Source organism: Giraffa tippelskirchi, chromosome 2, assembly GCF_054371585.1.
Source record: "Giraffa tippelskirchi isolate mGirTip1 chromosome 2, T2T-mGirTip1v1.2.pri, whole genome shotgun sequence".
NCBI classification, from domain to species: Eukaryota; Metazoa; Chordata; class Mammalia; order Artiodactyla; family Giraffidae; genus Giraffa; species Giraffa tippelskirchi.
In genome coordinates this window covers 154,358,370-154,646,727 of record NC_137276.1, presented here as the reverse complement: position 1 = coordinate 154,646,727, position 288,358 = coordinate 154,358,370, and the positions used below count along the sequence as shown (strand labels likewise).

The window sequence follows — 288,358 nt, the reverse complement described above, 5'->3', positions numbered from 1 at the left end:
CTACCAACTGTAAATTTTAGACTCAACAAATGAGCTGCTCTGACAGCATGAGATTCTTTGGAACTCAACATAAAAATGACTACTTTTTATGATCTGGCAGAATGTGAAGGAAAATTTAGCTAGTGGCTTCCTGAGCTCAAGATGGCAAACAGTTTTTCCATGGTATTATCCTGAAAGCATTTGATTCCTTTAAATCAATGGATGATTGAGCCCAAAAGGTTATTGGCTAATTCACACATGAAATGGTTGAAATTGTTGTTCTTGATCTCTTCTTGGGGTAATGAGATTCATAACTTTAGGATCTATTATGTATGCTCTTTTAAGCTTCATTGGGTCTTCCTCTACATTCTGGCATTTTTGCAAACAAACATCAATGCATTCTCTTCAGAATGTTAATATTTTATTGCTGGTCATATTCCAGATCAAGCCTTTTTATTTCTAGGTTGAGTTTCTTTCTTTTTTTTTTCCAATCTGGCTTCCTGTAGATTTCCATCCACTAGGTAAATCCTTCCACACAATTATGTCTTCCTTAACACTAAGCAACCGGGGTATGACTCACAGTTTCCTGGTCTGAAGGCCCCCATGGCTTTATAATAAGAGGATAATGTTTCTGATCCATATTCCATTTGGAGATAATCCACATCCCATTAGCGGTAAGTGATGTTGTCCAGCCTGTTTTACTCTTTTTGACCATACAAGCTCTCAGACTCGAGAGATTATTACACTTGGGAACTACCAGAATCATCGCCCTTGGTCTTCACCTGGTTCCTTGGCTGCCCATCACCTTGTAAATATAATTTTGCTTTACCTAAAATATCCAGCTCTATAAGATTACAAGTTTTTCCCCTTGAATTGACATTCACAAATCAGAGATGTTTAACATCAATTTCATTCTTTTCCATGTTACACATAAAAATGTTAACTAAGGCCAGTCCCTTACTTGGATACCTGCTCTTTCTAAGTCACCACGCAGAAAAAATGTCCTTTTTCATACCTTTTACATCCTATCTCTTAGGTATGTCCCTGGACATAATGAAGGGAAAACTGATTTATCACTGATAAGGGAAAAGCCATGCAATAAATTTTGCACAGAATCTTGTTATCAGTGATGTCTAATTCATTTTCTCAAGAATACTCTTTACCCATCTAAAAATAAGGTGTATTAGTCTAGCTTAACATTAATTTACGAGAAAAACCACAGCAGTTTTTGTTTTGGTGCCTTTGATTACTTTTAATTTTCTAAAAGCATAAATGTTTTTATCTATTTTCAAAAATAATGCACATTGGTCATAGAAAATATTTGAAAATACTGAAAAGTACGTGTGGGCACACTTACACAAATAAATGAAGATCACCACTTTCAACTTTTGTCATGCCAAGTTCTATCCGTTTTCTCAATGCAGAGGATACAAATATTTCCCACATTCTTTTACAAACATGGACTCATCCTACTTTACAATAAGCCCTTCTCTACTTACTGATATTTCATTATCTCTGAGTCCCCACTGAAATGGGCTGGCTGCAGGAGACTAATGTTTACGGCGCAGCCTGATTTGATAAGGAGCCTGCACACTAAGCAGGCTGTCTTCGGCCAGTGAAAGTTTTATAGGCTAATTTAAGAAACATGTGTAATTGAGATAAATGCCGCCCCCATCATGTCCTCCCAGAGTATCATTAAGGCTCCCCAGAGGCGCGCGCGCGTGCGTGCGTGCGTGCGTGCGTGTGTGTGTGTGTGTGTGTGGTGGGGAAGGATGAGGCTCTCTCCTCCATGTAGCCCTCTGCATACACGGGGCTTTGTTTCATACAGAAACCCAGCAGCTGTAAAACTGAGGGCACTTGGGAGCGAACTTGACGAAGCTCCCTTCATTAAGTGCTCTGAGGGCAGTTCTTGGCTAGATCCAGAACTCACTTCTGAGCCCCTCAGGCAACGTGTTTGGCTCAGCTGTGTGCGTGCTTAGTTGCTCAGTTGTGTCTGACTCTGCGAAGCCATGGACTGTAACCTGCCAGGCTCCTCTGTCCCTGGGATTCTCCAGGCAAGAATACCGGAGTGGGTAGACATTCCCTTCTCCAGGGGATCTTCTCGACCCAGGGATTGAACCCAAGTCTCCTTCACTGCAGGCAGATTCTTTACCTGGTCTGAGCCACCGGGAAGACTTTGGTTCAGCTGACTGTAGGCCAGAGGAAACAATTTGTAAAGACCCACACCCCAAGGCTAACCCAGGCCATGGGGCTCCTTGGTCCTCAAAGCTGGATCTGGCAGTGACTGTGGAAACCACCCAGCATTACACACCTGCCTCTCAGGGGTCCTGACCTCTCTCCACCTGAGACTTCTGCCCAGCATTATAGCCCAGGAGAATAAGGGCTTGGGCAGGGAGTAGCTTGAGCAGGCACATGATCTGAGCTATGCTTTAATCTAGCAGCTCTGTGTAGGACTCATTGGAGCCAAGAGGGTTTCCAGGAACAGGCCCCTTAGGCGGTCATGGAACAGTCCAGTTAAAGGTTTACCCAGTGGAGGACTGAGCTAAGAAGTGAAGGGGCTTCTGGGAGAGGTTTCTTTACCTTTATTGTCTTTGTATTATGCAAAATGTAGTACATATTCATTGACAAAAATCTAAAAAATACATAAAAGCAAAAGTGGGAAAGAAAAATCACGCATAACTTCAACACTTAGACATAAGTTTATTAATAGGTGTAGGGTCTTCTGACCTTCTCATATATGTGGAAAAGTGGATCATGCTGTGCAAATTGGACATAACAGACCAGGCTACAACCTGCACTTACTTAATCACAGGGAGAACATCCCTCTCCATCATTAAATGTTCCAATTTGCTAAGGTTGGACAAATGGGCAGTTGATATCTTCAGCTCTTCCAAATCTCTTCTTTACTATGTCTATCTGGCTCCTGCTCTCCAGGGCTCCACACTCAGACAGCTGCCAGCTTATCTCTGATGAAGTGCTACCCTGCCCGGAGTTGTTTGCCTTTTACAAGAAACTCTTAAAGCAGAATAATCTCCATATACCCCAGATTAGTCACTAATGGTAGAATACTTGGGCAGGAAGCTGTTTGGGATTTCTCAGAACTGTCTACGGTGTCAACCCACTGGTTGAAAAGAATCTGAAGATAATGGGAACATCTCATACCTTTGGTGAGATGGATGTAGAAGTATCCAAATTTCTCATAGAGCCGAAAGGATGGTGTAAGCTAATCCATTGGTGCACTAAGATTTGCTGATGATGGAAGGAAAGCCCTGGGGAAGGATGCACCCACAGCTTGACATAACAGTAAAAACACGGGCTGAAATTCTGACTTTGTAAATTTCTAGCTGTGTGACCCAGTTCAAGTTATTAGCAACTGGGTGCCCATTTCCTCACTGGTAAAGGGAGATAGAATATCTCCTTCATAGGATTGTCATAAGAATTAAAATGGGATAATGTTTGTAATGTGCTGAGCACTCAGTTGTCGATGTTAATTATAAAACAAGAAAAATAACAATTCTGGAAAGGATTTGGCTAGCGGACAAGTGTATAGAAGCTCAAGAAAATTTGATATATGAATATCTGAACTTGCATAACAAAGCAAGACCTGATTTTTTATATCATAAAGAATAGTTTGCTTCGCAAAGACTCAATAAGTCAACGGTACCTATAAGTATGTGCCAGGCACTGTACCAAGTTTGGGGTATATACAGATGAATAAGTCAGTCTTTGCCCTCAAGCTTCTTACATGGTCATGGGGAAGACAGAAGATTAACTCATACTTTCATGCTTACATCCAGATAGGGACATAGCAAGAACACGGTAACAGGTACTATAAAGAAGATGAAATAAGATAATCCGGTGGGAGGTAACTGGTGTAGCGATAATATAGCTAGAATGGTAACTTCTAAGAGGTGACGTTTGAGACAAGACAGAAAAGTTGAGGAAGCAGCTATTCAAAGATCTGGGGTGGAGGACAAACTAGGCAAGAACCACAAGTGTAAAGATGCTACGGCAGGGCCAGTCGCGGGTGAGGAAGAGAACGCGAGCCAGAGTTACTAGAATGTTGTGAACAAGGCAGGAAATAAAGGGAGACATGGTGGGAGAAGGAGGCAAGAGCCAGGTCACTTAGAGCAGAGAAGACAAAAGTTTTTTTTTTTTAAAGGGCCACACAGTGAGTATTTTAAGCCTTATGGGCCACACAACCTCTGTGGTAACTCCACAACCCTGCCTTTGTAGTGGCAAAGCGGCCATAGATAATTCAGAGATAAATGGGTACAGGTGTGTTTGAATAAAATGCTATTGACAAAAACAGGCGGGAGGTGGGGGTGCTTATTTGGCCCAAGGGCAATAGCATGTCTACTCTTGATTTAGACTCTTGAAGGCCTAGATGAGGAACCTGGGCTTTATTTTCAGTGTGTTTCAAGCAGGGGAATGATAGGATCTGACTGACACTTTCAAAGACTTCCTCTTTTCACTGGAGGATGGACTGGGGAGGCAAGGGTGGAAGCAGGGACCTGGGAAAGAGGTTGCTGAAACAGTTCAGGGAGAGAAAAGGGTAGGTAAAATCAGAGCAGCAGAGGTGTTGAAATGTATTCAGATTCTGAGTACATACTGAATTAGAACCAGAAAGACTTTGAATTAAATTGAATTGGCGAATGAAAGAAAGAGAGGAATCGAGGATAATTTCTGGGTTTTTGCTTTAGCAACTGGATCAATAATGCTCCATATACTGAGATGGGGAACCCTATGAGAGAAGTATTTCCAAGGGAAAAAAAGCAGTAGTTGAGTTTTGCACAGGTTGAATTTGTGGTGCCTATCAGGTATACAGATGGGCTATCAAGCAGGAATGGTCTTTGCACAACTAGAACTCCCAGAGAGGTCCAGCTATAGATAGAAATGTGGGCGTCATTAGAGCACAGGGATGGGCATCCTCCAGATTACCTAGGAGGAAAGAAATGAAGACAGAGGGCCAAAGGAGGACCCGGGGACCGTCTAGTACCCCGAGGTCTAGGGCAGAGGCAGGGAGGACAGCAGGAGACACTGAGGAGGCACAGCCAGAGAACCAAGTGCGAAACCAGGTGAGGGTGGAGGTCAAGGAATCACACCTGCTTCTGTAAGCAGATCGGTTAGGGGGTCTCCAAAGAAAAAGAACCAGGAACTGCTTTCTTGACATAAGAGAAGACATTTTGGCCTAAGCCAATTTGTGGTCTAAGCCTGGCCACAGTGTTTGCCTTTGAACAGGTCTCAGTAATGATCTTCAGAGAACAAAGGAATGCAGAAACAGAGAAAAGATAGCTAAGCAGCACTGCAGTGATAAAGCAGGGCTTCCCAGGTGGCTCAGTGGTAAACAAATCTGCCTGCCAACGCAGGAGACGTAATTTCGATCCTTGAGTCAGGAAGATCTGTTGGAGTAGGAAATGACAACCCACACCAGTATTCTTGCCTGGAAAACTTCATGGACAGAGGAGTCTGGTGGACTACAGTCTATGGGGGTCGCAGAGTTGGACATGACTTTGCAGCTGAGCCCATACACATAGTTTCTCTTCAAGGGCTATACATAGTGTCTTTGAGTTCTACAGGTGAGTGAGTTCCCCACAAAGATGGAAGACACAATGATGATGTTGATCCCCCTGCCTTCAATCAACTAAAACTTGGACTCTGTCAACCTTTGCCCCAGTTCAATGCTCAATTCTTCTCTACCCAAGCCCCTTCAAGAATATGCATGTACCAAGGCTTAAAACCCCTAATTTTGCTGTTTGGAGAAACGCTATTTTGGGAAGATCCCTGGTGTTCTCTTTACTTGCTGAAAGTAATAATAAATCCTTCCTTTTCCCACTGTTTGGCTGGATTGTATTTTCTGATTCAACAACCACCAAGAGGTGAACCCAGTTTTAGGGTAACATTTCAGGAAGGAGGCTGTGGACAAGTGCATCCGATTCTAGTGATTCAATCTAATCTCTATAGGATTCACCAGAGGCATCCCATAACTGTGGAGCTGTCCAGAATATTTAAATGATTCAACCTCCAAAGTACAAAAATTCAATATGCCCTCAATTTCTTGGTAACAAATCAACTCAGCAAGTATTGAGTTACTACCATGACTCACTTATTTGCTTAGAACTGGAACAAAAGCAGTGTGGCAAAGTGTCTTAAATTAAGCAGCCCACAGTTAGAGGAGAGGAACAGTCAGACAATAAATTTTCCTTATTTCCAGAAAGGCAGAGGTGGTGGTAGGGGAGGCCAGTTTTTGATTATCTATGTCAATCAAAAACAGGGTAGGGAAAATAGAACCCATCAGTAAAAATCCACAGGTGATCTCTTTCTAAACAATGGTTTTCATCTCTCCTTCCATTTAGATTTTAAATTAGAAATGGTGAGAAGCTGCCTTAATTTGAGCTGTTTCTCCTTTTTCTCTTACCTGTTTTTGGGACCAGGGTGCGGGGAGTGACAATAGGAAATAAAATGACCTCAGGGCACGGGGAAAGGAAGAAAAAGCAGGGGGTTTGGGATGGCCATCAGTCTGGTTCTCCAGAACCACAGGAGGTGTGCTCGCCCACCTTCCCTGCCAGGTTGGACAGGCGGCAGCCACCTGGCCCTGCTGAGGCTACAATTCAAGTTTCCTGATTTGCATTCAAAAGGCTGCTCCTTCTGACCCAATTTTAGGCACCAGGCTTCACAGCCTCATGCTCTGTCTCAGCTTCTCCTCATTTTACTCCCCTCCTTTCACAGGCTCTAATGCTCTCCTTCCTGTCCTCTGAAAAGCAATTAGGCCTCTGGAGGCCAGTAGATGCTGGTGAAGGGAGTACCTGCTCTATGAAAAGAATTATAAAGCTTTTTCTAGCTTGGGTCCCTAACTGTGAGCCCTGCAAGGTCCCCAGGGATTAATGAGCTAAAAATAGTCCAAGGCTGGTAAAAGAACTGGACCGGTTTCTGCTGCTCTCCTAGTCCTTCACAGGCACGGGGACAGGGGGAGCACTGTTTATTTTTCCTGCCATGCCTGGTGGAGGCCAGCACCCCCGCCCGATGCTGCTTATGGATTAACAGTGGCATTTCCACCCTCCAGCTCCCAGCCTCCTGTGAAGGTACAACTTGTCCTGTTCTGGGGTGCCACTTGGCATTCCTCCTGGAGGAAGAGGATTTTGAGTTGCATTTCCAAAGAAATGTAATACCACACCGATGTGCTCTAAATTAACCGTCTCGCTTGGCTGTCAAGGAAGTCCCATTGCTCACAGCTCCAGCTCTTTTCCCCAGGGGCCCTCCTGGCCTAGCATGTGCACCCAGGCGGCAGGGTATCCATCCATGCATCTTCTAATATTTGGGGGACACCTGCTAGGTGCCATATACTATGAGAAATACTGCTGGGTACCATGCCAGATGCTCAGAACTCACAGATGAATAAATGTGGTTTAATTGCAATTCCTCATTTGCTCTGGAAGGTAATGGAGCAGGGGAAGGGTGTTCTCTGAGTCTTTCAGGACAGCCCAAGAGAAGGCAAGGTCAAAAGAGTAGAATTTATAGGTGGATCAAATATACATTGAAGACACTTGGCTTGTTGATGGCCTAGTGACCTTTGCCATCCATGGCCTGGCCACACTCCCATACTCATCTCCCAGCTGCTCTGGGGGTTGCCAAGCCACTGAGGCAATGGTCTTCAAATTCTAGGATACATAAAAATTCCCTGGGGACTTTGTTGTAAGCCTTTCTCATGATCTCAAGGCAAGAGGCTTATACACAGATGAGACACTTGGATGCTTCTCTGATGCCTCCTCTGAGCCCCAATTCTCAGTCTCCTGCCAACAAACCCAGGGTGGCTATCAGGACTCCACAGGCAAGACTCATGGAGCCAAGGGCCTTAGACTACCATTCAGATTCTGGGCAAGTACTTTGTGGGTGATAAAGCATTCTGCATGGTGGTGTTGTTGTTCAGTCGCTCAGTCGTGTCCAACTCTCTGCATGTTTGTCTGGAGTTTAACCATCTTATACTTAAGTGTTTCTATGGGAAAATGAAATTAACTGAACTGATGGGAAAATGAGCTCCAGTTTATTTACAAGCTAGCTTTGGAAATAAAACTCATTCAAGGAGACACTGCCTATGCTGATGAGCAAGGTATAGTTGTTGGGACCTGGGGACTAGTATGAGGCTTTCCTCAAGGACTTCTAAGAGGTCTTAGACACTTAAGTGGTCATGGACAGGGGAGCCTGGCAGGCTACAGTCCACAGGGTCACAAAGAGTTGGACACGACTGAGTGACTAAGGACATACACAAGTGCTAAGTGGTCATTCTCAAATCAGAAAAGATGATCTGATGGGTGACAGCAAAATGCAATCTTAAGGAACAATTGGGTCTAGAAAATGTAACCCGTACCCAACTGAGTGTATTCATTCACTCTTTCCCAGGCTTCCACCCCTGTCTCATCCACTCAGTTCTTGGAATTGCTGTCTACCATCTATTCCACTATTATGTAACGCATGCATGCTCAGTTGCTTCAGTCATGTCTGACTCTTTGGAACCCCATGGACTGTAGCTCACCAGGCTCCTCCATCCATGGGATTCTCCAGGCAAGAATACTGGAGTGGGTCGCCATGCCCTCCTCCAGAGTATCTTCCCCACCCAGAGATCGAACCAGCTTCTCCTGCATCTCCTGCATTGCAGGCAGATTCTTTACCCACTAAGCCATCGGAGAAGCCCTATGGTGCAATATTTCCCTTTAAACTGACAATAGCCCACATACTTAAAAAAAAATGAAAATATTGATGAGGAAATGCCTATATAAGGGGGAAAATATGAAGACTAGCACATATCCTGGATCCAAAAAGAAAGCGATCCCCCAGAGTGAGAAGGGCAGGTGTTATAAGACCAAGAACAGGGAGAACCTGCAGCTGGTGGTGGAGAGAGGAAACAGGGCAGGGAGTGGTAAGGCCTGGAGAGAGAGAAAGTGGCACTGCGGAGAGAGGGTGGGGCCCGCTTACTGGAAAGTCAATGAGGAAGACAGGATGGGGAAGAGATAGGCCAGAAAGAACCCCGGAGACTGGGAGAAGCATGGGGCTCAGAAGCAGGTCTGTGGGACAGCCAAGGCCTCTCAGAGGAGGCAGAGTGGGAGGCAGAGATTCTGGCAGGTTTGGGGTTTACAGAAAGAGGATAAGATGGAGTATAGGGGGAAGTCAAGGCCCAGAATGGCATATCACGGGTGTTAAGGAAGGGGATGCAGAGAGGAAAGAGCTGAGGAGGGGTCAGATGGGGCTGACGTGGGCAGATGAAGTGTTGGGGCATCAGTAGGGGATATGCATCCCACAACACGGGGCTACAGGGTTATCTCCCTGGGACTGGACTGGAGCAAGGTGATGCTGCCCACGGCCAGCAGGACAGATGGTGTATTGGTACCCAGCACTTCACCCTTAGGGAAATAAGGCATTAACATCCCCAAAGAAGACATCTGTGTCTCTAGAAGGAGGGCTGCTGGCAATGGCATCTGCAAGAATGAGAGGAGCGAGTATTGATACCCAGCACTTCACCCTTAGGGAAATAAGGCATTAACATCCCCAAAGAAGACATCTGTGTCTCTAGAAGGAGGGCTGCTGGCAATGGCATCTGCAAGAATGAGAGGAGCGAATGCTGGCCTTGTTCATGCCCAGCACCAATGATGGCGGCAAGGGTGAGCTCATCTTACTTGGTCCTAGAAAGTAAGGTCCATGAGGGCAGGAGCCTCTCTGTCTTATTTCCTGCTGTATCCCCTGTACCAGAGCAGTGCTAACACATAATAGGAGGTCAAAAAGCATCTGGGAATGAAAAGAGTGTGAGCGTATAGATGACAGTTATCCATACTGTGAAGATGGTTGAATCAGACCTGGCCTGATGTCATTAACCTTGGGATTTTGACAAGGAGAACCTGCTCAGCTCACAAGCACCTTTGAACCTACCCAAGGGGAGAGACGCCATAGTGGTGCAGAACACACCCTCCAGATGGCAAGGATGGTCACACATTGCTTTGGAAAGTGTACATGTCTTCTGACTTTAAATAATCAATCTTGGAGACGAATTCATTCTTGGTGTTTTGCCAAAACCAGGCTTCCGAGTCTGCCAGGTTTATACTAGGCTCTGGACCATGAACATTGGGAAAATAATAGTAATAAAGTAGCTAAAATTATTGGGTGGTTATTCTATACTGGGCATAACATATATTATCTGATTTAGTACTGACTGCCCAGTGAAGCACGTCTTTTGATTAGCCCAGTGGAGGGCAAGGTTCTCAGTTAAGTGCCAATACTTGACAGCTGAAAGCAGGATACACTCACCCTTGCAGATTTCAGCCCCCTATCTTCTCACCATCTGTATTGAATCCCACCAGTGACACCACCTCTGCAGCCAGCCCCTCACTTAAAACTTCTGCTAGTTAGTGAACGAGTGTAGCCTGGAGACAAGGACCTGGATTTGACCTTTCTGTCTAAAGTTTGCTGACTGTCTAGCTTTGAGCTTCCCTGGTGACTCAGTGGTAAGGAATCCACCTGCCAGTGCAGGAGACAGGGTGTTCGATCCCTGAGTCGGGAAGATCCCCTGGAGAAGAAAATGGTAACCCGCCCCAGTATGCTTGCCTGGAGAATCCCATGGACAATGGAGCCTGGCAGGCTGCAGTCCATGGGGTCACAAAGAATCAGACGCAAGTTAATGACTGAGCACACACTAGCCTTGAGCAAGTCACCCAGCATCTTTGAACCTGAGTTTATTCAACTGTAAAATTCTCAGTATTCACTGGGATTACAATTATGCAGCCTCGAGTTGTTGGGATTGCTTTGGTTCCCAAGAAACAGTGCTGCCTCCTTTTTCTGTACTCCGAGCTCTGACTCAGGGTTGGTTTTCAAAAGTGTGCCCAGGATAGTGGCCCATCTCAGTGAGGACTCTACAAGGGATCCAAGCCAGTCTGCCCCACAGAGGTCTGGACCACGGGAGGCCGGGAACAGAGAGGCAAGGAGGATGGTCATCCTCCATCTGAGGCAGGGGAGGAGGAATGAAAAACCCTCTGAGAGGAGGGAATTCGCTAAGTAGTTGACTGTCCATGGGGGCTTCTCTTTTGCCTGGCCTTACCTCCAGGTAAGCTCACTTCCTTGTGTCAGGACTTTTTTTGGCCGAGATGCACAACCTGTGGGATCCTAGTTCCCTGACCAGGGGATCGAATCCGGACTCTTGGCAGTGAAAACACAGAGTCCTAACCACTGGACCACTAGGAAATTCCCAGGGCTTTTTCTGCTAGAGTCACGGGCCTTCCTGACTCTGACCTGCTGCAGTTACTGGCTCAGAGACGTGGGTTGCTGTTTCCCAAACACTTTCCTATGCTTCCTGAGACTCTGATCTCAGAACCTGGCACCTTCTCCAAAGCCTAGATACTTGTCTAGCCTCTGGTAAGCTCCTTGACATGCCCATAGGCCCAGAGGAGTTCTCACTGTCCCCTGACAATCCCCAGGCTTTGGCCTTTGTCTTCAGGGATGCGGCCTGCACACATGAGTGGACACGGCCATCACCCCAGAGGGACACTTCACCTGTTTGGGCAAAAACTTCAGGCTTCTTAGAAGCTTAACTTCAGTTCTTGACCTTTCTGTTTTTCTTTTCCACTTAAAGGGCAAAAAAAATCTGCTGCCAGGCTATTTTAGGTGAACTCACCAAAGGGAAAAAAAAAAAGAAGAGAATCGACGTTGCGACGTCACAGCTATTTTTAGCGGGTTCTTCTCTCCCTCCAGGACTCAGGCTCTATTTGGGAACCTTGTGTCTTGGTGGGCAGCCAACCTTGTGCTTTTTCACAGAGTAATCCCCTGGCATATGGCAAAGTCTCCTGGTCCTTCTCACCGTTTTTGTGAAGAGGAGTTGATTGGTGACAGCCTAACCTCTGCTCTAGCTCCTTGCTCACTGGTCTCAACCTCCAGCTGCTCAGCATCTTTCATGTTTTGCAAAGCACTTTGCAGTCGGGACCACTGTCCTGCCTCTCTGGGCTTCAGACACAAGAGAACAGAGCAACATTTAGCTAATTAATGCATCTATATATAGGTCCCATTTGTTATGAAGAATCACTCATTATTTGTTAGCCTAAGAATTCTTATTAACCTAAGGACCAAAGTCATGTGGAAATGTTGTCTCATCCAGGATATTGGCTCTCAGATACAAATCCAGGATGTCACACGTACTTTTAATTCAAATAAAAGAAGCTACTTTGCTTTTGAGTCAGGTCACCATGAAAATTGGGGAAAAGAGCAAACATAAGCAAATGGGATTGAAACCCAAGTGGACCAGACACCAGACTTAGGAGTGTTGAGACCTGGATCAGAGACGTTCAGCATTGGCTGGAATGAGGTTTGGTGTTGGGGTAGCTGGCTATAACCCACGGTCCCCACAAAACAAACCATGGAGAGACCTGATACCTGGTTTCTTATCACCTAGTCTCACTCTTAGAAAGAGCCATCAAGAATGATGAAGTCCTGGAGCTGATGGAATTAGACATTTCTGAGAATCAGAGCTCCCTCATTAAGTGTCGGGGGCAAAAGAATACTCTGAAATGCTTAGCATTTGGCCAGAGGGGACAATATTTCTTGGGTTACATAGTTTATTTTTCTTTCCAAAGATGGAAGTGGCTTTATACTGCAAGTTTAAAAATAATTTACGTGCATTATGAAGCGTGAAAAGCATCCCAAACCCCATCACCCAGAAATAATCACAGTTACCATTTCAGGGAATAACGTCCAGGCCTTCAGTTAGATGCATGTGTATTCAATTGCATCTAAACAGGTTCATGCAATAAGGGATGGCCTTATTTTGACAAGGAAAGACCCAGTTATCTGCTTTTGACTAAATAAGATAGGTAGAGGAAACTATCTTATCAGCAAGGGGCAGAGGATATTTTTTTCTTTTTCTTTTTTCTGACACTATCCACTACAGTGCAGTCATGGAGAAACCAGCTGGTTTATCTGCAAGGGGTCCCTTTCTTTCAGGTCCCTCGGACCTGCCCTTTAGCTGGATGGAGGTGGAATTTTAGCTATTTTTTTCCAGTATGGCTAAGAATCCCTCCCTTACTCAGATGCTACAGCATGGGGGGCGGGGGCGGATAATTTGCCCCAGACTGGCCTGAAAGGGGTCAAGTGCTTCAGAGCTGATGAACCTGGTGACAACTATGACTTAAAGGGCCAACTTACCACTTACTCTACTTGCCCTGGTGATGGAGTGGAGCTCTTAGGCTGACTGCCTTACCAGTGACAGAAATATGGTTTACACAAGTAAAGGCCTCTGGTGGACAAAAGTTTATTACTGAGTATGCTACCATTCTCCCTTTGTGATCATGCTGACCTGTCTGAACTGGTGTTTGCTGGGATGGGAGTCCTGGGGACTGATTTTAGTTCTAGGGTGCTCTTACACAAAGACTCCTTCTCCCCATTTATTGACGTTTGCCAGGTAAATAAATTACTTTCTTCTTTGCCTTAAAATGAAGGTAGCAAATGATTGCAACTTTGCATTTTGAGTTGTTTGAACCAGGATCCAAATGAAGTTCATACATGGCAATTAGTTGCTATCTCTTAAATTTCTTTTAATTTGTAGGGTTTTTTCCCTCCCTTACCCTCTTCTTATCTTGTTTTTGTTTTTGTTTTTTTTCCTTCTGTCAACCTATTTGCAGAAGAATCTGGCAGAGCTTCTATAGCCTAGAATTTGCTTGGTTTTCCTGTGGTGTCATGATGCTACATTTTAATCTGTTTTAGTCAGTATCCGTATTGACAGTGCTTCCTAGGTGGCTCAGTGGTAAAGAATCGCCTGCCAATGCAGGAACCACAGAAGACTTGTGTTCAATCTCTGGGTCGGAGAGATACCTGGAGAAGGAAATCACTATCCACTCCAGTATCCTTGCTGGGGTAATCCCATGGACAGAAGGACCTGGCAGGCTACAGTCCATGGGGTCTCAAAGGGTTGGATTTGACTCATTACACATATCCTGCTGCTGCTGCTGCTGCTAAGTCGCATCAGTCATGTCCAACTCCGCTGTCCCTGGGATTCTCTAGGCAAGAACACTGGAGTGGGTTGCCATTTCCTTCTCCAATGCTTGAAAGTGAAGTCACTCAGTCATGTCCGACTCTTCGCTACCCCATGGACTGCAGCCTACCAGGCTCCTCCGTCCATGGGATTTTCCAGGCAAGAGTACTGGAGTGGGTTGCCATTGCTTTCTCCTTACACACATCCTATTGATGTCCAAATTGGTTTCATCTTTTGTTTGTTTCTTCAGTTTGACTCCTGATCCTTTTGGTACAACGTCGGTAGTCTTTAACAACTTTAAATAATTGTGTTTTAGCTTTTGATTTGGGGGAATAACTTTTTTTTTTAATTTTTATTTTATTGTATAGTTGTATAAAATATTTACATAGCTTCAAAGTCAAATCTACAAAACAAGATAGGTTCAGAGAAATGTAGATTGTATCTCCGTTTCTTCCCTCATACCATAGAAAACCTTTATTATTATTGCTATTATTTTAATGGCTTATCCATCCATATTTTTAATATGACCAGTTATAAATACATTGGGTTGAGTCATATAATACTGCCAACTTTATAAGTCAAAAACAGTCCAAAATTGGCAATTTAATTTGGTTTCACCTAATACATTCACATTTTTCTTCTCAAATAAACACAGTATAGTGTATACTTTTCTATTCTCCATCTTGCTTTTCCCCCTTAATGTATTCTGAAGATCCTTCTATAATATCAATACCCTTTCTTGAATTAGATCACTCAGTAAATTATGAGTAACTACATGTTTCCCAGATGTGATGAAATATGTCTCTTTCAGCCCAAGAGCCAGCTGCATACTTAAAAAGCAAATATTAGAAATTTCCCCTAAAGCTGGGAAGAAGACAAATCCACATTTACTATTAATTTTTAAAATATTGTACTAAACTAAGTAATGAGAAAATGGAAAGAAATTAAAACTATACAACTTGAAAAGGGTAAAACGATTATTGTCACTTGGAGATAATAATGAATTTATACTCAGAAAATCAAGAGAATCAAAAGTAAACAAAGAATTCAGTTAAGGAGCAGGGCATGGTGGCTCAGTGATTAAAAAAAAAAAAAATCCACCTGCCAATGCAGAAGACAAGGGTTCAATCCCTGGATCGAAAAGATCCCCTGGAGAAGGAAATGGCAACCCACTCCAGTATTCTTGCCTAGGAAATCCCATGGACAGAAAAGCCTGGCAGGCTACAGTCCATGGGGTCACAAAAGAGTCAGACGTAACTTAGCAACATAAAAACAACAACCAGTTGGAAAATGTAATGAAATTAAAAACTTCACATATAAAAACAACCAAAAAGATAAAACACTTAGGAATAACCTTAATAAGAAATATGCATGATCTTTATTTTTTTAAAAGAAAGCTCCTGAAAGTCATGAAAGAAGATTTGGAAAAAAATGGTAAGATATTTCAAGTTTGAGATAGGAAGTCTTAAAAGCTTTAAGATGATCACAGTACAAATAGCAATAGTTGGGTTGTTTGTTTTTGTAAACAAACTGATTGTAAAGTTAAAATGGAAAAAAAATAAATACCAGAAAAATGCAATTAATTTAATAAAAAATTAAATACAAGGTAAAAAGTAATGAGGATAGGAATATCCTTATCAAACTTTAAAACAAATAATAAAATGTCAATATTTAGAATAGTATGAAATTATCCCATAAACAAACAGCAAGCATGTCAAGAAATAGACCCAAATACGTATGGAAATCTAGAACATGACAAAAGTAGCCTCTCAAATTAGTTGGGAAAGTAGGAACTAGTGAGTAAATGATATTGGGACCACCACTTCTCAGCCATCTAGAAAAAAATTAAGTTGGATTCACACTAAACTGTGTACACCAGAATAAATTCTAAGTGGATCATGGATTTTCAATTTAAAATTCAAGTAGTAGATGAAATCTGGAAAAAAATCCTTTAAAAATGTGGAATGGTGAAGATTTTTAAAAGGATTCAAAACCCAGAAGCTATAAAAGAATAGAATGATACATTAATTGCCCTAAAAAAGTAAAAAATCAACCTCTGCAGGGCAAATAAAATACTCAAGACTAGAAATGGCAAACTAGAAGAAGTAAATGTAACTAATATCACAAACGAAGATTGAGCCATACTAGACAAAGATCTAGTCATCCTAGACAAAATTCTAATTCTATTAAAAATCAATAAAGACCAAAAATTTAACAGAAAAATAAGCAAAGTTATAGACCAATAGTTTATATATATGTAAACAAATAAAAATATGTATACCTTTAGTCAAACTGAGAGAAAGGTAAATTTAAACTACACTGAGTCACTTACATTTTCCCCAGAATCAGTTTGATATTTCATTTTATCAGTGAGGCTGTAGGGAAAGGGTAACTCTTAAATGATAGGAATGGAAGTTGGTATGACCACTATGGAAGATAATTTGACAGTTGTTGTTCAGTCACTAAGTCATGTCTGACTATTTGCAACGCCATGGACTGCAGCACGCCAGGCTTCCTTGTCCTTCACTATCTCCCAAAGTTTGTTCAAACTCATGTCCACTGAGTTGGTGATGCCATCAAACCATCTCATCCTCTGTCACCTCCTTCTTCTCCTTCCCTTAATCTTTCCCAGCATCAGGGTCTTTTCCAATGAGTCAGCTCTTCACATCAGATGGCCAAAGTATTGGAATTTCAGCAACAGCACCTGTCCTTCCAATGAATATTCACAGTTGATTTCCTTTAGGATGGACTGATTGGATCTCCTTGCAGTCCAAGGGATTCTCAAGAGTCTTCTCCAGCCCCACAATTCAAAAGTATCAATTCTTTGTAATCCCTCCAAATAAAATATTGAAGCCAGCAATTTCACACCTACAAATGCATCTTATAGAGATACATTTACACAAGTATAAAATAACACAGGTACAAGATTACTCATGGCATTGCTGTTTGTAATAGCAAACATATGAAACAATCCAAATGCCCAACAAAGGTCTGTATAGTCAAAGCTATGCTTTTTCCAGTAGTCATGTATAGATGAGAGAGCTGTTCCGTAAAGAAAGTTGAGTGCCAAAGACTTGATGCTTTTCAACTGTGGTGTTGGAGAAGACTCTTGAGAGTCCCTTGGACTGAAAAGAGATCAAACCAGTCAATCTTAAAGGAAATCAACCCTGAATATTCATTGGAAGTACTGATGCTGAAGCTCCAATACTTTGGCCATCTGATGAGAAGAACTGACTCATTGGAAAAGACCCTGATGCTGGGAAAGAGTGAGGTCAGGAGGAGAAAGGGACAACAGGGGACGAGGTGGTTGGATGGCATCACCAACTCAATGGACATGAGTTTGAGCAAACTTTAGGAGATACTGAAGGATAGGGAAGCCTAGTGTGCTGCAGTCCACGGGGTCGCAAAGAGTCAGACGTGACCAAGTGACTGAACAACAACAGCAACAAAGGAGACTAGCTAAGTAAATGATGGTTTAAAGAGAATGATGAACTGTTCTATGTTTTGACATGGAAAAATACTCAAGACATACTAGGTGTAAACAGAAAAGTCAGAACTATAAGGATCACCTAAAACCTTTTGTGTAAAAAATGGTGGGGAGTGGGGGGAGATAGAATATATATGTTTGTATCTGCTCATGTATGTTAATGAAACTGGAAAGCCATATGTGAAATTGATGACCATGGCTACCTGGAACAATGATGGGAATTGCATGGGTGAGGGATAGGGGTGGGTGAGAGACTATTTGCTGCATATATTTTTATATATTTTATTTATAAACCATTTGAATGTATTATATATTCAAAAATAAGATTAAAAAAGATAAATTAAGAAGTTAAAAAATAGAAGCCTCAGTGCTGCTCAGTTCCTACAGCTTTGTCATCATCGCCAGTCTCCAGTGGCAACCTAATGAACAAAATACTGACCCCTGCAAACAGCAGGCAATGAGCCATGTCATACACAACTAACAGAAATAAATTAAGTTTGTAGAAAATAACAACATAATTATGAATTTGGAGAACCCAAGGCAGATTTTTACAAGGGGAAAATAATAAGCTCATTCATTTTCACAAGTTATTAGAGTGTTAATTAAATATCCTGTCAGTGACACAAAGTTTATTTTTTGAGAGAAAATTGCCAAGAGGAGAACGGGAATAGTGTTAAGCCACCATTCTTCTCACTGAACATACTCTCTGTATGAATTTGTTTCACTCTCTTGATATTCTATATTCTTATAAGCTCCAGGTAAGTCTCCAGCCCTTTATACATAGGTCCAGACCCACAACCATCTACTGGACCGCTCCCTCCAGACATCCCATGGGTACCTCCAATCAACCTATCCAAGGAGAAACCCAACACTCCAAAGCCTGGTCTACATTATTGCAGGGGGTACCATCATCTCTACCCAGTTTCCTTATGAAGAACCTGAGCCGGAGGGGTGGGGGTGGAGTTTATTCTTCTCTCTTCCTTCTCTTCACCAACGATAAAACCCTGGAGATCTCATCTCCTCAGTACTCCTTCATTTCTTGAAAACAAACACACAAAAAAACACCCCTTTTCTTTATACCTTTCACCACAGCATCACCTCCAACCCATTCCCACTCTCTTTTATGCCAAGTGGTCCTCCACTTCAGCCTGGCAGCCCTCCAATCCATCCTCCACACGGGTGCCTGAATAACCCTTGACAATTAAGTCTGGTTTGCCACCTCCCTCTTGAAACCTTCAGTGTCTCCCCACTATGCATACACTGAGGTTCAAATTTCTTAGTGTAGACTCTAGGTGAGAGTGCCCTACATTGCAGCATCTCCAGGACAGTTTCAGATTATTTCTATTGTCTTGAGATCCCAGCTTGCTAGACCCAGTCTCACTCCCATCGTATCCTTTAAGAAATCATTTGGGCTTCCTAACCATAGGACTGTCCCCAGTCCAACTCTTGCCTACCTCCAAGCTGCATCTCTTACCATTTTATGTTCCAGCACCACACATCACCCATATCATATATGCCACTGTTTCTCATCTTTGGACTTTTGCTCCCATTGTCTTCTCTGCCAGGAATCTGTCACAATCGTCCTTCTCCTACGCACTGCATCTTGTTCACTCCTGCTTATTCTTTAAGACTCAGCTAAGCATCACCCATAGTCTTTCCTGGCTGTCCTCCTACACACACACACACACACACACACACACACACACACACACACACACACACAGAGTCAGCTTTACTTCTCTGTATTTCTGTTAAGTCATTCGAGATCTCCATTAATGAATTTAGTAAACTACATTATAATTCTCTTATCTACTTGTCTGCCTCCCATCACCAGATTATAGATTTCTTAAGGGCAGGAGCTATCTTACATATCTTTGCATCTCTAGAAGTTGCAAAATTTCTGCATCCCAGGCACAGCAGGCCACAACAGCAAAAGCACACTGCCAGAAACAATCTGGGTGCATTTGTGGAACAGAAAGAAGATGTGTGTCGCTAGATCATAGTGATGGGGGCAGGTGGGGAGTAGAATACAGGGTGAGATCATTTAGGAGGCAGCAGCCAGACCATGTGGAGAAGACAATGGCACCCCACTCCAGTACTCTTGCCTGGAAAATCCCATGGACGGAGGAGCCTGGTAGGCTGCAGTCCACAGGGTCGCTAAGAGTCAGACACAACTGAGCGACTTCACTTTCACTTTTCACTTTCCTGCATTGGAGAAGGAAATGGCAACCCACTCCAGTGTTCTTGCCTGGAGAATCCCAGGAACGGGGGAGCCTGGTGGGCTGCCGTCTATGGGATCGCACAGAGTCGGACACGACTGAAGCGACTTAACAGCAACAGCAGCCAGACCATGTAAGGGCCTTAGAGCACAAGTAGATGCCTTGGCCTGCCAGACTATCAAGCAAGGAATATGGGGTTTGAGGTCCAACAGACTTGAGTTTGACAACTGGTTTTCCTACTTGCCAGCTGGGTTAACATGAATAATGTTTTTAAATGTCTCTAAGCCTCAGTTTCCTTGTCTATAAAATGGGTATAGTAAAACTGCACTGTGTGAATGAGATGAAGTATGTTAACTGTTTAGCCCAGAGATATGTCAGAGTTGTTCATTAAATGGGAGATATTATGATTATTTCCCAGCAGAAATGGAAGGAAGGCAGGTTGATTTCCAGAAGTTCTGAGTGTGGGGTCAGTATCTTCAGGGATTAGAGAATTTCCTATATTCTAAGAAGGGTTGAGAGGTGTCAGCAGTCAGGAGATCCCAAGGTCAGTAAAATGTGGCAAGTTTGCAGAGTTCTTCAGAAGCAATCCTGTAAACGAACAGCTAGCAGGCTTCAGGCACAGAACTCTTCTCAAGCCCTGCCTGATCAGAAACAAGTCCCTGTCCATCAATAATGAGCTAACCACTCAAGTGTAACTGATTTTTATCATTAGAATCAATAAGACAATAGGGCTCATTTGAAGAATCACATTCTATCCTGCTTTCATAGGCATGCATCTTTTCTGAATGGTGGGGATCTTTGAACTAATCCTACCAGTGCCCATGACCCTTGACTCTGGGAACACACCTTATTACCTACAAGTTATCTCTGAAAGCAGAATGTTTCCTAAGCCAGAATCCAACAAAACATTTCAGAGATTGTTCAGCATCCAAGAGCCTCCATTCCACATCATTCATTAGGTCAGGCAGGAGTGATGCCAAAACATATAACAACAGGACTAGCACATGCACAGCCAGTCAGAGTGAACAGTGACCATGGCCCTGGAACGGTCATGGTCCTAAGGCCCCTGAGGCCCTAGTAATAGCTCTTTCTTTGCTGACTTGTGAAGAAGTCCTGGGACAACTGGCAAGCTTGGCCAGGATACTGCAAAGTCCGTCAGATGGCAGTTTACCACCTGGCCAGTGGCTCAGATAGTAAAGAATCTGCCTGCAATGCGGGAGACCTGGGTTCAATCTCTGGGTCAGGAAAGATCCCCTAGAGGAGGACATGGCTACCCACTCCAATATTCTTGCCTGGAGCATTCCATGGACAGAGGAGCCTGGCAGGTTACAGTTCATGCAGTCGCAAAGAGTCGGACACAACTGAGCGACTTAACACTTCCACTTTCACTCACTTCAATGTTTAAGCAGCCAGCTCAGCCTTACCAGTGTGTATCTGCTGTATATTGGGCACAGATGAGCTTGTTCATCTGCAAGAACCCTATTTGGTGGTTCTCATTGCTTATTTCTCACACATCCATGCCTTCTCCATCAGAGTGGGCAAAACAAGCCCCCAAACAATATGGTGTGGTTAAAAGCTGTCCAGAGAGGGTAGCAAGACATCTGGTCCTAATCTGGGCTTTGCTTCTCACCACCTGTGTGACACGGGGCATATTAATTTCCTCACTTGTAAAATGGGACAGTCCTTCTCCCTTAATAGAGAAAGAGTGAAAATCAAATAAACGCATGCATGCATGCTAAGTTGCTTCATTTGTGTCTGACTCTGTGACCAAATGGACCGTAGCCCACCAGGCTCCTCTGTCCCAGGGATTTCCCAGGCAAGAATATTGAAGTGGGTTGCCTTGGGTTTGAACCCTCCCTCCAGGGGATCTTCCTGACCCAGGGATCAAACCCAGGTCTCATATGTCTCCTCCACTGGCAGGTTCTTTACCACTAGCACCACCTGGGAAGCCCAAATAAATGTATATAAAACACCAGACACAAAACCTGGCCCATAGCAAGTGCTCAATGCATGGCATTAACCTCCAAAGAAAAGTGGAGGCATAGAAGCTGCTCTCAGGGACTTTCACTGGGAAGGTCCAGTGCTATCTACCCTAAAGTTGATTGATGGATGGGGGATTTCGAGGAGGGGCACAGGGCAGGACAGATACTAGGATATGGCTGCAGCAGCCTCCTGAGTCTGGTGCTCCCAACCCTGTAGGAAGATGCCCACAAAACCTGGCTTTGCAGCCCACTTTGAGGAGGTGTTGCCGAGTAGGGGTTTCAAATGGGTGTTCAAGGCAGGAGGGTGCTGCTGGATGACTCACCGTGACCACAAGGCCCTGGGGAGACAGGGGAGGGTTGGGGGAGCTGGCACCCATATTGGCCATCCTGGTTTTCTGTCTCTCCTGCTCACCGCTGTTTGGGCAGGTTCATAGTGTTGCCATGGGAACAATCTGCACAGCAGAAAGAACAGAGCAGTCTGAGGACTAGCCTTAGGTTTGAATCCCGACTCTGCTGTTTTCTGGCCATATTATCTTGGCTGTGGTATTTCATGCCCACCACATTTCCTTCACAACCTCTGCTTCCTGAAAAATAGGACTCCTGAGTAGTCCCTGCCCACCTCCTAGAGTTGTGAGCTTTGCAAAATGAAAGCAATTTGTGTAATGTACTCTCCAAACACAATGTTCTGTAATGTGACTGTGTTTGCTTAATGTAACCTGAATTTCACCAGACCTACCAGCCAGTGAGGTGCCAACAGCAGTGACCATCCATACTTCACTGGCTGTCACCCTTGTGGTGCAAGCTGGGCCCTGGTGCCTGTAAAGTCCCCCCTGAGGATTGTCACACTTCCTGGGGACATCCACCAGGCACCCACACAATCTGATACCACAAGCACAGCTCCTGCACCTCAGTTTCTCCTGCTCTAGAGCTGGCCCTGTGGGCATGCTGCCAATGGCTGAGAACCTCCTCTGTGACCACACCCCAAGTCACATACTGTCTCTTAGGTGCAACAGAGCCCTGCACAGGAACTGCTCCTGGAGTCTCTTTCTATTTGGGGACATCCCCAATCCCCCGGGGCCAGGCAGGGAACAGATAACCATCTGCCCTGTTCATCACTTCTCTCTTCGAATCAGGTTTTTCAATACAATCCTTCCTTTTAATCGAGACAAAACCAAAGGCCTTGGGCAAGTTAATTTCACAGAAATTAATTCTTCCAGAGACTCACACGAAATTAACTGGTATGGGTTAACCAGACCACAAGTTAACCAGACACGTCTAGAGAAATTTGGATCTTGCTTTGGGCTAATGATGGTATGCTTGCTGCAATAATATTTATTATGAATCACCATTTCAATTATAGCAAGTAGCTATGCCCTTGGACTTCAAGGAGATCCAACCAGTCCATCCTAAAGGAGGTCAACCTGGGTGTTCATTGGAAGGACTGATGTTGAAGCTGAAACTCCAATACTTTGGCCACCTGATGCGAAGAGCTGACTCATTTGAAAACACCATGATGCTGGGAAAGATTGAGGGCAGGAAGAGAAGGGGACAACAGAGGATGAGATGGTTGGATGGCATCACCGACTCAATGGACATGGGTTTGGGTGGACTCCGGGAACTGGTGATGGACAGGGAGGCCTGGCATGCTGCGCTTCATGGGGTCGCAAAGAGTTGGACATGACTGAGCAACTGAACGGAACTAAACTGATGCCTCCAGTTGTGGATGTGACTGGTGATGGAAGTAAACCCAATGCTGTAAAGAGCAATATTGCACAGGTACCTGGAACATTAGCTCCATGAAATCAAGGCAAATTGGAAGTGGTCAAACAGGAGATGGCAAGAGTGAACATCAACATTTTAGGAATCAGCAAACTAAAATGGACTGGAATGGGTGAATTTAACTCAGATGACCATTATATCTACTACTGTGGGCAAGAATCCCTTAGAAGAAATGCAGTAGCCATTATAGTCAACAAAAAAGTCCAAAATGCAGTACTTGGATGTAATCTCAAAAATGACAGAATGATCTCTGTTTGTTTACAAGGCAAGCCATTCAATATCACAGTAATCCAAGTCTATGCCCCGACCGGTAATGCTGAAGAAGCTGAAGTTGAATGGTTCTGTGAAGACCTACAAGACCTTCTAGAACTAACACCCAAAAAAGATGTCCTTTTCATTATAGGGGACTGGAATACAAAGGTAGGAAGTCAAGAAATACCTGGAGTAATAGGCAAATTTGGCCTTGGAGTACAGAATGGAGCAAGGGAAAGGCTAATAGAGTTTCACCAAGAGAACGCACTGGTCATAGCAAACATCCTCTTCCAACAACACAAGAGAAGACTCTACACATGGACATCACCAGATGGTCAGTAACGAAATCAGATTGATTATATTCTTTGCAGACAAAGATAGAGAAGCTCTATACAGTCAGCAAAAACAAGACCGGGAGCTGACTATGGCTCAGATCATGAACTGCTTATTGCCAAATTCAGACTGAAATTGAAGAAAGTAGGGAAAACCACTAGACCATTCAGGTATGACCTAAATCAAATCCCTTACGATTATACAGTGAAAGTGAGAAATAGATCCAAGGGATTACATCAGATAAAAAGATTGCCTGAAGAATTATGGACGGAGGTTCGTGACATTGTACAGGAGGCAGGGATCAAGACCACCCCCAAGAAAAATAAATGCAAAAAGGCAAAATGGTTGTCTGAGGAGGCCTTACAAATAGCTGGGAAAAGAAGAGAAGCAAACGGCAAAGGAGAAAAGGAAAAATATTCCCATCTGAATGCAGAGTTCCAAAGAACAGCAAGGAGAGATAAGAAAGCCTTCTTCAGTGGTCAATGCAAAGAAATAAAGGGAAACAATAGAATGGGAGAGACTAGAGATCTCTTCAAGAAAATTAGAGATACCAAGGGAATATTTCATGCAAAGATAGGCTCAATAAAGGACAGAAATGGTATGGACCTAACAGAAGCAGAAGATGTTAAGAAGATGTGGCAAGAATACACAGAAGAACTGTACAAAAAAGATCTTCACAACCCAGATAATCATGATGGTGTGATCACTCACCTAGAGCCAGACATCCTGGAACGCAAAGTCAAGTGGGCCTTAAGAAGCATCACTATGAACAAAGCTAGTGGAGGTGATGGAATTCCAGTTGAGCTATTTCAAATCCTCAAAGATGATGCTATGAAAGTGCTGCACTCAATATGCCAGCAAATTTGGAAAACTCAGCAGTGGCTACAGGACTATAAAAGGTCAGTTTTCATCCCAATCCCAAAGAAAGACAATGCCAAAGAATGCTCAAATGAATGCCCAATTGCACTCATCTCACATGCTAGTAAAGTAATGCTCAAAATTCTCCAAGCCAGGCTTCAGCAACACATGAACCGTGAACTTCCAGATGTTCAAGCTGGTCTTAGAAAAGGCAGAGGAACCAGAGATCTAATTGACAACTTCCGTTGGATCATCAAAAAAGCAAGACAGTTCCAGAAAAACATCTATTTCTGCTTTATTGACTATGCCAAAGCCTTTGACTGTGTGGATCACAATAAACTGTGGAAAATTCTTCAAGAGATGGGCATACCAGACCACCTGACCTGCCTCCTGAGAAAGCTCTATGCAGGTCAAGAAGCAACAGTTAGAACCAGATATGGAACAACAGACCGGTTCCAAAATGGGAAAGGAGTACATCAAGGCTGTATATTGTCACCCTGCTTACTTAACTTATACGCAGAGTACCTCATGAGAAATGCTGGACTGGATCAAGCACAAGCTGGAATCAAGATTGCTGGGAGAAATATCAATAACCTCAGATATGCAGATGACACCACCCTTATGGCAGAAAGCAAAGAAGAACTAAAGAGCCTCTTGATGAAAGTGAAAGAGGAGAGTGAAAAAGTTGCCTTAAAACTCAACATTCAGAAAACTAAGATCATGGCATCCGGTCCCATCACTTCATGGCAAATAGATGGGGAAATAGTGAGATACTTTATGTTTTGGGGCTCCAAAATCACTGCAGATGGTGACTGCAGCCATGAAATTAAAAAACGCTTACTCCTTCGAAGGAAAGTTATGACCAACCTAGACAGCATATTAAAAAGTAGAGACATTACTTTGCCAACAAAGGTCCATCTAGTCAAGGCTATGGTTTTTCTAGTAATCATGTATAGATGTGAGAGTTGGACTATAAAGAAAGATGAGCGCCAGAGAATTGATGCTTTTGAACTGTGGTGTTGGAGAAGACTCTTGAGAGTCTCTTGGACTGCAAGGAGATCCAACCAGTCCATCCTAAAGGAGATCAGTCCTGGGTGTTCATTGGAAGGACTGATGCGGAAGCTCCACTACTTTAGCCACCTGACGCGAAGAACTGATTCATTTGAAAAGACCCTGATGCTGGGAAAGATAGAAGGCAGAAGGAGAAGGGGATGACAGAGGATGAAATGGTTGGATGGCATCACTGACTCAGTGGACATGAGATTGAGTCAACTCCGGGAGTTGGTGATAGACAGGGAGGCCTGGTGTGCTGCAGTCCATGGGGTCGCAAAGAGTCGAACATGACTGAGCGACTGAACCAAACTGAACTGATGGGCCCATCTGCAGTTCTTGAATTTTTTGTTTTAAAATTTTGTTTATTTTTATTGAAGTATAGTTAATTTACAATGTTGTGTTACTTTCAGATATACAGCAAAGTGATTCAGTTATACATATGTATATATCCTTTTTCCAGTTTCTTTTCTCTTATAGGTTATTACAGAATATTGACTAGAGTTCCCTGTGCTATATAGTAGGTCTTTGTTGGTTATCTATTTTATATAGAGAAGTATGTATATGTTAATCCCAAACTCCTAATTTATCCCTTCCCCTCTTTTCCCTTGGGTAACTATAAGTGTTTTCTATGTCTGTGGGTCTGTTTCTGTTTTGTATATCAGTTCACTTGTATCTTTTTTTTTTGGATCCCACATGTAAGCGATATCACATGATATTTGTTCTTCCCTGTCAGGTTTATTCACTTAGTATGAGACTTTCTAGGTTTGGTTCTGGAATTTAGCTGGAGTGATCCTGATGGTGGGCTTGCCATGCCCATATACCTAGTGTGACTCAGGAGGCAGCCCTTCTAGATGCTTCTGAAGAGAATCCAGGCAGATGAGCTCTGACCGAAATGGTGACGAAGAAGGCCATTGTGTCAGAGAATTTACCTGAGAGATTTAAAGTGATATTTAAAGGGAGTGGGATTAATATTCCAGAGAAGCATGATTACCAGAATGGTTTCATATAGGTCACAGTTTCTCAAACTGCGTGTCACACCTCATTAGGGTGTCATAAAATCAGTTTAGTGGGTTGTAACCCGCATTTAAAAAGATAAAGTAGGTTAGGGAGGGATAAATTAGGAGTTTGGGATTAACAGACACACACACTACTATATACAAAATAGATAACCAACAAAGACCTACTGTATAGCATAGAGAACTATATTCAGTTCAGTTCAGTTCAGTCGCTCAGTCGTGTCCGACTCTTTGTGACCCCATGAATCGCAGCACGCCAGGCCTCCCTGTCCATCACTTGCCGGAGTCCAGCTCCAGCAGGTCCAGGGGTTCCCTCAGGATGGACAGCGTCGGCGATACGAATGAGAAGACACAGCGAGTCTCGGTGTTTCCAAGTGTCTTCTGCCTTTGTTGTTTTTTAAGACAGCTTTTATATCTTTAGTGGTACATAGAAACAAATGTATAGAGTCATATCAAATCAGCTTAATGGGTCAACAGTGTTGACCTTTACCGACATCGTTTGCATATCTTAGTTCATTTTGTTTACATCATCTTTTGGCCTGGAGGCCTGTCAACATCTTGTGACTCTCCTATTGATAAGGGTTGATCAGTCAGAACACTTTTGTATCAGGCACAGCAGGAAAGAACCCATCAATAGAAAGTTTCAAGGCAAAACCTGTTTGCGGTAATTTACTTTATGCCTTGAGCTTAACAGAAAAGAATGTGGTCCCATAAAGTCATAGAACAGCAAGCTGAAGGTCAGCTCTAAGTAAGAATCTTCAGTTAAATCAACAATTGTCTCACTATTTGTATTACAGCTAAACTTCTATTTATATAAATCTTCAACTATTATGCTTTTATTATACAGGCGGCTAAATACGTTAAGAGTAAAAACATAGCGAGTAAATATAGACTAAGCAACAGTTTCACAAAGCAACATTTCCTATATTTCCCAACAAGCCTTTTTTCCTGCGAAGGGTTTTGTGTCCGTAGGGGCTTTTTGTGTGGAGGCTCTCAATACTGTTTTATTATTAAGGAACAGTCATGCACATTAGCTCCAAAGGCACAGGTACATTTATTAAACAAACCAATATGTTAGCAAAAGGAATTTAGATCAGCATACTCTATATCCCAGATAATTTTATTTAGGGTGCTACCGTTCAAGGGCCTTGTGGACTGAGGTTTCAGACTGATCTATTTCAGAAGAGAATCAGGAAAAGCCTTTTGTCCAAGTCACAGAAGACAAGAAGAGGTCTATTATAGCCAGCGTCAGAAAGAGAGATCTAATTTTTAAGGTGAGCGCTGAGGCAGCCTCTCGAGAATCCCCGAGGCCTGAGAAGCTGTGCTCAAATCAAGTCCTCTTTCTCATGACTCTGTCATGGGTGGGATCTCGTGAGCTGGCTCCCAGCAATCACTAACTCCCTAAGTCCACCCAAACCCATGTCCATCGAGTTAGTGATGCCATCCAACCATCTCATCCTCTGTCGTCCCCTCTCCTCCTGCCCCCAATCCTTCCCAGCATTAGGGTCTTTTCCAGTGAGTCAACTCTTCGCATGAGGTGGCCAAAGTATTGGAGTTTCTGCTTCAACATCAGTCCTTCCAATGAACACCCAGGATTGATCTCCTTTAGGATGGACTGGTTGGATCTCCTTGCAGTCCAAGAGACTCTCAAGAGTCTTCTCCAACACCACAGTTCAAAAGCATCAATTCTTCAGCGCTCAGCTTTCTTCACCGTCCAACTCTCACATCCATACATAACCACTGGAAAAACCATACCTTGACTAGACGGTCCTTTGTTGGCAAAGTAATGTCTCTGCTTTTAAATGTGCTATCTAGGTTGGTCATAACCTTCCTTCCAAGGAGTAAGCATCTTTTAATTTCATGGCTGCAATCACCATCAGCAGTGATTTTGGAGCCCCCCAAAATAAAGTCTGACACTGTTTCCACTGTTTCCCCATCTATTTCCCATGAAGTGATGGGACCAGATGACATGATCTTAGTTTTCTGAACATTGAGCTTTAAGCCAACTTTTTCACTCTCCTCTTTCACTTTCATCAAGAGGCTCTTTAGTTCTTCTTCACTTTCGGCCATAAGGGTGGTGTCATCCGCATATCTGAGGTTATTGATATTTCTCCCAGCAATCTTGATTCCAGCTTGTGCTTCTTCTAGCCCAGCGTTTCTCATGATGTACCCTGCATATAAGTTAAATAAGCAGGGTGACAATATACAGCCTTGACATACTCCTTTTCCTATTTGGAATCAGTCTGTTGTTCCATGTCCAGTTCTCACTGTTGCTTCCTGACCTGCATACAGGTTTCTCAAGAGACAGATCAGATGTCTGGTATTCCCATCTCTTTCAGAATTTTCCACAGTTTATTGTGATCCACACAGTCAAAGGCTTTGGTGTAGTCAATAAAGCAGAAATAGATGCTTTTCTGGAACTCTCTTGCTTTTTCGATGATCCAGCAGATGTTGGCAATTAGATCTCTGGTTCCTCTGCCTTTTCTAAAACCAGCTTGAACATCTGGAAGTTCATGGTTCATGTATTGCTGAAGCCTGGCTTGGAGAATTTTGAGCATTACTTTACTAGCGTGTGAGATGAGTGCAATTGTGCGGTAGTTTGAGCATTCTTTGGCATTGTCTTTCTTTGGGATTGGGATGAAAACTGACCTTTTCCAGTCCTGTGGCCACTGCTGAGTTTTCCAGATTTGCTGGCATATCGAGTGCAGCACTTTCATAGCATCATCTTTGAGGATTTGAAATAGCTCAACTGGAATTCCATCACCTCCACTAGCTTTGTTCATAGTGATGCTTTCTAAGGCCCACTTGACTTCACATTCCAGGATGTCTGGCTCTAGGTGAGTGATCACACCATCGTGATTATCTTGGGTTATGAAGATCTTTTTTGTATAGTTCTTCTGTGTATTCTTGCCACATCTTCTTAATATCTTCTGCTTCTGTTAGGTCCATATCATTTCTGTCCTTTATCGAGCCCATCTTTGCATGAAATGTTCCCTTGGTATCTCTAACTTTCTTAAAGAGATCTCCAGTCTTTCCCAATCTGTTGTTTTCCTCTATTTCTTTCATTGATCGCTGAGGAAGGCTTTCTTATCTCTCCTTGCTATTCTTTGGAACTCTGCATTCAGATAGGAATATCTTTCCTTTTCTCCTTTGCTTTTTGCTTCTCTTCTTTTCCCAGCTATTTGTAAGGCCTCCTCAGGCAACCATTTTGCTTTTTTGCATTTCTTTTCCATGGGGATGGTCTTGATCCCTGTCTCCTGTACAATGTCACGAACCTCTGTCCATAGTTCTTCAGACACTCTATCAGATCTAGTCCCTTAAATCTATTTGCTACTTCCGCTGTATACTCATAAGGGATTTGATTTAGGTCATACCTGAATGGTCTACTGGTTTTCCCTACTTTCTTCAATTTCAGTCTGAATTTGGCAATAAGCAGTTCATGATCTGAGCCACAGTCTGCTCCCAGTCTTGTTTTTGCTGACTGTATAGAGCTTCTCCATCTTTGGCTGCAAAGAATATAATCAATCTGATTTCGATGTTGACCATCTGGTGATGTCCATGTGTAGAGTCTTCTCTTGTGTTGTTGGAAGAGGGTGTTTGCTATGACCAGTGCGTTCTCTTGGCAAAACTCTATTAGCCTTTGCCCTGCTTCATTCTGTACTCCAAGGCCAAATTTGCCTGTTATGCCAGGTGTTTCCTGACTTCCTACTTTTGCATTCCAGTCCCCTATAATGAAAAGGACATCTTTTTCGGGTGTTAGTTCTAAAAGGTCTTGTAGGTCTTCATAGAACCGTTCAAGTTCAGCTTCTTCAGCATTACTGGTCAGGGCATAGACTTGGATTACCGTGATATTGAATGGTTTGCCTTGGAAATGAACAGAGATCATTCTGTCATTTTTGAGACTGCATCCAAGTACTGCATTTCAGACTCTTTTGTTGACCATCAGTATCTTGTTATAAATTATAATGAAAAAGAATCTGAAAAAGAATATACATGTAAATTAGGAGTTAAAGATTAACATATGTACACTGGTGGTGGTGGTTTAGTCACTAAGTCATATTCAAATCTTTCGACCCCATGGTAGTCCACCCCAAATGTAGCCTACCAAATTCCTCTGTCCATGGGATTTCCCAGGCAAGAGTACTGGAGTGGGTTGACATCTCCTCCTCCAGGGGATCTTTCCAACCGAGGGATCAAACCTGAGTCTCATGCACTGCAGTTGGATTCTTTACCACTGAGCTACCAGGGAAGCCCAAATATATATTACTATGTATAAAATTGATAAACAACAAGGACCTACTGTATAGAACAGGGAACTATATTCAATGTCTTATAAAAAAAGAACATATATGTTTAACTGAATCACTTTGTTGTACACCTGAAACTAACACAACATTGTATTATAAATTAACTATACTTCAATTTTAAAGAGAAAATATATGAAGTGAAGTAGGATAGGTAATGCAGTATATTATACATAGTAGAGGTCAGTTTGTTTCATTATTTTTTGTTCCTGTTATGTTATACATAGAGATTGGACTATATGAAATCGCCATTTTTAAGATCAAAAGGTCAAATATCTGCAGTTTCATATGGTTCACTTTAACAGGATGTGTGCATTTTGGGAATATGTAAAAAAATTCTTTCTATGAATCATAGTAAAATAATTTTTAAACCACTATTGGATTTGGAGTAAAAATCTGCATTGAGATTCCAGCAGAGCTCTTTACTAGCTGTGTACTCTTTGGGCCTTGTTCTCTTTATGTTCACAACGGAGATGATCAGCCTAGTGATGGAACCAATGTCAAGAATTGTGGGAGCGAATGCATGTGCTGGCAGTTAGTGTCAATTAAGTCCAGGGAGAAAGGTAAATACCAAGCGTGTTGTTCAGGATCCTTTAGCTGCAAATGTTAAACCCAATGCAAATCAGCCAAAGCAAAAAATGGAAATCCAGGAGTGGGGTGGCCATAGTCATAACTGGATGAAGGAACTCAAATGATGTCACCAGATCTTTCCTTCCCTCTATCACTCAGCTCTACTTGCCTTTACGGATGGGGAGGAGAGGGGATCATTGCTACCCACCATTCAGGTCAATATGTGCTAAGTCACTTCAGTCCTGTTCAACTCTTTGCAACCCTATGGACTGTAGCCTGCCAGGCTCCTCTGCCTATGGGATTCTCCAGGCAACAATACTGGAGTGGGTTGCCATGCCCTTATCCAGGAGATCTTCTTAACCCAGGGATCGAACCTGTCTCCTGTGGCATTACAGGCAGATTCTTTACCATTGAGCTACCAGCGAAGCCCCTTCAGGTCTGTATCATATCAGCCCACTAATGACCTTGTAGGTGCTCTCAGGGGAAGACAGATCCAAACTGACACATATGCTTGTCTCTGTGATAGAAAGATGGAATGAAACTGCCTGAGCAGATTCATCCAGGGGTTGATAGAACCTCCCCTTGGCCAGAAGGTAGGATGTTTCAACTGATGGATCCAGCAGAGATATGAGAGGATGTGGGGGAGGCAGTTCCCGAAGGATAGGGAAGTCGTTATCATCAGAAGCAGGAAAAGGAAAGGAACCCTGGATAGACCACCACCACAAGATGAGTAAGAGAACCTGGGATGCCTCCCTGGGGTGCCTGAGACAGTATTTCTCATTAGAGATGTCCAAAATGTCTGTGTCTTGAGCAAGGTAAAACAGGTGATCCATGGTGCAGCCCATATGCTCTGCTATGGCTCTCTGGGTCATAGAAATATGGGCCTCAAGGCTGAAATAGGACACCTGAAGGATAGACGTCATTCATAAAGCACATTGTTGTTGTTTAGTGGCTAAGTTGTGTCCGAATCTTTTGCGACCTCATGGGCTATAGCCCACCAGGCTCCTCTGTCCATGGGATTTCTAGGCAAAAATGCTGGAGTGGGTTGCCATTTCCTCCTCCAGGAAATCTTCCTGTTACAGGGATGGAACCCATATCTCCTGCATTGGCAGGCGGATTCTTTCCACTGAGCCCATAAAGCAAATACCCATCACTAACAGGCCAGAGCATAGATGGAAGTCAAGAAAGTTTAGGCTACCCAGAAATGGCCAATGCTCCCAAGAGGAGCGCCAGGCAAAGAAGCAAGAGGGAAACAGACATGGTAGAAGCTGGTCAGAGAGAGGAGATGGGAGGTGGGGTGGGGTTTCTGATACAGATCATAAAACTTGCCCCTGGGAGAATAGAGTAAGCTGGGAACTTACACTGTTCAGATACATGGAACATCACTTGGCTAAAAGCAGAGCACCTGACACATTCAGAATTTGCCTTGCTGACTATTTTATCTCTCAGGGAGTAAAGGAAGTAGTAGATAAACTTTTCTAGACCAAATTCCAACCAATAAGTAGGCTGTGATGGTGATGTGAGCATGGTGTGAGGGAAAGGGAACTTGGGGAAAAACTTCCAAGTAGCTTCACAGTTAGTTCACGATGACAGGGGAGGAGACAGCTGGACCTCGTCAGGGATCCGCCACAGACCTGGGGCAGGCAGATGTCAGAGCCTCTGCAACAAATAGTTGTGATTTCATGCTGAGGCTCTCTGGAGAGCATCAGCAGGCTTTCAAACCACAGTTCTAATGGTGTAAGTTCAAAAGGTCTTTATGAGGGGAAAAAGCATAGGATCATTACAAAAACAAAACAAAACAGAAGTGGTGCAAAATTCATGTAAATGATTTGTCTAATGTTTATCATAGAACCTAGGTTTTTTAAAAATCATTTTTATCTTCTTGTGAATTTTCTAAGCATCTGTCTTCAACTAGTGACCGTGCTGACAGTTTAATCTCTCTCTCTCTCTCTGTCATACACACACACACACACACACACACACACATGCAAACACATAGACTGCTTCTCCAACAACTCAGTTCCCTATTTCTCTAACTTCCTCTTTTTTTTTTTTACTATTAAGAGGAAACTTGGACAGTCATTAGTTTCATTGTCATCTTAGTGTTGCCGTGCAATATTTATAACATATTTACACCAAAAAATTTACTTATCTGACATTCAAATTTAAGTGGAGATCCTGGATTTGTATGTGTGTGTGTGTTTGGTGGGAGAGATTGTGCTAAACCTGCAACCCTAGCCCACTCTTATCCCCAGCGCCTCACTCTGAGAGGCTCGGGTAACAGAGAGGACACTTAATGGGTGGAGCAGGGGCAGGAGCCACCTCCAAGTTCTGCAGAGTCCCCAGGTTCCAAGAAGGGGTGCTCCTCAGGGTGGTTCTTTAGCTACATCACTCACAGTAGTGCACTTTATTTTCTTGTTCACAAACAAAAGCTGTGAGAAGGCAGTGCTTTTGCTCAGCTCATAGAGCAGGGAGGAGTTGCTTCCATCTCTGCCTTGGAGCTTTCTTCTCTAGGACTCCCTGCATCTTCTGTTACTTAGACTCTCTCAGGATTCGCCAAGTCAGACACCAGTCTTTGCCAGGTTGTAAGTGGGAATCACCCCCACTCCGTTTACTTCCTCCAGATGCTTAACAAGGAGCCACTGTTCCCTTCTTTCAGGCTTTTCTTATAGCCCTTCAAATGGTTATTGTACTTCCCTTTGAACACCCTCCAACTAGCTGCGGTTTTCAGAAATGACCTGCACACCCCTGGACCCAGTGTTCGAGGCAGGATCCTCCTTATATGGACAGGTCTTCTGTTGACAGAGACAAGGACCTTCCCAGAAAACAAAATACCATTTCCTGGACCTCAGTTTTAGACTTCTTCACTTGTCCGATGCCTTCTTTCTACTGGATGGATTTTATTTAAATTATCGCTGTTCCCTTCTCCCCCTAACCAAACATCCCTTGATTAGAGTTGGTGGATATGACCATTTTCTGCGTATCTGTGGAATTCACATATACAAGTTTCATATTTGTATACACAGTTTTCCACTTTTTCTTAAAACAAGTTTTTCTTATTCAGACCCAAATAAGAAAGAGTTGATCCGATGAAAAACAAATTAAGGAGATTTTATTATACACCAGTTTAATGAAGTTGAGAAAGTCATTTACTCTCAGGGAAGGCATTTTATGTGTCTGGAAGAAATACTTGATGATGATAAATGAGGTCAGTGGGGATGGGAGGATGGATTAATTATCGTTAAGGCCTAGTCAATTATCAAAGTGATTGTCATTAAATTCTTTCTACAGAAGGTACATGGGTCCAGGTATTCAAAGACCCTTTGTTTTCCTAATGAGTGAAAGTCTGTGAAGTCTGTTTCCTAAGATGAGGGTAAGTCTGTGAAGCTAGGACCTCTCATGCTGTGCTGTGTTTAGTCGCTCAGTTATGTTTGACTCTTTGCCACCCCATGGACTAGCCTGCTAGGATCCTCTGTCCATGGGGATTCTCCAGTCAAGAATACTGGAGTGGGTTGCCATGCCCTTCTCCAGGGAATCTTCCCAACGCAGGAATTGAACCAGAGTCTCCTGCATTGCAGGCAGAGTCTTTACCAGCTGAGCTACTACAGAAGCCCTGGACTTCTCATTAAAGTAGTTAAAAAATATGATGGGGTTGAGGGTAGTATCTAGGAAGAAGGAAAAAAGAACTGGGAAACAAAAACAGAAATAAAAAGAAAAACCTCCTGCTCATGCTCTAGCCACATAGGGGCTTAATATAAATCAGAAGGGATGAATAAATGCACTTATGAAAGTTGTGAGATATGCAATGTAAAATCTATCAGTCAGTTCAGTTCAGTTGCTCAGTCAGGTCCCACTCTTTGTGACCCCATGGACTGCAGCACTCCAGGCCTCCTGTCCATCACCAAGCTCCCGGAGTTTACTCAAACTCATGTCCATTGAGTCGGTGATGCCACCAACCATCTCATCCTCTGTCGTCTCCTTCTCCTCCCACCTTCATTCTTTCCTAGCATCAGGGTCTTGTCAAATGAGTCAGTTCTTCGCACCAGGTGGCCAAAGCATTGGAGTTGTAACTTCAGCATCAGTCCTTCCAATGAATATTCAGGACTGATTTCCTTTAGGATGGACTGGTTGGATCTCCTTGCAGTCCAAGGGACTCTCAAGAGTCTTCTCCAATACCACAGCTCAAAAGCATCAATTCTTTGGCACTCAGCTTTCTTTATAGTCCAACTCTCACATCCATACATGACCACTGGAAAAACCATAGCCTTGACTCGATGGACCTTTGTTGGCAAAGTAATGTCTCTGCTTTCTAATATGCTGTCTAGGTTGGTCATAACTTTTCTTCCAAGGAGCAAGCGTCTTTTGATTTCATGGCTACAGTCACCGTCTGCAGTGATTTTGGAGCCCCCCAAAATAAAGTCTGCCACTGTTTCCACTATTTCCCCATCTATTTGCCACGAAGTGATGGGACCGGATGCCATGATCTTAGTTTTCTGAATGTTGAGTTTTAAGCCAACTTTTTCATTCTCCTCTTTCACTTTCATCAAGGGGCTCTTTAGTACTTCTTTGCTTTCTGCCATAATGGTGGTGTCATCTGTTTCTCCCGGCAATCTTGATTCCAGCTTGTGCTTCATCCAGCCCAGCGTTTCTCATGATGTACTCAGCATATAAGTTAAATAAGCAGGATGACAATATACAGCCTTGACGTACTCCTTTTCCTATTTGGAACCAGTCTGTTGTTCCATGTTCAGTTTTAACTCTTGCTTCCTGACCTGCATACAGATTTCTCAGGAGGCAGGTCAGGTGGTCTGGTATTCCCATCTCTTTCAGAATTTTCCACAGTTTGTTGTGATCCACACAAGTTAAAGACCATTCCCAAGAAAAAAAATGCAAACAAGCAAAATGGCTGTCTGAGGAGGCCTTACAAATAGCTGTGAAAAGAAGAGAAGCAAAAGGCAAAGGAGAAAAGGAAAGATATTCCCATCTGAATGCAGAGTTCCAAAGAACAGCAAGGAGAGATAAGAAAGCCTTCTTCAGTGATCAATGCAAAGAAATAAAGGGAAACAATAGAATGGGAGAGACTAGAGATCTCTTCAAGAAAATTAGAGATACCAAGGGAATATTTCATGCAAAGATAGGCTCAATAAAGGACAGAACTGGTATGGACCTAACAGAAGCAGAAGATATTAAGAAGATGTGGCAAGAATACACAGAAGAACTATACAAAAAAGATCTTCATGACCGAGATAATCACGATGGTATGATCACTCACCTAGAGCCAGACAGCCTGGAATGCAAAGTCAAGTGGGCCTTAGGAAGCATCACTATGAACAAAGCTAGTGGAGGTGATGGAATTCCAGTTGAGCTATTTCAAATCCTCAAAGATGATGCTATGAAAGTGCTGCACTCAATATGTCAGCAAATTTGGAAAACTCAGCAGTGGCCACAGGACTGGAAAAGGTCAGTTTTCTTCCCAATCCCAAAGAAAGACAATGCCAAAGAATGCTCAAATGAATGCACAATTGCACTCATCTCACACGCTAGTAAAGTAATGCTCAAAATTCTCCAGGCCAGGCTTCAACAGTATGTGAACCATGAACTTCCACATGTTCAAGCTGGTTTTAGAAAAGGCAGAGGAACCAGAGATCAAATTGACAACATGCACTGGATCATCAAAAAAGCAAGAGAGTTCCAGAAAAACACCTTTCTTCTATCTTCTCTGTCAAATCTTCATCACAAGTCTACATTCTGCATTGCTCATTGTTGTTTTGGAATGAATGAATTCTTCTTAGCTCAGAGTTCTGCAAATGGATTGTACAGGGAACAAAGAATATAGTGCTCCTTGGTTGGAGTACTAAGGGAGAGCTAACTCAGGATTATGTCTAAAAATCATTGTTAATATTAAATTGAAAAATAGTATGCAGCAACTTGGAGAAGGACATGGCATCCCACTCCAGTACTCTTGGCTGAAAAATCCCATGGAAGGAGGGGCCTAGTAGGGCTACAGTCCACGGGGTCACGAAGAGTCGGAGACGACTGAGCGACTTCACTTTCACTTTTCACATTCATACATTGGAGAAGGAAATGGCAACCCACTCCAATGTTCTTGCCTGGAGAATCCCAGGGACAGAGGAGCCTGGTGGGCTGCCATCTATGGGGTCGCACAGAGTCGGACACAACTGAAGCAACTTAGCAGCAGCAATAGCAGCAAGCGGCAACTAATACATCCAATACATAACAATGATATTTATGGAGCATTTTATGATATAAATGGTTTATGCTAAATATTACATTTAGAAAGCAAAATTTAAATCATATATACTCTATAATCTCAATTTTGTAAAAATTATAGAAATATGACTGGGAAGGAAATATACCAAAATGTTAATAGTCATTGACCCTAGACAGTAAAATTATGATGACCTTTTCTTTTTTTGTTGAAATATAGTTGACATACAATATTACATTTGTTTCAGATCCACAACATAGTGATTCGATATTTCTATATATCACAAAATGATCATCATGATACATCTAGTTACTGTCTGTAACCATACAAATTTATTATGATATTACTGACTATATTACCCACGTTGTACATTTTATCCCTGTGACTCATTTGTTGTGTAACTGGAAGTGTGTACCTCTTAATCTCACTCATCTATTTCACTCCTCCATCAACCCCCTCCCCTCTGGCAACCACTTGTTTGCTCTCTGTATCTATGAGGCTGTTTCTGCTCTATTGTGGTTGTTTATTTGTTTTGTTTTTCAGATTCCACATATAAGTTAATTCATATAGTGTTTTCTTTCTATGTCTGACTTATTTCACTTAGATAATACCCTCTAGGTCCATCCATGTTGTTGCAAATGGCAAGACTTCATTCTTTTTCATATATATACACACACATATATACACAATTTATATACATATAGTATATATATAATATGCCTCTTTATCCATTCATCTATCGATAGACACTTGGGTTGCTTCCATAGCTTGAAAATTGTAAATAATGCTGTAATGAACATAGGGGTACATATTCTCTTCAAATTAGTGTTTTTATTTTCTTTGGATGGGTATCCAAAAGTGGAATTGCTGGATTATATGGTAGTTCTATGTTTAATTTTTTGAGGAAACTCCATACTGTTTTCCAAAGTGGCTGTGCCAATTTACATCTCCACTAACAGTGCACAAAGGTTCCCTTTCGAATATATCATTTGCAAATATTTTTTCCCATTCAGTAGATGGCCTTTTCATTTTGTTGATGGTTTCCTTCACTGTGCAAAAGCTTTCTAGCTTGATGTAGTCTGATTTGTTTATTTTTGTTTTTGTTGCCCTTGCCTGAGGAGATAGATCCAAAAATCTATTGCTAAGACTGATGTAAAAGAGCATATTGCTTATGTTTCTTCTAGAAGTTTTATGGCTTCAGGTCTCAAATTTAAGTCTAAGTCCATTTGGAGTTTAATTTTTGTATGGAGTAAGAAAGCAGTCCAGTTTCATTCTTCACGTAGCTGTCCAGTTCTCCCAACACCATTTATTGAAGAGACTGTCTTTTCCCCACTGTATATTTTGTCCCCTTTGTCATTAATTAATTGACCATTTAAATGTGAGCTAATTTCTGGGCCCTCTTTTCTGTTCCACTGATCCATGTGTCTGTTTTGTGCCCGTACCACACAGTTTTCATTACTATGGCTTTATAGTACGGTTTGAAATCAGGGAGTATAACACCTCCAGCTTTGTTCTTCTCTAAGATTGTTTTGGCTATCCAGGATCTTTTGCAGTTTCACACAGATTTTAGGATGATTTGCTTCCATTTCTGTGAAAAATGCCATTGGCATTTTGATAGGGATTGCACTGAATCTGTAGATTGCTTTGAGTAGTATGGCCATTTTAACAATATTAATTCTTCCAATCCATGAGCCAGAAATCCTGAGCCAGAAATCTTTCCATTTGTTTGTGCCATCTAATGATGATTTTATCTAATACTTTATGCTTTTATGTACTTTCAGAGCTCTATACAATGAACAGATGTTACTATAACAATGCAAAAATAAACTAGGCTTCTAAAAACTTCCATTGGATCTATATAAATTTTTGGTCCTTCTCCTTCTCCTAAGTATGTCTCTAATACAATCTGGGGTAACCATGCTTGGACCCTAGCATCCCAGGTGAAAGGGGTAAGGAAGTAAGACACGATGGGGTGGAAGTTGGGGGACTCTAATTCTGCTGCTGCTGGTCCCGTGGTGCAGCTAGACCATCTGACATAATACAGAACAGACAGGGTTCTGTCCTCAGACAAGGCTAGCTGCTGCTGCCACACCCCTGGGGTTCACTACAGTGCTGGAAATCAGATGGATGGTGATTCCAGGTAACCAGTAAATTCAAGGGAGGACCATGGACAGTGCTTAACGGTATTGGAAGTGACCCTTTGATGCAGCCCTGAAAGAATTAATTCCGACTAAGCTCAGTACAGGGATCAGGTAGATAGTGTGAGACAGGAGAACTGAAGCTAAAACCCAGTTGCATAAACAGGGACTATACTGGAGGATACAAGGTTGTGAGTCGGAGGTTTTGTGGATGTTCAGAGCTCATTTCTTTTCATCCACTCATTCATTGTTCGTTCATTCATATATCCATCCATCCCTTCATTCATCCAATAAACATTTATTGGGCTTCCATGCTAGTTACTGGAGACACAAAGCAAACAAGACATTGTCAACAAGTTATCAGATTCACACCAGGTCCTTTCACCTTGGTGATGCTAAGGTCATGAACACATCTAGGATGTTTATGATCTTGATCAATCTGTGGATAAAGTACATAGTGACTGCAGTTTAGGTGGAGCTGGGACAGGGTTTACGGATATAAACCCTCCCTAGGATCATTCATACCTTGTGCCACTGCTCCCTGCTCACAGAATCAGAGAAATGTCAGAGCTATCAGGAGTCATAGCAGATTCTCCTAACCTGATTCTTACTTGCACGTCACAAGGGATCTGCCCACGATTGTGCCCAGAAAGCAGGATTTAATGAAAAATAATGTGTACACGCAGCTGTAAAGGCAGCAAACTGCCTTTAAGTCCATCATATCACGTGGTCCTAACACACCAGTGAGCTAGTGAGGGATTACCAGTCTCATCTTATGATGAGAAAATCGGCTTGGAAAGGTTAAGTCTTCTGCTCACCGCAAAAAAGGAATGAACTGGATCTCCAGTTCAGGTCCTCTCCACACCTTCAGGTCCATCCATGGTTTTCTCACTACAGCTCACCCAGAGAGTCTAGGTGACCCCTTCATTGCAAAGGACACAGCAAGCCCATGACATATTCAGGCTGCAGGGCATGTGTGCAGAATATGCAGGCATGAATCAGGGGGCAGGATGAGGCTGGGTGTATTCACTATCTATAGCTGCTGTAACAAATCACTGTAAACTTAGTGCCTTAAGAACAATAAAAATGTATTCTCTCACAGTTTCGGAGGCCAGAAGTCTGAAAGCACTCTGTACATGCATGCTAAGTCGCTTCAGTCATGTTCAACTCTTTGCAACCCTATGGACTGTAGCCTCAGGCTCCTCTGTCCATGGGGATTCTCCAGGCAAGAATATTGGAATGAGTTGCCATTTCCTCCTCCAGGGGATCTTCGCCACCCAGGAATTGAACCCGTGTCTCTTGTGTCTCCTGTAATCAATATGTCACAGGGCTGTTTTCCATCTGGAGGCTCTAGGGGAGTATCTAATCCTTGCCTCTTCCAGCCTCTGGCATTCCTTGGCTTGTGGCTGCATCACTTACTCCTAGGGGATCGTCCCACCCACGGTCTCCTGCATTACAGGCAGATTTGTTGCCAACTGAGCCACCAGAGAAGCCCAATCTTAAAGACTAATGTTATTCAAATGGTCTTCTCTGTCTGTGTCAAATCTCTCCCACTTCCCACTTAGAAAGAGACATACAACTGCATTTAGGGCACACCTGGATAACCAAGAATATCATCTCACCTCAAAACATTTAACTTAATCACACCTGCAAAGCCCCTTCTTCCAAATACGGTAACCTCAACAGTGTCAGAGATTGGACCTGACATCCGGGGGACATCATTCTGTCTTCTACTGCCCTGGGCTAGGGTCTGGAACCCATGACTTCCTCAGTCTGTAACTGTTCAGTTAAAGCTGAGTCTGCATGGGGAAAGGGATATATGTTATGGAAACAACAGGATTTGGGGAAACTACATGGATGAGAGCAGGCCTAAGGTTGCCTTCCTGAGGTAGCAACTTGTTTACTGATTCTGTTGTAAATCTGCCACTTTCTTCACATGGTTCTACAGAGCTGGCTCAAGTTCCCAGGCTTTTTGTGTCCTCTTTATCCAACCAAATCCAGAGAAACCAAATTCAGGGAATGGCTGTCCCTGACGTCCTGGCATGTCAGAGCTGGAAAGATGACCTGGGCTAATCTTTGCTCCCCTCCTTTATTGATGGAGAGCCTGAGGTCTGGGTGAAACCAGGTTTGCTGAGTCCCTTCTCTCAGAAACCAGTACTTCCAATACTTGAGTCTGTGCTTTTAGGGGCCAGCACAGTATCCCCCCAAAGAGACTTCCAGTCTGGGACACAAGGATGAAGGCAGGAGCAACCAGGATTGACTGAATATGTGAAAACCATCTTTGTTGGTCCTCTTTGAGCCTGGCTGTGGTTCTCCCTGCCTCTCTTCTCTGGATCAGTGGGCCATCTCCTTTTCACCTTCCATATCTTCTTCTCCCCATTTGCTTATGGCTTTGCCTCACGCTCACTCCCTCTTCTTGTCCCGTGCCGCTAGGTCCTCACAGCCCTGGAAGGACTTCCTCCCCTCCCCACCATTATCCTTCCCTTCTCAGCCGCAGCCCACCCTACCCCAGAGTCCTTGGCAGTAGGCTCTTTTCAACTTCAAGGCAAACATGATGAAACAGAAGCACAGTGGCTGCTGGAGGCAAAGAATTTTTTTTTTATTTGGGGGGGTTCAAGTTTAAGGCCTCTAAAATTGAGAGAGATAATGAGGAAGGAAGTGGGGACTGAGGGAGGGAGGTTCACCTTAGCTTCTCTGTTTGTGGGTTTCATTGCATGAATTTTCCTGTTAGCAGAATGATGAGACGATATCTGGGCATCTACTTATATAAGTGCTAGGCTAAGGCTCACGTGCATAAGCACAAGAGACCCCCAAAATTAGGACCTCCGTTATTTGGGTGGTCAGACTGAGGGCTCTAATTCTACCAAAGAATCATTCGTTAGCCATGTGACCTTTGGACTTACGTTTCCTCATCTTTGAACATCACAGGGATAATAATATCTACTTCACAGGGTTTTTGTGAAGCATAAATGAGATAATGCCTGTGAAATCCTCTAGTACAGAAATTGTTGCCAGTTAACAGTCAGTGAATATTCAGTGAAATGATATCTGAGTCATTTCCCCTGTGAAGACTTTCCTGACCTCTTACTCCCAGGAGAAGTGACCGCCCCCCCTCCTAGTATACCCCTTATACCCTGTTTATGCCCCTTTGTTAGAACCTATAATACTTTTTTTTTGCCCTCTCAGCCCTCACCTGCCCTGCTCCTCACCACTCTCTGGCTCTTGGCATCTCCGGGACAGTGGCAGTCTTACTCGTCTTTGTCCTCCCAGCACCTAGTACAGTGACTGGCTCAGAGAGACGCTTTGTAAGTATTTGCTGAATTCATTTGAAACAGTGAGGGTTTCTGAGCACAAGCCTCTCAGGCCAGGATTGTTTTGAATATATCATGCCAGTTGCTGCCTCCTTGTATTTATTAAGATCGATGGCAAAACCTGTTGAAAGGCATCTGGCTCTCAGAGCCCCAGGAGATTCTGTCGGCCCTGGTCCACTCCAGGCAGACGGGCCTTATTTAGAGAGATCAAACTGTTTACTATGCTGGCAGTGCCCAGATTTGCTTCCTGCCCAAGCCGGGGCGGTTTGCCACTCAATGCTGTCATATTATTGAAATGATGAAGGCTCAACTGGAGGCTCATGCAGCTCTCCAACACTGGCAAGGGGATGTCTCATGGGCTCATTTCCCCTGGGGACAATCTCCTCTGGTTACAACCAGAGTCTTTCAAAGGTTTCATGGTTGGTCACGTCTGGATGTGATGGGTAGAAGTGCAGCCCAAGGAGTCACATCTGGACAGGAAGAGTCCTGGAGCCCGGAAATGCCAGCAGCTGTTCCATGGGACATCGTCAGGATGGAGTACAGTGAGCTAGCTCCCTACATGCGAACCTTCAAGTTGTGAACTTTCAAAGATGCGAATGTGCCCCTGCATGCCAGATGTTGTACTGTACTACTGTACTTTTCAAGGTACTGTGTTGTAAGATTAAAAATGTTTTATTTTTTGTTTGTTTTTATGTATTATTTGTGTGAAAAATACTATAAGCCTATTATAGTACGGTACTATGCTGCTGCTGCTGCTGCTGCTAAGTCGCTTCAGTCATGTCTGACTCTGTGCGACCCCATAGATGGCAGCCCACCAGGCTCTGCCATCCCTGGGATTCTCCAGGCAAGAACACTGGAGTGGGTTGCCATTTCCTTCTCCAATGCATGAAAGTGAAAAGTGAAAGTGAAGTTGCTCAGTCGTGTCTGACTCTTTAGCGACCCCATGGACTGCAGCCTACCAGGCTCCTCCGTCCACGGGATTTTCCAGGCAAGAGTACTGGAGTGGGGTGCCATCACCTTCTCCGGTACAGTACTATATGTTGTGTTATTTGGGTAACTAGGCTAACTCTGTTGGATTTATAAACAAATTAGATTTATAAACGTGCTCTCAGAACGGAGCTCATTGGTATGCAGGGGACTTACTGTACTACCAACACTGTGACTCAGGAAAGAGTCAGCGGTGTGCCCACTCTGAGGGTGACGTGGAAACCAAACAGAAGAGTGAGCTGCTAAGACATAGTTGGGAATTGCTGAAAGAAGTTACAGGAGGAAGTCGGAAACTGGCTGAATGGTTCAGTTCAGTTCAGTTCAGTTGCTCGGTTGTGTCCGACTCTTTGCGACCCGATGGACTGCAGCACGCCAGGCCTCCCTGTCCATCACCAACTCCCGGAGTTTACTCAAACTCATGTCCATCGAGTCAGTGATGCCATCCAACCATCTCATCCTTTGTCGTCCCCTTCTCTTCCTGCCTTCAATCTTTCCCAGCATCAGGGTCTTTTCAAATGAGTCAGTTCTTCACATCAGGTGGCCAAAGTATTGGAGTTTCAGCTTCAACATCAGTTCTTCCAATGAACACCCAGGACTGATCTCCTTTAGGATGGACTGGTTGGATCTCCTTGCAGTCCAAGGGACTCTCAAGAGTCTTCTCCAATACCGCAGTTCAAAAGCATCAATTCTTTGGCACTCAGCTTTCTTTATAGTCCAACTCTCACATCCATACATGACTGCTGGAAAAACCATAGCCTTGTCTAGACGGATCTTTGTTGACAAAGTAATGTCTCTGCTTTTTAATATGCTGTCTAAGTTGGTCATAACTTTCCTTCCAAGGAGTAAGCGTCTTTTAATTTCATGGCTGCAGTCACCATCTGCAATGATTTTGGAACCCCCAAAAATAAAGTCTGACACTGTTTCCACTGTTTCCCCATCTATTTGCCATGAAGTGACAGGACCGGATGCCATGATCTTAGTTTTCTGAATGTTGAGTTTTAAGCCAACTTTTTCATTCTCCTCTTCCACTTTCATCAAGAGGCTCTTTAGTTCTTCTTCACTTTCTGCCATAAGGGTGGTGTCATCTGCATACCTGAGGTTATTGATATTTCTCCCAGCAATCTTGATTCCAGCTTGTGCTTCTTCCAGCCCAGCGTTTCTCATGATGTACTCTGCATATAAGTTAAATAAGCAGGGTGACAATATACAGCCTTGACGTACTCCTTTTCCTATTTGAAACCTATCTGTTGTTCCATGTGCAGTTCATAGGAAGTGGCAATTTCCTTAAAACTGGCCTTTGCTTCTGTAGTTTGCTAGAATTTAGGGGCCTTTGCTTATATTGAGTGGAGTAGGAGTAGGAAATGGCAACCTACTCCTGTATTCTAGCCTGGAAGATCCCATGGATAGAGAGCCTAGTGGGCTGCAGTCCATGAGGTCACAGAGTTGGACACAACTGAGTGACTGAGCATGCAGCACGCTCCTCATACCAAGACTGAGAGCAGGATGGGGCTGCAGGCACACACAGAGCCCAGCCTCATGCCACCGATGACATTCTGTTTATGGCTAATCTCTGAGTCACTGTCCAGAGTTTCACGGGGCTGTAACTGCCAAGGCCTGACCCCGTCCTCGTGGAGGCAACCAGAATACAGAAGAAACCCTTAAAATAGTGTCCGGGGGGAACTTCTTGATACTAACACATGCCACTGCCTTAGGCAAACCTGTCCAGACAGAGGCTTTATAGCCTATGGTCCTAGGAAGCTTTATTCATGGTCTGTCAGTGTTGAGTTGGGCCCTTTGCTTCCTGGAGGCCACTGAAGATTTCAGTTGACCCTTTCCCTGCACTGCAGTTAACATGGCCTTAATAAAACTAAAGAGATTCCATATCTGGAGCCCCAACCCTCATTCCCTTCATTAAATACTCATTTTCTAAGTACCTCTCAAGAACCAGGCACCAAGAAGGAATGATACTTGCTTGCTCTTCTATCTTCTTCCTCCAGAGATTATCACTAACCCCATGTAAGGAAGTAAGGAGATCATATCAAAGGCAGACACTTTCGTGAATCTTTGATGTGGGAGTTACTGCTAAGAGCAGTGAGGTGATGGATAGAGGAATGCATGGAGTATGAGCTGCACATGCTTTTGTGGGGAAGGGGTTCTGTGGAGCATAATAAATGACAGGAGTCATTCTGGGTCAGAGGCTACCCTAAAACAGCCTTGAAAATAGCTACTCGCCAAGGGAAGACTACATGTCATACTAGTTAATACAGGTCGTGCAGAGTAGAGGTTTCCTCTGCAAGGATTCCAGGTGAGAGGGCTGCTCAGACTCAACAGAAGGGAAGCCCAGTGTTGGCTGGGGGACCATGGAGAGCTGCTGTCAAGGCCACTCTTTGTGACTCTTCATCTGGCATGCTCTTACTTCAGAGAGGCAAACAACATATTGATTTTCCTCTGGAGTGGTTCTTCAGTGACTGAGTCAGCAGCAAGGCTGCCAGCACCACAAAGCAGTCTAGATCAGGATGATGGAGGTGGGCGTGTGGCATGTTAAGTACACACTCCATTCTGTGTACGCTGGTTTTTAAAAACAAATAGCATGAACTTCTGTAGAAACTGTATAAGTGTGTGTGGCGGGGGGTGGGGGGGGTGTGCACCTATCAGAGGAAATGTGCTACATTTTGTGGACCTGCCATGTCTCTATCAAAACCATTTCTATCAAAGCTTCAAAAATTAATGTGGGGTCTCAGGGCCCTGTGACCTCGTCACCTAGAAATGGTGGACACTGGCTGTGTCTGGCAGGATTCTGGCCTGGGTGGCCACCAGAGCCAAGTGGCACCCTGGACTGGACAGTCCAGGAGGGAGCTATGGCCTTTTCCTTCTCCTCAGGGCAGTGGGCCACCCTGAGACCATGTGGATAGGGGCTTGGTGTTCTGGGAAGAAACTTACCCTCTACCAGTGATGGGCCTGGAGCCTCCCCTGTGGGCACTGGCTCCTCATACTTTGAGAAGTTCAACTTACCCTGAACTTAGAGGGTAAACCTCCATCTCTAGAAGGCTACCACTACTTCGACCTTTATTCCTGCCTCCTCCTCTGAAATCAGCTCCCCTCCATCTTTAACTACCATGACTACTACTACTGCCACCCTATCACCTCCACTCCTCCTCCACCACCACCTTCATCTCCAACCACCATCACCACTTCCTCTGCCACCATCAGTATCACTTGCACCTCCTCTACCACCACCAACACCATCACTACCACCTTCATTGTCACCAAGCCACCACCTCCTCTAGTACTATTGTCACCATCCTCCCTACTACCTCCATCAGGATCACCAGCACTGTCACCACTATTACCAAAACTAAACCACTTCGTGACCACAGCCACCATATAGTCTGGGTGCTCACAGTGTAAGCCTGTGCACCATTGGGGCCACACCCCACTTGTTACTATTTCTTATGATTCTTCCCTTTGTAAAAATTCTTACACTCTATAAATCTCCAAGCACAGACTAGAAAATGTCTAGTGACTAGAACTTTGATGAGTCAGGGATTTGGATTAAATGACCAACCAATTCTTTTCCAGTTCCAAGATTCTTTGGTAGGTGTGTGTGTCTGTCTGATTATATGTGTAACACTCATCCATGCCCATAGGCATGGAGGCAGCCAGTTCAGTCTGGTATTCATCCACCTTTTCAGGAGAATTTCTGACAGAGCCTAGATTTAGAGTTTGTATCAGAAGAAAGGCATGATGACCACCACACACGTGTAAGCCCCACTAAGTTCACGCCATTCGACACTGCCTTATAAACGAGTGATGTGTCCTGGGAACTCTGTTTCATGGGAAAGCTTGGGGGCTGCAAGGCATACAGGAAGAGTCAACATGGGGAATTAGAAAAGATTGGTGTTAAAGATTATTGAGGCCTCCTACTCACTGAATGACCTTAGGTAAATCACTTTTCTCTCTCTCAGCTTCCTTCAACTTTCTCTCCCTGTAAATGGGGGTAACTTTACCCAAGTCCTGGTATTATTGAAGGGGTTAAAAGAAAAGACAACATGTGATAGTACCTGATGCCAGGCTGGAACACAAGGGTGTTGGCTCCTCCCATCACTCCCCCACTGCTCTGACTCCCTGCAGCCCTCCATCACTTGGGGAGCACCATCCTTGGTCCCGTCCTCTGAGACAGTGGGCTTCCTGTTCCCACTTCCATCTCAAATGGCTCTGAAGAAAGAACACAGTGATCCTGTAAAATGTCACTGGTGCAGAGTCAGAAGCTCTGCAGCTTTGCCAACAGTCTGGGGGAGAGGACTCCAGAGCAGCAACAGGGAAAGAGAGAGAGGACACAGTCCCGGGCTGAGCTCCTGCTGCAGATGGACACCAGGGCTTCCGTCTTTCTGCCCCTTTAATGCGGGAACATCACACACCACACACACACAGGCCAATCTTACTGTGGGGGCAGAGGACAAGGGCCAGCAGGGAACAGGATCAGAGCCCCTGAAAGCCAGAACCGGTGCCCGCAGGGTTTGACAGATGCATTTGTCCAAATGACTGCCCGGGCGGTGCCTTCCGCCACAGCTTCACCCCCGAGCATACAGATGAACAGGCTGACAGCTTCCCTGCCAGGCCCCCTCAGCGGGTTTTGTTGCTCCACTTCTCTCTCTTCTGACTGTGTCTCCCACCAGCCTTTAGCCCAGGTCTCTCTCTCTCTCCTTCCCCTTGGCCTCAGCAATAGGGGCTGGCAGGTCAGGGGGCCATGTAAGCACAGGCTGGGGCTGGGGAGCCCTTGAGAGATGATGGCTTGGTGACAGTGACCTCACCTCTGCCCCAGCTGCTGGCACTGTCCTCGAAAGCCCAGGGTCAGCTCCCAGAAGCTGAGCCAGAGAGCCAGTTGGGTCTGCATCTTCCGCAGTCATGGTGCTTCCTGGAAAGTACATTTTTATTTTCCTCTTAGCTTACAAGACTCTTCATGGGAATAAATTCCAACCAAATTTTGGGGTCCACGTGTTGGCATCCAATGGGAGTGGAGTCTTCACTAAAACCCTGAGCCCAGGACTTGACCTCTACTCTGCCACGTAAGGCTAAATGACTTTAGGCAAGTGACTTATTCTCTTTCTTTATGCCTTTCTACCTTAATCTGTAAAAATAGTAATAAATAATGATATCTGTTAGAGAGTTTTGGGGAATTTAAATGAGATTATTTAAATGAGAGTTATTTTCTGGCACTTGAAGATTTCCCAGTGTTCTACAAATGTTACCTAACGCTGCTCTTACTACAACTGCCTCTATCTCTACAATTATTGTCACTACCAGTAAAGCTTGTTGGAAGAGTTAGCCCCAGTCTCAAAGTTGGAATCAGCTTTAGTTACCATTTAATTCGCACCTACTATGTGAATACTCGGTTGGGTACCTTTGCTGACATTAACAAGTGTGACCCTGACAATTAGACTGTGCAGTAGGTCATACCGTTTTCCCTCCATTTAATGAGAAGCTTCAGCAATAAGCGTGGAGTTGGGGGTGGTTTCTCAAGGTCCCAAGAACAATGAGAGTAGGGAAGGGAACTTTGCATATTCTTGGTCCAGGCATTTATCTAGTTATTTATGACTTGCTTCCGTACAAAGAAGAGCTGAGGTCATGTGCCAGGCAGCAGAATGCCCTAGAAAGTATCAGTACAAAAGCATCAAAACTTGTGAGCCCTGGGTTGGAATCCCAGCTCTATCATTTACTAGTGAAATGACTTAGGAATGTTATATAAAACCTCTATGAGCTTCAGTTTCCCCCACCCATTGAATCTGATCTGCAGCCTGAGAGACAGTCATTAATATCCCCACTTTTCTGTTGAGCAAATCAAGATTCAGAGATGTTGATATTTTACAAAGTTTACAAAACTATTAGATAAGTAAAAAACAGAGCCAGATACTGGCTCCAATCTGAAATCTGATCTGATTTCAAATTCCAAATTATTCTGAGCTACCTAAATAGTGCCCTTCCCAAGTACAAAGCTGGGATTCAAACACAGTATAGTTCTTCCTGTTACTATCATTTTTGTAGGGGCATTGGACTTAAAGGGAAGACATACCAGACATGCCAACTCCCCCATTTGCACTCAATGCTCCCAATGACTAAATATCTCAAGCTCTTCTTTCAGAGATAATTAAAACTTACACTGCCTTCCAAATGAAGAAGGAGAAGATGGGCTAGTGGAAAGTGAGGCAGCCCAGATTGTAGCTTGTTACTGGTTTGTTTTTCCTTCATCCCCCATTCCATGCACCACTGCAGTCTGATATCTGCCCCAACACACCGTGGGAAAACACTTTCCCAAGGTCATCAGAGATCTGGTGGTCAATCTCACAGGCCTTTAAATTTTTTTTTTCCATCATGTAGTACCAAATAGTACCAAATATACACAAACAAGCTGCTACACAAAGGCACCGTGGGAGATGATTCAAGGTTTAAAAGCTGCCAGGCCTCAAACAGAGTATACAGTCTGTGGCGGGGAATGGCGAGAAGAAAAGTAAGCAGAACGCAAAGCAAAGCATGAGACACAGAAGCACAGACAGCTCTGGGTGTTAGCCTCACCTGTCCTCCCTCCCACCTCCTGCTCCTCACCTTGCCCATCCTCTCTGTATGCTCTCTCCACTCCCACAAATGAAGTTCCCTGCCCCCCACCACCCCCAACGACCACTTCCCAGCCAGCATCTCCCTAATTACACCCTGATCACTCAGTGACCACCCTGATGACCTTCGAAACCAGCACGTTCAAAGCCACACTCACTATTCCTGCCACCAGCAGCCGTTTACTGGTGAAATGCAGAAAAATTCACCCTTAACACCTTTCTCTCCCTCATCCCCCAAATTTAATCAGTCTCCCAAATCCTTTCAAATCTTCCTCCTGGATATCCCTTGAACACAGCTGCTTTTCTCATCTCTACAGTCACTTGTTTAATTCAGACCACCCTGCCTCTTGCCTGGAGTGTTCAGTCAGCTGATCACCTTCAGCTCTTCAGCCCGTCTCTCATCTGCTGCCCACACTTTATCAGAGTAATCTTTGTAACGGCAAAAGTTGATCTCGTACGTTCCATGTTAAAAATTCCCATTGTCTTCAGCATAAAAATCCAAACTCTTATGCCTGGCCTGCAACACTCTTCCGGTCTAATCCCTTCTTCTCTCTCATCCCTTTTCATCTCCCTCTCCACCACCTAATATGGTCCATAACTAGAGTGATTGAATAGTGTTTCATCTAAACCAGAGTACTTATGAGAGTGAAAAGAGGCCCTAGTCATAATTAACCTGAGGCACACTGGGATTCCCCAGGGTGAATTGATACATTTGGTCGTCCAACCCATAATGGCCATCTCAGATGCAAAATCTACACGAATTTTTCTCTCTTCTCCAGAGCTAATGGGCAACTTCTCTATGTCCCTTGGCTCCCAGCTCTTTGTAATCCAAGCCTAAGTTATAGGCCCTGACCAGCCTCCAGACTGGTTGGCTACCCTTAAGTCAGGGAACCAGGATGGTCTCATCAGGGATGTCAGTGGGTGTTGCCTCAGGGCATGGCACATGGCCACTCACACATTCATAGTCACTCACTGCAGCCAGGCCTGTGGGTGGGGACTCCCTTAGAAGTGCCTGGGGAGGAGAGAGAGAAGAGGAGGAGGAGAAAGAAAAGGGACCAAGATCGGAGAGCTTCAAATCCCTGGTTCCAGCTGTTCGTGAAGGCCATCCATTTCCCTGTTCTTTCTTCAGTTTGGTGATTTAGAGGTTTGGGTTGGTTTTCCAGCCATTTCATAACAGACTCTTTACTATCTGGAACCACCATGGATAGGTCAGACCCTTCTTCCCCAAGACCCACATCATATGTTGGAAGACAACTCCTGGGTCCCCTGCCCCTGGGTCATTCCTGCTCGGCAGCACAGCACAATCCACTGCACTCTGTGCATCCCTAGAGTTCAGAAGAGCCCATCAGAAGCCACCTAGAGCTTTGCTTTTCCTTTACTGTTGGACTTCTCTGTAACGTTTCCTTTGAACAAAAGATTCTACAGTTTTAAAATATTTGAAGATGATTGCCCCGACTTTTAGAGCAGAATCCATGTTGGGTTCATTGTTCTATCATCAGTGTTTACAATAGACCATGCACACAGTGGCATCAGTAAATGCTAAACAAATGAATAAATTATTGGGATCAAGTTCCTTTACTACCTGCTCTCCTCTGAAGGCATTGTCCTCTGAGTTACCTGGACCTGTCATCTTCCACACTTTAAAAACACCCTCCCCTTCCTTGGGAACATTTGCCTGGAGGTGACAGGCCTAGACTGGACCCCACCAAGTTCCCACCCACCCTGTCCTACCTTCCCCAGTTCAGCCAACCCATCAGCTGGCTAACTTGGAGGATGTCCTTTCTCCCCAGCTGAATGTTCTTCCTTCTCCCTTTCAGATCCCACTGTGCTGTTGTTCAGTACTGGAAACAGCAGAAATCACTTCAGAAAGGAAGCCAGCTGGTTCATTAGTCTGATTAAACTCAAGCAATGGGAACTGAGTACAGCTCACATGATGAATAGTGTGCCTTTTTCTTGGCCATGGTGAATTTTGAAGTGATTATTAATCTTGGGGCTCAGTCACCCCTCATATCTGCAAAATCATATGGGTCAGAAAGAAAGGAGAGGGCTACGGCCAGATGATGTCAGGACTTCCCGTGCAGGAGGGGTTCAGTCTCCCCTCTCTCCCACACCACAAGCCTAGCAAACTCCACAAAGTATGCCAGGCTCCCCAAAGTCTGTCAAAAACACCCTGGTCTTCACTGACAATGAGACTTGTCCTTAAAGTTAGATTTTGCTACTTATTAGCTGTGAGATTCGAGGCTCAGATTCTTCACCTGAGAAAGAAAGGTATAAAATGTATTTTTAGGGGCATTGCAAGGACCTGTAACTACTTAAAGCTCCTAATGTAGTGCTTCAGAACATCTGGAGTGTAGACAGGAGTGGGCAGAGGTGAGAAATGAGTCAGAACAAGCTAAGTAGGAACCAAGTCACAAAAGGTCTTAAAGATGGGGAAAGGAATTTATGATCTTATGTTGAAAGTATTGGGGAAATTATTAAAAAAAAGAAAAAGAAAAATCACAAGAGAGTGACATGATCAGATCTGCATTTTGGGAAGCTCTCTCTGGCTTCAGGGCAGTAGGTATGGACTGAATTTGTACTAGATGGGTAGCAGGAAGATGGCTGGGACAGTCATCCTAGAAGAGAGGATGGGAGTCTAAAGGCAGGGAGTGGAGTCATAAGGAATCTGCTCTCTGGCAGCAAGTTTGGAAATTAATGAGAAAGCAAGACAAACAAACTGTCATTGCTGAGGGACTGAAGATGGGAGGGGGCGCTGGAAAGGGAAAGTCCAACTGACCCTGAGGTTTCTGGCTTGGGTGGCTTTGCAGAGAGTGGGAGCCAATCTCTACGGAAAGGACTGCAAATGGAAAAGCAAATTTATGGAACACAAACAGACAAGCTGAGTCTGGGACATGCTGAGTTGGAGTTAATAGTCTGAATGTTCCATTTAATGCCATAGAATTCGATATTTAGGGGTACACAATTAGAACCTGTCTAAAAAGATCACCTCCCAGGCTCTATTTTTAGGGAGATGAACAGCCACATGCAATTCTGTACTTAAACGTAATGAAATGTTCTGTCTTAAAAAACAAATTGTGATGAGTGATGAAAAGTGGATACTGTACAATAACATGGAATGGAGGGGATTATGTTGGTGGGAATGTGGACTGGTGCAGCCACTATGGAGAACAGTGTGGCGGTTCCTTTAAAAACTAAAATTAGAACTATCATATGACCCAGCAATTCCGCTTCTGGGCATATTCCTGGAGAAAACCATAATACCCAAAGATACATACATCCCAAGGTTCAAAACAGCAGTATTACAATAGCCAGGACATGGAAGCAACCTAAATGTCCATCAACCGAGGAATAGATAAGGAAAATGTGACACATATATACGATGGAATATTCAGTTCAGTTCAGTCGCTCAGTCGTGTCCGACTCTTTGCGACCACATGAATTGCAGCATGCCAGGCCTCTCTGTCCATCACCAACTCCCGGAGTCTACCCAAACCCATGTCCATTGAGTCGGTGATGCCATCCAACCATCTCAGCCTCTGTCGTCCCCTTCTCCTCCCACCCCCAATCCTACCCAGCATTAGGGTCTTTTCCAATGAGTCAACCCTTCGCATGAGGTGGCCAAAGTATTGGAGTTTCAGCTTCAACATCAGATCTTCCAATGAACACCCAGGATTGATCTCTTTTAGGATGGATTGATTGGATTTCCTTGCAGTCCAAGGGACCCTCAAGAGTCTTCTCCAACACCACAGTTCAAAAGCATCAATTCTGTGGCGCTCAGCTTTCTTCACTGTCCAACTCTCACAACCATACATGACCACTGGAAAAACCATAGCCTTGACTAGATGGACTTTTGTTGGCAAAGTAATGTCTCTGCTTTTAAATATGCTATCTAGGTTGGCCATAACCTTCCTTCCAAGGAGCAAGCGTCTTTTAATTTCATGGCTGCAGTCACCATCAGCAGTGATTCTGGAGCCCAAAAAAATAAAGTCTGACACTGTTTCCACTGTTTCCCCATCTATTTCCCATGAAGTGATGGGACCAGATGCCGTGATCTTAGTTTTCTGAACATTGAGCTTCAAGCCAACTTTTTCACTCTCCTCTTTTACCTTCATCAAGAGGCTCTTTAGTTCTTCTTCACTTTCTGCCATAAGGGTGGTGTCATCCGCATATCTGAGGTTATTGGTATTTCTCCCAGCAATCTTGATTCCAGCTTGTGTTTCTTCTAGCCCAGCGTTTCTCATGATGTACTCTGCATATAAGTTAAATAAGCAGGGTGACAATATACAGCCTTGACGTACTCCTTTTCCTATTTGGAACCAGTCTGTTGCTCCATGTCCAGTTCTCACTGTTGCTTCCTGACCTGCATACAGGTTTCTCAAGAGACAGGTCAGATGGTCTGGTATTCCCTTCTCTTTCAGAATTTTCCACAGTTTATTGTGATCCACACAGTCAAAGGCTTTGGCATAGTCAATAAAGCAGAAATAGATGTTTTTCTTACTGAGCTATAAAAAGGAACAAAAGTGTGCCATTTGCAGAGATGTGGATGAAACTACAGACGGTCACACACAGTAAAGTAAGTCAGAAAGAGAAAAACAAATATTGTATATTAACAGGCTTCCCTGGTAGTTCAGTTGGTAAAGAATCTGCCTGCAATGCAGGAGACCCCGATTCGATTCCTGGGTCGGGAAGATCTGCTGGAGAAGGGATAGGCCTACATGTATGTGGAATCCAGAAAAATGGTACAGATGAACTTATTGGCAAAGCAGAAATAGAAACACAGACATAGAGAACAAACGTATGGACAGCAAGAGGGGAAAGTTGGGGTGGGATGAATTGGGAGATTGGGACTGATATATACACACTAGTATATGTAAAACAGATAACTAATGAGAATCTAAAAGTAAAATAAAAATAAATAATAAAATAAAAATAAATTCAAGTGGGAAAACAATAAATGGATAAATGGATAGGAGAGGAAAAGAAAATGGACCTCAAATGTGCCTTCAGAAGATGGGTCATGTGATGGAAAAAGCACAGGTTTTAGAGCCTCACAGTCTCAGGTTCAAACCCCAGGTGTAAGCATGGCTGTGTGACACTGACCGAGTCATGCAGGCTCTCTGAAGCTGTTTCTTCAGCTGTGAAATGTATGGTAGAATAATAATTTCTTTGCATGGCCTAGCAAGGGGAGTGGTACAGAGAAGGCAATGGGTTTGTTTCAGTTGTTACAACTGTGATTGCCTCCATCACTCTCCTTCCAGCTGTGCTTGGGCTGGTTCTCTCTGCTTCATAACCATAGGGACAACTCTGCATCCCTGTAGGGACCCAGATCTGAGGGACCCTCTGTGACCACAGCCCAGGAGGACACTGACTGCAAGACATCCCCTGGGCACATCTTCACTGAACAAGATCAAGACACCCCTCTTGGTTTGTGAAAAAGTGTGGTTTGGCCTCATCTTCCCTGGAGTTTGAAGACATCTGGTGATCATGAGGGCTTCCCTGGTAGTTCAGCTTGTGAAGAATCCACCTGCAATGTAGGAGACCCTGGTTCAATTCCTGGGTCTGGAAGATCCCCTGGAGGAGGGTATAGCAACCCACTCCAGTATTCTTGACTGGAGAATCCCCATGGGCAGAGGAGCCTGGTGGGCTACAGTCCATTGGGTCACAAAGAGTAGGACACAAGCAGTGAGGTGAAAGGAGCCTGGGTCCCCATGTCTGACAGCACCGTACCTGCCTCCTGCCCATTGCCACTCCAGCTCTGTGACCTTGGGCACCTCATTTAACTCCCCAGAGCATCTGGATCCTGGCACCCCCTGAAGGGCTGCTGTGAGGATGAAATGACACAATCCATGGGAGAATGCTGGCACACGATGTGGGTTTCCTTCTCTCCTTTTCTTTCTTCTCAATATCTTTGAGACTCTAGACAAGACCAGAAATTAAATATAAAACTGCATAGGGCTAAAAGATATAAATCAATCTCTTAAATGACTATTTAATGTAATTGTCAGCAGAAGAGAACAGAAAAACCAGCATCCAGAATCCAACAAAATAAGCTGACTCTGACTTTGTGGATGGATGGAGAACTGGCTAAGCTCCTATTCTCACCACCTCTTTTTTTGATGCTGCAGAGATGAGGTAACACCAAGATCTGGGCTGAGGAAGAAAATCTCCAAATATATTTATGTTTTGAGTTTAATACAAGAAGCAGACAGTCACCTAGAACAAGGTAGCACAATGATGCTCATGCAGCAACTCAGGCTTTGGAACTCACTTTGGTAACTTTTCTCCATCCCCACTCACCACTCAAAGGCAAAAGTAAATAGTATACAGGGCTTCCCAGGTGGCTCAGTGGTAAAGAATCTGCCTGCCAATGCAGGAGATGCAGGTTGGATCCCTGGGTCAGGAAGATTCCTGGGAGGAGGAAATGGCAACCCACTCCAGTATTCTTGCCTGAAAAATTCCATGGAGAGAGGAGCCTGGAGAGTTGGGCATGACTGAGTGGCTGAGCACACATGCAGATAGCACATTTCTGCTGTTTATTTCTATACTAAATGATCATGAAAAGATCATAGAGTTGAAATCCAAATTTCTATCAATGTTAACAATTAAGCATAAGACAGTAAAGAAATCCAAGCTCATAGTATGTGCTTCAAGCTTTGCCTTGAGACCTAAAAAGGAAGAAACAAGTTTGCCCTGCATTGACATAATATTTCTGCAGGGGTGGGGAGTGGTGGTGGAATATCTGAGAAGAGCTGTGTGAGCAGCAGTCTCTTTCGCCTTTTTAGCCTCACCACCCTTAGGAGACCCACCATCAGAAACCAGCTTCTTGGTTCTCAACACAGTGGCACACCCCATCACTCCTAGAGACTTGCTTGGGCTTCTGTTGAGAGACCCAATGGAGGGCAGGGGTCACTCTGAGGGTCCAAAGAGAGTATTTACCCAGGAGCCTGGAGAGCTAAGGAAGGAAGGTAGGCATACCATCCACACAGTAGAACCAGAAACTGAGCTGAGTCTCTTTCTCATCCCATGTTAGTTTCTACAATGTGTGAAGTATAGAAGGACCAGCTATGTGCTAGGAAATATTTGACAACCAATGCTGGTGGCAGTGGGGCAAGGGTGCTTGACTTACAGCATTTGCAGATTGCAGTAGTATAAATACTCCCACTGTGACTGATTTCAAACTACCAACATGATGTCACTGAGCAGAGAACTGGGAAGAGGTGCACACCATCGTCTCAAGCACACTACTGGTTAGGGCCCTGGGACCATCCCTGCTTGCAGTTGTCAATAGGTCCCACGTGTCACAGAAGGACAGATGGAATGCCCTGGCTAGCTTTGAAGACACAGATAAGGCATCATCACCTACCTCAGAGAAGTCTCCTTATTGTCCTCCTCCACCCACAGACCTAAGCTGAATGCCCTGTGCCTCTCTCTTCCAGATCACTTGTGAGGTCATGGTGTCATCAGCTGTCCACATGTCAGTCCTCTCATTAAACACAGGCCCATTCTTCATTTCCAATACCCCCAGCACCTAGCAGAGTCCCTGGAAAAAGGCTTGTAAAGAGTGTTCGGTAACTAAATATGTATTGGATGGACACCAGAATGAATGATCAGTGAATGTACTGGGGAGGAAAGGAGGAGGAACACAGAAACTGCTATCAAGCATCTGCAGAGATGCTCTATAAAAACGGGATACATTTCATTCTTACGGATACCAGGGCAAAATTGGGACCAAGAGGAAGTGGCAAGAATACGTGTTTAGAGTCCCTTTGAAAAAATAAACAGAGCTCCCAGCCCCTACAAAGCCATAGAATACAGGGTCCTTCTGGTCTTCCCCCTCTCAGTTAGCATCTCCTGCTCTTCACCCACTGGAAAAATGGCCCTAGTCTATTCCCTCTGCCTCCAGCCTGCCCTTACACCCTAGCACAGAGTTTTTACTGTTGTCAGAATTATAGAGGGAACATCTGCTGGTGTGCATGGCTCAGCCAGCATAGATGGAGATCACTCAAAGCAATGGAATATCTCCTCCCAGTATATAGAAGGGGGAGACGAACTCCTGGTGGGTGCATGGAATTTTTCTCATCCTTCTGCCACTAACTGCTTGACTCTCTTCCCTTTAGACCTTAACCCCACAGCACCCGTCTCACCACCAACTCCTTTCCTGCATGCATGCTCCATTGTCTCCAGTTTGTAACCCCATGGACTGTTCTGGCAAGAATACTGGAGCTGGTTGCCATTTCCTCCTCCAGGGGATCTCCCTGACCCAGGGATCGAACCCACATCTCCCGTGTCTCCTGCATCGCAGGTGGATTCCTTACTGCTGAACCACTGGGGAAGCCTATTCCTTCCCTGGGTGGTTGGCAATTTTTGCTCCACTACTAGGCTCAGCTCCATGAGGACAGACAGCAAGACTCCTGTCTGAATCCCCAGGGCCTAGCAAAACATCTGTACACTGAGGTGCCCAAGAAGCATTTGTTAAATGAAGAAAAGCACAAATGGAAAAGAAGTCCATTTCCTACACCTGTAGTTTATATATCCCAAATTGGCAAAGCTCCCAGGAACACCTAGAAACAATCTGCAGATCAAGAAAGCTATGAAGCTAGCCAGAGTTCTGAGAGAAGCCAATTTGGGAAAACCCAGAGTCTCCCAACTCACATCCTTCTAGGGCTAACTGTAAAAATCTTTTTCCCAGAGACAAATAACTACAAAAATCATAAAATACAGTCAGTTCCCTACTTAGAACATGTGTTCTGAACGTCTATTTATGAAATTGTTGTTTGAAATTCAGAATACACTTTTTCATAGAACCATGTTAGGAAAAGTAACTGACAATGTAGTTATAACTGGTGATATTTGTAAAGAAAAACAATAGGAAGCAATAAAGTTATTCTTGGAAGGGAACTTTTTCTTTTAAACATCATGAAATAGACATAGGCAATGTGTCAAACTACATAATAGCCTTTGGACCAGGGGCTATACTGGGAAACAATAAAAGGAAAATTTGAATGGTTTCTCTTTATTATGGATGCTAATAATTTGAGAAAAATGGCAGTTTCATTGGGAACAGCTGCAGTTGAAAGGGATCCCTGACAGGAGCCAGGCTGTGGTGCTCAGATTTCAGAGTCCAGGTGAGTCACCTGCAGGATGTGTTTGAAGTGCAAATTTCCGGCTTCTGTCCCCAGTGAGGCAGATTGGCTGGGTCTGAGATAGAGCCCAATTCTTTGTAATCCCATGGATTGTAGCCTGCCAGGCTCCTCTGTCCATGGGGATTCTCCAGGCAAGAATACTGGAGTGGGTTGTCATGCCCTCCTCCAGGGGATCTTCCCAACCCAGGGATCGAACCCAGTTCTCCCATGCTGAAGGTGGATTCTTTACCATCTGAGCCACCAGGGAGGTAGAACCCAGTAATATGCATTTTAACAAGCACTCAGGAGAGTCTAAACCAGGTGATCTGAGGACCATACCCGGAGGACTGCCAGATGGAGGGGAAGGAACATCACCTCAGCTGACTCAGGTCTGTCTCCTGAGATTGTCTCTCTGGTACAGCCCCTTGCCCCTTCTTTCTCTTCCTGTTTCTGTTCATCGGTGGAAGAAGGCAACCAGGGACTACCAGTCACTTCACAAGATATGTAAGGGTTTAGGGTTAAGAGAATATATCAGAGAGATGAAAGAAACTATCAGTACTTCCCTGCCAATACAAACAAAACAAAGTTGCTGCTCAGTCATGCCCGACTCTTTGTGACCCCATGGACTGTAGCCCTCCAGGTTCCTCTGTCCTTGGGATTTCCCAGGCAAGAATACTGGAGTGGGTTGTCATTTCCTACTCCAGGGGATCTTCTCCATCCAGGAATCAAACCCTCTTCTCCCACATTGGCAGATGGATTCCTTACCACTGAACCACCTAGGAAGTCCCCAATTAAACTCCCTATAGAATGGGATTAATAACATCTCCTTTATAGAATTAATGTGTCTGTGTCTGTATAAAGTGCTAGATACATAAGTGTTTAACAAGTGGCTATTCATATTATCATCGTGCTCTACAAGTACTGATACTTGGAGAAGCAGGACAATATCAAAACATACAACAAGGCAACAAAAAAACAGTTTTATATCATACAGTTCACTTTGTTCACAAGTGCTAAAGGATGAAAATTTAGGCAAGTACAGTGTGGGAGAGACACTCCAAGGAAGCAGAGAGATGCTTACCAAGGATTCTGGTTTCTGGTACAGGCTCCACAGCTTACTGCCTGGGCGACCTCAAGCAATCAAGTCTCCAGTGTAAAGTGATGCTGACGGCACTCACGTGGCTCTCAGGAGGGTTAACATATGGGTCCACACAGTGTCTGTCACACGATAAGTGCTCAGTGACTGGTAGCTCTCTAGAAGATTTGAAATTGGGGATCAACCTTCCCTCAGTGGTAGACTCTCAGGGCCAACAAGGAGGTCTTCTTTAAATCTGTCTTCATTAAACTCAACCCAATATTATTGATCCCCTACTATGCACAATACTTTCCCTGAGTGATAGGAAGATGATTAAGATGAGTCTAAGGAGGATCAATTGCTGTCCCAGGGATGAGGCAGGGCAGTGGGTGTGAAGCACATGCAGGTAACCATTATAGGAGGCAGCCTGTTGTTAGGTACTAGGGTAAATGTTATCTAAATCTCAATGGGAGTAGAGGAGAGAGAAAAAGTAACTTCAGCAGTGTGCATTTAAGAGATGGCACCAGATGGCTCAGCGGTAAAGAATCCACCTGCCAAGCAGGAGACACTGGTTCAATCCCTGGGAGGAAGGCATGGCAACCCATTCCAGTATTCTTGCCTGGGAAATCCCATAGACAGAGGAGCCTGGCGGGTCACAGAATTGGACACAAATGAGTAACTGAGCATATACACACGGTAGAGAGAAAAAAAGGCAGCTCTTCCTGCCAAGGGAGGAGCCTGAGTAGGATACAGAAAAGGGTGGGTCCAAGGTGTGTTGGGATGATGAAGCCAGTGGACCGAGTCCTTTAAAGGCTTACCAGAAGTGGAAGTGGATGAGTAAGCTGGGACCATTTCATGGAAGACCTCACATGCCATTTTAGGGAATATCAAGGTTATTCTAAAGCAGTAACAATAATAATTCCCTGAGAACTTACGTGACTGACACTGTGTTAATATTTTAATAGATGTTTCTTCTAAACTCCATGAAAACCTATGTACTGTGTTATGATGTCCTTTTTATGAATGAGGAATCTGAGGCCTTGAAAGGTTTTAAGCAGAGGGAGGGCTTTGGGGTGTCTGCTTTCGGAAAGTAATTCCAGCATCAGCAGGTTTGGAGAATGGGTGAGAGGGGCCAGCACTTAGGAATCCCCTAATTTCTAACATATTGTGCCATTTTGTCCCCCTAAACTGGTTAACAAGAGATAAAGAGGTGACTAGTATTTCTAAAAATGGACTGATTCTCTCAAAAATTGTGTGAGTTGGACAGGCTTTGAAGCACATGGTCATTTATGGAATTGGAAGCTTTTCCTCCCTGTGGTTCTTCCCAGGGGTCCCCAGAAAAGCTTCCCCTTTTGGGACAGCAGTGAAGAATTCCACAGCAGTGTCTTCTGACCAGACACAGCAGAAAACAGATCCAGAGTAATGCGGGTGAACCAAAATTAGCCTCTTTACAAGCTCATTAAAAAGCATGAAGTGAAGCATCCATTGCCCAAAATACAACAGGAAGTGAACAGGCTTCTCTCTTTGTCTCTGCGTCCTCATGCTTCTCTCTTCCTCCCACCGGCCCTCTCATGACAGGCAACAATTAAAGCAGGATCTTGGATGGGGGGTTTCTCCTCCTTTTTCAAGTAAATCCAATCAAAATTCCTCGGAAATCCACTGTGACACTGCAGAATTCTAGGAAGGGGGCAAAGTCCAGCCAACTCCTTTATTAAGTTTTTGTGTTAAAATATTACTATCCTTAGCAGCATGGAGACAGTCGCTGACCCAAATTGTTGCTTCCTAGGAAGCAGACGAGTAAATAATATAACTGGGGATTTTGTTGTTGTTGTTTTGTGTGTGTATGTATTTTTTAAATAGTCTGTGTTACGGTAACTGACTATCTTTAATAACTATTCATTTTTTGCATAGCAATTCTAAATACACAAAGCATTTCCACATACTCTTCATTTAATTTAATGATTAATTCTTCATTTAATCATTACCCTACCCAGTGGTGCAGGTATTGCTAGTTCCATTTTACAGAAGAGGAAACTGAGGCTAGAGACACAGACCCAGGTCTTCCAACTCCATCTGGATGGTCTGCTTATTACTCTTAACCTCATGGTTTCTCTCCTGTGCTTTCCCCCAAGCTTATCAGTTGTTATTATGGTTATTTTCCAAGCCAGCCTTGAGGAGGTGGTCCACCCCAGTTATGAAGCAGTACGTACACGTTGTTCAGTTGACAATAGTTCCTTTACACAGGAGCAGAGCCAGAAAAGGTTGTAGACACCATTTCCAACCTCCTTCTCTTACCAATAAGAAAATGGAGGCCTGCAGATGGGGTGACCTGCCTACACGCCCAGGGCTGGATCCACATACCCTGTTCCTGGCAAAACCTCTGTCCCCATCCACAGCGTCACAATTTCTCCCAAGCACACCCTTCACAGCCAAAGCAGAGACAAAAGCGAAGTCAGGGTTTGGTAAATATCTATTCCCATCTTGTACCTATTTGATAAAATGGAAAGAGCCTACTAATTATGAAATCATGAAATACTGGGTGGAAGGCAGCTTGGAGAGAATCTAGCATAATTTTTTAATTTTATATGTGAGAAAAGTGAGGCCGAGAAAAATGAAGTCAACTGAGCCTCCCCAAGCAGGGGCTTGATTGAAGCCAGGGGGCCTGGCCAGATTCTCTGACCCTACCTTCGTGGCCTCAGCTATGCACAGCGTCACGTGCAGTTCACTCAGCTTGTCAGAAAGAGTCCAACTTAAAAATTTCCAGACACAGGTACCTGACTCAGCCCCAGCTTTGCCTTGGCAATAGAGATCAGGCGTCAGCTGCCGGCTTGGATGATGTGTTCCCAGAGCAACATGGCGAGTGTGAGCTGCCAACACTGAAGTCTCAGGGAATGTAAAGTGTTGAGCCAGTTTAACATCCAAAAATGCCCCGTCTCTCAGAAACAAAGGTGACTCATCACAGTGCCTGGCCATGAATAGGAACGGTATTAGAGTGGCCAACCTCACGTTCAGAGGCCTCCTGCTGCCCAGCCTCCAGTCCTGGGTTCTCCTCTCCACTGGAAAGCCCCATCTTCCCCCCCCGGATTCTTAGAGCGTGGAGGAGGTCTCCCTTCTCACGCCCTGAGAATCTGCTCTATACAACTTGACACTTAATTTTACACTGTCTTTCATTGCCTCTTAATCACTTTGCGTGTTTGTTTTATAGCCTCCATGGGTTGCAAATGCTCTGAGGGGAGAAGTAAGCTTCCTCCTCCGTACCCGGTAGTCCAAGAGCAGAGACATGTTCAGGCTCACAGCTACTCCTGACTGCAGTCTCTTTCTACTTCACCTGCATTTGTGCTTCCAGCAAACACTCAATAAACCCTCACTTGTTTCACTGGGGCTTTAGTCTCTTCAAAGACAGATGACCTCAGCAGCCAGGGCCTCTGTCAGCCCACACCAAGCCTCTCTGCAAATCAGAGAATAGGCAGGACATGTGGCTCTGCTGAACTGCGCAGCTAGGCTGGTGGGGCCTGGGCTTCAGCCCCTCGCTGGGCACCCTGGGCACCTGATTCCTCATGGGGGCAGCAACACGGTATCTCTGCTGCCTGACCCTCCCTTACTTTCCATTCTGATGAAAAAACCTTACTTGGGGAAGCTAGCATCAAAGGCATCCCAGCCCCTTCCCCATCAAAACCAAACCAAGAACAACAAGAAGCGCACATCTTCCATAGCTCCTTGATACTCATGTCCTGAAGTCTACACTTAGGGAGTCTTTCCAACATGGAGAAATAACTTTCTTTCTTCTACTGAAGCCCCAAAACCCACCATGAGTAGTCCTCCTTCTGTTCTTTTGCTTTCTTTCCGCCTAGATTGTCCTTGTCTTGCTTATCTGTGTATCAGATCCCTACTCTCCTCTCACATCCCAGCCCAAACCTCACCTCCCCTGTGATGCCTCAATCAGTGTAACTGTTCTTCTCTGTGCTTCTTCCCACCTCTGGCCCCCTGCCTTCCACATTGCTTCAATCTCTTCGACAACACTTTTCCTTCATGTTATTTGCATGGAACCCAGGAGCCAGCTGTCTCTAAGTCTTCTGCCCACACAGGCTTCTCCATACTCACCCTGTATCAACCCAGATGCTGAACTCAGCACCAGCCTGCGTTCCCCAAAAGAATCCACTCACAAAATAGGGGACAACTGCTTTTACAAATGATTTATATCATAAGAAGGGTAGAGAACAGGGACCTCATAGTGAACACCCTCCCTCCTAGCAAAGTACTTACTCATCTTTGCAAGCATTCCTGTTCTCCAAATCCTTGCTTGGCAACCCTGTTCTGGGAGTTTCTCTCTTATTACTCTTTCTCAGTGCACTCCCAGCCAAGTGTCTGCATTCTGTCTCTGCATGTCTTCCCCATTCCTCCCACCCAGCTTATTTCCTTCCTGTTCAAATAGGCAGAACAACTCAACATTGCCCCAACCCCTACCTACAAGCATGCACCCCTCCTAGATCCATCATGATGCCCAAATACAAGTCCTCTCTCAGTTTCCCCTTCTTTGGAAGGAATCCAGATTAGAGAGAACAAGAATGTTATCTTGTGACACGTGTGTGTGCGCACACGTGTTTTCCTCCACAGAGAATGTGGTTCAGAAGGCAAGGATTTTGTCTTCCATATCCACCCAACCTAGCAGAGTGAAAATATATACAGTAAGCCTGAGACCAGCCTTCTCGTCTATCAGGGACAGGGACAGTTCTAAACCCTTTCTGTCTCTTAGGTCCTCTTTCTTCCCAAGTAAGGCTCAGGACTAGAGTCAATGGAAAATGCTTAATAGACAGTCATGAAATGAATGAGTCAGGGACTAAAAGGGAAACAAGAGAAGATAAAAGACCTTTGAGAGCCCCCTCACCAGGATTATTTCATTCTAACTGAAGAGAACTTAAAGAACCAAGCCAGGATGAAAGAGAATAGATGACAGGTGAATGGTCAGATGAAGTATGAACACAAGGTTCTTGGTATTGGCACTGCCTTCACTACCATGTGAAATCGTGGGGAAATCCCTGAGCTTCAATTTCTCATGTACCCCATTGGCTTTCCTGTAGATGGCCCGATATGGACACTGACCATCAGGGTCTTCAGTGCTGTCTAACACTCATGTTTGAGGCTTCTTCCCCAAATGTCCAGACACCCAAGGCCTCTTGGTGCTTCAGCATCATCAGAAAGCTTCTTGGCTGCAGTCCTGACCCGGTACCTTCACTGCCTGCTGGCAGAAAAGAATTCTCAGTTGTGGAAACTGGAAAACTCTACATATTTTACAGATTAGAGGCAAAACTCTGGATGACTTTAAATGTGGTGTGAAATGGACAGACACACCCTGCTGGTGTCACATGCCTGAGATAGTGTCCTCTCCACCACCATCACCCCATACAGACCTGCACGACATGGAAAGAGCGGTGTCTTGGCCAATGCTGGCCTTCATTCCTTACCCCTCTCTTCCAGCCCCTTTTCTGTGCTTTTCTACATTTTTAAAGTAAGAAGTGGTCTATTTGCTGTGAAGGAAAACAGCCCGTGGTCACCTAAAAGTAAAGGAGAAAGAAAATTAACCCTCAGTCCTAAGACCTGATCCAGCGATCAGAGCCCAACTTCGGTGGGCTGCGATGGTCCCCCTACATCTTCGATGGGGGAAATTTTTTCAGATGGAACAGTCACCAATCCCCTGCCTCTGAAATGCTCCCTTGGGCAGGGGCAATGATTTAGATACTAGAGACACCGAGTGCCTAGGAAACGGAGATCATTTGTTGACTTTTCATTTTTTGTTTATCTTTGACTTGGTCGAGATAGTGAGGCAGCCGAGGCCCTGGCTGAGCTGTAGGTATTTGTCAAACAGTTGTCCCTGTCCCCTGAGTCACCTGGCCTTGGGCCTCTCTGCGCACCCCACCACTGCTAAAGCCTTTCTAAATCCCTCAGCCTCTAACTCCTCCTCCCAGACCGAAGCCCTACCAGTGAGAAGTGCCCGAACCACCAAAGAGGTGCGGGTTCGCTCTGAGCCCACCCGCATTCACGCGTGTGTGCACGCGCGGGTGTATTGCGCGTGTGCGCGCGCACGCGGGTGTGTGGCGGGGGCGGGCTCTGCGCCCAGGGGCAGGGCTCCGCCGTGAGAGTGGCAGCCGGACTTGCCCGCTGCGAGGGGCAGGGCGCCGCAGTGCCGTAGTAGCGGGCCGCCGAGACGCACCGCTCCGGAGCCGCGGGTACCTGGGCGGGCAGAGACCCTCGCGCCGCCTAACCCCATCTGGGCCGCCGGAGCTCCTGCGGCGCCCACCAGAGCTCCAACCCCCTCCCCGGGAGGGCTGCGCCGGCGGGCAGACGCCCAGACGCCAGCCTCGGTCCCCTTTCAGTCTCTCGGTTCCTCTTTCCTCCCAAGTAAGGGAATAAGCCCCGAGGAAGGAGCGCGCCGGAGAACCGCGCAACCAAGTGTTGCTTGCAGAGGTAAGACATGGCCCGCGCGGCGGAGGGGGCTCGGGCTGGGGGCGCGAGCTGCAGCAAGTTGGAAAAGGGGGCCAAAGCGGGAGCCGGTCCCGTGGCCAGGGGAGGGAGCTGCAGCCGAGGCCACGGCGCCCCTCCTCCTGACGATGCCACCTGCCGCACAGCCCCTGCCGGAGGAGATGCCCCCCTGGCAGTGTGAGGGCACGGGGAGCCGCCCAGGGTGGGGCACCGGCTTCCTCTTTGACTAGGAGGACCTTCCGAACCTCAAAGGTGTGCGGGCGGGAGGCGGCCTGGCTCCACGCAGGGTGCTGAAGCAACTGGTCAGATTTCGCCCCTTCTAGACTTACCTTTGGTATCCAGTTCGCGCCCCAGAGTGCACAAGGACAGCAAAGCGGGGACACTTTTTCTAACGTCTGGCTGCCAAACCTCTGACCGTCCCGCAGGGTTCCAGGACTTTGGGGGGACTCCACAAAGCGTAAAGGGAAACTGAAGAGAACGCGGAGACCTTGACAAATAGAAGCTGCGGAAGGAGAGGAGGGTCAGGGAGGTCGTGTTGACCTGTTTAGTTGCGGACTCGAAAGATGTTTGAGCATGTGCGTGCATTTAGTATCACCTGTGGGGCTTTCGAAAACTCCACCAGTCCACTCATCCTGCGCATTCAGAGATTTTCTTCCTCGGGACGAGTGGACTAGAATTTGAGGAGGGGGGCTGTGGAGTTCGAAAAAGCCCTACAGGTGATTCCGTCCGATGCGCTGCCCTCATCCGCGCCATCGCTGCAGCGGGAAGCACGAGACAGGAGCGAAGAGGCAGCTCCCAGGTGTGAGCAATCCAGGTGCGGGACTCAGAGTGGCAGGCGAGACCCTTCCGCATCCCCCCTCTTTCCCCGCGGAAGGGCAGGGGGGTCTGCGGCACGCGCGGTGATTTGTGGCTGCGCCGCAGTGGCGCGCGGGAGAGCCGCGAACCCGCGGGCGCGCTCGCAGGCGGGCTCGGGGCGGCTGTCTCCTCCTGCTTTATTAGCATACGATGACCTCGCGGTCCGGAGGGGCCCCTGAGAGGGCTGTTCGTCCTTTTTCTTTTCGGGACTTAGGGTAACGCGCTTTGGTTTGGGAGATGTGGACCAGAAAACATCACTGATGAGGGGCAGCGGTCAGAACACAGGGCTCGGGTTCGAAAGGGGGAGACGACGCCGTTACTTCGGTGCCTGGGGGTTTTTGTTTAAAAAACAGCCCCCGCAAAGTCACTTGCTGGAGCACAGGGTACCCCTCGTTGTCAGCGAAGGGTATTAGATCACGGGGGGGCAAATGTCATCAGTATTTGGTCACCCACGCACACATACTTGGTGCTTCTCTCATTTCAGAGCTTTGTCCTAAGGTGGGAGGGGACTTAGTCTAGTTTAAAAGGGCTGTGTTTGCCTCGGTTCTGAAGGTAAATTATAGTCATCAAATAAAGGGCTGCCATTAATTTAACCTTCCTACTATACCTTCCATCCGTGTCTTTAGGGATCACCCTTAACGTTTGTGAATAGCACTGGTAGGCGTTATTACAAGCATTTTATTTTTCTAGGAGCGGGGTGGAAGTGGGGAGCAAACAGATGAATCTTTCCTGTCTTACAGTTCCATGTCCGTGTTTGGTTCAGATCAACCAAGACATAGGGAGATAGTGATAAACGATCAGAGCATCTTGGAATCTAGACTTTCAGAGACAGGAAAAACTACTAAGGACATATGTTTCAACTCCCCCTCAAATCTCCCAGAGCACCTTCAACAGGTGAGGGTGGATGCCACCAACGTTGCACTCCTAGAGGTCTCAGCTGTGCACGCCTGAGGCTCTGTTCCAGGAAGCACCCATAAAACAGCAGCTCTTTGCTCTACTGCTGATCCCTAGCTCATCCTCTGGGAGAGAAGCACTATTTTTGTCATAGTAAAACTTAAAAAAAAAATCTTATTGTATTGCAACATTATGATATACATTTTTAGTATAAAAATAATTCACATTGAATGTTGGGAAGTTGAAAAGTGTACAAAGAATCAAACTACAGACATTTCCACAAGGCTAATATATTAGCATATTTCCTTTCCAGCTATTTTTATGCCTTGAAATTGTACAGTCCAGGGAGAGCCAACATTTAGTGGATACCTAATGTACCTTGCAGGCTTCCCCGGTGGCTCAGCGGTAAAGAATCCACCTATAATATAGGAGCTACAGAAGACAGGGGTTCAATCCGTGGGTCAGGAAGATCCCCTGGATGAGGGCACAGCAACCCACTCCTGTATTCTTGGCTGGAGAATCCCATGGACAGAGGAGCCCAAGCAGGCTACAGTCCATAGGGTCACAAAGAATCGGACACAACTGAAGAGACTTATCATGACCTGGCAATGTACCTTGCAAGTGTTAAGTATTTTATATTCTGTGCCATGTAATCCTCAAAAGTCCTGAGGCAGTGTTATCAACCCCAGAGAGTTCAGGGGACTTCCCAAGCCCCACCACTTGTAAGTGGCAGAGTCAGGATTCAAACCCAGGTTGTTCAACAACTGAGGGGTTGCTGAGCCTCTGTAGCTATTGCTTCTCTGCTTTTTCTCCTAAATAGTATTGTAGTGAAAGTCCTTCACATGGCTGCCTACTATTATATTGTTAGTCATTTAAATTGTTTCCTGTGTTTAGCAACAACATAACTCTGTACAACATCTCTGTGCATTCTTCCTGCAGGCATTTCCAAATACTTCCTGTGTATAGATGCCCAGAACTTAAATCACTGGGCCAAAGGGCATGAATGTTTTAAAGTTCCTAGTATATATAACAAGCTGGTTTTCGAAAAGGATACACCAGTTTATACATCCATCCCTTTGAGGCAACTCTGCCACATTCAAAACAGGTGACCTGTAGGCGGGTCTCTTCACACGACCAAACCAGCCGTCATGGGCATTCTCCTGGCTTCATGGGGGAGGGATTACACATATTTCCCTGATGTATACACACAAGTGTAATTGTGAAAACTACACACTATATGGCCGTGCCTGTTTTTTTGTGCACAAGTATCAATTGCAGAATTCTCTGGCTAGACATCACTTACTACCTTTGAACAGACTACTGTGTAAAATATAAGTGGCATAACATCCTACTTCTCCACACAAATTAATAGATTAGCCCCCACTCTTAGAAGGTACATCACTATCAGAGCCAAATTCAGCCAGCCCAGCCAGTCAGTGACAGCTTCTTCACACACCGGCTATTTTCACCAAGCTGTTTGTTTACACCAAGTATTAATAGAATTCCACAACCAAACCATAGTGAGTTATCTTTATATGTAACAAAATTCACCTGTTCAACTACCCGCTGCCTCTACCCACTCATGGTTAGGGACTACTAATCATGCAGTAAAAATTAAGGTTATACACATCAGCAAAAAATGTCCTCAAGTGAAGAAAATGTGGCCACAGAAGAGAAATTAGGCAATACAAAAGGGGGGATTTTCAAATAAAACTAATTGCCCCTAGATATGAATTTTCTCTAGGGCTGCATTTGCCCCACAGACACCTCTGCCACCAGCAGTGGGCTTGGCAGCCTTGGAATATAATCTCATAAGTGGAATAAATATTCATTGAGCCTCCAGCGTGAGGTCTACTTGTTTAAGACTCAGCTCAGGTCTTAAAGCTTCGTACTCTTGCCTGGAAAATCCCATGGACGGAGGAGTCTGGTAGGCTGCAGTCCATGGGGTCCCTCAGAGTCGGACATGACTGAGCGACTTCACTTTCACTTTTCACTTTTGTGCATTGGAGAAGGAAATGGCAACCCACTCCAGTGTTCTTGCCTGGAGAATCCCAGGGACAGTGGAGCCTGGTGGGCTGCCTTCTGTGGGGTCGCACAGAGTCGGGCACGACTGAAGCGACTTAGCAGCTGCAGCAGTAAGCCTTCCTCAACTGTTCATCTAGGTTAGCGATCTCTCTGTTATAGCTGTCCATACACTTAGCTCTCTGTGGTGACATCACTTATCTGCCCATCCCCCACTAAACTGTGAACTCCTAGAAGTATGGCTAGCACTGTGCCCCAGCACCCGAGCTAGTACTTTTACACAGTAGACAATTCAGTGCGCTGACATAACAAGAGCATTTTCCAGGTACTGTGCTGGGTGCTCCATGTGCATTTCTCTTTTGATGAATCTTGATTCTGCTCAGATTGATCAGTCTCAGAAATGCATCTGAAAGCTGTCTAGAGCTGTGAGTGTATTTCCACATGTGACTTGCCATTTTCACTTCATTAAAATTAAAGAAAATGAAAATTTCAGTTTCTCAGTCACATTAGTCGTATTTCAAGTGCTGAAATGCCATATATAGCTTTCGGCTGCCATATTGGAGAATGCACACATTGGCATTTCAAGAGTGTAAAAATTTACTTGGGAGCATAAGAGACTCTCTCTGCATGGGAGAGGACAGGAGAAAGGAATCCACCCATAATGTGGTCTGACCAGAGGACCAAAACCTAGGAGAGCAGGCCAGCCAACCACCACCATCTGTGCTTCTCAGGGAAGTTGATCATCAGCCCCGGATAGAAATCCTGGCTTGGTTAGGATCTACAATATCCAATCACAGCCAGCTACTGATATAACCAGGCTCCAACTCCATGGCCTGTGCCCTTCCCGCTGCTCTATCCGGCCCCATAGGTCACTGGCTCCAGGATCATCCTCACTTTCTTGCCCCAGTTTTCCTTAATTTCTTTATTCTTAATGAATAAAGCATAATGTTTCAAAGAAGGCGTAATCAGCACCATGTGGCGTGAGATGATCACTTCCTTTATTCTACATCTCATGTTTCTGTTAAAACCCTGTGAAGTTGATCTAGCTTCTATACAAGTTATAGCTGTTGAGTTTCATATCTGTTGAAAAAAGCCCAACCTTCTTTTAAACTTGCTCTTGAACTGTATCCCCTGCCTGCTGCTGCCCTCCCATCCCATACTTGTAGAGATGCTACCTGGGACCCAAATACAGAGCCCTTGCATTTATTCCTAATTTTGTCTTGTTTAATTCAATCTCTCTTGCCAACTTGCCCAGATATTCCTGGCTTTGATCCTGTTACCCAGAATATATCCTGTCCCTTCCAGCTGGCTTTCTGTTGTCCCCAAACATGAGTATGACCTCTTCAACTAAGTCATCAATAAAAAATGATAAACATTAGAGCATTCTGGAGCATTGCAATATATGCTCCTGAAAGATAGATGTTAATTCAGTACATAGCACTTTCAAAGATAATTTATCTTCTTGTACTATCACTCAATCCATAATTATTCTTCTTCAAAAGATTATCAGAGGAATCTTATCAAAGGTCTTGATAAAGTCCAGATACTCCTTTTCACTGGTATTTCCCCCATCTCCCTTCCTAATGTTGTCAAAGAAACAATTTTGTTACTTTGACATAAACTACTAGCAGTTAACCCATGTTGATGTCTCAAGATCACAACTTCAGTCCTAAAAATTCATTCCAAATCCTCTTCTGTAATGTTTCCTAGGATTAACATCAACACCTGAAGACATTTTTATAAGTTATTTTTCCCATTTAAAAAAGTAGAATTATATCTGCCGTGAGGGTAATGGTGATTGTGATTATTGTGATGATGTGGTAGTGGTAATAGTGGTGGTTCATGGTAATGATGGTAGTGGTGGAGTGGTGGCTCATGGTAATGATGATGGTAGTGGTGGAGTGGTTCATGGTAATGATGATGGTAGTGGTGGAGTGGTGGTTCATGGTAATGATGGTAGTGGTGGAGTGGTGGCTCATGGTAATGATGATGGTAGTGGTGGAGTGGTGGTTCGTGGTAATGATGGTAGTGGTGGAGTGGTGGCTCATGGTAATGATGATGGTAGCTGTGGTATTAGTAGCTTCCTCATTCTGTGGTTCTGTACAGATTAAGGAGAGTGGTTTAATGTTCTCGATTGTGTGTTGCCTTGACACCCTGGAATATTATTGTTAGGCCAAGAGATTGTATTAATTTGAGGCAGATCTAATAGTCTCTAGCATCACTGAACATGAGATCAGAGAAGGAGCCAGGGAAGCAGTTGGTCCTAGGCCTTCCTCTTCAACATGAGGAATCCTCCATCTAAAGGAAAGGGCCCTGCATGGGCTCACACCTACAGGACAGGCCAAGGTCACACAACTTTTTCTGAGTGCTTTCTCCAGGGCATACTTCTCTCCATCTTTGATTCTGAAGAAGCCTAAGGCTTTGTTTTCTGCAGAAATGTTCTCTTATTCTCTTGGAATTAACCTCTTAGTCATTGATGTCTCAGTGAAAATTAAAGATTCTTTCCTGGTATCATGGTTTATTAGGAGAAAGGAGGAACAAGCTTATTGTTCAAGTGGGAAGTGGATCTGAAAGGTCTCCATGGCAGGACACAGGATGCAGAGAGAAGAGGTCCAAGTAAGAGAAGATTTTTAAAAATTTTTAAATTTTATTTTATATTGTAGTATAGTAGATTTACAATGTTCTGTTAGTTTCAGCTACAGCAAAGTGATTCAGTTGTACATATATATATATATATCCATTCTTTTTCAAATTATCCTCCCATCTAGGTTATTCCAAAATATTGCTATACAGATCTTTGTTGGTTATCTGTTTTGTATATAGTAGTGTGTATATGCTCATCCCAAACTACTAATTTATCCCTCCCCATCATGTTTCCTCTTTGGTAGCCATAAGTTTGTTTTCTAAGTCTGTGAATCTGTTTCTGTTTTATAAATAAGTTCATTTGTATCATTTTTTTTTTAGATTCTGCATATAAGTGATATCATATGATATTTGTGTTTCTCTATCTGACTTACTTCACCTAGTATGATAATTTCTGGGTCCATCCAGGTTGCTGCAAAGGCATTATTTCATTTTTTATGGCTAAGTAACATTCCATTGTATGTATATACAACTTCTATTTCCATTTCTCTGTCCATGGATATTTAGGTTGCTTCCATGTCCTGGCTATTGTAAATAGTGCCACAATGAACATTGGGGTGCATGCATCTTTTCCAATTATGGTTTTCTCCATATATATGCCCAGGAGTTGGATTCCTGGATCATATAGTAGCTCTATTTTAGCTTTTTAAGGAATCTCCAAACTGTTCTCCATAGTGGCTATACCAATTTACATTCCCACCAATAGTGTAGGAAGTTTCTCTTTTCTGCACACCATCTCCAGCATGTATTGTTTGTAGACTTTTTTAAATTTTTATTTATTTATTTTAATTGAAGGATAACTACTTTACAATATTGTGATTTTTTTTGCCATACATCAATATGAATCGGCCATAGGTATACATGTGTCCCCTTCATCCTGAACCCCCTTCCTACCTCCTTCCACACCCTATCCCTCCAAGTTGTCACAGAGCACTGGCTTTGGGTGCCCTGCATCATACCTCAAATTTGCACTTTTTATCTGTTTTGCATATGGTAATGTATATGTTTCAATGTTATTCTCACAAATTATTTCACCCTCTCATTCTCCCACTGAGTCCAAAAGTCTGTTCTTTACGTCCGTATCTCTTTTGATGCCCTGCATGTAGGATCATTGGTACCATCTTTCTAGATTCCATATATGTGAGTTAATATACAGTATTTGTGTTTGTACACTTTTTGATGATGAAATCACAATAATAATAACTATCCTTTAGACATGTACCACACTTGGAAGGTAACAGTGTATTTGTATCTATGGTCTTCCCTGATTCCAGTCATAAGTGTGAGGCAGGTAGCTTGGATGTCATCGGCCTCATTTCACTAGAGTGATTCACAGAAGCAGAAGCTGTGAAGAATAGAAGAGTCTGCTATGGCAAGAAAAGGGATGAAGGATAAAACTCAGTGATCAAGCAGCAGCTGACTATTGGGCCCATCCCTCCTTTCTATGTGAGTCTGCATGGAGTTTTCTCTTTGCTTAAAGCATGGATGGTGTCATCTGCCCAGGAACCAAGTTTTCACATTCCTGTTTTCTGACCTGGTGTGAAAGTGCCAAGTGGCCAGAGGTCAGCAAGGACACTTTGAACCTTGATGCTGAAATCCTTGAAATGTTTTGGCCCAGATGTTTTCATTCCCAGCTCCATTTCTTCACCTCTTTGCTCTGGGACAGCAGCCTACAGCACTGTACCTGCTGCCTCAGTGCCCCTGCCTTTCAGAGCTAGAGCTAGAGAAGGCTCTCTCAGTCCCCCAGGGCCATAGTGTTCCTTCTAGGATCCTTGAGAGTCATGCAAAATGGGTGCTGTTACCCAGTCCCCCACACTCCCTATCCCAAGGTCTCATCAACAAGGATGTCCGTGGCCCCCAGAACCTGACCCCAGGTCACCCAATGGTAGGAGACTGTCTTTGCCCTTTTCTCATGCTGGGTTGAGAACATGATCTCACAAAAAATGATCTTTCCCAACAGGAAATCAGTAGCCATATTTTCCTATAGTTGAGACAATTCCCACTCTGCCCCAAAGCCCGCATGGCTCCTAAGCCCTAAATCATGAATATCCTAGAAAATGCACTCCTGAGCAGGTTCACTCAATCATATGATCAACATTAAACCAGTCAATAAATATTGAGAATCCTCTCTGTGCTAGACACAGGATGAGTTGCTGGGCATAGGACCAACTTGTTCTCGGGGAGCTGGGTGGAACTGGGTACACCAGAGACAGAAATAGACATCATGTAGCATTATCTTTAGATGAGAATCAGAGGAAGGTCACCAAGGAAGTCAGGTAATACTCTCTGGAGTAGATGGGCTTCGACCAAAGTGTAAAAGCTGGCTAGAGCTTAAGTGAAGAGACAAGTGTGGGTAATACATTCTAGTGAAGGGAACAGTATAAGTGAAGGCTCAGAGGTAGCTCTTGTGTACAGTGTTGATGGAGAGAAAACTGAGTTAAGAAGTAGAGATGAGTTGAGACAGGAGATGAGTCTAGATATGTGGACAGGAGGGCCTTGTCTCCCAAGTTAAATAGTGTGGATCTGTTCTGGTAGACAGTGAGGGGTCACTGAGAAATTTAAAGTGGGAACTTAAAATTTGATCAGATCAGATTTTAACATTAGAGCAGCCCCTCTAACTGCAGCATTGGGAGGAAAGAAGACAGGAAGCAGGGCTAACCAAGGGAGGCTTTTCTGGGAGCTTAGGAACTATGAGGGCTGGACAAGGTAGTTCAGATGGAAGGAGGGACAGAATCAGGAAAGAACTGGTAATTAGGTGGATGTGAAGGTAGTGAGGGGGGCAGGGGAACCTAGGGCAGTTCTCAGGCTTCTACCTGGTGCATCTGGGAGGATAATGGTTCTATCGACCAAGAGGCTCAAGGAGCCATAGCGGGGTTATTGATGAGTTCAGTTCAAGGCCTGATGAGTTTGCAGTGTTAGTGAGAGATCCAGATGGAGAGGTAGTTGATAGATGAACTGTGTGGCTAGAGACCCAGATTGGAAAGGGATGAGTCTAAGGGGCAGGTGTAACCACAAGAGCTGAGGAGATCATAGGAGATCAATTTTCATTTATCTTGATATTAACACATGTATTGCCAGTATTCGAAAGATCCACGTCAAGGAGATTCATGCCTTTTTAACAAAGGGAGGAGGCTTTTCACAGCACTGAGAGCCTGGGCTTGATAGGCAAGCTATGCCAATAGCCATCTGCTGACCAGCTAGACCAATGCCCACTTTTGCCAGCTGAGTGATCAAGCATGGAGGTTTTTACAGAAACTATTGTATTCCTCTTCTATGTTAGAGCCTCACAGATTGTCAACATGGTCCTTTTCTCTAGACCAGTGGTCCTCAATGCTGGTTAAACATTAAAATCACTCGGGGAGCTTTGCAGTAACACCACTTGTGGGTCCCAATCCAGGAGATGTTAATTTAATTGGTCTAAGGTCAGGGCCTGGGCCTGAGTATTTTTTTAAAGGTTCCCAAGTGACACTGGTGTTCAGGAAAGTTAAGAACAAAAAGTTCCCTCAGTGATTTCTCAAACGACAGGGTTTTTAATTCTTTACCTCCTCTGGCAATTCTCTTATGGCTCTATTACAGTTTTTCTAAAAATCACTTCAATGTGTCAGACCCTACACTGCACATTGCACTTCAGTGTTGGCTTTGGGCATACTGTCCTTACCTTTGCATTCAACACATATTTCTCCCTTGTGCTTGAAAGGCTCATGGGAAACTCTGTCAAACATTCTGTGCTTCCAACCTCTGTTTACCACTTTCTGAGTTATGTAACTGATAGACCTGTTAAAAAGACTTAGGAACCAACCACCATGACTTATGAGTGAAACTCAGTTAGTTCCAAGGGAGCCTTGCTTTCTCTTCTAAATGCTTACAAGGCAGTAGTGTCTGAATGAATCTTTATTTACATTCAAATTGCCTGGAGAGTTTCCTCCTCCAAGATTCTGAATAGGAGGTATAGGGTGGGGACCTAGACCCAGAGGTGTAGAGTGGGAGCCCAAAATTCACTATCGTTTCTAAGTTAAGATGGCAGAGGCAGCAAAGAATGGGAGAAAATATTTGCAAATCACATATCTGAAAGGGGATTATTATTCAGAATATGTAGAGAATTTTCCAAACTCAACAATAAAACAAAAATCCAGTTCAAAAATGAGCAAAGTATTTGAAAAACATTTCTCCTAAGACAATATGCAAATAGACAAATAAGCACATGAGAAGATGATCAACATCACTAATTATTAATAAAATGAAAATCAAAATCATAATGAGATAACACTTTATATCCTTTAGGATATCTATTGTCAAAAAACACCCCAGAAAATAACAAATGGTACTGAGGTTATAGAGAAATTAAAACAATTGTGCATTGTTGGTATGATTGTAAAATGGTGCAACCACTATGGAAAACAATAGCTCAGTTCCTCAAAAAATTAAAAATAGAATACCATATGATCCATCAATTCCACTTATGGTTATATACTCAAAAGAGTTGAAAGACAGTATACATAAAGATATTTGCATACCCATGATCAGAGGAACATCATTCACAGTAGACAAAAGGTAGAAGTCACCCAAGTGTCCATCAATGAATAAATAAAATGTAACGTATGCATGCAGTGAAATATTACTCAACCTTAAAAAGGAAGGAAGTTCTGACACATGCTCCAGCATGGATGAACTTTGAAGACATTACGCTAAGTGAAATAAACCAGTTACAATAGGACAAATACTGTGATTCCATTCATATGAGTGGTTTAATCATTCTATTAAAAAATGAAGAAAGTTGAATGGGCAAAAACTGATTCTAAATACATGCTGTTTTAAACAAAATGGGGCAGAAAGGAGGGAAAAAAGAATATAGGTACACCAGGAAAATGTAAACCAAAGAAAGGAGAGAGAGCAGTATTAGACAAAGTAGAAATAAATGCAGGAAATGTTGATTGATGCATTAAATGTGGCTAAAAGACATAATCACTAGAAGACTTACCATCGTTGAATATTTTTACTCTAAATAATATAAAATATCAAAATATATAAAATAAACTTGACAAAATTCAATTACAGAAGCAAACAACATATTTCTATCAATCTTCAACATGCTGAGTGACAAAACAAAGGAGTAAGCAAAGAATTTTAAGGATGTAAGAAAGTTGATGCAATGAACATATACTCTTTTCCATTCAAGAATGAAAATGTATCTATTTAAACACTTAAGAAATTTTGGTCACATTGTAAAGAAAATTGTGATCATTCCAAACAGTAGAATTTGTTCTGGCAATAAGAAAAATAAAAGAGTTACTCTAGAATAATATATTCTAGGACTTGATGTTGCCTCAGCTCTATGCACACCCACATGCCACTGTTAATTCAGCGTTCAGAGAGAACAAGACCCAAGACCTGTTCTTTGACAAGCATCAAGTCTGTAGAGTGCTTTCTTCTTTAAGAATGAATGAAGAGTAAAACAGAGAGGAACTAAGGAAAATGTAAAACAAAAGAATAGCGTACAGAATTAAAATAAGTGAGTTCCTCCAGCTGGACCTAAAAGATTGTTTTAGGAGACTGGAATCCTCTTAAGAGGACAAGAAGCCATGGTCTTTATAAATCAGAAGACAAGGAGAAAAGGCTGAGGTGATAATGAAATACGGTATGCAAAGGTAGGAATGAGATATGGAAAAGTGGTGAGGAAACTCAAACACAGCAACAGAATTAAAGTCTATTAGGTGAAACTAACTAGCAGAGTTTAAACTGTAGTTAAGCAAATCAAGCCTGTAGAGGAAGTAATGTTATAAAGGATAGACAATCAGTACTGAAGCCAATTTAAAAATAGATGTCTAAGTAATTATTATAAATCCAGTTTTTAAATTGTATGCAAAAGTAAGATACTTTCAAAGAGAAGATATGTATTGCTACACAAAGTTGTGAAACAACAAATTAAGATTTTAGACACCAAAAAGCATTTTTAAGTCTGAAAGGCTGGTATTTCTCTGGAGAGTATAGGACAGGATGGGATAATGAAAATAAAATGTTCTGAATCCCTTGGTTCAACTATGAGAGACTCATTGTATTCTTGACATTTAAAATTTAGAAAATAATAGTTATTGAGACTTCCCTGGTGGTCCAGTGGCGAAGACTCCACACTTCCACTGCAGGTGATGTGGGTTGGATCCCTGGTTTGGGAACTAAGATCCCACGTGCTATGCTGCTGCTCCTGCTGTTAAGTCGCTTCAGTCGTGTCCGACTCTGTGCGACCCCATAGACGGCAGCCCACCAGGCTCCCCCGTCCCTGGGATTCTCCAGGCAAGAACACTGGAGTGGGTTGCCATTTCCTTCTCCAATGCATGAAGGTGAAAAGTGAAAGTGAAGTCTCTCAGTCGTGTCCGACTCTGAGGGACCCCATGGACTGCAGCCTATCAGGCTCCTCTGTCCATGGGATTTTCCAGGCAAGAGTACTGGAGTGGGGTGCCATTGGCTTCTCCAACATGCTATGCAGTGAGGCCAAAAAAAGTAAAAAAATAGAAATGGAATTTTTACCCCCACTATTCTATCTTCTAAACCAAGGGATCTAAGAAAACATATTTCATATGACAAAGGACAAAAAATAAAGGAGATGGCAAGGAAGCTTTAAAAAAATTAAAAAGGAGTTTGGGATGGGCATGTACACACTGCTATATTTAAAATGGATAACCAACAAGGATCTATTGTATAGCACATGGAATTCTTCTCAATGTTCTTTTGCAACCTGGATGGGAGGGGGAGTTGGGGGGAGAAAAAAAGAAAAAAAATTAAAAGGAACATGAAAATGATAAGGTCAAATACTTCAGTTATAACAACTAACATAAATGGATTAAATGACCTATTTTTAATAAAGGTTTTCATATTGAGACCAAAACTAAAATTCAACCATATGTTATTTGCCATAGTCATCCCTAAAACAAAACAATGTACAAAGATTAAAAGAAATGCTGAGAAAAGATATAACAGGCAGGTGCAATAAACACTAAAGAAGTCATGATATCAATGTAAGACAAAATGCAACTCAATACAAATACTTTGTTTTTTCAAGATATTTATATATTTAATTGAAGTATAGTTAAATTACAGTGTTGTATTAATTACTGCTGTATAGCAAAGTGACTCAGTTTTATATATATATATTCTTTTTCATATTCTTTTCCATTATAGTTTATCATAGGATATTGAATATAGTTCCCTGTGCTATACAGTTGGATCTTGTTGTTTATCCATTTTGTATATACTAGTTTGCATCCAGTAACCGCAAACTCCCAGCCCATCCCTCTCCTACCTGCCTCCCAACCTTGACAACCACCATCCTATTTCCTATGTCTGTGATTCTGCTTCTGTTTCATAGATAGGTTCATCTGTGTCCTATTTTAGATTCTTCATACAAGTGATATCACATGGTATTTGTCTTTCTCTTTCTGACTTTACTTAGTAGGATCATCTCTAATTGCATCCGTGTTGCTGTAAGTGGTATTATTTAATTCTTTTTTATGGCTGTGTAGTTTTCCATTGTATACATGTACTTGTATACATGTACCACCACTTCTTGATCCATTCATCTGTCAAGGACATTTAGATTGTTTCCATGTCTTGGCTATCGTGAATAGTTCTGCTATGAACATAGAGGGTGCATGTATCTTTTTGAGTTATATATAGTTTTGTCTGGATATATGCCCAGTAGTGGGATTGCTGGATCATATGGTAATTCTATTTTTATTTTTTTGAGGAACCTTCATACTGCTTTCCACAGTGGCTACACCAACTTACATTCCCACTAACAACATAGGAGGGTTCCCTTTTCTCCATACCCTCTCCAGCAAAGACAGATACTTTAAGACAATGAACGTGGTTTTATATAAACAAATAGTCCAATTCACAGTGAAGATACACTGCTATAGAAATATATGCATCAATAAACATTGATAGAAGAAAAACTAATGTTGCATCCAAAACATAATCCTGTTTAAAGATTTCAAAATGCCACTATAGGGCTTTCATATGTCAAGTAAAGAAACAAAAATAAATAGAAGAATTATGTAATATTGCAAATATGATTTTAAAAATACATGCTGTATAATACCCAAAATATAGAGAATGAAATTTCTTTTCCAGGGCTTATGAGCATTTACAAAAATGTATTTCCTATTAGCTCTAAAATAAAAGCTCTACAAGTTATGCATTATTAAAGCAGAAATAATAAAGATCATAGTCTCTAATCATTAGAAATGAATAATAATAAATAACAATATGGGGGACAAGCAATAAATTATGGTCTATTTATGTAATAAAGTACTGTGTAACCATGGAAGACAATATTGTATATAGAAGGATATTTATTTACACCAAATAATGTGCACCATAAAAGAGTGAAAAAAGTCTGAAAATGGTCAAAGAAGTTTAAAAAGAGTGTATGCGTTTATTCGCGGGGAAATTCCAGAAATAATTCACAGCAAAATGCTAATTGTGGTTATAATTGATGGTGAGGTTGCATGTGATTTTTATTTCAAAATCATGTTAAACTAAAATATGATTTTAATTAAAACATGATTTGGATTCTTGGCTAAAATTAATGTTATGCGTACACAGTTTATATTTTGTAGAATCCATATTTTTCCAATTGTTTTTATAACAAAGATTAGTTTGCTAGTTTCTAGACCTTTGGCTTTTTTTGTTGCTGTTGTTGTTTTCCAAAATTCTTCAGAGATCAATAAAAGTGGTTAAGTAACCTGGTCATCCTTGTCCCAAGCAGTCGACCAAGCTATTCTTCGCTCTTCTTGTTTTAGAATTAACCAGTCCACTCTGTAAATTCCAACTATGGTTTGGTCGATAGTGTTTGGGGTTAGTTTCTTTCTTTTTGTTTGTCACTTAATATTTTCAGATCATTCTGAGCTACTTTTTCCTAATGTAATTCATATGCATTTTTTACCATCTTCTTGTATATCATTTGCTTGTGTACCTTCCCTTTTTTTAAATTTCTAAATGTCCTTTTTAGTTATGAACTTGTGGGTTAGTCCTGCAGGTGTGTTTTTTGAAAGAACTATTCCTTTACCCTCTTGTGTCTGCATAAGTCTAGAGGTCCTGACTGTATATTACAGCCAGGCTTCTCTTTGACAGTCACAACCTCTGAGTTGGAGTGACTTCTTTCTCCTAAAATGTCTTTTATTCTGGCTTTACCCTTCTGCAAGCAGGGTCTTTCTGTTGGTCAAAGTGAGGTCTAGGAGTTCATCCAGTTAAACTTCTTTATTCCATTTGAACAAGGGAAATAGAAACACTTGTCTGATGTTCTTTTAGCCAAATGAGGCTTTCTGCAAATGTTTAACCAGTACAAGTTCCCTTTCACTCATCCAACTTCCCTTGTGCCGGAAGAGTAGGGACTAGGAATGCACTGCTCATTTCCCCCTTGTGGTCAAGAGGCTGGTAGAAATGCTCATGATGATATCATACTGTTCCTCACCCTTTTCTGCTCACTCATGAGATATTTTAGGTGCTCTATCTTTACAGTCATGAATACCCATCATAAACCAATTTTTAGTCCAAAGCTACGTTGTCACGTAGACGTGTGTGTGTGTTAAGTGCTGTTGTGTCTGACTCTTTGCGACCCCATGGACTGTAGCCCACAAGGCTCCTCTGTCCATGGAGTTTTCCAGGCAAGAATACTGGACCAGGTGGCCCTTTCCTATTCCAAGGGATTTTCTCAATCCAGGAATCAAACCTGTGTCTCTTGGGTCTCCTGCATTGTCAGGCATTTTCTTTACCACTGCGCCACCAGCCCTTAAATACAGTTTGTTTGTTTGGCTGTGCTTGAGAGCCACTCCAGCTCTTCATTGCTGCTCATGGGCTTTCTCTAGTTGCAGTGAGTAGGGGCTACTCTCTGGTTGTGCTTCACAGGCTTCTCATTGCTATGGCTTCTCTTGTTGCAGAGCACAAGCTCAGTAGTTGTGGTTTACAGGCTTAGTTGCTCCATGGCACATGGAATCTTCCCAGATCAGGAATTGAACCCATATTCCTTGCATTCGCAGTTGTTGTTGTTCAGTCATTCAGTCGTGTCTGACTCTTTGTGACCTCATGGACTGTAGCATAACAGATTTCCCTGTCCTTCACCATCTCCTGGAGTTTGTTCAAACTCATGTCCATTGAGCCAATAATGCCATCCAACCATCTCATCCTCTGTCACACCCTTCTTTTCCTGCCCTCAGTCTTTCCCAGCATCAGGGTCTTTTCCAGTGAGTTGACTCTTCTCATCACATGGCCAAAGTATTAGAGCTTCAGCATCAGTCCTTTCATTGAATATTCAGGGTTGATTTCCTTTAGCGTTGACTGATTTGATCTCCTTGCTATCCAAGGGACTCTCAAGAGTCTTCTCAAGCACCACACAGTTTGAAAGCATCAATTCCTTGGCGCTCAGCCTTCTTTATGGTCCAACTCTCACAGCCATACATGACTACTGGGAAAACCATAGCTTTGACTACACAAACCTTTGTCAGCAAAGTGATATCTCTTCTTTTTAAGACACTGTCTAGGTTTATCATAGCTTTTCTTCCAAGGAGCCAGTGTCTTTTAATTTCATGGTTGCAGTTACCGCCTGCAGTGATTTTGGAGCCCAAGAAAATAAAGTCTGTCACTGTTTCCATTGTTTCCCGTCTATTTGCTATGAAGTGATGGGACTGGATGCCATGATCTTAGTTTCTTCAACTTGGAGTTTTAAGTCGGCTTTTTCATTCTCCTCTTTCAGCTTCATCAAGAGGCTCTTTAGTTCCTTTTTGCTTTCTGCCATTAGGGTGATATCATCTGCATGTCTGAGATACTGATATTTCTCCTGATCATCTTGATTCCCACCTGTGCTTCATCCAGCCCAGAATTTCACATGTTGTACTCTCCATAGAAGTTAAATAAACAGGGTGACAATATACAGCTCAGATGTACTCCTTTCCCAATTTTGAACCTGTTCGCTGTTCCATGTCTGGTTCTAACTGTTGTTTCTTGAACTGTATACAGGTTTCTCAGGAGGCAGGTTAGGTGGTCTGGTATTCCTGTCTCTTTAAAAATTTTCCAGAGTTTGTTGTGATCCACATAGTCAAAGGCTTTAGCATAGTCAATGAAGCAAAAGTAGATGCTTTTCTGGAATTCCCTTGCTTTTTCTGTGATCCAATGGATGTTGCAATTTGATCTCTGGTTCCTCTGCCTTTTCTAAATACAGCTTGTACATCTGGAAGTTCTTGGTTCATATACTAATGAAGCCTAGCTTGAAGAATTTTGAGCATTACCTTGCTAGCATGTGAAATGAGCCCAATTGTAAGGTAGTTTGAACATTCTTTGGCATTGCCCTTCTTTGGTATTGGAATGAAAGCACCTTTTCCAGTGCTGTGGCCACTGCTGAGTTTTCCAAATTTGCTGGCATATTGAGTACAACACTAACAGCACCATCTTTTAGGATTTGAAATAGCTCAGCTGAAATTTCATCACTTCCACTAGCTTTGTTTGTAGTAATGAAACTCCAATACTTTGGCCACCTCATGCGAAGAGTTGACTCATTGGAAAAGACCCTAATGCTGGGAAGGATTGGGGGCAGGAGGAGAAGGGGATGACAGAGGATGAGATGGCTGGATGGCCTCACTGACTCGATGGACATGTGTTTGGGTAGACTCCGGGAGTTGGTGATGGACAGGGAGGCCTGGCGTGCTGCAATTCATGGGGTCGCAAAGAGTCAGACACGACTGAGTGACTGAACTGAACTGAACTGAATGTAATGTAATGCTTCCTAAGGGCTACTTGGCTTTGTACTCCAGGACGTCTGGCTCTAGGTAAGTGATCACACTATTGTGGTTAACCAGGTCACTGAGACCTTTTTAATACAGTTCTTCTGTGTATTCTTGCCACCTCTTCTTAATCTCTTCTGCTTCTGTTAGATCCATACCATTTCTGTCCTTTATTGTGCCCATCTTTTCATGAAATGTCCCTTGGTATCTCTAATTTTCTTGAAGAGATCTTAGTCTCTCTCATTCTATTGTTTTCCTCTATTTCTTTGCATTGCTCACTTAAATGAAGGCTTTCTTATCTCTCCTTGGTATTCTTTGGAACTCTGCATTCAGATAGGTGTATCTTTTCTTTTCTCCTATGCCTTTTGCTTCTCTTCTTTTCTCAGCTATTTGTAAGGCCTCCTCAGACAACCATTTTGCCTTTTCATATTTTTCTTGGAGATGGTTTTGGTCACCACCTCCTGTACAATGTTATGAATCTCTGTCCATAGTTCTTCAGGCACTCTATTAGATCTAATCCCTTGAATCTATTTGTCACTTCCACTGTATAATCATAAGGGATTTGATTTAGGTCTTACCTGAATGGCCTAGTGGTTTTCCCACTTTCTTCAATTTAAGTCTGAATTTGGCAATAAGAAGTTAGCGATCTGAGCCACAGTCAGCTCCTGGTCTTGTTTTTGCATTGGCAGGAGGATTCTTAACCCTTGGATCACCAGGGAAGTCCTTAAATACAATTTTTAGTGCCCTTTGTAATCATGTATACATCTGTGTCTATTTGTATGTGTCACCTGGCACCTCATCTCTCCTGTTTGTTTTATCAGCAGTTCTACACTTTGGATCCATTCATGTTATTCCAGCTCTTTGATCATTTTCCCATCCGTCTCTAGGCAAATACACTCCCTTCTCACACCATGCTCATGAGATACAAGACTTTCATTACTAGATATGAACTCCTCCCTTTCATCACATAGTGAATCATGACCCAGAAAGCTACATCCAGTACCGACACTGTTTGCTTTCATTTTATCTTGGAATCCAACTGTCAGCAGAAAGAATGGATGACAACACGAACCTTATTTCCAAAATTTTCACTGTTTTGCCCAAAACTAGTGGAACATCGGGTTAGATTAGATGATAAAGAAATTTAAATGCCTGGAAAAGGAATTGGACACAAAATGATAGTCAATAAGAAGTAATTAATTCTTGGTTCTTGAAAAGGGATATAACTGAAACTAATGGTTTTCCTAGTGTAAAGGATTCATATGCACAGCAGACTGAAATGGATTAAGGCAATTTTAAAGACTAGAGGCAAATGCTGAGGGCAATTAGCAGGCTGTTACTCAGAAATTGGGGGTGCTGTCACAAGGCACGTAATGCAAGGATGGAGCTAAGAGATGATGCAAAATAAAACTTGGTAAGTTGGTTTCTGATTTGGTATTGAAATTTTTGGAGAAGGAAGGAGATTGAAAGTAAAGAACACCAATCAACCCCCTGAATATGGAGAATGAACCTCCCATTAAAAAAGTTAGGAAAATCTATGCTGCTTAGTTTTTGAGGTAGAGGTGGGGAAAGATAAGTTTGAGAGTAGATCTATTTATATATTTGAAAGTCACACCTTATAAATGGCTGAAGGACTGTATAAACATCTGTGATTCCATCAGCAGTAGGATGTCTTTCTGACCAAACTAAGTCAGTATAGGATTTCACACTCTGATCAAAATAGTAGTCAACCAAATCAATTTTTTCTTTCTACTTCTTCTTCTTTAGTGGAGGCTGCTTTCTGTTGGATATTTTTGTCTAGTTCAAAGTAATTCACCCAGGGAGGCCAGTCCCTCCAATTGGACTGTAATTTATTAAACACATTCAGCCAAATGACTAACCCTGTGCTCATCTCCCAAACCCTCCAGTGTCCTAATCTAGCTCATGCACCCAGCCACTCCTAATCCCTGCGGGCGGATGTTGCCACAAAGTTCCCATGTCACAGCTTTTTTGTTTGTTTGCTTTATTCATTAATGGCTTCTGAGGAGTGAAGATGAAAATTTACACTGTTTTATTTGGTTTTTTATAGCTGGTTCTGAAAAGCATCATGATTCCCTTCCATCCTCTTCCTTAAATTGAAATCTAAGATTTTTCACCCCTAAGTTCCTATCTTTTCTCATCCTAAATCCCTTTCTCCATTATATGAGGCCATGCAAGGGATCAGGAGATCTTAGCACATTTACCTGAATCTGATAAAGAAGATGGGAAGGCAGTTAGCAACCACTGAGCCCTGTGTGCTAGGAAATTTGCATTCATTTTGTTCAATCCTGTTCTACAAGGTAATACCACTATTCCCACTTTCCAGCTGAGGAAACTTGGACTCAGAGATGAAGTGAGAATAAGTAATGTGCTCAAGACCACAAATCTAGGAACTGTCATGGGTGAGATGCAGGCGCATATTTTTGGATTCATGGGTCATACTCTTCTCTACTTTATGACAGATCTTGCTGTTCAGGTATAGAACACTGTTGGTATACTGTTCTCTGCATCAGAAACCAGTGGAGCACAGGAACAGTCGAGAAGTGCTTTATGCCTCACCTGGTGTATAGATCTCCTGACATTTCACCCACACTCAATCCATACACACACTGTTGAATGTACAGAGCCCTTGGGTTTGGAAGATTTGGGGGAAATAAAATGGCATTACTCCTGATCAGTTTGAACTGAGGAACCCATTACCTAACTTTGTACTGAAATTAAAAATTAAAGAAATTATCTTAGAGAATGAAGGAACTCTTTTAAATTAGACCCAATTTAGGAGTCTTGATGTTTTGATTTCCGTGGTTCCTCCCTCCAGTACAAGTATATCAGGTACACTTAGTAAACCAGAGTCTTTCCTCTCCGCTGCCCTTTCACATCAGCATCAGCATTAGTGTGTGAGCATCATTGTGAGCTGAGCTCTCCTGTCTCAGAACTGCAAGGTGCTAAGTGCACACTGCCCAGTGTAACAGCTTTTAGGGAAGCTCCTAGTGGACTATCAGTTCACTGAGGACTGAGAAAAGTCCTAATTCATCCCAGCAACCCCCACAGCTCCTAGCAGAGTATTTTACACATACTAGCTCAGTTCAGTTCAGTGCAGTTCAGTTGCTCAGTTGTGTCCAACTTTTTGTGACCCCATGGACTGCAGCACACCAGGCCTCCCTGTCCATCACCAACTCCCAGAGTTTACTCAAACTCGTGTCCATTGAGTTGGTGATGCCATCCAAACATCTCATCCTCTGTCGTCCCCTTCTCCTCCCGCCTTCAATCTTTCCCAGCATCAGAGTCTTTTCCAATGAGTCAGTTCTTCGCATCAGTTGGCCAAAGTACTGGAGTTTCAGCTTCGGCATCAGTCCTTCCAATGAATATTCAGGACTGATCTCCTTTAGGATGGACTGGTTGGATCTCCTTGCAGTCCAAGGGACTCTCAATAGTCTTCTCCAACACCACAGTTCAAAAGCATCAATTCTTCGGCGCCCAGCTTTATAGTCCAACTCTCACATCCATACAGGACCACTGGAAAAACCATAGCTTTGACTAGACGGACCTTTGTTGGCAAAGTAATGTCTCTGCTTTTTAATATGCTGTCTAGGTTGGTCATAACTTTCCTTCCAAGGAGTAAGTGTCTTAATTTCATGGCTGCAATCACCATCTGCAGTGATTTTGGAGCCCAGAAAAATAAAGTCTGCCACTGTTTCCCCATCAATTTGCCATGAAGTGATGGGACTGGATGTCATAAGCTTAGTTTTCTGAATGTTGAGCTTTAAGCCAACTTTTTCACTCTCCTCTTTTACTTTCATCAAGAGGCTCTTTAGTTCTTCTTCACTTTCTGCCATACTAAGAGGTAGGTAAATGTACAAGCATAACTGCCTTTGGAACATCATTATTTTAACCAAATTTTATAGGAAAAAATATGACAAATAGAAGATAGAGTAAGATTTTAAGTTAGGAGAAAATCCACTATGATTTACAAAATAGCAGTTCTGTTGTAGGTAATTCATTTATTTAATCTAATTGGCTATTACCTTTACAAAGGAAAGCAATTCACTTTTTAATATTGACTTTATATGAAGTCACTTTGTGAAATTCCTTAATAGCTTATGTTATTTTATTCTCTTGGTTTTTCTAGATGTACTATCATATCATTGAAAAACTGACAGTTTCACCTTTTCTAATATGAATACCTCTTATTTCTTCTCATTTAATTGCATTGCCTAGGACCTCAAGTAGATTATCAAATAATAGAGGAATTAATATACATCCTTATCTTGTCCTTGATTTTAATGTAATTCTTCTCATATTTTGCGATTTAAAAATAAGTATGTATTTATGGTCATTTTAACAATATTAATTCTTCTAATCCATAAATATGGTGTATCTTTCCATCTGTTTGTGTCATCTTCAGTTTATTTCATCAATGTCTTATAGTTTTCTGAGTTTAGGTATTTTACCTTGTTAAGTAAGTTTATTCCTTGGCTTTTTATTCTTTTGGATATGATTATAAATGGAATTGTTTCCTTAATTTCTCTATCACAATTTTTCAATGATATGATGGTATATCTAGAAAAACCAAGAGAATAAAATAACACAAACTATTAAGGAATTTCACAGTGACTGCATATAAAGTCAATATTAAAAAATGAGTTGCTTTCCTACATTTTTAGCATATAGATGTACAGATATAGAAAACAAACTAGTGATTACCAAGGGGAAGAGAGATGGGGAGGGGCAAGATAGGCATAGAGGATTAAGAAGTACAAACATATATGTATATAATAAATAAGCTACAAGGATATACTGTACAGCACAGAGAATATAGCCATGTTTTATAATAACTATAAATGGAGTATAATCTTTTAAAATTGTGAATCATTATATTGTATACCTGAAACTTATATAATATGGTAAATCGACTATACCTCAATTAAAAAGTATATATTTATTATTTCCCAGCAGAGTATCTTATCTTTTTAATCTTTTAGTTTACTTTCAAGTTTTGTTGAGATATAATTAACATACAGCACTGAATAAGTTTAACATATTCTTACAAAACTATGAAACGATTACTGCAAAAAGATTAGTCAGCATCAGTCATCTCATATAGATACAAAAAAGAAAAAGAAAAAAACGTTTTTTTCCTTCAATGAGAACTTTTAGTAACTACAACGTTAACAACTTCAAATATACCATATAGCAGTGTTAACTATAGTCATTTTGTTGTACATTACCTCCCAAGTACTATTTTGTCATTTAAGTGTAAAGTTTTCTGTGGGGTTTTGGTAGATAACTATTTATGAAGTAAAGGATGTTCTGCTTACCTTCTAATGTGCTTAAGAGAATGTTTGTTTTTTCCGTCAGTGTTAATTTTTTTCTGACTATGTAGAGATGGAAATATTAAAAATAGCAATATGAATTGTTATTTTATTCTGTTAATATAGTGAATTATACTGATAAGTTTTGCAATGTTGATGCATCTTGCTTTCCTGGAATAACTCCACATATTATTCTTTTAATCCTGTTCTGGGATTTGCTGTTTTGTGGGGGATTTGCTGTTTTGTGGGGGCTTTGCTTAATTTAGTAAAGATATTGATCTATAATTTGTTTTTATTTATGATCTCTTTGTTCAGCTTTTGCAACTGGGTTATGCTGACCTCATAAATTATAACTTAACATCTTTTTCTATGCTCCAGAACAACCTCTGTAAGAGGTGAATTATCTGTTCCTAGATGATTCTTAAAATTTGCCTGTAATACTGTTTGGCCCAGGAGGGCAGGGCAAGTCTAATTTTGAACATTGATTTAATTTTATACGTGGTTACTGCCCTCATCAGACTTTTCTACTTCTTTTTCTTCTTCTTTGGCTGCAGTGGGTCTTAGTTGCAGCATGTGGAATCTTTTAGTTGTAGCATCTGGGATATTTTTTAGTTGCATGTAGGATCTGGCATGTGAGATCTAGCTCCCTGACCAGGGATGGAACCCACGTCCTCTGCATTGGGAGCATGGAGTCTTAGCCACTGGACCACCAGTGAAGACCTAGACTTTTCTACTTCTTGATTCCTTTTTGAGAATTTGTACTTTCTCTAAATCTTCCCATTTCATCTAGGCTTTCAAATGTGGTGCTGTAAAGTTGAATATTTTATTCTCTTATAATTTAATAAAAATCTCTTTTATTTATAGTGGTGTCTCCTTTTCATTCCTAATATTTGTGGGTTCCTCCTACCTCTCCCCCTTCCTCCTCCCTTTCTCCTAGGCCTCCTCCCCCTACTCCCCACTCCCCCAAAGAATTATCTGTTTTGTTGATTTTGTTCCAACAACAGCAAAAAGAGCTTTTGATTGCATTTACTAACTGTCCAGTTGTTTGCTTTGTTATGGGCTCTAGTTTTCGTACCAGTGCTGTCCTCCTTAGCTTAATTTAGCTTTCTTTTGTTCCTTCTCCAGCTTCTTGAGTTGGAGACTTGATTGACTTACTTAGTTTTCATCTTCTTTGTTTTCTAAGAAATTTATTTAAGGCTTAAAGTGTCCTATAACCAAATTGCACGTTTACTAAATTGATATGTGAAAGTGAAAGTGAAACTCGCTCAGTTGTGTCCGACTCTTTGTGACCCCATGGACTATACGATCCATGGAATTCTCCAGGCCAGAATGCTGAAGTAGGTAGCCATTCCCTTCTCCAGGGGTCTTGCCAACCAAGAGATCAAACCCAGGTCTCCTGCATTGCAGGCAGATTCCTTACCAACTGAGCCACAAGGGGAGCCCAAGATTGATACATAACTCATCCATATTTTCCTTTTCTTTTTAAAAAGAAGTTACAAGAAGTAACAAGAAGTTACTTAAGAATATATGGGGTTTTTTTACTTGCCACATTGTTGCAGATTTTTTGGAGGCTCAATCAGCAAAGAATCCACCTGCAATGCAGGAGACCCAGGTTTTATCCCTGCGTTGGGAAGATCCTCTGGAGAAGGAAATGGCAACTCACTCCAATATTCTTGCCTGGAAAATCCCACAGACAGAGGAGCCTGGTCAGCTACAGTCCTTGGGGTTGCAAGAGTTGAACACAGCTGACTAAACCCTCACTGCCACATTGTTGCAGATTGACTTCCCAGGAAAACAGATTCTGAGATGAGATTGCAGTGCAAGAGTGTTTTTAATTTTAAAGGGAATGCTTTGAGGATCACTTCTTGTGTAAGGGATGGGGCGGGGCAGGATTTGGCAAAGGATTTGGACTAGGATGGCCCTGCTGAGTTATGCCTTGTTGGGGTAAGGGGACCAGGCCTTTATGCTCTCTCCCATGTGTATTATTCAGTAATTGGAAGTGGGTTGCCCAGGAAAGGGGCATGGCTTTGGTCAAGGCAGATCTTTCCAGCTAAGGCAGTTCCTGAAAAGGGCTGAGAGCTGAGAACCGTCTGCCAGCAGCACTCCCAAGCAGCTGGGGAAATCAATCCTTTTCAAAAGGGGATCTGGTTGGCACAGTTCAACACCTACTACAAATATTTATAGTTTAATATTTTAACTAACTTTTGGCCGTTGACATTTAATCTGTATAAGACATTTCCCCACGGATCCAAATATATATATATATATATATACATTGAGTTTCAGTGACTTTCAGAGTATTTAATTAGATGCACGTGCCAAAATGTAGTTAGCAGTCCCATATTGTGAGACGTTTAAATTGCTTGGGATTGTTTTCTATTATAAACAATGCTGCCAAAGATATCCTTGGAGTTGAAATCTTGTAGAAGTACTAACAGTAGTCTCAGAGGTAGTGCTGTTATTTTTGTCCGTACTTTCTTTTTATATATATATATATATTCCTTCTCACCTTTTTCTGCTGTATTCACTATTCTACAACTTTAACTTCTCTCTTAGTAATAAACCCTGATAAGCTGTCCATAATGGTTCATGAGGAATACCTCATTTTTTTTGTCTTACTTTGTTTTTTCTTTAAATTTGAGATATAATTGACATACAGCAATATATAAGTTTAGGGTGGATAGCATGGTGATTTGACTTACATACATTATGAAATGATTGTCACAGTAAATTTCATGAGCATCCACCATCTCATATAGATACAAAATAAAAGAGAGAGAAAAATGTTTTTCTTGTGATGAGAACTCTTAGGTTTTACTCTCAATAACTTTCATGTATAACATACAACAGCATTAATTATATTTATGTTGTACATTATATCCCCAGTATTCATTTATTTTCTTACTGGAAGTTTCTACCTTTTGACCACCCTCATCTAATTCCCCCTCCCCCCACCCCCAACTTGGTAGCCACAAATCTGATCTCTTTTTCTATGACTTTGTTTGTTTTTGAAGTATAACAGACCAACAACACTGTGTTAATTCCTGTTACACAACTTGTAATTTCTGTATGTTTCAAAGTGATCACCACATTGACTTACTGCCTTCACTGTATATTTGCCTTTCCTGATGAGTTTTTCCTTTCACAGTCTTCATGTTTCTAGTTGTGGCCTTTTCCTCTTTCACTTAAAGAAGTCTAACATTTCTTGTAAAGTTGATTTAGTGGTGCTGAGCTTTTTTAGCTTTTGCTTGTCCATAAAGCTTTAGATCTCTCCATCAATGTGAATGAAGGCCTTTCTGGGTGGAGTATTCCTGGTTGTAGGTTTTCCCCTTTCACCACTTTGAATATATCATGCCACTCCTTTCTGTCTGCAGTTTCTGCTAAAAAGTCAACTGATAGCCTTAGGGAAGTTCTTTTGTATATAACTTATTGCCCTTCCCTTGTTGTTTTTAATATTATCTCTTTATCTTTAATTTTTGCCATTTTAATTGCAATGTGTCTTGGTGTTGTCCTCTCTGGGTTGATCTGTTTGGGATTCTGTGCTGCCTGGACTCGGATATCTGTTTGTCTTTCAAGGTTAGGGAAGTTTTCAGCTATTATGTCTGTAATTAAGTTTTCTGCCACTTTCTTTCTCTCTTCTCCTAATGTGAATATCATACATTTGATGTTGTCCCAAAAGTCTCTTAAACTGCACTCATTTCTTTTTATTCTTTTTTCTCTGCAGCTTCAGTGATTTCCACTACTGTCTTCCAGCTCACTGATCTTGTTCCTGTCTCTTATCTAATCTACTGTTGATTTCAGTTGCTGTGTTCTTCACCTCTGATTTGTCTTTATATTTTCCAACTTTTGTTAAAAACCTCCCACTCTGTTCATTCTTCTCCCAAGTTCTTTGAACATCTTTACAGTCATTACCTTGAACTCTCTATTGGGTAGACTGACTTTCTCTGCTTCATTTAGTTCGTCTCCTGGGGTTTTAACTTGTTCCTTTGTTTTGAACATAATCCTCTGTTGCCTCATTTTGCCTAATTTGATGTTTTTATTTTGAGGTATCTAGTAGGTTGGTTATGCTTCCTGATCTTGGAGAAGTGGCTTTTTGTAGGAGACCTTTTTGTGGGTGGCCTTGTATGTCTCACTCCCTTCTTGTCACTAGAGCTGCATGCTCTAGGTGTGCCCCCCGTTTAGACCGTGTGGGTCTTTCCGTTGTGGTGGGCTGACTGCATGGCTAGCCCCCTTCCAGATGTTTACCAGGCCTTGCCTTGTGCTGCTGCTGCTGCTAAGTCGCTTCAGTCGTGTCCGACTCTGTGCGACCCCATAGATGGCAGCCCACCAGGCTCCTCCGTCCCTGGGATTCTCCAGGCAAGAATACTGGAGTGGGTTGCCATTTGCTTCTCCAGTGTATGAAAGGGAAAAGTGAAAGTGAAGTCGTTCAGTCGTGTCTGACTCTTAGCGACCCCATGGACTGTAGCCTACCAGGCTCCTTGGTCCATGGAATTTTCCAGGCAAGAATACTGGAGTGGGGTGCCATTGCCTTCTCTGTGCCTTGTGCAGAGGATGCTATTCAATGGTGAGAGGGGCTTGGTTATGAGGCTGCTGGCTCTGGGGCCCTGGGGCTTCCCAGGACTAGAGCTGGCCTACTGGTTAATGGAACTGAGTTCTGGAGTTGGTAGTTGTGGCACCAGTGGTTCCAGATCCAGTATTGGCCTATAGGTGGGCATGGCCAGCTCTTAACATGGCTGAGGTGTCTCAAACAGGTGTCAATATGCTGGTAGTTTGGGCCAGTTCCCGGGGTGACTGGCTGAGGGGCCCAAGGTGTCCCAGAGCTAGTGCTGGCTTACTTCTCCTGCTGTTAGGCAGGGCTGGGGCCCAGTAGGCCCAGTGCTGGCCTGGTGGGTGGGCTGTGTGCTGATATGGCAGGCTGCGGGGCTGTGCTGATCCTGGGGCTGGTGCCAGACACTGGTGTTCAGAGACAGGTCTTGGGCCCTCTAGTGGACAGGAGCAGTCCTGGGACAGCAGTACACTCAGGTGGTCTTAGGGCAGCAGCCGTGCTTGTGATTGGGGCTGTATCTCTCACCAGCTGGTTGTATCCCATTACTAGTGCTGAAAGGCTGGTGGGCAGGACAGGGTCCCGGCACTAATAAGATAAAGGGAGGATTCCAAAAGGGCCCTTGCCAGCACCAGTGTCCATGTGGTAGAACAAGCCCCCAAAATGGCTCCTGCCAGTGTCCGTGTCCTCAGGGTGAGTGCCAGTTGCCTCCTGCCTCTCTAGGAGGCTCTCCAAGATCAGTCAGTGGGTCTTACCCAGGTTTCTTTCAAATTACTGCTTCTGCTCTGGGTCCCAGAGCGTGTGAGATTTTTGTGTGCATTCTTTAAGAGTAGAGTCTCTATTTCCCACAGTCCTCTGGATCTCCCAAAAGTAAGGCCCATTAGCTTTCAAAGCCAAATGTTCTGGGGGCTCATCTTCCCAGTGCAGGACCCCTTCCCTGAGCCTCCCTGATGGGGGGCTCAGGTCACTCTCTCCTTGGGGAGAACCTCTGCAGTTCTGATTATCCTCTTATTTGTGGGTCACACACCCAGAGGTATGAATCTTGACTGTATCGCATTTCTGTTCCTTTTGCTCTCTTGTCATGGCTCCCTCTTTATTTAGTTGTAGAAGATCTTTTCTGCTAGTCTTTTGGCTTTCCTTATCAATAGTTGCTCTGTAAATAATTGTAATTTGGGGGTGTCCATGGGAGGATATGTGCTCAGGGTCTTTCTACTCCACCATCTTGGGTGCTGCTGCTGCTGCTGCTGCTAAGTCGCTTCAGTCGTGTCCGACTCTGTGCGACCCCAGAGACGGCCGCCCACCAGGCTCCCCTGTCCCTGGGATTCTCCAGGCAAGAGTACAGGAGTGGGTTGCCATTTCCTTCTCCAATGCATGAAAGTGAAAAGTGAAAGTGAAATCGCTCAGTCGTGTCCGACTCCCAGCGACCCCATGGACTGCAGCCTACCAGGCTCCTCCATCCATGGGATTTTCCAGGCAAGAGGACTGGAGTGGGTTGCCATTGCCTTCTCCACCATCTTGGCTACTACCTCTAAAATCCATAGTTACTTTAAGATACATGTACAGAAGTAAAATTACACAGGAATGTACATTTTAAGGCTGTTGATATATAGTGCTGTTTTGGCTAATATGCTTCAGTATGAGCAGTGTTGAAGAGTTTCTGTCTCCTTGCTTTCTTGCCAACAGAATGTTCCTTATTTTAAAATTGTTAACAATTTGATCCAATAGCAATAATGTCTTATTATTGTTTCTATCCAATGAAGTATGCTTTAAATGAGTATAAAAACAAATAACATTTTCCATCCTAAAATATTGGCACCAGATCCCATGTGGCAAGAGCAAAGAGTTGATGCCTAACATTTCCAGAGGGAAAATGTAGTTACTTTTAGTTGTTTTTGTTCAGTCAGTGAGTCGTATCCAGCTCTTCGCAACCCCATGGACTGCAGCACACAAGGCTTCCCTGTCCTTCACCATCTCCTTGAGCTTGCTCGAACTCATGCCCATTGAGTCGGTGATGCCACCCAACCATCTAATCCTCTGTCATCGCTTTGTCTTCCTGCCTTCGATCATTCCTAGCATCAGGGTCTTTTCCAATGAGTCATCTCTTCACATCAGGTAGCCAAAGTATTGGAGCTTCAGCTTCAGCATCAGTCCTTCCAATGAATATTCAGGGTTGATTTCCTTTGGGATTGACTGGCTTGATCTCCTTGCAAGGGACTCTCAAGAGTCTTCTCCAACACCACAGTTCTAAACCGTCAATTCTTCAGCACTCAGCCTGCTTTATGGTCCAACTCTCACATTCATACATGACTACTAGAAAAGCCATAGCTTTGACTTTTAGAGTGAACCTTAAATATTACTTATTCCATTGTCTGCAATTATCAGATGAAGAATTTGAGGTCTTAACAGTAGAACTGACTTGCTCAAGGTCACCTGTTCCTTAATATCAGAACCAGGGTTCCACCCAAGGGTTCCAAGTCACACCATCTACCTTCTCTGGTTTGCCTGGGAAATGAATGTACCTTTTTTCTCAGTTTCCAAAATTCCATCTAACTGTGGTGTTTCTGAATCTGGAAATGATTAGCCACCTACGAAATAGTAGACTATTTGTAGATCTTGTATTTTTACTCAAATCAGAACATTTTAAAATTGTTATAAATATTTTTGTATTTTCTTGATGACCAATCTAATGCCAAGTATTCCCATATGATTTCAGTGCCCTTGTTATGTCACGTGGCATAAAATGGTGAAGAACCATCCCCAGCATCAGATCATCTGGATTTTAATCCTGTTTTTATGAATTCATAGCTACATGAATTAGGACAAATTACTTTAGCCCTCTGTTCTTTTGTTTCCTTATCTTTAAAATAGGTATATTTGTATCTACCTCATAGGGTTATTCAGAGTAGTCAACCAGATAATTCACATAAATTGCTTAAGACTGTCTGGCATGTTGTAAAGGTTAACTGTTATTAATAAGGTGTTTTTCAAATTGGGGCCTGAACACCTCTGAGGTGGGAGGAGGCCATCTAGGGACTTATTGTCAGGGGTCAGTATAAGGTGTAGCCATGCCTGGGCGCTGTTGTCCATGGTGCTGAATCATTGTTGTGTAATTGCCTGAAGGATATTACTGCTTTATGGATGGAGGAAGAGGCACAGGACTGTCCAGAGTCTTCTATAAACTGAATCCTGGGTTCCTGAAATGAGCCAGAAAATTGATCCTCAGGCAGTCTACAATCTAAAGATAGTATTAATAGTTTTCCTAGATCTGGAATCCAGCACCGGTGCTGGAGAAAGTATGGGCTTTGCCTGAGGCTAATACATACCTCGAAAGATTATATTAATATGAAGAAGGCAGTATAGTCTCAATAAATAGCAGCATTGTTTAGATTGTTCTGAGAAGCAGGAAGTGGGAAGAAGGAAAAGGAGAGGACAATTAGAGAATGGAGATGGACAGGCAGCAGAGGAGGGACAGGAGGGTTCGTGAATCTGAGAATGTTCGAGAGCTGGCTTACCACAAGTTCCTCCTGGCCCACAGGAGCTTTCCAAGCTGAATGTGGTTTCATATACTTCCAAACTTGAGTGTTGTCTCTTTGGTGTGGTCTTGTTTTGGTTATTGTTAACACACACATAAGCACACAGCACACCACAATACCACAGCCTCCACAATACCCGGTATTTTTACAGTCTTTCTAGTCCTGCCAGAGCCTCATACTTGTGCTTGAGATGTCTCTTCTGTGACTGTTCCATTCCTGACACATGGATTCTCTGTGGTGTGAATAGACTGTCATTTTCTCGCCCTCTCAGGCTTTTCTGTTTGTTGAGTTTCGCCCTTCACTTGATGGTAGGAGACTTGATGGTAGGAGACCTATTATCTGTTCTGTACCCTCTCTGGATTATATATTTGGCACAAAATGTCATAGTAGGAATATGAAAAATAGATCCAGCTTGTAAAGAAAGGGAAATTCCATGGGGAATATATCATAACATGAGAATTTTAGGAGCTCAGCACAATGACAGCCATCTGGCAGTCAGGGGACTCTGGCATAACTCTGTTATGTTTTTCTGCCTTGAGAAAGTAGAACTGACTGAGAGATTCAGAATCTGTCTGCTTTCAGGTCCCCGGAAGGAGAAGGAATAGCTCCACATAGTCCAAGCTTCTCTTCTTCATCCTGTCCCTTACATTAGTGTAAAGCAGTACTTAAAAACACTGGCATGTATCAGAATCCCTAGGGTTCTAAAAAACACAAATTGCTGGACCACGCTGAATTTCTATAGATCTGCAATTGGGTCTGTGAATTTACCAGTTTATTCTGGTACTGCTGGTGTGAGGACCACATTTTAAGAACCACTGATAGGAAATTTTACTTGCTGTGACTCTCATAAAACATTATCCGAATAATCCTTAGAACAACCCTGTGAAAGATGTACTACTGCTACTGTTATTCCCGTTTAGAAATGAAGAACACTGGTTTAATGTCACATGGTTGTAAGTGGTAGAGCCAAGATTTGAATTCTGTTCTAATTCCGTTTCCAGACTTGTGCTTGGTGCTTTGGGAAGAAGGCTCCCTGACACGGGATATAAGTCATTTTACCCAGGTGGTAGTTTTGTGAAGGAGGCCTCCTCTCATGCTCTTATCCCTACATCATCCCCTCAGCTCTGAAGTCCAGAACTGGACCTTGGTCTTGCTGTTTGCAGCCCCATTTGTTTAGCACTTTCACTGTAGCGCACACCTACCGGCAGAGCCAAGCGCATGCTCTCCCACATTTTTGAGAAAAGTTAAAGGTGGCCCCAGGGCAAGAACAATTTTTTTTGAAGTCTCATGTTTTACCTCAGACTTCCTGCATATTTTGCACTCTATCACATTCTCTGTTCAAGTTTTATATAGATTTTTCCCCCTTCAAATAGTATTAGCTTTCCAGGTGCGTGTCTTGGTTTTTCCTCTGGCTTCTAATTTACCTTCCAGTTTGAGGCTGAGGGTTTAGGCTCTCCGTGGTGGGTTTATTGATGATATCAGCACTTAGCACAGAGCCTAGCACTTAGGTACGCAGTAGGTATTCATCCAGAGGTGTTATGGTGAAAGGAAGATCATGAGATTTGGGACTAAACAGACTTGATTTTGAATACCAGTTCTGTCACTTACTGGTGGATGAACTTAGGAAAATCATTCTGGGGCTGTTTCTTACAGCTATAAAATATCTTCCTCTCAGGGTTTGGTGAGTATTACAGATGCAGCGTGCAAAGCACCAGATGTGTGATAGTCTATAAGGGAAGGTTGCCGCCACGGCTTATATTTTAATGACTGTTTAGAATAGGAGAAGAAATAAATGAATCAATGAGCCCACTTGAGCTGTGAAGGCCATGGGATATAAACACTCCCCAGTCTGATAGCACAGGCAGCCCCTCAAGTAGCAGGTCTCATGTTCTCCCAGAAGACTGCACACCTCTCCTGGGTACCAGCCCCTTGCACCTAGACATCTCTGTTCAGCCTGACATTTTCACACCTCCCCCAGAGCAGGGCTTCTTATATTCACTCTGAGGCCACTAAGAGATGCAAAGTCCTCAAATGCAAGTCCTCTTTGAATTCTTTTGGGTAGCACGCAAATTCAAGACTTTTATTTTTGTGTATGTGTAAGAACTATATGCTGGTAATTTACTAAGTGAGTTATTAGGAATTACTCATACTTGCTATTCATGAACTCAAATTAGATCATTACCAAGTTCCCCAGGGGCTCTAATTCAGTTATCTTTGAAGTCAGGCTGCCTCTAAATGCTCAGCAATGACTGCCTCCTCACTTAGCCAGATGATTGGATTCCTGTGACATGGAGTAAAGTCATGCTGTTACCATTGCAATGTCAGACTTGCTTTGAGTCACTTTTGGTGTTCAGCTACTGCTATTCTTGCTTTTTAATTAGAAATCGTAGTTCATTTAACTTCATCATTATCACATTAGTTTGTGGAGGACATTTGGTTAACCTGACAGCAGGCAGTGATACACATTTGCATCAAACATATTTTAGGCCTATAATTTTCCAATTACTAGATTTTAAGACATGAACAAGCTTCAGTTCAAGCATGAATCATGATATTCTCTTGCTAAACAGATACATATGTAATCTAAACCCAAACGTGCCCCTTTAAGTTGTTTGGATTATTTATGATTGCATAACTAACTACCCTAAAATGGAGTGGCTCAGTTGTTATTTTATTATTCTGCATGATTCCATGCATCAAGAACTCAGACAGGGCTCAGCAGGGACAGCTTATGACCGCTCTACATCATGTCTACTAAAGCTGTGAAATGTGAAGTGGTTTCAGGTGCTTCCTCACAGCTAGAGTGGCTTACATGACTGCACAGTAACTGGATGGTTTGACTGAGATCTTACCACAGGGGTTTCACTTGTCATCATCAGCTGGGTTTCTGGGTTCTCCTCCCTCTGTCCACATGGTTTCTCTGTGATCTCTCCAGTAAGATGGCTCAACTCCTGACATGGCAACTCAGTGCTTCCAAAGAACACAGAAGTGGAAGCTGCCAGGCCTTGAAGCTTAGGCCTAACACTGGCACAACATCACTTCTACTGCATGTTAAAGCAAGTCACAGGTGCAGCCCAGATTCAGGGGTAGAGAATAAAAAGAGCGTGAATGTCAGGAGGTGTGAACCATCAGTGTAATACACTATGACACAGGTGACATTGATGAATTCAAGCAAGTTAAATAACCCCTAACATCCTATATATTGAGCATGTTAAGGTGACTATTATAAGTTTATAGATTATAGTTTATAGTTATAAATTTATGGGTCATTTGTTGTGGTTGTTCAGTCACTAAGTCATATAACTCTGTGGACTGTAGACTGCCAGGCTACTCTGTCCTTCACTATCTCCTGGAGTTGGCTCAAATTCATATCCATTGAGTTGGTGATGCTATCTAACTATCTTATCCTCCACTGCCTCCTTCTCCTTTTGTCTCCAATCTTTCCCAGCATAAGGGTCTTTTTATATGGGTCATTATTTTAATATTAAAATATATACACTGATTCATGTGTTTTTTTTTTATTATAAGTGACTCAGAACTAATATTATCAGTTTTACATCAACTAGTGTCTTTCATTCCTCTCCAGTTCTTGGTTAGCACGTAGTTCTTTTTAATTTATTTATTCTTAAGTGGAGGATAATTGCTTTACAATATTGTGTTGGTCTCTGCCATACATCAGCATGAATCAGCCATAGGTATACATATGTCTCCTCCCTCGTGAACCTCCTTCCCACCTCCCACCCCCTGCCACCCCTCTAGGTTGTCACAGAGCACCTGATTGCCCCAGGCAAATGGTCTCAGTCAAAAAAAAAAAGTTGAAAACCACTTTTCTAGTGGTCAAGAAATGAAGCCTTAGGAATCTCCTAATAACTAGAGGTATACAGTGGGCAGGGCACTGTTTCAACCCTGAATGGGCCCAGAGTCTTGCAGGGAAGAGTAGGTAAAGACACTGCAGTGTAGTGAGTGCCACAGTGGAAAAGCCCAAGGAGTTATTGGGGAGCAGAGATGATATGTCCAACCCAGTGCAAGCAATTAAAGGGAGCTTCTTAGAGAAGGTGTTACTTGAACTGAACTCCAAAGGCTGTGTAGGAGTTGCAAGGTTGAAGAAGGATCAGCAAGAGCAAAAGCCCAGAGATGGTACAGTTATCAAGATCTGACTAGTGATTTTTTGGAAAGATATGAACCCTTCTGGGAAAAGAGAGGGGTTCATATCTTTCCAAAAAATCACTAGTTTTTAGTGAGTCTTCCCTTTAAAAAATATACTCATTACAGTTTGTTATAAGTCATCAGACACATATAAACAAGCTCCCCCAATCTGATGCTGTATTCATGAATTAATGTTATTATGAGAGCAAAGAGGAGATGAAGAGGTATTTGTTCCTGGATAATTGTCTGTGGCTGATTCATTCGAATGAATAGAGAGACCTGGGGTGCAATTCAATACCCATTGAATTTGTCGTCTTCCTTCTGACTTGTGATTTCCATGCTGACATCTGTACAGAACAAATAGGGTTTGATCCACTGTGAGAAATTGCAGAGCTAGAAAATGTGTTCGAAACCATTATTCCCACCCCCTCATTTTTAGACAAGCAACCGAGGCCAGGGGAGCTCAAGCAAGTGCTCAGAGTGGCTTAGCTGTAGGAACATAAAACACTCTTCTTCCACCCAAGCCTGACAATATCCAATCTGAGTGCTATTTAGAAGATCCTATTACATTTTTTTTCTGTTAGCAAAGATGTTGAGGGTAGTAATAAGAAGATTGTTCACACTGTAAAGAGCCCCCAAGAGGGGAGTGATAGGGCAGGCTGCTGGTAGGGAAATGCCGAGGGATGTCAGCTGGAGCAAGCCCTCTTGTGTGGTAGCCATCATCTCTGTCAAAAGGCAGACAACCAGAGGGGACTGTCATGTGGGAGCATGGTCAGCAGTGACTGTCTGGAGAGTCAGGCAGTGTTTGCTGATGGAAATAAAGAATGGTGCAGCTTTACTAAAAATAGAGCTACCACATAATTTAGCAATCCCAGTCCTGGGCTTATATATGGAGAACACCACAATTCGAAAAGATACATGCGCCCCAATGTTCATTGCAGCCCTGTTTACAGTAGCCGAGACATAGAAGCAATCTAGATGTCCGTCAACAAATGAATGGATAAAGATGTGATATATATGCAATGGAATATTACTCAGCAATAAAAAAGGATGAAATAATGCCATTAGTAGCAACATGGATGGACCTAGAGATTATCATACTAAGTGAAATAAATCAAAGACAAAGACAAATATCACATGATATCACTTATATGTTGAATCTAAAAAAAAATGGTACAAATGAACTTATTTACAAAATAGAAACAGACTCAGACTTCAAAAACAAACTTATAGTTGCCAAAGGGGAAGATGTGGAGGGGGAGGAATAAATTAGGAGTTTGGGATTAACAAATATATACTGCTATATGTAAAATAAATGATCAGCAAGGACCTGCAGAAAGATACTTTTTACTTCTGCTCCTATTTAATTTAATTTAATTAATGTATAGCACAGAGAACTCTACTCAATATTCTGTAATAACCTATATGAGAAAAGAATCTGAAAAAGAATGGATATGTGTATACGTATAAATGGATCACTTTGCTGTATACCTGAAACTAACACAACATTGTAAATCAACTATACTCTAATATAAAATAACATTTTAAAAAAATGTTCCAGTTTCTTCCACTATGAAGCCAAGCACTGAGCTGCAGTGGAACAGCAGTTATAATAACAGAAGTATTTGCTGAGTTATTGCAACATGTACCTCTTTACCTTGTTACTCCTTCTCAACTTTCTCAGAAATCTTTCCATCTGCCCTGTGCCTGCTACAGGCACATTTGCTGGCCTCATAGTTCCCTGTCCATATCTGTATCACTCCTCTTACCAGCCTGTGTGTTCATTATCTGTTCAGATATCTGTCTCCCACATGGGACTATGTCTCCCACATGGGACTATCAACTACTACAATAGGAAAATATAGATGATTTATGTGTTCTATAGGAATACAGCTAGGAGAATAGCTGGATTTGCTCAAAAAGTCTTTGAAAAGCTATACAAAGAAATGACCTTTTTATCTAGAGCCAGATATATGAGTACTGGTTTGTTATGAGAAAGAAGGAGTGAAGGGAACTCCAGGCATGGTGTGTTTTGTCCAGGCATGGTGTGTTTGACACACACCTCATGACTAATGTTCGTGAGGTCCTGCCATGCGTAAGGTACTTTGCCAGGTGCTAGGGGTACATGGTAGGTTGATTTGGCTGTAACGAGGAATATGTGGAGCAGGAGGTCATTGGAGTAAGGATGGGGAGATGAGCTGCACCACAGATAAAGGATCTTCTGGAACTGGCTGAAGAACCTGCCTTTTATCCTGGAAGCCAAAGGAGACCTTTAAAGGGTTTAAGCAGGTAAATGCTAGAGTCAAATTTGGTTTTAAATGCAGAGGTTTTCTACGCACAGGTATGAAGTGATTCACAGGGTATATTCTTAAGTGAAACCAACAGTGTACAAAAAGCAGTCCACAGTGTGCTACCTTTTGTGTGATAGAGAAGGGGAAATAAGAAAATATATCTGCTCACTGATGTGAAAATAAACAGGAAGAATAAACTAGAAAACATAAGGATTGGGTGGGAGAAAAGATGGAAAGGAGGCGGGTGGGAACGGAGTAAAGGAAACGGGGGAAAGCGAGACACTTTTTTTACATAGTTCTGACTTTTGAAACCATCCTGAAAAAGAATCTGTGGGAATGGAGAAAAATCTCTACAGTGAAATACAAACAAGAATGAATGGGAGTGGGAAAGAACTAACCTAAGTAACTTTTGAAAATAGTACTTTGAGGGCATGCTGTTGGCTAAAGACAAAGGAGCTGTAAATAAATCTTGAACTCTGTTTTTCACAGAGATGTAGCTAGCACTTCTGAAATTACTTTCTGTAGATTTTAGAATTGAGAAAAGTACATTGTAGATAATGGAAACAGAGTTTGTTGGAGAAAGGAGTTTAACAGTATGGAATGAGAGGAAGCTACAATTGACTTTGTGTAGTGTATGAGTATGCATTTGGGGTTTTTAACATGGAGAGATGGATGGAAGGATGGCTGGAAAGATAAATAGCCAGAGATGAGCTATGTGTATACACATGCATCTATTTCCTAGCTCTGTAACCGATAGGGCCTAGAAGCAGTGAGACCTCGGTAGCAAAGAGCATACCTAGTACTCAAACCTTGGTTTCAAAAACCATTCTCCACTAAAAGGAATCAGAGCTCTTTAGAAAAATGATTGATTTTAGGACCAGTACTGAGGAAGTACAAGATGAGCCTGAAATATTTTGTAGTACCAGAAAATAAAGATGTGATCAAAGAATGATAGGAATATGTCTGAAGAATAGGAGTCACTTTGAATGAGCTTGCTCTGGCCAGATCTGGGACAAGTTGGAATCAAAACAAATAATGATGGTAATGGATCATAACCCACTGAATAAAGTAAGAATCCATGAATGTAAGTAAATATACATTATGTGGAAATGTAATAAGCATATTATACTTATATATTTATCATGTATATTTACATAAACATATTTTATATATCTATGGTATGTGTTGTATTTATAGTATAAAGAAAGTATAGTCTAGTATAAAAAATAAGGAAGAGAAAGCTCTCTCTTACAGTATAATCCCAGCTAATAAATATAGAAGCGAGGGTGGAATTAGAAATTCACTATCATGGTAATAATTAATCCAGGCAAGAACCATCAGTGGGTGCTAAAACTATCAGTGGATAAAAGTTTGATGAGCAGTTACAAAATTACTACAACCTGGAGCAGGATATCAAGTTCAGAAATCTACAGCACAACACAGAGCACCCAGCTGCTGGCAGCTGATGGCTTGTTGTATTGCTCAGTGTTGTATTTGCAATAGGATGGTAACAATAATGATTTATTTAGGTTCCAGTATGTGACAGGCATTATAGCAGGTACAGTTTGGGGGAGGGGGGTTGTTTGTTCTTTGCCTATATTAACTCAATCCTAATACCAATCCAGTGAGATTATTTTATTAGTTATTCTCATTTTTGAGATGAGGAGCCCAAGGTTCAGGAAATGGAAAATTTGTCTAAAGTCAAATAGTTTATAAGAGGCAGAACCAGGACTCAAATCCCCTGCCTTTTGAGTTCAAGTTCCATGGTGTTCTATCATGCCGTGTATCTCTGGGTCCCCTTAGAGCACTGCATTTCTGAAAGTATGCAGAATGGCAAGATCAGAGAGGCATTTTTAAACAAAAGCATCGGGAGATTCCTTCTTTCTTCTCACCATATTTACTAAACGTCTTGCCTCATTTTCCTTCTCTAAAAATAAGGAAGGCAAAGCTTAATTTCCATGGTTGTTATGAGGATGAAATTAGATGACATATATAAAGCAGAGAGCACAATGTAAAGTAAGGGTCCAGCATCAGTGTTTATAGCAGTTGCAATGCTGAATTCCCTTGTATGATGGAAGATTTTTCTAAAGGCCTCACTTTTGGACTGAGTTGATAATCAGAGGCCAGATCGTAAAGAGCTTTATGTATCATGAAAAGAAGAATACGTTTCATTCTACAGGCAACAGAAACCACTGAAGAATTTTATGACTTGGGAAGATGTGATTTGGTTGGCAATTTAGAGTCGAACAAGGGGAAGAAAGCAGAAGCCAAGGCAGGCAGACTGGCAGGAGGCTGTAGTCAGAGACCAGGCAGATGAGGGTCTGAGTTAACAGACCAGCTGGCATGAAGGGTGGCGGGGGGCGGCGGTTGTGATGTGGAACACGCAGTGGACAGTCACGCTCTCAGACTGGTGCCTGGGTTTGTAGGAAAAAAAGAACAAGGAGCTCAGCCTCAGGCTTCTGGCCTGGGTATTGTATTGGTTCTTGTTGGGCATGATCAGAATGCAGAGGAGGGGCAGGTTGGGGGCATGGAAAGGTGCTCATTCAGGGTAGTTTGGGACAAACAAGGAAGTCAGTAGACAGTTGAATATGCAGATCTGGAGTGAAGGGAGCATGCAGACCTGGAGGTGGCGCTAGTGGTAAAGAATCCACCTGCAATGAAGAGGACCCAGGTTTGATCCTTGGGTCAAGAAGATCCCCTGGAGGAGGGCATGGCAACCCACTCCAGTGTTCTTGCCTGGATAATCCCATGGACAGAGGAGCCTGATGGGCTATAGTCCATGGGGTCACAAAGAGTTGGACACGACTGAGGCAATGAGCAGCATGCCTGGGAGTTATTGAAGTCATGGAAGTGGATGAAGTCCCCCAGGAAAGGGATATAGGATGAGGATGGGGCAGTATTCAACACAGTATTTAACAGTGGCAAAGGAAGTGGAAGGAGACTGAGGAGGAACACTTAGAAAGATGAAAGAGTTTCCAGGGGGTTGTTTTCTGCTGAGGATAAGGCCGCAGAGAGTGCAAATAACACAAGGAAGGCCTGAAAGTGCCTGTTGGATTTGGCAATTAGGTCAGTGGTTTTGACCTTAAAAATAAAACAGCCAGTTATTTTAACAGCAAAAGGATTTATTCAGGCATAGCAGAGGAATTGCACTTTGGAACAAGTGAGCTGTGGCAAAAGCCACAAGCAAGTCCAACATATAAAAGAGAGGAATGTTATTTTATCAAGAAAAAGGAGGAAGTTGAGAAGGGGATGTTTTGAACAAAAATCCATGAGAGAAAAGTGAGAGTTCACGGTGATGACCATTACTCATTTGTTGTTGAGTTGCTGAGGTAGTCAATTTCCTTTTTTTTTTTTCAAAGAAACTTTATTTTTCATTTATTTATTTATTTTGCTGCTCTGTGTCTTAGTTGCTGCATGTAGGATCTAGTTCCCTGACTAGGGATTGAACCCAGGCCCCCTGCATTCAGAGCACAGAGTCTTAGCTACTAGACCACCAGGGAAGTCCCTGGGGTAGTCAATTTTTTGTAGGAAATGCAGTGTATATCTTTTCCTGTTGGGCCTGTGCTTGATGGTTCTTTCCCATTAATACTTCTTCTGTTGGGGTCCAAAATCACTGCAGATGGTGACTGCAGCCATGAAATTAAAAGACGCTTGCTCCTTGGAAGAAAAGTTATGACCAGCCTAGACAACCATTGCCAACAAAGGTCTGTCTAGTCAAAGCTATGGTTTTCCCCGTAGTCGTGTATGGATGTGAGAGTTGGACTATAAAGAAAGCTGAGCAGCAAAAAATTGATGCTTTTAAACTGTGGTGTTGGAGAAGACTCTTGAGAGTCCCTTGGACTGCAAGGAGATCCAACCAGTCCATCCTAAAGGAAATCAGTCCTGAATATTCATTGGAAGGACTGATGCTGAAGCTGAAACTCCAATACTTTGGCCACCTGATTCGAAGAACTGACTTATTTGAAAAGACTCTGATGCTGGGAAAGACTGAAGGCAGGAGAAGGGGATGACAGAGGATGAGATGGTTGGATGGCATCACTGATTCAATGGACATGAGTTTGAGTAGGCTCAGGGAGTTGATGATGGACTGGGAAGCCTGGTGTGCTGCAGTCCATGGGGTCGCAAAGAGTCAGACACAACTGATCGACTGAACTGAACTGTTGAGGTCTATGATTGACAACTCCTCCTATAATTGACCTCTGTGGTAATTGCATGAGAGCTCCCCATTCTGGCCTCCCCTCTCCATTTTAGTGAGGGTTCCCTTTATTAAGTTTCACGACTGGAAACCTAAGCAAGACCAGGTGCCCAGAAACAGAATTCAGTTGGCCAGTGGATTAAGAAGAAAATTAAACTTTTTAAGGAGAGAAAAGTTTGGACGCTCCCTGATATACAAGCATCTCACTCCCTTGCCATGCATTTCTTCCTACTGTTGGCGAGCTCCGACTAATGGAAGGTCTTATAGAGGCTCTCCTTACAGAACATTTATCTTCTGCCTGCATTTTCTCTCGGCTCTAGCTCAGCCCTCCAGGTCCATACCAACCAAGTCTATGTGCCACCCCAGAGAGCTGTCCAATCTGCCTCCTCACTCGGTCATCTCTTCCAGCCCCTTCACCATTCCTCAGATCCCCAGACTCGCAGACTTGCCTTCAACCCTGACTCTCTACAGTGGATTCTCTTTCATTAAAATTGGGCTTGATTTTTGGTAACATCAGGCTTTATTTCTTGCCCTATTAGGCTGGTGACTTTTCAACATTTTTAAACCTTAACTCAGAATAACAAATACATTTTGCATTGTGATAGGTGTATACGTGTATGTATAACTGAAAGGAGATGCACTCTTATTTTCAATTCCATCATTCCATTCCATTCTGTGCTATTCTGTATCATGTTTTTAGATGCTGGTCTTAGCCTGCCACCTTAATTTCACAACCCATTAAACTGATTTAGAACTGATGGAGCCAGGAGGGGCTCAAAGGAAAAGATATTAAGTATTTGTCTGAATCCACTGCCTCCTCTCTTAGGCTCATCTGCACCAGGGAGGCAGGCCTTCCCTCTAATTATATTTTTATGGTTCTAAGAGGAAAGAGTCACTAAGATGCCAGCCAGCCTTGAGGGGGAGGGTTGGTATTTGAATTTCCAGAGTAGCTTAGTGACTCATCAGAGGAAGGGAAGCAGCTCTAATGGTAGAATTTAGAAATCAGTGGAGAAGAGACTGGCTTACCTTTCAAATCACGCCCTGTGGGTACTGTCCCTATACTTTCTCATGAGACACCTGACAGCCTGGAGTATTTTCATGCCTGGAGGATGCTCTCGGGTGGCCTTACTACTACCTCTGATGAGGGACGTTTAAAATTTCCCAGAGTTTAGGAGTATGGCTACCTCTTTATACGGGCTACCCGCCCCCCACCCCAGCCATCCAGCTGCCTGGACTGGTACTTGTCTGGTCTGTATGTCCTCTTCTGACCTCCCTGGAGTGGCATTCCCCCACTGCTTAAAAACCACTGTCTCCAATAGAGCTTTCAGCAGAGAACATTTGGGGATTTTTTTTTTAATAAGAAAAGATGACATGTATTCTAACATTCTAATTCACAATATCTTTTCTACTTGCCCCAGGAAGAGCAAGGATTTCTGAATATACCTTGACTACAGATAGAATAATATTGTTGCCTGAGGAATAGCAGAGGTCTTCTCTCATCTGCTCAACAATACCTGCTGCTGCCATAGACACGGGTCCTCGAGAAATTTCCTGAAGGGCTTGTCTGTCGTGTACCTGCAATGAGCCAGGCCCAAAGCTGGGCCACGGCTACAGCCTGGTGAACAAAACCCTCTCCCAAGCCTCAAGCGCTCACACCAGGGAAAATGAGTGAAGATCGGTGGGTGTCCCTCACTCCAGAAGAATTTGGCCAACTCCAGAAATATGCGGAATGTGAGTAAATGGATGGACCCATCTTGGGTGGGATTTCCTCTTGGTTGGGGAGAGCATTTTTGGAGAGCAGAGTAGTATATCATAGCAAAACAAGGAGAATGAGATCAACTTATTATCTCCTTATAAAAATAGAATTTGTGTCTTTAAACATAAAAATGCAATTATCTTTATACTCTATAAATGATACATTCTCACCAGAGAAATCTGGAATATCCAGGCAAGAAAAATAAAAAGTAGGTTAAAAAATCACAGCTAAACGCTATGAGCATTTTGTCACACTCCCGTCTTGTGTATTTTGCTTTACTTGGTCGAGTTCCTGAATGTACGTTTTTCCTTTTCGGTCTTCATTGTTTTAAATAATGTAAGATTGTGTTTTCTCAGCTTGTCAAAACCTCTTTCTAGCCTACCTTTTGAAAGGCTGCAGACTGCTTGGTTACAATGTTACTCAGTCATTTGCTTTAATATACTCTTGTGTTTGGACCCAAGGCCTTCTTTCAGTAAGATACAGAATTCTGATGCATGTCATTTCCTTCACTTTGTATTGGAAAGCCTGGGCTTTCATATGGGGCTCCTTGTTTCACTAGCTGCACCCAGGAACAACGTCAGTGCATCAACACACAGTGGTGGCAAGGCCTACATACACACACAGCCCCACAGCTGTGCCCCTCGCGGGCCACTCCTAGTCCTGACTGTTGACAGGAGTTGGTCTGGGCTGACCACTTTACTCTGCACACACACAGTGCCCATCATGACTGTGCAACGGCACTGATTTTTACAGAGCCCTTTGTCTTTCAGAGCCCTCAGCAGCGCTCCGAACCCCACCCCGTTTTTCTAACTCCTCTCCCTTCTCATTAATTGTGCTGGTGTTTTTGTAGGTCATTCGGCCTGTCACTCCTTGACCTTCCCTACAGCGCTTGCCCAGGCAGATCATCCTCTGAAGTGGGGCAGCCTGCCCTACTTCCACAGGGCACTGGTCTGGGAGTCAGGGAGCCAGGCTCAGTGCCAGCTCTGGCGTTGCCCCTATGATGTGACAGCCCTTAATACCCACCCCACCCTTTAGATCCTCTCCCCCACGCCCCCAGACTTAGTGTCCTCTTATGCAAAGTGAGAGGGTTGGACTAGATGATCTTTCCCTGTGGTCCCTCCAGACCTAACACCCCATGATTCCATGTGATACACCTGTAGGACTACTGGTCTGTCTCTCCCTGGTACTCTGGAGCCCATGGCCTCTTTTATGACCACAGTAGATTTAGAGAAGTCTGAAATGCATTGGCAAAGAGCAAGGAATCACCCTCCAGGGTAAGTGTTAGTCATGGGCTTCCTTGATGGCTCAGATGGTAAAGAATCTGCCCGCAATGCAGGAGGACCCGAGTTCAATCTCTGGTTTGGGAAGATCCCCTGGAGAAGGGAATGGCTACCCACTCCAGTGTTCTTGCCTGGAGAATCCCAGGACAGCAGAGCCTGGCAGGGTTTCACGGCGTTGCAAAATTCATGGGGTTGCATAGTTCATGGGGTGGCAAAGTCTGTCTCTCCCTGGTACTCTGGAGCCTGTGTCCTCTTGTATGACCACAGTAGATTTAGAGACCTCTGAAATGAATTGATAAGGAGCAAGGAATCACCCTCCACGGTGACCTCATCTAATTCTGCCCACTCTGTGGGTCAACAAAGTATCAGGCCCTGTCAGGGTGGAAGAAGAAGCAGAGAGATAAGGCTTTGCCTGAGGAATCAGAATCTTGTTAGGGCATCAGAAATGTACTTTGACACAAGCAGAGAACAGACTCAAGGCAGCAGGGAAACCATGCACAAAGGAGAAGGGAATTTAGAGCTGGGGGAGACTGAAAGGAGTGGCTTAGGATGTGGCTCAGTCGGTAAAGAATCCACCTGCTATGTGGGAGACCTGGGTTCCATCCCTTGGTCAGGAAGATCTCCTGGAGGAGGGCATGGCAACCCACTCCAGTATTCTTGCCTGGAGAATCCCCATGGACAGAGGATCCCGGCGGGCTACAGTCCATGGGGTTGCAAAGAGTTGGATGCGACTGAGCGACTCAGCACAGCACACACAGGATGACAGAAAGTCTCTCACAGTTCTTAGGGCCAGAAGTCCAAAATCCAGGCTCCTCCTGAGGGGTGTGAGGGAAAAGTCTGTTTCCTTGGCTTATGGATGACTCTCTTCTCCCTTTAGTTTTCACGTGGTGCTCTCCCTATGCATGTGTCTCAGTGTCCAAATTTCCCTCTTTATGTGGAAAGCCTTTTTTTTTAATCCTTACTTTTTAAATTTGTTTTTTATTGAAGTATATAGTTGATTTACAATGTTGTGTTAATTTCTGCTGTAGAGAAAAGTGACTCAGTTATACATATATACACATTCATTTTTATTTTATTTTCCATAATGATTTATCAAAGGGTATTGAATACAGTTCCCCGTGCTATACGATAGGATCCTGTTGTTTATCCATCCTCTATGTAATAGCTTGCATCTGCTAATCCTAAACTCCCAGTCCATCCCTCCCCCCCTCACCTTGGCAACCACAAGTCTGTTCTCTGCATCTGGACAGAGTCATTTTGGATTGAACTCACCCTACTCTAGTAAGACCTCATCTTAACTAATTACCTCTGCCATGACCCTGTTTCCAAATAAGGTCACATTCTGAGGTACTGAGGAATTAGGACTTCAACATATAAATTTGCAGGGGAGACAACTTAACTTGTAACAGAGGATTCATCTGGGCGAAGTCTGTGGAGAAAAGAGTTTAAGACGTGAATAGTAGATGGTGGGGGAGGGGTTGAAACAGGGGGAGCAAAGGTGAAGGGGAACAAAGGGGGAGGTTGTCTGTGCGGAGGTAAGAAGAGCTTCTGGGCCAGGTGGGGAGAAGGAGCAGAAGGATGGGGAGGCAGACAAGGGAGGGAGGGGGTAGCAGGAGGCCTGGGGCCCTGCCTGTCAAGGTGTGGCCTTTGGACCGAAGTGGCAAAATGTAGAGCCATGGATGTGATGGCTGAGGGCAGGGTGATCTGGATGAGAAAGTTGCCAGGTCAGGGAGGGCAGACAAGTCCTTTGGATGAAGGATGAAGTCTCTCATCTGAGCTGAGGCACAGAGCTGAAATGGGGAATGTGGCAATGAGCAGATGCTAATTTGTGGGAAATTACTGAGGAAGTATCCTCAAAACTTGTGGAACAAAAGGAAGCCAGCGGAGATACCTCAAAGCCTGTGAATCTGTGCACAGTAAGGGACAGAGGGATCCAGATGTGGCAAAGCCATTGTGGAGGCAGGGGGTGAAAAGAAACTCAAGTATTTGGTAGGAAGTAGCTCCTCTGTGGTCTTTTTTTCAACCATCAGCTTTATCCTTCTTGGATCCATCCTTATTTTGTCTGTGTCCCAGGACAGGACAAGGGGCTGTAGCACCATTGTTCTAACAGAAAAGAAAAAAATAGATATGATTCTTAGAAAATGATTAATCCTCAGAGGAAACCCTGAACAAGGCACTTCTACCAATTTTAGACACATTCTGGCATTTAGTCAGATTGCATTGCCATAGCAACTGCTCTTCCATAACCATAAAAACAGGAGCTTTACAACAACAGAATAGTTGAAATGTACAGCCTGAAAATTGAGAACTTTCTCCAGTGGAGTTCTAGGTAGGAGAGGCCAAGAATTTCAGAACAAGAGGTTTTTGGTAAGCTCTATTTCAAGAGCGTAAACCCCGCACCTTCTCTGGTGTGCTTCAGTGAGGGGAGAAGCTGTGTTAAACTGCCCTTGGATATAATATATATATATTATATATCTGACAGGGGCATGACGTGCATGTGTGCTCAGTCATGTCCAACTCTTTGTGACCCTCTGGACTGTAGCCCACAAGGCTCCTCTGTCCATGGAATTCCCCAGGCAAGAATACTGGAGTGGGTTGCCATTTCCTACTCCAGGGAATCTTCCTGACCCAGGGATGGACTAAAACCCAGGTCTCCTTCATCTCCTACATCAGCAGGTGTATTCTTTACCACTGTGCAATGTGAATTAAGAGTGCTTGTCAAAAGAATAATATGACAGTTTAAGAAGCTTTTTTGTTACAAAATAAAAACAAATGTAAAAATTTTGAAAGTGAAAAGATGAAATTTAAGGCTACTCATGATCCTATCGCACTTCTCTGATGACTCAGTGGATAAAAATATTCCGCCTGCAATGCAGGTGGCGCTAGTTTGATCCCTGGGTTGGAAAGATCCCCTGGAGGAGGAAATGACAACCCACTCCAGTATTCTTGGCCTGGAGAAATCCATGGACAGAGGAGCTTGGCAGGCTACAGTCCATGGGGTCACAAAGAGTTGAACACGACCGAGCGCGCGCGCACACACACACACACACACACAAATCCTATCTCTCAGTGATAACCACAACTTGTGTGTTTATGTACAAATATTAAAATATATATTACACACATATACATATATATTTAAAAAACAAACATCTAGACTATTTTGTGTGCTGTTTTCTTCACTCTAACAATATGTTTCAGTTATCCATTGCCGGGTCAAAACAGGCTCAAAACTTGATAGGTCAAAACACCCATTTTGGTTTTGTTCCCGTGATCCTGTGGCTTGGGCACCTGAACAGGGCCCAGCAAGATGACTTGTTCCTGCTCCACAGTGTTTGGGGTTGCAGCCTCATGTGACCCCGTATGGCCTGTTCACTCACTTGCAGGTACCTTGGTACTCTTCCATGGGGCCTGTTCCTCCAAGCACTTTCTCATCTTCCCTGGTGGCTCAGAAGGTAAAGAATCTGCCTGTATTGTGGGTGACCCAGGTTCAGCTCCTGGGTAGGGAAGATCCACTGGAGAAGGAAATGGCAACTCACTTTGGTATCCTTGCCTAGAGATTTCTATGGACAGAAGGGCTTGACGGGCTACAGTCCAGGTCACAAAGAGTTGGACATGACTGAGCAACTAATACTTTAACTTTTTTTCAGGGCCTCTCCATGTGGTATCTCTTGCCAGCAGGGTAGCTTGGACTTTGTACAGGTGACTCAGAGCTTCAAGATATAAAAACAGCAGCAGACCTTTTCAATACCTGGGTTGAGTAATAGACCATAACTCTCTCCACATTCCATTGGTCAAAGCAGTCACAGACCTGGGCCAGATTTGATGGGGTAGAGGAATGGACTCCACATCTCATGGGACAGTGGCTCACATAGTGGGGAAGAAAACTGACAGCAGCCATCTCTGGACACTGCCTAGCATACAACATGTCATGATGCATTTCTGAATCACCCAGTACTTTTCAGAAGCATGGTTTTTAGTGGTTATAGAGATTTCTTTCGAGTGCACATACATTATTTTATTTAACCAAATTACTAGTTGTGATCTTGCCTGTGTGCTCAGTCACTTCAGTCATGTCTCTTTGCAACCCCATGGACTCTAGCCCATGAAGCTCCACTGTCCATGGGATTCTCCAGGCAAGAATGCTGAAGTGGGTTGCCATTTCCTGCTCCAGGGGATCTTCCTGACCCAGGGATTGAACCCACGTCTCCTGTGTCTCCTGCCTTGGCACATAGATTCTTTACCACTGAGCCTCTGGAGAAGCCCAACTGTGATCTTAGGATGTACTAATAGACTCATAATTTCTAGTAAGGCAAATAAATATCTACATTCTCTCCTACCCTTATTAGGCCTCTCTAGAGAACTAGATTTATTTCTGGGCACCACAGTTTACTACAGTTTACAATGGACAAAGCAGAACTTGTTGAGAAGTGCCCATAGCATGGTGAGGGGCCTCAGAGCCTAGTTATGAAGAAATAGATTAAAATACTATGTATATTTGCTGGAAAGGGGGAGACTCAGGGAAGAGTGAGGGAGCACTAGTTGTATTAAAAATAGCCACAGTACTATTGTGGGAAAAAGGTGTAAAGTTAATAGTGAATGACTTTAAGAAGTAGCTTTAGGACAAATTGGAGGAAATCATCAGAAGAAAGACTTTAAGGTATACATTGCTTGCTAATGATCAAACCTGTCTAAGATGGAACAGAATGGACTCAAAACCACTGTTTCCTTTTGCTAGAACTATCTGGGCAGAGATGGCTGAGACATTAGAGAGATTGGAGCATTAGCTGTCTGGTTGATTAAATGACCTTCATTAGCCCTTTCAATACTTAGTTCCTATGTTTAAACAGGTTTCTTTTTCAACTTTGGAGAGCATGAGCATATGGAAATGCGTCCTACTGACCCTCCTCCTAACAACTTCAGAAATATAATTGGCTTATTGTCCTGATCCTGTTATTTGGGGGGAGGGTTTTTTTTCCCTCATTTTTTCCCCATGAGTTACCAAGGACAGAAATTATCATCTTATTCATAAAGCAAAAAAGGAAAAAATCCTAATAAAACATCCATTTTTCACCTTTAATTCTCTAAGAAATGAAGCCAAACATTTCCCACATCAGTTAGTGGTTGCTTGATTTTGTAGACTTTTTAAAGCTAGGAGAGATCTTAGCCATGATCAAATCCAACTACCATCCATTTTACAAATGAGAACACTAAATTCAGAAGAGCTCAGTGACTTCCCGAAGGTCACGCAGAAAATCAGTGACAGAATAAGAATTAGAACCAATGTTTTCAATTTGAGGTCAAGTTTAATTTGTTTCACTTCAGTTCCAACAAACTAAACAGAATCTATTCATTGGAGCTCAACTTTCAACCATACATTGATAAAGAATATACATATATATATATATAATAAAACAAAAATTTTAATAAACTTTTGCCAAAGATTTTATTTAGCTCAATTAGTGGAGGGACCAGTAAGACATTAAAGTTGAGAAGTAAGATATGGTCCCTGGATGGATACAGATCAAATCCATAAATTCCTAGTTAGGCAATTTCATAAATAAATGCAAGGATAAGATTGCTTTGTTGTTGTTCAGTTGCTCAGTCATGTCTGACTCTTTGTGACCCTGTAGACTGCAGCATGCTGGGCTTCTCTGTCCTTCACTGTCTCCCAGAGTTTGCTCAAACTCATGTCCATTGAGTCGTGATGCCATCCAACCATCTCATCCTCTGTCGTCCCCTTCTCCTCCTGTTCAAAATCTCTCCCAGCATCAGGGTCTTTTCCAATTAAGATTGCTTGGTTAGATACAAAACTGGTTATAGGACAACAAACCCTAATCTTTTGGGTTATCTGTTTCACAAAAGTTCTGTGCATCTCTGCTGGAAAAAAAATCTGTAAGTTAACATGTAACTTCACTAAGTCTGGGACATTTAATATGTTTTAATCAATAGTAAACAGTGAGCAGAACTAAGTACCTTCATTAGATAGTCCTTAGATAGCCTTTGTTCCATATGACATTGAAAAGATGTGTTGCCCACTTATTTTTCTTATTTCTGAGTTTTAGGGAATTTTAAAAATAATAGTGACATACAAAGAAATAGAGACAAAACTGAGATTTACTTCAGTGCCCTTCTAAAGCTGTGAGATGGGACACCCCACCCCACCCCCACCCCCACTTAATGTTTCTATTCAATTTAGGTCTTGAGAGAAGAATCTGAAGGTCTTTTCCTCCTATATTCTTCCTTCCATAACCTCAGGATCACGGGAATAAATGAGGAGAAAGGGAGCCCCAGGCAGGGTTCCTGGGTAGGAAATCTTAACCCACATGCTGGTTCCCAGGTGTTGAATTCCAACAGATAATCAGGGTACTCGGTGTTGGGTAGCCCTGATAGACTCTTCCTTCCTGAACAAAAATTTTCAATGCATTTTAAAAAGATTGAATCAGTAAATTGTGCTATTCAGAAGTATATTTCAGTAGAATCAAATTAAGTCAAAGTTTTTTTTACTTTAAGATGTAGGGAATTTATAGCTCAAAATTCAAACCTGTCAGTGTAATATAGGAGTCAGAGAAAATATTTAGGGCTAATCTGTAGAACAATGGAAGACTGTAAGTAAGCTTTCTTGAAACTTTTCTATTTATATTGGCCAGTAGAGTGAGATTTAATCAAATGTTATGGAACCCTGGGCCCATAAAGGGTCATGTCTAGGTGCTTCCATCTTGAAAGGGATAATCACAGCTATTTCTCACCCATATCTCTTTTGGTACAGCTGGCCTTCTTTTCATTAGTAATGACTGGAACTCTGCCCACAGGCAGTCACAGAATCTATGGATAGGGAGAGACTTCATTGAAACAGTGGCTCTCAAATTTGAATGTGCACATAAATCTTTGCTGTTGTTCAGTTGCTAAGTTGTGTCCAGCTCTTTGCCACCCCATTGACACCAGGCTTCCCTGTCCTTCTCTGTCTCCCAGAGGTTGCTCAAACTCATGTCCATTGAATCAGTGATGCCATCCAACCATCATCCTCTGTTGCCCCCTTTTCCTCCTGCCCTCAGTCTTTCCCAGCATCCCAGGGTCTTTTCTAATGAGTCAGCTCTCCACATTTGGTGGCCAAAGTATTGTAGTTTCAGCTTCAACATCAGTCCTTCCAATGAATATTCGGGATTGATTTCCTTTAGGATGGACTGGTTGGATCTCCTTGCTGTCCATGGGATTCTCAAGAGTCTTCTCTAGCACCACGGTTTGAAAGCATCTGTTCTTCGGTGCTCAGCCTTCTTTATGGTCCAGTCTCACATCCATACATGACTACTGGAAAAACCACAGCTTTGACTATACAGACCTTTGTTGGCCAAGTGGTGTCTCTGCTTTTTAACATGCTGTGTAGGTTTGTCATAGCTTTTCTTCCAAGGAGCAAGCGTCTTTTAATTTCATGGCTGCAGTCACCATCCACAGTGATTGTGGAGCCCTTGGATTCTGTTAAAATGCAGATTCTGAATCAGTAGGTCTGGGCTTGTTCTGAGATTCTTTCTAACAGGCTCCCAGGTGATGCTGATACTGCTGCTCCAGGGACCACACTTTTATTTGCCAGAAGGTAACTATTCCTGCATTCCTCCACCTATGACTGGTGAGGCCAAATTATTTGGAGAAAAAGTGGGAAATCTTGCTAGCAATGCAAATTATACTTATATAAAAAGCCATACCAGTCATTCAGGTCATTTATGATAAATTAGAAAGTCCTAGTATCCTGAGGAGGGTTTTCTTTACATCGAAGCAGTGGGAATTTTGGCTGATAAAGTATTTTTCTCTTATTCTATATATAACCTTCAGAAGTGCAGCAGAACCTTCACTTCCATGGGTTTCCCCAAGTAGTTAGCTTGGTGGGCCTCAGTGGTCCTCAGCCTTAGCTGCAAATTGGAAATACCTGGAAGGCTTTAAACGATTGTGATGTCCTGCCCACTAACCGCCCCTCCCCATCTCTGGACCATTTAATTATCACCTGTAGGCATGAGACCCAGGCATCAGGGATGTTTGAAGCTCCCCAGGTCATTTCAACATGCAGCCAGGATTGAGAACCACTGGTCTACCTTTTCTCCTTATGCCTCTGGGAATATAGGACATATGGAACAAGCATGACAAGCCCAATCCCTTTTCTAGCCCTCATTTATTCCATAAATTTTTATTAAACATCAATTTTGTATCAGGCGGTGGGCTACATGCTGAGGAGAAGCAGGACAGGAAAAGAAGCATAACTGGGAGAATGGGCCCATGCTTATTGGGCCCATTAATGGGCCCTTAATGGGCCTCAGGATACTAAGACTTTCTGATTTATCATAAATGACCTGAATGACTGGTATGGCTTTTTATTTGCTTATGATGCTGCACTTCCTACACATGCTTCCCACATTCCACCCCAGGGCCTGACTCGTCCTGGCTGCAAAGGTGGGCCTTTTGAAGCGGTGCTGCTGACCTGGAATCTCTGTTCTGACATCATCTTCCTCCTTTCCAGGACCCTTGGAAAACCCTATTCTTGGCTTTTGTGCATCTTACTGTGTTCCTGACTTTCTGAGTGCTTATAAAACTTACTCATGCATCCCAAGCCTCACTGGAAGAAGGAAAATCTAGGGTTTTTTCCCTTCATGCTTCGGCTTTCCCTTCTCCCTCTTTCTGTGTCTATTCTTCCCTGGGTTGAGAGTCATTTATTATCTTCTCAGTCTGTGGAATATGTTCCTCTAGGCTCAGCATCATGTTTTTTTGTGTGTGTTGTGACAGACAAGCCTTACTAGTCAGATGCAAATGTACAGGTTGCTTCAGGTCTGCTCATGCAAACTGAGGTACTGGGACCTACGTAATTGGTGTCTCCCAAGTCCTTCCTTGAAATGCAGAATCTCAGGCAATGATCCAGACCTACTGAATCAGAATCTGCATTTAAACCTTCTTGTTGTTCAGTCTCTCAGTCACGTCCAGCTCTTTTTGACCCCATGGACTGCAGCACACCAGGCTTCCCTGACCTTCACTATCTCCCAGAGTTTGCTCAAACTCCTGTCCATTGAGTCAGTGACGCTATCCAATGTTCTCATCCCCTGCCACCCCCTTCTCCTCCTGTCCTCAATCTTTCTCAGAATCAGGGTCTTTTCCAGTGAGTCGGCTCTTCACATCAGATGGCCAAAGTATTGGAGTTTCAGCTAACCTTATCCCCAGGCAGTCCACTTGTATGGATTGGGAACTTCAAAGAATGGAGAGTTATCATGTACCTTAGATTTTCACTCTCCTCTATGGGTTTTCAGTTTCTCTTTTTAAAATGTTGCTTTATAGTTATTTCCAAGTTTAATGGAAACTTGATCAGTGTCTGATTAGTGTCATCAGGGCTCCTAACTAGAAGATGGCCCATAAACACTGGGTCCCGGTTCAGGCAGCACAGCTCACATTCTGCTGTGAACACTGAAGCTCCAGATGTGTCTGTTTGTTCAGACAGAGGACATCCCTGTCCCACACAAACATGGCGTCAGAGATGCCTATGAGTAGGGCCAGATTCTCTCCTTAAACAGGCTTTGAATTTGCTCAAACACTAGGAACAAGTTGTTGGTTAAGATCCCAGAATTCTTGGCATTAAGAAACAACTTTGGACTGAAACTTCTTAAAGCAGTTGTTACGGCTAGCAACCTTGATCACAGCAAAGAGCCTTCTAAACTTCTGATTTCAGGTAAAACTGTGTACTGATGGTCCTGCCATAGTGAATTAATATAGAATGTGTCCCTGCTTTGCCAACAGCTGAGTAAGTTGACTTGTTGGGTGGAGCTCTTTGGTGTTGTCCACTTAAACAATAAGGAATATTAGCCAAGCACATTTTTAGCATCATTATAATCTTTTTCTCCCTTTTGCAATGGTTATCCAACATTTTCAGCAGTATTCTAATTTATTATTATTTCTAATAATAAAACCACATTATAGAACAGCAGTTTCTCAACTTTGACTATATGTTTGAACCTGCAGAAGCTTTTAAAATATACTGATTCTTGAGTTCCCCCAGAGATGTTGACTTAATTAGTCTGGGGGGAGGCCTGGGATTCAGTGTGCTTAGGGGTCCTCAGGTGATTTTAACATGCAGCCTGATTTGAGAGCTTTTGTCATGGAGAAAGGGCATTATCTTCTGATTAACTTGTATTCGTGTATCCAATGACTCTGACAACTGTGTTACACTATTAGATGTGTTAAAAATAAGAGTGACTCACTCACTAGCTCATGTCTTTGAAAGAATCATTTAATTTCCATACACTTCAGTTTCTTCTTCTCTAAAACAGGGGCGACTTATCTGAAGGGTTATATTGTGGAGATTTAAATAAAATGCATGAAGTGATGAGGGCAGTGCTTAGCACATAGCAGGTATTCAAAATAGGAGTTGTTATGGAAAAGAACTGTGGATATGGCTCTGTTTTGCACACTCAGAAATGGAGCTCTGTCTCCTGAGTCTGGAGGGGGTCTTACAGCACAGGCTTGGATGGGCCGGTCTCTACTGAGGCTGTGCTCTTATACCCTCAGGTACACATGGCATCTGAAGTAAGATCAAGGAATACGCTGAAGAAGCCCCTCATTGTTCTTAACTATCTTCAGACAAACAAGATGGCACAGTGCCCACTTATTCCTCAGGGAAAGAGAAACCTAGCCCTGAAATCTGTGAGAAGAAAACAGATAAAGTATCAAAGGACTGCCAAGGAGAAAGTAATGGGTCTCAAGTTTGAGAATTAGATTGTTTCCCTTTTTTAATTTTTTTTGAAATGGAATAGTTTCCCTTTCAAAAAGAAAAAAAAGGAATTGTTTGATGCTCTGAACTCATAAAAACCTATAAAGGAGATTGATGTAAATGTTTAGTGAGAAACGCCTCTCGTGGAAATCCAGGAGCCAGCAATCTCTTGGATTGCTTTTTTCTATTTAATTTGAGGCTAGTGGTCAAAGAATGAACATGCTTCTATCTGTTTACCTGAATGTGTACATATGATGAATACATGTGTATATATGTTTATATGTAAGATAAATATATACACCTATGCGTATATAGGGGCTTCCCTTATAGCTCAGTCAGTAAAGAATCTGCCTGTAATGCAGGAGACCTGTGTTCAATTCCTGGGTCAGGAAGATCCCCTGGAGAAGGAAATGGCAACCCACTCCAGTATTCTTGGCTGGAGAATCCCCATGGACAGAGGAGCCTGGCAGGCAAGGGGTCGCAAGAGTCGGACATGACTTAGCGACTAAACCACCACCACCACATGTGAATATAAATTTGCATATCATACATTTAAGGATAAAGCAGGATTAGCTCAATAGCACTTGAGAACCAAACAATTTCTGTGAGAATGAACTGGGGAATCTCTAAAGTGTGGCAATAACATGAAAAATTCAAGTGAAATCACTCCCTTGGTTCTCAATCCAAATGCTGTCTCTATGTTACTTTTGCAGAAGCCACACAAGGAAGACTCACGCTCCAAATTTTTCATTTTTTAAAAAATGTGGCTATTCTGGCTGAGCTGAAAATCTCCCATTGAAATTGATTCCTAAATATAGTGTTTTTCCCAAATATTTAAGATACACATATAGTAATTTGACGGAGAAGGTGATGGCACCCCACTCTAGTACTCTTGCCTGGAAAATCCCATGGATGGAGGAGCCTGGTAGGCTGCAGTCCATGGGGTCGCTTAGAGTCAGACATGACTGAGCGACTTCACTTTCACTTTTCACTTTCATGCATTGGAGAAGGAAACGGCAACCCACTCCAGTGTTCTTGCCTGGAGAATCCCAGGGATGGGGGAGCCTGGTGGGCTGCCGTCTATGGGGTCGCACAGAGTTGGACACAACTGAAGTGACTTAGCAGCAGCAGCAGCAGAGTAATTTGAGTATAATGTATATGTGCTCTTAACTGAAATCTGACCTAATACTAATCTCTCTTCCATTCTGTTGCCTGAGTGACTTGTAAAAAACAGACCTGGTTCTGCTACTCTACTACTCAAAAAGTTTTTAATAATTTGAAATCAATGTCCTTAAGTTGGCATTCAGTACCCCCCACAAATCTGGCTCTGACTACTCTCTGGTTCTAACTTTGCCTAAAGGTCCTGTGATGCTCATCTATCTTCATATCTTGGTTCACCCTGTCTCTTCCAATACCCTGCCTTCTTCACGACTGCCTTTCAAAACCTTGCTTATTTTTTATAGCCCATCTCAAATGCCACCTCCTTCATAGGCCATCCCCAGTCCCTGCCCTAACCCTACTCTCATCCTAGTTTTACTTTTTCCCTGTTCATTTTACTTCTTACCCACTCTGTGCTTCCTTGAGCTTTATATCATTGCCAGAGCATTAATTACATATTACATTGTGTTAGCAAATGTTTGGGAAGTACTAGTGGATAGTGCTTAAGGAAAAGTAATATAGACTTTTGAGCCAGACTAGACCTGAGTCAAAACCCTGACTCTTAGATAAGTCACTTAACTTTTCTAAATTTCAGTTTTCTTCATCTGTCAACCAAAGAAAATATTACCAAATTTGCACATATTGGTAGGGGAGAGTATATAAGAATATGTAGTAAAGGTCTTTAATAAGTCATAACTATTATTACCACAGTTATTCAGATCCTGTCCCCAACTAGTTCATCATAGTACCTAGCAGTGTCTTACCCTCCATAGTGTTTTCTGAATTGAGTGAAAGCAGCCCAAACTGATGGCATCTGGTGCCTGGATCTCACTGAGCTATTAGCTTTCCAACATCTGTTTTGAATTTCAGAGAGAAATGTCCATTTTTAGGCAACAGCAGCATTTTCCTGTGGCATTGCAATTTGTCTCAATCCTAAAATGCTTATGGCTTGTGCTTGATTGAATCCAAGTCAGCAAAGTCATGAAGAACAGCCCAGCACAGGCATATCTACTTTACATGGGCCTAAGAGAGCATAACCCTCTGTACGAAGTGCCCAAATACCAAGGAATCCTATGTCAGCGTTAAATGACATTGCCGTTTGTTTCAATGCTTCAATTGTGGCAGTAATGGAGCTTGAGAAGCTCTTACTTATTCACAATACTGTGAGATAGGGAGAGCACAGAAATTCTGATTTTCTTTGATGTCTAGAGTACTGGTAACTACACAGGATGCACTCAGGATGTGTTTATAATGACAATTATTGATTGTCTTTTCTTGACTCCAAAGTCCCTTATAAAAGAAAAGCCACCATTTCCTCTTGTAGTTTCTAAATGACTTCCTATGGAAAGCAGAATTTTTCTAAACTACCATGTGTATGAAGCCTGCCTCTGTTTCAGCACCAAGGACAGAACCTTGCCAGGCTTGATGCCCACCTATCCATTTAATTAACATTTTAAATGCTTTAAAATTTCTGCTCAGATGTTTATTTGATCATCTAATATATTATTCTTCTGAGCACTAATAATGTGTCGGTACTTGGTATGATATACAAAGACTTACAGCTCTGAAGGTAGAACCAGGCAGAAGATGGGCATGACAACTATATGACAAGTACTGTTATAGAGTTATGTACAAGTCATGTGGGAGCCAGGGGAGGGAGTGATTAACTGACTAGTAAAATAAGGCTTTTCAAAGGAGTCAACATTTCAGCTGGCTACTGAGAATTGAGTGGCGTTTGCTACGCAGAAAAGAGACTCCATGAAACAGTACACAGTGTGTTCAGAAATTTCTAGAAATGTGGTTTGACATGGCTAAAAAATGGAGTGAATGAATGGTTAAAATAAGAGATAAGGAGTTGGCTGGATCAGATCACCTAGTACTTGTATACCAGCAAAGGGGGTTAAGCTTTATCCTGGAAAATTAACCATTTAATTTTCATTTAATTTGGGTTTTGAGCAGAGACATGATCTAATCAGATTTGTGTTTTAGAAAGATAGTTCATACAGCAAGAGTGAAAATATACTAAAAAAAAAAAGAACTGAGAGGGCAGAAAGGCAGATAAAGGTGACATTCTTCCATGTGGTTCTGGAAATGAGGGCTGCTCCATCATAACCAGCATTACACATGAAGGATTGACTTGGCCTAGCTCCCACTTGCTGTTCACCGTTGTTTCACATATGGATTATGTCTTTCCAGATTCTTCCAAGAAGATAAAGTATGTCTTGGCTGAATTTAATGAGGGTGGGAGCCTCAAACAATATGGCCCACATGAGGTAAGAACATTTTCATTTCAAGCCTTTAAAAACCCCATGTTCTAGCTTTTCCATAATTTGTTCCTCTATTCGAAGTTTAGCTCACTGTGAAAAATTTGCTTCTCAACATATTTTCTCCCAAGTTTCAAGTGAGCTATTGGTGCTACCTGGAATTATATGTTCCCCAAGTCCATCCCCTGGTGGCTCAGACGGTAAAGCGTCTGCCTCCAATGCGGGAGACTGGGTTCAATCCCTGGGTCAGGAAGATCCCCTGGAGAAGGAAATGGCAACCCACTCTAGTACTCTTGCCTGGAAAATCCCATGGACGGAGGAGCCCGGTAGGCTACAGTCCATGGGGACGCAAAGAGTCAGACATGACTGAGCGACTTCACTCTCTCACAACCTCACAAGTCCATTCACCCTTTCAGTGTCTCTTCTCTCCTCAGATCTCTTATCCTGCTCCCCCCCTCAGTTCCCAGTCATCGACTGTTTTCTACTTCACTGAGAAAATAGAAACAATCAGAAGAACTCGTCCCCAAGATCCTCTCCTTATGTGCCCACCTAGCTATACCATTTCTCCTGCTGAGCTCTCCGTTGGGTGAGCTCTCCATGCTCTGGTCTCAGTTCAACCCCTCACTTGTGCACTCAATCTCATCCTCTTTGGTCCATTGACAGGCCTTGCTTCAGCAACATATTTCTCTCTCGCTCCCACTCTGTTTCTTCCCATCAATTTTCTCTATATATTAGATCTCATCAACAAATAAACATACTGCTATTTCTCCTATATTTAAAACATTCCTCTGACTCCACGTCTCCCTCCAGCTACCACTTCATCTCTCTCCTATCCTTTATCGCAAGTAAGCTGTTCAAAAGATGTGTCTATACTCATTGCTTCCAATTTCTCTTTTTCCCACTTTTCTGAAAGTTCTTCAATCAGCATGTAACCCCCACTCCTCCACTAAAACCACTAGTTGAGGCAGCCAAGAACCTCCACGTGGCTAAACTCAAGTCATTTTACTCAACAGCATTGGACATGATTGGTCAAATCCTCCTCCACTTTCTTCACTTGGTTTTCAGGGCACTACACTCTCCTGATTTTTCTCTTACCCCTTTACTTGACATTTCCACTTACAAATCAAATAGGAATATGAAACTTAACATAAGCTAACTGAGCTTTTTCATCTTCCTCTATAAAACCTGTTTTTCCAGCAGTCTTTCCCATTTCAGTAAATGACAGCTCCATATTTCAAGTTATTCAGGCTAAAACCATGGAGTCATCATTGACTTTTCTCTTTTCTGCTTTCCTCACATCTCATAGCTAATTTATCAGCAAACCTACATCACTTGTACCTTCAAAATACATCCAAATTCCAGACACATCCCACTACATGCTCTGCTACCACCCTGACCTGAGTCACCACCGTGTTTTGCCCAGATCACTGCAGTAGTCTCCTCATTGGGCTCCCTGTTTTTGCTCTTGACCTTGAAAATCTATTCATCACACACATACTGAGCAGTCTGTTAAAACTGAAGTCAGATCGTATCACTGCTCTGTTCCACAATCTCTTATGGTCTGCCCACCTGCTACTAGAGTCAAAAATCAAGGTCACTACAATCTGCACCCCCACCCTACTCTCAGACCGCATCTCCTGCTAATCTTCTCATTTTTTCCCAGCCTTATTAGCCTCTTTGATGCCATCAAACAAGTCAAGGTAGCTCTAACCTTAATATCTGTGCCCTTGCTCTGGCCTCTTCCTGCTGTGTTCCTCCCCTAGCTATTCATATCATTCATTCCTTCACCTCCTGCAAGTGTTTGCTCAAATCACCTTCTCAGTGGATGTCACATTCTCTATTTAAAATGTTAAGCCCTCTTTACTAATACTTCATATCTTCCTGCTCTGCCTTATTTTCCTCCTTAGTACTTCTCACCATCTGTCACACTATATAACTTAATTATTTAATTGTCTATCTCTTCCATTGGAATATTTTTGTTCACTGCTATGTTCTTAGTGCCCAGAGGAGTATCTGGCTCATATCAGGCACTCAACAAACATTTGTTGAATGAATAAATGTATGCAAGACCTCCCTTACTTTCAAATTCAGCTCATGTAAAGTTTTCTGAGAGTCCAGGCACTGTGCTGGACACTGTAGAAGACATAAAGATGAGGAAGCACAGTTCCTGGCCTCCCTCCAGAACTTACTTCCTACTGGCAGGGCCAAGGTTTAGAGCCATGACTCTGGAGTCACAGGGTCTTAGTTTAGACTCCTACCTTTGCTGCAAACCAGCAATGTGACCTTGACTGTTTCACTTGTTTGAGCCTGAGTTTCTTCACTGTGAACTGAAGATAATAACAACCAAAAAGAGAGACCTTGAAGTCTACAGATGAGTGAACTACATAAGATGATTTCTGAAAAATGTCTAAGACTTTAAGGACACTGAAAATAGTGCCTATTATTATTCCCCTTCTGTTCCCTTTTCCCAGAATGTTTTAAACTCAACTCCCTCTTCCCTGGTCCTGGGTCTTTTTATGAGGGCTAATTGCAGAAAAGCTACTGATCATCAGGACAAACTTGGGAGGAGGCTGGCCGCTTATTTATTCATATTGTCATCCTTTCAATAGACCTTGAGTCAGTTCCTTCTTTGCTGGGTCCTAGGAGAGAATCAACAGAGCCCATACCCTAGGGGTACACCTGAGAGGTGCTTTGGATAAAATGCACCAATCACCTGAGAGTAAAGCAGAAGGAAGATTGACAGAACAGGGACCAGACTGAAAACGCACTGTTTCAAAGAACATTCCTGAGGAAAACCAGGTAGAAAGGATGCCAAAGGCAACAAAGAACTTGCAGCCCCCCAGTTGCCACCCCCACCTCCAAAAACATAGGAACAAAGACCAACGGTGGGGGGGGCCGGTGGTGGTGCTAATCAGCCTGTCTACCCTGAGGCTGACGAGTAGGAGGGAACAGTTTGGTCAGAGCTGCAGAGGGTGTGAAGGCCACAGGAGCTTACAGAAGCAGGGAGCAGCTTGGCTGCTATGAGCTGGCTGCCACCCCCGCCTCCATTGAGCTGGCCCCCCTCTCTTTATACCCTGGCATTGCTGTGTCCAAGGGGAGCTCCATCACTCTGCTTTCATTCTCTCTCACAGTGTGGCTGGCTTCAAGTAGGTATAATGTGCCAGCACGGGGTTCAGAAACAACAAGGGTTTAAATTCTCTCGAGCTTGATGGCTTACTGCTGCTGAAATGTCTCAACGAGCAATGAGTTAGCTGTTGGAAGGGGCAGGTTGCTTAGGAAAGCGAGGCCAGAAAGAAAAGTTTGTAGAGTGGCTGCCGGCTGCATGTGGCCATGACAAGAGTACCCTTGCCCACTGGCACCGCGTGATTCTCTGGAAAACAGAGTGCCACTGAAGACTCGAGAAAGTAGACGGAAACAGTGAAGCCAAAAAGGTAGGGGGACCTGGTAGCATCTTAGCCCAAAGCACAGCTCTGCTTCTTGCTTTATGACTTTGAGCAAGTTATATTTCCAGAAGTTTTTTTTCATCCACCACATGACAGCAACAGTACCATCTCACATTGTTGTTTTAAGACTTAAGCAAGACAGTGATCAACAGACTCTTCACCTCGTTCTCCTTCCTTTTTAGCCTGTGGAAGAATTAACAATTGCCTAGCTAGTTTCCACATGAAAGTCGCACTTTCTGGGGAAAAAGAAAAAAAAAGTCTGAAAAATGGCAGTGTCTAAGATGTTACTCAGGGCTCTGAGAATTGCCAGTGTGCTGCATAGTGGTTGGTTATCTGCTTTGGGCAACATACCAGCCACTTCCTACCCATCATGCAATAACCAGGCAGCTACCCTGAACCTGGTCTGTGCTCATAAAGAACTTATTCTTTTGCAACCCAGATGTCACTGAGAGTGGCCCCTAGTCACATCTCCTTGCCTGCTGAACTTGAGGTGCTTAGAGGGACTGGCAGGGAGCAGGATGTCAGCACCGGGGCCTGGACAGATACAATGGCAGGAGCACTGGACCAGGAGTCAGAAGATGAGGCTTCTGGTTTCACTTTGCTGTGAACTGGCTGAGGCAGATTACCTTCCAGAGTCTTGGTGATATAAGGAGATGAAGTCTACTCTGAGCTCTTCTGATGTGAATGCTCTGTGTTTCTGGGCTTGTTTTATACCACTCTGTTCCCCAGGATAGGGCCATACGTGATTGAACATGTGCTCAATCATAACTGTTTTCTAAGTTCTAACAGTTTGTCAGTTTTTCTTCTATGGCACTCACCACTGTTGAGCCTATATTAGAATTATTTCAGTACCTTTACCACTGAGTCTCTTAAAAGAATGGACTCATGACTAATTCACCAGTGTGTTCCCCATTGGTGCCCAGCACTGTGTCTTGTACATGGGAGACTCAGTACATATATATTGATTGAAGAGGCCCCACAGTAATTGATGACAACAAGTGTACCAGCTAGAAACCCAACATCCATTAAAATACTATCAGGAAATACCATAATAGGTGGTGTAGGGGATACAAAGATGATATAAGAGAAATCCCTACCTTTTAGTGTATGTGTCATGAACAACTGTATATTGAGAGGGTAGCAATGTGAGTGTCCCAAGTCAGGAACCAAGGTGGAAAAGTAGAGCAATTCAGGCACAAGAGATCATTCTAGGCTTTCTGGAAGAGGTAGCATCTGAGTTGGGCCAAGAAAGCAGTTCATGTAAGTACATGAAAGCCTGGCCAGGAAAGAACACAGAGATCAGTATGTAGAGGTACACATAGAGAATCATAGGAGAAAAGGCCAGAATGGTCTTTGAGCTTGAAGTAGCTACAAACTTAGGTTGGAGTGGGATTATAGCAGGGCTTTGAATCTCAAAGGACTCAAGGAGTGAACAGGATGATCTATTGGACTGCAGCAATGCTGCATATTAGATCTTCTATTTACATCGATTTTTTTTCTAATTTCTTTGTCTTTTATAATGTATAGCAGAGGAGCACAGTAGAAATATATATAATGTGTAAGTGAAGATAAATGGGAGTGTATGTTTGAAAATCTTAACAGAAGGGCACATGATTTTAAAAGTTTGGAGACAAGTGATCTCAACTTTCCCATGGGTAATTAGAGGCCGAGGAAAGTTTTTGAGTTGGGAAGCAATCTGATCAGAATTGAGCTTTGGGAAGATCAACCTGGCAAGGATAGGAAAGATGAGAGGACTAACAGATGGAGGTGGAGGCAGAGAAGGCTTGGAGGGGCGTTACAGTGGCCCAGATGGGATACATGAAACAGGAGGCTGAAACCAGGAATGTGAGGGCCTTCAACATTCCTTGTCAGGATGGTGGCTGATGGGCCACTGATACTAAAAAGACCTGGATATGAGAGAAGTTGCAGAAGACAGTAGAAAGAAGGAAGAGACAAGAATTGATCTCAGACAATTGGGAGTTCAAAGCTGAGCCTGGAATATTGAGAGGATAATGCTGCCATTGACAGAAACTGCACAGTCAGGAGGCCTTCCCTTGTGGCACAGATGGTAAAGAATCCACCTGCAATGTGGGAGACCTGGGTTCAATCCCTGGGTTGGGAAGATCCCCTGGAGGAGGGCATAGCAACCCACTCCAGTATTCTGGCCTGGAGAATCCCCATGGACAGAAGAGCCTGTGGGCTGTGGTCCACAGGGTCGCAAAGAGTCAGACACGACTGAGCGACTAAGCACAGCACAGCACACAGTCAGGAAGAGGAACCAGTTTAAGAAGAATCTAATAGCAGTTTAGAGCTTGAGATCTTCTGGTCCAGCCCTACATAATTTGCTAAAGAAAAACCCAAGGAGGGAAATGTGGTGGACCTTAGATTAGTCACAAGGTCTCCTGAATCTTACACTGGTCTTGTTTGAAGATCTTCCAGCTTCAGTTTTTTAAGAGCATTATGTAAGACTTTAACTGAATTTCATTTTTATTAAATCATTTAGTACACTCTACTTTCCAGAAATATTTTATGCTGATAGTTTTCAATTTGAGGCCAACCCCCAAAAAGTTAACAGAAGATTTTGGAGCTCAAAACTATATTGTTAAACCGTGCTTGTTGATGAAAATGTGCCAAAGAAGGACAATGCAAAAAAAGAGCCTTTTAAAATAAATTAATAATAAAGATGAGAAAATCTGAAAAAATATCATTGAATTTGTGACCCTCAAGAGTGATGTGCTGGAATCCAAATTGAATGGATTAAGGAGGTGAGGAGAAGTGTGAAGGGGAATGGAAGAAGCACAGGCTAGTAGCTCAAGCCGCCAATAATTTCTTTGGAAGAGTGATCTGAACGTGCTCACAGGTAGAGAAGCAAGTGCTGGGATATGCCATAAGAGGCAGAGAAGGTAAAATCCAGGGTCACATTGGGTGGGTTCCACTTGAAAAGAAGGAGAAGTTTTGGCCATTGTGAACTGGGAGAAAGGCAGAGGATGTGTGAGGAAGAGACATTCTGAAGTGTTGGGGTAGTGGAGACGGAAGGACAGAAAGAGTACAAAATTCAGGAAAGGCAGAGAGAGAGAGATGGAGACTGAGAGCTGTCCCAGAAATGTGAGTCCACCATTTGCTTGGAGATCCTTCCTCTGGTAAGAGCCTTCATTAACCTCTGTTCAACCAAATCAGACTTCCTCTACTCTGCCCGGGAGATATTTGAACTGCCCAGCCTGAGGCTAAAGAGAAGCCACCTTGCAGGCGCCCTCCCAGTGGGGTCCAGAGAGCGTTGCTTGTTTTAAGGACCAAGAATTAGTATTGCAAACCTGGTGGTGCATGTGCCAGCCAGCTCCTGGTTCTGGGAAGACTCTCAGATCTTCCAGAAGAGACAAGGGGTTAAATGCTATCCACATTTTCAGAGAGAGCCAAGTAGCCTCCCCAAAAGGGATTTTTATCGCTATTGTTCACAAAAGCCTGCACAGCGGATCTTGGAGCAGCGCTTCCTCAGATGATTTCCAGGAGCATCTGCTGAGTTGATGACAAATCTGATGCCATCAAACCCCCAGCCAGTGATGACTCGCTGCGCGCTGTTGTTGTCGGCTGTTTGCTGAGACCAGCAGCTCTTTCTGGCAGTCCTCCCAACCTGGGACCAGAAGCCAGGCAGCACTGGGCAACATACAGCAAGGAGAGGTGCTACTTTTTGGCATGTTTCTTGGTTCTGCCTTCTGTCCTTGGCATCCTGTTCTTCTCTCCTGGAGCCTGAAACCTTCACAAGGACATGTTTTGAGAACAACTGAGCCAGACACACACCATCCCCTGTTATCTTGAGGTTTCTCCAAAGAAGGTCAGTTATGAAAGTAATGAAAGATGGAGCCTGTCCCCTTTTTATATTCTGGGACCTGAATCCTCAGGAATCACATCCCTCACAGTATAAGCAGAAAATTGACATACCACAGAAGAGCAATTGCTTTCCATTGTGTTTTCAACTGCATCCTTCTTCATCTTTTTTTAATTGAAGTACAGTTGATTTATGACATTATATTAGTGTCATGTGTGCAGAATGGTGATTCAATATTTTTATAGATTATGCTCCATTTAAAGTTATTACAGAATAATCGTTGTGTTTCCCTGGGCTGTACAATATATCCTTGTTGCTTATTTATTTTATACATAGTAGTTTGAACCTCTTAATCCCATGCCCCTGTCTTGCCCTCCCCACTTCACTCTCCCCTCTCTCCTCCTCTTCATCTTAACTAGGATTCCAGGGCACTGACCTAGTCCTGCTCACTAGAGTCAAGACCCTCACATGGGGCTGGACTCAAGCAGAGCCTTCATTCCCAGGGCTCACTCTCCATCGCCCCCTTTTCTACCTAAACTTAGACATGTCTTGTTACAAAAGCCTGCTGTGGTTTTGTGTCCTACCAAGCCCCAACATATAACCGCCAGTTTTTTCTCTTACTTACATCCTACCCCTGCTCCCTGTACCTGTCACTCTCTATGACACCCTGAGCCTTTTCATTCCTGCCCCCAACAATCACTCCACTCCCTCCAACTTGCCTTTCTACTGCTAGCTCCCCAATTCCTCCTCCTTCTCTCCCCACTCACTTCTCTGTCTCCTCATGTCTCTCCACTGACATTTCCCTCTTCATCCCTTCTCAGCCAATCAGCTATGATGTCTTCAAGCTGTTCATGAAGGCATACTTGGAGGTGGACCTTCCTCAGCCACTGAGCACAAACCTCTTCCTGGCCTTCAGCCAGAAGCCCCAAAAGGAGACCCCTGAGCACCCAAAGGAGGGAGCCAGCAACAGCGAGGCCAGTGGCCCAGGTACCTGGACCAGCATCCCCAAGATGGAAGGGAGATTTTGCAGCTCTGACCCACTTTCCACAGGCTCAGGCTGCACTCCCAGAGGTCCCTTGTGCATGGTAACTTCCCTATGGGGAGGAGGAGGGAATGGAGATCAAGGGACCAGGACTCCTGCCCTCTCAGGAAGTCCTGTCTGACAGATCTCTCCTAATGCCTGCCACTCAGAATCAGAGAAGACGATGGGGAAGAGGAGGCATCACATAATGTATGGCAGTGGGGGTGGGTCTTCCACAAAAGTTGCCAGTTCCTGGGGAGCACAGTCAGCTTGTGTGCCCTGAGAGTGTTAGAGCTGGGGGAAGGTGTGGTTACTGCCTTTCTGGAGTTTGGGCTGTAATGGGGAAGACACAGCCAACTCCAGTAAGTGAGCATGAACCCAGCAGACACCAGAGACACTGGGATACCCCAAGAGATCCAGACTTTTTGGGGTCTCCTACCTCTCAAAGAACCTAGAGGACAGGGGCTGGTCATGATATCTTCTTTTTATTCCCCAGATTCCGACATACAGAATGCAGATAATGCTGCCAAAGCAGACGAGGCTTGTGCCCCTGATACGGGTGAGTCTTTGGGGAAGGAGCAGGCAGTACCTCATTCCTGGGGGACAGGGGGAAATCTGACTAGCAATTTTGTCTCCATGTAACAGTATACCCTTGAACAGGTCTCATCTTCTCAGAAGGGCAGGTCAGGACTTCCGACAGCTCATTAGCTGTTTTCTTCTGATGGATCTGCCTAGCCAAAGGGGTGCGGGGGAAGGAGAATGTGTACAATGGGGGTTTGGGAGAAGGGGAACAGAGAAAGAGAGACAGAGCCAGAGAGTGTATGTGAAGAAGTGGCTACAGGGCTTAGGTGGAGATGACTCTATCACGGAATGGCTAAGAGCGGGTAGGGTGAGAAGGTAAGAACCTGCTTGGTTGATTTCCAACAATATTTGCATGCACTTGTTTGAACAAGTGGAGAGAAGCAAGAGGAAGCCGGCTAACATTGTTTTGATGATCCATTTGCCAGGCACCTGCTTTTATTGCATGTTTCACCTCAGCCTTTGTAATCACACCACTTCACACACTGAGCTGAGGCATTAAGAGATTCCATACCACTGTGTGACTGTGAATCTAGAGATTCAACCCAGGATTGTTCAGACCCCAAGCTGCTGCTCTTTCCTACACCGAGAGAGGAAGCAATGGTCTCTCCTGAGATGCCTAGACTAAGGTTTGTCTCCACGTAAAGGCAACAGTCTGCTTAAGTCCTAAGGGAATGATCAAGGCTGCACTCCCCGTGGGGCCACTGCCAGTATGCCTGGCTGTCTGTGCACCAGCTCTTGGATCATGATTGATGGAGAACCTTCCCTGGCACATTTATCAAAGGGAGGCCATTCCTCCATTGACAGGCACTGTCCCAAGGGCAGAAGCTCCTAGAAAAGAAAATATTATCCTCCTTGACCTCTGCTCTAAGATATAATACAAATTTCCTGGGTACAATCAATTCAAGCTGAGTCAGACAATAAGACTATTGGGCCAAGAATCTGGGCTTCAGAGGTAGAGTTCTTGGGTTTGAGGCCAAGCTCTGACAATATCTCTGTAACCTTGGATATGTTTGGATCATATCTCTGGACCTCAGTTTCCCCATCTGTAACATGAGATGACAGTAAGTGTTAATATAGAGGTTAAGTGAGTTATGTGTATAAGATGCTTACAATAGTGCCTGGAACAGAGTAAATGTTCAGCAATTATCATTCAGGCCACCCTCCAGAAGTCACCCTATTCTCAATTCATTGTGTCTGCCAAAATCTCTTTCAGTCTATACCCTCAGTCTCCAAATGTATCCACTAGGCATCCCCTTTTCATGGAAGGACCCTCAGGGACTGTATCCTTCCCAGGTTGCTCTTGGACTAAGGGAGACAGACCTTTTTTTCCTTTGCATTATTGTTTGGAAAAGATTGATACACATTGGTGAATTCTAACTCTTAAGATGTGCCCAATGGATAAAGAATACAGTTTTAATGTATCCGTCTACTTACCTACCTACCTAGCTATAGTCCATGGGGTCACAAAGAGTCAGACACAATTGAGAGACTAATACTTTCAAACCTATCTAAACATCTATCTATCTAAATACACACATACCTGGCAGGATAAATAAAAGATAATACAGAATGAGAACTGACTGTAACAGGGACCTAGGATGAGAGAATTTCTTTAAGCACATGCTAGATGTAGCTCTGATCTTTTTTCTAGTCATGGCAAAAAGGGCAACTAGAGGATTATAGAGGTTTCAATGTGTCACTGAAGGACTGATGAGATCAAAAACTCACTCCAGATGGAAAGCAGAACATGGTTGGGAAAGAAGACTTGCCTCTGGACCATAAACTAATCAAATTCCAGGCTTCTCCTGGAGCTTCAGAAAGCGAAATTAAGAGCATTGCTGCCTTCCTGAGGTCTTCACGGCCAGCATCAGGGCAAGACTACAAAGTTTAGGCTCACCCACTCCTCTGCCCAGCATCTCACTCAGGCTGGCCAGGTCCAGGGCCCACTGATCAGAATGGATAGGTCATAAATAAATCTTAAATCTTATGTGGAATAGAGAGGGCATTTTATGACAGAAACCATTCTATTCTATGGTAGAAAGAAAAGCTTCAAACTGGAAGCTTTGATATTCTAAACTCTCAGCAAGAAAATCAACTGAGAAAGCTGTCTTCTTCTTTACCCAGACTCTTCGTCCAGAGATTTTCTTAGTCCAAGTATCTGGAACTTCAAGAGGAGCCTGAGAGAAGTTACACTTCATTTCCTGAGGTTTCAGATTGTCTGGATAGGGTTTTGTTTCTGCGGCTGAAGTTTCTAAGAACTTAGTGAAGGCTGTCATTATGTGCCGTCTGAGAAAATATAACCAATGACAATAACAGACATTGGCTGGCTTATTTGACCACCATGCTTATTTGCTATATTTGTATCATTTTGAGTCTCAGAGTAACTTCCAGAGACTCTCTCCTGGAGAAGGGATTTGTCAGGTACTGTTTTCCTCTGCAGAGAGAATACTAGCTTCCTGTGGTTCAGTCATGAAAGGGCAGTTATCTGACTGCTGGCCCAGGGTAGTGTACAGTGTTTTCTCATCTTTTGAGACTTGAGATTTTAAGTAGCAAATTCTTTTCCTGTTGGGCCACCTTCCACAAATGTCTTAATTAGATGCCCCTGTTCAGCAGAAACGAGAATGTAGGGACAGGTGGACACCGCAGAGAGGGGCCTCTGCCAACAAGAAAGAGCCAAGTTCTGGAATCACTTTAGATCAGGCCATCTGTTGAAAATTTCACCCTTTTCCTGGTGCCCCAACAGAAGGCACAGGAAGAAACTTAATTCTCATTTGATATGGCCTATGTAGACCTGCCAGATCAAGCTCCAAGCTCAGTTCTGCAACCACCCACTTTAATTATTCATTCCTGGAGCCAGGTGGGGACATGGCTGGATCCATAAGCATAGCAGAGAGGGCCTTTCACTGAGTCCAGAGGTCAGCCAGGGCCTTGAGCAGCCTGTCCTTGTCAGAGTGTCAGCTCAGGAAAGGCCGATTTCACCCCTCCCTGAATGCTCAGGACAAAATGGGATAAACAGCGTGAACTTCATTCTCCTGGTTTTTATTTGGTTCCTCAGGCAGTTGAGATGGTTCAGCAGCTTGAACAATTGGAGTCTCAAGGAAAATCCCTCCATTTTTTAATTTACAAGTAACACAGTGTAAAAAAAAATTTTTTTTTAAGAGTATGGAAAAAGGAAAGAAACAACAAAATCACCTAAATCTTCCAATGCTATCACACACACACACACACACCTATCCTTGTAGGGGTCTTTTTTTCCCCATAAATTTTTTATAGAACTGGAATCAGATTGTATATACATGATTTTGGATCCAGATTTTTCACTTAGCATTATATTCAAAAACATTTTTCATGTCATTCACAACTTTTGTTAAACATCAATTTTAATACAAGTCTGTCTTTTAACAGATGAGAAGACTGAGGTTGGGTGTGGGAAGTAAGCCTACTTGTACAAGATCACACATCATTTAGCACAAACCTAGGTTTCTGCTTATAGTCTGGTGTCCTTTCCACACTGCCCAACTGGAAGGCAAGACGTAATGGAGAGACTTAGAAAGAAGGTGGAACAAGTCAGCTCTGCCCAAGAACCATCACTAAGAAGGGAGTGTGATGTGGCATCTGGATGGAACCTCTGTGCTCTGGAAGAGGGTAGTCCCCGAGGGATGTGCTCAATGGCTGTGGGTTAGGGGCATTTCATGTAAGGTAGTATGAGCAGGTGGGACACCACTGGGACCGTACGCCACTGAATCCTTCTGCAGCCCAGCATTTCCACTGCTGGACTGAACAGTAGGCCAAACTGAGGACTTAAACAATGGCTCAAGATCCAGTCACAGCTCTGGTAACCAAAATGTCTTTGCAAAAGGATAATGTTAATGTTTTTAATTGAAGTATGGTTGATTTATAATATTGTATTAGTTTCAGGTGTATAAAGTGATTCAGGTGTATACTTTTTCAGATTATTTTCCATTATAGATTATTACAAGATACTGGATATACTTTCCTGTGAGCGCATGTGTGCTAAGTCGCTTCAGTCGTGTCCAACTCCTTGCGACGTTAGGGACTGTAGCCCACCAGGCTCCTGCATCCATGGGATTCTTCAAGCAAGAATAGTGAAGTGGATTGCCATGCCCTCCTCCAGGGGATCTTCCCAACCCAGGGATGGAAACCACATCTCTTAGGTCTCCTGCATTGGCAGGCAGGTTCTTTACCACTAGCACCACCTGAGAAGCCCATAGTTTTCTGTTCAGTTCAGTTCAATCGCTTAGTCGTGTCCGACTCTTTGCGACCCCATGAACCACAGCACGCCAGGCCTCCCTGTCCATCACCAGCTCCCTAAGTCCACCCAAACCCATGCCCATCGTGTCGATGATGCCATCCAGCCATCTCATCCTCTGTCATCCCCTTCTCCTCCTGCCCTCAATCTTTCTCAGCATCAGAGTCTTTTCCAATGAGTCAGCTCTTCGCATCAGGTGGCCAAAGTATTGGGGTTTCAGCTTCAACATCAGTCCTTCAAATGAACACCCAGGATTGATCTCCTTTAGGATGGACTGGTTGGATCTCCTTGCAGTCCAGGGGACTCTCAAGAGTCTTCTCCAACACCACAGTTCAAAAGCATCAATTCTTCGGTGCTCAGCTTTCTTTATAGTCCAACTCTCACATCCATACGTGACCACTGGAAAAACCATACCCTTGACTAGACATACCTTGTTGGCAAAGTAATGTCTCTGCTTTCTAATATGCTATCTAGGTTGGTCATAACTTTCCTTCCAAGGAGTAAGTGTCTTTTAATTTCATGGCTGCAGTCACCATCTGCAGTGATTTTGGAGCCCAGAAAAATAAAGTCAGCCACTGTTTCCCCATCTATCTGCCGTGAAGTGATGGGACCAGATGCCATGATCTTAGTTTTCTGAACGTTGAGCTTTAAGCCAACTTTTTCACTCTCCATCAAGAGGCTCTTTAGTTCTTTTTCACTTTCTGCCATAAGGGTGGTGTCATCTGCTTATCTGAGGTTATTGATATTTCTCCCGGCAATCTTGATTCTAGCTTGTGTTTCCTCCAGCCCAGCATTTCTCATGATGTACTCTGCATATAAGTTGAATAAGCAGGGTGACAATATACAGCCTCGATGAACTCCTTTTCCTATTTGGAACCAGTCTGTTGTTCCATGTCCAGTTCTAACTGTTGCTTCCTGACCTGCATACAGGTTTCTCAAGAGGCAGGCCAGGTGGTCTGGTATTCCCATCTCTTTCAGAATTTTCCACAGTTTTTTCCATAGTTTTCTGTACTATACAGTAAATCATCATTGCTTATCTGTTTTACATATGGTAGTATGTATCTCTTCATCGCATCTCCTATTTATTCCTCCTCCCACCCCCTGTGTTATTTTTTAGATTCCACAGATGAGTAATATCATATAATATTTCTCTTTCTCTGTCTGACTTACTTCGCTTAGTATGATATTCTCTAGGTCCACCCACATTGCTGCAAATAGTATTATTTCATTCTTTTTAAATGGCTGAATAATATTCCATTGTATATATACAAACCACATCCTCTTTATCCATTCTTCTGTTGATGGACACTTAGATTGCTTCCACATCTTGGCTATTGTAAATACTGTTGCTATGAACATTGGAGTGTATGTGTCATTTCGAATTAGAGTTTTTGTCTTTTCCCAGAAGTGGGATTGCTGTATCATGGGGTAGGTCTAGTTTTAGATTTTTAAGGAACCTCCATACTGGTTTCCATAGTGGCTACAGCAATTTCCATTCCCACCAACAGTGTAGGAAGGTTCCTTTTTCCCCACATATTCTCCAGCATTTATTATTTCTACAATTTTTAATGATGGCTCTTCTGACCAGTGTGAGGTGATACCTCATTGTGACTTTGATTTCATTTCTCTAGTGATTAGTGATGTTCATTTCATGTGTCTATTGGCCATCTATTTGTTTTCTTTGGAGAAGTATCTATTTAGGTCTTCTGTCCAATTTTTTATTGCGCTCTTTTCATATTAAATTGTATGAGCTATTTGTATATTTTGGGCTTCCCTGGTGGCTCAGACAGTAAAGAATCTGCTTGCAATGCAGGAGACCCAGGTTCAATCCTTGGGTCAGGAAGATCTCCTGGAGAAGAAAATGGCAACCCACTCCAGTATTCGTGCCTGGAGAATCCCATGGACAGAGGAGCCTGGCAGGCTATAATCCATGGGGTCACAAAAGCTTAGACACGGACTGAGTGACTAACACACATTTGTCAGATATTTTAAATATTAACCTCTTGCTAGTTGCATCATCTGTCAGTATTTTCTCCAGTTCTGTAAGTCATCTTTTCATTTTGTCAATGGTTTCCTTTGCTGTGCAAAAACTTGTCAGTTGATTATTATTTGATTTTAAGCTTATTTTTTCTTTTGCCTTGGAAAAATGATCTAAGAAGATACTGCTATGATTTATGTCAGATAATGTTTTGCCTGTGTTCTCTTCTAAGAGTTTTTATGGTGTCCTGTTTTATATTTAGATCTTTAAACCATTTTGAGTTTACTTTTGTATATGGTGTGAGGGTGTATTCTAACTTCATTGATTTACATCTGGCTGTCCAGCTTTCCCAACACCATTTGCTGAAGAGACTATCTTTTCTCCACTGTATATTCTTCTGTCCCTTATTGAAGATTAATTAGCTTCAAGTGAAGTGAAGTGAAGTGAAGTGAAGTTGCTCAGTCATATCTGACTCTCTGCGACCCCATGGACTGTAGCCTACCAGGCTCCTCAGTCCATGGGGTTTTCCAGGCAAGAATACTGGAGTGGGTTGCCATTTCCTTCTCCGGGAGATCTTCCCAACCCAGGGATTGAACCCGGGTCTCCCTCATTGTAGGCAGACGCTTTACCATCTGAGCCACCAGGGAAGTCCTCAAGTATATGGGTTTATTTGGGGGCTCTCTATTCTGTTCCATTGATCTATATGTCTGTTCTTGTGCCAATACCATGCTGTTTAGGTTACTGTACCTCTGAAGTCCTGGAGGGTTATGCCTCCAGTTTTGCTCTTATTTCCTCAGGATTGCTTTGGCAATTCTGGGTCTTTTGTGGTTCCATCTAAGTTTCAGTATTATTTGTTCTAGTTCTATAGAAAATGTCATGGGTAATTTGTTAAGGATCACATTAAATCTATAGATTGTTTTGGATAGTGTGGTGATTTTAACAATATTAATTCTTCCAATCCAAGAGCACGGGGTATCTTTCCATTTCTTTGAATCATCTTTGGTTTCCTTTATCAATGTTTTATAGTTCTTACCTCCTTCGTTAGGTTTATTCCTAGGTTTTTAATCGCAATTTTAAATGGGATTTTAAAGAATTTTTCTTTTTCTGATATTTCATTTTTAGTGTAAAAAAAATGCAACAAATTTCTGTGTATTAATTTTGTATCCTGCTACTTTACCAAATTCATGTATTAGTTCTTATAGGTTTTGCATGAAGCCTTTGGTGTGTTCTATGTGGAGTACTGGGCTTCCCAGGTGGCTCAGTGGTAAAGAATCTGCCTGCCAATGCATGAGGCTCAGGAGACGTGGATTTGATCCCTGGGTCAGGAAGATCCCCTAGAGAAGCAAATGGCAACCCATTCCAGTATTCTTGCCTGGGAAATCCCATGAACAGAGGAGCCTGGCAGGCTTCAGTCCATGGGGTTGCAAAAGAGTTGGACACGACTAAGTGACTAAACAACAACAACAATGTAATAAAGTATTACATTATCTGCACATAATTTTGTTTTAAAACAGCTTTGTTGAGGTACAGTTGGCATAAAATGAATTATACACATTTAAAATGTACACTTAATAAGGTTTTATGTCTGTATTCATCAATAAAATCAGCACATACCAATATAATGAAGTTATTCATCAGCCTCAAAAATTTCCTTTATAGTCCCTTTCTCCTACCCTCCTTATGCGTCCACTTCCATTTCTATACAGCCACTGATCTGCTTGTGGTCACTGTAGACTAGATTGCATTTTCTAGATTTTATATGAATAGATTGATACTGTATGTACTTTTTCCCATCTGGCTTCTTTCATTCAGCATAATTTAAAAATTCATCCATGTTGTTGGGTATATCAATAATTAGCATATTTTTATTGCTGACTAGTATTTCAGTATACAGGTAGATATTCCACAATTTGTTTATCCATTCATTTATCAATGGACATTTGGGTTATTTCCAGCTTTGAGCTATTAAAAGTAAAATGAATATTCATATACAAGTCTTCATACAGACAGCTTTCATTCCTTTTGAGTAAAGACCTGGAAGTGGAATGTTTAGGAGTATTACGTGGTCTTAATGACTTGACCTCTTTATCATTATGAAATGACTCTCTTTATCCCTAGTAATATTCTTCGTTTTGAAATTTGTGTGATAAGTGTGAGTCGCTCAGTCGTGTCTGACTCTGTGACCCAATGAACCCACCAGGCTCCTCATAACTGATAAAACCACCTTAGTTAACTAGTGTTACCATAGTATATATTATTTCATTCTTTTAATGTATTTATGTCTTTATATTGAAATTGACTTTCTTATAGGAAGCATGTTTTTGGGTCTTATTTTTTAATCCATTCTGACAATATCTGCCATTTAGAGTTTTAGAACATTTACATTTACTGTGATAATTGATGTAATTAGGTTTACAACTACTATATTGCTGTTTTCTTTTTTCCAATCTCTTCTTTTATTCCCATTTGCTGTTTTTTCTAAATACTTTTAAATTAATTGAATTTTTTATGATTTTACTTTATCTCCTGTTTTATCTTAGTTGTTTTAACTATGACAGTGTACCTTCAAGTAGTAGTATTTCATTTTGCATATACTATAAGAAATTTACAACAACATACTTGTGTTTCTCCATGTCTTTGTGCTTTTTTTACTTCTACATGTTATAAACCACACAACATATTGTTATTGTCATAGTTAGCTGTTATTTTAAAAGATTTAGTTAATAAGAAAAATATTCTTTATATTTATCTACATGGTTTACTAGTTTTAATGCTCATCATTCTTGTGTGTAAATCCAGGTTTCCATAGATTGTAATTCTAGTAAAAAGATTTCCTTTACCATTTCTTGTAATGTAGCTCTATATAGCTTGTACATTTGAGAAGTTCTTTATTTAGCCTTTTTTTCCCAAAGATATTTTGCAGAATCAAGAATTCTAATTTGACAGGTTTTTTTCTTTTAGTACTTTTTTAAAGATGTTGTTCCACTGGCTACCAGCATGCTTTGTTTCCAGTAAGAAAACTATAGTCATTCTTATCTCTGTTTCTCTCCATATCAGATGTTTTTTCTCTGGTTTCTTTTATGATTTTCTATCACTGATTTTAATCAATTTGATTTTGGTGTTCCTTGGTGTAGTTTTATATATATTTCTTACGTTTGGATTTCATTGAGCATCTTGTGTCTGAGGTTCTATAGTTTTTATCAAATAACAAATCTGGGAAAATATCAGCCATTATTTCTTTAATATTTTTCTGCTCCTGACTCTTAAGTATTCCAATTACATGTTTATTTGACTACTTGAAGATGTCCAACAGCTCACTGGTATGATACTTTTTTTTTAATATAGTCTTTTTGGCTAGTTTCTCTTGCAATGCTTCAAATTCACTAATCTTTCCTTCTGCAATATCTAATCTGCTGTTAACACTGCTCAGTATATTTCTATTTTTCATTTAACCTCATATCTAGACACTTGATGTGAACATCATGAAATACCTTTCATGTCTCTACTTAACATGTTCAATCTTCCCTTCAGCTTCTTCGATATATAGAATGTAGTTATAATAACTGTTTTAAAGTTTTTGTCTATTATATCATCTGTATCATTCTGGATCCATTTCAATAGATTTTTCTCATTATTATTATTCATACTTGCTTTGTATACATGGCAATATCTTATTGAATGCCAGACTTTGAAAATTTTACAGTGTTGGTACTAGATATTTTTGTGCTTCTATAAATATTCTTGAGCTTTGTTTTGGGATACACTTAGGTTTACTTGGAAATAGTTTGACCTTTAGGGGTCAAGCTTTCAAAGCTTTGTCAAAAAGGACCAGGGAGGCATTTTCTGTAGGGCTAATTTTGCCCAGTTATCAAGGCAAAACTCTTCTGAGTACTCTACTTAATGGTTCATTAATTATAGGAGGTTTCTACTTTGATTGCTGGGAATAGACAGTATGCCTGGTTCTCTGTGCAGTACAGGAATTGTTCCCTCTCATCTGGATTCCTTCCCCAGCCTCAGGTAGTTTCCTTACACATGTGTGCCGCTCACTACTCAGATGAGTAATTGAGGGAACTCTCAGCCGATTACTCAAAAGGACCTTCTGCAGAGACAGCTGGAGTTCTCTCTGTGCAGCTGCCTCCCCTCCCGTGCTCTGCTCTGTGAATTGCACCCACCGTGAGCTCCCCAGACTCCCAGCTCCATCTCTGCAACTCACAGAGATTTCCAGGACCTTGCTGGGTTTCCCTCCTTGTGCCACAGTCTAGAAACTTTCCAGTCAGTAAGATGTGGCATTTGCAGGGATCACCTCAATTGTTTCCCATCTCTTGGGATCACTGTTTGGTGCTGGCCATATTCAATGTCCTATGAACCATTATTTTGTATCTTTTGTCCAATTTTTAAGTTGCATCAGTAGGAGGGTAAAACTGATCCCTCTTATTCCAACTTAGTTGGCATGGAAGTCACTATAATAGTGTTCTATTGAATGAATAATTTGAGGATATAACAGTAACTTGAGCTACCTAATACAAAGAGTTTTTCACATTTGTCTTATATACTTTAGTTTTTCCATAACTTTAACTCCAGTGAGATTTTAGTACTTCTGTTGCATATATAATTTCATAGCAATTTCCTCCATCTCACTATCCTTGTTTAGATTTCATCCTATTGTATTTTTGTCTCAATTTGCTCACCCCTGAGGCTTTCTACTTCTGTTTAATAGAGGTTGCACCTTTGTGCAATCTATTGAGTGTCCTGCCCAGTAAGAAATCATTTCTAGAGAAATGGTCCTCTGAGATTTCAGGATAAAACTTCCTTTCCTTGTTTTGCAGCTCTGTTTCATGGATTCCATCATGGTCTCTTCACAGGGCCCTTTGTGCCATACAGAGTATGTCAGCGACCTTTGGTCTCACCCACTGTCCATCTGGGTGATGGGTAATTCCCTTCTCAAGCCACAGCTAACCTCTAGGACCTGGAAGGTTTTCATCTAGCACAGCTCTGCTGGCCTGAGATGAACTGTTTGCCATTGCTTGGCATCTTGCTTCTCTAAATAGTGTACTGGTGGCTTGCTTTCCCCAGCAGGCTTTACTATCAAGGTTTTCACTCCCTCTGCTTATGCCTTCAAGATCCTGTTACTTGGTAGTACAACACTTAGGTTGCATTTTCCAGTACCAGTCTTCCTTTTACTGTTTCCTGTGGTTTTTGTGAGTTGTACCCCTTTATTCAATATTAAGATCATGGATGTGAAGAGGGTGGGGAAAGAGAGATGGCCCTTAAAGTGCCTCAAAAAAGTATAATTCACACAGTAAAATATAGGTATCTGGTTTTCTGGTTAGTATTAATGTTAATAACATCATATTTCTTAACCAGAGGACAAAGAAATGGTCTTCCTATTTATTAGTCCTAGTCCAGTCACTTGGTCGTGTCTGACTCTGCGACCCCTTGGACTGTAGACCTCAGGATCCTCTGTCCATGGAATTTTGCAGGCAAGAATATTAGAGTGGGTTGCCATTTCCTCCTCCAGGGGATCTTCCCAACCCAGGGATTGAACCTAGGTCTCCTGCATTCCAGGCATATTCTTTACCATCTGAGCCACCAGGGAAGCCCTTTCCTACCTACAAGGATGAAAAGAAGGAAAATTTCAGAGGCAAAACTTACTCTACTCCTGTGGTATATTGAATCACTTTCTGCACTTTCTTTATGCTACTGATTAGGCTTTCAGTAAGTGAAAATTCTTCCTAGTTTCTGAAAATTAGCTGATTGTTAATTCCAGTTTTCTCTTTTGAACTTTCATCTTTTTTATTTATGTTTAAATGCACTTGAGAAGAAAATTTGAAGGGGTATGTTGGTACATAACCAATAGTCTGGATTTTTGGAGCCCCAGCTAAAATTACCTCTTTGATGTATTCCCCCCAAAATTAAGCTGAATGACATTTACCTGATTGATATTACTAAAATTCACTGTCATCTTTTCTAAAAATTCACATAGTATAAGGGACTTTCTTATACGGCTGTAGACTCTTTAAAGGGTCAGAATGCAGTTCATTCAAAAAGTATGAAGCTTACAAACTGGATTTCTAGGGCCTCTGATTTAATCATATCTTTTTTATTTGATCAAAAGCATCATCCATGCCTTTGAAGACATTTATATAAAATTCTTGCCTCTTCCATGAAAAGAATGGGGCAACAAGGGTTTCATATTTACTAAACCTTGTGTCCTTGGATGCTTTCATTTTGCATGATGCAGAAACAAAGATCACTGAGAAGCAAGTGCCTGCTAACAACCAAGCAGCTGCGACCCCTGTGGGAAAACTTATTGCTCAGTCTTCAGGCTCAGAATCCCCCATAGTCTACCTGAAGGATGTCGTGTGTTACCTGTCCCTACTGGAGTCGGGGAGACCTCAGGATAAGCTAGAGTGTAAGTATGTACCCTGTCAGGGGGCTTTAACTTTTTCCTAGAGGAAGACCTACTATCCTATCCGTCCTTCTAAACAGGCTGAGGTTGATCTGGGATCCTGGAGGTGGGTCCTGCCTCCTTGAGGGAGGTCTTCTGCCCTGTCACCAGGAGTGACATAAACATTCCCTAGAATCTACCCTGGAACACAGTACCAGTTGTATAGGGTGGGGGTGCATTTGACACCTTGGTATTGAGAATCAAGATCTGGAAAGGGAAGGGGTCTTTAAAAGAGGTGAAGACGCCCTTTCTTTGCTGGCAGGATTTCCTGAAAGCCTCTAATCAGAAAGCTGCTGCCTCCCCTTAGAAGACTTTTCAAGGGAAGATTTGCAACATCTGTCTTCCTTCCCCTGTTCCATGCCCAAGCAATTCTTTAACTATGAGAAATCCTTTTTTTTTCTTGAGACCTAATCAACCTCTACCTTGTTAGAGCTTATTTCTGTGTCTTCATCCATCCCAGCCCCAAGTGTTTTGGCCTCTAGAGAAAGAAGGCTAGTTAATTAAGGGAGTTGATCTTGGTTTTAAAAACAATTCTTCAGAAGGAGAACAATAGCAAAAAGGAAAGCCCACAAAGTGCAGTCTCGCAGACAATCACTCTGGAGACGGTCTCGCTGGCCTCTGCGAGCCTACAGGCAAACTTTACAACAGGTTATAGGTAGATCTTGTTTAAAAATATATATTATTTTGGTTTCTCTTAGGATCTTAGGAGATATTAAGGGAAAAACATACACGTTATAGCAAAAGTCAGAATTTCAGCCAATAATCAGAATAGTCAACAAAATAAACATTAGCAAGGAGAAGTCTGGCAGAGGTTAACCCTTGCCAAAAACAAAATGAAACATTTGCTCATTAGCCGAGCTTAAAATCTACCCCACAGGTTTGAAATATTAATAATTGCCAGTCTTAAATGATAATTTGGAAGCAAATATACCAGATTTCTGTTTCTACTGACTAATGTTAAAAGGGAAATGTCAGATTATTTCCCATATTCGGTTGGATTTGGGGCATTGTATTTGTTCATAACTACCAAAGAGGATATGGCAGCCTTTTCATGTGAGTGCCTCTCAGACTGAGTCCTATAATGGTAATAAAAATAAACTGATTTTAAAAGCTTTTTCTTATAGAAAAATTTAAATACAGATAAGAGTAGAGAATGCAGAGAACTTCCCTATATCCATCAACAATTACCAGCTTCTGGTCAGTTGTGTTTTATTTATACCTCCTACTCATTTCTTCTGCACCAGATTATTTTGAAGCCAATTTCAAACATCATATAATTTCATTTGTAAATATCTCAGTATGTACCTCTGAAATATGACTTTTCCTTAAATATAATCACAACACTGTTATCACATCTAAAGAAAATGATTCCTTACTATTTTCAAACATTCAGTTTTCATTATTTTCAGTATTCATTGTTTTCCCATCATGGGAAACAATTCAAATGTTGTTTATTTGAATTGGGGGTCCAAGTAAAGTCCATACATTACCATTGGTTACTATGTTGACTGTTTGCTTTTTTTTCCCCTGAAATTTTTTGTTGCAGAAACTTGGTCATTTGTCCTTAAAGTTTTCTTTAATTAAGTCAAATAAATTCAAATCATCTCAGATTTTAGTGACTGAAACCAAATTAAACCTTTTTTTTACAAAAAATAACGGGGTGTGTGTATGTATAGGAAATGATAGGCTGAAATGCCACCTGTTATCAATGTAATAAAGAAAACTCAACATCGAACATCTCATTTTTGCTAAGCACTTTAAATGCACTATTAACCTCACAGTAACCCTAGAAAAGTAACATGATTTTTGTCATTTTATATATATATGTATATAATTTTGTCATTTATATATAAGAAAGCATGGAAAAGTTAAATGACTTGCCCAAGGCCATGCTTCTAAAAAAAATGTTGCTTGCTCATACTTCCTTGTTCTACTCCTCACAGTAGGACCAAAGTGGGCTCTACATTAGAGCCACCTGGGCCCAGAGTGTCTCTGACTGCGACATTCAGAGGAGCCACAAAGAATCGGAAGCCCATGACCCTACTTTTAAATAACTTAAACTCCAACCAGAAACACATCGTTGTATACACAAGGTCCAGAGACATAAAACATGTAGAAGGAAGTGACAATGCAAGGGCAGATTAACAAATTAACCGGAGTGCTGTGACCCTGTGGGTACATCCCGAGAGGTCCAGAGTAGTTACATGAGTGAAGAGTCGGTCAGGGGAGCTCCACAGAGAATGCTGGCACGAGGGAACATTTCAAAGGATAGGAAGGAAATGAAGACATTTTCAGCTCTGCTCCCCACCCTGCTTACTTCTGAGACCACAGACAGAATCTCTACCTTTTAGATTAATTAAAGAGCAAGTTTCCAAATCTCATAAATGAACACTTCATCCTTTCCCCAAAATTCATTCCCAAATCTTTCTTATCCTCCATCACTTCTCTACAGTTAGAACATGACAGAGGATGTTTCTGAATCACATGCTGACATTTTAGAAAAAGAAGTACAATAGCTTCCATAATAGTAACTACTTCATAATATTATTGGGGATTAAATAGTAATAATGATAGGTGCATAAGATGATATATTATACATATTAAATGCCATATATAAATATTCATTAATGAAAGAAAATAAAAATAACATCTGTTGAGTGTTTTCTACATTCCGAACACTATAGATTTTAGTGTATCATTTATGTATTAGCCTTCATTTGAAAAAAGACTTAGGATAAAGAAACTATTTTAATCTTATCTTACAGATGAAGAAATCGAATCTAAAGAAGATAAATGACTTATTTGATGTGCTAGAGGTGGTAGGACAGGGCCATGGTCTAAAACTGTCCAACTTCACACGCTTCCTATGTGCAGTGGAAGCAGTGCCCCATCTATCACTCCAGTGTCTGCCCACCACCAGCAGGGCATCTGCTTTGCATTGTGTTCCCATGATGCTGAAAGGTGTGAATGCTCCATAGGGAATCACACTCATGATCCAGATCTCATCAGCCACAGAGTTATTGCTTAGATAGTCCTAGAAGCCAGGTGGCTTGGTTCTCCTCCCTCTTCCCACCCTCTTTGTAAGGAAGCAGACTCTGTGCCTTGGAGGGTGGGTTAGCTGGCTGCAACAGACTTCGCCCCAGTGATGGTCAGAAGTGACCTAAAAACTGGCAGCAAAGTCTCAGCCCATCCCTAGTGCCTGGAAGACCTGCTCAAGCCTCGCCTTTGTGTTTCTTGCAGTCATGTTTCGTCTCTATGATTCGGATGAGAACGGTCTCCTGGACCAAGCGGTAAGCTCTCCAAATATTCCTCCAAGATCCAAGAAAGGCTAGGAGAGAGGGGAGCAGGTGAAAGGAGAGTTCAGAAACTCCCAGTTCCACCATCATCAGAATAGCTGTGTCTCAATATGAGCTACAAAGATGAATAGAAGCCCCCTCCATCTACATCCAAAGAGCTAGGCCAGAAGAGAGTGAATGCCAGCTTGCCTTTTCATTCCAGGAGCCCAAACTGCAAAATCTCAGATTGGGGAGATGTAAAATCTAGTTAACTTCCAAGTTGGTTCAGAAATTCCCCCTTCAGTTTCCTTCTGAAGTTCAAGAGTGGAGGAAAGGAGGTGGGGAGAGGCAGTGAGACCAGGGCAGGAAGACAGGAGGAAGGCAGGTAACTTCTGGTGAGCTTGGCTATCACCCTTGCCTTCTTCTCATATCCTAGGCACTAGCACTAGGAGTCTCATTCTATCTTCTCCAAGCACATCATCCTATCCCACCAGACCTGGGAAAGCCTGAGTCTTGCCCCTCTACCTTCTCTCAGGAAGAGGCAAGAATAGGGTGGGGATCATAGGGCGAGAAGAAGGGCAGAAAATGAAGAAGGCAGAGAGTGGAGAAGGCAGAGAGAATCAGACAGGTCCTGTTCTCATGATTGGCAGGGTCAGAGATGGGATGCATTCCCAGAAAGGCTCTGAGGTTGAAGTGCATGGAGCTGAGACAGCCCAGAGGGAGGAAGAAAGGGAAGCAGTCCACTAGACCAACTGCATCATCCCGGTTCCCTCTCAACCCCAGATGGTCTTAAAAGGGATCCCTATAGCCACATTTCAGTGCTGTGGGTTGGATCATGCAAGGGAACCACTGGAGAATAGTGGACTCTTAAACATTTGTTTAACGCCCATTGATTATCTCGTATATGTCAGGCACTGGTCTAAGCCCTGGGGATGTATCAGTGAGCCGATGGACAGAGATGCAGGTCCTCATAATGCTTTCATTCTAACGAAAACACACACACTGCAAAGTGTAGTCAAGTATGTGTTAAATACACACGTGTACCAGAGGAAGATAAAGAAGGGAAAGGAAGTGTTGGATGAGCTTCAGTTTTAGCAAAAGGAGCTAAGGAAGGACTCCCTGAGGGAAGGACATCTGAGCAGATACTTGAAGGATTTGAAGGGAGTGAGTCACGGGGAAGCACCTCCCAGGCAGAGGGAGCAACAAGGGCACAGGTCCTTAAGGGGTGCCTGGAATGTCAGCAGATTAAGGAGGAGGCAAGAATGAGTGGAGCAGGAGGGAGGAACAGATGAGATCAGAGAAGTAATGAGAAGGGACAAGATATTTGCAAAGCATTCCCAATCCTTAAAGGTGATTACAAGGGTTTCCTCTGGAGAAGTGGAGAACCATTGCAGTTTCTGAGCAGACGAGTGACATGATTGACATAGGTCCTCACAGAGTCTCTCTAGCTGCCGTGTTGAGTCTAGACTGTAGGAACGTAGGCAGGGATACCAGTTGGGAGGCTGTAAAAATAAGCAAGACAAATGATGGTAACTTGCCTTAGGTAGCAGCATTGCAGGTGGTGAGAAGCAGTTAAATTTTGGATCTGTTTGGAAGGTACCATTGGTGGACTGAAGCAAATCTCAAAATAGTTCTCTGTCTCTCAACTTCCCACCAAGACCTCTTGGCAGTTGGATATCCAGCCTCTTTGTGAACACTCCCAGTAATGCAGAATTCACCTATTACCTTAAAATAGCCAATTGACTGCTGAGGATGATGTTAGAGAGGGCATCTTTCCATCATCAAAGCCACCTCTAGTGCACCAGGGAAATTTTCAGTACAAAACTCAATTCTGCCCTTCTCTCCCCTCCCCCAGCCTCCCCAATGGTGAGGTCAAAATAGGCCAACCTTCAACTCCTCCCTCCCTATGTCCCTCAGCTTATTTCTGCCATCTATAGCTGACCAGCAGAGTACCAGTTGTACACAGTAGGCTTTCAAGTATTTGAATATCTGACCACATCTTCCCTAAAATCTTCTCCAAGCTCCAGTTTCCTAATTTCTACAGTATTTCTGATAAAGCAGATTTAAATATCTACTCTAGTCAAGCTCTAGTTTGGCAATGCCATTCTTAAAATATGGTATAGAATTGAACCTGCCCCTCCAGGACTCTTTAAGTATCCATATCAGGAGAACTCGTTCTTCCTGAAATCTGCCCACTCTGCTTCCTGAAAATGCCCACCCATTTACATAGCTCTAGATCAAGTCTAATTCTCCAATTCAGAATTACATTGTTTGCTCACATTGAATCTTGAACCCTGCTAGATTCACAAGCTCTTTTCCACTGGGACATCTGCTGAGCTCTGTTTCCTCCTTACTGCCCACTTCCTTACCCCCACCTACTGCCTCATCTGCAGTTTTACAGTGGGCTATTTTCTAATTTAAATGAGATACAATGTTAAAAATCCCTGTTGGGTCCTAGCTTGCTTATGTTGACCCAGCATTCTGTCTGGTGAAAGTAACACCTTTAACCTTTGCTTTAGTTTTACAACGCGTGTCCCCAAATCAACTTTATTATGAATATCCTAGATGGTACTCTAAACGTGCAAATGCTTCCTCAGTCCAGTGTGTTTCCGTGGGACTCTCAGGGCACTGATTCATTAGCATCAGCAATTCTGTGAGGTTTTAGATGGAGCCTGGCCTTGGTACCAAACAAAAGGCTCACTCATTAGAGAAGCATAGCCTTCATGAATTTCCTGTTTCAGGAGTCCCAGACCCAGGGCTGGACTTGATACAAAGGATACAAAGGAGATGCCAAAAAGAATCTGAATCATAGTGCCTGAGAAAGGACCAACCCAGTGGCCCTACATCCAACTGAAACTGACCCCCAAGGGGTATAGATGAATCCCAAGTTGCTAAAGCTGTGGGAATGAGGTGTGGGAAAAGGGGAAGGGAAGAAGTGCCTTGGTTTGTAAGTATTTTTAAGAGCTGTGATCACAAAGAAGGAGGAAACAGGAGTGCTTCCTATGCTGAGTCAAAGCGCAGAATAGGGGAAGGAAGGTGGGTTTAGGATGAGGTCAGTGTTCAGTGAGCTTTCTGCATACCTCTGGCTTATCCATGGTCTACGCTTCTTGTGAGCTTTGCGGTCAAGGCAGAAATAAAGAGCAGAAACAAACAGTGAGCTCATGATGAAATACCAGTGTATTGTACCAGCTGCTTCTCACACAACACCCTGCCCATCTTCCCACGGGGTTTGATGTTGACTCTTGCTCTTGGAAACACATCTTCAGTTGGTTTCTCTCCTTGGTGTTTTCTAGGAGATGGATCGTATTGTCAGCCAGATGCTGCACATTGCCCAGTATCTCGAGTGGGATCCCACGGAGCTAAGGCCTGTGAGTTTCCAGCAGCCTGGGGTGACTTCCCAGTGAGATTCTAAGATAAGAGTGGGACTTGAAAAAACACATTTGTTTACAATAGAGTGTCTCCCAGACTCATCTTCTTAGAGGTGGCTCCTTTGGGGTCCTACACCTCCTTGACCTCCCACTTTTCTGATAGGAAAAATTAGAGGCAATGCAGAATAGTGTAGACTAATTCAAATAATAATACCTAATAATACCCCCTAGCTGAATTTTCATAACAGGAGTTCACAGGTCAGAGAATTTAGAGCTAGAAAGAAATTCAAAGATTTTTCTCAGTCATCAGATGATAATAATTATTACATTGGGGGCTCCCATGAGACCGATATTATGTTTGGCATTTTGTATACATTTTCTCTAATCTTCGCTACCAGGCTGCAAGCACAGCAATGCTAGTTCTATTTTGCAGATGGGCAAAGCAGAAAAACAGAGCCCAGAGAGTCCAGGTGGTTTACTTAAGGGCACACAGGTCTGGGAAGAGCCAGGCTTGGACCTCTGCTCTCCTCACCCCAGTTTGCTCCGTCACTGCTCTCTACTCACTGAATTGGAGAGAATGGGGTAAAACACAAGAAAACTCAGCACAAAAGAGAAAGGAAAGGGTGGGGGCAGGCAGAGAAGTCGAGGGTGAAAGTGGACAACTGTTGCTCTACGGATTCGCAGATACTGAAGGAGATGTTACAAGGGATGGACTACGACCGGGACGGCTTTGTGTCTCTTGAGGAGTGGGTCCACGGAGGGATGACCACCATCCCATTGCTGGTCCTCCTGGGCATGGACGACTCTGTAAGTTGCACACTTGAGGTCCAAGACCCCTCACCTTTCAGAAACAACAGGTTTCATGTGGAAGTTAATATCCTTGGTTTCTGTCCTAGACTTCTCGATGGATACCTCATATGCTCCAGGCCAGCCCCAAAGTCCTCTCTTTTTTACCTGTTAGTACCTGAAATATGTCCATTCACTTGACAGACATTTACTAAATTATTACTAAATAAAGATCCTGTTCTGAGGACTGAGAGGAGACACGGATATCATATTCACCCACCTGAAACTTCTGTTCAACCACGCAAAGGACAAAAAATTTTCAGGGAAGAATTCCATCTTTTCTCAAAATTAGCTGTAAAAATGCTAAGGCAGTTTGGGAAGGAAGTGAAGCAGGGAGGGAGGGAAGAAAAGGAAAGGAAAAATACTGATCTGTTGTGAGGCAGAGAGTATTCAATGATAATATCTTATTTAGCAATCAGAATAACCAGATAAGGTAGATATTTTTTTACCCATTTATACAGATGGAAAATTGAGATTCTGAGTCTGAAGATGAAAAAAAGGAGCCAGCATTTATGTGTACCTGACTCTAAAGAAGCTGCACTTTTGAACATCCCACACTTAAGAGTGAGATCAGTGGAAGAAACTTTGCCCTGACTCTGAGGGATGCATGGGATTTTGATACCCCATTCTTGAGATAAGGATCAAGTGAAATGACCTAGGATGTTTGATCTGGTTCTCAATAATGGGTATGGTTTGGCTAGTAGAAGAGAGTTTGCAGGCAGGAGAAGAGCTTGATCAAAAACCCATGTGAAAGAAAGTTCAGGGTGTGTTAGAGAAACCTCCCAATATTTATGTGAAGCACTGGCCTCTGACCTGGTCTGCTTATTTACCATGAAAAGTAGCTTCCATACATGAGATATGGAAGGTTAGAACTAGAAGTGCAAATGGCAGCATTAGCATTTACCAGTACAGCCTCATGGGTTGTAAACAACACCTGTTTGAGATTACTGAAATGGCATAGAGAGGGACAGAAGAGAAGGTTCAGCTAGGTTGGCCTCTAGCTGACGTTGTTGCCCATGAAATGTCCATCTGGCAGTTCTGCAGTTCAGGGCTAAGAATCCTGCAATTATCTCATAGCATGTTTTGGTCTTTCCATATACTAATAGAAATCAATGAACCAGGAGCTCCTTTATCCTTAGAACCCTAGAAGGTCAGAGCTAGAAGTGAATTTGGTGATCCCTGGTCTATCCCCTTTGTTTTTCATACTGAAGACTAGAGAAGTAAAGGAACTTGCAGTTGGTCACACACCTAATTAGTAGCAGACACCATCTTCCATATTCAGTAACAGCACACTTCTCATGCAGTGATGAGAACCTACTGTGTGCACAAACCCACATGAGCTAGGACCTGGGGGAGCCCAGAAAGGTATGGTGTACTTTCTGCTGTTAAGGTTCAAGATAATACCTGAATCAAAGTAGGAGTTCTGCTTGAGTGTTGTTCTAACACACCAGTTGATGTTTTTTTTTCCTTTTCTCTAAAACATAAGAATAGAGATGGGACATTTTAATCACAAAGACCCAATTTCTAGTTCTATTTCTTAGGTGGGACTTGCTGAGCCCAAGGTGCCACCAACTCTTTGTTTGGAGGGGTTCCACTTTTTATGGCTGGAAGAGGGAGAGACAACATTTTTCCAACGTTCTCCCCAGTGTCTCTCCCCGATGCCAAATGAACCTTGTAGATAAACCATACTTTACATCAGGAATAATGCAAACAAAACACAAAAGTGCATTTGGTTTTAATGAATCCAAAGTTTTATGTGTTCATTTGAAAATATGCACTATATTGTACGTTTTAACACTTAATAATTGGGGTTCTAGGGAAACCATGCCTCGATGTCTTATAAGTCACAGTGCTTGTTTGGCTTTTATCAAAACCCACTTACGGCCACTGAAAAGTCTGGAGATCTCTAAATGGGATAAATGAGAAATAATCTGTCTCCAAGGAGCTGTAGGCTCAGCATAAAACCTGTGTGCAGGACTCCCAAACACTGCAGCCTCCAATGTGCAAAAATAAAAGAGCCACATGATGGTGCTATAACCCAAGCAGAAATGTTACTTATTCCAAGTCAAGGTCCTTTTGATTCTTACCCTATATCTGTGAAAACAATATCTAAGAAAGAGAGAGTCAGCTAATTAATTTTGCTCATAAAGATATTTTTAGGTCAGATGACCATCCTTTGGGCTCGGTCTGCTAAGAATACTGTAATTTCCCTTTTGTCCATGAAGGAAAACCCTGGTTGGTGGAGATATAAGAAGAAACATGGATTTGGAAGCCAGTATGACCGCTGGCTTGGCTCAGTCACTGAATATTTGTGTGGTCTTGGGCTATATATCTGACTTCTATGAGTCTCTGCTTCTTCATTTCTAGAATAGGTATAAATCTACCTCCTCACATGTAGGAAAACACTCTACTTATTTTTGTGTTCCCTACTGCCTAGTGCAGAGTAAGAACTTAATAAAAGTTTTCATTTACAATGTGTCAGGCACTGGATTAGGAGCTTCACTTAAATTTCATTTAGTTTTTATAAAAATCCCTTGTGGTCAATGTTTGTCAAAAGAATGAATGAATCGGTCTTTTAGTGAATCATTTAATCAATTAATGAACCCATTTACTAAAGTAGAAACCATTATATGAAAAGACTTTAATTCTATAAAACTCAGGTTTTGGAGGAAGCAGGGTTTTGAGGTGATAAGAAGAAAAAAGCGTATTCTGGCCCCAGGGGGAGACCAGCATTTGAAAAAGCACGTGGGCTTCTCTAGAGACCATTAGCAGAGGAGCACAGGAATGGGTCTGGCCACCATGGCCAGCCCAAACCAGAGGGGCCCAGAAATAAGTAGGTTTCAGTCCAGCACGTTGGACTCCATGTACCTGACTCTCGATCGTTACGACCTTACAGTACTTTTTTTTTTTCACTACCCTTAAGATCAGCCCAAGAGTGTTACTCTTTTGACGGAGTCTATGACAAAAGTTCAAGGACACTATACGTGGAGGGATGCTCCTGAAACCACAGTCTCCAGTGAGGCTGTGCTCCCAGGGGTTAGAAGGTGGGAACTTTGGTGTCAGAGAAGGTGTATGATTATGTCAGGCTTGGCTTATCTGGTGGATAAGGATGAATTTGCTTCTGAGCCAAGCCAGAGGGAAAGGATTTAACCCTCTCTGTCTCTTTGCTATTTTTTTCTATGTACAGAAAGTTTGATGAGAGGAGTACAGTATTTTTACTAAGCTAATTTTTTTCCTGATTATAAAACTAGTACCTCCTCACTGTAAAAAATTTGGCAAATACAGAGAATGTAGAAATTAGAGAATAAAATAAATCTGTAGTGTTGTTAGCTATAGCTAACCTCTGTTAACAATTTGGTCACTTTTTTTTTTCCCATCCAATGTATCATTATATAAAAACCGAGATCATAATATGTCATCAAATTTGCATTCTGCTTTTTGTTTTAGCACTTAGTATCATGAGCACATTCCCAAGCCATGCAAGGTTCTTATGAATATCTTTTTGATGGCCACTTAACATTAACTCATAGAGATGTACCATAAACCTTTTGGTCATTTTTGAGGGCTTTAGGATATTTTCAGTTTTTCATTATTTTAAATAATGCTGGGCTCAACATCTGATAGAGCACAAAAATGCTCATATATCTTTCAAAAATTTCTTTGGGATAGAATCCAGGAAAGGAAATTTGTAAGTTGAAAGTTATAAACATTTAAAGGACTTTTAGATAGAGAAATGGATGGATGAATGGATGGATAGATAGATAGGATGGTTGATAGATGATAGGTGATTGATGGATAATAAGCAATTGATAAATAATAGGTGATTGACATAATAAACAGATGCTTGACAGATAATAGATAAATGATTGAAAAAAGAAAGGAAGAAGTTAAGAGAAAGATAACTAAGTTAGTTTGTTCTGATTTCTACTCCACCAGCCATGCAGGGGAGGGCTAATTTTATCTCCCACACACATACTCCATTCAGTCCTAATTTTTAATTTTTGCTTATTTTAGAACATACACACATACTCACACGAAGGATTTTGTTTTTATTTGCATTTCCATTCAGAGTATTTACATCAGTAAATTAAACGAATAACTCATCTTCCAAATATGAGAAGAGACTCTTTTTAGAGAAAGTGGGGCTTCCTGCTGAGCATCGCATTCCATTGCTGTCCCCTCAGGGCTCCAAGGGGGATGGGAAGCATGCCTGGACCCTGAAGCACTTCAAGAAACCAACCTACTGCAACTTCTGCCACGTCATGCTCATGGGCGTTCGGAAGCAAGGGCTCTGCTGCATCTGTGAGTAAACTTCCTTCAAACCCTTTTTCGCCAGGAACTAGCTTGCTCTGCACATGGTTGAGCCAGTCCCAGGAAAGTTGAAGCATCTCTCCTTCCTAGCTTGAGGGACCTGCCATATTCTTCCCACAGCAGGGAATAGAGCAAGACCTCCATGTCCTATTCTTGTTCTACCCAAATCAAATGGACGATTATTATTCTGCTGGAGTCGTGTCATGGGCCACTGACTCCCTAGAAAAAAGTTATGAAAGTTCACAGGTAACTAAAAAGCATCTCATATTAATTTCAGTTGCATTTTGCTAGTGAATGTTGGGGTGGTCAGAAGAACCTGAGGTTTTTTTAAATTAAATTAATATTCATAAATACAATGGAAATTAAAATTATCCATTTGTTGTACTTTATAATCCACTTAGTGAAGTCAGACTTGAGAGGAGGAAAAAAACACACACGAGAAAGGAGGGAGGGAGCCTGGAAAGGAGAGCAGAAGAAAGAGATGGAGGGGAAGGAAGAGAGAAGGGGTGATGGAGGAATGAGTGTGAATTTGGGGGGCAGGAAGAGAGGGGAAGGGCTGCAACAGGAAGGCTTTGCAAGGCCCAGGGTGTATGGGTGCAGAATCCTGCCCACCCCCCGCCTCAGGATGCAGACAGCAGGCACTCAGCCTGAACCCTCCAGGGACAGGGGACCTGCTGCTGTGGGGAGGGCCCTCGGGTAGGGTGCGAGTCGCCAGACTGTTTCATCTGCCATGCACTCGGGAGCCAGGCAGCAGGCAGCCTCCACCACAAAAGACATCGTAGCAGAGCTGGGTCCAGTGTCTACCTCGAACAAGCATCAGCAGGCATAAGAAGGGGCCGCCTGTCTTTCCAGCACCCTCTCATACCCAGCTCTTACCCACTTTTCATAGACCCAGCCTCATTCCTCGTAGGTTCTAGGCCTATGGCATAGTAGTAAGTAGTAACAACAATAACAGTCATTTGTGGAACAGCTATTCTGACTTGTACAAGTGGTGCTTTATACAAATCATTTAATGCTGCAAAAGCTCCCCAAAGTAAAAGCTAATTTTATTCCCATCTTGTAGAAAACTCTGAGTTTTAGAGCTGTGAAGGCACATACCCTAGATCATGTGGGTAGTTACAAAGGGCAGAGCCAGAGTTCAGGCCCATGTCTGCCTGTCTGCAGAATTAGGGAGACCCTGGCGTTGCTTTCCACTCCCCAACATCCCAACATTCAATACTGTGTTGTTAGCATAGCCAGGGTGACACCTCACATTCCCCTTAAGGGATGTTTTCCTGCTGCATTCACCAATGAAAGCCAGTGGGTGGGGTGGAGGGTGCAGAAGCATGTCTGGGAGATAACCGTGGATTCCTGTCAGTGAACAGCTGGAGACTTGAATTTCCAGTTGGCAAGGCCAGCTCTACATGTCCCCTGCCCCATGGAAGGAGGCCTGGGCCTCAGCTAGGGGGGAGGAGGATGGCTGACCTTCCCTAGGCGGTCACTCACAGGTACTATTCTTATTTATTTATTCATTTATTTTGCAGACTGTAGATACACTGTCCACGAACGCTGTGTATCCAAAAACATTCCTGCGTGTATCAAAACGAACTCCAAAACCAAAAGGGGCGGCGAGGTTGGTGATGCCTGTTGCCTCGTTCTACTGCATGCTGTGTCCCAGGCAACATGTCCATCTCCACAGATTCCTGGACAGGAAGGGGCTTTGTCCTGTCCCTTCTCTGCCTCGAGGACCACCCTGAAACCATCTCGTCCATCCATCAATCCATTCAGCATCTCCCTAGTACCCGCCCACCATGTGCCAGGCCCTGTTCCAGGGGGTATGAAGGTCATAAGGTGGTCCTCAGCCTGGGGGACCATGCAGTCTAGTGAGGGGAGACAGGCACATAAGCAGAACACAATGTAGCACGCGGTGCTGTAGCCATAGCACTGTGTGGGACTTACAGTTGTGGCGTGGGGGCAGAGGGCAGGGAGAAGAGACGAACGAGGAAGCTTTCACCAAAAAAAACCCAAATGGCATTTGAGTTGTGTCTTGAACCCAAGTCAGCAAGATTTCACAAGGAATCGAGGAGGACAAGGCACTCTGGACTGGAGCAGCCTCAAGAGTGAAGGCATGGATATGTGGCTTATTCTGGGGTCTGTACCTGGTTTAGTGTGACTGGCATAGAGGAGGCTCAGAGGGAAAGCCAAGAGATGTGCTCTGGACTGGGGAGATCCAGGCTGAGGAGCTGGGAAGGAGGTTCATATGTAGCTAAGGGACAGCTAAAGGACTTTGAGCATGTGAAGAGATGATTGGGCTTGCAAATTGGGTTCACTGCTGGTACTAGTGATAAAGAACTCACCTGCCAATGCAGGTAGATGTAAGAGAAGCAGGTTTGATCCCTGGGTCAGGAAGATCCCCTGGAGGAGGTCATAGCAACCCACTCCAGTATTCTTGCCTGAAGAACCCCATGGACAGAGGAGCCTGGTGGGCTACAGTCCAAGGGGTCACTGAGCTGGACATGACTAAAACAACTGAGCATGCACACACACTCTGACTATGGTGCAGGAAAGAGATCAGATTAAAGAGGGGGAAACCTTTCCAACAGTTCAGGCAAGAGGTAGTGCTGCTGAGGGCCTGCCTGGGTTGGGGTCTGTACTTGCCTTCTCTGCTGTGTCTGTAATGAGTGACTGCCCCCAGTCACGCCAGCTGTTGAGTCTTCTGACTGTCTCACTGGCTGAGGTAAAGGACATAAAGGGAGAGGGGAGAGTTTGAGAGGTAATTGGAGGTCCTACCACCAGGACTTGGTGGTGACGGTGTAGGGGATGAGAGAGGGAGGGAGGGAGGTTGGAAATGGCTACTATGTTTCTAAGGTGACCATCGAGTGGTGCCATTCACTGAGTCTGGAAGTATATTCTTCTTCAAATTAGCAGGGCAAGAACACTCAGAGCTGTTGCAAAGGGAAGACCCCATTAAGGAATCTGAGTCAGGAGATGATGAGCAGGTGGAACTAGTATCCAGCCATCCCCAGAAGGAGTCCGAGAGAGAAGGGTACCTCCAGGGACACACATGCATGCCCGCAAGACACCACGTGGCCTCTTGTCTACTCCTCCCGCACCATGCCCATGCACACACCTTTCCATGTCCATGCCTTTCACCAGGACATATGGTGCGCCTCCTAGGCTCAGGCCCTGAGCCTGCACTCTGGCCATTGCCACACTCGGAATAGAGGGAGACCACTGAGGGACCAGCAGGGCACATTCATGGCTTTCTGAGTCTCCAGGGGTAACCCAAGTCCTTTACCATCTCTTCTGATCCAAGAAGAGGATGAAGAAGGCAACGTGGTGTTGGGAAAGTCCCATGGACTTGGAGTCAGGAGACCTGGCCGTGAGTCCCTGCTTGGCCACTTCTCAGCCTTGGAACCTAGGACCAGTCACTTAACCTCTCTGAAGCCTCATATTTTTTTTCTATATATAATGGAAATAATAATAATAATCTTGGAGCAAATTAATTGTGACCATGTAGGTGACAAACTGATTAGCAAACCAAGTTCTTTACACCCTCAGGGGTGAATGGCAGAAGGTGAGAAACTACAAAGTAAATGTGACACATCTAGAGCAACAGTTTTACCAAAAACCTTTTGGAAGGAGGACACAGTAACTTAATTGATAAGTAATTTAAAACTTTTATCTAATACAAACATGGATGGTGTCATGCATATATTCCATGTGTTTTTAATATTGTGCTTGTTGTTGGCACTTCAGGCTATGCCCCCACATTTCCCCAGAGTCCATATCCACCCCTTCTGCTATTCAGGGTGAAGGCAATGGCATCCCACTCCAGTACTCTTGCCTGGAAAATCCCATGGACGGAGGAGCCTGGTAGGCTATAGTCCATGGGGTCGCTAAGAGTCGGACATGACTGAGCGACTTCACTTTTACTTTTCTCCCTTTCATGCACTGGAGAAGGAAATGGCAACCCACTCCAGTATTCTTGCCTGGAGAATCCCAGGGACGGCGGAGCCTGGTGGGCTGCCGTCTATGGGGTCGCACAGAGTCAGACATGACTGAAGTGACTTAGCAGCAGCAGCAGTGGAAAACAATTTTTAGAAGTTCTATAGAATTCCTGGGGTACTTAACTGAGTGCTCAGACCCCCAGAATTTGGCATCATGGGTCACTTTGCACTTACAGTCATATGCATACACATGCATGCCCACCTGTTTCCCAGGTTCCTGGGCTGCTCTAGAAGCAGGTCCTGGCCGGGAAGCAGGTACAACCAGCTCTGCAGGAAAAAGATGTGAAAGCCGCTGGCTGATGACCCACACTAATTCCTCTGGGCTTTCTCTCTAACTTCCTTCCAGAGTGCTTCTCAGCCTGGGCTGCACATTATAATCACTCAGGGGGCTTTAAAACAAACTAACGATGGGCCTCACCCTCAGGGACTCAAATTTATTTGACTTGGAGTGAGGGCTGAGCATTAGGACTTCTAGAAACTTCCCAGGTGGTCTTGAGGGGCTGCTAAGGTTCAGACACACTGCCCCATAGAAGAAAGAAGGGCAAAGAGAGTTCCTGATCAGAGTACCTCCCAAGGCCCAGGGCTGTACCAGGAAGGCCCTTCCAAATAGGCTGGCTCCTTTAATTCTCCCAGCAAGCACAGGGGTAGGGCTTATTATGCCGGTTTCTATAGATGAAGGACCTGAGACTCAGAGAGGTCCAGGAACTGGCCAAAGGTCACCCTACTGTAAAGTGGAAGATCAGTGACTCTAATCAGCTTGGTCTGCAGACCAAGGCCTCCTGTGTTTCCCTGCACTGAGCGGCCTTCCAAAAGAGGGCACACACAAGCACATCCCTTTGCAAAGAGGTTTGCAAGACAGACAGATGGACTGCCAGATGAGACTCTGCTCAGAGGCTTAACTGCCAGGAGATGGACTGTTGAAAAAGCAGGCAAAGTGGCTTTCATCTAGCTTGATTAGAGTGATAGTGATTACGTAGGGAGAGACCACCCTATGCAATTCAGCTAAGCTGCCCGCTAAACAGAAACCAGCCCTCTCTGGCCTCCCCGTCCCTATGCTCTTCCCAGACCTTCTCCCCAGGCCCAGGGCGCTGGGCCGTGGTTCTGCAGCCTTCCCTGGTATCCTTCCCTTCCCTCCTGCAGGTGATGCAGCACGCATGGGTGGAAGGGAGCTCCTCCGTCAAGTGTGACCGGTGCCACAAAAGTATCAAGTGCTACCAGAGTGTCACCGCGCGGCACTGCGTGTGGTGCCGGATGACGGTGGGTTGGCGCCCAGGGCAGCCCTGCTTCTTTTCAGTGTGGGTTTTTTTTTTTTTGCTCAAGCTGCAGCCAGGCAGCAGTGGCCATCCTGCCAGGGGGCATGAGCAGAGCTCCATGGGCAAGGCTAGAGAGGGCGCCCAGAGCCGCTGCCAGTGCCCGAAGTCTAATTGCCTCCAGTAAATCATCAAACTGCCCAGAGAGAGGGTGTCCCCCCCCCAACCCAGGTCTGCTTAAGACGATGCTGGCCAGTCTGCTGTCTTTGTGGCCAGGCAGCTGAGAACAGCAGGCTGAACCATTAGCTTCCTTCTCCTGGGTATTGGCTGGGCCGAGGGCATTGACAGAGTGAGAGAAGAATTAGACACCAGAATCCCTGTGTCAGAGGAAGACACAGTGCTGACAGCAGCCCCACTGCCTGGGCCAGAGGCCTATGCCCACCAGCCACAGCAAAACGTCCACTTCCATCCTGGACACCCAGAGCTGCCTGACGTGCCTTCTGTAGCAGACTCAGTGCTGCATCTTGTCCCCTTGACCCCCAGGTATCAGCCTCAAAAAGGACATGTCTCCAAATCAGATCGCAGAACTCTGAAAATGCAGAGGTTGAGCCATGGGGTTTACTTCCAGCCTCTCATGAGTTTCTTCAACAAGATCTCCTTCCTACCAGTGTCTCAGTGCCTAGGGAGCAAATAACCAAGGAGGGCTCTGGAATCCACATGCGGCTGCCACATTGATGGCCCACAAGTCTGCCTGGGACCATTTCACTCCAGCTGCTGTGGGCAATACTTGGTCTCCTTTCTCTGCCCATGGCACTTGGCACCCCTAACCACACACCACACATGCAGACACACACACTGTCTAAGCTATACTGCCAAAGCCGGCAGTGCATCAGGATTTAAAGGCACCCTAGACAACTTGCCTGCCTAGGAAGTGTCTAGACTCTCATACTTGACATTTCCTTGAACACTTTCACTCACTCTCATCTTCATTTTTCCCCTCCAGTTTCACCGCAAGTGTGAATTGTCAACACTGTGTGATGGTGGAGAGCTCAGAGACCATATTTTGCTGCCCACGTCAATATGCCCCATTACCCGGGTAAGTGTTGCTTCCCAACAACAGGGCTCTGTCTCCCCTGCCTCCACCTCCACCACCTCCACCCAGGCAACCCCAGCTCACATTTCAAATGCAGGAGCATTTAGACATTTACGTCCCTCTCCAGGCTCCCTCAACAACTCATAGGATTTGTGTTTTCAGCACAAGTTGAAGAGAGGTCAGTGCTGCGCAGTCAGGTTGTCAGGGAAAGCTTCCCAGACTGAAACGATCCCAACCACCAGCCACCCAGAATGCTCTGACATGGCCCAGCAAGAAAAGCACGTTCTTCATTCCCAGCACCTTGCAGGCAGATCACAGCTCAAGGAACCCCAGTCACCACCCGTGCACAGCGAGGCTTCCCAGGCCTCCCTTGTCTCTGTCTTCCTCTCTTCTATGTCCAAACATGGACTTCCCACTGCCTTGAAGATTTCCAAGGGTGTCACAGCCCCATCCTGGAAATGAAAGCTGCAAAATTAAACTCCAATTATTCCCATCTGAAACTTTTTCTGTCTCCTGTGTTGAAGACCCTTTTTTCAAACCAAGTACCAAAGACCTTAAATTGTTCTCTTTTCATCTTAGAGATGTGGCTGAGGATCACTGACTCCTCACATTTCACCTTTTACTTGACCATCTTCTTTCTCATTAAAGATTGATGGAAAAAACCACCACTTTCAAAAACCATTTGGCAGTACCTACTAAGTTGGAGTTACACAAACTCTATGACTCAACAGGTCCCCTCCTGTCTGTCTATCTGAGAAATACGAGCATTTATTCCACCAAAAGACGTGAACAAGAATGTTCCTATCAACTTTATTCATAACAGTCAAGCACTGGATACAAGCTTAATGACCACTGACAAGAACAGATTAATAAGTCGAGGCAGATTCACATAATGTAAAACTATATGGCAATGGAAAAGAACCATGCTTAGATGCAAAAATATAGGTAATCCCAAAAATATAATGCTGAACAAAAGAAGCTGGACTCAAAAGACATGGTATGTGATTCCATTTATATGAGATTCAAAAGCCAGGCAAAGTCAATATGGCATCAGGAGTCACAACAGAACGATACCAGAAGATGCAATAGTGACAAGGGTATGTACATAAGCAGAAATTCATAGAACTGTAGGTTTAGATTTGAGCATTTTACTGTATGTGACATAAACTTCAATAAAATGAATAATAAACATTGAAGAAAAAACAAAACAGGAAAGATGACTTAGTGTCATATCATTTAGGTAATGCTAAGCATAGAAACCAGATCTCAGACCTTGCTTCTCAGAGATCAAGCTTCTAAATCAACAGAGTAGATTTCTGCCCATTTCAGTGTTTCCTCTGAAACACTATGTTCCTTCCAGTGTCCCGAAGTCAAAGTCAGAGCAAGTGATGACAAAGGCCTGGAGAGTCTTTGAGGAACCCAAAGGGAGCATTTCTTTGTTTTGGTTCAAAGCCCCACTTTGAAGACTCCATCCTATGCTATACTGGTTTTCTATTCTCTTTCTTTACACTAACCATTTGTTTTTCTTTTGATTTCTTTTTTTGTAGCAGGCACATTTTTTTCAAAGGATGCTTGTCTTTCCTCTCTTTTCACAGGACAGGCCAGATGGGAAGTCTGATGGTAGCGTGTCAGCCAAGGGTGAACTTGTCATGCAGGTACCTCAGCAAACCCTCAGTGTGCTCATTCCTTCTAAGCCGGTCCAAGGCTGTGGAGGGGAGGGCAGGATTTGAGTTCTAGAGAAACACATCTTAACATCTGCTTTCTTATCTGATCAATTATATCGCAGAAGACACTGGATTTCCAGTCTCTGGGGTTACCTTTGGCCACCACACTGTAGGCAAGTGGTGCAAAGGGAGGTTGGTTGATCCCGTAGCTGGCCACACTGGCTTTATCACCTTTTAAGGAACACGCTGCATAAAACTTCAATATGCATACCCCCTGAATAATAACAAGAATGTGGCCTAAAAATAGACAATTGGGTTTTCCAAGACTGCCAAGCTATCTCCAGAATGTGATCTGCCAAAAGAGTTAAATAGATCCAAAATTTCTCCTTCATCCTTAAATGTGTATTTAAGAATTCAGTTGTTTTTTTTTTAGTTGGATTCACCAATGAATTTCTCTTTGTGCCTTTCACAAAGTGCCAGCAAATGCAGAAAAGGCAGCATGGTGAGGTGGAATGAGAAACAGGAAAACAAAGAACGCTGGGTCCTCCTCCTCTCCCTCTGACCCTTAAGTTTCCTCGTTTGAAAAGGCACATAGCAAATCCCTGCACTGCCACCTCCCTGAGATGCTCCAAGATTCAATGAGAACTTGTAGATGAGTATAAAACATAAGCCACAGTGATGCCAGAAGCTTGATGTGGTAAAGGTCTAGATACCTTGAAGGGGAGAAAGTCACATGGAGCACGCACATACACACACACACAGTGCAGATATGTCAGTTCACAGCTGGCATCTATCTGCTTATCCTGCATCTATTCTGATTGGACAGTGTCCATGCTGAGCAGGTTGTTCAGCATTCTGAATATCACCCCCAGAGATAAAGATTTACTTCTCAGTCTCCAAGATGCTTCTGGGTACCACACAAATAATCACCCTCGGCAGATGAAAAAATTCCTAAAATTTATAAAGAATGTTGCTGTCCATTTCAACTTATCTGGCACTGGGTTTGCCGAATTTTTAGCTTAAGATATGGAAAAGTAGGCATAAGACAGTGAATATGGAGCAGCGCTGCACCTCTGTATTGGGTATCCTTCTGCTGAAGCTACAAGTATTTACTGAGTACACTTGTCTCTGGGGCAATGGGATCCTTGGTAGGAGGGTTATACACTCTCCCACCCTGTCCATGAGGCATTTAATATCCAGTTGATGTTTTGAGACATTTGGGCTTCTCTGGTGCTCAGATGGTAAAGAATCTGCCTGCAGTGCAGGAGACCCAGGTTTGATCCCTGGGCCGGGAAGATCCCCTGGAGAAGGGAATGGCTACCCACTCCAGTATTCTCGCTTAGAGAATCACATGGACAGAGGAGCCTGGTGAGCTACAGTCTATGTGGTCACAAAGAGTCAGACAGCACTAAGTGACTAACACTTTCACTTTTGCTTCACCTGAGGAAAAAATAAATAAAAACATGCAAATAAACAATACCAAATGAAACCCATAAGATATTATATGCTTCAAGTGCAAGAGTTTTCATTGCAATGATCAAGCAAAACTTCATGGACGAAGTAGGTCTTGAATTGGGCCTTGAGGATGAGAAGTTTTTCTTGAGGTTTCTATGGCATTTCAGGGCATTAAGGAGAAGAAGAAACCAGTGTGAGCAGCCCCACAGGGTGGGAATTCACTCACTAGAGGGTAAGAGCTAGACTTGGTTGGAACTGCAGTGAAGGTTAGAGTGATTAAGGGAGAACGATAGAATGGGGCTATACATAAATGCCTTGCAGGCCAGGTTAGCAGGTTTGGATTTTATCCTCTGGGTAATGAGATGTCCTTAAAGGATTTTGAGCAGGAGTGGTATGACTAGTGATGCCTGGGAAAGAACTGCGTGGGGGCAGCTTACAGGGCTTCACCTGAGGTGAGAAAGGCCTGAGCAGTGTGGGCATTGTGGCAGCTGCCGGAGATAATGAAACATTCCAGGGAAAGAGCTGGCAGGACAGGGTCTTCCCTGGATGACTGGATGAATAATAATAGTAGCCAGGAGAGAGGACCAGTTTTGAGGGGAAAGAAGGTAAGTCAGATTTGGGGCATGTTCCAGTGGCTGAAGATACCCCGTTTGACAGTGAGAAAGGTGGAACCAAGCTTGGGAGGAAAATTAGGGCTGCAAATGTGGATTTGAAAGATGCTGGGGGTGGAAGTGATGATTAGCTCCATTCTATTTAGGTGTAGGACCAAATGGCTATATTTTCTAAGATCATTTCAGTTATATCTTCACAAAAGCTAATCTTGTGCTGTGGGCACAAAGCCACACCATTGCTGAATAATTTGAAGCCCCATCTCTGATCCCCACCTCAAACCCTTGTCACCATTAATGCTACTTAAAAACCACTTAGGCTGGAGACACTTAACTGCTTAATCCCTCAGATTAAGCCAGTGGAGCAGCACCTACTGCCTCCTGACCTCCTCTACCCCATGCCTGGATCTGCTTCCCAGCTGCCTCTCCCAGGAACTGTCTTAGTATCCACTCTCATTGCATTCCTTCCTGTGGGCTGAAACACAGCTAACTTCTTTTTCTTTTGCCTTTGAAGTATAAGATCATCCCCACTCCGGGTACCCACCCCCTGCTGGTCTTGGTGAACCCCAAGAGTGGAGGGAGACAAGGAGAAAGGTATGTTCTCTTCTTTTTTGAGATGAAGAGGCTAGAACAACCTCATCCGGGTCCTTTCTTCCCTCAGCCATAACCAAGTGGGCTACGGAGATGGCAGACCTGTGGTCCAGTCCCAGCCCTACCACACATCATTTGATGACCTGGTCCAAGTGACTTAACGTCCCTGTGCCTTGGTTTCATCCTCTGTAAAATGGAGATAATAATCATTTCTTCTCCCATGCGAGTATTAAGAGAGACATAGTGCTTAGCCTAGGGCTTGTCACATGGGCCATTATTCTGTTTCCCAGAATCAGGCCAAGTTCTGAGATGCCTGTTAAGTTCCGGGCTTCCAAGTCTTTTCTTGATCTAAGAGACATGGCAGAGGCACCTGGTTGAGATTTCTTAGCCTATTCCACCCCGAGAAAGCAGGGCACCCATCTCATCAGTGAAGGAAATGCCCAGAGAGTGGGGGATGGGCAGAGCAGCTCTGCCTCCCTGTGTTCAGCTCTGAGGCAATGAATTGTTGACATGGTGATCTGGAATCCACGTTTTAAAAAATAATAAGCAGATCTTAAACAAGAATTATGAGACACCCCCCCCAACCCCAATCCTAGGGGCAGAGCGCCCTTTCTGAACCGACCTAATTAGCCTCAAGCTGAAGCCTTGAATCCAAGCCTAGATGTGGCTGCTGCTCCCAGTGCTCCTCGGCCCCAACTCCACTTCCTGCATGTCCTCCTAACCCCAGGACTTGGGGGACCTTTGTCTAGTCCACAAAGAGCAGAATCATACTGCCTAGAACATGCAGAACATTAGGGAGAAGTTCTCCATGAAGGAGAAGCCCTCAGGAGAATGGAAGTTCTGTTCTCCGGGTTGCTTTGCACTGTCCTCTGTGCAAGGGGTACTACTCCTGGGGTTGGAGACTAGAATCTTGGCTGGTGGGGAGACTTTGAACCAGGGTGAGGGCCTGGGTGAGGCCAGCTGGACCTGGGAGCTCAGGGTCTGCAGGACCTGGGTGCAGTCTTCCCCTCTTGGGTTTAAAGAGACCCACGTTCCCACCATCACTGGGCTGGAGAGGTACTTGCCCTCCTATGACTCCTCACAATGACATTCCCCTTCTCTGTCTCGGTCTCTCTCTCTCTCTCTCTTTCTTTTTTTTCCATAGAATTCTTCGGAAATTCCACTATCTGCTCAACCCCAAACAAGTTTTCAACCTGGACAATGGGGGGCCTACTCCAGGGTATGGAGACACAATCTTTACGTCTTATTTCTCCCCCGCCCCCTGTAATCTCTAAAGAGGATAGCTTTCTGGGTGGTTTGTTTTTCTTTAAATCTCTTTCATCCGTAGACTTGTCCTTCCTACCAGTTCACTCCTTTACTCTTCTTTTCCTCGTTATCTATTCTTACTTCCTCCTGGAGATACTCAGGAAAACCCATTACAGCCCACCCTGGGAAGCAGCCTACTCTACTTTATCCCAGAAAAAGCTATTGATTTTGTAAGAGGGAAAAATTGCAAATGTCATTTGTGGAATTGACAAGAAGGGCAGGCTGGTAAGTTAACTTATTTGCAAGGCTGTATTAGCTGGCATCTTCATACTGAATCATCAGGGAGAAGAAAAGAGTTTTCTTAGCCTTGTCTGTCGTTGTTTCAGAAATCTATACAGCTGACTCAGAGTTCCACGCCATGTTCTATTGTCGAGGCATTTTAGGATCAAGACAGTTAGTTGTTCAATGAAATCACATTTTTTCCTGAATCATCCAGTTTAGAGGTTGTTTGGTGCACCCCTTCCCCACCCCCACCGGCCCGTCTCCTGTCATTTGCCTATTGGCTGTTTCCCTGTGTTGAGGAGATGGGGAGCAACAAAAGGAGATGAGGCAGCCCCTCTGCAGCTCTCCCCAAGTTCTGTGGGAGGAGCTGTGACGTGATGAGCCCTGTAATCAGAGGTTCCTCCAGCACTGGGGCTGGAAGGTACCCAAAGACTGTGACCTTCTTACCAGCTGGAGCCAGTGCAGTAGAGACACTGACCGTCCAGCCCAAGGCTATCTCAGTGCCAGTCCTCAGATCTGTGCCTCCTGGGCTGGGGTTTCCAACATCCAAACTTGCATTGCTATGCTTGGCTCACCAAGACCTTAAGAGGGTCTGGGTAAGGACTCGAAAAAGGGACCCTGAGGACTTCCCTGGTGGTCCAGTGGTTAGGACTTTGTACTTCCACTGCAGGGGGTGTGGGTTCAATTCCTGGTGAGGAAACTAAGATCCCAAATGCCATGCAGCATAGCCAAAAAAATTTTTAAGTGTTTTTCATTTTTAAAAATAAGTAAGAAGAGACTGTGTCTTCAGCTGTTTGACACACAGCTATTATTTATGGCAGTGATGATACAAGACCACTAAAGGGGAAAGAAATATGAATGCAAATTCAGCACCTCTGCCGTGACTTACCTATAAAATTAATTTCAAAATAAAGGCCACCTGTACTGCTGCATGTGCCATCATGGTCCCCGTGACGGCCAATGACTGCTCCATTTGTGACTTGTGACTGGGCAGCAGCCCACAGATGCCTTTACCAGCCTGCTCTCTTCTAGGGCATTTTGATACTTGGATACAGACAGTACTGTCCCTTAACCGCATCCATCCTAAATTGGTTTTGCCCGGGGTGACAAGCCTGGTGGCTGCTTCCAGGGCCACTGTGCCCTGAGTATCTCTCTCTGCTGTATATGTCAGCCTGTAATCAGAGAGGCTGTCTAGCTGAAGGGAGCCTTCATTCAGAATCCACTTCTACAGGAGAGAAGAGTTCTACAAGAGAAAGGCGGGGAGGGGAAGTTAATTTGCCTACACCTGCATTGGCAGAAGACCCCAGGGGTCTCCTCAGATCACCAAGCAGGGCAAAGAGGAAATCCTGGGCTTCGCCTTCTCAAGCCCCACCCTGAGGCCTCCCCAGATCCTCTCTGTGCTACAGCAGAGGTTCTTAACCTTTTTTGCACCAGGAACCCATTTGGCAGTCTCATGGAGCCTATGGACCCCTTCTTAATATTGAGATAATATTTTTTAATGTATAAAATGAAATATATAAGAATACCCAGGGAAACTTTATTGAAAAAACAGTTACTAAAGGTTAGACAACAAATCTGTGACAGGAAAATACACGTGATTTATTAAGACATTACATAGCAAGTTCCAGAGGCGGGTCTAATAGCTACTGTAAATTAAAACAGTAATGAGCAGAAGTGATAAAGAAAATGCCTGCCACAACTGTAGTAAAACATTGAAATACCTGTCATTTCGGCCGCTTAACAAAGTCACAGGTACTGTTGAAGGAAATGCTAATTTTCAGTTAGAGTTTAGGGAAGATAATAGTGTAACATTTTTTTCAAGTTCAAGGCCCTCTGGATTCTACCCACAGACCCCTTAGATACGCAGCCCAGGTTAAGAGCCCTGCTCTACAGGGTTAAGGACCCTGAAGGGAGATGGTGCTAACTCCACTTAGGTCTGGGGTGGGGTGAAGATTCAGCTAGTTCAATGCTTCTAGGAGGTTGTGAGGGCAGAGTAGGTGAGAGCCGGAAAGGAGGCAGATGTTGGGGGTTAATTGCATTGGTGCCAAAATAAGCAAACTGCGGATTCCTCTGCATAAATCATAGACAGTTTCTAGAAAACCATTTTCTGTGTTGAATATTGAGTCAGAATCTCCTTAGACAAAGATGGCTCCATGGGGTTTGTACTCAATGGCATTGCTTAGTACGTTCTGGTTTCAGAACACTGAGTGACCCTTTCAACCCCAAAAGGAGTCAAGGTCATAACATGCTTCCAGGGAAGGGAGCAGGGTGTTGGGGTGGGGTGGGGGGACTCTGACTCAAGGAGTGTCAAAGGTCAGCCTGTAAACAAAACCATTTTGGCCTTTCTACTTCCCAGACTTAACTTTTTCCGCGATACTCCAGACTTCCGTGTTTTGGCCTGCGGAGGTGATGGGACAGTTGGCTGGATTTTGGATTGCATTGGTAAGAATGGGCTGGAAGGACTTTTGTAGTTGATTTACAGTAAGTGTATTTAAGTTGTGCATGTGTGTCCTAAATTGCATCAGTCGTGTCTCTTTGTGACTCCATGGACTATAGCCCACCAGGCTCTTCTGTCCATGGGATCCTCCAGGCAAGAATATTGGAGTGGGTTGCCATGACCTCCTTCAGGGGATCTTCCTGACCCAGGGATGGAACCCACGTCTCCTGCTTTGGCAGGCGGGTTCTTTACCACTAGCACCACCTGGGAAGCCCATATTGAAAGTCAAAGGAAGGTAATAAAAAAGGGAAATGGAACCATGTCTTGTTTATCTTTGCTTCTACTCTTGGACCAATGGTTCACTAAATACCTACTTTAGGTGGACAAAAGAAAAGAAAACATAATGGAAGGATTCCCACATGTACAGATGTTAACAGCTTAGTCTCAGGCCTTGCTTCAAAAATATCTATCACAGGCAGGATTTGGGCAGTTGCAGGACAGGCCAGATGGGGAGACTGGGGGGAAAGGCAGCAGGAGTGGGACTCCAGGCAGGTCCAGCGTGCTGGATAAAGGCGAAAGAACTAAGAATAGATGCACAGTGCAGGGCAAGTCACCTGGAGATGAACACCTAGAGCCCAGAGCCCACAAAGCACATGTAGAAAGCTCAGATCAGTTCAAGCAAAGAAAAGCTACGATGGGGTATGTCCAATATGCCTGATCAAAAGGGTGATGGGGATGGCGGGGAGGGTCCGGGCTGGGAATCAGGAGGCCTGCCTGGATTTGTGGGTCCTTGGACACAGTACCACTACCACCAGTAAATGATGGAGAATGATTCTGAAATTCTGGGACGAGGGATACATTCAAGAGCTAACCCTGGAGAGCCCAGATAAACACTGAGATATAGAACATAAACTCAGGAAAGCAGCCAAGGGAATTGCTGAGATGGTCCAGAGCATCGAGCCTGGGCTGCTTGGCTGTTTCATCCTTTGGTCCCCAGATCCTGCTGTGTACCTCCAGGTGCTCAGCTCCCATGGAAGCTCTGGCAATGCAGCAGTTAAAAAAGGACACTATCTCACCCTCATGGAGCTTCCTTCTAGAGGGAAGAGACAGGCAGTAAACAAAGAAATAAGTGAAATATACAGTATGACAGAAGGTGATTTAAAAAAGAGAGAGAGATCAGCAGAAAATGGGCAAAGGGAGCTCAGCAGCAGAAGTGGAGTTGCAAACTAAGACAGGGTAGTTTTGAAGGCCCTGAGGAGCAGATGACATTTGCATGGAGACCTGGAGGAGAGTGAGCTTCGAGAATGCCCAAGGAAAGAGTAGTTCAAGCAGAAGGAACAGCAGATACAAAGGCCCTGAGGCAGCAGAAGGCCAGTGAGGAGGCTGCAGAGCATGCCCAAGGTGGAGTCTGTGAGGGGAGAGGGGCCGGGGACAAAGCAGAGACAAAGCAGGGCCAAGTCACTAGGACATGGATGACATGACACGGAATGCGGCTGTCACACTGCGAAGGTCCCAAGATGCTAGATTGTTTCGAGCAAAGCAGGGGCACAACAGATTACAGAAACTGACAAGGATGGGAGCTGAGAGACCAGTTAGGAGGCTCCTGCAGAGATCCAAGGAGGGGACCTGGGCCGTGAACCACAGTAGAGACAGAGGAGGTGGTAAGGAGGAGTCAGGGTCTGGATAGCTTTGGAAGATGGAGCCCACAGGATTTGCTGACTTCCCATGGGAGACGAGGACTTCCTCTGGGAAGAGGGGAGTGGAGGATGGGCCAGGATAGACCCTGAACAGGGTGGAGAAGGCTGGGCCCCCAGGGGTTGTAAGCAAACCACCTGGGTTGGGACAGGCATCCCCCACACTTGCCACATCTGCTCCCCCACAGGCACTTTGGTTTCCATGGACACGGCCCTGCCAAGCAGCCACCCACACTCTCTTGTCACCTAGGGCTCTGGAGTTGTTTGTGGGAGGAGGGAGGCATCCTCTGGGAGCTGGGGAAGAAAAAGCTGATCAGCAGAGGGTGGATGGCTGCAGTGCTAGGAGCTGCTTGTAGGGATCCCTCTCCATCAGGAAGGAGAAAGTAGGGTTTGCGGACAAGCTTTATAAAATTCGTCTGCAGAGGACACAGGTGATATATGCTGCCCAGAACAGAAAGAGCATGTGAGGTGATCTGTTTTTTCACAGGTTAAAAAACAGAGATTAAAAAACAAGAGTAAAAGGAATAACTGGACAATGTTCATTCATTCATTCATTCAAGAGATTGAGGCCCTTGTTCAGCTCTCTCTGCCACCCCATTTCAGCTCTCTCTCTGATCAGTTCTCATGCAATAGCCAGAGTGGTCCTTCCTGAATGTCAGTCGGGTTGTGATGTGTGTAAAGCACATCGGTGGCTTCCCAGGATTCTTAGTTCAGTTCAGTTCAGTCGCTCAGTCATGTCCGACTCTCTGCGACCCCATGAATTGCAGCACACCAGGCCTCTCTGTCCATCACCAACTCCCGGAGTCCACCCAGACCCATGTCCATCGAGTCGGCGATGCCATCCAACCATCTCATCCTCTGTCGTCCCCTTCTCCTTCCGCCCCCAATCCTACCCAGCATTAGGGTCTTTTCCAATGAGTCAACCCTTCGCATGAGGTGGCCAAAATATTGGAGTTTCAGCTTCAACATCAGACCTTCCAATGAACACCCAGGATTGATCTCTTTTAGGATGGATTGATTGGATCTCCTTGCAGTCCAAGGGACTCTCAAGAGTCTTCTCCAACACCACAGTTCAAAAGCATCAATTCTTCGGCACTCAGCTTTCTTCACCGTCCAACTCTCACATCCATACATGACCACTGGAAAAACCATAGCCTTGACTAGACGTACTTTTGTTAGATAAAGATAAAACCAGTGCTTCAGGGAGGCCCAAAGTGGCCTAGCAGCTGCCCACCCTTCCGGCCTCATTTCCTACCCCCATCCTCCCCCTCAAACACTCGATCCCTTTCTGACCCATGAAGACACTAGTGTCCCTTCCACCACAGGGCCTGTCTCTTCTGCTTCCCTGGCCTTTGCTTGGTCAGCTTCTACTTCAGACCTCAGCCTTCCTTGGGGAAGCCTTTCCTGATCACTCATTACAGGACCACAGTCCCCTCCTTCCCAGTACGCATTTGAAATTATGCGCCAATTACCTCATTGATAGCTATCTCTCCCTCTCAATGGTAGGTACCATGAGAGCCAGAGCCATGTCTTTTTTTTTTGGCCTGCTGTTAGAGCTGGAGCACCTAACACAGCATCTAGGCCTTCAGTAAAGCTGTAGAGGTACTACGGCAGGTCCCCCAAGAAGGTCACAGTACATTTGGGGAACAAAAAAGTAGTCATTTACAAGATAGTGTGAATGAGATCATCCCTGGCACTAGAGAAGCACTCTGGAGAGAGGCACGAGGTCCAGACTAGGCCAACCAAGAAGGGCCCCTGCATTGAACCACATGTTGACATGGTGAGTGGGAAGCAGGACGTGAGAAGGGTGAGGCTAGAGAGTAAGGCAGAGCTGAAAAGGGCCTTGCTGCCAGGCTAAGGGTGATGGGAGTCATGGTAGAAGGCAAAACAGTGGACTAGTGTGATCAGGCTTGTGGTTCAAGGATTACCTGCCCAGGTGGACCTGTGGAGAACATACCAGGGGGTGAAGAGGCCAAGAGGACAGAGAGGGGCCGCTGCAGCAGTAGCAGTGGGAAGGACTCATACTGTGTCAGAACCCAGCCATCACCATGGAAGGGAGAGGAGAGATTGCTTGGAAAGCTATTAAGGAGACAACATGTAGAAATTGATGTGTGAACAGATGTGTGGTGAGGGAGAAGGAAAAATCTAGAATTACATCCAGGTGTCTAGCCTCAGCACTATGAGGATGGTTGATATGCTGCAAAGGGAACCACAGAAGAAGGGACAGACTTAAGCAAACAAGGGTCTTCCAGGCAAAGGAAGAGCGCCAGCAAAGGCCAGAGGCATAAATGCATTGTTCTGGGAAAATGAGAGAGTCCACCAGCTTACTCCATCTCAACCCTCCTGGCGGTAACCTCAGCTCTGAGTCTTGCCTCAGCCATTTCTGGCATGAGTGTGACAACCTGCGGGGGCGGGGGGTCACCTGTTCTGTTGGGGCAGCCCTGGCATGAACCTCATGCAGGATGATGATTCTTGCATTGCCCTCCCGCTCAATCCCCAGCGGTGCTCCCCACTCATATCACCCACATCCTTCCCTGGCATCAGGTGCTCTGAGCTTTATATAAGTGATATCCCCTGGAGCCCAGTGGGTGTCTGGCCTCCTTCAGCTCTCCCAGCTCAGTCAACATGCTGCTATAGATATGCAGCCACATGAAAACATACACGTTATGCTCTGCTTTCTCTAATGGTTTGGCCTGATGCTCCATCACAAACATCATGGGAGATAGGATCAGGACTCTATGTGTTTGCAAGTCTGGGAGGTGGTGGAAGTGGCAAACTGTTCCCTAGGTGCCAGATAACATCTCAGGGTTTGGCTTGTTAGACACAATGTTATTTTTAAGCTTTTGAACCTGAATGACTTGAGGTGAGGTATCTTCCGTTTCTGATGTCTTAGACCCACCTGTTTTACTCTTTATGCAGCTGCTTAGGCTCTGAAGAAAGGAGGAGTATGGACTTGGAGGTGCAGAGATCTGGGTTTGGATGCTGGCTCTAGAATGACATTCCCTCCATGAACCTCCATTTCTTCATCCATGTGAATGATAATATCGTGCAGGGTCTGTCTAAGGGATAAGTGGGGTAAATGCTTGTTATCATTAAACATTAAAACTATGCAAACCAATGTTTTTGAGGTGTACCGCTGTCACCCTTTGGAAAGAATTAGGATGAAATAAGGATGAACCAAGTGCAAGGTACTGGAAGACAGATTTACCTCAATATGAAGGCTCCTTTGCAGTGGTTAGCTCACTGCAAATGGAAGAGATGGCTTTAGGAAGTAGTGAGTTCCCCAACAGGAGAAGTATTCAAACAAAGAATGCCATGGAGGCTTTCGAGCATTAGATAAGGGATAACTGGACAACTTAAACCTTCTGTAATCACGTGGTATATGGTTCTCTCTTCCTCTTCATGGGTTGCAGATAAGGCCAACTTTGCAAAGCATCCACCTGTGGCTGTCCTGCCTCTTGGAACAGGAAATGACCTGGCCCGCTGTCTCCGCTGGGGAGGAGGTGAGTCTGCATGGGAGGGGAACTATCCTAGGGACAAGCACCCCAGTCTACAGGGAGGCTCTGCAGAGCTAGGCTGAGCTCCCCTCTTAAGGATTACATTCCATGGAGGAGTACTCAGCTCTGGGGTCATCTCTAATCCATGCCTTTTCCCTGATGTCGAGGCCCATGTCTGCCCTTCACGAGATTTACTATCAGCCTGAAACTCTCGACTTTGAATCTGTCTCCCCCTATGTGCGTGCTGTGTGCTAAGTCACTTCAGTCAGGGCCAACTCTGTGCGACCCCACAAACTGTAGCCCGCCAGGCTCCTCTGTCCATGGGATTCTCCAGGCAAGAATACTGGAGTGGGTTGCCATGCCCTTCTCCAGGGGATCTCCCTGACCCAGGGCTCCTTCATTGCAGGCAGATTCTTTACCACTGAGCCACTGGGGAAGCTCCGTCTCCTTCTGCAGAACAAGTCAACTCCTTTGTCTCCTCTCCAGGATTCATCCCAGTCAGAACTCACTTAGGAATTTTTCTGCCTGTAATTCCCCCTCTCCAAATTACTGAATGCAGACTGAAAAGTCCAATTAACTGGTTACCAGGGGCATTTCAGATCATCCCAGGGCCAGGGCCCCTCATTCTGAAATTCCCCTAAGAGGGACCTCAGAGTAGTAACCAGCTTATAGGGCAAGGGAAGGAGCTAAGGAGAACTCTGCAAACTGCAACAGCCCGCACGGAGCTGAGCACGCACCAGAGAATGGAGAGGTTGAGGGCAGCACTTGGAGCAGATGGATCAGGCTGGCAGGCAGAATTGGGATGAGACTCCAGATGGCTGATCAATTCTGGAAGTGATCCAAGACCAGGCTGGTAGCGGTCAGTGTGCCTGCTTGGAGGGCAGGGGCAGAGCAAGCAGGAGCTAGCCCCAGAAGGAAGCTGGCAGGCATGGGAAGAGCTGCCAGGGTCCTCAGCCACACACTGGGCTTGGGAAGGACCCTCTACTCAAGAGGGACAAGCAGACTGTGGCCTCACACTCTGGGCATCTAGGCAGTAGAGTGAGGCACAAATTTCCCGCAGCTCTGTGCTCCCAGTTAGCATTAAGGCCCTCAGCTACCTGTTACTTTCATTGCTGTCTTGTGATGCATCATCCCCTCAGGTGCTTACCAGACCCCTGACAGCTTGAAAATACTCTTCAAGCTTGTCCCAGAGGTAAGCAGAAACATATAAGTGTTATTTGAAAGAAAAGACTGTCTGTCCCACTAACTTCTTACTTAGAGTTCACTTGCTACATTAGTTTTCCATTGCTACTATGTGCAAACAAGGGCTTCCCTGGTGGCTCAGTGGTCAAGAATCTGCATGCCAATGCAGGAGACACAAGAGAGGAAGGTTCAGTTCCTGAGTGGGGAAGATCCCCTGGAGAAGGAGATGGCAACCCACTCCAGTATTCTTGCTTGGGAAATCCCATGGACAGAGGAGCCTGGAGGGCTACAGTCCATGAGGTTGCAAAGCGTCAGACATGACTTAGCCACTAAACAACCACAAACTATGTAACAACTAATGATTATAAACATAGAGGCTTAAAACATCCTTGTATCAGCTCCTGTAGGTCAGAGGTCCCAGAACAGTGTGTGGTCCAGCGGCTAAGACTCTGCACTCCCAATGTGGAGGGCTTGGTATCAATCCCTGGTCAGGGAACAAGATCCCACGTACTGCAATGAAGACCCAGTGCACCCAAATAAATGCTTTAAGAAAAAAAATCCTAGAACAATGTGACTAGGCCTCACAGGATAGAATCAGGGCACTGAACAGGTTGTGCTCCTCTCTGAAGACTCTAAGGGAAGAATTTCCCTCTAAAACTCGTTCAGGTTGTTGGCTGAATTCCATTCTTTGTAGATCTGAGGTCTCTGTCTCTTTGCTGGTGGTCAGCTGGGATCACTCATATCCTAGAGGCCTTCCTCATTCCTTGCGTGATGGATCCCTCCATCTTCAAAGCTGGCAAAAGAGACTATCCCTCAGTTCCAATCCCTCTCAAGCTTCGGACCAATTTCTTAAGGAAAAGCCCAGTCTTTCTAAAGACTCACCTGATTAGGTCAGATCCACTTAGGATAATTTTGCTTTCTTGAAGTCAGTTGTGCCATATAATATACCAAATCACAACTGACTAGCCCATCTTATCCACAGGTCCTGGGGGTTGCTGGGTATATATCCCTTAAGGGCAAGAAACGTGGAGACCATCCTAAAATTCTGCCTACGGCACTGTCCATCTGCATCATGACACAGTCCTGGAACAGATCCTTAGTTCTCCCATGTGCAGCTTCCTAACCATCCAGTGCACTGATTGCCCAGGGCTTGCTTCAGCTATACAGGCCTACCCATCTTTGGCCAGCACCCAGTCCCACCCCTGCTACTCTGGCTTCCAGATCACCCTGGCTTCTTTCTAGTTACTCCAGATTGTCCTCTCTTCTCTGTGGCCCAGGGAACCTGAGTGACTCTGGCCTGGACACACTGGGGGTGCCCAAGGGGTGCCCCACCCTGATAGCTGCATGAGCAGCAACCAAGCCTTTCTGCTCTGGGGGCAAATGCAGTGCTGCACTCCACAGGTTATGAAGGGGGCAGCCTGACAAAAATCCTGAAGGACATCGAGCAGAGCCCCTTGGTGATGCTGGACCGCTGGCATCTGGAAGTTATCCCCAGAGAGGAGGTGGAAAATGGAGACCAGGTCCCGTACAACATCATGAACAACTATTTCTCCATCGGCGTGGTGAGTTGGCCAGGAATGGCTTTTCTGTATGGGAGAGAAGTGCCCAGGTGGGCAGGAAGGATTCTAATCTTTCACTGTCCACTCTGGGTCCCTACTCTTTACTTGTCCCAGCTTCCCCCTGCCGCAACTTGGGTCCAGGTATCCTCGCATCCAGCCTGGATGTGGACATCCTTACTGCACCCAGTCCTGTCCTTGTTTATGCAGGAAGTTCCTGCCCCTATCATTTTACCTAACACAAGAAAAAAACAGCACATTTTTCAAAAGACCTATTACTCTTTGGATAACTTGAAATAGTTAAGGAAAAGCAACACCAAAAAATAACCAAGGATGAGGTCAGGAGGAGATTCTCAGGTGAGCTTCCAGAGTTGGAAATGCTGACGCTCCAGGGAAGACGTTGTGGTCTCAAGCTGGCTCCCTGGATTAGTTCTCAGAATTCTCTCTCTCCTGTCTTTTCTCCTCTTCCCAAGCCCACTCCCCACACTCCAAGTGCACCTAAGCCTCTGGGGCACCTCCTCCTCACTGATCCCTTAGGCTGAGCTCTGTGTTCCCGCTAAGCTCCCATAGACCTCTGTTGTCACCTCTGCCTTAGACTAAAGGATTTGTTTCCATGTGCCTGACTCAGACCCCCTGCAACACACACACACACACACACACACACACACACACATGCATAAATACATACATATACATGTACATACACACGTACATACAAACACACACACAGTATAAGGACAGCAGCACATTCCTCTTTCTCCCCCAGCTCCCATCACATATAGCATAGCTAAGTTAGTTTGTTTTGCTGAACTCAACTTCTGGTCCAAAGTGCATAGGTTGGACATTGCTTCCCAAGTTGCTGGAGACATGACTGAGGGGAAAAGGTGTCAATCTTTTCCATAAATAGATCTGGGGATTAGGAGGAAGGTGAAACGTAGACATTAGCATTTATTGAGCACCTACTGTGTGTTCTCCACTGTGCTAGACTTTATTCTAGTTCTCACAGCAATCCTGCAGGTATTATCATCCCCACCATCTGCATGTTACAGAGGAGACTTAAGGACACGGAACATGGAAGTGTTGGAACTAGGGCACACACACTGTGCCTCATTCTGAAACCAGGTCCTTCTCTCTGCTGTCTTGGGAACTATGCTGCCCAGTTTTATGTGTACATGAATCCCTCCAGACCAAGACTGTGTGACCCTCTCAATCATCACCTCTGCCTCTTTTGCAAATGTTGGTGGTTTTTGAAAAAAGGAGAGAAAAGGAGAAATGATAGGTAGTTTGAGGGAAGAACAAGGTTAAGGAAAGAGTTTTTTTGTTTTCTTAATAAGAAAACTAAAAGAGCCATGGAAGCAAAAAGGAAGAATAATAATCCCTTATATTTATGGGATTGAAAATTTACCATATTTACAGATATTTTCTTGGTTCTTATGATTACACTGGAGGGCAGTATTCCCTCCATTTGGTGAGTGAGGAAATAGAGGATCAGATTAAGGGATTTGCTTTCATTTTCTGACTCCCAGTCCCCAACTCTTTTTCTGTTAACTAAAACAAAAGAGACAGGCATTGCTCGACCTGTGAGTGGGCTCTGAAAGGATAGAGGTGCTGGCGAGAAATATATTCGGGGTCTCTGCTGCCCTGATCTGGCTGATCGCCTCAGCTCCCCTGCACCCTCCTCAGTGTGGGGAGATATCTTTGCCTAAGACCTACGAGCTCATCCTCCTGTGTTGTAGGCAGAGGAGACGCCTCCATTCTCTTTTTGACTCAAAAGCTCCTCCTCTGGAGCCACCTGCTCAGGCTCCACATCATGCGAGAGGAACATGCAGCCTTCAGCTCCTGCAAATGAGACTTGGCTGACAGGTCTGGTGTTGGAGGCCAGGGGGATTCTGGAGCATGCAGCTTCCCTCCATTACAGTATGACCGAAACACATGTCCTTTTTCCTGTAGTAACCAGAGAATAACTTGCTGACATGTATTGAGTACCTAATGCACACCAGGCACAGTGTCCCTTTTGGAGGGTATAGCCTTTGCCCTTTTGCATTTTGCAAGAAGGAACTGTAGCTTAGAAAGACAGTGACCCGCCCAAGCTGGTGAGTGGTGGAGCCAGGAATCCCTAGTGTCCATAGCCCACCTTGCTGTGGACCCTGAGCCAGGCAGATCCTGCACAGGCTGTCATCTCCATGCTGCCAAATGCAGCAGCATTAGAGGGGCATCCTCAGAATTTACTATGTGATGGCTCACCCATACCCTACATGTACCCTTGGTCAGAAATGCAGATGCCACCCACATGACAGATCCTGATTCATATTCTGATTCAGTTGGTCTGGGCAAGTCTGGAAATGTGCACCTTTAATAAGCCCCTTAGATAATTCTGATACAGACAGTCCCAATCAAGTCCTCAGTGAGTGAAGACAACCCGTTAGAACAGAGAAGGATGGTCAAAGGAAGTGGTTCTTCACAGAACAGAAATCAGATCTGAAGTAGATAAAGGAGAGGAAAGGCAGAAAGGAGGGGAAACCAGCACGTGTATGCCATGGGCCAGAAGTGAGAGCCAAGTCGCAGGACTGGATGATCTGCCTGCGAGCTTCTAGAGGGCAGGTTATGCCCTTGGCTGCCTTCAGAGTCCTCAACCTCAGGTCTTCTCTTATCACACCCAGCTCTGGCTGCCAGAAATAACAGTATTCCCAAGGCCTCCCTGTCTATCTCTACAAAGTGCCATATGCAAAAAAGTGACATTCGCTTAGTACTGCTGCCCAAATGGACAATCATGCCAAAAAGGAAGAGACAACTTTCCCTCAGCTAGATCCAAGCCCTAATCCCACGAGCCAAGACTGAGTGTGGTTTTAATATATTCTTACAAATACGAAGGAAGTGAGTGGGGGGATGGGCAGGAGGGAGGGAAAAAAGGACAAATACAAACTAACTGCCCCCCAAGGAAAAGCATAGGAGTAGATTCTCCATTTCCCTCAGCTGTCAAGATATTTATTTACCCCAGGCTGACCTACAGTAATCCAATCCGCTCATCTTTCAAGTTAAGAAGAACTTCACAAAATCTTCCTCGTGGTTTTTTTCATATACCTTTAGCTTGTCCATGTTTAATATTTTATTGCAAATCAGTGAAGAAGCAGGATTGTTTTTCTCTCACTGGTGTAACCTTAGCCTTCTCTCAATAAAATGCTTGCAGGGTTTGTGTGCTCACTCTTTAAAAAGCTGGAAAGGGAAATTCTTGAGAAAACAAGTAGCCAACATGTAACCCTAAGAGAATCTGGGGCTGACATTTGCAGAAGCTCTTGCTCCCTATTTGACTTCCCAAACTATAAGAGGAGAAACAGTATGTAAACCAACCCCCCGGCTTTACTTCCTTAAGACGATTAGAGTTAGACTCCTTTGGCAAAGAGAGCGCTGCAAAGTCTTCGCCTCTTTTGAAGGACCTGGAATATCTTACTGATATCAAATGTCCGCTGCTCTGCATTTATAAGGGTGGTGATAATGATCCCCTCTGAGCTATCCCTGGGTGGTAGGGAATTCACTCTGATGAGTTCACACACTCCCGTTGGTGCCAACAGAACCCACTTCACAGATGGAAGGGTAGCAAGGGCAGAGTCTCCTGGCCTATGTAGAGAGGGATGTGGGCCTCGTTGCCTCTACATTCCCATCCACCACAGACTCCCCAGCTCCCCACCAGTGAAGTGCTGAAATCCTTGACCTTCTCACTCCCTCCATCTGATAACATCCATTGGCAGGAGATTTTTCAACCCAGGCATTCAGGGCACTACTTCCTCTGACTTCTCTGGCCTCTTCATCCTTGCTTTTTATTTTTGGATTTGCAGACATGTCAGGATGGACAGGTATCAATGACAGGAAGTTTGGAACTGAAAAATCATTCCTGGGTTATGTGTAATTCTGAACACTGCAAAGGCTCTGCTTTCACTGAGCCTTAACAGGATGGGTGAACAGCTAATCCCTTGAGTCAATGAAATCTATTTCTGATGCGAGGGGAACCCAGGGGCCAAGGACGGGCCACAGCCATCACGCCAACTCATGCACCATTTTTCACCTCACATTCTGTACTTACTAGACTTCACCAGCTAAGTTTCCACAATGGCAAACCCATTAGGGAATTTATCAGAAAGTCATCATTTCCCTGCAAACTTTTCACTTCCTTCAGCCACAGGTTCTTATCTGTCACCTATGAGAGTCAAGAAGTTACAGGAACAATGCGACTAACTGAGAGGTATCTTGGACAAGGGGTCTATACTCTTTGTCATTCCCCAATCAGCCATAATTCTTCAGAACAATCCAAATACCAAATAATCTGTCTTATTGTCTCCTTTCTGTTTTTTTTAATCTCCGTAAGTTGCCAAAGTGACTTAGACCTACATTGTCCAATATGGTAGCCATTAGCCACATGTGGCTATTGTATACTTGACATGGGGCTACTCTAAGTTGAGATGTAAAATGCATACCAAATTTCAAAAATGTAGTATGAAAGAATTTTCAATATCTCAATTTTTATATTAACTAATATTGTAGCGATAATATTCCTTGAAATATTATTATTAAAATTAACTCCATTTGTTCCTTTTCACTTTTTTAATGTGGTTACTAAAATTCTTTTAATTTATTTCTATTGGACAGGACTGGCCTAGACATCCAAATAGCTCAGAGTCCAAACGATTACCACTTATATGTGGAAGGGGCACAAAACTCTTTTGTCCAACTCTGCACTTGGGACTTTTAGTTCAGGAAAGAGTAGACATGTGTCCATACTGCTTTTTATCTCCTTTTTACCCCACACTTCATAGAAAGGACCCCAGAGAATGAGGCCATCAGAAATGAGTGTGCAGCATGTCCATGGATGTGCAATTCCCACCTCCACCCCCACCTTCCAAACAGAAGACTCATTTTGCTGCAATTATTACAGGAAAGGTTTGGAACCACTATAGCACTGGTTTCTAAAATTTAAATGAACTCATCTCTGAATGTAAGTACAGCCAGCTTAATGCCTGGCACAGAGAAGCCCAGCAGAGGGTGGAGATGAATCTTGCCTCTCTTCTTAATCCCCAGGTAGAGAAACACGGTTAGAGTCTTTACCAGCATTGCCTTTCCAAACCTGAACAACGGTGGACCTGCTCAACTCCCTCTTACCACTTTGTGCATTTATCACGGGGTTACACTGTCAAATTCAGAACCACACGCTTAACTAGTAATATTGTAAAGCCTGGTCTTTGTAAAAAGAACCTTTGCGAAACCTAGTTATGGAAAAAAAAAAAAAAAAAGGATAATGGGAATGACCCAGAGGGTAGGGACCTATGCACATATCCTAGGGAATTAAAAAGGCCAGAGCCAGTCACAGCAGCATCGGGGGTGGGGGAGAGTGAAGTACAAATCGTGCCAGGCAACATGAGATTGCTTTTTTCTTTTCTTTCTTTTTCTTCTTCTGGGTTTTTTTTTCCCCCTGACAGAAGAAAATCAGTGCTTCAAAGGAACACAAGTAGACGGAATGTTTCTTGAATTCTAGAGAAGCATTTGACAGATGTCACATGAATCTTATTCAGCAAGCTCACAAAACTTGCTTAGGAGGGAGGTGGGCACACTCGGAGGGCAGGAAACACTCCTGCCTGGAGAAGCTGTGCAGGCTGGATCCACCAAGGGGACAGAGACCAGTCCCCCCACCACCCTCCTTGGAAGTTCCCCCTTCCCTCCCATTGTCCACAGGGGTGCTTCAACTTCAACTCCTGATGTATCTTAAATAAATAACAAATCAGTAACTGGAGTTTAAATGTTAAATTCTCAAGACATTGTTTCAGCAGAGAGTGTTAAGCCAACCATAAAATAAACCCATATTCTTGACTTGCCCCGTCTGCCTTTCAACAGGGGGCTGCTCGCTGGGTTTACTCTTCTGCCAAGTAAAAATATTACGAAAGCTCCCCTTTGGCCCCTATCTTGCTTCTGGATTTTGTGTCCCCACCCTTAGCCTGTATTTTACTCACCACTCACAGCACATGCTCAAAAACAAAAAAAAGAAAGTTGCTTAATTGAACTATACCTCCTGATGTTTAACATTTTTTTCCAGAAATTTTGTAGAATTTCCATATCAAGAAATGAAATGATATAGCTAAAAACTCACTGTATGGAATTCAAGTTTTCTTTTAGTTACACATTCCAGTAAATGAGTTTCTGTATCTCTTCCCTGCACAAATCTGAATCAGCTTCCTTGTTCTGTCACCAACCCCACCCCCCATCCCTCCTGCCCCCAGCTCAATTAGCCTGTTTATTTCTAAAACCCACCACCTGCAGCTGACATGCTGGCAGGAGGCCTGAGCGGTGAAGGGGCTTTTACACATTCTTCTGCTGGAAAAGGAGACCAGTAACAAGGGCAGAGGACCAAATCTGAGGAGGAAAGATGAGTTCAGTTTTAGGTCTGAAGTTCAGGGTTCCTTCTCCAGCGATACATTGTAGAGACAGCAGCAGCTACATGCTAGTAACAACTAAGAGACCTGGATATAGCCTATGGCAGGGAATGTAGGCTGCAGAATGGATTCAAGGCTGAGCATGGAGAGCCCGGAAGCATGGTGACTTGAGAGCTATCCTAACAGAGAAGCAGGTGGCCAAAGTAGAGCAAAGGAATGTGCTAATAGTAGGATAGCAAAGTATCCACAGAATGTGGTAATGAGACTCTTACTGACCTTGGGGAGAGTCATTTCCATGGAGTGATCAAGAGGCAAAAGCCAGAAGTCTAAATATATTTTTAATTATCTGCTAAGCCTATTATCCAATGCTACCAATTCTGTCTACTGATATGGATGACTAAGAGTTAATATATAACAGCCTCTACCAGCATCAGTTTTCTGGTTTCGACCATGTACTATAGTTACATAAGATGTTATCATTGAGGGGAGCTGGGTGAAAGGGCCACAGGCACTCTCTGTACTATTTTTGCAACTACTTATGAGTCTTAAAATATTCCAGAATACAAAGTATTTCTTTAAAGAGTGAATAGGGTGAGGCATTTCCAAACACATTCAGCCCCATATGAGCTTCTGCATTCTCACTGCTCACAGACTCAGACACACTCCCTCTCCCCAAAGGGCAAGCCTCTCCCGCAAAGGGCAGCATCATCCCCTCAACTCACCCTGAACTAGAAAGGGTAGAGAGTGAACATTAGGAGGAGTCGTCTGGCATCAGCTCTAACAGCATGAGGGCCCTCGTCGCTAACCTTGGACCTGGTGTCCAGCCTCTGTGGGGGCCTCCCTGGTCTCCCCCTGACATCTGGGAAGTTCAGTGAAAGCGTGTGTCCCTTCCTTTCCTTCCACATTGCACAGGGTCAGGACCACTAACCAGGGATCTGCTTTCTGTTCTTTCCCTTTCAGGATGCTTCCATTGCACACAGGTTCCACGTGATGAGAGAGAAACACCCTGAAAAGTTCAACAGCAGGTAAGCGGGCCCTGTGGGGGCAGCTGGTAGCCGGGACTGCACTGCCCGCCTGCCCGCCCGCCCCACCCACGCGGCCGCACGTCCCAGGCCTCCACCTGCGCTCTCCGTCCGAAATGTTCTCAGCTCCACGGGCCCAGGGCTTTCCTGCCACGTTGCTGGAAGGAGGGCTTCCATTTCCAAGAAAAAAACAATGTCAGAAACCCGCCACGGTCTGGGAGCCTGTCCCCTGCCGGTGATGGTGCAATGGGAGGGCCTGGGGCCAGGAGGGAGGGTGTGGTGCGCCCGCCTTGGGGAGTGGGGGTCTGAGCTTGGCTAACTTGGATTCCCCCTCTTGGGGCACGGTCGCTTTCTCAAAACGTACAGCGCCTCCATCCTGAGCCGCTCGATTCCCCGGGGGAGGGACAGGCAGAGGGCAGAGGCCTCGGCTTCCCTTCCTCACAAAGGGGAGCTGGTGGCAGCTCTGACCGTGGCCGAGGGGCCGAGATGGCGGCGCTTCCCCCTCCCCTGCCGGCAGAGGGCAGCAGAGAGCGGCCCTGCTGAGGCGGGGAGCCCACCGGAGCCCAGCCTCAGCCCGCACACCGCACACCTTAATGAAGGCCGGAAGCTTGGTCCAAAAATGGAATAGAAAAAAAGGAAACCAGATCATTTGCAGAGTCAAACCATTCTGCAGGCGGGTCCATAGAACTACCCCTAGAATGGTTCAATTACCTTTCTCCCTTCTTTTTCTCTTCTTGGTGGTTAATTTGCATCCTTTCTCTTTTCTTATGCTCGGACCTTATCAGGATGACCACTGGATCCCACCCCACCCTCAAGCAGGTGGGGAGGAGAGTGGGTATTGATTTGGGCTCAGATTGAGTCTAAGAAACTTTATTTAGCCCACCAAGCAGAAGTCCAGTGTTACCCACACACATTCATTTAAAGCCATGCACTTCTTCAGAGCTCCATCATTTTCATTCCTCTTCTTTCCCCTGACCCCTTGCCTGGGAGGTTAACCAAGATTACGGAAATCTTTTGGGATCAGAAACTGAACATAATGAAGCCACTTCAACTTCAGGAAGAGTGATCTGTGGGATCTGATAGTAGCTGTGAAAAGTGAAGTCGCTCAGTTGTGTCCGACTCTTAGCGACCCCATGGACTACAGCCCGCCAGTCTCCTCCATCCATGGGATTTTCCAATAGTAGCTGAGCTAACCTTATTAGAATGTATTTTCTCTCTCACACCAAGTCAACTCACAAAATACTATTAATATGTATATTTTCAACTCCTATTCCTACAATAGTCATAAACTTACAAATCAATTGATGCTTTTCTTGTGGTCTTTTTTCCTCTAATATATACACAGACACAAAAAAATCACTTTTAAAAAAATACTCCTTCTCGTCCAGCCATTCCAGACTTTTAAGGTCCCCTTTTTACACAGATACCATTATGCATACTCATGCACACATGTTTCTTAAGATGCCAAATGTTTGTGAAATCCATGGGGGTTCTGTTCATTCATTCATTCATTCAGTGACTATATCTTTTGAACACAGCACCAGGCACTGTTGTATAGGTGTTTGGGATAGACATGTGTAGGGAGCTCACAGTCCAGGGATGCAGGCGGACTAGAAAGCAGATGTGCATAGTGATTTGTGTTGCTGCTGCTGCTGCTATGTCGCGTCAGTCGTGTCCTACTCTGTGCGACCCCATAGACGGCAGCCCACCAGGCTCCCCCGTCCCTGGGATTCTCCAGGCAAGAACACTGGAGTGGGTTGCCATTTCCTTCTCCAGTGGATGAAAGTGAAAAGTGAAAGTGAAGTTGCTCAGTCGTGTCCAACTCATAGCGACCCCCTGGACTGCAGCCTACCAGGTTCCTCCGTCCATGGGATTTTCCAGGCAAGAGTACTGGAGTGGGTTGCGTTAGGTGATATGAATCCACAAAGCAGGGGCATGGAATATGATGTGGACGGTCTTCCAACTAGAGAGATGCCAGGACACAAAACAAGTTAAGTATTGCTTTTCAGGTTGACAGAAAAAAGAAGGGCAACCCAGGGAGAAGGAACCAAAGATCCATATGAACGATGGAAAACAGCCTGCCTGGGGAAAAGCAAGCTCTTCGGTGTGGTCTGTTGGGTGGTCTCCTTTCATAGAAAGAAGCAAAACCTCTGTAGACAGCAAGGAAGTGGAAGGCGGGAAGAATTTCTCCATACTCCAAAAATCAATAGACAGGTGAACATATGACATAAAAAGAGAAATCATCAGTTATCCACATGATCAGGTATAGTTAGAAAGATACTTCTGTCAGGAAAAAGTTGTAGCTGTGCATTTCAGTGCAGAGTATGAACAATCTCACTGATCTGAATGAACGATTTCCTCCCCACTTCCCAGTTTCTATCAGCAAGACTCTCCTTTGCAGTGAGGTGTGCACCTCACCCTTCACCTGGTTGAGGTCAAGGGTAGTGCGATCATCTAGGAAGACAGTCATGGAGATTTGCATATAAATCCATGTGCTTTCTAATAAGTGCAAACATAGTGGCTCCGAGGTAGACCCTGTTTCACAAGGTCTCAGAACACTTCCTGTTAAAAACTTGAGTCCATGCTGCTTCTACCCTGCCTGCTTGCTCCTATTGAAAATGCCCAGGAATGCCCAATTTGTCCACAGAGAGGCAGGCGAGCAGCCATTTTTTCCAGGCTTCCCTATTTAGCTTGGGAGATGGTTTTAAATAGGCAGGTGGTTGTTGCCATGGTTACCCCATTACACCAGCGGCTAAATTTAGGAAGGGCCACAAGGGATAGGAAGAAAGCTTGATACCCGGGATTTGGAAATGTAAACGATATTATCAAACACAGCTTCGTTTTACTCAGCTGAACTTAGGTTTTCCAAAGAGTAGTCACTGCTTGGCTGGATGCCCTTACTGTTAATACCTAGGACTAGGCCCTCAGGGATAACCCTGAGGTTAAATCTAGGGAGTTGTAACTGTTTTGTTCTGTTCTGTTTTGAACAAGGGAATGTGACTAGTCAGGGCTAGAATTTGTCAGGAAAACTGAATCTTTTGTATTGCTCTTCAGTTTTCTGGGCTATTTTAACAAGAATTACTAACCTAGGTACAAGGGCTGCAGGAGTTCTGCGGGCACCTTGAAACTGTATGTAAGATATCGAATATATTTTTCTGGAGAGAATGTCCATTAACTATCAGAAGGTTCTTGAAGAGACCCATAATCCTCCAGTGGTTAAAGTCACAGTTCTGAGTCCTCTTTGAGTCCTAAGAGGTATCAAATTATGACTCAACTATTGGGATTTCAGGAAATTCTTTCCCCAGTGGCCTTTGGACACAGGTTGTTGCCAGGGAAGGTGGTTGGTTACACAAAACTAAGTTATGTTCCCTGTGGAATTGCTTTGTTAATGAAGCAAGAACCAGACCCAAGGATGCTGGGTGATGAGCCAGATGTAATGGACAAGGATTAGAAGGCCTTTAATGGCAAAGATGGGGCTATTTGGAGCTCCTACTTCCTAGGGCTTCCCAGGTGGAGCTAGTGGTAAAGAACCTGCCTGCCGGAGTAGGAGACGTAAGAGACAGGGGTTTGATCCCTGGGTCAGAAAGATCCTCTGGAGAAGGGCATGGCAACCTACTCTAGTATTCTTGCCTGGAGAATCCCCTGGACAGAGGAGCCTGGCAGTCTCTAGTGCATAGGGCTGCCAAGAGTCAGACACTACTGAAATGACTTAGCATGCACGTGTGCTGCTGCCTAATCATTAACAGGCTAATTATTAATTGCTGACTTAGGAATGTTATGAAATTTATCGTCTCATTGTCGGCATGAACAACAAAAGAGAGATTTAATTCTATCGGGATTGTATGTGTTAGAAGGTGTTCTAGGATAAAAGGGTAAATAAGACTTGGTTCCTGCCTTCAAGGAATTCATAGTCTAGCAAAGAAGGAAATACAGGCTTCAAATTTTTTTTTACAAAATGATTTTCACATACAGGGAGGCTATATGTTATAGGTCATAGAGTGTATAGGAAGTTGTATTGAATAAGATACTTGTTAATGGTTGTATCCCAGCATCACTTATAAATGAATTGTGTAGAGTACAGAAATGATGTTAAAAGGGAACCAAACTAAGAACTGTTATATTTCAAGCTCCTGCTACATGCCAGGTGGTAAAATAGATATTTTAAATTCATTAGAATATTTGGATCCCAAAACTGCCCTACAAGGTAAATACTAACATTCCCACTTTGCAGATAATGGAACTGAGGCTGAGAGAAGCTAAGTCGCCTGGCCAATATCATACATCTTGTTTAAGCAGTGGGGATGATAAGATTTGAGCTAGCTTCTAACTCCAGAGTTTAATCTCTGTTTCCTGCACCTGTTACCTTCCATGGATTGCATATGGCAAATACCAGTTGTATGTCAAACATTCTGATGGGTACTTTATACATGATCCCACCCAGTGCTCACAATGACATGCAAGGGCAAGTGCTGCTGCTCCATTTTAGAGATGAAGGAATTGAGGCTGATAGAGGTAGAGCTATTATCAGCTTGATCCGCCTTTATGAATGGTCTCTATGGGGGAAAGGCCCGCTGACTTCCAAAGGAGGACTGCAGTTATCCCACAGTGCTTACCTTGTGTGGTAGGACTCTTCTTCCACTGTCAGCATCCACAGCAAGAAGTAGGACTGACTACATGTTTGCGTGGCCCAATGCAAAGTGGAAGTGTGGGGCCCTTGTTCAAAAATCATTAAGAATTTCAAGTCAGTGACAGCAGAGTTAAACCAAGCACAAGGCCCTTCTCAGTGTGAGGCCCCATGTGACTATACAGAACTCATTTTCATGAGCTGGCCCTGGCAAGAAGTTGTGTTAGTCACTCAGTCGTGTCCAACTCTTTGCAACCCCATGGACTGTAGCCTACAAGGCTCCTCTATCAACAACAAGGAGAGAGTAGATTAAAATATAAAAACACATTTGCTAGGGCTCACAGAATGGGGGTTAGCAATAAAGGTAAAAGAATGGAGCAAAGAGGGTTCCAATTAGGGGAGGAGGAGGAAGGATTATCAGTCCCCCAAACAGGCAGTAGTTAGTACTAGCAGATGAGCCAAAGATGCCAGCAGTGTCTTCCAGGTGTCCAAGAACCAGTACGCCATGAAGTTTCTGGATTAATTCTCTGGGAAGCGTTTTGTTTGTATGGAACAGATGGGGGGTTCCTAATTGGAATAAGTACCTAATTCCAATGTCACCGTCAGTAAGTATTCAGAAAGAGAAGTCTAGCTATGGAGTTTTTTCACTGTTAGTCAGAAACTCAGAGCACTTGAAGAATGTGTTATTCCAAACCTGCTGAGTGCCATCCACTTGAATATGTCCCTCAGCAGTTTAAGCTGAAGCAAGATATTTCCTGTTTGGTCCTTGAAAGGGACCGAAAACAATGCTTCATTCCTACCAGAAGCTGACCACCTTTCTCAAAAGCCCTTGGGTCATGAACAGGCTCAGGAGTGTTCACTTTCTTGGAACCAGGAGTAGCTGATGAGGAGTTCCTCAGGAGCTCTAACGAAGCCTGAGTCCTCAAGAAGTTGGAAATACATCTCACAAATAACTAAGCCCTTAATAGTTATTTATAGAATGAGGCAGCAGGGTATAGCCCAAGTTGGCATCAGAACTTGGCTCTGCCACTTACTAGCTATGTGACCTTGGGCAAGTTACTTAATCTCTTTAATCCTTTGCTTCCTACTGAATCTTACAAGGTTGCTAAAAGTGTTTAATGAGTTAATACATAAGTGCCTGACACATAGTAGGTCCTTAGTAAATATTTGTTGTTGAATATTATTGAATGACAAGCATGAGGAAAGCATTTCCTTAAATTTGACAATAAAAGGCTTTTCTGATGGAGTGGCAAGTGGGATGCAATTATAGAGTCTTTGCCTTATTGACATGGCCCTTGAACTGAAAAGTTGGAGGACACCTAAAAGTTGGAGGAGACTCCAGCTGTGATATATTGAATCTGTCCAAATCTTCTCTTAGGGGATAGGGAAAAAAAGCAAAAGTGTTAGTCGCTCAGTTGTGTCTGATTCTTTGCAACCACATGGACTGTAGTCTGCCAGGCTCCTCTGCCCGTGGAATTCTCCAGGCAAGAACACTGGAGTAGGTATCCATTCCTTTCTCTAGGGAATCTTCCTGACCCAGGGATTGGACCCAGGGACCAAACCCAGGTCTCCTGCATTGTAGACGGATTCTTTACCATCTGAGCTACCAGGGAAGCCCCAGAGGATGGAAGGATGGTACTAATTAACCAGGATTGGATTCTACAGATTGGAGCTATAGAAAAAAGTCCCTTTATTTGTTCCATGGGTGTCTAAGAGGCAGAGGTTTGGGGTCTGAAGACCATAGACTGCAAGTCCAAATGCCAAGTTCAGGCTAGCAGCAAGATCAAGATAGGGATCACCGACCGCTGAGAACATGGTAACAGGAGGAACAAGAAGGGAGTGAAAAGGGGGAGTTACAGGACGGGTTCCATGTTCTCCATGGAAACTTTGGTCTTACCAGCTAGGGCCATGGAGTGCACGGCTGCAGGGTAGGTGGGTGACCCAGGGCTGACAGACACTGGAGGTGTGACTCCCCTTCCTTCGTTGATGCTCGCTCTTACCTCTCCCACTGAGCGTCTCTTCTCCCACTTTAGATGAGCACAGAGGTGTTCAGTGGAAGGCAGAATAGAAGCCAGCAAAGCTCAAGTCATACAATTCTGGAAGGAAAAAGGCCTCCTCTCTTGAATACTTACAGCATTGTCTGCAGTCATAAACATAAGCTGTATCTCCATTTACTTAAGATATTCTTTTTCATCTAGAAATGAAACTGGTCTAAGCTGTTCTTTCCAGGAGCCCTGTGAGGGAGCCCAGTGTTACAGCCCAGATGTTTGACTTTCCCAAAGCATTAATGTACAACAGCAGCAGATACATCAGGGATAAAATGTTTATATTCTGTGCCTGAACTGGGTTTGCATCTCCTTATCTAATACTCAGGAGCCCTAGAAAACCTGCCCTAGGTATTCAGAGGGCCAAACTGTCTGCACCTGTTTCCCTCAATATATCAAATGATTTTTTTTTTTCAAACATGTAGGATTCAGAAAAGTCCCAAATGAAGCTGATTATGGCATTTTCTGTTTTTATTCTTACTCCTGTAGGTATTTATAAAGGAAATGCAAACCTTATGCTTTGTGTTCAAGTACTTTCAAGTCTTCAAGTCAAGTCTAACAGACCCACTTATTTAATTAGTTGAATGTTTCTATACTAGCCCACAAACATGTTTTATCCCCCACCCTCCTCACCCCACCTCAACAGAGACACAGTGAGTGAGATGAATGAAATATGGGTTCGTGTTTTTTCCACCAGGCCTTCATCATTACGCAACTGCTCAAGACCAGGGTTTTTTTGGCTGCCTTGTTTGTTTACAGTCAGCCCTTGATTATTTGCAGAAATGAGGGAACAGCAACATAGATCATTTAAAGCTGTGGATGGTCAGAGATTTTAGGAGGCTGTGATTAATCTTTGTGTGCAGGTCTCTGCTGTAAAGATTCAGAATATTTTAAATGATACGATGAAACTACATGGACTGTTTTAACATTTCCATTTCCCCCTTGTCTCCCCAGTCTATGCTGCAACGGACAGCACAATTTCTCAGACTGGTATGCACAAGCAGCCTATGATATCTCAAGACTCCTTACAAAGTTGCTTGTTCATCAGAACATTTCCTTGCTGTAGCTTAACAGGCTTTTTTCTCTAGCCCCTTCCAGACTGAAACAAAAAAAGGTATGATTCATGTCAACAAAGAGAAGAATCAGTTTGAGATAATACCAGAAAGGAACTTGAAAGCCAGCTATGTTTTCAAGTCTGGAGGCCAGATAATCCAAAAGTTATCAGTACTTATTTGTTGATTCCTCTCTAGAAATATTTCCATCAGAGAGCACAAGACACAGTATATAATGAAGTTCAGAGGGTTATGGTCAGCGTGATAACCTCAAGGAAGAAAATCAAAGTACAAAAATTCAGAGTAAGGTAGGAACTGGCCAGGTCCTCAAATGGGTGTTGATAATCTGGATGCTTTTCAGAAGGGAGAGGTCAGAAAAATACTGGAATCTGAAACCATGTCTTATAAGGAAGGGCTGAATTGGGGATTATTTCACCAAAAGAAGAGAAGACTTAGGGAAAAGTGATTATTGGCCTTAAATATTTTAAAAGTGCTTCTCATATAGGAGGAATTAGGTTATTTTGAATGATAAATCAATGGGGAAAGTGACTGGGTAAACCGATATGAGCCCCATATAAGGACATCAGTTCCACCAACTAGGGCCACCCACAAGTGCAGGCAACAATTCTTCAAATTCTCCAGGCAAGAATACTGGGGTGGGTAGCCACCCTTCTCCAAATGATTTTCCCAATCCAGGGATAGAACCTGGATCTCCTGCATTGCAGGCAGATTCTTTACTGTCTGAGCCAGCTGGGCTTCCCTGGTGGCAATGGCCAGTCAAGTCTTTCTCACAGCGAATCTCTCTGACAATCTCTCTTCTGCTTCCCTCTTCCACTTAAAAGGGTTCTTGTGATTTCTTTGGATTGACTCATATAACCCAGGATAATCTTCCCGCTCAAGGTCAGCTGACTGACTGCTAGTTTAAATTCCAGCTGCAACCTCAATTGCCTTGTGCCATGTAACCTAACATATTCATATTCACAGGGTCCCGCGATTAGAACATGGACATATTCAGGACATTATTCCACCTACCACAAGTGCCTTACCTCATAGCATTATTTTGAAGGCCCAATGAAACAGTGCATTTAAAAGGCTTACTACAGAGGTGTGGCACATCAACGCCAGCTATTATTACTAGCATTCTTATTATTACAAAGACAGAGCCCACATCAGGTAATAGTCATGTTAAATGACTCAGTAAAGCCCTTAAAATTCTGAGATTTGGATATTCTCTAAGAGGAATGGTAAATATCTATTGGTCATCAGGTATGAGTCATCAAAAACACATGGCATTTTTTTCTTCATTTATCTTGACAAAATATTTTCAGTAAAATAGCAATGCATGTCATATATAATTTAATAATATATAGTATGATATCATAGTTTATTTCAAAATCATAAATAATTTGTAAAGTTCAGAAAAATTAGAGTATGAAAAAACCAGTCACTCATATTCCCATCACTCAAAAACATAATATTGCTATTTTGGTGCATTCCAGCAGGTTTACTTTGTATTTTAAAATAATTATGTATATATGTATACCTATATGTATTTTAAAATAATTATAGTATGTCCTTATAAAGTTGTATGTACTGTTTTTTAAACAACTTTTCCTTATACAAGTAAAGGCTTATTGTAGAAAAATAAATCATATTGTCCCCTTCCCCCAAAAAACATTATTAGCATTCTAATGTATTTTCCTTCAACACTTTGCTACACAATTTAATTAAGCTCACTGGTATACACTGGGTTAAAACATTATTAACCCAGTAGCACTTACAGGTTATGAAAGAAAAATGATATAAAAGAACTAATTGGAGTAAGTTTATCTGCAGTGGGAGTTTTATTGGTCTTTTCCAATTAAAAAAATTCCAATGATTTTGTTCAGTTAATATGAAAGTTTTAAAGATGTTATTATTCAAGTCCCTTTGCAAATGAAGTAGCTACTTGATATGTTATGCAGTTCTACTTCGTGGAGATCAAATAAAAAGGATATAATTCTCTTAACACAGTTCCCAGTATTGTATATGCAATTTTGTATAGCAAAAACTATGGTTTTGCTCTATCTGAAAGAGACTAGTTTGTGTTTCATGTGGCCATCAGATGTAGCAAGAATTGCCATCTAGACTCTGCAGTGGTATAGTTTTTTAAGCATGTGTGACTGTCAGGGTGTATTGAAGTGCTTACGTAAGTAGTAAGCCCAGTATAATCAACATTGCTCCAACTCATACTAACAATAGGAGCCATCATTTGTTGAATGCTTTCAAGAATTTCATGTTAAAAAAAAGAATTTCATGTGTATTAGTTTTAACTGGTACAGCTATACAAGTACCCATAAATATTATTGCTCCATTTTACAGATGAGAACATTGAGGCTCACAGAGATTATGCAGTTTAGGAGTGTACAACTGGTTAGGGGAGTGGCTATTCAAACCTAGTCTGTCTGACTCCACAGCTTCCACTCAGCCCGCTACACTTCCTGCCTCCCTGAATGGCCAGTTTGGTGCCCTAAGACAAAGAAGCACTTAGGAAAGAGACAAAAGAAGAGTCACAGAGACAGTTAACAGAACCTATGAGAAAACGTTTTTAAAAAATCATTTTTCCTGGAGAGGAAAATCAGAGAATGTGTTGGGAGTAGAGTGAAAAGGATTCACAACAGGAAATAGTGACCACACCTCTTAACTCTTCATCCCAGCTCAGGGAAGAATAAGAGGGGGAAGCATGTGCTTCTAAAGTGAGGAATTGCCTTTGGAACGGGAGGAAGAATCTCCTGACTTGGAGACATATTAAAGGCTAAAGTGAGTTATCAACAGAAGTATTGTGGAATGTCTTGCAGAAGTTTCTAAAAACAGAAGACAGCCTCATTCATTTGGCCTGACAAGCACAGCATCCTCTCTGAGCCCAGGAGCGAGTCGTTGTGCTACCAAATGGGACCCTCTGCTTCCCACATCACCGTGACGGGTGGTCCCCAAGAGACCTCTCACCCGCTTTATTCCTCAATTCCCACTTGGACCCCACGATGGCTCTTCCTCAGCATGTCCTCAGTAGCCCGCTGACCCATCCTGATGCTCTTCCCTCTCAGGCCCACCCTACCTGCAGTTGCTCATGGTTTTTGTCCTGTTTCTGTTCCATGAGAACCTGCTTGCCACAACCAAGACCCATTTTATAGGACTTCAATGCATCTGCTTTACCTTGAGGGCCCTTTATACAGTTCTTCCCAAACACCAATCTAGTCTTAGTGTTTGGTTGCTGTTACTCTCACCTTGCCCACACGTGCCCTTAACTCCTTAGTCTTGGATAACATCTCCTCTGGAACCTAATCGTCACCTATTGTTTCAAAATGCACTCTAAAATATTCTGAATAGTCCTGCCCTGTCCACCCCGAGTCCTGGCCTCTACCTTTTCTCAGAATCCATCTATAAGGTTTTGTTTTAACAATCATTAATTTATTTATGGCTGTGCTGGGTCTTTGTTGCTGTGAAAGGGCTTTCTCTATTTGCGGTGCACAGGTTTTTCATTGAAGTGGCTTTTCTTGTTGTGGAGCATGATGGGCTCTAGAGCTCAGGCTCAGTAGTGGTGGCACAGGGGACTTAGTTTTTCAGTGGCGTGTGGGATCTTCTTGGACCAGGGATAAAACCTGTGTCCCCTGTATTGGCAGGTGGATTCTTATCCACTGAGCCACCTGGGAAGTCCTCTACAAGGTTTTTGACACACATTTTTCCTACTTTGATTTTTTTTCCTCTTCATCTTCTATAAGTCCTCATTTTGGCACAAACTCTCTCTGCCTTGTTCACAAGCTTCCTCACTCAGAGCAGGGCCTGAACCCTTTGGGGACCCACTGACTTAAAACTAGAAAGGTGGTGCTGAGCATGTGCCCTCATTCAGCCAAATGTGTTGAGCATCTGTTCTAGTAGCATGATGCTGGGGCCGAGAGCAAAGATAGGTTACCACAGCCCCTACCTGCCGGAGTCTGTGGGTCTAGTTGGAAAAATGAGCGTATTCAGAGGCTCTTAGCAACTGTATTAGTTTCCTAAGGGTGCTGTGACAAAGTACCACAAACCAGGTAGCCGAAAACAACAGAAATTTCTCTCTCACAGCTCTGGAGGCTGGAAGTCTGAAATCAGGATGTCGGCAATGTGGGTTCCTTCCCAGGCTCTGAGGGAGAATCTGCTCCATGCCTCTTCGCTTGCTTCTGGTGGTTGCCAGCAATTCTTGGTATTTCTTGGCTTGTAGCTGCCCCACTCCAATCTCTGCCTGTCTTTACCCGATGTTCTCCCTGTGTGTCTGTGTCTCTGTCCACATTTCCCTCTTAAGGACACCAGTCATTGGATTTGGTCCACCCTAATCCAATATAGCTCCTCTTAACTTGATGACATCTATAATGTCAAAGATCCTATAAGGTCATATGCTGAGGCACTGGGGGCTGGGACTTCAACAAATCTTCTTGGAGAACACAGTTTAATTCCCAATACCAACCCTCCCTCAAACCCTCACAAAGGATGGAAATACAGTATGATATGGTTGAGCTTCATTTTAACAAGGGAACATGAATAACGAGTGTGAGGACCTGAGTGAGAAAGTACAGTTAGACTTCAGAAAGAAAGTTATTACTTCCCATGTGGCAATAGTGATAAAGAACCTGCCTGCCAATGCAGGAGACATAAGAGACATGAGTTCAATCCCTAGAGCAGGAAGATCCTCTAGAGGAGGGCATGGCAACCCACTCCAGTATTCCTGCCTGGAGAATCCCCATGGACAGAGGAGCCTGGTGGGCTACAGTCCATGGGGTCACAAAGAGTCAGACACGGCTAAATGACTTCACACACACACACACACAAAGAAGGTTACGTTTGAGTGTGAGCTTGAAAGAGAAATGGGAATTCACAAGGACAGGAGCTGGGTGCCTACAAGGAGGCAGGAAGTAGGCAGGGAAAAGGGCAGGAGTGTAAGAAGACAAGACATGAGAGGAAAGGAGAGTGGCTCTGAGGGCAGGTGGGAGGCAGTTACAGCAGGATCTCAGTGCTCTGCCCAGGAGTTTGTACTTTATCCTATAGGTGAGTGAGTGGATGAGTCAACAAATGCTTTTTGAAAATATCAGTGAAGGAATAAATTATTCTTTCCAGTATTTCCAGAGCAAAAATGTCAGGGCTTCTGAAACATTTACACGCTGAGCCTTGCTGAAGGGTTAGCCTCAGTTCAGTTCAGTTCAGTCGCTCAGTCGTGTCCGACTCTTTGCGACCCCATGAATTGCAGCACGCCAGGCCTCTCTGTCCATCACCAACTCCTGGAGTCTACTCAAACCCATGTCCATCGAGTTGGTGATGCCATCCAACCATCTCATCCTCTGTCGTCCCCTTCTCCTCCCACCCCCAATCCTACCCAGCATTAGGGTCTTTTCCAATGAGTCAACCCTTCGCATGAGGTAGCCAAAGTATTGGAGTTTCAGCTTCAACATCAGTCCTTCCAATGAACACCCAGGACTGATCTCCTTTAGGATGGACTGGTTGGATCTCCTTGCAGTCCAAGGGACTCTCAAGAGTCTCCTCCAACACCACAGTTCAAAAGCATCAATTCTTCGGCGCTCAGCTTTCTTCACCGTCCAACTCTCACATCCATACATGACCACTGGAAAAACCATAGCCTTGACTAGACGGACTTTTGTTGGCAAAGTAATGTCTCTGCTTTTAAATATGCTATCTAGGTTGGCCATAACCTTCCTTCCAAGGAGTAAGCGTCTTTTAATTTCATGGCTGCAGTCACCATCAGCAGTGATTCTGGAGCCCCAAAAAATAAAGTCTGACACTGCTTCCACTGTTTCCCCATCTATTTCCCATGAAGGGTTAGCCTAGCACAGACTATTAAATCAGACAGATACCTGAGGAGAAAGGAGGAGAGGTAACCCCAGGAGGAAACAGAAAAAACAGGACAGAAATAAGGGGAACCAGCTCTGCTCACAGGCTTCCCTGGTGGCTCAGTCATAAAGAATCTGCCTGCTATGCAAGCAGGAGATGCAGGTTCAATCCCTGGGTCAGGAAGATCTCCTGGAGGAGGAAATGGTAACCCTCTATTATCTTGCCAGGAAAAATATCATGGACAGAGGAGCCTGGCAGGCTATGGTCTATGGGGTCACAGATTCAGGCATGACTGAATTGACGCAGCAGCAGCAGCAGCAGCTCTGCTCACCTGGGGAGTTAGTACATATCAGGGCAATTCCCCTGGAGAAGGGAGAGGCTACCCACTCCAGTATTCTCGGGCTTCTGGTGTCTCAGACAGTAAAGAATCCACCTGCAACATGGGAGACATGGTTCGACCACTGGGTTGAGAAGATCTGCAGGAGGGCATGACAGCCCACTCCAGTATTCTTTCCCGGAGAATCACCCTGGAGGCTGGCAGGCTACAGTCCATGGGGTCAAAAAGAGTCGGACAGGACTGAGTGACTAAGCACAATACAGCACACAGGACCAGAAAAACTATGGAAAACAACCAACTTTCTTGTAAACCCTAAACCTTGATGCATGCTGTTTGGTTGTGGAAGCAGAAATCTATTTTGGAAAAAAAAATTAATTCCATAAGTCATTCTCTATTTTCTGCCACTACAATTTCAGAAGTTGATATAGGTGGCTTTTAAACTTAGCATAACGTGTTTTATTGTTTGTTTTTAGTTACAGAGAAAAGAATATCTTATCAACACTCTATTGTACTTTACTAATTAAAATGTTAGAGAATTACTGTCCTTTTACATAGGGACATTTCTGTGATACAGAGTACATCTTTATGTTTAGAACTGATGAGATTAGCATGTTCATTTTAATATATTTTCCTTAAACTCTTCATACTTACACATGTTTTATTAGAGTTTGAAAAACAAGGTTGAAGAGTAATATATATTCAAGAAAGATTTGAGTGATTAATTTTAATTCTTCATTTAAATCAACATTTATTCAAGAAAATTTTACTGCATTTATTACTTGGCCAAAGGAATTTCTGAAAGCAGCTTTTTGCTATACTAATCAGGAAACTCAGTAACTCTCTTTAGTGAAATAAGTGAATTATCTGTCAAGAAACCCTGAGCAAATGGCTTTACAGTTCCATATCTCAGGCTGTGTCACCCTATGTGAAATGTAGATGTTAATCCCTTGTGAATTAGTCACTTCTCTGATTCTTAATTTTCTGGGGTGTAAATGGAAATTACAACGATCACACAAGATGCTCATGAGATTTGGAGTAAATAAATAGATTTAAAATATCTTGGGTGCTGGTATGATGCTTTTGGCTACTACAGGAATTTGTAAGGAGAATATTCAGCACTTTATATGTGAGTACCCTGCAGAATCTCTCAGTTAAGTGCATAGTGTAGTAGATGCTCATGAGAGTTGGAGTAAATAAATAGGTTTAAAATATCTTGGGTGCTGGTATGATGCTTTTGGCTACTACAGGAATTTGTAAGGAGAATACTCAGCACTTTATATGTGAGTACCCTGCAGAATCTCTCAGTTAAGTGCATAGTGTAGTAGATGCTCATGAGATTTGGAGTAAATAAATAGGTTTAAAATATCTTGGGTGCTGGTATGATGCTTTTGGCTACTACAGGAATTTGTAAGGAGAATATTCAGCACTTTATATGTGAGTACCCTGCAGAATCTCTCAGTTGAGTGCATAGTGTTGTGATCCTTACCTATTATAACATTGTATGTAGACTCTTAGGTTCAGACTGGATTTTAGGTTTTAACCCCCTTCCCAGTATAAGTATCCCTTCTATAAACATCCCTCTGAGAGAGGTCTTCAGAGCTCTACTTTGAAGATTATAGATCTCTACTTTGAAGATTGTAAGACTGTTGGGTTTTTTTTTTTTTTTTTAACTTTTTTTGGCCTTACTACTTCACATTTTACAAGAAAGCATTTTCCCAATCTTCTAATGCTCTCCAGTGAATGAGGGGCTCTCCTCGTTCCAAGAGTGTACTTATACCCTCAAATTGCCAAAGCATCAGAGACTTACATAATTGCTGAATATTCATGTTTACTGAACCTACACTTAGATTGAAATTCCTCATTGTCTAGTAACAAAATGTTTTCTATTCTGTTGAATGAAGAGTCCCTTTAATCTTGAAAGTGAGCCTTTTTGGAGAGCATTCCAAAATGCCAATCAAGCCAAGTACTCTATCTTGCCTTTGAACTCAAGGAGCTGAAAGTGTGTCTGTAATCTCCAGCTTTGGGTTACCGGAGGGCAAGAGGTGGTAGGAATGTCATGGATAAATGAAAACCCCAAAACTGTTAGTCTTAGTGAAACTTTTATTGAAGCTGTCAACACAGAGTGTTCTAATTAAACAGGTTCTCCCTTTTGTCTTCTGTACCACCTGGTACTGGAACTTGGGCAGAGAATGATGGAGGCTGCTTATAATCAGGGTTTCTGTAGACACGTGCAAGCTTGGGTGAGGATAATAAAGCAGGATGCCCTCCGACTTGAGCTGATGGCCTGGTTCAGGATTTGTACTTATAACCTTGTCCCCCACCCAACTAGAGATGAGTGTACTAAAGAAAAATTAAATGGCCAACAGTAAGTCAATGGATTAGAAAAGTAGAAGAGATTTGAGAACTGGATAACTTGTCCCTTAATTATCAAGACTCCTTAATATAATGTTAATATTTGTAATAACCATCCATTTGTGCAAAGTGGTAAATAAAGCAAGCTACTTCTGTAGGGTTAAAGGACAAATCCATTACTTGGTATTCCATGATTGTCAAATAAACTACCAGATTGTACCTGATTTATAAACACAGAGCAACTTAAAATATTTTTTTCCCCAGAAAAGGCAGACTTTATTCTTGTGCACATGATCTTTGTGAATTCCAACAGCTTCAGCTTTTACTCTGCTGCAGCTAGCCAGCCCTTGAAACCAGACATACATCAGGACCAAAGGTACCAGGGTTTAGATGGGAAGGATCCGATTAGGAAGAAAGTGGGAGAGACTTTTGAAGTAGCTTCTAGGAAAATTCCCAGGAGAAAACTACAAAGGTCTATATGAGGGGTCACAAATCCGAATGCCAGCAGAGACCAGAAAGTTAATGTGAGCGGGCGCAAGGATGTAAGGCTTTAAGGAGTGATGAGGACTCTGGTAAGGTAGAGAGCATATGCCCTGTGTGATGGGAGTAGCCAGTACTCAGCTCTGGCCAATTGTTGCCAAGTTGGAAAGCAACTCAGTATTAAGCAATCCAGTATTAACAGATCTGATTTCTCAAGAGAAGCTGGGCTCCAGGTGTTTATTTTAAAATTCTTCCAATTTTAAAAACCACTGTGCAAGTCAAATTTCCAAGCCTCTTAAGATCTGTGGGCCTCCAAGTTATCACACTGGTGCCCAGAAAATATAAACTGAGGGCTATTATGGGGGCCAATTACTTTTTTTTTGCTTGACCATGATCACAAATTATTGGTCTTACAGATGTAATTTGGTCTTCTCCCAAAGGAGAGAGTGAATGGGCCTCAGAAGACCTAAGAGGCCAGGGTCTTTGCATTGATGGGGTTCTGAGATATCCTAAAAGAAATGATCCAGAAAGAAAAGGCACTCAGAAGCTCAAAGAAAAGATAAAGCAAAGTCAAGAGTGTGATTACTAAGTAGATATAACATGGGGATAAAGAGGAAAGGCCCAGTCCCTTGATGGGGAGAAAAAAAAAAATTAAAGTATGGAACTGTACCCAAAGGAGACAGATTTAGCTCTTCTGGAGAAAGGAAAGAACAGCTAACCAGATCATCATGAGTCTGATAAGAGTCTATGGAGGTCACTACAAGCTTGTCTTCTTCAAGCTGTAAAATTAGCATTGGTTAAAGTACATTCTGTGAGATGTTAAAAGGAGATTCCCAGGAAGATAGGAGCTCAATCGTTGGAAAACTTCAAGTTAAATCTATTTCTTTTTGTGTGATAATGTAGAGCCTTAGTATACATAGATTCAAGTCTATTGAGACCATGCCAAAGTAGGATAAAGTATTTATTTTTTAATATTTATCTATTTATTTATTGGGCTACGTCAGGTCTTAGTTGTAGCATGCAGGACCTTCATTGCATCATATGGGATCTTTCGTTGTGGCACACAGGGCATAGTTGCTCCGCAACATGTGGGATCTTTGTTCTCTGACCAGGGATCCAACCCACATCCCCCTGCATTACAAGGCGGATTCTTAACCAGTGGACCACCAGAGACATCCCAGAATGAAGTCTTTAGTTTCCCAAATTTAGCTGACCACAGAATCCCCCTACCCCAGAGCATCTTGTGAGACTAGTATTCTGCTGAGTTCACACTGATGACAAACGTGCATTAGAGACAAAAAGAAGCAAACATGAACGTGAATTAGAGACAAAAAGGAGCAAGCATGCTCAAATAACCCATAGACTATTTCTCCCTTTGAGCTGTGGATTTGGGGACAAGTCACACATCCAGAGGGATCCTGGTGTCTTGGGTAGGAAACCAAGTGGCAGAGTTGATGCTTCAGCCTCTTCCTGAGCCATGAGTCAGGATTTTAGAAGAAACGGGCACACATGCATGGGGAGCATGAGCCGCTCTGTAACTGAGCCGAGGACGCCTGTTCCCCTGGACCACGGATTTGGATGCTGGAATGACAGGCCCCTTGGCACGGAATCGGGAGCTTGTCACAAAAACCGAGGAAAACATTTTTGGCCAGAGACTTGAAGACCAAACAGGAGAGCTTTAAAATGAGATTTAAAGGGGATAAAATGGAATGTTCAAATGAAACTCTAAAATTGCAGCCCACGGAGGGGCAGCAGGTGTGAGCTAGAAATAAGAGGCCTGGCAGAGGGGGTGCCGAGCAGTTCTCTGAGGAACTGGCAGCAGGGTCACATCCACACTGGGGACACGCTCGCCAGCTGCGTGGTGAGGGGGCCAAGTGAATGGGGGAGGCAAGCACGACCTCCAATACAACAGAGGTGAGGTGGCCAGGACACAACGCCAGGACGCCATGCTAGGTCAGGGTGACAAGGTCACGTGATTGGAGGCGCTGAAATCGGTGTTAGGAGTGTGCACACAAGTAGAAGTCACAAACATGAGAGTGGAAGCAAAGCCGAGACCATATGGATGAGATTTTTAAAAGGGCAAAATAGAAAGGATTTTGCTGGCGGTGTGTACGCTACAGTCTTCTCAGGCAGAGAGAGGCTCTGGCTGCTGCTGCTGCTGCTGCTGCTAAGTCGCTTCAGTCGTGTCCAACTCCTAGCGACCCCATGGACTGCAGCCCACCAGGCTCCTCCGTCCATGGGATTTTCCAGGCATGAGGACTGGAGTGGGTTGCCATTGCCTTCTCCAGGAGGCTCTGGCTGGTGCTTTCCAAATTTTTTTCTAAGTAGCATAGGAAGAAGATGGAATAAAGATGAGAAGAGAGTATTTATTCAGGCATCTGCCCCATTTTATGAATTGTTGCCTTGCTAACAATTTCATGATGTAAAAGAGAGACCAAGGAGGAAACTACCTTACTCTGTATTTAGTTCTGACCAGGAAGCATCCAACTGGTTCATGATGTGGAAGGCACAGAAACTTCAGAGGAAGTAGCCAGATTATCGTGTAGTTTTATGAAAGCCAAAGAAATATGAGGCATCCTTTAGTTGTGCCCTTTCCTCCCCCTTCTTACCTCTTTTGCTTCTTACTTCCCTCTGCCACCCTTGGTCCCAGTCTAATCAGAACTCCAGCCCGACTTTAGGGTGGCCACCAGGGATTTTAAGGTGGATTTTATTAATAGTCCCCATGTTTCTTTTCCAGGAAGTTAAGGAGAACAAAGATTCCCCAATCCAAATTCAGCAAGAAAGACGTGCCGCTTGTATTTCAAGTTGGAACTCAGAATCCGTGAGGCCACAAAGCCAGTTTTATACATGGCAGTGGAGTTCTGTTGCTTCATTATCTGAGTGTATATCAGAGGACCCATGTATACCTTCTCAACTAATATTCCCAACAGCCCTTGCAAGGTAGGGAATACCATCCCAATTCAAAGATGAAGAAACTAAGGGCTAGGGACTAAATGACTTGCCCAAGGCTACGTAGCAAGTAAGTGACTGATCTGCAGCTGGAACCCAGGCCTTTCTGGCTTCTGACCAGGGCTTTTTCAGCCCTACCACACTGTCTCCAAAACTAGACATTGGATATCTAATGGGCTAATTGGCTTTGGTGGTTACTCTGAGAACCCAATCTCAACATGACATTGTTTCTATGGGAAAATGTGCTCTGAGTGACAAACAACTGGCTTAAGCAAGGAACTTTTGTAACCTGACCTGTCACAAATTGGGCACCACTTCAAGCTCAGAAAGGCTGGCTGTGGGAGGGAGAGAGGAGACCAGACTTATTCAGCCAGCATCCCCTCAGATACCGCGATACCATTTCAGGCCAGCTTTGCGTTTGCCCAGAAACAACAGCCTCAAAGGCATCTGCAAAATAACCACATAGCACCCACCACAGAAGACAGATGTGAGGACCACAGGAGGGGACCCTTCGGTTTCTAAAGCAGCTAATACAGGTCCAGCACATAATAGACACCGGATAAGTAGAGATGAAGATAATTCCCAACAGCTAGGGGTGAGCTGGGAGTGGAGGGAGTAGAGACAGAGGGGAAGCTCTGCTGTCTCTCTCGGGGCTCCCGGGGAATAACATAGGGTGAATGTTGTGGACCTGCTTTGGGGGTTTGCCTCTTTCTCCCCAGGACAGTTCCTAGTTTCTAGCTTTGGTTGGTCAGAACGCAGGAAATGGTCTTCCTCAGCAAGAGGTTCTGAGAGCTTCCTCAGCCTACCTTCTCCCGGTGTTCAGGGCTATATTTGTTTGGTTGGTTGGTTTGAGAACAAAATCTCATCTTTTCATTTTTTTATTTATCTTTCATTTCCTTATTTTTTAAAAAACTTTTTATTTTTATTGGGGTAGCTCAGCTGGTAAACAGTCCACCTGCAATGCAGGAGACTCGGTTCAATTCCTGGGTCAGGAAGATCTGCTGGAGAAGGAATAGGCTACCCACTCCAGTGTTCTTGGGCTTCCCTGGTGGCTCAGCTGGTAAAGAATCCACCTGCAATGCAGGAGACCTGGGTTCGATCCCTGGGTTGGGAATCGATACCCTGGGTTCAATACCCTGGAGAAGGGAATGGCTACCCACTCCAGTATTCTGGCCTGGAGAATTCCCTGAACTGTATAGTCCATGGGGTTGCAAAGAGTCGGACATGACTGAGCGACTTTCACTTTCATACAGCCGATGAACAATGTTATGATAGTTTCAGGTGGACAGCAAAAGGACTCAGCTATACAAATACATGTAACCATTCTCCTCCAAGCTCTCCTCCCATCAAGCCTGCCACATAACACTGAGCAGAGTTCCATGTGCTATACAGTAGGTCCTTGTTGGTTATCCCATTTTAAATATAGCAGTGTGAATATGTCAATCCCAAACTCTGTTCTAATCAGCCATCCTCCCCACCTCGGCCTTAACTGTTCTCAACTGCCTTCAGGTACGTTTCCTGGCCTGATGGATGTGTGAATGCTAATAAAGCATAGATCAGGATCAAAAAGCTACACAACAACTAAGCAATCATTACATGGCCTTAGAGCCCCAGGTGGCCATCTGCCTTCTCCCCTTTCCCTGCCTCTGGGAGCCGGGCTGCCTTCTGTCCTCGTATTTGACGTTGCTGTCTGAGAGTAGTGAGGTTGTGCTTACTCAGAGCCCTCTAGCCTCAGCCAAATCGGCCTGAAGGGGATTTTCGTTCCACAAATAAATCTTCAAAGAGAGAAAAGATTGCTAAAAGCAGCCAAACTTGGTGAGGTTTTTATTTCATTTTATTATTTTGGATGGGGGAAGGGAACTGTTTTCCTTTGGCAAGGACAGATACTGACTAGAAAAACACTCCAGAGACTCGGGTCCTCAATAGAGGAAAACTTTAGCTGCCCCACCAGCTGTCTCTCCTGAGGGTCACCCCCAAAGTGGCAGGACCATGTGGTGGCATTCCCATCACGGTGGCAGTTCTCAAGTCACACTTCTGTCTCTTGGGAGAGACCCTGGGGCCTCGGAGCCGCAGAGTCTGTGAGTGTGCTGGGTACCCGTGGACAGAGAGTCTGAGAGAAACCTCCTGCTCGGGCCTAGGTGTTCGCCCACACAGAGGTGTGTCCCCAGGTGCTAGCCTGGGGGAGGTTCCCGTTTCAGACTTTGACTGACTTCATGCCCACGACTAGAGTCCTGCCCTTAGGAGGGGAAACTGTCATGTGCTAGACAGAATTCCGGAGTGCCCACCAAAGGAGATCTGCCCCTAGTCCACAGAAACCAACTGTCTTGTGTGCAGTAGGAGGGTCCCTGCTTAAAAGGAGCAGGTTCTCCGGGGCTCAGAATTACCCTGGGAGGGAGGGGCAGAACGGCTGCTCTAGAGGAGGCCAGTGGCTTTGGCCCTTCTTTTCTTTGGGGCAAGAGCGGAGACTAGAGACCCATAGGGAGACCCAGACCGCCGACTCGGTGAGGAAGAGCAACACAAGGGCTGGAGTAGCCTGAGTCCGCCAACCTGGAGCTGGAGCTTGTGGTCTTACCGTGGCTTGTGATCAAAGCCAGCCCACAGGCACAGATGGGAATGGCCCGCAGCTTTGCAGTCACCAGCTCTTGTGGTTTGGGCTGACCTTTCCACTTCTCTCAGATGCCTCTAGGGTAGAGCCGCAGGAGGGGGAGTGGGGGTAGATGGCAAGGTAAGGAATAAGGATGGGACGGTGGAAGGTGGAAGCTGGGAGTTGAATCGCAGCCGGTGCATCTTCAATCTCAGTTTCCTAAGGCTGATGTCAGTCTTCTAATTTGTACCCTGAGAAGGCTGGTAAGGTTTAGGAGAGAACCACTGTGCAGAGCTGGTGTGGTTCTGCTTGCACTCACATACTATCAAATGGAGTGCTACTCTTACTTATTCCTCACCACCCTCCACCATGGATGCCCTAACTGAATAAGATTTCTGTCGCCCAGAAAGGCTGTTCTAAGTAACCATTCATTTTCTATCTTTAGGATTCAACAGTATCCATTTGCCATTCAATCAGAGCAAGTTGCCAAGAGTAACCAATGTAATTGATTTTATTCCATTCTACATAAAAAAAAAATTTTTTTTTAACCCATTAGCCTGTACAGTCTTTGTTATGAGTAAATGCCCAAATACTGTTACATATTAAGAAACACTGAGAGCAACTCATGAACTCCTTCCATACTTTGGAATAGTCCTTGGAATCTGATCTCCTAGCTGGGAATCCCTGGACCCCAAAGTTCCCCTAAGTGCAAATGATCTGTCACCTGTGATTTTGCAGGTAATTTTTCCCATGTGAAAATGACTTAAGTGTCTTCATAGGTTATTAAAAGGATTTTATCTTTACACACTAGGCAGGTTCCTCCCTCCTTTCTTGGCCTTTTCAGTTTTCTTTAACCCCTTCTTGAGCTCTTCCCCTTTCCTGTTCCCTTCCCCCTCCTGGTCTCTGGTCTGAAGTCCACCTGTGCTTTCACCACCCTATATTTTTCTGAGCACCACGAACACCAGTCTTGTCACCCATATGGAAAAAATCCAGGGGATACCTTGCCCCTTGAGCTGAGCCAAGACAAATCTGTTGGCAGGATCAGTGGGCACAAGAGTCGAACTCAGAGAACAAAAACAGCTATTTATAAAATCCACTTCCTGATTGCTGGGGGCTCACTTGCCCTTCCACCAACAGGGCCACTACCTCCCCTTGGAAAAGATCCTTCCATCCATAGCTCTGTGCCAGCAGGTCACTGAGTGCCACTCCAATGAGCAGCGAGGGCAGGGGATAGCATGCAGGGTGGATTAGATGTGGTGACAAGCTCTCTGATGGGCCAGGGCAGCTGGGTGTGCGGGTGACACAGATGGCCTCTGCAGCACCTGTGAAGCGATAGTCACTGGCCCCTTACAGGACTTGACACCCTGGCCTTGGAACTAAGCCTTACCTACCTTGGCTTTTATTTTTTCTTTTTTAAAATTTTGATCTAAACTTTGGTTAACATAATCACTGAACATCCAAAAGCACTCGGGACTTAAATAATGTAAAATATCAACAAATAAATGGTCTCAATATTGTAACAGTTGTCATTCAGCTTGAGTTGCACTCGCTCTTCCTAGGTTGCTATCATACCTCTCTGGTTGTGCTAGATTCCTATTTTCCTTCATAACCTGACACTAGTCTAACTTTAGTAGTCAGAGCAGTAACAGCACCAATAACCCAGCAAACTCATGGTACTGAGATCATTTGTTTCTGTTTTTTAATTGAGATGAACCTTATGAAAATATATAATTAATGTACCAAAGTAGCCTGTTGGCTAGGTGGAGTTTTCCCCAGGTGTGCAGTTTGGGGCCCATATGGTGTTCTTTTAAAGAGCTGAACTAGTTGCCAACTTTAATAATTAAGAGATTTTACTTTAAAACACATTTTTGTGGCATCTTTGTTAAAAAAAAAAAAAAGGGCAGCTCTGGCAATACTCGGGCCCACACTCCTCCATGGCTCTGGTTGTGGAGCAGGTGGGCCCTCCTGCCCTGTCCTGTATCTTGTCATCTCAGGTTCTTCAGGGAGCTTGGAGAAACCTCTGAAATTTGTCATCCTCAGCCCTTCATTGTAGGATGAGGAAACTGAGTCTAGGAGACCCTGAGTAACTCTCGTGGGATCAACACTCTAGTGTGTATGACAAGTGGGGCTGGAGGAGGTCTCCTGCCCACTGGCCCAGCACAGCCACCACATCATTTGGCTCCCTCAACCCAACACAGAACATATCTTGGGGGCAGCATCTGCTTCACTGGGATGACAGAGGCCTAACTGACTGACTGAGTCATGACCCACTCAGAGAATCTGATTATCAAAGTCCAAACCACAAAGAGGAACACCTTCACTTCAAGGGCTCCTATTTCTAGAAATAGCTATAGTGTCCTCTTTGTAGCCTTCTACGCCCAAAGAAATGTTTTCATGTTTTGATGACTTCAAAAGTCTACTGCCCTTAAAACTTCCTAGATGATCAGAAAAAGGCCATCAGAAGCTCACTGCCTTTGCTGGTGAAAATGCCCAGCAGTGAGCTTGGTTTCACTTGTGGACATCCTTGAAAACAGGCTATTCATAGGCTGTCAGGATGGTGACTGAATGCAGTCCTAAATTGCTGACAAATATAAAAGAACATTTTTAATTACTCTCATTTTTCCCTCATCTGTCAAATGAAAAGATTCAACTAACTAGTATGCAATCAATGTTATTTTCTTATAAAGCAGGGGGAAATTAAGAAAGCCCAGAAATAGAGTCAACCCACGGTGTCACTGCTGCTGTTTACCACTCCTCCATGTGCCTAAGAGTCCCTGAGAGCCCAGATGAGGGGCTTCTACCTCAAGAACGGGTTCGCTGGGGTAGCTTAGAGCCTGACAGTGAACCTAGGAGTTTCTTGGACCTGGAAACCAGCCTCAGGACAACTGGTTACAGATTAGTCATCTCCAGCTGAAAGGTGATTATGAGAAGGAAAGAAATGCTGGGCCAAAAACAACTCAGGAAGACGGATGCAGAAAAAGCAGTCCAAAAGTCATTAAAACATTGTTAGCTTTATTTTCTTCAAAAAATATTGGCTGCCTGGGATAGAACCCCACAGGCTCCTGTCCCTACCCCTGTAGCCTTTGGGGAACAAGTCTCCCAGGGAGTGTGTCTCTTAGCAACAAGAGAGAACAGTGAGGGAGTACTTCCCATGCAAGAAACACCTGCTTGATGCTTTGCATTTGCCATATGAGCTTCACAACTTTGCTGGGTAGAAAATCATACTCCCATTTTGTAGGAGAAGAAATGAAGGGTCAAAGAACTGAAGTAACTTGTCTAACCAGGAAATAGCAGAACCAGGCGTGAACCCTAGCCTCTTGGACTCTAAATGCCATGCTCTTATACAACTGAAAATGAAACAGACAAAAACTAGTGCCACATGCAGCAGCAGCAAACCTCCAACAAGGGCTAAAAGTAATGGCAGGAGAGACATCTTCAAAAGACCAGAGGAACACTGGCAGTCAGGCTCTCTACTCAGCAGGGAGAATGAGGGCTTTGTCAAATTGTTAGAGGGTATTATTACCTCTTTCTTTGGAAAGGTGCTTAGTGTGATGATGGAAAAAGGGAAAGAGAAAAGAGAAGATGAGGCTGAGAAGAACTTGCTTCACCCTGTGAATTTATTATCAAGAGCACCTCCTCATAGGATTCTTCTAAGAATGGAAAGAGAGAGATAATATATGTAAAATGTTTGAAAAAGTGAAAATGTTGGTCACTCAGTCATGTCTGACTCTGCGACCCCATAGACTGTAGCCCACCAGGCTCCTCTGTTCATGGAATTCTCCAGGTAAGAATACTGAAGCCATTCCCTTCTCCAGGGGATCTTCCCAACCCAGGGATCAAACTCAAGTCTCCCACATTGCAGGCAGATTCTTTACTGTCTGAGCCATCAGGGAAAATGTAAAACCTAAAGTCAAAGCCTCCCTGATGAGAGGCTTTCTCTACTTCCAGATCAACAAATAACCTGTCAGCACTCAGCACTATCCACGTTGCTCTGCCAGTGTAGACAGAACCAAAGAATCCAGGTTACTCCTCCCTAGTGTCGTGGTATGCAGTGGTAGCAGGCTGTGGGTTTGGCTTCCTTCCTGTTCTCATGAAAGTGAAAGTCGCTCAGTCATGTCCGACTCTTTGCAACCCCATGGACTATACAGTCCATGGAATTCTCCAGGCCAGAACACTGGAGTGGGTAGCCTTTCCCTTCTCCAGGGAATCTTCCCAACCCAGGCATCGAACTGAGGTCTCCCGCATTGCAGGCAGATTCTTTACCAGCTGAGCCACAAGGGAACCCCAAGAATACTGGAGTGGGTAGCCTATCTCTTCTCCAGGGGATCTTCCTGACCCAGGAATCAAACCAGGGTCTCCTGCATTGCAGGCGGATTCTTTACCAACTGAGCTACCAGGGAAGCCCCATAGCAGCTGAAAAACCTTTAGGAAGCCCTGCCTCAGATGGGCCTGCCAATGCAGTCCTTGGTGACAACACCCCAACATACACAAAGAGAGGGTCTGTCTTGTCCTCTATGTTACTTGGCCCGACGCCAGCCTCCACCTCAGGCCCACCATTAATGTCTGACCTCAGTCATGCAGGGTGCTGGGGGCCATCTCTATCTGATCAATCTTCATCCCAAGAGGAGTTTCTTCCTTCCTTTGTCCCTACCTTCCTGGCTCCAGCCTTTGGACTTGGAATCATTTTGGCGGCTAGGGCAGAGGCAACCAGAATAATCCCCCTTTATATTATCTAACATAAGGCTAGTGGCAATTTTTTCTGAGAAACCAGATAGATGACCATCATTAGGAAGAGAGTACTTTGTTTTTTAATATTGCATGTTGCTGATGGCTTGCCAATAATCAAACTTTTAATGTGTACAGGGGATGAAGGCCTGTAGACCAAGGCCTGTTCTAAGTGACTTTACATGTCTCATTTAATATTGACAACATTCTGTGAATTAGGTATTTACCCATTTTATGAGTAAAGAGGCTCAGAAAAGTAAAAAAAAAAAAAAAAAAAGGAAAAAATTCAAAGTTATACAACCTGTAAAGGGCAGAGTCAGCATTTGAAAGCAGGGCTCCTTGATTCCATCGTGGGGTCTTGCATTAGATCCCTTGGCCCTCTCTTATTATGCACAGCCAGAAGTGGCCCACATTGGAACTGAAGTGGGAGGCACCAGAGGTGAAATTTACGTCTGTCTCCCAGCTTTCCCCATCTCACTCTGTGTAGGAGATGCCTCACGGGCACCGCCTGTGCCTCATTTCTGGGTGAGCTGAGAGAAAAAGGTACAGGATGTCCTGGGAGCTCTGGCTTTTCTAGGGATCTGTTCTGGTTTCCCCAACTTTCTGAGATTGTTTAGATTCAAGACCAGGAGGTTCCTGTGACAAATCCAATTCAGACTCATCTAGACCCTGCCCCAGCCACTGGGACTTGGATCGGGGCGGAGGGGGGGTACACTCTTCATCAGACAGAATTTCCCAGCTTGTGATGCAACCACTAACACCCCAGGCCTGCAACCGCTTCCATTTCATAGCCTGGTTTACAGCAGCCTAGTCTGTGATCAGAGCACACAGCACCACACCACACCACACCGCATGCAAAGACATGAGAAGATAGTGTGGCAAGGCAGCAAAACACAGGCTCTGGGGCCCGACAGTCAGGGAAGGGGCCACCTCTGCACTTACTTGCTCCACAACCTCGACAATTTACTTTTCCTCAAGTCTTCCCTTGCTTGTAGCAATGGTACTTACTTCATAGGGCTCTTCAGAGAACTGAAAGAAATAGTGCCTGTGAAATGTTTTGCAGAATGAAAAACCAAAGAACCATAGGAATAGATTGTATTTGAAAGTGAAAGTGAAGTTGCTCAGTTGTGTCCAACTCTGCGACCCCATGGACTGTATGTAGCCCACCAGGCTCCTCCATCCATGGAATTTTTCAGATTGTATTTACTTCTAACTAAAATGTGCCTGAGTTAAAAGAGGAGAAAGAAAAGCTCTCAGATTTCTGAACAAAAGTCCTGTCGGTCAGAGGTTGAATATTAGCATCTTGGTGAAGCTATTAAAAGTATGGAAACTTGTAAGGCAGAGATCCTGCCTCTCTTATTGATCACTCATCTCCAGGTCATATGCACTGCCTAGTCCATAGTATGGCTCAATAGATGATCTATGGATAGATGGGTGGATGGATGATGGACACGCCAAAACACAAAAGTGCTGTCCTTCGGTTACAAAGAGGACTGCCGCTGGAGAGCTGAACTCCTGTGCTCCTCTCTCAGTGAACAGCACCTGCCATCTATCATGCAACCTAAGTGTTTACTTAGGTGTCATTGACTATTCTTTCTCACTCACTTCTTACAACAAACCAGCCCTGTCAATTCCACCTCCTAAATTTTAGCTTGTGAATCCGTTTCCCTAGCCTGAGCTCCAACTGTCACTACCCTTGTTCAGGTCCTTCCCGGTTCTCTCCTGGGTTTCTACACCACCTACAAACCATCCTCCAGGCCTCAAGTCTGTACCCACCCCTTCCGATCGACTCTCCAGACTTGGAACAGAGTAATCTTTAAAAAGCACCAAAATCTGTCAGGTCACTACCACCAGCCCCTCACCACTACTCTCACTTGAGGATGGCCCACAACACAGTATAGACTTTAAGATGAAGCTCAAACACCTAAGCATTGCACCCCCCTTATCTGGCCAAGCTACCCCTCCTTGAATTCGAGATCCTCTCCAGCAGGACTGTGCTCTCTCTTACCCTGGGCCATTGCTTGGGCTTTTTCCTCTGCCTAGAATGTTCTTCCTCCACTTTCGTTACTCCCTTCCGCATCCTTCAGAACTCATCACTCACTTGGGATAAGGGGTGGCCTCACTAAGAATTGAATGTCCCTCCTCCTAGGTATTCCCAAGGCTCAGTACTTGGCACATGACTATTTCCATAGTCTGTTTCCTCGGCTGCCTTTCCCAGGTGTCTGGCTCATGGTGTTCTGTGTTTTGTCCTCCCTTGCACCTAAGTACACCCTATCTAGTCCTGGCGCACTGAATATTTCTTGAGTTGATAAATACTTTGTCTCACACCAAATGTGTACTTTCTCAGAAGTATATTTGCAAACATGACGTCTTTGGAGAATCACGTGACCAGTCAAGATAATTAACCAAGGATTAGGGTGTTGTCTGACTCTGGAAAAAAAAACTATTAGATTAGACATGGAGGGAACATATATTTTAAGCCAAAAGTCAAGACACATGATCTGACTAGTATGATCACATGTTTTTCTGTCCCAGAAAAATTTGGATATATAATGTCTACAAAAGTCTATATAGTCAAAGCTATGGTAGTCATGTGGAGAAGGCAATGGCACCCCACTCCAGTACTCTTGCCTAGAAAATCCCATGGACGGAGGAGCCTGGTGGGCTGCAGTCCATGGGGTCGCTACGAGTTGGACACGACCGAAGCGACTTAGCAGCAGCAGCAGCATGGTAGTCATGAACAGATGTGAGAATTGGGCCATAAAGAAGTCTGAGCACTGAAGAATTGATGCTTTTGAATTGTAGTACTGGAGAAGACTCTTGAGAGTCCCTCTGGACTGCAAGGAGATCAAATTAGTCAATCCTAAAGGAAATCAACCCTGAATGTTCGCTGGAAGGACTAATGCTGAAGCTCCAACACTTTGGCCACCTGATGCAAAGAGCCAATTCATTGGAAATGACGCTGATGCTGGGAAAGATTGAGGGCAGGAGGAGAGGGGGGCGACAGAGGATGAGATGGTTGGATGGTATGACCGACTCAATAGACATGAGTTTAAGCAAGCTCCAGGAGATGGTGAAGGACAGGGAAGCCTGGCGTGTTGCACTCCATGGGGTCGTAAAGAGTTGGACACAACTTAGTGACTAAACAACAACGACAATGTCTACGGCTGCCCAACCTGATCTGTCATTTAACCTTATTATGGTATCCAAACATGCCAAGATGTTGAAATAATAACTGATAAGTAAGTAGCTAACATTATCGGTGAGATTATTATGCAGCAAGCATTATGAGAAGTGCTTTGCAGTCATCCCATTTAATCCTTTCCACTACCCTTTTAAGCAGATCTTTTTATTACCTCCATTTTACAGATCAGGAAACTGAGGCTTAGGGTTCACAGTCAGCAATGGACATCTAACCAGCAACAGAAGAGTTGTCTGTTTGATCTTCTCAGTCATTCTGCAATACTGACCTAACCATGACCTCTTAACCTTATTAGATCATCAGAAGCACCACTTCTGGGTAAAAATAGCTTGCAGCTTCCGGAAATTTTTATTAAAACTCTAAATCTCCTGGCAATAACTTTCAAAAGTCATGATTCAGACCAGCAGTGATATTTGAAAATGGAATCATAATGCGGGTCTCCTGGCTACAGAGATGCTCTCGCTGCTTGTGAGGCATCCTCAACCTTGGCATTTATGACAATCTGTGCTTTTCCTGTTACTGGGTCTTTTGCCGTCATTGTCTGTTGAAAGGCACTGACCCTCATTCTGTCTTCCCTGAGGAATCCTCTCTTTCAGGGCTAATCGGTCTGTCTGCTTCCTTGGTTGTCACTTCACTGGGATCTAGAGTAATGCTTCAGAAAATCCTGACAGATGACCACCTGAATGCTGATCACCTGGGCACTCATAAAATGCATATTCCTGGGCCCTGTAGCACATAGGCCACATAGAATCTCTACAAATTAGATCCCAGGAACTAGCATTTTAATCACATTCACAAGTGATTCTTATGAAATATTAGTATGTTTCAGAGCCACAAAAGTAGTCCCCAGATCCTCATGGCTCCAAGTGTGATTGCTGGACCAGTACTAGCAGCATGTTAGAAAACGAGGAATTCTTATGCCCAAATCCTGAATGACTGAATCCGAATTTGCATTCTAATGAAATCCCTGGGTAACTTGTATTCACATTTCTGTGCATACAGAGAACTGATCAGAGCAGTGTTTCCTCTGCACATCTTGGCAGGCATAGAAAACAAAAGCAATTGTTTGGTGTTTATCTCATACAGAAAGAACCCCAGCTGTGGCATCAGGGGCTCAGCTTGCCCCAGACCCCAACCTGGCCACCCAAAAGCTGAGGAGACTGGTATCTCAAGCACACCTGTGCCTAGTACACTGGCTGCGAAGGTCTACTTAAAGAACACCCGACCCTTCTAAGTTTCTTCATAAGCATAACTCCATAAATATTGCTTATTCCCTTCATCGTTTACACTTCTTTTCCTGCTTACCAAGAGTCAGAAAGGCTGCTTCCCAACTAGATCTTAGAAATCTTCATGCAGTGGGAGAACACAGACTCGTCTTTAAGCTGTAGGTGGACTCTTTGAGAAACGTAGAGAGAAAAGTTGTGTCTCTTATTCGAAAGCATCATCTGCTATGGCCTAAGAAACACTAGGAAGAAACCCTTCTTTCCTTTGAAGAATGCTCCTTTCTCTTAGTCCACAGCTCTGAGGATGGAGGATCAGCAACACACAAGGCGGCATCCTCTCTCCTGAAGATTGTGCCAAGAAGATTGTGATTCTGTTTAATCCTTCCTCAGCAAAATCTGCCAGTTTATAAACTGGACAGGTGTCCCTTCTCTTAGCCAGCCCCTGAGAATAGGATGACAGTTGGGACGGGAGGAATGGAATACCTTCAGAAACACTTCCTGGTGAGACCATCTGATCAAAATGACCAAGTGTCAGGACACAACCATCTGACTTTGCAGAGCTCCCAGCTACATGGGAACACCATTGTTTCCGGCCGCCCCCTCCCCCATCAGGAAAATGTTAAACATCTTTAAAGCTCAAAATAGTGAGCTCTTACTTTGAAGCAAATAGGACAAGGCCTACCCCTCAGTGAAGGATTGTCATAGCCTAAGCAAATACAATTGAGAAAGAAGTGGGGGAAACTGTTGCTACAAAAACAACTCACTTTTTTTTTTTTCCTCTCTCCTCCTTGCCTGCAAATTTGTGTCTAATTCTCTCCACTATGCCTCTCCCCATCAGAGCGTAGACAAAGTAGCACATATTTTAGCTGGTTTGATGTGGGGCTATCCCTCCTCTGTCCTGAGGCTATACCTCCGTCCAGTCTCAACTGGCTAACTGATCGTCCTCCCTTTGTACCCCAACTATTGAAGCTCCTCTGCATTCGTAGTAGAAAGGACACTGACCAGAGCGTGCTGTCAAGTGCCACCTGGTTGACTTTCATGGAACTCCTCCCTTGATCCAGATCCAGAGGCAAGCAGACGTTTCTCTGGCTCTGACCAGGAAGATCAGAGAGCCATTGGCTGTTCACCCAGAGTAACCATGATGGCGAAGAAACAAATAGGTTTTTCTTTAAGTTGGTAGCAAGAACAGTTGGTTAAAAAATCTTCCTTCCCTGATCATCCGATTAAGAAGTGCTGAAAACATAAAATTGGCGACAGCTGAGGGCTTGAGTGTCCCAGCCCCAGTAGCATAGCTGTTGTACACAGCCATTTCAAACACAGAACACTGAGCCATCTTTCTGACTCCTGGTCCAGGATGAAGAACAAGCTGTGGTACTTTGAATTTGGCACCTCGGAGACCTTCGCGGCCACCTGCAAGAAACTCCACGACCACATAGAGTTGGAGGTGAGTTCCCAAAGCTTGCTGGACCTTGGTTCTGCTCCTGGACTGTCACATACCCTCAGAACATGCCCCCTAGGTTCATGGTGGTCCCAAGTGTAATCCTTCATACCTCCATCCTGTTCCCAACATGTCCACAGCCTCACTCCCAGTAGGCTCTAATCACGGGGGCTGCCTTTCTCGGCCTGACCAGGGAATTCTGGGGTCTGAGACCTACAGGCCCAGGGGACTCAGGGCTGCAGTCCTTTCCTGCCCTCAGCCCTCTCCCCACCATCACCTTTCAACTTCTTCTTTTTCAAGAAATGAAGACAGGTGCTACCCATTCAGGGAAAGAAGCTGCTATGGGGATAGAGGCAATATCATAAGCCTGGTAAAAGTCTGTGAACTGAAGACCACAGGGCTTAGAGGCCTGCGGTTGAGGCCAGAGGTGACCAGACATCATCAGCTCACCTGCCTCGACTTTCAAGGAGCCAACTCAGGCACTCAGGGCCAGCTTCCCAAGTGTGCAACCTGCACAGTCACTCAGAAGGTTCCTCGTTTAATGCTCTTCTGTGACTGTCTTAAAATTCTTGATAATTTTTTTTTTTTTTCTTTTAGCAAAGGGCCCTGTATTTGCATTTTGAACCCTCAAATTACATAGCTGATCCAGTTGCTGCACTAGCATTTTAACTCTCCCGGTACTTGCAGCAGCCTGCCTCAGACACAGCCTGTGGGCTTCACTTACCGGTTGATAAGCTGCCCACTTCTCATTCCCCACCCTGCTTCTGCTGGGCTGCTCTCCTGAGGTCTTCTCACTTCTAAGAAAAGATCGCCCTGCAAGCCCAAACTTCTATGCACACCAGCTGTCTCTGCTCTGCGGGACCACAGGCCCTTGGGGCCCCTTGCCCATAGTTCTCAGTTACCGACCCCCGTACCCCTTCCCATGGAATTCAGGCCAATGGTCTTGTTTTCACTTGAGAAAAACAAGTGAAAGGCAGGCAGAGTTGGGCTGGGGTGGGCTCTTGCCGGGCCACGGGCTTTGTCCCTGAGCTCGCAGTAGCGGTCAAGTGGGGCCCGGGCATCCCTTGGAGGAGGAGCATTTGGCCTGAAGCAGTGTGGGAAAGCCCCACCACTCCCTGCGGAAGGGAGCCTGCGCTCACAGGGAGTTTTCACAAACAAAACACAAAGCCAGAGATTCTGTGCTTCTCTTTGACTCATCTGCCTGCCTCTCCCCAGCGGTTGCTGGGTTACCAACCCCAGGATGGGAGGAGCCAACCCAGCTAATCCCCTGAACTTCTACCCAGCTCAGAGGGCAGAGAGGCCCAGGAATGGGGGGCACGTGTCCCCAGGTGGTACCACCTCCACCTGGGAAACGCTGAGAAGCCTGCCTTCCGCTATGGACACGTAAATCCACAGCCAGGAGCTCTACAGCAACGGGGGAGGGGGCTGGACTGGGCTGGAAACTGGACGTGGCTGGAGCTCTGTGTGCATTTTTCCTGTTGGCACGATCATCTGGGGTGTCTTTAAATATACCCCAAGTGAGGGACAGCCCTGGCCTAACCACTGCCAGCTGCAGACACACAGCGACTGCTTGTTCTCCCTGCAGCTGGCCTTGAAACTGTGCCCAGAATAGAGCAGCTCAGCTCCCCTGCCTCGGCGGGCCCCGCCCTCCCAGCTCCCAGCTCCCAGCTTCCAGCCCACAGCATCATGGGCCCCTCTGAGTCCAGTGCACCGAGGCTCATCCTCAACCGCAGAGAGGGCTGGTGGCCTCTGGGGGGGGCGGAGGAGTTCGCACTGTGGGTTGTTGGGGGCTTTCAGCAGCACTTCTTGTTTTCCTTAGCTCCCCATCGTGAGTCTTTTTAGTATTTATTCCTGAGGCCAAGGATGGGGAGCGGGGGTGCATCTGACAGGCAGCTTCTGTTCTGACAGCCCGAAGGATTGTGGCAGGCATCCTTTTGTATCCAGGGAGCGGAGGGGAGATGGTCCTGGGTCTTATGATACAGAGGAGACCAGAGAGACAGGGGGAGGCATGTGAGTAACAGATGTTAGGAGGCTGTGGGGCAGCCCAGGTAGATGTGAGTGCATCAGGGGCCTCGGGAAGAACCATAACAGAAGGTATGTTAAGTGACCTTCTCCATGTGGCGGCTGCACATGACAGCCCAGGCCCAGGAGGACCAGCACGTTCATCAGTTCAAGGTCAGTGAGCCTGAGAATAAGCCCACACAGGTATTTATACTATGTGTCACCATTTCCAAAGCCCCACCACAGCCTTTATTGCAGAGTCACACAACAATCAGCAAGCTAAGTAGGCCCCGTATTCTTATCCCCGCGTCATGGAAAGCCAGCTAAGGCACAGAGGGTTAGAAAGATAAACAGAAGGGAGAGAGAAGTAACAAGCGGAGAGGAGAAAATCACAGACTCTGCCTACTGTAGCATGTCCTCATTTGATACCATCACCCAGCAAAGCAAGTATGATCACATTTTTTTAAATAAGGAAACTGAGGCTCAGACACACTAACTAACTTGACCAAGGTTTCATTGCTGGAAACGTGTAAGAATCTAGGCCTTCCTAGACCTCCTGGGAAGTTTAGCTTGGAACCCAATAAACAGATTGACCTAACAAGTGCTAGGAGCTTGGTGAATTTTTCAGCATGATACACTGTTTCTTCCTCCTTTACTGAATGTAGGACTGCTTGGTTCTTTCTCAGCTGCGGCAGATGGGCAGGGCTGCTGGGAAATGCTTTAGGAGAACAGAGGGCACAGTCCTACTACTTGCTCATTTGAGGAAGGAGAGGGTTCAGGCTGGACAGGAGGAGTCAGGGAGAAAAACCGCCTTAAAGTTTACCAAAGGTCTTCCCATGCAGCATCTCATTTTGATCCACAGAGCATGCAGGGAAGACACAACTATCCTTACTTTCTGGGTGAGGAAACAGAGGCTGAGAGTTTCAGCAACTTTTGAAAGGGCACAAAGGTTAGCGGTTCAGGAGAACAGATTAGAAAGTCTATTTCATTCTGTGTCTATGTGTCACCTTGGTAACACTTGGATGGTGAAACTTAAAGCTAAAATGAGTTTTATGCAAGAAGTTCTGCCCTGAAAGTCTCTCACAGGGAATACAGCCTGTTTTTCAGAGGCTTGTAGCTTATTGGAAACTAGGAGAATTTGGTCCCTTCTCTGAAATAAAGTTTACAGCCCAGTTGACAGAACAAACATGAGCTGGTTAATATGATACTCACTTAACCAGTGCTAAGAAAACTTGATCCTGGGACCTTGAGGATCCACGTGAGCAATCACCCTGGACACTGTTTTGGGGTCAGAGACTAAGGCCAGAGAGAAGATGATCACAGATCTACTGGTCACCTGCAGACGCTTGGTCAAGGCTAGGGTAAGGGGGGAGGGGGTGGGGTTGCTCCATGAAAAGGGCTTGGCCTAGACAGGCATCAGCCCTCTTCATGGAACTGTTGTCTGGGCTTCAGTGTTCTCATCTATAAAATGGGGGAAAAGGGTTAGTCTACTTCCCAAGGCTATTGATTAACGTTTTCAGGTTTGTTATTTTTTTTTTTAAGTAACTGGCAATGGTGCCAAGTGCCTCCCTGAATCCACAGAGCAGCCCCAAGTGGCAGGTGTCACATCCCCTTTCCAGAGATGTGGATAGAAACTGGAAAAAAACACAAGAAGAGCACCTGAGGTGCACAACTCTGAGTGGTCAGGTCAGACTTCAAATTCAGATTTGCCCAAAACCCAGGAGTTTCAGAGCAGTACTGGCACATCATTCTAGAGCAGAGATTCTCACCGGTATGAGGTATATTTGATCTTCTCTTCAGTCATACACTTTAATATTTTGGGTAACACCAAAAGCAAGTATGAGACTTTAACATTTATCAAGAAGAAAAGAAAAAAAACAAAAAAAATTTGCAGATGCATGCTCTAAATGCTTCCTCTGCGAGCACACAAAGCAAGCTGTGAGAGTGAGTACCCTTCCTGGGAAATGGGTGCTCTTAATTTGTTTGTTGTTGTTGTCCAGGCTTAAGTCATATTCGACTCTTTGTGACCCATGGACTATAGCCTGCCAGACTCCTCTGTCTGTGGGGGTTTTCCAGGCGAGAATACTGGAGTGGGTTGCCATTTCCTTCTCCGGGATCTTCCTGGACCAGGGATCAAACCCGCATATCCTGCATTGGCAGGCAGATTCTTTACCACTGAGACAATTGGGGTTGCCTCTAATTAAGAAGTCAGCCTGTCACCTACATAGTTGTCAGCCCTGGTGGAACAAAAGCAGTCTCTCAGGGTCTCCAAGTCTCTGACTTCCCTTCCCTTTCAAAGCCGTCCTTGATGTTTATTCTGATCTGATTGTACCTGAATAAAGGGGTGGGGGAGGGGAGGGAAGAACACAGTGAGTCACCTCCCCCACCCCAGGCCCAAAAGAGGCTTGCACAGGTTTTGAGTTAGTTATGGTTAGGTGGAGCAAACCAGGCAGCCATTGAGTTGAGCACTTATTTTACATGCTGTGAAAATTTTACTGGTTAAAAATAAGAACTTCCAAAATTCCTTGATATCATATCGACTTTCAAACAATGTTCACAAGGGAAGGCTAGCCAGCTTCCCTAATATGAACCTCTGCCTGGGGAAAAGTGAGTCCAAATGTGGAGGCTGCTTAAAAAAAATCTGTTACCCAGTGTATTTGGGGAATCTCTGCACATCAATTCTCCCCTTTTAATTGAGGATTTTTTTTTAATACAACAAAATTTTGAGAACAGTGTATCAGATATTCCCATTTCTCCCTCACTTAGAATTGATATTTGTCACTATTTTGTTTTATTCCTTTCAAGTATCTTTTTAACCAAAGAAATAAAAATTTATGGGTGGAACTGAGTTCCCCACAACCCTTTTGTGCTCTGCAGCTTGCCTTTTTCACTCACCATTAGTTCTCAAGATCTCTCCGTGGTGATATTGCTGGAGCTAGTTCATCACTTTTACCTACTCTGTACCGTGGGGCTCCAGGAATACCCCCACCCTGTGATGGGAGTAGGAGCAGAAATGGGAACCCTCAGACCCTCTCGGGCGACATGAGTGGTGAACCACTTTGGAGAGCAGTCTGACAACAAATGCTGAACTAGAAATTATCTTTTAGGACGAATGACCCAGCAGGTTCTTCACATCCTAGACCCGGAGAGTTTCCTGCACACGAGTTCATGGGGTGATGAGCACAGAGATGCAGTGCAGTACTTTATTATTACAACAAAATGGAACCAACCCCAGAGACCATATTATTCTAGCACTTCAAAGAGATAGAGTGAAAGTACTAAAGGCCACTGAATTATATATTTTAAAAAGGCTAATTTTGTGTCAGGTGAATTTCATCTTAATTTTTTTTAACATGAAGCCATATCATGAGATGGGCCCTGTCTATGAGAATCCTAAACTCTAAACCTAACCTTTAGCATAGCTATGTGTATGTAAAGAAGCAGAATAAATAATGAATCAGATTACTTTAAGATTGAGCAGATATCTTTACCTACTCCAATCCAGCCAGGTGTCATTTTTTCAGAAGAGAGAAATCAAGGACTTTACAGGTTGAGTTGGTTGGCCAACTTCACCCAGCCAGTAAGAGGCAGAAAAGAGCCCATGGCTGCCTTGATATCCACCGGCAATGTTACACACGCCTAAATTAGAGGATAGACCTTCAAGCACCTTTTCTGGCATCATCTATATATACCTTCTCAGCTTGGGCAAGTGGAGCCTTCCAGAGCTTGGAGTAATGAAGTGGGAACTAGTCAAAAGCTCAGCACATCAACCCAGCCACAGTGATGGGGAGATTTCATCAAGGGAGATGAAATTAAAACATATTCATGGGGAAGGGAAAGATTCATGGAGAAGAGTGTCATGGAAGATTTTGAGATCTCAGAAAACAAAAGGTGGCAACCTGATCATGCACCAAACCTTCAAGTCAGAGGCTGGAATGGACACAGACAACCCAACCCATTTGTGGAGTACATTCTCCTCTTCCATCAAGTCCAGGGGTTCCATCTTTCCAGGAACATCCTCACTGTGAGACCACCCGAGGCCGCTCTTGCCACTTCAGATTTCTTCTTCCCTATCCTTCAGTTCTCGCTGCTCCAGGTATCCGAGCCTCAGTTTCTGCCTGATCCCTCTTACTACAGGTGCTAAATTCTTTTGATTAGAAAAGTAATCCAAATCTATGCAACCCTGTGGACTTTAACCTGCCAGGCTCCTCTGTCCATGGAATTCTCTAGGCAAGGATACTGGAATGGGTTGCCATTTCCTTCTCCAGGGAGCTTACTTCCTGACCCAGGGATCAAACCTGGGTCTCCTGCATTGCAGGCAGATTCTTTACTGTCTGAGTCACCAGGGAAGCCCCAAATCCATGGTAGAACATGTTAAACCATAGAGAGGTGAAAAGGAAAAGTAACCCACAATCTCAGCAATCAGGGATCAGTGCTGTTCTAATGTTGGCCTTGTTTCAATCCTGTAATAATGTCAGCCCTTGTATCTTTAAGAGCAGGCCTCTGGAGGACCTCTTTGACTCTTTGATTGCCTTAATCTTTATCCATTTTTAAACACAGCTCCATCCTTTCTATCTCTCTTCCTCTTTCAGCCATGCACTGACTACAAGTTTCCCTCACAGATCCTCAAAATCTTTCAGCCTACTAAGAAGAAATCGGCAATTTTCTCTTTAAAAATCCCATTGCTTGCTTACAGTTTGACACATAAGTTTTTCTCTTAAATGACCCTCTTTTTTATTCCCTACACATGCATACCCCGTGTTTCACTTCAAGCCTCCATTCATCCATGTGCTTTTATTTTCTTATTCTTCCCATTTCCTTTGTTCTTTGTGAATTGCTTTGATTTTCTTTGTCTTCAGATTCCTGGCTTCATACACTTTGTGTCTCCCAAGTACTTTGGAATAACTTTTAGGGGTGAATTCTCATGCCTACAATTTCACAAAGCAGATGGTGGGGGAGGGGTATATGTAGCACAGTGGGTAGACGAGGCCCGAGGGAGTCTCAGGGGACCGAGCTTGGGGTCCCATGCATGACTCAGCATGTTGGGCTAGAAGGACCTCCACTCAGGTTCCTGAGAGATCTTGAGGCTAACCTCTGCCCCCAGAGAGCTTAACTTTTCTACCCACCAAGGTCCCCTAGTGAAAGAATAACTTTCCCCAAGCTATGTCTACAAACAAATGCATCTTTTAAATAATGACAACCTGTGAGGCCTTGTCAGTGGGAAATGTATTATTTCTCTTAGACTTTTTAGAACACTGAAAAGAACTCATGATCTTCATCTCCACACTCAGCACATGCAGGGAGCTTGGATGAAAAGCATTCAATCTTTTCCAGCTTCTACCACTGGGTTATGAAACAGATTATTACATACACATATGTCTCCTTGGCTTTAGTGGACTAGTCTTTGGTTATCTGTCTTAGTGAGGTCATAAACATGCTGATCCTAGTATTCTACAGAAGAGGAATTAAGAAAAGAGAAGAAATGACTCAGGAAGGATATATAATCTAACAAAGGACCAGTTAAATACTGTGTACACATACACATTACATGTCAAGTCCATTGGAATCAACAAATTAATAGCAGCAGCCACTTACTAAGCACTCACCTTGCAACAAGCTCTGTATCTTGGCACTCTCCTACACTGACTTGTTTCATCCTCATAACAGCTCTGCATGATGTGCATTATGTACACAAGGAAACTAAGTCTCCTTAAGATAAGTACTCCAAGATCAGATGAGTTCCAAGCCCATGTGCCCCAAGCACAGCACTCCCTGTAGGATCTACTTCTGCTTTCCCCCTCAAGGATGTATCAGCTGAGTTAGTGGTCTGGCTCCCCTTCAGGACTTGGCCTGTCTATTAGGCAGTCAGCTATCTGAGGCAAAGACTCGTCTTATTTACCTTGTATCCCCAATACCTGAAATGAAATCATTGCTCTCTAGTTATTGATTGCACAATTTGAACCAAAGTGTGAAAAAAAAAAAATCCCATAATGAATGTGAACACTAACAGAAATTACTACTTGACCAGACTCAAGTGATACCTTTGTGTTTACCAAAGTAAAACAGACCCACCTTGTTCCATCTATAAGACAGAATGGACTTGCAGCCTGGCACTCAGGCCTTCTTCTAACCGTCGGGTGAGTGGGAAGACCTCCCACGCCCATCTCTGAGCTGTTGCTGGGACCTTTGAAAGTAACCGAGGGTCTGGGACAACTGTGAACCCAGAACAGGAAATGCCAGAGTTCTCCCACCTCTTTCCCACCAAGGAGAGTGAAGACAGTGAGTGGGCAGAGCCCATATGGCAGCAAGGGTGCAGGGCAGCTAGGGGGTCAGAGGAAGTGACTCCAAAAGGCAGAAGAAGGTGTCTCCACCCTGAGCCCACTCTGGTGGCCCAGAAGTCTACCTGCCCCTGAGCCTTGCCGGTCCCTATGGCCATCAACCCTGCTCTGTCTGCAGGTGAGTCTGACCCTTCAGGAAGCCCCATCCGCCCAACTTGGTCTGAGCGCCCCAGACAGACCGCAGACCTATTAAACTGCATCCAGAGCAAGAATACCTCAACACACTAGGTTGTTTTTTTCTTTTCTTTAACTTGGGGAAGATGGCGCAGTGGATAGGAAATGGCTTTGCCCTCTATCCAAACCTGAGGCAACCCACCACTGTGAGCTCTGAGAAACAGCAGTTTTGTTTTGGAAACTGGCACTCAGGGCAGGCTTGCTCCTGGAAATGAATGTGCTTCTCCCCTCAGCTGCAGTGTTCTACTTCCAGCCTCCCTGCCAACACCCCCTCCCAGCTGCCCCTCTCAAAGGCACCATTGTGCCTGCCTGGCACAGCAACAGAGGAGGGCTGAAGAGGAAGCAAACATTTTCTGCCCATGGGATGTTCTTAAGCAGGTTGTGTGTACATGGCTTCAATGCTGCATTCCTGGAGCCCACACAGACCCGCCAAAACACCATCGTCCCCGTCACAGATGGCAGGCACTTTCCAGTCTAACTAGCCGGCCACCGCTCCCTGTCAGAGAAGGCAGGGCAGGCAGCTAGATGGACACAGGCAGCGAGAGGGGGACCACGATGCCACTTTTTCAGCACAGCATTGTAGCCTGCCAAAGCGAGGCTGAGCAGAGACTGAATCTCTGAACTGGAAAGGGATTTGGTCCCATGTACCACTCAACAAAAAGATTCATTCTGGCACATTCTGATAAGTACACATCTAGCCTTTCCCTGAATACTCCAAGGAAAGGAAGCTTACTACTTTGCCAGAAACCTGTCCATTGCTGGAAATCTCTTTCAGAAAGTTTTCTTCCCAGTGTTGAACGAGGATGTATGTACCTTTCATTGCCGTATCCTTCCCTTGTCAGCCCTCAGCACAGTTCTTGGAACAAAATAGGTGCACAATAAGTGTTTGTGAGATGACTGAATTCCCCATCCTTTGGGCCTGTTCCACCCTCACATGACTGCCCTTCATAGGGGTGCAATCTATCTTCCATGTCCTCTCCTATTGAGCTAGATATCCCCAGTTCCTTTTATGGCTCGATGTATAGATCCTTGCCTATCCTGACCTGCCTTCTCTTAATAGAGTCCACTTTTTCCAGTCTCCTTAAAATGAAGAATCACATCTCTTATATTTTGTATATCCTTATATCCCAAAAGTAGTCTCATAGGTGACAAAACGTGAAATTCACAGGCCTCAGGTACATGCTCCATAAGCTAGACTATCTTTTTGATCTCGTTATTTGCATCTTCCGCAGGAAACCTGTAGGGTCATGAAGCCCACCACAAACCTGATTAAAATGGGAAATGTCACTGAGTGAGTGTCTCCTCATCTGTTAAAAAAAAAAAAAAAGATACAAATACCAACCTTGCAGGGCTCTAAGGATTAGACATAAAATATATGAAGTGCCTGGTTCATAAGAGTTACTCAATAAATGATTATCTATTAATATTATCACATAACATGTATATATTAGTATCTAACTGCCCACAACAGACAATAGGTTCTAAAATGAATAAAATAAAGAAATAAAAATAAAATAAAACAGTTCCTCTGATTGCAGGGGAAGCCACTGCAGCTACACGCCAGGCCACATTTTTGTCATGTAGACATTACTGGACTGTCTTTCTAGTAATGCTGTCAGCACTCATCAACACCCCTCAGTTTCTTTCCTTTTCTTCCCTCAGGATCCACATCAGATTATGGACACTAAAAACATTCTCTCTAGTTCTTCTCTAGGGGAAAAAGACAGCATTGTTGCCCTGACTGCTTTCCTTTCACTCTCAATAAATTTCTCTGTTCTGGCCATAGGCCCTACAGATATGCAGATATCTACTGCCTTCTCAGTGGTGTGCTGAGGCCAGCTTGCCTACTGGCACATCTCTTCTTAGCTCTGCCTTTAGGGATGTCATGTTGGTAGCTTCAAACTGGCCACTGTGGGAGAATTTACACCATGGAACACCACAATCACAGCTTTTTTTTAATCCTGGAGATCCTGTTAAACATTTAGCAGCATACCACTGCCTCTAGCACTGACCTGCTAGAGGTCCCTTGAGGACCCATTTCCACTCCTTCCCCAGGGTCTAGCATTGAGTAAGTAGGGCCCCATCATTCTTGTCTTCTGTCTCTTAACGTCACTCTCACATACATCGTGCCCCACGTGTCCTATTCTTACTACTAGCTGTTAGATATAGATTTCCCTTAGCTGTGATCAGAGGACCACTTCTTGAAGTCTTGGATTAACCTTCCAGATTTCTCCCTAATATGGATAAATCCACTTTCATTGGTCAATATATTCATCCCGGGAAGTTGTAGAAACTCATCGGGAAAGAAAGACCCTTTGCCAGGTTTCTTTAACACCTTGGTTTTCATTTGGGGATCTCTCCACAAATGAATTCTTCCAGTTTAAAAAAGTTATATTGGACTTCAGAAATGGGTAATACATGCCAGAACTATGGAGAACACAGAGCAATGTAGCATATGGTCCCTCCCCTTTGGGAGCTTAAAATCTTCTGGGGACAGGTACATATGCATGATGCATGGCAGAATATATATTCAATATACAACAGAAAAAGCAAGGAAAATTCAGAGAAGGGGAAGATCAATTTCTATCTAGAGCAGTTTCCTCTATAGGAATGGCCTCATAGTGGAGTTAGTTTTTGAGCTGAAAGGGTAGGATTTTAACAGGCATAAAAGAGCTGCATGGCAGTTCAGACAGGGAGTATAACAGAAAAAGCAAGCAGGCCCAACTCTGTGACCTACATATGTGGCCCTAGTTAAGCCCTAGCTCTTGCAAGAGACAGCTGTGTGATCTAGGAAAGTTACCTACCAACTCTAGAGCCAATTGTTCTCATCATGGTGATAAGATATTAACAAACTGAATGTTCCATCTGGCTTTACCATTCTAAGATTCTGTGCTTTGGCCCTCTTTCAGCTGCTAAAATTCCTCTTTACAAAGTCACTCCTGACCCTTTAGTTGCCAGACTAGATGACCAAAGGTCTGATTCCAGGTCTGCTCCCTCTTGATTAGCTATGTGACATTGGACCGCTCCTTTTACCTCCTTAACCTCCATTTTTCTCATCTATAAAATGAGGTAATTAGACTGAATGATCTTTCAAGACACTTCAGATCTTTGATTCCATGAGAACACAGATGCAGAGACAAGAGATAGAGATCCTTTTATGGCATTTGTAGAGACTTGGATGAATAGTATAGAAAAGGTGCTAGGGTGTCCTCAAGGATATCCTACCACTAAGGGACTGTGATAATGGGTCCAGACAAGGATCGTCATCCACTGACTGTGCTGTGCCAAGTCGCTTCAGTCGTGTCCGACTCTGCCACCCTATAGACTATAGCCCGCCAGGCTCCTCTGTCCATAGGATTCTCCAAGCAAGAGTACTGGAGTGGGTTGCCGTGCCCTCCTCTACCCACTGATCAAGAACACTATAACAAAGGATTCAGGCTGACAACACCTGAACCCACTAACCAACACGAACATCACCAAAAAAATGAGACAAGCAAATTATATGCCTGTTGATGAGATGCAATAGGAAATACACTGATAGAGTAGTCTTGCTAAAACGTCCATCCTGAATTTGATCAGCTCTGCAGATAGGCTGGAATATGTTTAAAAGATACCTCAGAGGTGCAATAAGCAAAATCCAAAATCTGGAAAGGCTACACAGCCTTCTGTCTCAAAGTGTGGTCCACCACACCCAGCATCATTATCCCCAGGCGGCATGTAGAAATGCAGTCTCAGACCTCCAGAATCAAAATCTGCATTTAAATCATGCTGAAGTGATTTGTATGCACGTTCAAGTTTGAGAAGCACTGCTCTATGGGACAAATGACCCATTTCCCCCAATAAATATTACAAGGCAAGGGAAAAAAAAGAACAAGGAATTTGTAGATCAGAAGAAACCTGAAAGACGTATCAGCTGAGTTCAACCTGTAGACCTTTCAGACAAACCAGTTATTTTTTTAAATGAGACTCTTGAGGAAATTTGAACAATTACTGGATATTTATCAATATTAAAGAATTATTGTTAAATTTTAAAAGTGACCAGAGAATTGGGGTAATTCCTTTTTAAGAGTCTTATCATTTAAAGATACATAAAGAATCTTCCTGCAATGCAGGATACCCGGGTTCAATTCCTGGGTCAGGAAGATCCCTTGGAGAAGGGAATAGCAACCCACTCCAGTATTCTTACCCGGAGAATTCCATGGACAGAGGAGCCTGACAGGCCACAGTCCATGGGGTCTCAAAGAGTTATGACTGAGCAGTTTACTTTTAGAAGTATTTGTAGATGAAATGATAGAATATCAGAGATTTGCTATAAAATAATAGTTCAACGTGGCGGTGGGGAAAATGAACTGAGTTTGAGTTCAAACAAGATCAGCCATGAGTTGCTAACTGCTGAAGCTGAGATTTGGGATTCATGGGATTTATTATTTTATTGTCCTGTATATTTGAAAATATCCCTAATAAAAATTTGTTTGTTTTCTTTAAAGTCCAAGAAGGAGTTATCAAAGATGAGAGAGTCCATCAAGAGGAGGCAGTGGCAGGGAACTCAAGATAGAAAATGTCAAGCAAAAAAAAAAGAAAATGTCAGGCAGAAAGGGGACACATGCCCCCAGAGCCATGGGGGGTGGGGGTTGTTCCACCTTATAATCCGCCTGGAAGAGGTCATTCCAGACAGCAGACACTGCCAGATAACAGGGAGTCTGAAACCAAACAATCTGAGTTCTGAACTGGAGAAAATCAGTGCAATCGGTGGCACCTTGAATCGAGGTTAGAAGACGAGAGAATTTCCTAGGTGCTAAAAACTGAAACAGGTCATCAAATAAATTATGGGATCTCCTTCTCTAAGGACCTTCAAAAATAGGATCCACAAGGCTAAAATGGAGGCGGCCTCACTCCGCATCCGCCGCCTTTTTCAGGTCACCGAGGCCGCCAGGCACCCGAGGCGCGGAAAAGCCCACAGCCTGGGCAGGGAAGCACCACTGCCCTCTCTCACGTCCTCGGCTCTGTCCGTCTCAGGCAGCACGGCGAACTTGGCAGGTCCTAGCTCTGCCCATAATTATGAGGATTTTAGGAATCGCAGAGATGGGTGGAAGGGGATGGGGGGATGGGATTGAATAGGACTACCCACTGACTCTCCACCGTCCCTCGGCTCAGAAACTAGAACTTGAGATTGTCTTCCCCAGGGGTCACGAAGGTTGAACTCGCGGACAGCTGCGGGCCGGCACAGTGGGGCCTGGAGCAGGCGGGTGCAGGCGGCTCCGGGCCCGCGCTCCGTTAGATTCCTGAACGTCTTCCAGGCGGCCAGGAGCCGGGCTGGGCCGGGATGCACCCACCCACCCACCCCACGCGCCGGCAGCGCCGCTGCCTCAGACCAGAGTCCGGCACTTCACCGCCCTCGCCGGCTGGGAGCACGGCTCCGGGCGTGTGCGTGCGTGCTGCTGGGGGGCTGAGGACAAGAACTGTCTCTGTTTCAACCCATACCCGGCTATAACTACCTGGGTTTCACTGCACGCAGCCTCGAGGCGAGCCTGCCAGCCCAGAGCTAGGTTAGGGATGGCCAGTGGTGCGCGCAGGGACCGCCGCCCTCCTTGCACTCTCCCCAGGAGATCCCTCTCCCCTCCCCCGTGGGAGCAGGGGGAGGGGGCCCCATGACGTCATGGAACTGCTGGAGGATTTAGCTCAGGAACCCGCCGGGGGCCGTGTTCCATTTAAGCCTCCAGTGTACTTCTCTCCACGGCTCCATGTTTCCAAATCCAGCACGGCAGCTTTCCACCTTTCCCGAGCCCTAAGCAGCCCTGGGGTTCTGAAAGAAATCAGTGCGTGGTGTCTAGGCCAAGAAGCGTGGAGAATGGGCATGCAGGTATGGTCTGGCAAGGCTCCCACAAGGCCTCAGATAGTGGGAGAATGATTTCAGGCTGAAAAATGCCTCATAGTACAGGTATTATTATTATTATTAACAGTAATAACAGTGCAGACAATTATGGAATGCTACTGCCTTCCAGAGACCAATCAAACCCTTTAAGTAGATGCGATTTCCCTACCCCCACCCTATCCTACAGATGACAGATTAAAGCTGGAAGAGTTAAGGAACCAACAAGGATCCAGGATCCTACAGCTGGCAAGTGACAGAGCCAAGATTTAAAACCATATCTCTGTCTCCAAGCTCAGGCATGCTCCTTCCAAGACAAGGCACTGCCTCTCAGTTTCCAAATAGGTGCATTCCGAAGGTGGGGGCATCTATAGCCAGCAGTCCCCAAGCTCCCCCCACCTCCTCCACTCTTCCCAGTCCACCTATGACTCAGTGAGATAGTGGGGGAGGGGACATCCTATCATAAAGCAAAGTAAGGACTGTTTGCTCTTCCAGAGAGGTTAACGGCTTACCAAGTTAATAACTAACGCTCTGAGCTTGTTACGACTAGAGGTGGAGGGGATAGGGCACTTAAAACGGCAGTAGGGAAGAATTGTGGAATACTATGTGCCAACGACTGGGCTGTGCAACTAGTTTACTTAAAAAAAAAAAAAACAAAGCTGGCACAGAGGCAAGATATAATACTGATACCAACACTGGCTTTCTGGGCATTGCTGTTAGTACTCTATAAGACAGAGTAGTGGTGGGAGATTTCAGTTATTCAAACAGCTGGAAGTTTAATTTTGTGAGAAGTCTAGCATCAGCAAAAGTCCCGCGTTGCTGCACTGACTTTCATCTCCAAAGTAGAATCTGGCATCTGACTTGCCTAGGTTTGCAACTGAGCTCTGCCAGCCTGTAGAGTGGAAGTTGTGTAGCCTTACACCAGCACCCTAACCTCTCTGAGACTCTGTCACTTGGAGGTAGCAATAGTACCTCCCTCACAGTGTTCATGTCCCAAGAGAGTGTAAGGGCAGGACCAGTACCCTGCCCAAGGAAGCTCTCATGAGAGAGCTGCTAATATTGTTATTATTACCTCTAGAGGGGAGGAGGGATTTTGGCCAACATTGAATAAATTGAGCTCATGCAGAAGTAACTACAACCAAAAGAAAGAGTGACTGAGTGGTCTAGGAGGTGATAAGGGTGTAAGAATTCAGTGCTGGGCACCAGGTTCAACAAAGATAATTTCAGAGGATTTGGTGAAAAGTCTGACCCAGTGGGATTCTAGCCCAAATCCCTAAATAAGAATATGTGTTATTTAGGACAAAAGGATGAAAGACCTCGCAAAGTAAATTTCTTAACAGTTCATTAATTCTTTCAGTAAGGAAACGGCAAAAAGTTTTTTATTAAAAAAAAAAAAAGAATCACCAGGACAGCAACAAGGAGGTCTGGGTTGAGGCCATGCTTTTGGAGGATTGTACACATACTCATAGGGTCTTCCCTGGTGGCTCAGCGGTAAAGAATCTGCCTGCTATGCAGGAGACGCGAGTTTGATCTCTGGGTGGAAAAGATCCCCTGGAGAAGGGAATGGCAGTCCATTCCAGTATTCTTGCCTGGGAAATCCCATGGACAGAAGAGCCTGCCAGGCTACAGTCCATGTGGTCACAAAAGTAGGACATTACTTAGTGACTAAACCACCACCATCAAACATACTCACAGATAAGGTGTGAGTATGCACCCAAGTATGAATACACAAAGGCAACTCAGACCTGTGATCCTGGCTTTGGGAAAGCTGAAGACCAAGCAGAATCTTAGACAGTGTTTGAAGCAAAAGAGAACATGGAAAATGTACCTCGTTAGGATTTTGCCATTCCAAGAGAGCTTTTTTATCTTTTCAGAGGGAGAGAGAGTAGCTTTAACAAAAAAAATAGAAGAATAGATGATAAAGGTGGGTATCAGAGCCCAAGATTGATCAATAGAGAACTAATTGACCTTGGAAAACATACACAATCAAAGTTGCTGGACAAACCTATATAGATGTCGTTTGGTAACCATTTTGACAAATCTACAAAGCCGAGTAGGTTCCAGCCAATGAGAGGCAAACAGACAAATGTCCCAGTTTTTTAAAAATTAGGGATACATTCTGGAAGGCACATACTGAAAAACTTTATCCCAACCCCTGGGAAAATTCTAGAATCAAGTATTAACCAAGTATTTGCCCTTACAGAAGTTAATGGCTTTATATGAGTTCTCTTATTCCTTTTCTGATAGAGGTCATAAGGTGGTCATTTAGGAAATGTTATTTGATCTCAGCACAATGTTTTATGTTTCAGTGGAAAGAGCACAAATTTGAGGTCTGCAGACTAGACTAGCTCCACAATTGTGAGTTGGGTGACCTTAACCTCTCTGGCCTCATTGATGAAAGATAGGACATGTTCTCTTAGGTCCCTGTCATCTCTAAGTTCCATGATTCCACACTGTAATGAAAAGTGGGCTAGGTGACAGTCACAGAGGATGCATCCCTAATAAGGCAGCCATACCCAAGGACCGTTTAATGTACAATATCTGGTGTTTTAAACTGACCAAGGAAAGGGCTCGTTCCCTGTTTTGCTCATTATATACATGTATTAAAGACAGTCTCCAAGTGATAGGAGAGCCATGGCATACAGTCATAGAATGAAGATTTAATATAAACTAGATGGACTGGAGGAGGCTTGGGCTGAAAGCCAGAGGAAATAAGTGTAAAACCCTATGTCTAAGTTATTTAAAAATACCTAGATGAGTTCAGGATGAAGAAGAGCAGGCTGAGAAGTAAATGATGGAATAAGGATCTGAGTGCCTAAGATGACCTCCCATTCAAGGTGAAGAGATTCAGCCGTCATCTAGCTGCTCACAAAAGAGCTAATGCAACTTTGATCATACTTGACAATAAGGATAATGATCACGGAGGACATATTGAGCCCGTACATGGGCTCCCCACGTTCTCATTTCTGGGGCATGATAGTATTGGGGGATTCCAGCCCCAGGAAGTGCTGATGCCTTTGCCACCTGTGCCATCAGATCCTGCCATTGGTGGTATTTTCAGTGCCAGGACCTTATAGAGTAGGAGAGTAACAAACCATAGTGTGTGTAGATCAAGGCAAGTCCGCAGGAGGGGCCAGAGGGTTGAGAGCACTCACCCAGAGGAGGCACAACGAGTTGGTGGTGTGAGAGGGAGGAGAGAGAAAGGAGTGGGTAAGACTGAGGCTCCGACTGCCTGGCATCAATCTTTGTACTTATATTTGTAAGTTGTGTGACTTGGGCAAGTTACTTAACCACCTCTGTGTCTTGGTTTCCCCAAATGTAAAGTGAGGGTAATCTTAGTAACTAATTTTATAAGATTATTATGAAGGTAATAACTGAGATGTGTATAAAAGCTTACTAGTCAATGGCAACGTTTTAGTACATATGCACAGTGATGAAGTGTACATATCATCATGTACCTGGTGGGCGCTCCCATGGAGGAGGAAGGAGGCTTATTCTGATTTCAGAAGGGAGAAAAGGACCAATGGGTGGAAGCAGGAAGGAACAGAAGCATGTTCAACATTAAAGGACCTGTCAAATAATCAGAACTCCCTAATAAAGAAAGGAATTCCCAGTCACCACAGAAGCCTACTCTATTCCATTTTGTAGCTGGGGAAACAAGTCATGGGGATGATAAGATACCATAAATTAGGAGCTGCAAAGAAATCAGGATGCCCAGATGAATGGCAACAAGCCCTACCTTTGCATTCCTCCTCTTTTGAGAAATCTCTGTAGGTTTGGATTTGTAGGTAACCTCAAAGAGAGATTTTTGTTGCATGCTTCTAATTTTTTTCCTGCCTCATAATAAGCAAGATAAAGAGGGCTTTGTAGTCCAGTTCCCCAACTTTGAATCCCTGCTCTGTTATTTATCAACTGTGTGATCTTGGACAACTTAGCTTACCTCTCTGGGTAGTGTTTTCTTCTGTAAATGAAGTAAACTACCTCCAGTTCTGAGGAACAAGGATCAGAGCTAATGTATTTCTTGCTGTGTTGCTGAGCATTATGCCAAGGTAAGCTGACTTCTATTAGATACCTGAGACAGACAGATTCAAGCCTTCTGGCCTTTTGTACCTGGCGGGATGCGGGTGGTAGAGACTGGATAAAGAAACTCTGCTACATCAGCAAGCACATATGCCAAAATTGCACTTAGGATAGAGATACAGGAGACAGAAAAAGTCTGAAAGCCGGCCAAATCTTAAAGTCTTCTACTTCTCACAAGAGGGATTAAATAAGAAGGGGTAAAATGAAACTTTCCTGTCATTTGTTGAGAATCTGCTGTGTTCGAATCTGGACTCCATGTTCCACCATATCTTCACAGTGGTGCAGGAGGGACAGGATTGATGATAATGAAGTTGGACTGGAGCACAGTTTGCAGTTGTCTTCCGAACCAGCCCTCCTAGATCTATAGATCAGTGGTCCCCAACATTTTTGGTACCAAGGACCGGTTTCGTGGAAGCCAGTTTTTCCACAGAGGGAGGAGTGGCTTCAGGATGATTCAAGCACATTACATTCATTGGGCACTTTATTTCTGTTATTATTACATCAGCTCCACCTCAGATCATTAGGCATTAGATCCTAGAGGTTGGGGACCCCTGCTAGAGATAGTTCCTGAAGCTTTGTACTGTACCCCCAGAGCTGACAAGGAATCACCTCCCTCATCTCACTGCAGTGGATAAAGCATTAGACCTGAGCAACTTTAGCCAAGGTTCAGCTTCTGACAGAGACTGGCCAGTGGCTAAGGGCCTGTCACATTCTTGATGAGAGCCCCCACCACACTCACCGCACCTTGAGTTGGGATACAATGAGGACACTAACAGATGACCTTTTTTCTCTGTCCCCCAGTGTGATGGGGTTGGGGTGGACCTGAGCAGCATCTTCCTCGAAGGCATTGCTATTCTCAACATTCCCAGCATGTATGGTGGCACCAATCTCTGGGGAGAAACCAAGAAGAACCGGGCTGTGATCCGGGAAAGCAGGAAGGTCGTCACTGACCCCAAGGAACTGAAATTCTGTGTCCAAGGTAAGCCAGGCATGAGAAAAATCGTGCTAGGTCAGTGCCCCAGTGGGAGCCATATTCAGGTGGGTCTGTCAGCAAACTGTATTTAGGATCTACAGCAGGCTCTAGAAGGTTCTGCAGCCTTACAAGAACCCAGAGATACACTGACTCATCCCTCATGCGTCATCATTTATAATCTAATTGAGAAGAGAAAATGTACAGTAAGGGATCCCTAGATGGCAGTCAGTAATCAAACGTTGGGTTTGAAACTCCATGAGGTTAGGAGTCAAATGCTACTTGTGTCAGGGTTACCAGTCCTTCAGTAACTAAATCAGTAGTCAATTCTCAACCTTGATCTTGCTTCATCTGTCAGCAGCATTTGACCCTAACTGATCACTTCTTCCAACTCCACACCTTCCTAGTTTCCCTCCTTCCCAATGGTTACTTCTTGTTAGTCTCTTACTGATTCCTCATCTTCTCTCTAACCTCTTGATGCTGGAGGGTCCCTAGGCAGGGTGCTCAACCCTCTCCTCTCTTCTGTCTGCTCTCACTCCCTTGATGACCTCATTGAGTAGTGAGACTTTATTTAAATACCACGTGAATGCGAGTGACTCAGCAAGTCCAAAACTGAACTCCAGTGTCCCTCCCCCAAACCTTTTCCACCCACAGCCTTCTCCATCTCAGTTGACGATAACTCCAACCTGCCCATTGCTTAAGCCAAAACACTTGGCAGCATCCTCGATTCCCTTTTATCTCACATTTCATATCCAACCCATCAGAAAATCTGTTAGCTCTACTTTTTAAAAACATCTAAGATTCACCCACTTCTCACCACTGCATTCCTACCACCTTGGTCTGAGCCACCATCCTCTGTCCCCTGGATTCCTGTACATCCTCCCAGCTGAATTCCCTGCTTGTACCCCCACCCTCTACAGTCTGTTCTCACCACCGCATCAGAATGCCCAATGGGCAAGTATGTCTGACTGTGCCACTCTTCTCAAAATTCTGCAGTGGCTAAGATTAAAAGCTAAAGGTCTTCACGTGGCCTAGAGGACCCTAAATGGTTTGGCCTCTCATTAGGTCTAGACATCTTCTTTTATTTCCCCTCACTCCCTCTGCCTCTGCCACCCTGGCACCTCTAACATGACAGGTTGCTTCCAGGAGCCAACTCTTCTTTCTGCCTGCAACAACTTGGTAGTGTGCCTTAGAGGCCATCAGGTAGGCCATCCTACCCACCAGGATACAGAACACAGGTCTCTGAGAACGCCCTTAAAATTACTTTCAGCCCTATGCCTTACCAGCCATTTCCACCAACGAACCGAATGGGACTCAAAGTTCCTGGCATCTCTGACTCCTCTGTGGATTGGACAAACAGGCCTTGCTCATCCCCAGGGATCCCCAGTGGACTCGGTGACCTGGGTCTGGGGGAGAAGCCATATGTGAGGAGGGCTGTGGCAAAGAACCCCCAATGAGGAGGCAGGAGAATGGATTCAGATCCAAGTGCTGGCATTCACCTACTTCTTGGCACCTCGGGTTTCTTTGCTATAAACCCCACATCTGATGTAGTTTTGATAACTGAATGGATGGGACTGACCATTGGTTTCTAAACCACACCTGTCTACAGAAAATGAAGTCCTGGGCCCCAGCCCAGATCTCCCTAATCAATCTCTGGGTTGGTTCCTGGGAATCTGGACCTCCCCAGACGATCTGATGGGCTGCCAGGTTTGAGAAACACTGACACAGACACGTGTCCAGGAATCAGAGTCTGGGTTCTTTGATGTCCGAGGCTGTTAGTCCTAAGACTGGATGCGATCCCACCAGTAGGAGGAAACAAAACTTGGCTGACCATCCAAGAAAGTGGTTACTGGCTTATTTCAGACCTACCTGTTAGACAATCAGATTGTCATATTCCAAGGTCATCAAGAGGCGTCACCATCACACCTGTCCTTTTTAAGAGAGAACTAGGGAATTTTTTTTTTTCTCTGCTGCCCTCTTAAGTCCCCTTTCCTTCACACAGTAAACTTTTCAATTTGTATAAATTATTAAACTGAGTAATGTGTTCCTCCTTCCTCCCTTGGCAGGGGAAGTTGTGGGTACTAGAGGGTGGGGGAAGCATTGGAGGTTGTAGAAAGTTCCTGCAAATTTTCCCATCCTGGTGCTTTCATCCCAGCCCCCACTCTGGCATCTTGGCAGAACAGAATCAGGGCAAGATCTCACCACCCATATCAGGCAGGGACTTGAGGTCACCCTTGCTGAGGGTGTGTTCTGGTTAGAACTCAAGGACAGCTGTCAGTTCCTTACATGTCTTACCATTTATCTTCCCCTTCTTCAAGCAAGAATAATGTCTGCTGATTGCTCATGACCGTCATGTACAGGAACTCTCTTCCTCAAATCCCCCTTTCTCACCCCAAGAATATGCTTTCAGAGCTAAAAATGAAGCTACTTCCTGTTCTTTAGATGAGGACATGAGCTGATCAGAGCAGAGGCTGAGGAGGGAGCCTTGGCTTCTTAGCTTTGCAGAGAACCAACCAACAATGAGCTCTCTTAAAGGGCCATAATCTCCTTTAAGAGGAGACGTTAATGAGGAAAAGCTAAAGAGGTGACCCATTTTAGTGGAAAAGCACTGGCCTGGTAGTCAAGAATTCTGGGTTCCTGTCCAGTCTCTGCCTCTCACTAGTGTGTGATGTTGGGCAAGTTCACTCACCTTCTTGGGTTTCAGTTTTCATTATCTGTAAAACAGGCAAATCTGACAGTTGTACAGGTTCCCATAGTGCACAGGTTCCTTACAGAGCTGCAGAATTATGGCATGGCCAGGTTTTGGTCTAATGGATTCCTTGAACAGAATTATATGGCAGGTTTCTTTTTTCAGTGTGTTTTGTCTCACACCTTACAGGCCAGTGGCTGAGAAGGTAGGGATCTCTCTCTGCACATTCATCATTTGTTGGGATTTGTTACTCTTTGGCAATTTTACTGGGCTTGAGGGTCAGGGAGGAGACAGAAGAAAATAGTGGGAGGGAAGGGGTTTATCATAGGAAGTGTCAAAGGAAATGACAACAGAAAGGTTACTGTCAAATCTCATCATGGGTCAGTCTTTCTTCTAGGAAAGGCAATCCAAAAAAGATCAATCAGGATTGATCAATGGGGATTTCCCTAGTGGTCCAGTGGTTAAGATTCTGTGTTTCCACTGCAGGGGTTTCAGGTTTGATCCCTGGTCGGGGAACTAAGATCACACATGCCATGCAGTGCAGCATCCCCCAAAAATGTTTTTTAATTAAAAAAAAGAAGATTAGCATGGAATGAGTTCAATACAACCACTGGCTGATTAGAAAGCAAGAAGTGGTCCTGGGAAAAGCACCAAGCTTGAAGTTGAATGTCCTGGGTTTAAATTTAGGCTTTATACTTTATAATCTTATAAACCTTGGAAAGTCACCCAACCTTTCTGAGTCTCAGCTTCCTCATCTGTAAAATTGGCATAATAATATCTAGCTTGTTATCATGATGGGTGTCAGAGTACTTGGAACATAGTATAACCACAAGCTGTAAGAAAATTTTCTCCTCCCCTTTAATGCTGTTTTATATTGGTGCTAACAGCCAAATTTCTGATTTTGAAGTTCTTATCTCTAGCCTTGCCGCCTACCCACACTGTCACTAAGAAACAGCAGAGATCCTGCCTAACTCCAGCCACCTCTTTGCCCTAGCACATTAAACTCATACTATCAATTGTACCTACTGCCTCTTTTCTAGACCTTTCAAGGATGGAGGCTAGATGATTTTAATTTTTGTATCCCCAGTGCCTGACCCAATGTAGTTAGTCAAAAGAAAAAAAAATAGTTGGTAGATAATTGAGTAGTCCACAGCCTTCATCCTTTTTAGTTTTTGTAATACCAAGAAGAATAGTGACAGATAGTATTTTGTAGTTAATTTTGCATATATTGACTTAATCTAGTCCTAACCAGAAACCCATGAGTAAGGGTATACCCACTCCCCACCATGTCAGTATTTCATAGTTGGGAAAAACAGAGGCCCAGAGAAGTAGCAGGACTTACACAATTTATGTCCAGTGGTTGCAGCAGAACCAAGTCCATGATTCCTGGCCTGGCAGTACACTGGTTATGGGTGGCCTTTTCTCATAGGCATGTGTATCCTCATCATATCTTTCTCTTGCCAGTACCTGGAAAATAGGGAGCATGTGTTCTTCACCTTTGTGTCCCCTTCAAAGACTAACATCCTACCTGGCCCATTTCTACAGAAATGCTTGTCAGAAGGAGGGAGAGAGAGAGAAAGGAATCTTGCCTTTGATCTATGAGCACAGTGGGCAGTCGATTCTGGAGCTGGACAGGAACAGACCCTCAGTGAAAAATGTTGGGGAAAAAAAGTCTTATAAACTGTTCAATGCAAGTATTTGTGAAACTGAGAATTTCATTTTATGGAACCATTAGAAACTCACTTGGTAAGTAAGATATGCCTACTGTTTTCAAATAATTCAAATATAGCCTAGAGGACTTACCTGAGAATCAGTGTAGAATAAAAGCCTAACCATTTAACTAGAAGTTGAAAGACCCAGGCCTCCCCACCACCAGCCATGTGATGTTGGTTGAGTCATTGAACCTCTCCAAGCCTGCATGTCAACCCTTGCAAAATGGAACCTGTTATAATCTCTCTCCCTCAGCATAGCCACCTTGTTTTGAGGGTTAAATGCTATCATCCACTTAGAACACTTATCAGAATGCCTGGAACATGGTAAGCACTTGATCAATAGTGATCAGAAGAATTAAGTGATAAGTATTTAGTATGTAAGAAAATTACCAAATTTAGAATTTCACTCTCTTGATCTCTGCTTCAGGAATTTGGTCTAGAGCAACCCATAACTCTAACAAGGGTTACTTGTTGGTAGTGTGCCTAATGTGTTTGGCTGTTGCTGTCAGTGTGGGGGTTCCACCTAAGCAGGCTGTCTGCTGAAGCATGGTAAGGGGAACAGCGCCAAGTCTTGAAGCACCAAGGGTGTGCACGGCACAAGATTACGTCAGTCCCCATCAGGCTAGAGGCTAGGGAGTAAAGCCCTAGAAGCTCTGCAACTGCTTCTCTCTGGCACCACCCTGGATGTGAATGCAGAGACTTCCTACACACGTTCCCAGACTCTTCTCTGAGCTTCATATCTGTCCCCATCCAGCCTTCAGTCTGGAGCCAGTAGCAGCCTTGAGGCCATGTCAACCACAGCTGGCCCCTCTGGTTATTCGATATTAAGGTCACCTTCCCCTCAGTGATTTCTTAGTCAATTCCATTTGAACTGCCACCAGAGTGTCCTAAACAAGTTTCTAAGCAGTGAGGGCATAAATCTGCCTGGAGTCTCACTAGGTAATAATTTTTGCAATTCCTGGTAAAGACAGGGAGACAGACACCGTTGGAAGGATATACAGTTTGAGTCAGTTTCCCAGCAGCAGGGACAGGCTTTCTGTCATTTATTCAACACACATGTACGAAGCACCGACCAAATGCCAGGCACAGTGACGAGCAAAACCAGGCCTAATGCCTGCAGCCATTAGGGAGTGCGGGAGCCAGGCCTCAGTAAAACAGTCCCACTGATAGGCATGTAATGAGAATCTGTCATAAGTGCTAAGAAGGAGTCTCATGGCTACCCAGCACGCCAGTCGGCCAGCCGGGTGTGGCTACAGATATGCCTTGCTAGCCTGGTACTCAAACCGACCAGTAGGCACTCACACAGGTGGCCTCCTGGCAAAAGCATATATTCATCAAATGTGCTGCCCAGATGCCCGGGTCTTGCCTGGGAAGAGGAAAACCCTCTGCCTCACAGTCAGTTGACACCACTATGCAGGCACAGGTAGTACAGTCTGCCCATGCACTGTGCCTGCGTAGATCTTCACTAGTTATATGGGTCATACCCTGGATCCCAAAACAAGGGAAAGGGATCCCAACTAGCCATCATAGATCCGCCATCCCAGGTGGGGAGTCACTTCAGTGAGACAGCAGGATAATCATGAGCACATGAGTTCATTGCTTCTCGGGGCTCTCTCCTCACTTGTATGAAACCAGTTGGGTTCAAGAGCTGTCCAGGGCTGTAGGTTCCCAATTTTTCTATTTGGTGGAGGCCTGATCAGAAAGACAGTCATAGTGAGCAATCACCAGCCACTTACTGCTCATTCAAGTTGAAAAATAGAAATGTTTCTAAAAACCATGCATTTTGCAGAGGTCTCTCTGGCCAAGGTCTCACCTAGGGGCTGAGACATAGCAAGGAGAGTGACTCCTAAGAGCCTGGGGATACTTAGGTGTGCACTGGGATGTCCCTCACTACTGGGAAGTAACCATGGCAACATACTAGTCATTCCTTATGACAGTGGCAGGCCTACAGAATGAACCTGCTTTGCTTTCCACAGGAAATCAGCTTTGTCACTCAGTCCTTCAGGCACCCACATTGGAATCAACAAACCCCAAGGCATTCTCTTCCCCCTCTTTACACATCCTGCCTCCTCTCCTGTAGCCCACTACCCACCCCCACGTTCCCGGCCTTGTTGTTAGCATCACCTGTTGCCCAAGGTAGGGACACAGAGTCAAGCATTTCCCCTATGGTGGCTCGTGAAACTGTGCTGTAATTAACTCAGATGGTGTCTCTCCCACCCAACTGTGAGCTCACAGTTGCAGATGTCATAGTTCCTTCTACATGCCCATGCCTGGCATGGTCTCTGAGACCTCGAAAGAGCTAATTAACATTGGTTGACCAGAAGCTCCCAGGGTCAGGTGCACCTGGAGTGGCAAGATAGGGAATTGTGTTTGATGGGATGGAACACGTGTATGTGATGCTCATGAGCAGTGTTCCAGGGCCCCTGTGCTGGCGTCAGCCTGTACAGGAGGTACCCTCTCATCCTTTCTGGTCCTTTCTCCGAGCACCTGTGTATTCCCAGCTGCCTCTACGTTGCTCAGTCCCTCTGCTCCTGTCAAGGCTGCCTACTGGACTCTGCGGGTTATCCAGGTGTGTTTTCACAGCTTCCAAATAAAAGCCACACAACCTGATTCTCAGATGCCCGTAGAAGCTATAATGTTTCCAATGTAGTATTGAAATCCCAGAATCACAGGTCTCTTTAGAAATTTAGAGGTTCTTTCCTCTAGATGAGAGTGAGAACCAGCAAGGTGAAGTGGCTGGCTTGACCAAACCCAGACTGAAATGCTGGTCTTTTAGTTCACACAGGCCTCCTCTCTGTGCACGAGAGCAGAGGGTGGCAAATTTCTCCTATAAAGGGCCACATAGTAACTATTAAAATAGTTAGGACTTGTGGGCCATACCATCTCAGGTACAGCTGCTTACCTCCAACCATTTAGCATGAAAGTGGTCATAGACAACACGCAGGCAAATGGGCATGGCTGGGTTCCAGTCCAACTTTATTTACACAAACAAAGCGGGCTGGGTCTGGCCCTCCAGCTGTGGTTTGCCCAGCCCTGCACTGGGACCTCATGTGGTCCACAGCCAGCATCAAAGGCATCATCTGAGAGTGTCAGAATATAGGCCAGACCTCCCGAAGCCAAATCTGCCTGTCAGCAAGATCCCCTGGTGGTGTAGGCTTGCTCCAGATTGAGAAGTACTGTACTGGTGGGTCTGGCTGCCCCCACTGAGAATGCCAAGAAGAAATTTCCGGATTAGAAAAATGAGGCCCAGGGAGGTTAATTGACCCATCCAGGGGTGACACAAGTTGGTGGACCTGGGACTGGAGCCCAAGTTCTAGTCTTTCAAACATGGAGTTGCTTCTACACACACCAGAGAATCCATCCCATCCTCCCTATTTCTGCCTGTCCCTGACCCAACCCGCGTTTACTAGAAATTCGAGTGAAGCAATTCCTCATTGTTTCCCAGCTGACTTGTGAATCAAGAGAACTCTGCCTCCAGCTGTGTCTCCTCCCACCCACTCCCTGCCAAGACTGGGAGGGGCAGGGGAGGCAGAATTGGGCCTCCAGAGGCTGTTCCCCTTCTGCAGAGGGAAACTTGCTCACACAGGTTCAAGCTGGAGTTAAACTCTAACTGAATTCCTGCCTTTGGAGATTTGCTGCTCAAAATAGAACGAAAGAACCTTTCATTTTTCACTTGCAGAAGAAACTTCTAGACCGGCTCTCTGGCAGGCCTAGACATCATAGATTTTTCCCTCTGTTTGCCCCATCTTGACCCACACACCAGCTCCTGTTCCCCTGTAGCAGCTTTAATACCTGGCACCTCCTAAGACCCAACCCACAGCAAGACTCCATGCTGGCCACACGCTTTGTATAACCTGTGCTTCTTGATCTATGTCTAAGGCACGTGAGAAGTGCTTTATCTTCTTAATTAATCAATAAATATGTATTGGGCTGTTATTTACTGAGCACATATTTATGGGCCAAGCTGTTGCCTATTTAATTTCTTAATCCATTTTATGGCTGAGGCTAATGAGGTTAAGTGATTGTCCCAAGAATGAAGAGAATACCCAATAGAGCCAGATGCCAACCTGCCTTCAAGTACTGAATGCTCCAAATGCCGTAGAGGGTGTCAGCATGAGTGTGACGTGGACCTGACCTCCAATAGTTCCCAATCTAATGTAAAAAATACATGTAGAACCATCAAGTTACCACTGGCATGATAGGCCGAAACAGTATCATTGGAGTGAGGGTGGGTAAGAATAGGAGGGACATTCATTAGGAACTCAGTCCCCAGCTACCCAGCACTGTGCCAGGGACCTTGGAGACAATCAATAAATATTTGATGCAGGACTGAATGAATGAACAAATGAATGAACAAGGTAGAATGTTTATGTGCCAACACTTGAAGCTGGAATGGATTTGAAAAGATGGAATGAGAGAAGAGGCACAAGGGCTAGGGCATTAGCACCTAGAAATAGCAAAGGGAAGACTGGTAAAGGCCCTTGAGTAACGTGCCATGGGCTTGTATGTGATCCCTTGACTAATGGGAAGAGATGAAGCATTCTAAGCCAGGAGCAATAGGATGAGAGCACGCAGTAAGTATTGGAAGAAAGGGAAAGGAACTGGCAGCAAGAGGTCCAGTTAGGAGGCTGGTGCAGAGCACAGACTCCCAAGTCTAAGGCCTTGAATGCGAGTCAGTGGCACAAGAGGAAAAATGGATAAAAGTCAACAGGAAGTGGGAGACAAACACAGGGAACACTACCCAACAGAGTCCCAGCTTCTTCTGCCCACGAGCTCAGCCTTCTCCTGTCTGCCTCCTGTCTGCCCTCCCCATTCCCAGTGGCTGCTGTTGGTAGAATGGATGTCTTAAGCAGGGCCCTGTGTCTTCCACCTGCAGCCAGCACCCAGTTCTTCCCAGTTTCAGGACAGTTCATCCAACACTTGTTAAGTACCTCCTTGAAATTAGCACTCAATGCTGCTAGAAATATTTTGCATTCATCATCTCATTTTAATCCCTTACAGCACCCCTGAGAGACACTTTATAACTAGAAAAATGAGGCCCAGGGAGATTAATTGACCTGTCCAAGGCCACACTAATTGGTGAATCTGGGACTAGAGCCACATCCAAGTATACCAAACCTGGCATTCTTTCCTTCCATGCCACAATACCCTCCTCCACCTCCCGCATTTCTGGTTGGTCTTGACCCAACAACCAGAGAGTCACAACTCTCCTCTAGCTTTGCCCTTCTGGGTACGTGCGTCCCTCTGAGCTGTGATTAGTTCAGTAGGTGTAGTTCTCTGTAATGTACCTCGTGTGTGTCATGCCTGAGACTCGGGCTCGAGTTGAACTGGAAAATCTCACCACTAACTGATTTATTCTATTACAGACACTGAATGTGGAGTTGAAGCTTCTTGAGCTCAGTGCGCATAGTAATGCCAGGTCACACACCAATTAGGATTTCAGCTTCGGCATTCCGTTTAACAAGACTGTGTTGCCAAGAAATCTCCCCTGAGAGCAGCCAGGGAGAGGCTTACCCCACTCCATGCCCCCTTCCCTGCCCTCAGACACTCCAGCCTGCCAAGATATTTGGTCTCTGCTTTGCATCCTTTATTTAGAAGCTTGTTTTTTATGTCAGACAGGCCTTGGTTTGAATTCCAGCTTTACCATATGCCAGCTCTGTGACATTAGGCAAGTTTTTCAACCTCTCTGAGCCTCAAGATTTTCTTTTTTTTCTTAATGTTGGGATAATAGTTTCTACCCAACAGAGTTGCCACAAGGATTAAAAACAGTAGCATTTATAAAGCTCTAGGCCTGCTTTAGAGTCTGTACCCAGTACTGGTCCTTTTCTTCCTGTTGTTATTGGAAGTACCAGCTCAAGATTCCTATAGTTCCACTGCCTCCCAAGCCTTAAAAGACATTCTCACTCTTGGTCTTTCTTGCCACCATGATGATGTCAGACTCTCACCTCAGAACCACTTGGGGAGACCCTTTCTTCTGGAGAAATCTCCCACCACACAACTCTACCAGCACTCTGCCCTCCCCTTCTGAAGCACCTGCCCTGAGGCATGAAGGGGATAAGGAGCCCCCCTCCCCCAATGTACAGAGCCTTCATCAGAGCCCAGCCAAACCTGAGAAGGGAACGCCACACAGAATGGAGGCCCTGTCCCTCCCTCCCCGTCCCACCGCACAAACAGGCTTTCAGGAACCAGTGACAAAGGCCATTGTGAGTCCACACTCACTCTTCCTCTTGTCTCCGTGTAGAGCTGCACAGAATGTTCTGTCTTCTTTCTGCACAGTGTGAGAAATGGCAAGGCCTGCTGCCAGCCTGCTCTTGACCCAGCCGGGCAGGAACCCCAGCCTCCACCTTTGTTAGAAGAGCTCAAACTAACACTCAGGATAGAATATCCTTGCCCCTGATCAAGGGAACAGAGGCCCAGAGGAGAAAAGTGACTGGCCCAAGGTCACACGACTAGACAGCCAGAGCAGAGGCAGAAACCCAGCCCTGCCTGTGGGGCGACACATCTCCTCTCCCTTCCACCTTGCAGCCCTTCTGCTTCTTGGAAAGCAGTGGCTCTACGAGGCTTTTCCCTCCCGTTTCCATCTGGGTCATCTACAGTCCAAGACCATTCAACACCCTCTGGCCACTTTCACTCCCTGATGGTGCTTTACAGACCGCTGGGAGTGGAAGACACCTGCCAGCCAGTGTGATAAGGGCATAAAGGAAATGCCCATCAGGAGGGGTGCCTGGCTGGACCAGGGGTGACAGAGCCATGACTGAAAGGCTCTGCATCCCATTGCTCAGCCCAGAAACAAGGGACAGTCACTGGACCATTGTGAAGTTGTATCTCACACACACACACATACACACACACATGTGCACATGCACAGAGGAAGGAAAGGAACTAAGAAACTCACTTACAAGTAAAATCCTCCCTGACTTAAAGTAAAAGAAGTTGAAATGGGGATGCTTCTCTTGCCAGAAGGACGGTCACCCTAAAATCTCAAGGTAACAGTATTTCTGCGCCTCTCTCCCTCAGCACCCTTTTCCTCCTTTTCCTACCCTCCCGCCTCCTCCTCCAACTCTTCTTCCCCCTCCCATCTCCTCCTCTGGCTCCCCTCCTCCCCCTCCATCTCCTCCTCCTGCACTATCTTCTCTGGGTTACATTAATTACCATCTGCAAAAGGCCACACACTTACTATGTAGCAAAGGCAGTTTCCTGAGGACGTCCATTTCTAAAGAAACCTAAAATCACAGTAATGGGCCCTTGTTTTTTGAGGGCCTTCTTTGTGCTCTCTGTGCAGGCCCTGGATGTCATCACTTCTAAACCTTACAGCAATCCTGCCAGAGTGGTTATCAGATCTACATTTTCCTGATAAAAAGACTTGGAGGAGCTAAGTGACTTATCCCAAAGTAACAGAACTAGTGAGTGCCAACTCGGTCTAAAGCCTGTGCTCTGTGCTTCACACTTTGGCCCAGTGGCATGTTCTTCACACTGGCTGTATAGAAGGCCAGGGGTGACATGACATAATGTCACTCAGTTGTGTCCGACTCTTATGACTCCATGGACTGTAGCCCACCAGGCTCTTCTGTCCATGGGATTCTCCAGGCAAGAATATTGAAGTGGGTTGCCATTTCCTTCTCCAGGCCAAGGGGTGAGCCCCTTACCTATTCCATTTGCCAGCATGGGTTCCCTCTTCCTTTTTGCTGGGTCTGACTTAGAATCTCTAGGGAAAGCACAGGTCACAGATTACCCTTCAGATAAATTGTGATTGGGATACCTGAGGCCTGGTGCTGTGAAAGACCAAGTGGGAACGTGGCAGGTAACTGACAGCCTTCTTTACTTACTCACCTTTGCGTGCCCAGGGAAGCCCCAAAGTCCCCTCCATCTCTGTCTCCCCACCCCCAGCCCATTTTCAGGCCGCCATGCTTCAAAGCTGGCTTTGAAGCTCTCTAGCTGGGAGCAGCCTTTCATCTTCACAGACCAGACCCAGTGAGCAGCTTAGGTGGGCTGATCCATGCCCAACTCTGTGGGGCTCAGTGTTCCTGAGCTTCCTAGGGTGCGTGGCCTATCTCCATGGAAATCTGGTAGCAGGAGGGGAGCCCAAGATGACACCTGACACAGCCTCGGCAGGTTGAGCCTGCCAGCTACCACTCGCCTTCTAGACAGTGGGAGCTGAACCGCAAGGCAGGGCAGGGTTGCATCCCTTCTTTCCGAGGAGAGTGAGAAGATGGCACACCCGCCTTCCCCATGCGCATCGTCTTCTCAGTAACCCAGTGATAAGGTACATTTCTCATTGCTGTTTTACTGCACACCTTCACATTCTTTCTTTCTCTTGTCTTCAAAATAACCCATGATACAGGTTTTATTATTGTCCCTCTTATGGGCAGGGACAACATGGGGGGAATTTTGTTCATATGTTGAAGCCCTAATCCCCAGTACCCTGGAACGTGGTTGTATTTGGAGATAGTTTAAAGAGGCGATTCAGTTTAAATGGGCAGTTAGGGCCCTTCTCCCGTCTGACTGGTTTCCTTATAAGAAGAGGACATTTGGGCACAGAGAGAGGCCCTGGGGGTGCACAACGGAAGGGCCATGTGAAGAGGCAGCCAGGGGTGGGGGCTGGCCATCTGCAAATCAAGGACAGGGGCTTCAGAAGAAGCCAACCTTGCAAGGTGCAAGGTGTAACTTGACCTTGACCTTCCAGCCTCCAGAACCATGAAAGAATATATGTGTGTTGTTTAAGCCAGTCAGCCTGTGGCAGCCCAAGCAAAAGAACAGACTCAGAAGACAAACACCCTGCCCTGTATGGACACAGCCATCAAGCTGTTAGCCCCAAACTCAAGAACTTGTGCAGAGTGTCTCAGCCTTCTTCCTTTACCCTGTGACTCCATATTTGTCTGTCTGAGGCCACGTATGTAGTAGTGACACATTTTTGCATTTTGAATTGATCAGACACACAGCCCTGTCAGTCAGAGCTTCAGATCGGCATTAGCTGATGAATGTTACCCACTGAATTGATCTATGTCCATCCTTACTTTGGGCTAGAATCCTAACACCTCAGTCCACCTGTGCTGCTGTAGCCTACATAAGGGGGCAGAGCCCGCAAGTTTATTACATCACACAGCCACCGAAGGGTATGGGCAGCCTTCCTCACCACTGGGATGGGATGTTGCAGAAACTCTCTGGGTGCCATCACATACTCAGTTTCAGCACCTCCATTGAGGGTTGCTTGATTCCCAGGGTGGTCCATGGCAGTCCTCAGACCTTCCTTCATGCTGATGGAAGGGGAAGTGGGTTGGCAGTGGGATTGACAGTAGCAAGGCATCCTGCTAAGCCTTGCTAGATCTACCATGCTTCTCCAGGGCTCCACAAGCAAGGAGCCCAAATCATGACACCCACATATCCCTCACATCTTAAAGGACTAAATTTTTTTCATTAGTGTGAACCAGCCAAGATGAGAATGAACATAAAAATTATTCATTAAAGAAGAAAGGTGAAAACCAGACTGGGTCATCGCTGTACGCAGATTAAATGGATTAATGCATGGAGAGCATGCTACCCAGTCTCTATCTAAGCAAGTTGTTTGATCATTATTATTAATCATTATCTTTTTCCTCTTTCAAGATAAACCTATCAAAGTCTTTGGCACCAGAGCATGTTGCTTATTCAATTTATTTAACAAGCATTTAGTGGGGGCCTTCTGTATGCCGAGGCCTGGGCTGGTTGCTAAGGATTCAAACATAAACAAAATAAGAATATTATCTCCCAGCCTTCATCCCTTAGTGGGGTTGGGAGAGTGATGTGTACAGAGACAGTTGTCGTTGGGTGAGATCCACTGAGCACAGGAGAGGGAAAAAGGCACGCTGCCTGGGGTAATGCAGGAGGGTAAGTATGAGTTCTCCAGGCAGAGGCATTCCTGTGCTGGGACAGATAGCGAGTGACCTCGCACGCCTCACTGAGAACTAAGACGTTGACCGTTGGGCTTCCAGAGAGTTTGAAGAGGGAAGATGTGCCCCTTAAATATGAGCACTCTGCTAGCCTCTGCCTGTCAGTACTGAGCTCCAGCCCCTCCTCCCACCTGCAGGCAGGTCTCAAGATAGAAAAGCAAACTGGGACTGTTGCGATCGAAGAGGTGGGAAAAGGAGCCAAGTCAGGGAAGAGTTTAAAGGAGGAAAAACAGCTGGAGCAGGACTCCCAGTTCATCTAAAGCTCAACTGGAATTATGGCATTTGTGTGGACGTGTGAAACCATGAGGAACCCTGCAGATTGTTAAATGTGTTTTACGCTGAATATGATGGTGTGGACTCTTGTACACAGCTCCGAGGTAGACAGAGTTGGGAGTTGGGAGGGTGAATGTGACATAAAGGAAAGCAAAACTGATAATATTTTTGGAGCCCACTCTGTGCCAGGCACTTTCACATACACCCCTGCCATTGAATCTCATAACCACTCTTTGAGGTCAGTATTATTATTCCTAACTTCTCCTTTTCAGAGTGAGGAAGCTGTGGATCAAAGCAGTCAGGAAGTAACTTGTTTACATTTTTCTTCACGCCAACTCCTGCGTATGTTTGGGGCAGTTTTATTGCCTGAGGCTCAAGTTCTCCAACTTGAGTGTGCCTCAGACTCTTCCAGAGGGCTTGTTAGAACACAGACCGCCTGGCCCAGCCCCTTGAGTTTCTGATTCAGTCGGTCTGGGTGAGGCCTGAGGATTTCCGCTTCTAACAAGTTTCCAGGTGAGGCTGGTGCTGCCGCTCGGCCTCCCTGGAAACAACCACACTCCGAGAACCACTGGCCCTTGGGAATGATCTACCCGGTAACCTGGCCCAGGGGTTCCCAAACTGTTGGCATTTTGGAATCACCGGAGGATCTTTAAAAGGAAATACTGATGCCTGGCTCCAGGCTCACACTTTATTTTTCATTGAAGTTCAGTTGATTCACCATGTTTCAGGTATACAGCAAAGTGATTCAGTTATTCATTTTATATATATATGTTTGTTTTTTTTCAGATTCTTTTCTATTAGAGGTTATTACAAGATACTGAATATAGTTCCCTGTGCTATACAGTAGGAGGTCCACACATTTTGATTTAACTGGTATAGAGGCAACCTAGGCATCATTATTTTTAAATACTACCACCCCCTCAGGTAGTTCTCACATGCAGCAAAGTTGAGGAGCCACTGACCTAGCCTCTTTTCTCCTTGACTCTGATCTCCATCAAAACCCTCTCCCGCAGCTGCTACCACTGGGGCCACAGGTAGAACGTGTCATACTAGCACCACTTGCAACACATCCTCCCAGCCATCTTAGAACACCTGCCCCTGGAACTCATCCAGTCTCTTACTTGTCTTTTTCCTTTTTGCCTAGTCCATCGTCTCCTCTGTTCAACATAAATCTAATTACTGCAGCCATCTCTTGCCCACAGCAATACAGCAAGCACCCTGTTCTTCCTTTGACCATGTATGTCTACCTGGAAAAATCTGTGGAGGAATATCTAAATCTGACTGCAGGCATGGAAGTCCAGGAGGCTTCTTGAGGTTGACAGCACTCGAGCCAAGTTTGGATGGGCAAGTAAAAATGAAAGAGGGTGTTTCAAGCAGGGATACAGCAGAGGTAGAAGCACAGAAGAGAGGGAAACAGTAAGGTTTATGGGGGAGCTTCATATTGTTGTGTGTGTGTGGAGCAGGAACTTGCCCTACGATGTCAGGAAAACACTGCAGAGGCAGCCTTTTGCCAGATGGGGGTGGGTCTTGGGCATCAAGTAAGGAAACTTACATCTTTCCAAGTATAAATGGCAGTTGATAGGCATTTTAAAATGACTTTTAAACTGAAATAGTAATACATACTTAGAAAATGCAGAATAACTAGGAAAGCATCAAGTAGAAAATAATCACTTTTAATCTAATGACCCAGAACTCACAACTGTTAAGATTTTGGGGGAATTTGTTTTCTCCTATGCACGTTCTTATATAGTTGAGAACATGCTGCAGAAGTTTACATTCTGCCTTCACACTTAAAATTATAACATATACATATTTAGTGTTATTTAAATCTGTAAACGTTATAATAGTGTAAAGTTCTATAGTATGATACCATATAATTTAACCATTTTCATAAACATAGAAATGGGAGAGGGAAAAGTTTCACTATAATAAATGATGCCACAATAGTCATATCTGTATGAACTTAGGTTTTGTCAATGTTCTTGTGATCAGTATCAAGAAAGAAATGAATCAACAGTATGAAAGCTTTAGACTTATTACCAAACACTGTGATCATAGGTGTCAAAGAATGCATATTTCATCTTCCCTTCCCAGCACCCTGTGTCATGGCTGGTGCCCCTGAAGGGTTTTTGCCATGGGTGTGACATGAGCAGCTGTGCATTTATAAAATCCTATACTGGAGGCTGAATCAGAAGCTCCAGTTGGAACAACTATGGCTGCCCATGCTGTTCCATCTTTGCTTCCACTTTCTCCTATTCCCATGTTCCCATTCTTCATCTTTATTGTTTCTTGGAGAGCATATAGTGTTTGCTTCACATAGAGCTGGGCATAATGCTTTGTTACCAAGAAAAGTGCTGAAAGACCTAGCTCTATGGTTGCAACAAGTTGGTGCCAAGCCCAGAGACCCTCTTTTGATAGTTTTATAGAAAACAAATCTCTAAATAGTAATTCTAACTAGGTAGAAATACCTTTTTATATTTTCCAGTGACACTGTCAAGTGAGTTTATTACTAAATTAGTTTCCTTGTGCATCCAGTGACTATCCAGTCCTACGCATAATCATCCCTGTCCCTGGAATGTCCTTCTTTATTCTTAACCCAGCAAATTATCTTGACATTCATCCTTCAAGACCTTCCTTAAAGTCTATGGCACCTTCCTTCCAAACCTTGCCCAGAATCAGTTATTCAGTCATCCTTCTTCCTGTAGTTTACTCACAACATTTTCTATACCTAACTCTTTCTCCCTCTTGGCTAAAAGTCCTTGAAGAGTAGAACATTTTGTATTCCCAGTTCCTAACACAGTGTCTGGCACATGGAAACTCATGTTGAAACTGGTTGAAACTCAGTTACTGGTTGAAACTCAGTAACTGTTGAATGCATGAATTAATGCATTCCTGTTTTACTAAAGTACACGGACATTCCATCTTAAATACGAGTGACTTGAAGAGTATAGAAACAATATGGAGATGATATGAATTGCCAAAAACCACTCTCTGAATCATTGGTACCTGAGGTAAAACAGGGGGCTTGCCAGGTGGCTTAGTTGGTAAAGAATCTGCCTGCAATGCTGGAGACCCCGGTTCGATTCCTGGGATGGGAAGTTCCCCTGGAGAAGGGATCAGCTACCCACTCCAATATTCTTGGCCTTCCCTGGTGACTCAGATGGTAAAGAATCCACCTGCAATGTGGGAGACCCAGGGTCGATCCCTGGGTTGGGAAGATCCCCTGGAGGAGCTCATGGCAACTCTCTCTAGTATTCTTGCCTGGAGAATCCCCATGGACAGAGGAGCCTGGTGGGCTACAGTCCATGGGGTCGCAAAGAGTCGGACTTGACTGAGCGCCTAAGCACAGCACAGCAAGGTAAAACAGACACCTGGTATAGCAGACATCCTGATCCTGGATTCTATGTTCTGAACCTTAAATGTTCTGTGTACCTGGTCATTGACTTGTAACTCTGTTTCTGTTTCATTGTAACTCCAGATTTAGTTTCTGCATAAGTATCTGTGTGCTAAAGTAAGTACAGGGAATTAAGTGATGCCAGAATTTCCCAAAATGTGTTCCAGAGAAAACGACCATAGATACCTACAAAACTGTTTATAGGTGTCACACAGAAGAAGAGTCTCAGGATCCAGCAAGTTTGGGAAGCAGAGTTAAATATATTTCTTTACCTCAGAACTTCCTGGTAGGCATTTTAAGTTGAAAGATCAGTGAGGCAACGGTCGAGAAACAGAAGAGCCGTCAGTCTTCCTGCAGGAGCAGACAGGAGTCATCCGAGCCTCTTCATGCCAGGAAAGGTTCAGAGGCAAAGGCAGAGTGGCAAAAAAGTACAACAAGATCCTTGCCCATTCTCCTACACTTATCCCCCCTCTACCCCCCAGTCCCACATCTGTGTAAACCCCCTGCCCCCCAGCCACCCACCCCACTGATGAGATCAGCCTGTATTACAGCTCTTCTAGAGCCAGGAAGCAAGGTAATGTGTGGGAAGTGATAGCTGCAAGGTAATGTGTGGGAAGTGATAACAACTTTTCAAGTTAAAGCCATTCAACAGGAAAATTTGTTAAAAGACCAAGACATTGTAAGAGCTGAAACACTTGAGTCTATTAAGTCCCCTGCTTCTTAGAACATTTTGTTACCAGGGAATGTTTCAAGGAGGGAAAACATTGAACTATCACAGCACTGTCAGACACCAAAGCCTGGTACAGAGAGCAACATTTTAAAAGACATCTGTCTCTCTGCCAACAGAGAAACTTCTGCCTCTCTTTTCTCCTTCTTTTTCCTACCGCAGTACAACTCCCCCACCCTCCTCCCCCCTAAACACACTCTCTCTCCTCCCTCCTCCTCCTCCTATTCTTCCTTCCCCTCCTCCTTCTTCTCCTCCTTCTTCTCTCATTCACAACCCTTATTGATATCACAGACACTGTAAAATGACACAGTAAGCTAAACTATCCAGTGGTTATTCAACATGCTTGGGTAAGAAGGGAATTAATTAAGTGACTAGAGGCTTAGACATTCGCTGTTTATTGGATCTAAACTCCTTAAAAGAGCCTTCAGCATTCTCCTAAACAAACTTTGCCCTTTTGTGGCTTCTTGTTAAAGTCCAAATGAGACGGAGGGTTTAAGGAGACTGTATCTTTTCACACAAGTGAAAAGAAGGAGTACCAGAGAGGAAAATGGGAGTGTCAATGGGAGGCAACCTATGTGCCATCACAGAGAGACTAACAGTTTGTGTATCTGTTGGCAGCTGATGTTCATCAGTGATCATCAGTAGGTTAGCAAACTTCAGCAATGTTTACACATTTGTGGGCAGCCCAACAGTTTAATTGTCTTCATTAGAAGAACATCCATAAAGTCAAATACAGGATTTCATTAACTTTGGGAAATATATATTTAGCTCCTTCCACTCAAGCTTCCATTCTAACAGAACATTTTTCCTATGATCTGTTTATAATTTTAAATTTATATACATGATTATTTGTATATATATGTCTTACCTCCCATATTAGATCCTATGCCTCTTACAAGCTGAGTTTCAAAGAGCTAGAAAAGTGTCCTGCACACAATTTGTATTCAATAAAAATTGGTAGAAAGAATGAAATGAATGTAAAAAAGAAGTATATTTGTCAAGAGAATTTTTTTTAAACAACAGTCTTCTAAATAAGAAAGACAAACCCAAATATCTCCTTGCCAATCTTAATAAACACTATTGCATTATACCAGGAGGCACCTTAGAAGATGGGCTTCCCCAGTGGCTCAGCAGTAAGGAATCCACCTGTAATGCAGGAGACACAGGAGATGTGTGTTCGATCCCTGGGTGGAGAAGATTCCCTGGAGGAGGGCATGGCAACCCACTGCAGTATTCTTGCCTTGAGAATCCCACAGACAGAAGAGCCTGGGGAGCTACAGTCCATGGGGTCACAAAGAGTCGGACACAACTGAAGCGACAGAGCATGAGTACCTTAGAAGACAGAAGCCATCCGTCAAAGAAGCAAAACATTAACATAGAACAGTTTTCTACTTTGTGAATATTAATAGGATGTTAGTGATTAGCCACAAACTATGAGAGAATTACACTTGCTTTGGTAGGCAAAGGAGGAATGGAAGCTTTTAAAGAATCTATCTTTTTATTTTGCTTCTGTTTTAAGTAAATAAAAGTTGTGTTGTAAAAATGAGTCTTTGGGCCAACATCAAACCTTAATCCTGCCATTGCTTTCCCCAGAAGTTGGATGGGCACAGTCCAAGTCCCAGGAACTTTGGAAAGAAAGGACCTCTTCTAGGTGCTGAATCAGAAGCAACTGCCACTGTGGGAGGCCGTGGATCCTATGCGACTCTGAGCCTGAGACTCATATTTTCTGTCCCTCTTTTTGTACTTTGGACCCAGGATAATCTGGTGTAGGTGAAATATTCTTTTCCTTGGCTCAAATTAGGCACCTGGTGTCCTGAAAGAGGTCACTGACTTCCCCCAAGGATGTCCAAGGAGGTTGGCTCACCACTGGCTTACCGCAGGCCAAATTTGAAGTTAATTAAGCATCAGTCATCGTCAGTAGGGCCAAGATGTTATTCAGGCATTCAGGGAAGAGAAACCTGACCCAGCTCTGGATAATGACCATCAGCATTCCTTCCTATCCTAATCCCAAACCAGTGTGTCTTTAGCTGCAAGGTGGGTGCCGGGGCGGGGGGGGGGGGTATTTCAGAAACAGATGGTTCATCCTTTACATTACTCTGCCTTTGAAGAAATTTCTGGATATGTCACCCTATTCATTGCATGCATGATCATGCAATCTGGAGCAAAACCTTTTTTCACTGGAACCAGGTTTCTGTTTATGAAAAGATACATTTATTGACTTCTGAGGAAATGCCCTATTCAGAATGAGGGTGAAAATGCTGTTTGGTGGGAGCTGCAGGATATTGACAGTTCTAGGTTGGCCATCTGGGGACTAGACCTTCTGGCCCAAACCACAATGGGGAACAGAGACATGTGTATGCACTGGTTCTGCTTGTCTCCCTCTACAGACCTCAGTGACCAGCTTCTTGAAGTGGTGGGGCTAGAGGGAGCCATGGAAATGGGGCAGATCTACACTGGCCTGAAGAGTGCAGGCAGGAGGCTAGCCCAGTGCTCCTCTGTCTCCATCAGGTATGTTTCCTCATCACCCAGCAGCCCCCCTGGTCTCCCCACGTCCCTGAATATCCCTACAGATAACAACTTGAAAGCCCTCTTTAGATTTCAGTGCAGAGAGTGTGGGGGCAGGGTGGGGGTAGAAGTTCAATAACATTTATAAAGAATGTCTTTGGAGACCACTTTCCAAACCAGGTATAACAACCATCCAGGACATCAACTGGAGGGTCCCACCACAACCAGTTTGCTGTTCTCTTAAAATGAATTGATGAAATTCTAGAAATAGGATTGTAAGATGAAGTCCAGAGAACCAGAGATCCAACTCCTCGCCTTCCTTATCTCCGCAAATTGAAATGCTCAATGCATGCCGGAGGGCAACTTTGACAAAAACCAGGCTCAGCTCTACTCTGCTTATTCTTGGATAGTGGTCTCAGAAACACTTTTATTAAACAGTGCCATATACCTTTGTGGAGAAGGCAATGGCAACCCACTCCAGTACTCTTGCCTGGAAAATCCTACAGACGGAGGAGCCTGGTAGGCTGCAGTCCAGGGGGTCGCTAAGAGTCGGACATGACTGAGAAACTTCACTTTCACTTTTTCACTTTCATGCATTGGAGAAGGAAATGGCAACTCACTCCAGTGTTCTTGCCTGGAGAATTCCAGGGAGGACAGAGGAGCCTGGTGGGCTGCTGTCTATGGGGTCACACAGAGTCAGACATGACTGAAGCGAATTAGCAGCAGCAGCAGCATATACCTTTGTAGAGCTAAACTGACGTCAGCAAACCCGTCAAAAATGACAAAGAGGATGACAGTTTTTTAGAGTATGGACCACATAGGTCAGCCAATGCAGGCTCCTTACAAGATGGGGTCTAATGGAGGGGGTCTTCTGATTTTTGGTTGCTTCTGTTTAATAAATGCAACTAGTCACAGATTTTTCTCCACATCATTATTTTCAGAGTCCTTATTCCTTTCCGTTTCCCATTTAATTTCTGTAGTATGTCTTGGGGATCTCCTGGAGGGGACTCCCGTGTACAGGTTTCCCGAAGTTATTTAAACCCAGAACCCTTTCACCCCTTCTCCTGGGTGAAATGTCCTCAGAGTTCTCTTGGGGAAACTCTGTTCTTGGTGCCACCCTGCATCCTTCATAGAGGTCCCCAGAGCTGTTTCCTGATCTATCCCACTAACCCCTTTCTTCATTCCCTCTGTGTCTCCTGTCCTTTCTGTTATTCCCCAGATCTTTGCTTCTTTTTCCTTTTGGGCTGTTGTTTTGCTGGGACCCGTTTCCCAAGTTAATCTCTTTAATTCCTTTCTCCATGACTCTTAACACCAAGTAGGTCCAGTCTGTTAGAACATCTAAGCCATAACATATGTGGGCTGGAGAATTTTGATTCCCGAAGAATTTGGAAAAAAAAGAAAATGTGTAAGAGAAAGGATATTTTCTGTTTCCAGATAAAAACAGGGGTTAAGTCAGGAGCCCTAGCCCCCTGGGCATTCCCTACATAATCTCCTCATGCCCCAGAACCAAAATTCCACTCTTTCCTTTTATTATTTGTTTTATTATTAGGTTTATTGGTTTTTGTTATTAAATATCCTCAGGGTCAGTTGGAGAATCATCTACATCAAAACAGCTTGCCTCCCTCATTTTATAATTTCAGAAACAGGGCAGATGCCAGACCCAGGTGAGGGCTTTCTGGTGAGTGCCTGGCAACTACTCCTGGCTGGTACAGACCAGAGACCTCCAAAAGGACCTACCTTTTCTCCATTGTCTCTCACCTTTAACAGTCCATAAGCCAAAGAAGCCTTGACCCAAGCAAGCAAACAAGGCTTTCTCCTCTCCCCTCTGCCTACCCATGGGGATCACATTCCCAATGACCCCCCTTCCCCAGCAAAGCCAGGTCCACAGTCCAGGCAACCATAATGTCTACTGTTGTTCAGGAGATAAAAGAGGGGATGGTTGAGGATTGGGGGCAAGGCAAAACACACTCAGACCCGAGCTGTACCTCGTATAAGTAGGAGACATTACCTCATTGACATTATGCAACTGCTCACTCAACATAGAACCCAGGCCTTTCCCTATTTCATAACCTTTCCCATTTCACAGTGGAGTTTTTGGCACCACGGGCAAGCCCTCTGGCTAGTTGTTTGACTAGGGGTCCACTTAGATATGGTGCTGCCACACTTGTTGGCCAATTGTCCCCAGACTCCTGTGGACTTCACTGCTCACTCAGGGCCATGTTTCTCAAAATAGAGTCTGAGGACCAGAGCAACAGAGTCGTCCACAGTGCTTATGAAAACACAGACCCCTAGGCCTGACCCAGACCTGCCACATTGGGACCCCTGAGGTGAGCTCAGAAATCTGTTTGCAACAAGCCCCCCAGGAGTCTTCACAACCACTCCTAGGTGGCTCCACTTTCCACTTCTGTTTCCCTGGTGAGGACAGCCTTCATTCTCTAACTCCAAGAAGCCCACTGTGCTCTCTCTGTTCTCCGGTCTCCAGGACAAACAAGCTGCTGCCAATGCAAGTGGATGGAGAGCCCTGGATGCAGCCACCGTGCACGGTGAGTTATGCCAATCTTTGAGATGAGGGTGAGAAGTTTTATTTGGTATCCCTTTGGGGCACTGACTTAATATGAAATTCTGAGTCTCTTGAGTTACAGGGGCTTTCAGAGATCATCCAGCACAGCTTCTCTTCCACTTAGTTCATCCATCCATTCATTTATCTGCTGAGGTTTTATTGATTAGGTGCGTGAGCCAAGCACTGGGAGGCACCAGTTCCAAAACCAAAGGAGACATAGACCTGTCTTCAAGGAGCTTTTAGTTTTGGCTGAACTCTGAGGCTTCATCTACAGTATTCTTGAGAGCCTCAGCTTAAATTGCTCTAGTGGCAAGGAACTTACAACCCCAAAAGGAAGACTGTTCCACTAATGAACAAGCCTAATTACTAGAAAGTGCTTCTTTATGTGGAGCAAAATCTGCACACTTGACCTTAGAATTCCACCTAGTTACTATGACCACCCAGGCTCCTGGAAAAAAATTCCCACAATGCACAGGCATGCTGCACCCCAGATGTACCCACAACCCTGAGGAACCACCTGAAAACTCCCCTGAAAGTGTAACCTCATGGGTTATGTATTGCCTTTATGGCATTTCTGTGACCCATGTTACCCAGCACCTAGAACTGTGCCTGTTTTGTAATAGTTGCACAATGATAGTTGTTGAAAGATGAATAAAGAATTGAACAAATTAACAAACAAAAATCAAGGGAACAACCCCATTCCCTGCCTTACCAGTTTGTTAGCAGTTTGTTCTCAGAAACCCAACTAGACTCTCTGAGGCTAAGAGAAATCACTGTCCTGGTGTTGCGCAGGGTGTTAACTGGAATATGATGTTAACAACATCCTTGATACCATTGTGAGTGTGCGAATCTCAAAAGACAGAACTTGTGTTTCTGAGCTTCCTCACTCTAGTGGAGTATTCAGATACCTCGAGAACCTGCTATTTGGAGCCCTTCAGAACATCAATTCATCTTCTACTAGAAAAAGAATTTTCATGAGATAGCTACTGAGCCTGAATTCTATTGGGCCTGAATTGTAGGTTTATTTCTATAACTCTTTGTGTAACTTCTACAGATTGCAAAGTTAGTCCCTAGAGACAAAGACTTTTTAAAATGGCATCATTTATAAAAGATATCAAAAGTAGAACTTTTTCTGTAAAATCTTACCTCAATCTTTTGGTTTCTATGAAGTCTAAGAAAAAAATGAATACACTATACCAAAATCTAATAATATCTTAATGCCTTGTTCTAGTTGGGAAGGATGGAGGGAATTTGTACTATTTATAATTTTGATGGAATTGAATTAAGAAAACTCTATCCAAAGTCCTCCTGTCTCCTAAAAGGAAAAAAGAAAAAGCTAGAAGAAAGCAAACCCTTGGCTACCTAGCTCAGTGATATCTAGAAACTGGATTGCCATTCCTCCAGATCCAAGTACTGGTTTTAAAGTAGCCAAATATTCCTCCTATCCCTGCTCTCTCTCCATGCTGCCCTTCAGACATTACTACTTACTATGAAAAAAATAATAATAAATAAAACCCAATGATTTTATGGTGTACAGTCATATGTGAAGGTATGTTAGTCAGCTCAGGCTGCCCTAACAAAATACTACAGACTGGGTGGTGTAAACAGCATAGTTTCTCATAGATCTAGAGCCTCCAAGTCCAAGATTAAAGTGTCAGCAGGGTTGCTTTCTGGTGAGGCCTGTCTTCCTGGCTTGCAGATGGAAGCTCTTTCACCACGTCCTCACATGGCCTTTTCTCTGTGTGCATTTACTCCTGATGTCTCTTCCTATTCTCATATGGACACCAGTCCTATTGGATTAGGGCCCCACCTTTATGATTCCATTTAACCTTTTTTACCTCCTTAAAGGGTTTCCCTGTTGGCTTAGGGGTAAAGAACCCGCCTGCCAATGCTGGAGACATGGTTTTGATCCCTGCGTTGGGAAGATCCCTTGGAGAAGCAAATGGCAACCCACTCCAGTATTCTTGCCTGGAGAATCCCATGGACAGATGAGCCTGGTAGGCTACAGTCCATGGGGTGGCAAAGAGTCAGATATGACTGAGCATGCAAGCACCTCCTTAAAGGCCGTATCTTCAAATGCAGTCACACTGGGGATTAGGGCTTCAACACATGAATTTGGACGGGGACACAATTCAGTCCATAGCAGAAGGTAACAGAAGTCCTTGTTAAACTTCCAAAAGTTAAAACACCCTTTTTGAAACGTTTTCCTGAATGAAGGCCCTCACTCACTGTGAAGTGATTCAGAATTAAAGGCTTAATGATAGGACATCACAGCAACAAAAGAATTTTTGATAAAAATTAAAACCAGTTAAATTAGAAGGAAAGCTATGACAAATCTAGACAGTATTAAAAAGCAGAGACCACTTTGCTAACAAAGGTCCATATAGTCAAAGCTACAGTTTTTCCAGTAGTCATGTATGGATGTGAGAGTTGGACCATGAAGAAGGCTGAGTGTTCAACTGATGCTTTTGAACTGTGGTGTTGGAGAAGACTCTTTAGAGTCCCTTGGACAGCAAGGAGAACCAACCAGTCAATCCTAAAGGAAATCAACCCTGAATATTCATTGGAAGGACTGATGCAGAAGCTGAAGCTGCAATACTTTGGCCACCTAATATGAAGAGCCAGCTCATTGGAAATAAGACCCTGATTCTGGGAAAGACTGAAGGTAAAAAGAGAATAGGGTGACAGAGGATGATATGGTTAGATAGCATCACTGACTCAACGGACATGAGTTTGTACGAACTTCGGGAGATAGTGAAGGACTGGGAAGTCTGTCGTGCTACAGCCTAATGGGGTTGTAAAGAATCAGACATGATTGAGCGACTGAACAACAACAACAAATTAGAATGAAGAAAAAAACTGTTAAATATGGTTATGCAACTAAATCCAAATGGCAAAAATCATTCTTTGAAAGAGAAGATAGGGTAAATATTCGTAATTTGGATCCCAAACCTTAAAGTTATATTCAAGACTGAAAGCACGTGGGAGACATTGTTGAAGGAATAGTAAAAGTATGTTAAATATGATAACTGATAATTCACTTCACTTTGATAATTAAAGAATGTAAATCTGAAGAAAAATTTAGTAACTAGATAATTACTAGTGAAACTACAGGGTAGACACCTTCTGAATCTGGGAGAATTTAAATTTTATGAACCCTATCAGTGTAGCACAAAAAAGAGAAAAACAAGCAAACATTTTAAATGTTTTGATTAAGATAAAAGAAGTTAGGACTAAATATATCAATAATGACAAAATACCATAAATGTGCTCATGTTCCCTATTAGAAAAACAAAACTCCCACATTGGATTAAAATGCATTGATACGCTTCTTGTAAAGAGATACATCTAAAGCAAAAAGATGTATCTTTTTATCATATCTTTTATCAAGCATAGAGAAATTAAAAGTAAGATATGATAACTTGGGGCAAACTAACCTTCCAACATACCAAAAGCATAAAGTGGAATAAAGAAGGTCACTTTTTATTTAATAAAAAGTACACTCAATTTTGAGATCTAATGGTCATAAAAATTTTGTTGTCTGAAAATAGAATCAAAACTTATACTGTGAAAAACTGTATGGATGTAGTATATTCTGAGAAAAAAAATATATAAGAAACTTACAGAAAGGCAGTTATTGAGAGTCTTTGAAATATTTGTTTCTGTCTTTGAGGTCAAGTTGTAAAAAAAAAAAATAGATGACATAAAACTTACATTTTTAAAAACCATGCTCAGAGGTACAGAGAACAGACTGATGGTTTTTCAGAGGTGGGAGCAGGGAGGGCAAGGTAAGTGAAATGGGTGAAGGGTGTAAAAATGTACAAACTTCCAGTTATAAAATAAATGAGTCCTGAAGATGTAATATGCAGTAGAGTGACTATAGTTAATAATACTATATTGCATATTTGGAAGTTGCTAAGTGAGTAAATCTTAAAATTTCCTATCACAAGAAAATTAATTTTGTAACTATGGTGACAGATGTTAACTAGACTTATTGTGGTGGTCATTTCACAGTATATACAAATATCAAATCTTTAACCTATACACCTGAAACTAATATAATGTCATATGTCAATTATACCTCAATTTAAAAATTAAACTTGGATGAAATAACTATGCCTTAAACAAATCTCATTTCTTCAAGGTCCACAGGATATTTACTAAAATAGACTATAAACCAGTTCATGAAGAAAAAAACAAAATCCAATAATAGATATTATAAAGATTGTTTTATTTGACCACAAAGCAATAAAACTAGAAATTAATAATAGATTAAATGATAAATGAAATCCAGTCAGATTATCACATTCTCCTAAAGAATAGATTTAAGAGGGGATCAAAGCCAATATTATTGACTATTTAAAAAATAATAAAATTAGAAGGCTCTCATTTGAAAGTTTTAGACTATAGCCTAAACTATATTTGGAAATAAATTCAAAGTCTCATATGCTACCATCATTTGAAAAGGGGAAAAATGCAATGTATAATCCCCAAATTAAAAGAACGTAATAAAACAAAGTTAGGAGAAGCAGAAGGAAGAAAACAAAAGATATAATTAGAAATTAAATAATTTAAAAACAGGAAATTCTAGAACTTATTCTTTAAACATGTGAAATGTTTGAAAACATAATTTTAAAAAGAAAAAAGATTAGAGATAAATATTTTAAATATATGTAATATAAATGTAATAATGGTTTTATTTAATTATAAGACATTATGTGACATTTATAGTTATCTTGATTCTAATAAACTTGAACATCTTATAAAAATCCTAGGTAACCATTGGGGGAAGGGCTAGTTAGGGAGTTTGGGATGGACATGTACATACTGCTACATTTAAAATGGATAACCAACAAGGACCTACTGTACAGCACAGGGAACTCTGCTCAATGTTACATGGCAGCCTGGATGGGAGAGAAGACTGGGAGAGAATGGATACATGTGTGTTATGGATGAGTTACTTTGCTGTCCGCCTGAAACTATGACATTGTTAACTGGCTATGCTCAAATGTAAAATAAAAAGTTTAAAACAAATTCTAGGTAACCCTTAATGAAATGAAAAATATTTGATCTTACTGGTGAGTTCTTCCATACTATTAGGAATAAATATTTATTTGAAGTTTTTGTTCCATAGAATAGACAAAGATAGAAAGCTATCCAATCCATTTCATAGAATTAAAACAGATACAAAAATCTAACAAAAGCTGTGCTTAAAACTAGAAAGCTACTGGGACTTCCCTTGTGATCCAATGGTTAAGACTCTGTGCTCCCAATGCGGAGGACATGGGTTCAATCCCTGGTTGGGGAAATAAAATCCTGCCTGCTGCATGGTGCAGCCGGAAAAAATAAAAAAAAGGAAAGCTACAGATCCATCTCAGATATGAGTGATATAAAAATTGTTAAAGTATTGGTAGATAGAATTGAACAACATATTAAAAGAATCAGTCACTCCTCAGGAAGAATATATCAAAGAAATGTGCAAGGAAGTCTTTTTTTAAGTTTTTTGTTTTTAACAAAACCAATTGCCTTATTTAACATAAAAAGCATTTCCCACCCACCCCAGTGGTCCAGTGGATAAGACTCTGAGCTCCTGATGCAGGGGCCTAGGTTCTATCCCTGGGCAGGGAACTAGATCCCACATGCCATAACTAAGACCTAACTCAGTCAAATAACAGAGAAGGCAATGGCAACCCACTCCAGTACTCTTGCCTGGAAAGTCCCATGGACGGAGAAGCCTGGTAGGCTACAGTCCATGGGGTCGCTAAGAGTCGGACACGACTGAGCGACTTCACTTTCACTTTTCACTTTCATGCATTAGAGAAGGAAATGGCAATCCACTCCAGTGTTCTTGCCTGGAGAACCCCAGGGACGGAGAAGCCTGGTAGGCTGCCGTCTACGGAGTTGCACAGAGTTGGACATGACTGAAGCAACTTAGCAACAGCAGCAGCAGCCAAATAAATAAAGATTGGGCTTCCCTGATGGCTCAGATGGTAAAGAATCTGCCTGCCATGTGGGAGACCTGGGTTCAGTCCCTGGGTTGGGAAGATCCCCTGGAGGAGGGCATGGCAACCCACTCCAATATTCTTGCCTGGCGAATCCCCCATGGACAGAGGAGCCTGGTGGGCTACAGTCTATGGGGTCGCAAACAGTCAAGACTGAGTGACTAAGCACAGCACATAGTTATTAGATACAAAGGATAAAAACTTTTATATTAATGGGCTTGGTGTGTAGCAGGATATGTTAATTCCCTTCCCTAAGGAAGTCTCCTTAATAGAAGTTTAGATAGAAAAATTACATGGTAATATGAATAGATGACCCAAAATAATCACATTCAACATTTCTGATTTTTAAAGATTAGAAACTCTTGCAAAACTCAATTAGGAAGACACTTCCTCAAAATAAAAATCTCTCTTAAACCAATAACTAATACTTAATGTAAAAGAGTAGTAGAATTCTCATTAAAATTGTGGATAAAACATATGCTAATGTTGTTTGGAAATTCTAACCAGTGCAAGACACATGAAGCAGAAAAGAGATATAACTATTTGGAAAAGAATCAAAACTGTCATTATTTGCAGGTAGTATATGTAAAAGAAATCTAATAAAATTAACTGAAAACCTCATAAGTTAAATTATTTCAGTGAAGCTATATAGCAAGAGACAAAAGTTAACAGCTTTTGTACATACCAGCAATAACCAATCAGAAGAACATAATAGAAAAAAGCTGAAATATTATATGGCAACAAACAAAATACCAAGCCGAATTGTGAAAAATAGATGAAGAAGATTCAAGACTTAGTATTTTTTTTAAAGATTTGAATTTAGACACATCCCATGTTTCTAAAAGGGACCCCCAAACAAAATTCCAATGCAATTTTTTAACTTGACAAAACAATGCCATAGCTAAGGCATTTTATAACAGAGCTGTGAAGAACTTCCCACGAGATATTAAAATAGTTATATAGCTACAATAATTGACCCAATATTGGATAGGTAAATCAATAATATAGAAGAGAGCCCTAAGAAACTCTAGTGTATATAAAAGGTAGTGAAGGAAAAAAGAAAGATCATAAACTAATTTGAAAGTGATGGACTATTTAACATATGGTATCCAAGAAATTGCCTGTTTGGGAAAATGCCATTATACAATCAAACCTCCATATCCATGGGCTTTTCACATCCTTGGATTCAACCGACCTTGAATAGAAAATATTCAGGAAAAAAAATCTAGAAAGTTCCAAAAAGCAAAACTAGAATTTGCTCTGTGCTGGGAACTATTTACATAACATTAACATTGTATTTACAACTATTTACATAGCATTTACATTGCATTAAGTATTATAAGTACTCTAGAGATGACTTGAAGGATATAGGATGTGCATAGGTTATACACAAATACTATACCATCTTACATAAAGGATTTGTATAATACCAGCATCCATGGATTTTGGTATCCCCAGGGGTCCTAGAAACAATTCCTTATGGATACCAAGGGATGACTATATACTAACCTCTCACCTCTGTAGTACTAGAATCCACAAACCACATCAAAACCTCACATTACTCAGCATCTCCAAACTCCTACCTTATCAAGCAAGACATTTCTCAAAACTGCTGAAAACCCAAATGTGAGGGATTTGAGTTTCACTTCCTCCTCTTTGCCCAGGAGGTGCTAACAAGCAAATAAATTGGTCAGCTAGAGGGAGAAAAAGGAGAAGCAAAAGTCTTCTATGGTCTAAAAAAATGGGCTCCATCAGCGGGAAATGTAAGCAGTGCACCAGCTGCCACTCTGCCCCAAGCACGTCCAGCTCCACTGACAGGATATCCCTCGTTCTTCTTGGCTGGTCTAACTAGTCAGTACTTCCATAGCAGGTACCAGTTCTATGCTTTCTCAGGGAATACCAAGGTGAATAGGATGAATTTCTTCTTCCCCTCAGAGAGTAAGAAAAGACTTTACCACAATGAAATGTGCCACAAATCACTGCCATCAGTTCAGTTCAGTTCAGTCGCTCAGTCGTGTCCGACTCTTTGTGACCCCATGAATCACAGCACGCCAGGCCTCTCTGTTCATCACCAACTCCCGGAGTCTACCCAAACCCATGTCCATCGAGTCAGTGATGCCATCCAACCATCTCATCCTCTGTCATCCCCTTCTCTTCCTGCCCCCAATCCTTCCCAGCATTAGGGGCTTTTCCAATGAGTCAACTCTTCGCATGAGGTGGCCAAAGTATTGGAGTTTCGGTTTCAACATCAGTCCTTCCAGTGAACACCCAGGACTGATCTCCTTTAGGATGGACTGGTTGGATCTCCTTGCAGTCCAAGGGACTCTCAAGAGTCTTCTCCAACACCACAGTTCAAAAGCATCAATTCTGTGGCGCTCAGCGTTCTTCACCGTCCAACTCTCACATCCATACATGACCCCTGGAAAAACCATAGCCTTGACTAGATGGACCTTTGTTGGCAAAGTAATGTCTCTGCTTTTAAATATGCTATCTAGGTTGGACATAACCTTCCTTCCAAGGAGTAAGCGTCTTTTTAATTTCATGGCTGCAATCACCATCAGCAGTGATTTTGGAGCCCCCCAAAATAAAGTCTTACACTATTTCCACTGTTTCCCCATCTATTTCCCATGAAGTGATGGGACCAGATGCCATGATCTTAGTTTTCTGAACGTTGAGCTTTAAGCCAACTTTTTCACTCTCCTCTTTCACTTTCATCAAGAGGCTCTTTAGTTCTTCTTCACTTTCTGCCATAAGGGTGGTGTCATCCGCATATCTGAGGTTATTGATATTTCTCCCGGCAATCTTGATTCCAGCTTGTGTTTCTTCCAGCCCAGCATTTCTCATGATGTACTCTACATATAAGTTAAATGAGCAGGGTGACAATATACAGCCTTGACGTACTCCTTTTCCTATTTGGAATCAGTCTGTTGTTCCACGTCCAGTTCTAACTGTTGCTTCCTGACCTGCATACAGGTCTCTCAAGAGACTGCCATCAGCTGGGGCTAAATTGCATGCCACCGATGAGTACTATCAGGACCCCCTGTCATCTGCGCCTCACTTCTCTGAATTCTGAGATAAAGATGATGCCCATAATCAGGCACAGAATGCAAAATGGTGCTTGAAGTGTCCTTGGTGTGCCTGGGGACCACCCCAAAACAGAGAGACTTACTACTCGCCTCCTACATCTCCAGGCTGATGGAAATCAACCTAACAGTCATTTAAAGCGTCCTTCCCCCAGATTAAGCTCATTCTCCACATTGTCTTTTGATCCCATCTTTTTCTTTTCATAACCTGGGGCCTTATAAATTTAAATCCGACTTGCAGTAGAACTTCTTAGCCAGACTCTCCCCTACTCCAGCTCATCCTGACAACAGCTATTGAATAATTCCTTTCAAGCTTTTTTTTCCTAGTGAATTCTCCAGCTTAAAAAGTTGTCATGGTTCCCATTACCTCATATTAAACCCAATGTCTGCCACCTCCCCTTTAAAGCCCTACACCAGCTGCCCCTCCTGTGTCCCTGATTTCACTTCTCATCCTGTGGTCCACACTCAACCAGTTGGTATGTAGCCCCTCATCCTCGTGCCTTCCCTTTCTCTCTCACCAATACATTTTCTTCCCTTCCTTTCTTAAAATGCTTCCTCAGTTGCTCCATTCAGATTCTCCTCATTCCTTATCGAACCTTCTTTTTGACACCACTTGGTTTATCCTACATTAATTTAAGCATGTTGATGAGTCTGTCTCTTCAAGAGCTCTTCTGTTGTTCTCTGGGATCACACTGTTGTTTGAATAGGTGGTAAAAACCATGAGAGTGGGTTCATAGACTGTTTCTTTTTGATAGTTTTTTAAATTAATTTTTATTAGAGTACAGTATAGCTTTACAGTGTTGTACACAAAGTGAATCAGCTGTGTGTATACACACCCCCCCTTTTTTGGATTTCCTTCCCATTTAGGTCACCACAGAGCACTTAGTAGAGTTCCCTGTGCTATACAGTAGGGAACTATCTTATTAGTTATATAACTATCTTATTAGTTATCTATTTTATACATAGTAGTGTATATATATGTCAGTCCCATTCTCCCAATTCATCCCACCCCTCCCTTTCCCCTCTTGGTGTCCAGATTCTGTTTGACATACATCTTTCTCCTTCTCCAGTATAAGGTAAGTTTTTAATTGATGCATTCCATTGTTTACACTGGGCTTTCATTGACTGTCATTTCATCTTCACAACAACTTTGTGAAGAAACTAGAACAAATGTTACTATCATTTTACAGTTCAGCAAGCACTGATTTTGAAGGCTAAATGATTTGTCCAAAAGTTCACAGCAAAAAAGGGGGAGGTCTAAGACCAAAATCCAGGTCTTTGAATCCTAAATGCCTCTTGTTCCCACATCATCTTCCTATATGATAAATGTTGATAGACTGAGAGTGCAGATTATCAACATATCAGTGTCACTAGGCCACATTCAAATAGGTACCAAGCATTTTGAAGCCACGCCCTGAAGGTAAGGTTGGCAAGAAAGAGAAAAAAAAGACTTCACCAGTGTCTTTCACTTTCAATTGCAAACATCAAGTTTGCAGGAGAAAACACTCATCAAACCTAAAAGTAAAAAAAAAAGAAAGAAAACTTTTATAAGAAAGTTGGGTCTCCCCTGGAAGACTAAGAAAAGAGGAAATGCTTAAGACTCACTTTTAAACTATCCACATGAGCAGCAATTTGTTCAGAGCTCAGATTCAAGATCCTAGGTCAGTTTGGAGTTCCTGGTTTATGTCTCTGTATGCTTGGGCAAGAACAGCCAGGAACAGGGGAGACTGGGAACTGGAAGAGTGGGACTCTGGCCATTCTGCCCTTCTCTGTGCAACCTTAGGCTAATCTGAGGCTCAGCAGAGCCTTGGGGGTCTCCATTCCTTTATCTGTCCTACAGAGGGCTTGACTGAGATGGTCCCTGAGGTCTCCTCCGGCTGTGACATTCTGAGTCTATGAATAGCAAGGACACAAGACAGGTGCGAGCTGATCGCCACGTGGGAAGCTCACACCTGTCTCTCCCCAGCGTTTCCGCCCCTTGCTTCCAGCACCATTCAGGGTCCAGTTGCCAATTGTGAAGCTGTTCAAGGACAGTCGTCCTTCTGCATGGGGCTCCTTCCAGCTCGAATCTGGCCTCCCTTCCTCTCTCTGCAAATCACTCTCCCATAGGCTCCTGGGGTTTGCAGACCACTAATTCATTTCTCTCTCTTTGCTTTTAGATTAAAATTACTCACAAGAACCAAGCGCCTATGATGATGGGGCCCCCTCAGAAGAGCAGCTTCTTTTCGCTGAGGAGGAAGAGCCGTTCAAAGGACTAGACACTGTGCCTAACGCCAGTTCAACCAAGAGAGAAGACAAGAAACTGAAACACACACACACACCCAGATGCACACACACAAACACCATACTCTTCTCCAACCAATGGAAGCCAAGCCACCCTTCAGGAAGAAAGCTTCATCCATTCTGTTTCAACCATGGATGCGACCCCACAGAGCCAGTGCCGGCAGGACATTTTGAATGGACTTGGGATTCTCCAGGGTGTGGCTGGCTCGTGCAGCAACCTTCTCTTTCCCAGAAGGCCATGAGTGGGACTTTCTGAGACTGAAGGAGAAACCCCCCTTTTTTTCCAGCAGCCCTGCAAGTTTCCTCACGGCCGCTTGCAAGGAGCAGGCTGCAGGTTTCCTGCCTATGCTGAGGTCGGATGTGGCCAAGAAAAAGAGCCCGTGTTCCAGAAAACTCGCACAAAGGTCCCTCTGTGTGGAGACAGGACAGCCTCGGACTCTCAGAGTGCAGCCCTTGGCAGGGCTTGGCACCCGCATGCTGGTGTCTCAGCTGTCCTTCAAGCTTCTCCCTGAACTAGCTGAGGAGGCAGAAAGGCTGTGGAAAGCTGTGTTTCCCTTCTTGGTTCTGCACGTTGTCAGTGGGCACTAGTGGTTCTCCCGAAGCCTTCTGGTGGCTGTGTGCTTGTTTAGAGCCGGCTCCAAGAGCCCCCAGAGCTGCGTGCACAGCACACCTTAGATGTGGTATTTATTTTCTTAGTTCTATGAACACCTGGGAGGGAAAGCAGAGAAACTAGGGTTTATTTTTTAAATCGGTGTCATAATATTGTGTAAAAAGGGAAGAGAAAAAAAAAAAACACCCCCAGCTTCTTTCTTTTTCAAGCCAAAGCGTGTTTCCTGTTTGAGTTCCAAGGCCTGGTGGCAGACTATTCCTGAAGGCAAGGAAGATGGGAGGGAAGGGCCTTTCACCGAGGAGACCAGGAGACAAGCCCTCAGGCGGTTCCCTCCTGCCTCTTTGCACTTGCTACTCCCTAAGCGCGACCTGAAGACCCTTCTGCAGGTCTTCGGTGTGTGTACATATATGTAGCATATATATATATTTATATATATAAATATTTATTTACCGATGGATTTTTCCTAATTGAAAAAAAAACATGCAGTATAAGAATCGAAAGTGGGAAAGAAAAAGAAATGCTTGATTCTGCCATTTCATTGTCAAGACACATTTCTCCCTGGTGATCATAGGATTCAAGGGAAATTGAAGTATCTCCTTATAAAGAGACTGAGAATTTCTCTTCTCAAAACAACCATGAAAGCTATGGGGGGCAGGATTTACTTTCTCATTTGTCAAATAAGGAAACTGAGTCCTAGAAAAGTTAAGAGACTTGTCCATGGTATCTCGGCTAAAGTGGTTTGGGACTAGGTGCCACTAAAAAGATACTTAGAAAAGAACCTACACATCTTGGAATAGGGTCATTTCTGGTCACTGAGAAGTGATTCCATTTAGATCCAGGTTGCCAGGGAGGAATGAACATGTGGTACACGTGTGGACAGGACAAGCCCATGTGAGAAAATGAGGGCCTCCCCTATGCTTGCTGGAGACTCTCTCAGGTCTGAGCTGGTCAGTGTGTGCATGCATGCTCAGTCGTGTCAGACCCTTTGTGACCCCATGGACTGTATAGCCCACCAGGGTCCTCTGTCCGTGGGATTTTCCAGGCAAGAATTCTGGAGCGGGTTGCCATGCCCTCCTCTAGGGGATCGTCCTAACCCAGGGATCAAACCCGCATCTCTTGCATCTCCTGCATTGGCAGGCAGATTCTTTACTGCTGAGCCCCTGGGGAAGCCCTGACCTGGTCAGTACACAAATTAAACTCTCCACGTGTCATGTCATCATAGTCCCTTAAATCTGGAAACACTTCTGACTGCAGGGATGACCTCAGCAGAGAGGCATAAGGAGGACAAAGGCACCTTCAGCAAGGAACTGCCAGTCAGTGACCAGAGGGGTATCAGCAGAGCTCAGTGGGCTTCATTCCACTGGCATCAGCATCACTGCCTTCCCCAAGGGCAAGCCTGTGGAGAGAGCTTCATTGGTAGAAAGAAACGTTCAACTTGCCCCCATCCCCTCTGAGATTTCTGAAAAGCAAACCTGGACGCACTTGGCATCACCCCACTAAACTCCCTCTCATCTCCTCACACTGGGTCAGGAACTTCGTACAAGGAAGGGAAAGTTCAGATTGTATGTACAAACTGTTCCTAACTCTGAAGGAAGCAGTCATCTAGGACCTCCTCAGATAAGAGATCTAGAACCATCCTGTTCAACCTAACAGCATGGAACACCAGACAAAGGGAAACCCCTGAAGAATGTCCTGAATGATGGGCTCCTTGGGATGGGACCAACAAGCTCCAGAATGACAGCGGGTACTCTCTTGGAAGCCACTTGCTTCTGAAATGAAGGCAGGTTCAGTTTGGAGGTCACTGATCGTAAGACATTTATAGAAGTTATTGCATGTGCTTCAGCCCCAACCCCCCAAGATTGAGGCTGTTGAGACACTGCACTGTTGTCAACAGATGAGACTGATCCTCAGAGATTCACCCATCAGAGACTGGCCCCTGCCTGCCCACTCGGGTGCACAGAACTGGCAATGTTGCTTGAGAGACACGTCCAATGTCCTCCTCCTTAAAAAACCACAGAGTGTTACAAATGTTGGTGGAATTGTACTTTCAATTTTGTAACCTAAGTCTAGTGATGTTGTTTAATATGACTTTACAACTCATCTTTTAACTACTGGGACTGTGGTTTCCAACTGTGGAGTACCTCATCATAGTGCTCCTGACAGCAACCCCTGAGGTTGACAGAGAAGGTATTATTAACCCCATCTAAATAATGAGGAAAACAAGGCTTAATATACTTTAGTGACTTCTCAAAATTAGGCAGTCAGGGGAAAATCCTCCCTTATTCCTCATCTTATCTGATTCTGACCATGCACAGACATGTTCTCACCTGCCCCCACACACTTCTACCCCTCTGGCAATAAAAATGAAACAGGAAATCTTCAATACATTCTGTGTCTCTGGACTAATGGATGAGGTGTTACATCTCATTATAACTTGGGCTTTGTAGGTTTCCTCCAGTGAGTTGAGAATGGAGATAGATTTGGTAGAACGATTATATTTCAGGTCAGAGACCAGCTCCTCTCAAGAGAATTCTTTCCACAGATGGAAAAGATATGTTGAAATTGCCAAATAAATTAGGAAATACTTGGCAGAATCTGGAAGAGCCTCCAGACTGGCGTTACATAACATGCATATACATTATACATATGCACATTATATAAGGTGACATAGTACTTAATGTGCTGTATATATTATGTAAATTACATATTTGTGAGTAATCATGATAAATATAGAGACCCACTAATCACTTTTTACACATACCCAGTGACAGATTAGGAAGTTGCCTTGCCAGAGAGTCTTAAAACTTACTCTCTCCTGCTGCTTTGGTTCCAACTCCTGCCAAAAATAATTGCATCAACTTTTCCTGTCTCTAGCCCCCTCTCCTCTTGGCCAAAACCCTTAGTTACCTCCTGTCCTAGCTAGGCTGCACCTTCCATGGAACACTACCATGACTGGGATCCATAAAAATAGATTCTGGGGATGGGATGGATCTAGACTCCCCAGATCCCCTGTGTCGATGTTCCCAGGTAGGTGGATGCCTAGTGCTGATATTAAAGAGAGAGGTGAGGAGAGAAAGGAAGAATCTACCAACCATCCAAGGAAGGAAACCGTGTTCCTTGGCCACCAGTTCCAGGATCTGACCATCAATCAGGAAGTTATTTCCAAAGTCTAGTCTAAGTTTCTGCAGAACATCTGAAACCATAATTTCCTAAAATGTGTTTCACACAATACTGGTATCTATGTTCCACGCACAAACAGTTCTATGATAAAGTACTACATTCCCTTCTAGAAGAAAGAAGGATTTATTTGTCTGTCAACATCCGTAAGTTAGAAACTTGCCCTAACCCCACCATTTCTTCTTTTTGTTCTCTGGGGATATGGGAACATGTAAGTTACCATCCTCTGCAATATTCCATAAAGTACTTTTCCAGGACAAGGAGGCTCTACTCTTAGGACACTCTTTCTGGTTTCTTCTGGGATTGTTTAACTACTTTTATTGTTCCCATCTACATGTCTTCAAGCAAGAATCAAGGATCTGGCCTCTTTGTTTCCTGAATGGAGAAGGGATTGGGGGAAAATTAAGGGAAAAACATGATAAAGGTCAGACTGTGTTGGTCCAGAGGAGTGAACCAGTTCTGAAGAACACAGTTGTGGGAAGAGTCAATGTTTATTCAATTTAATGACCACTTTTGAAGCTAGCTGGCAAAACATGGAAAGAGCTGTTTTGTGGAAAAATGAACAACCACTTGTTCTTATAGAAAGAACCTTGACCTAGTTGGGGAGGAACAAGTAGTGATTGATCTACCTTGTTGAAAAGCTATTAAAACTATTTTTATAGGCATCAATATTATATCAATAGGTCTGTTACTTTCTTTTGAGGAGCAAACCTCAGTGTCCATCGTTTCCTGAAAGAGAGAAAAATGACTCCCAGAGAGATTTCTGGATCAGTGGGTACCGACCAGTTAGACCACAGTTGTACACGGTGAGACTGACCAAAATTGTTGGTGCCCTCAAGGGCAGCTAGCTAGTGGTGGTGCTCATCTTTCCTCAGCGGTTCTGAGTTAAAGGAAAGAGTTACAGTGTTCCACCCAAAAGAGAGCTTGCATTTGTGTTGGTGTTCATGTTAGCAGTTTGGAAATCTTCTCTTAGTCATGAATACCAGACCTGCATCCAACTTGGAATAAACAGCAAGTAAAAAGAAACTATCCCATCTCAAATACCAGTCCAGTTTTGCATAAAACAGGTGAATAGAATTGTGTAGAATTTCACACACGAGACCATGGTTTTTAGCTCACTTTAACGTTCCACCATACTCAAATACATCTTTTAACTTTCTACTATAGGGAGAAAACAGGAAAGGGAATTCTCATTTATGGCCTGCTTGGTGAAAGTGGAAGTGTTAGTCACTAACATCGACTCTTTGCAACCCTATGGACTATGGCCCGTCAGGCTCCTCTGTCCATGGAATTCTCCAGGCAAGAATACTGGAGTGGGTAGCCATTCCCTTCTCCAGGGGATCTTCACAACCCAGGGATTGAACCTGAGTCTCTTGCATTGCAGGCAGATTTTTTTTACCATCTGAGTCACCAGGGAAGAGGCACTACGTCAAGGCCTTTTTGTGTGCTATCCTATTTAATCCTTAGAATAGCCCATGATCTGGGCATTTTGCTTCTTTCACAGATAAAGGAGTTAGTACATAGAAAGATGAAGTACCTTGTTCAAGGTCAAACAGATACAAGTGATAGAGCAAAGACTTGACATGGGTCTGACTTATATCAACATTGATGCTTTTTCTACTGTATTTTAGTGTCTTTAACCTTTTTATCTATTTCCAACTCTACCATCATCCTGGGTGAGATTACACAGATAGTTGATGTTCTATCTGGTCAACTTCTGTATGGCCATCTGCTCATATTTCTACTGAAGAGCTTCCAGCACTTGCTCATATTGAAACTCAGCAGCCTCCGTGGGCAGCTAGAACTCAAAGCCTCACCCTTACAATCAAACTGGCAGCCATCCCTTAATCCTCAGTGTTTCAAATTCCAGCTGAATGAGAATTGTTTCCCAAGGCCCGCCTAATAGATTTTTTTATTCAGCACTGAGTGAAAGAGCAGCAAGCAGCTTTCTCAGACTCAAATGCTATGGTCAGCAGTGACTGGCCTGCACAGGGAAGGAGAGCTAAGGTTGTGGAAAGGAGCCTCCAGCAAGAAGGCTCTGCATGTGATCATCATTAGTGATAGGCGTGGGCTGGGCCATCTGTGTTCCACAGGAGAACAGAATGGCAGATTGCCTTTCAGATGCCAAAAGATGCTATCTAATGGCAACATCCAGGGAGCTCAAAAAGCAGAGAGGCATCTTCCTCCTGGGCATCTCTGTGGGAAACCAAGGGGTTTTGGAAACTAGCAGCTTAACTTGCAGGGCGTTTTGCCCTTGCTACCACTTCACCCTTCATGTCCATGGTGCAAGACAAGGAGACTCCCAGTCTCATCTGCTAAGTAAACTCCCTTACATGGATCCCAAGCTGAACCTATTATCCTGGAATCTGTAGATGCAATGGCAGATGCATTATAGCAAGGCACCAGGATTTGGAATTAAGCCTCCAAGTCTCCCAGGGGTCAGGAAACACTACAGGTAGAAGAGACCATTTAATTGGATGCTCAATGCAGATTCTAGGGGAATAATCAGAACATTTGAAGGACTTGTCTAAATGGGTCAAATTAGAAAATGTGATTTGGAAGCAAAGAGGATAACAACTAACCCTGTATCAAGCACGTAACAGGTAATAAGCAAATATTTACTAAATGAATGAATAGCCAAAGTGGTATCTGTCCTTCTACCCTGGAATGGGTAGGGGAGGAGGGATGGGGATAGAGGGGATGAAAGCTTCTTAACTAACAACTCGAGAACTTGAAACCACAGGATGTAGAGGGAGCTCATGGGGGCCTTTAACTACTCAGACATCTGTTGAGTGATGGATACAGCTAAATATGGATCATCAAAGGGCTTTCTAGGTCACATGGAGGGCAGCTTCATGATTCAGAACATATAAAATTCAACTTGGACAAAAAGAACTGTTTGCAATCTATTTCTTAGAGACCTGGTCTGAACTGACAAAACCAAAAAGACAGCGCAGAAGTGGAATTACAACAGAGTAAGAGATCAGCATGATAAGATACAGACTCATGAGATGAAAAGAGAGAATTCATAGGATAGAGAAGAGATGGATTTTTTAGCAGGTTTATTTGGGCAAGGGAGATGAGCCTGGACAAAATGGAAGAAAGGGCTTTCTTCCAAAAAGGGAAGAAAGAACTGAGAAATTAGAAAAGCTTAACGTTGAGTTCATGGTAAAACAGAAACGTCCAGGCATTGACATCTATTAAATAACAATGATAGTTTATTGTCCAGTCCAAGGCCTATAGCTTTTGTGACCACTTTAAAACTTCACAATAACCTTTTGAGGCGAGGGCTATATGGTTCCCCACTTCTAGTTCCCGAGATTCCAGAAAGTCTGCCTTTGCTGTTGAGGGACTAAACAACAGTACTTTCAACGTCATGAACTTTATAATTTTTGTCTTTTTTTTAATGTATATTATGGGAATGGGTCTGGTAAGATCTTTCTATTGTGCATTCTAATCCTATTAATTTAAGATTGTGGGAGTGGGTCTGAAAAAAGTACATAAGTCCTTGATTAAACTAGCTAGTGGGACATTCATTCTCTGTTCCCCCTTCTGATGTCTGTGTCAGAAGCTTTTTCTGTCCCTTTTCTTATTTTAATAAAACTCTGCTACACACACACACACACAAACTGGTACCAGTTGGTTACCAGAAAATGGCATGACATGACCTGCAAGAAAAAAACTTTCCCGATGAATATTTCCTCTCTCCCCCACAACACTGAGGTAAAAAGGTTGAGAACTAGACAAATGAGGAAACTGAGAGAGCAAATCCCATGAGGCAGATCTGGGATTCAGGTCTGTCAGGATCTGCCTTTCAGAGTCCGTGTTCGTGGCTGCAGTGCCCTGGCTGAGGTCACTGAGCTTCAAGCATGGTGACAGGGATTTACTATTCCCAAACCCACCCCGTGGGCATGGTCACTTCCGTCTCAAACTTGAAATCCAAGTCCCTCCCCTTCCACAGAGCTGGAGTGGGAAACAGCATTCAGCATTGGCTTGGGTGCAACGGCACGCTTGGAAGAGCAGGTCTGGACTCAGCAAGCCCATACATGCCTTGCCCACCTCCTTTCCTAGGCCCTAGCTCCCAGGCACGAAGGGAACCTCCTCAAACACCACTCAGAACAGAGTGCCAACGTGAACACCTGGTAAAGAACTCAGCCAGATCAGAGCACTCGCAGGATATTAAAGATCATATTAAAAAAACACACCAAGAAACCACATCAAAGATCCAGTGAAATGAGGTTGGTTAGTCAAACATCAAAATTCAGTACCTGCTATCTAAAGGTGGGATGGAGACTTGAAGTGTCCTTTTAAAAATGTGTTGAGTGAATCATAATTTGGAGTAAAAAGACTGCTTCTAGAATAATGCAAAAAAATTTTCCTTTCCAAAAAAAATTATTTTTAAAATGGAATCTTTGCAAGAATTACAAGTGAGGGGTAATAAAAATGGTAATTTCTTTTTATGTTAGATAATACCAGAAAAAAAAAAGAATTTATAAATGTCACAATCTAAGTGGCAATCCAGAAAAAGATTCCAGAGAGTCTGCCTTTGCTGTTGAGGGACTAAACAACAGTACTTTCAAAGTCATGAACTTTATATTTTTTGTATTTTTTTTTTAAAGAAAACTGGTGCCAGTTGGTTACCAGAAAATGGCATGACCTTCAAGAAAAACATTTCCTGTTGAGTATTTCCTCTCTCCCCCACAACCTTGAGGTAAAAAGATTGAGAACTAGAGACTTTAATTTAGAGAAACACCATGGAAGGTGTTAATGATAGAAGATGTCATTGTATTGCTATATGGGGTTTGCTATCATCACACTGTACTACTACCAGGCATTAAGGTAATGATCATAAACTTGAGGATTGAGCAATTCCCACTCCCATGCCCCCCATTAGCCTCCTGAAGCTCCCACCCCCAGTTATATATACTTCCTGAAATTAGAACGTCTGGGAATAATTTCTTTCCATTATGACAATTTTCAACCATACACAAAACTAGAGCCGTACATATAACAAGAACCCATAGACCCATCATTTAGATTCAACAGCTGTTATCATTTTTCCATATTTGCTTCATCCTTTTTCCCCACTGGAATACTTTAAATAATAGGTGTCATGACGCCTCACACCAAAATACTACACATACATCATGGTGGGGGTTCCATTAAGTGTTCAAGTTTGTGTGTATCATCCATGCTGCTGGAAGGAGATTTCAGGGCATCGTACATATGAGCTCAGTCATTTCTCAACTGACTGAATCCAGCTGCACAAGTAGAGCGTCATTTGGTCACTGACAGGAGAAAGTTTGGGGGTGGAGCCCAAGGAAGATCTTGGCTGCATTCAAAGCATACCTGATTGATCTGGAAAGAGGAAGAAGGTAAACACATTAACTAAATTCTCAAAAGACACTAAATTGGGGAATATTAAAGCATTAATGATGTCAGAGAAAATGCAAAGCACTTGGAGGACTTGGAAATTTACCCGAAGGATGTGTGTTCTTATTTTTGAAATAAATATTATTTAAAACATTAGGAGTTACAGGAAGACCGGGCACAGCATTAGTTGGGACAAATAAAACAGTGAAACATCATACCTGCAGATTCATTTGATCACATAAAAACCAATTCTAGTTATTGCCCCACCACATGAAAAGGAGGAACCTAGACTGAGGGAGGGGGCAGCTGCTGAGCTGTACATACAGGTCCTCCCCACCACACACACACTGGGGCAACTGGACTGGGGGCATGTCAAGCCCTGAGAAACCATCTGGGAGGCCTAGTTGGCAGGGCAAGTTATCATTTTCAGTGAGCAAAGGGTTAAGGGGAGCAGGTACCATTCCACACACTCTGTGCTCGGCTGCTGGTGTCAGGGTGGACTGACTGTAGGTGTTCTGGACAAGAGGGTGGGCAATATGGTAGGCTGGCTTGCTCTCAAAAGTGACTCTGCCCAATAAAAGGAAAGATGATAGAGTGAGTGACAGCAGGTTCCTGGATACTCAGCCCACCAATGAATGAAATGAGTTTGTTATTCAAAAACAGCCTAGGTGCAGCAACGCTTGGAAAGCAAGGCCTGATATTCACCAAGGCGCAATTCCCAGCCTCTGCCAGGTGGACTTGAGCACCCATCCGACTTCCCCACACATCAGGAGGAAGCACTGTTATCCACAGTCCCAGCACACTCCTGCAGACCTCTCACTTATTAAACATCCCAGGCCATCACCCCATGCCCCAACACCATGGGGCTCATAAGACCACCACCTTCTCCTTTCCTGACATAGCTGCCATGAGAAATGAGAGTCAGTGTTGACTAAGATGAGATTGAAAATTGTTTGCATCATCCTGCCAGTGAGAGCATGTTTTCTTCTCAGAACACCCCCTCTTTAGAACAACACCATCTCTTCTGAGCTCCCTCCTCCAGCCTAACCCTGGCATGCTAAAGCCCAGGATCCGGTGATGGACGTGAAAACATATGAGCTCCCTAGAGCTTAGAGAAGAGTTCTTGGCAGACCTTCCCGCAGACAATGGTGGGCTGCGTTTGCTCACCAGTGCTGCCTCCTCTGGGCAACATGACTTTCCTTTCCTCT

At 43.9% G+C, this 288,358-nt stretch overlaps 1 protein-coding gene and 1 long non-coding RNA gene across 6 annotated transcripts; one reads left to right on the top strand and one right to left on the bottom strand.

The window, feature by feature from the left end:
• The first annotated feature begins 67,281 nt into the window (after positions 1-67,281).
• DGKG (diacylglycerol kinase gamma) lies at positions 67,282-279,027 on the top strand. Of its 5 annotated transcripts, XM_081571401.1 has the most exons (25): positions 67,282-67,763; positions 111,417-111,729; positions 127,127-127,203; positions 135,282-135,447; positions 135,978-136,040; positions 148,553-148,723; positions 152,000-152,049; positions 155,328-155,402; positions 156,087-156,209; positions 160,433-160,550; positions 162,083-162,171; positions 165,689-165,805; positions 166,802-166,894; positions 168,487-168,546; positions 171,133-171,212; positions 172,354-172,428; positions 175,093-175,178; positions 180,281-180,370; positions 182,948-183,108; positions 190,479-190,543; positions 223,320-223,410; positions 242,668-242,845; positions 263,945-264,065; positions 266,545-266,605; positions 277,867-278,808. In XM_081571401.1, the coding sequence occupies exons 2-25, from the start codon at positions 111,663-111,665 to the stop codon at positions 277,963-277,965; spliced, it is 2,376 nt and encodes a 791-aa protein (XP_081427527.1). In that variant the 5' UTR covers positions 67,282-67,763; positions 111,417-111,662; the 3' UTR covers positions 277,966-278,808. The 5 variants fall into 5 exon arrangements, with proteins under 5 accessions (XP_081427527.1, XP_081427528.1, XP_081427529.1 ...); XM_081571402.1 differs by lacking the exon at positions 172,354-172,428 and having other exon boundaries at positions 277,867-279,027; XM_081571403.1 differs by lacking the exon at positions 165,689-165,805.
• On the bottom strand, positions 232,849-236,500 carry LOC145538767 (uncharacterized). Its single transcript, XR_014077232.1, has 2 exons — positions 236,090-236,500; positions 232,849-234,856 (listed from the first exon to the last, which is right to left on the bottom strand). It is a non-coding gene; the product is annotated as an uncharacterized LOC145538767 (long non-coding RNA).
• Positions 279,028-288,358: the final 9,331 nt, after the last annotated feature.

Excerpts from the sequence above, each read along its gene's own strand:
- DGKG (XM_081571401.1), top strand. The coding sequence starts at position 111,663 with ATGAGTGAAGATCGGTGGGTGTCCCTCACTCCAGAAGAATTTGGCCAA. Across the intron at positions 111,730-127,126 it reads ACTCCAGAAATATGCGGAAT|ATTCTTCCAAGAAGATAAAG; the intron begins GTGAGTAAATGG and ends ATGTCTTTCCAG. Across the intron at positions 148,724-151,999 it reads ACCTCAGGATAAGCTAGAGT|TCATGTTTCGTCTCTATGAT; the intron begins GTAAGTATGTAC and ends TGTTTCTTGCAG.